Source organism: Biomphalaria glabrata, chromosome 1, assembly GCF_947242115.1.
Source record: "Biomphalaria glabrata chromosome 1, xgBioGlab47.1, whole genome shotgun sequence".
Taxonomy (NCBI): domain Eukaryota; kingdom Metazoa; phylum Mollusca; class Gastropoda; family Planorbidae; genus Biomphalaria; species Biomphalaria glabrata.
Genome location: NC_074711.1, coordinates 41,102,519 through 41,373,203, shown reverse-complemented (window position 1 = coordinate 41,373,203; position 270,685 = coordinate 41,102,519). Strand labels below are relative to the sequence as shown.

Below are 270,685 nucleotides of genomic sequence, written 5' to 3'. Positions count from 1 at the left end.
ATACTGGGTTTTTATAATTTCTGTACTTTAAGGAGTCCATGCAGCTCTATTAGAAACCTGACATTAGTTGGGGAAGGTAAAGGCGGTTGGCCACATAACACCCTCGTTAACCGTGGGCCACAGAAACAGATGGCCTGTCCATCTGCCCAATAGTTTTCAAGTTCTGAAATATGCCTTATTATTAAAACCTACTAGAACATATTATAAGGCTGTACGATTAATATTTCTTAAAAGCTTGTTTAAACTAAGTGATTTTATTAGCGGCCCCCGTAAGGGGAAAAGCCGCTATTTGGTTTGTGCAAAATGTCCGTCTGTCACACTTAAATCTCAAAAACTAGAAGAAAAATGAAAAATCTTATTTCACCATGCGATGTGGCTTGCAAAGTTTAGGTGCAACGGCTACTTTTTGTTTTATAAAAGCAAAGCGTTAGGTTTATAAAAGTAATTATGCAAGCGAATTTTTCATAAAATACACCAATTCTAAAACAATACATAAATGTAAAGGAGACTATGTTTACAATTGGTAAACAAAGAAAGATAAAATTTTGTGTTCTTTTAGTATCAATTAGTCAAATATATTTATAAAATGTACAAGAAATGTTCACAACAAATATAAATATTAGTTAACTGTGATTTTTCTAGTAAACTAGCTACTAAAAAAAAAAAGAAAGCATCTATGTTTGTTTCTAACCAGGGGCGGACTGGCTATATGGACATTTGGGCGAATGCCCTGTGGGCCGGTACTAAATGGGCCGGTAGGGCCACCGAAAGGTCCGCATGGATACCACTATGTATTAAATTGTTAAACGTTTTATAATATTCTCTTATAAAAGCGGTCTTTTGAGCATTGTGTTTAAACAGAAATGTCTCTACAGTGTAATACTAATTTAATCTAACACATTTTTCGAAATAATGTAATAGCCTACATCCGTAGAGACTTAGAGACAGTGCTACTAGTAGGCTTCATCTTTTTATGGCCTACACACTTAGCGATTAAAAAGCAACATATTTCTAATAAAAAAAAATATAGAGCTCACTGTATGTACGTGTACAGTTGTTGATACTCAAACTTAACATAATGATTTTTAGGAAAGGCATGCCTATAATTGGATGTCCATCTGAGTCCATCATATGATATGCAATTTATGAGCCTGATTGTATAAACATGCCCGGGCCGATTTTAACACCCAGTCCGCCCCTGTTTCTAACGACTAAGAATGCACTTTGTATGTATATATCTCGCACATTTAAAAAAAAATCAAACCCATAGATTGCGATTTTTGTTACTTATAATTTTTATTTATTTATTATTTCTATATATTTATAATACTATCATAAGACTACAGTGATTTAACTAATTTTTCTTTCAACAACGCTTCATTAAGGAAAAATCATTAGTGAAAATTGTACTCATGAGAATGTTAATTACCGAATCCATTATAAAGCGAAGTTTGATGAATATTGGATGAATAGAATTGGCCGGAAATTCACCCGATTGCAAAAATCAAAACATACCTATGAGTGTTATAAAACAAACGTATTAGTGACTGAGATGATATTATAACCTTGAAGAGCATAACTTCTTGATATTAGGCATGATATTGTTAAGCTGAATTCTAATATTTGGTGTGTCTATTGTGGCGTTAAGGCTGTTTCTAGGCTTTAACTTTGTTTCAATATAATATGAAAATCCTGCTTCGCAGAGTTAATTGTGAAAAACTGAAGTAAAAAAATGATAGCTTGCTTTGAAATCATTTAATTGCTGATTTTGTTTTCGTTGTTGTTTGTTTTGATCAAAGATTTTGAAAAAAAACAACTTTTTTTGTTTGTTTGTTTGAAAGTAAAGATAGAATCTTTACCAATTGAAAGCTCATAGTGATGTTATAACTTTTTTTCACGATATCGAAAAGAATTAATAAAATCAATTTTAATTTCATTTTCTGCATTTACTTAGAAATTAATTTACTTGTAGGTCTACTTGCTAATTACTCTAATAGTTTGTGGAACACCAATTCAGGCCCCATGGAACACCAGAGTTCTGCGGAACACAGCTTTGAGAAACACTGTTCTGGTGAATGCACCGTAGTCGTTATTGTTTATGCTATCGTACTGTCCGTTTGTCGGTCACGTTTGAATCTTAAAATAAAAATAAAATTTCAAGGGTTTTTTAAATGATCATAATTGAAATATGTTGAGCGTTAAAAAGAAAAAAAAATCTTATGATTAACCATACATACCTTTTCAACACGACCTTTGCATCATTTGCCCTATAAATCGCAATGTCTGAAAGGGTGCTTTACTTGTACTTTTTTACTTATTTTATATAACGCACAAAATATATAAGCCTAGCTTTCTCATGTCGTCTTTTCACTGGTACTGTGGGGATACTTTAGCAAAATATAAACTAGACTTAAACACGATATAAAGCGAAGCTTTTACTAAACTGACTAAGGTTTCTTTAACAATGGAAGAAACAGATCTAAATTGAAACTTGAAATCCCCGAACAGAAATGTAGGCTAACATTATCATAGACAATCTTTTTTTTTATTACTAGATAAATTGATTTACTTCTTAAATAAATTACCATTTTTTTTGTTCACGACATTATTAATTATTCAAGCGGAATAAATGCATGTTATTTGTAGAAAAAAAAACCCGCGCAAAGCCGGGTAAAATTAAAGCTAGTTAGTACTAAATATAAAATGGAGAGAAAACTTGTTCCTGTTTAATCGTGTTCATTTTCCTTTTATGCAGAAAAAAACTTTAAATTAATGATATATTTTACATAACAAAACACAAATCAATAAAAAAACAAGGTTACAAAAGACAGTTTGTGTGGAAGCACAATCTCAAAATCGGCCCCCGAAGTGGTCCACCCAAGCAGGCTTCGAACTAATTGTTTTGATAAGGATCAATCTCTTAAATCGAATCCTCAAAGTAAATAGTTGTAATGTGCAGTACATTTTGGAAAATGACGTTTACAAGATTACTATTTGTTTTAAATTAGGTCTAACTTATAATGCATACTAATTAGCTTTTTCTCTTTAAAAAAACTGCTTGCATAACTGATTTTAAAAATTAGATTTTTCGCTTTCAGAAAAAAAAAGTAGCCGTTGCATCAGAACTTTGAATGGTCTAAAATATTGTGATGACGGATTTTCAATATCTTTTCTAGTTTACGAGACCTAAACGGGTCGGACGGACAGACATTTCACACAAAACTAATAGCGTCTTTTCCCCTTTCGGGGGCCGCTAAAAACAACAACCACCAACAAATAGTCCATTAATTCCTGGCAATAAATTATTTTGTTTGATACCAAAAAGGGAAATTGACTCATCGGTGTTAAGAAATGTGGCTAAATATGTGACTAAATATAATTTACACTGTGTTTCTTCAGCGTGTTTAAATAAAGATATAGAGGCTCCTCCGAACTTGCATGTCAAGTAATTTGCAAGAAAACACTGCTCTACGAAGCAGTTAAAACAAACAGAATGAAGCAATGAGTGTTGTCTCAGCCTTTTAGTGAGTGTAAGTGGCCTAATTAAGCCATGATGTCTATCTGTAAGACTTTAATTGGTAGTCTTGGAGATTTAGTCACGGACAGTTGATTCAATGATTGTCAAGAAGATATATATATTCTAAGCAGGAAGCGATACTTATCAGATACTTATCAAACTTTGAAAAAATTGAAGACTAGGAAGCAGAACGTTTTAGCGCAGTGATTTTAGCGAGGTAAATGTTTGCGCATATATATATATATATATACTAGCCTGACATTACCCTCGGCCTGCGGGTCTTAGTTTGTGTTTACTAATCTAGTGGATTGGATTTAGATGCATGTTAAACTAAGCTAATGAAAACGAAAATAGGTTTACCCGAAGCCGATACATTCATATCTATTAAAAACGAAAGGAGCGATAGATGAATAGGATATAAAGTACAATTAAAACGGGTTTACCCGACTTGTTAAATGAATGGGATTATAAGTAAGTCAGGACGTTCTGAATTCGCAGATATATGGAACGAACTTATGTAAAAATGCTTTTGAAACACAAAATTAAAGGTTAATTTTATTACGTAATGAAATCAATAGACTATCTTTTGTATTTTCATGTGTCAAAATAAGAAACTATCTGCGCAAAGTGTAGTTCTTAAAATTAGATCTCTAAATCCTTTCGATCTTTTCTCGTGTAAATACGGCCTAGAATGCCCTAGATCAATGAAGTTATAATGCTTTCATAGAGTTGGTCAACTTTTTTTTAAAGGGTCTTATGTTTGTTTTAGGGCTACAATACATACACTACTGTCTAAGTTAGTACCCAAGGAACATTTATGCCAAGTTTTATCAAGATTGGTCAAGCGGTTTTGATTTCTATTAATAACATACATACATAAATACATACATACATACGCCTCACATTCTACTTTATAAAGTAGATATATACAGTGCTTTTATTGTGACGGCACGCACCGGTACGTCGTACCGGCACCTTTTTCAAAGTGTGGAAAAATTATTACTTTTCTTGTATTTTAACGGTTATTAAAAAGGTGCCGGTGCGTACCGTCACAGAAAAGCTTTCTCTCTCTCTCTCTATATATATATATATCATGGACTAAGCACTATTTCCGGCATTGAAAGTCAACAAAATGCATATTCTGAGGTATCTACAGTACATTATCCTGCTATTAAAAAGTTTTATTTCAAAAACCTAATCTGCTATTCTTACTTATTTAGATCCTCCCGCGCCGTTCGCCGCCTTGGGCGGCAAGTTGCTTCCACAAAAATCTGTCAGTGGTACTATCTGAAGCCTTTCCCACCTGCTCTGAGGACCAAGTTGTCCCTGTTTGCGTTACAAGGCCTCAATTGTCATCGGAATTCTCATTATGCATAATTCATTTTGTCGGAGAACATGTCCCGCAAACCTCATGTGACGCTCTGTCACAAACTTACTAAGGGGTCGACTTTTAGTTCGGCATAGGATTTCCTTGATTTAGACCCGATCTCTATAACTGACCACTAAAATCTGTCTTAACCATCTTTGTTGAGCCACATTTAGGCTTTTTCAATTTATCCTCAACATCATCTTTTGGGGGGTTTTTAAACTAAAAAATCTCTAAAGTTTTTGTTTTTAAAATTAGAATTTGAATGTAGAATAAAATTGAAGAGAGACGTTTTCAACCTCAAAACTCTCTGAAGGGGGATTTTTAACTCAAAACCATCTGGAGGGTTTTTAAACTTTAAAAAAAGCCCTCTGGAGGAGGGTGTTTAAACTCGACACCCCTGGATTGGCTTTGCTCATAGCATTTTGAGTGTGCAATTTGCTTTTTTTTTAAATTGAAGAGGTATTTTTTTAGCATCAAAGCCCACTAAAAAGGGGGTTTAAACTCAAAACCTCTTTAGCTACGCTCATATCATTTTGAGTGTGTTATTTGCTTTTTTTATATTGAAGATGAAGGCTATTTTTGGCTACAAACCCCGCTGAAAGGGATTTAAACTCAACCCCTTTGGCTACGCTTATAGAATTTTGAGTAATTTGCTTTTTTTATATTGAAGAAGTATTTTTTTGGCTTCAAACTCCGATGAAAAAGGGGGGCGGTTAAACTCAAAACCCCTGTGGCTACGCTCATAAAATTTTGAGAGTGTAATTTGGTTTTTGTTTATATTGAAGAAGTATTTCTTTTTTAGATTTGTGTGCGTGTGTGGGGGTGAACTTTAAACCCCTTTGGCTACGTTATTTATATTATTTTTTAGTTTTAAAACTTAGCGTCCAAACGTCTCGCGTCTAAACGGCCGTACCAAAACAATCACACCAAAACGATCGCATCAAAATGGCTGCGCCAAAACGTCACTTCTAAAAACAATAAAAAAAATTACTTAAAACAAGATTACAAAGAGAGTTTGTGTTACACAAACTCAGAGGCGGCCCCCGTCGAAGTCGGATCCCTGTCGGATCTGCATTTTCGCAAATAATATTCAAGAGGTGATTTAATTTTGATGGTCAAAAGTAATAATGTTTCAAAGATTCATTTGCAGTAAATTTAAATTTAAATTAAATAAAAAATAGTAGATTAGTTTTAGTATATTAAAACATTGCAATATTGATCAAAACGTTTGGAAATGAATATCTACACTTTTTTTTACACTTTAAGTTTAGAAATTGAAATTCTACATCTTAATCTAGTCTATTTTAGTCTAAACTAGATCTTCTATCTAGAGACTCTAAAATAATTTTAATTAGAATATAAATCCAGATCTAGATATACTGTAATAAAAATCTAGATCTAGTTTCTAAATCAAGATATCATTCCTTTTTTAAACGCGAGTCACATAACGAGGCTTAATAAACATTACTATACCGAGTTCTTTTAGCATTTCATTTGAAGAATTAATTCCATATAACGTCAGAGGGAAAAAAAAACACACTACGTCACACGGCCTAGCTAGACTAAAAATCGCCTTCATCAATACGAGCCATTTATCGAGTGTTCATAGACTTTGGTGCACCGAGTGCGTTCTTTAAGCATTTCATTTAAAGAATTCATTTCATATGACGTCAAAGGAAAAAAAAACACTACGTCACACGGCCTAGCTAGAATAAATATCGCCTTCATCTTTACGAGCCATCTATCGAGTGTTCATAGACATTGGTGCACCGAGTGCGTTCTTTTAGCATTTCATTTAAAGAATTCATTCCATATGACGTCAAAGAAAAACAAACACTACGTCACACGGCTTAGTTAGACTAAAATATGTTTTCATCAATACGAGCAAATTTTCGAGGGTTAATAGACATTGGTGCACCGAGAGCGTTCTTTTAACATAACATTTAAAGAGTCCATTCATATGACGTCAAAGAAAAAAAATTCCATTACCTCACAATAGGCTAGTACCGGTACCATAAAAAAATGTCTTTATTTACACGAGATATTTAACGAGGGTTCATAGACATTGGTGCACTGAGTTCTAATAGAATTTATTTTAAGAGGATCAAAGCCGCATTTTTTTTGCGTTTTGTCTGTCAGTCGGTCTGTCCGTCATCTTGATATAAAAAAAACAACAACTAAAAGTTATTACAAATTGATTAACCTTTATTTTACGTTTCAAAACATCGCAATAATTTTTAGGTATGAACACAATTGAAAAATTTATATAATAGATTGTTCCGGGTGTTTGTATAAATAGTAATTGAAAAAGAGAATTTTAGATAAATGTAATACCGTTAATTAAATTTTTTGGATGGTCTCGTATAAAAATTAGATGTACTACAGCCATGTGGAGAGACTTTCATTCCTTACTTTGGTTTTTGGATTCTGTTTTCCTTAAAAATCGGAACATAATATTAACGATAATTAGATTTTTAATGTTTTAGGTAGAAAGTTAAATGTACTGTAAGAGAGAAGTGAGTTAAAATATTTTTTATAAAAATCCTTAAAAACATTATTTCGTAAATGAGAAGATTATTTGTTTATTAATTAGAAGAAGGAGTTCAAACAATAATTTGGCGTTAGTAGATTTTTAAATAAATTCGGAAATTTCTGGCGACGATTTGTAAGAAACAAAATCCGGAACATTCTTTATCGATTACAAAACTTCTATGTTATGTTTCAGCAAGAAAATTAAATGTCTAAAAAGTAATTTTCAGTAATCAATTCTATTAAATTACTTTTTTTTAAAGCCCTGAACAACCTATTGTCGATATTTTTAAAATTTGTTTAAAGATGAAAATACGGAACTATTTGATATTTTTAATCTAATCTTGACGGATAGACCGACCAACAGACAAAACGCACAAAATAATCTTCTTTTATTCGAATGGGGGCACTAAACAAAAAAATAAATAAAATCTGATTTTTTAAAAAGTTTAAGGAATTGGTTTAGCACCTGATCATGTTGCGACGTTACGCTACTGCACGAAAATCGCTGCATAAAAAGTCCATTTAAAAAAAATGTGCGTGATATTTACATACAAAGTGCATTATTAGCCTTTATAAACAAACAGAAATGTTTTCTTTTAATTTTAGCAGCTAGTTGACCAGAAAAAACATCTTTAACTATTATTTATATTTGTTGTAAACATTTCCTGTACATTTTAAAAATATATTTGACTTAGTGATACTGAAAATACACAAAAATTGTCAATCTTTGTTAGCATATTGTAACATTGCCTCCCTTACATTTACGTAATTGTTTTAGAATTGGTGTATTTTTATGAAAAAATCGCTTGCATAATTAATTTTATAAATTAAACGGTTTGCTTTTAGAAAACCAAAAGTAGCCGTTGCACCTAAACTTTTCAAGCCGCATTTAATGATGAAATAATATTTTTCATTTTTCTTCTAGTTTTCGAGATCTGAGTGTGAAAGACGGACAGACGGACAGACAGACAGACGGACAGACGGACATTTTGCACAAACCTAATAGCGGCTTTTTCCACTTACGGGGGCCGCTAAAAAAGCCAGAGCTTATATTAAATTATTTTGGATCAGTCATATAAGCCATCTAAGCTAGAGAATCATTTGAGACGATAATAAAAATGGCAATGTCTTCGATTCCGAAGATAAGGGTGAGTGCAGTGTTTCACATGACTATGCAAACCCAGACATTGATGATAATTGGTCTCGTGCAAAACCCAGTTGCTACAAACATATTTTTTCAATCTCGTGTAAAGAAAAGCCTTTGTCAGCCGACGGTATATATAAGTTTTTTTTCGTCTTTCTATTCTAAATTTCAACAAAGGTTTTGAGGATATTAGGAATACGGTAATGCTTCAACTGATAATCAATCATTATAGGAAAAAAATTAATTACATTGAAGCCCAATTTTGAAATTGTATTATCAAAGCAGCCCACTAATAAATGTTTATTTTTGGTTTGGTAAATTCATGTAATAAATATTAAATTTTATTTCGCTGCTTTTTAAATTTAATATTTCTTATTAAATATAGGCCATATAGGCCTACACGACTTGGAAATCATTTAAAAAATAAATACACATTTGAAGTTGAATTTTGAAAATATATAATTAGCTAAACAGATGGTCTACAGAAAACTGGAAAACATGGCAAGAGGTCCACGAGACAATAAAGTTTGGGAACCCCTTATTTAGACTAACAATAATAAATCTGTGCGATTAGAGATATTTTTACCAATTGTTACCAATTGTTTTTGTCTAGCGCTATTTCATGTCTTTAGTTTTCTGAATTCGTTATGATCCTGTCTCTTGTCTGGACCAGTTGGGTTAGGGGTGGGGGAGAGGGTAAAGGGGGGGGGGGGGTACCTGTGTGAACGGTGACATTTGTATAAGTGGAGCGACCTGAGTTCGAACCTGAATGCTCAAGCCTCCACAAGTCAGCATACTAGCCACTATGCCACGGAAGGTTTTATTGTTACGCATTGTAAGTTTCAAACTTTAAAGTGGCGACCTATTTATCTTACAAAGGGGACTGATTCAACTTATATCATTACATAAGTCAAGTACTATTTCTTTCCCTTATTCGTTACCAAACAAAATAATTCATTACCGATTAACTAATTTTTTTATTTTTTTAAAAATTGATTCCTGTTTTGTCAGGTAAAAGAAATAATTGTGCAAAATCTCAGCTTGATCCGAGATTGGGTGTACAATGTATAAAACCTTTCTACCAGACTGACAGAGTGAGTTGACATAAGCTTTTTAAACAAGAAATAGGTAATAAAATATATTAAAAAGACAAAGTTTAGGATGACTGTAATTGTAGCAACTAGTTTGGACTATTTGTTACGTACAGTACAGACTGAGACATAATAAATCTGTGAGGTTATAAATATTTTTACCAATTGTTTTTCTTTAGCTTTTAACTTTCTCAATGCGCTTTGATCCTATCACTTGTCTGGACCAATTTTGTAAGGGGGAACACAAAATGGGTATCTAGATGAATGTTTACATGATTGTTTTTTTTTTTGCATAAAAAATGTTTATTCAGGGCTCTAGTCCTCATGGGGACTAATTCAACTAATACCACCACATCTGTCAAGAACGATTTTGTTCCCTTGTTCAAGATACCTAACAAAATAATTAATTGTCAGTAATTAATTAGCTAATAGGTAAAAATTTCAAATTGACTCTTGTGTTGTCAGGTAAAAGAAATAATTGTGCAAAACTTCAGCTTAATAAGAGATTGGGTGTCGAATAAATAAGGTGTACAAACATTTTACCAGACAGACAGAAAGACAGACAGACAGAGTGAGCTGATTTAAGCTTTGTAATAATTATTTTAAAAAGACAGAACAATATTTGCTAGCATAAAATATTTCACAAACTTTCTTTTTTGTCCTTATGATTTTGTTTAAAATTATGTTTGGAAAAATCATGTCGATATATTTACTTCCCCCTCTCCCAAGACACACAGACACTCACCACTTAATATTCAGATTTTTGAAAATAAATGTTGAGATACCATCAAACACTTGACAAGACTTGAAGACTCGAGTTTTGATCTTATGTATTTATAGTTACAAAACACCACTTAAAGCATTTCAAATGTCTCGATTTGTTTAAGCAGAGGTGGCCTTAGCTTGTGAGGGGCTCGGGGCAAGTGTTTTGCTCGGGGCCGCGGGCCAGTAAGATTATCTATACGGTATACCGTACCACATCATGCTAATGGGCTCGTTTGCCTCTCATTATTATTACTACAACACATAGTACCTTACGTAGGTACTGTCTTATTTACCGTTCGACTACATTACATACTTTAATGCAATTGTTATGCATGTAAGGTTTTTTCATTGTATGATTTGGTCCCCATCCCTATAATATTTTTCTTTCTTTTCTTGGTTCTAATTATTTTGTTGGAGCGTTCAGAGGACTAGACCTATATCTGAGAAGAACTACGCAGTGGTTTCCAGATCAGCCAGCTCTGCATAGAGTTTTTCTTTTACAGGGCTGGTTTGGAACCAATGTTTTGTTCGGGCCTCCTGATGAAAAGTAGTTTTGACGGACATGGTCGATATTCTCTGGTGACACTCAACAAGGGAAAATTTTCATCTTCTGGAACATACGTTGTCTCATTCTGTTGTGTCTGGTTCTGAGGCGAAACATTAGGTCTTGGTCGTGTCGGAATAGATTATATATTTTCGTAATTCTTGTGAGAGCTAGTTCATTTCTGTTTTATTCAATTCACTATTAGTTTCTTCTTTTTTCCAGATAGATTGTAATTTTCTATTGTGTATTCGTTCTCTAACACTTGGCAAGTGTGTCTGGCTTTTATTTCAAAATGTGCTGATATCCACTGGCGACAGTTTTTAATTTTTTTGCGTTTTTTTTTTTTTAGCTTTACAAGAGTAGTCCTGAGTAGTTACACATAGGAGGCATCAGAGGTTTTCAAGCTTTGGAGTATGCCAAATGTTTTTGTATTGCTCAAGAAGACAATGACTGTAAGGCGTACTTGGGTGGTTAACAAGCGTGGGGGATGCTAGTTCTAGTGCTTCCCTTTCTGCTCTGTGGCTGTCAGAGTGCTCGCTTGTTGGATTGGACTTTTCCTTTGGGCCATTCGATAAGTTTTCCATCTCCTCCGTTTGTGGTGGCTTTTCGAGACGAACCATCCGTGTCAACTCTGACCCATTGGTTGTTAAGGTCAAGACTTTGTAGAAAAGAGTTCATTAACTCCTTGAGCTCTTTTCGCATGTAGTCAGATTTTTTAACTATTTATTTTCAATACTGTCTGTTATAGACAGAAGGGAGCTTTGGTCCCAGGATGTGGAGTGATTCTATAGTTTAGTGCCTTCCAGAGTTATATTTTCTAGTTGGTACTTTTTTTTTATGTTCAGAGATTCCAAAATGAAATTAGTTCTTTTGAGACGATTTTTAGTGCCAGTTTTGTGGATTTTGGTTTTCAGTGGGGCCTCTCTAAGGTTTTCATTTCGGTGAATTTGGGAAAAGATTTTAACTTCTGTTCCTTCATCGAGAGAGACCAGAGCAGCGGTTTCCTCCAAAGAACTGATATTTTTTTTTCTTTTTGCTCCTGTCATATCCTTAGGCCTCAGCAATGCGCTGTTGTTTTTTTGTTTTTTTAAGAAGATTGCAGTTTAAAGTAAAGTTAAATTCAGAAAAGGCGGGTCAAGCGGAGACTATTGTGACATTCAATGCAGTAGAGAATGTAACTTTGCTGTGCACGGGAAATGGGTTCGCTCAGACGTAAAAGTATACTAGACTCGAAGAATCGCATTGGTGAGGACGCATTGAATTGTCTTCTTTAAAGGATGTTTTCATTCTATCTTGTTGCTAAGACCTTTTACACAAGTTTGTATTCAATCATATTAGATAACTATATAAAAGACAGAAACGCGTAATTATTATCATTAATCTCTATGTGTATTTACCCTCAAGAAGTGTTTAAATGTAAATAATGAATGAACTGTACCTAATGTATACCAATAGTCTTATAGATACAATCATAAAATGAAAGGAGGCATTAAGATATAGTTCGTTAATTAACGAAAATTTTGGAAATCCATTTTCACTACAAAATGTCGTAAAAATACGATTTTTCGAACCTTTAATATCTTTGGAAAAAAAAAAATGAAGAACATTACCTAATTAAGCAAAAACTATGCACGAGCCTTTGTGAATTATTAAAGAGGCTGAATGACCTACTTGAAACTGATAGTGTTCAAGACCTCTACGTGTATAGATAGTTCTGTGTTTTAAGTATATGTAGTGCATATATTGATAGGAAAGACAAGAAGAGCTAGGGATTTTAAAAAAATACAAATATATACGAACATCATATTCACTTTTTTTTTTATTTTTTAAATTTCGAAAGCAAAATTACTTCATAGTTTAAATTTCTTCCCCTCAAAAATCTACAGGACTTTATGAATTAAAACATATTTTTAAAAAATAGAAAAAAAATTAAACAAATGAATACAATTGAAATAAAAAAAAATAAAACTCTCTTTTGAAAATGATAATGTTTTCTTATACTTTCTTTAGAACTATGCTTTTAAAGGTTTTGAATTATTATGAAATTTATTGTGCAAATGATTTACGCAATAGGAATTTTATACTTCAACACTAGTTATACATAATACAATTGAACAATTTAATATACCACCTACCCTAAAAACATCAACAAATTTAAAAATCAAAACTACACCAGACACCTATGCACACAAATAAAACAACCATAAGTTCTATTGGTGGCAATAAACTAAAAATAAGAATGAGTAAAAATCGAAACCTTGAAGTGACAAAAATACAAGCTTTTGTTTACATTTATTTCCCTTCATTGATTAAAATGTGTTAATTAAAACTTTAAAATAAAATTAGCTTGTACTTTGGTTTTTAACGAATTGATTTAAAAATAAGATATTAAAATGCCCCGTACACCGAGGCGTCCTTGGTTGCAGTGTAGTGTTAGAAGAATGACTTCCGGTGAATTAGTTTACTATATAAAGAAACCATCACTAAAGAGAAACACTACGTTCAAAATATTTCTTAGTCATAATTTTGGTAACAGTGCTATAGACATAGCCAGATTTTATAACAACAATATTTGATTTACCAACTTAAAAAAAAAGAGCATTTACATAGAAAGTGATTGATTTGATTTTGATTTTAGGCACATCGGCACAATTTAGGCCATGTCGTGCCTACAGTCCCTTAAGGATTGCTCTCTCTCTAAACAACAAAGGCCAGATTCTATACAGTCATATCATTAAAATCAAGGTCTATTCACAGTTAAAATAGTAAAGGTAGTACAAATTTAATTATTTGGTAAAAATCTAATATAAATAGTACATGTTCACAAATTCATAAATCAGATCTTCGTAGACAGCCCCACTTCCCGGATAATGCCCAGTACCTTCCCAGGGTCGACATTATCAAATAGTGTTTTTAAATTAGTGGCTCTAAAATATTTCGCCCTGACATCCTGGTATCTGGGGCAATCAACGAGGATATGTTCCACGGTGAGGCGAGAGTCACAGTACTCACAAAGTGGGGGCTCCTCTCTCTTCAGCACAAAAGAGTGCGTGATGTAGGTGTGGCCAATCCTAAGTCTGGACATGGTCGTGCTACCACGCCTTGTCAGACCTTTAGATGTGGGCCGCCACCTGACATCCGCCACAATCTGCCTGAGTTTACTGTGAGTCTCAGCCTCCCATCGGTTCTGCCACTCTCGATAGGTGGCAGAGGCAATACTTTGTCTCAGGTCCGAGCAGGGAATTTGGGTTCCTGACACCGCATGATTTAGGGCTCTCTTTGCTTCTCTGTCTGCGGCTTCGTTTCCCTCAATGCCAACATGGGAGGGGACCCAGATGAAGGTGACATCCCTACGGTCGGCTGTTACTTGGTCCAACAGCTTCAGGCTCTTATGTACCAATGGGATGTCAGTCTTCATCCGCCCCAAAGCTTGCAATGCAGATTTGGAGTCGGAGCAGATTATAAATTTCCTCCTTTCTGATGCTTTAATGGTCATAAGTGCAAGCGATATTGCGAGCAATTCGGCCGTAAAGATGGAGCAGGCATCGGGGAGTCTACGGGAGATTGTTTTGTTCCGAAAGGAGCAGGCACACGCGACCTTTCCATCCATTTTGGATCCGTCTGTGTAGATGGTGCCACAATCTCCATAGCTCTCTTGCAGTTCCCTAAAGTGGACTTGTAGTATGCTTGGGTCTGTCTACATAGATAGTATTCTAACTCGTTTATATATATAATTAAAAAACCATTAAACTTTTTTGTTCAAAAAACAAATTATAGTAGTGTGTATGGTCGTATATGTAGATATAGTTTATAGCCATAGGTCCCTAAGTCTGGGTCAAAGTTTACATGTTTACTACGTGTACAATTAATTTTTATTGAAGTAGGAACAATGATTCTAGAATTCTATTAGGTGAAGACAAATTTGGAACAATCAATTTTTTATGGCTTTAAGAATAATTGGATGTTATTTAGGATTTAATTAGTTTAAAAAATTAATAACTTGCAGAGCTGAGTTTTATGCATATTTTCAATTAGTCATAAATACACTATTGCTTGTAATTTTTAATGGCTTCATTCTCCATTAATATATATATAATGCATACTGCATGCTATCTTAAAAAAAAACTACAAATAAATTTAAAAAAAAATAGGTTAGAATCTAGATGTAAATAAAAGTAGGTAAAGATGTCAGTGTGTAGGCTCAGGGACTCACTATTGTTATTTTTTTTTTAGACAGACTCACTCACAGACTTAACTTCTATCACCCATTATAGGCCTATAGGCTACCTAAGTAATAAATGGCATTCTCAAAACTGTATTGACTCTTTCATTAATCGCTTATTTAACTCATATTAATAGTATACAATGTAAAAAGAAATTGTCAAATATGATGAAAAGAGAAAAAATATATATTATCCAAGCTGCATTATCATTCAAACATCGTGAATGTCATAAAATAAGTTTATACCGGAAGTACCTCGTCTCACATTTTGGAGTTGAACGAAACTTATGCTTAGTTACCCTTAGTGTTGGCAGTCCTGTATATATATAGTCTATGCTTAAAACAAAGAGATTTGTCTCATTCTGTAACTATACATTGGTGCAACGAGGCCATTGTGCATGAATTCTTATAGCCTTTGCGCCAATTAAATAGTAATATGTATCTAGAATCCCGAATTGATCTAGCATTAAAATTAGATGCACCATAAATTATTGGGAGATTTTTTTTTACAATCCTTTGGTGTTAGGACGTTCTCCTTAAAAATCCTAAACATAATGATAATGAGATTTTTAATGATGTTTAAGCAAGAAAATAAAAGCTAGTATAAGCTAGAAGTGCGATTTTAAACACTTATTTACACTTGAAATGTTTTTCATAAAATATCCGAAACAACCGATTTTCAATAATTTTGCAACCTTTTTAGCACGAAACTTAATATATAACGGTACATATAGATATTAAAAGAGTAATTTCTAACAGTCATTTGCGTTAGTATCATTTTCCTTAAAAATTCGGAACAATCTTTCTTTGTTAATACAATTTTAGTAATGATCGGCAAGAACATTAAAGTAATGTAAGTCAAAATATTTTTCAAAACAAACTCCAGAAATTTTTTTTCCCAGATAAAAGACTTTATTGACGTTTCCGCAAGGAAATGTAAAATAAGCCAAACGAGTGATTTTCAACAAACATTTCTAGTAAATGACTTTCTTCTTTTAAAAATCCTGAAAAAACTTATTGTCTATTTTTGTAAAGTAAGTCATATGACATAAAATTTCTTTTAAGTTGAAAATCCAGAACAATTTGATATTGATGATTAAACTATAGTGACGGATTGTCCGAGAATATTAAGTGTAATATAAGTCACAAAAGCAATTTCAAACAATCATTTGACGTAATTTATTTTTTATAAAACAATCTGGAACTACTTTATAGATAATAAAATATAAGTCATTATAGAGATTTTTCATATAGCGCTTCCATATGTTATTTAATTAAAAATCTGGAACTACTTATTTTTTAGCATGAGTTTTTGTGACGTTTAAGAAATAAAATAAATAAGTAATACCAAACATTCCTTGGCATTAATTTGCTTTTCACAAAAACATACAGAGCAATCTAATATAGATACTAAAATTATTGCAATGTTTGAAGGGAAAATTAAAGGTTAAATCAGATTTACTATAGCCTTTTATTCTTTTTTTTTTGCGATCTAAATATGAAAGACAGACAGACTAAAAGTCAATATGCACAAAATTAAGACAACAACAACATTGTTCAAAAATAATGTTTTCTTTGATTTGGATGGCTGCCTGGTCATATGGTATGTGACCTGGACCTTTGTTCCATGGTCATAATGCTGCACTGCCATCCTTCACCTTTCTGCTGGAGGTTTGGACCAGAATGCAAATTATCCTCCAATCTGAAACTTGTTAAACAAAACAAAACAAAAACTTTCCTTTTAGAAAAAAAGAAGAGCAAATGTAGCAGAGTTATTGTCCTTAGAAAGTCAGTGTTTTCTTTTCACAAATATTTGTAAAGTGATTAATCTTCTGACTGTGAATGTAATTTGGCTTTCATTGACCTTCTCATGCTCTCTCTTTTTTGCCTCTGAACTTCCAAATGTTTGGTTCGTTTGAAGAAGCCAATCTGAAATAAGTGAGTACACAAAATCTTACCATTTTGATTTTTTTTTCAATTTGTGTAACTAATATTTTTTGTGAATAATTTTGGCTACAATTGTATAGGAAACATGTTTACCTTCCATAGAATGATGACAATAATTGTAATAAGAACTAGTCCAGCTATAACACTCCCAATAATGATCCAGATATTTATTTTACCCCCTGACTGGATAAAGTGGAATGTGGTAATGGTCTGCAATAAAATACATTTATTTGTTAGAAATGAATAAATAAACTGCGATTTGTTCATTGAGTATTTTAATACATAATATAGTGACATTGTAAATGATAATGATTACAACACCATGCACAGTATCTGGTGATTCAGGGATTAGGCAACTTATACAAACCTCTTGCTGTTTTATAACTCCCCAAGATTTAAACAGAGGATGTTTGGGTTCTTTGACTATCACATCACTAACAAATTGTAAAGTGTTGAACTCCTGGATTTTCCAGATAAAAAAAAAAGTATTAATATGTAACACTGTACTTACGCAAACTTTACATACACAGACACACAAATATATTTATTGACATATTGGTACATATCATAACATTTGAAAAATCCTGGTAGTGATAAATTACCAACCTCTTTAATATACAATTTGGACAAATCTAAAACCAAGGTGATATTTATCTCTGCATAGCTATTGGACCTCATGTTGGCATTCAGTTCACAAGTAAATAATTGACACAGATTGTGATTGTCTTGACATCTCTGTACAAAAGTAAGAAAAACAAAAAAAAAAACTTTAAAAAAGCTTATATTAAGTGTAATAGTATCAATTAGATTGGACCTGTCATGTGATTACATTTAGAATAGATCTAGACTAACAATAATAAATGTGTGCAATTAGAAATATTTTTACCAATTGTTTTTTGTTAAGTGCCATTTCATGCTTTTAGCTTTCTAAATGCACTATGATCCTACCACTTATTTGGGAAGGGGGTGTCTGGGTGAATGTTACTCTTCAAAGGGATTAATTCAACCTATACCACCACATCTGTCAAGTATGATTTTTTCCCTTGTTCGATACCAAAAAAATATTAATTACCAATAGTTATTTAACTAATTGGTTTTTCTTTTTTATTGATGCTTCTTTTGTCAGGTACAAAAATAATTGTGCAAAATGTATACTTGATCCAAGATTGAGTGTACACATATTTTACCAGACAGACAGTTGAAATAAAGTAAAGTTCCCCTTTCAGACCTTGTGATCTATAGTGTACATGATGTAAAGGTCTTCTGTTTCTGTAGCCCATAGTTATGGAGGGTGTCATGTGGCCAGCACAATGCCCAGCCTCCTTTACTTTTCCCCATTTAATGTCAGGTACCTATTAGAACTGGGTGGACTCAGAGGGGCCCAAAGATCCTGAAATAAGAATCCCAGTCTTGATATAAGCTTTGTAAAAATGGCCAACAAATTTATTTTTAGTGAAACATTACAATTTTATCTTACTATTGGATGATACTTTGTAACTCTCCCTACCAAAAAACACATTTTTCCTTGACACTTGTTGTCTACTGCTCTACGCTTTCTGTTGACAATGTCAATAATTTCTTCTGTGGTGGTGCTGGGTAATGTACTAACACTTGACAAGTCTGAGGGGGAAATAAACATATAAAAAACAAAAACTTGTTTAAGACAAAAAAAATTTCTCAAGTCATTTTAAAGTGTTACTTTCTTAGCAGAAGAAAGGAAGTTAAAATTTGCATTATACAGAACACTTAAAAAAAAAATGGATACCATAATTTTACCTTATCAGATAGCCCTAATGTTTTCTTCAAAATGCTAAACAGTTTTAAATTATCCACTCTAAATGATTGTGTGAGTTCTTAACTATTTCAATTAGACATTTCTTTTTTACTCATTTTAAAATTTGAATTCTATCGAAGACATAGGCAGCCACGCTGAGGGGATTATTTAAGGCACTAAAAAAAGCACTAAATCAACCTATGTCGTCATTTTAAGTAACTAATATATATATAAAATATATATAAAAGTTTATCCGACTAGAAACTTATTCAGACTAAATCTTAAAGCACCAAATACTGTTAATGGGACAAGCCAATTAAGCTTATTTTTTTCTGACTAAAACGATCTCGTCAATATTGTCCATATTTCTCAATTACCCACAAGTCAATAATCTATTAGATGCACTTTATATTAAGATTTAGATATAAAAATTCCCTTTCAGGGCTTGTGATCAATAGGGCAGATGATATAATATCCTCTGTATCTGTGGCCCATAATTAACAAGGGTGTCATGTGGTCAGCACAATGACCAAACACCCTTACTTTTCCCCAACTATTGTTAGGTATCTATTATAGATGGGTGGACTCTGAGGCACCCTAAACATCCAGAAAATAAAAATCCCATTCTTCACTGAGATTCAAACCCAATACTCCTGGTTTGGAAGCCAAGTGCTTTACCACTCAGCCACCGTGCCTCCAAGATGAAAGATTTAGATATATTTATACTAAATATTGCTGCTATCTACTGTTTGTCGATAAATTTTATATATTTATTTTATTTTTGCTTTCTTAATAGTTTAATTATATAGAAATATCAAATGCGAAAGCATATTTATGATGGGATATTAGATATATATTAAACAGAATAACAGCACTAGTGAAATATTAAAGAAAATATAGTAAAATAAAGATGAGATTGAATTTTGACTCTTGACATGACAACGTTGCATAATAACAGATTCTCACATATACTTTGTGATAGTTTGATTTTCTAGTCTTGTTCTAAAAACCTACATAAGTTGTTTTTTTAAATGTTTCTCTTATGTATTCAATTTATTTAGGAAATATGTATGTGCATTATACTATTGATATTATGATATTCTAAGAGACTTTACAGACTGTAGCATTTTAAAAATTGATTTTTAGAGGAAGTGTCTGGTATGTGTTTTGTACAAGTTAGACTATGATATTCTTAGAGACACACTAGTATTTTGAAAAAATTACACCAAGGTAAAATTTACATTAATAATTTTAATGAATGACTCAGTTAAAGAGAAATTAATTAAGTAGCCTATTTAGTGATCTCAGAAACCATGTAAAATAGATAGGGAGACTTATAAAGTCTAGCAATTACTTAGATATTAATTAATTATTTTTTAAATATTTATATGTTTTATTGTGTGTTTAGTTACAGAAATAAAAAAAACAACAGTATTGTTATCTCATGGGCAATTAAGAAAAAAGACTAATTTCCAAAATCATTTTTAACATTCTTAACAATCTCATATATTACTAACAATTTAGATTTTGAAAGTAACAGTGACGTTATATTTACCTTTATCCTGGCTATGAGTTGTGAGTTGTGTTGTGGTACTTGGTACTACTTGTCGGTCGACAATGTTTGGGTTTGTTTGACAGTGGATTTCACCTGATGGTGTGGACATCTGAAAGAAAAATCTCATTCATGGATTTATTAGTATTTATACAGTATAATGAGATACCGATTATGAGCTATTTAACAAGACATCAGACTAGACATTATATGAAGCTCTTAAGCAAAAGATTAAAAAACAACAACTAAAAAAGACCTAATTTTCATTTAAAAGCAAAAATAAAAAGAAGCCAAGTAAAAAATGTTAAGTTCATTTTGCTAGGAACTTGCAGCTGATTAAAATAATAAAAATAATACCTTTTAACATGTGGAGACTTTTAATTGAATTAATAATTAAACTAGATGCCTGAATATTAAGATCTATGATATTGCATTCAAACACTGCCCATGATTCATTTATACAAAATGTGTTTGAATTTACCTTGACATCAGCTTTAGTTACCAATCGAGTCTCCTCTGAAAGAAAAATTGGAACTTCCACAAGAATCTCAGTTTTTGGAAGAAAACTCGGACCATTGTTTCTGACAAGAATTTTATGAGTGATGTTAAATAAAGTCTGCTTTTGATCATCATCTTTGCTCGGTTTATTCTTGACATCATAAATTGTATGTTCTGATGGTGTTGATAAACTGGAAGTTAAAAAGTTAGTGAAATAAAAATCTATCATTATTCTAATTTTTAAAATTTTTTAAGCATCAGTATCCCAAAAATGTTTATCTAATGTTGATTTTAATAATTAATTATCCACTATGAACTGTCTAGTTATGTGTTAAGTGATTTAGACCGTCCTAACAACAATTCCATATTTGGACCCCAGCCCCCTCCATTCCTGCCATCCTGTAAGAAGTTTTGGGCTAGAAGGTGATAATAATAGTAGAAGGAAAACTGAAATGGAAATCAAAGAAAATATGGAAACCTAGGCTTGGAGATTAAGCGTTTATGGAAATTATCTAAAATAACAATATACCCCATTGTTATACCAACCAATAGGGTAATGACAACTGACCTCACAGATACCTTCAAGGCCCTTAACATTCCTAAGAAGACAGTTGCCTGTCAGAGGGCGGTGATGCTGCAGACATGCCACATCGCCAAAAAATTCCTCAGTCGACACTGACAAAGGGACTACAATGAATTTTGTTTCTCTTTAACGAAACTCGACCCTGGCAGAGCCAGAGAATGAATACTCATTTATTTCTAACATAATAACATTAATAATATCTTTATTATCCTTGAGGAAATTTGTGAAGGAAAATTAGAAACTTGTAAGTACATTCTAGCAATACAATAACTTTGACAAAAAAGTCACATTTCTCTGACTCCACCCAGGTTTAATGGTAAGGATAAGCCACCATGAAGCGGTTGCTGTGCTAATATGATTCCCAGTCTAGCTTTTGGTAAGAATTAACTTATGTGTATTACAACATCAACCAAGTTCTATCAGGGAAAATTTAAATATGATAGGCCTGCTACTACAGTAATTTATTTTTGGATTAAAAACATTCTAGACTACAAGATATAAAAATTGCACAAGATGCAAAAAATTATATATACATGATGTAACTATAAAGATTGTAAATATATGTAAAAAAAAATTATCATTTATTATTGCTTTGTAATATTTTACCTTTCCAGTGTAATATTGGCTACAATGTAAACCTTGGCATTCAAAGTTTTTGTATTATCCAACAAGGAAATTTCAGGGTTGTGTTCTGAAGATTTGGGCATGACATCAATCTTAATCTTCAGTTCATCCTTTTTCCAATCAGCTTGTTCAATATCAAACAACACATTAAATGTGATCTCACCACTAGAGTCTAATGGCTCAAAAAAACTGCAGATTATCTACACAATGACAAAAAAAGTAAATCAAAATCTTTTAGAGTAGAGCCTCTGTGAAATATATTATAAATAAGAGGTTTTAGCAAACTTTCTGATGAATTTACTTTAAAACTTAGAGGCAGACAAACAAAAAATATATCCAAAAAGTAAAAAAAAACAACAAAACAATTTTCATTCTTGTGTGTGAAAGAGATTTAAGTGGAAAATTTGTTAATAAAGAATAAGGTGCCAGGGTGATGGATTTGATCTACTATTAAATCATCTCTGTTTATGTACAGGTGTATTTGTGTATTTTTTTCCTCTACAAATACAGTATATAAACTTTATAAATAATTTATTTATTTTGATTTAGTGTATATAAAATGTCTCTTTTACTAACAAAAATTATGATTTATGGAGATATCTATTAGGCCAATAGCTCATCTAATACATGATTAAACTTGCAACCAAATTTAAACTTCCACATACCACAAGTTTATCTGTTATTAAAGAAATGTCTGTAGTATTAGTGCCAATTGCCTGAGTGTCACAATTAGGATCTGATCTAGCTTTGATGAAAGGTACATAGGAATCCAACTCAATGGTAGCCACAGTTCCATATGAAGGATCATTTTTATTCTTGATGTTAACTTTCAAAGTAATTTCCTTTTAATGAAATGATTTTAAAGGAATGTAAAAAAAAAAACAGCCTTTTTTCAATGAAAATGAAGCAGGAAAAAATATTTTGTACAACTTGTAAATTCAATGTATAAATTTAAATATGTTACCTTTGTCAGATTGACCACAGCATGTGTCCAGTGTGTATTTAAAGGGACATAGGCTAAATTAGCATTAACTGAAAGATCAACTTCACATTTAGCATCAGAACCACATTCATTAACAAATGTTACCTGAAATATAATTATCACGACACATTTTTAACATTTTAAATAAATTATAATTTAGGTAAAATTAAAGAACAATAAATTTCTCTGGAGAAAAAAAAATACATACTTCTAAAGTTCTATTACTAGCTTTGGTCTCATCCAAAACTGGATCATTAGCTGGATTCTGGGAAGGCTCTATTCTGAAGTCAGCAACAATAATAATTGGTGTGAATCTGTCTTTGTTTATTTGTGCCTACAAGTTGAGTGGAATAGATTTAAATTAAACTTGTTTTTATTAGATCTATTCATGTATGCCTGAATGAGGATATCTTTATTAATAAAGATGGGCATAAATGCCCTGATAATAAATATTATTCTAATTTTACCTAAAAGAAAATTTTAATTTCTTACAGATTGATACATACCATTTCCGCATACCGGTACATTTTTAAATGAAATTATTATTATTATTATTTTTTTTTTTGCAAGGAATTGAAAAAAGGATTTATCAAAGTAAAATGTAATGAAGAAACATATTAATTATTTTAACAGGCTGGTCGTAATTAATTGGAGGCCCAAGGTGAAATGAATTAGGTGCCCCCTAACGAAATTGACAAAAAGACTGAAAAATAAAATTACACAATGCATTAAAACCTTTTTCCTTCTATATCTAACTCAAAAAATATATTAAATTCATATAGCGGAATTCCAGAAGTATTCTGTATGGCATCTTGAATCATAGTATAGAGACTTAGAGCTAGGCTAATAGATGAGTCATAGAGTTCTGCTATGCAGTGCTATGTTTGACATTTGATCCAAATTTCGTATTTTTTTCTCAAAATTTTTGTTTTGAATCCTTTCAAGGCCCCAACCAATCAAAGGCCGTAGGCAGCTGCCTAGTTTGCCTATGCCTAAGGCTATTAATCATTTAATCATCCAAACATAGAACATTAATAGCTCAGCTTATTTAGTTATAAAGTGCATCAGTTCATTGGGAATTATTTAGTAATTTATATTCTTATTATTTTAGGTAATGACAATAAATTAAATGATGAGACAGGGAAAAAAATAATTTAATAACCTTTCACAATTTATAAAATTTGTAATGTGAAAACAAATCTTATTTAAACAGAGCAGTTCAACAAAAACACTTTATTTATTTATAGGACTACACAAAGACAGCTTCTTACATCTTGAAGCACAGCAAGAAACTCATTGCATGCTGGACTGTTTGGTGACCTGACAGCTATGTTACTTTTGTTGACTGAGTGAGCTGATTCATTTTTTTCATTTCTAAATAAAGCTCGTTTATTTTGTACTGCTTTGATTTTAGTGTCAATATCCAAGTGAATGTAGTAATCTGTGGTATAAATGACATTTTCAAAATGCAATCATGAGAAAAGATAAGATAATTTTATTGGTACAAACTAATGGAAATTCCGTTTGACTACAATAGTCCACCTCAGCATTACTACAACAACAATGAAAATATAGATGCAAACATAATTAGCATTCACATTCACAATACTAAACAAATGGTGTAACATTTAAACTTTATCGGGAGGCACAGTGGCTGAATGGTAGGCTAAAGCTCATGGCTTCAGAATCAAAGGGTTCCAGGTTCAAATCCTGGTGAAGACTGGGATTTTTAAATTCAAGATCTTTAGATTCCTCTGAGTCCACACAGCTCTAATGGGTACCTGACATTGGTTGGGGAAAAATAAAGGAGGGAAAGGAGATTGGTAGTTGTGTTTGTCACTTGATACCCTCATTAACTGTGGGCAACAGAAACAAATGACCTTTACAGGCTGCATGGTCTGATAGGGGACTGTTGCAATTTGATCATCAATGAAAGCCAAGCTGGTCTTTTTTTACTTTTTTTATTCACTTTTTTCTTGGTCAGCCTGGGAATGTATTATTTATGCAAAATAATAATAATAAGGCTTGTCTTCAAGTCCGAAGATTATAATGAGTACATTAGTGATTTAACAACTATTCATCTTTTTCATTATAACAAAATAATATACAAGTGTATTGAAATGATATTAAATGGTGCAGTCAAGGTTCTTTTATCTTATGATAATATTTTTTGTTGGCTAATAAGTTCTACAAAAGTGATACAAGCAATATATAAAAAGTTTTTTTTTTAACTCCTACTTTATGGAGCTGAACTTTGTCATGTTTCATTCTATTTATTTCTTGTAATGCATCATTATTTCATGATGTCTTACCAGTGAGTTTTTAAAAAATCAAGTTTTACTAACAGTCCAGCTCATAATTTTACAATTTTTATAATTTTACATATGAATATAGTTTCATAAGAAAATGTGTATCACATATAAATTTTTAAGGAGCTTACTTAATGCTTTGAATTCATCTCGCTTTATGCCATGCTTCAAACAAAACCTAATTTTCATACAGCTGCCTTGAACTTTTGAAGAGGAATTACAGGGGACTTTAGTATCTACAGGGTTGGGTGTGGCTGTAAGGGTTGCTTCAACTTCCACAATAGGCCTGTTTGGAATGAATGCATGCAACAGTGAAACTGCAGTATTTCAAACAATTGTGTAGTAAAATTATTTTTTTAAAATAACAAAGTTATCACTCAGTAATTTAAATAGTTGATTAGCTTTTTAAAAATATTCTAATAATAATTTGAATTATAATACAAATTACAGGGTAAAGCTTTCCCAAAAATGAGTGACATGTGGGCAGCACAGTGACCAAATGCTTTTCATTTCCCAATGTAGGTCAGGTACCCATTACAGCACTAGCGGATCCAGAACTTTGGAGTGGGGGGAGGGGCGATTTTTTTCCAAACCCTAACCCTAACGCCCAGTAAACCCTAACCCTATGCATAAACGTGCGTGCAGCATATATATATATATATATATATATATATATATATATATATATATATATATATATATATATGAAAAAAAAACGCAGCATTTCTCAACATTCGGCGAAAAACAAAACAACTGGGGCTGTGCTATAAGGTTCCATAGTGGGTTTCGGGGCAAAGCCCCAACGCCAAAAGCGTTTTCTTGCTTTTTTCACTGAAGAAACGCATTCTCCTGACATATACAGCTCATTATTCAAAAAAGAATTCGGGGCGAAGCCCCTACGCCAAAAGCGTTTTCTTTCATTCTTCAATGCAGAAACGCATTCTCCTGACATCTACAGCTAATTAGTTATCAATAAAGTTCGGGGCGAAGCCCCGACGCCTAAAGCGTCTTTTTTGCATTCTTCACTGCAGAAACGCATTCTCCTGACATATACAGCTCATTATTCATAAAAAGAATTAGGGGCTAAGCCCCGACGCCAAAAACGTTTTCTTGCTTTTTTCACTGAAGAAACGCATTCTCCTGACATATACAGCTCATTAATCAAAAAAGAATTTGGGGCGAAGCCCCGACGCCAAAAGCGTTTTCTTTCATTCTTCAATGCAGAAACGCATTCTCCTGACATCTACAGCTCATTAGTTATCAATAGAGTTCGGGGCGAAGCCCCGACGCCTAAAGCGTCTTTTTTGCATTCTTCACTGCAGCAACGCATTCTCCTGACATATACAGCTCATTATTCATAAAAAGAATTAGGGGCTAAGCCCCGACGCCAAAAGCGTTTTCTTGCATTCTTCAATGCAGAATACTATTCTCCTGACATCTACAGCTCATTATTTATTAATGGAGTTCGGGGCGAAGCCCCGTCGCCAAAAGCGTTTTTTTTTTACATTCTTCAATGCAGAAACGCATTCTCCTGACATAGAGAGCTCATTATTCATAAAAGAATTCGGGGCGAAGCCCCGACGCCAAAAGCGTTTTCTTGTATTCTTCAATGCAGAAACCCATTCTCCTGACATCTACAGCTCATTATTTATCAATGGAGTTCGGCAAAAGCGTTTTCTTCACTACAGAAACGCATTCTCCTGACAACTACAGCTCATTATTTATCAGTGGGGTTCCGACGCCAAAAACCTTTTCTTGCATTCTTCAAAGAAGAAACGCATTCTCCTGACATAAAGCTCATTTTTCATACTATTAAAAAAGGACCTTTCAAATAATGTTGTACTTGAAAAATATTCTAATATGAATTTATAGGCCCTTAATACATTGCAAATAAAACCGATTTGTTCCTTGAGAAGATTAGATACCCCACATATTTAGATTTGGATTTGAGGATCGCCGCCGAAAAAAGAATTATTCGATAAATAATTTTCAATAAAATTAAAGTATAAATTGTGAGTTATAGTCCCAAATTTATTTAACTAGAAAAATTTCAGATTGAGTAAAGGTTGGGAAAAGGCGACTATGTTCTGGATTATATGAGTTTAGAACTTCTCAATCATGACTCTTATACTAAAAATTTCATTTGAATTCTAACTTTCTTAAAATAATTATGATAAATTCATGTGAAATTACATAAACTATGTCTGGAAATGAGAGGGGCGGTAGAGTGAAAACGAGTAATCCTCGCTCCTTTAATAATTTCTGCTAAAGATTGCATTTGGCATTAAAGAATAGGGGTGGGGCGACTCAACTAATTTTGTTCACAAACTATGATTCTCCATAAAAATAGGACCGCCCCACCACACTCAGAGGGCTAGAGTGGGAGGGCAGTACATGCAATCACTCTCCCCCCAACTCCACCAAATCGGCCAAGATACCAGAAGGGGATTGACATAATATAAAATTTATATATTAATTGAATTAATTTTGTTCACAAACTATGATTTCTCCATAAAAGTAGGACCGCCCCCCCCACTCAAAGGGTTTAGGCTGTAGAGGTATTCGCTCCCCCCCCCTCCCCCAATCGGCAAACAGGGAACGACCTAATATAAAGATCGGTTAAAATATTAATAACAAGTTTTAATCATATATATATATTTAATTGTTTCTGTTAGCAAGCTGTGATTTCTACAAATAAATTGGACCGCCCCCCCCACTCGAAAGTGTATGGGTGGGGGGGCGGGATTGATACCATCGCCCCCTCCCGACCCCACCAAATCGGCCAGCATACTAGAGGGGGGGGCGAAATAATCTAAAAATAGGTTGAAATATAAATAATTAGTATATATTATTAACATAAGTAATGAATTCGTATACAAATTGTGTGAATTCTATACTAAAATTCGTCCGCCCCCCCCCCCCCTTCGGGGTCGGCCGAGTGGGGGGGGGGGGGCGATCGCCCCTACCGCCCCCCCCCCTGGATCCGCCAGTGCATTACAGTTGGGTGAACTCAAAAACATACTAAAACTCCTGAAGCTCAAAATATCAGTCTTTACTTGTTCAGCCACCACAGCCCAACAGATGATAATAAATCACAAATACTAAAAATTAAAAATTTTAAGCATAAACCAACACAGTTTTTTCACTGTTCGATTGTTTGAGTTTGTAAATATCATCCATCCTGTTCAAAAGTCTGGTGGCGTTTGAGACATCACTATAAATATGCTGACCACTTCATTTATTTCCTTTCTTTTTCTTGCAAACTTTCATTGCATACAGGATTTGTGAACTTCCAGATTTAGATTTAAACTTGATAAGCCTCTTTGTAAGGAAATAGTTTCCCTTTGCTCTTTCTTCAAAATGATTGAAAATATCCCTAGAACCATTTTCGGGGGCTCCAGCAAGCAGAGGCAGTAAGCTGTACCTTATATGTTGCCTATAGGTAAATCCCGCACTGTTTATTTCCACTTTGTTTGTGATTATAGTGAATTACCCTGAATCGCTATTCCTCTTTATAGGTTCTACATGGCTTTTGATGTAGTGTGGTTTAAATTTTTCCATGAATGGTATGCAGTATACAGAAGTGACTACAGAGAGAGGAGCAGAAAGAACAAGTGGCAGTCACATGTATTGTTAATGTTTGTGGATGAAATGGATAGTGTAATATTTATGCATCACACCCTAGACCTAATAATATTCCCAATCATTACCAATACTTAAACTAAGTAGTATATGACTACTACTGTGTATCCTACACATAGTGTAAAGACTATAACAATATGATCTATCAGAGAAACTTACCTGCATTTAAACACAGCCACCGTTTCACTAACAACTGATGTTGCTGCAAAAACTGGGTATGCTTTATTAAGAGGAACTTCTTTGTTTGAGAAAGCAAAACCAAAACCTTTTACTTGTCCAGGAATCTTTAAAACAAATAGTGTAATCAAAACAATAATAAAAACACAACAATATTTTTATGTATTAAATGTTGCAATGTGCATTCATAGACTGCTGTTATAAATAATACCTTATTACAGTTTGCATGCATTATACAGAGATTCTAAAGTTGGTTTCAAATGAGGTTAAAACGAAGGGGAACTTGCAAGATTACTTTTAAAGGGTTTCAACAGTCTGCAAACGAGGAAGATCTGGCTGACAAGCCTAACTTACAAGTCACATTTTTTTATGTTTGAATGGTACTATTTCTCTGGATTAATATTCATCATTCACTTTAACACTTTTGAGTGACAAAAAAAACAACAACACAACAGGATCATTACAAGACTTTCCTATATGACCAAATCTACTGTTTTCACTAGCATTTTTCTTTTTACTAAGATAAATAGAAGAAGATGAATGCATGTGTGCAGCCAGGTCTGGACTTATGTATGAGGAGGTTCTGGGCCGGATTTTTTTTAGAGGCTCCTACACGTTTTCAAAAGCTTTAATAAAAATATAATTATTAATAATAATACTTATATTTCAAAGCATGCCATAGCTTAGAAAAAAGAAATGAAGAACTTGTGCATCTATCTAGTTCTCCTTCTTTTTAAAGATATTTAATCTGCATACTTGAGTAGAACAACAAATATAAGCAAAAAGTTAAAAAAAAAACAACTATTCCTCCATTATGAAGCTGATGACACTATGTAATTACTTTGCTCTTAATACTCCCCCCCCTCGAAAATAATCCTGTTCACGCCCATGTATAAGTTTACTGGGAGTATCATACAATTCTAGTTTGGTGATCTTGATTCAGACTTAGCAATATTAAAATACAGCTAGTAGACAAGAATACTGAATCTAGTTAGAAATATGGTCTATAGAAGATTCTAATTTGGTGATTTGATTGTGTAGTATAAAAAATGTCAATAGTCTTGACCAATTTCTACATTAGATTATGTGCAAAAATATTGGTGAGCATTTATATGTTTATTTTACTCTTAAGTGAATATATGCAGGAATTTCCAATAACATATATTCAAGATATAAATCTCAGACCACATTTAATTTTAAGATAATCATATTCTGAAAAATGGTCGAACTCAAGTTTTCCCCATTTGGCCAATAAGGTAGTATTTCATTTCTTGAACTGTCAAATTTATATGAAAAAAATTAGAGCCATTTTCAAGATCCATATCACATATCAACCCTGAAAAAAGGGTTTGCAAACCAATAAGAGTAATTGTAAAAATGTATTTTTTTGAGTTCATGAAGGTAAGGCAGTATTTTTGATGCCCTGTTGTAAATCCAAAGTTGCATTTATATTTTATATTATGAGTATGCTAGAACTAGAAGCACAACACTTCTTAATTCCAACATTTTTGCCAACCATAACATTTAAAGTATTGTTGGTAAAAATGAGAAACAAAAAATTTGAAAACTTGCGAATGCTGTCTATGTCCTTCAAAGCTGCATACAATATATTAAGAGGCTCGAAAAAGACTCTAGCCCCAAAACCTTCCTATAGAACAAAAACTATACGGAGAACAGCCTGATCTGGAAACCTTACGCAGTTCATCTCAAATATAGATTACTGATCTGAACCTTCTGACATGAAAAATGAGAATGAAAAAGAAGAAGACACGACTTCAAAGTTGCTGACCCGTCAAAATTCTGAGTCTCTTGGACAGTAGCCCCTTCTGCTTTCTCCAAATCCAGCCCTGTATGCAACTCAGAATGCAGGACAACATCTGAAGCCAGAGTTCCCTGTCACGAGTCGAGACTGACCTATTTCGACCAGTTTCTAGAAGCCCAGGTTAAGTCAGAGTTGACCAGAGTAAACAAGTTAATTTTAGTCATCCAATCAAAGAAAGAGGTTAAGGGAAAAAATAGCATACGTCAGCTTCTAGAAGGTCACAGTTAATAAAATAATTAGGGGAGAAGTTTCTATGATTCTGGAAAGTACGATTGAGAAAAGTATAAATTAGAGGAAAGTTAGTTAGTCGGGGTCCTCGCATTGTAACGGTCTTTGCTTATTAACGGTCTTGTGTTAGTATAAGTTTAAAAATTTGCAGGTCCATTAGTTGAAGTTTCATTAGTTGAAGTTATACTAGTTGAAGTTGTTGTTGTATCTTCAATTTTTATGAAGAATTAAGTCAAGTTGTTATTGAATTGAGAAGTTAATTGTATATGTAACCTGAAGAAGTTTATTAAAGAAGTTTTTAGAGAATACAGATGTTTCTCCAGTGAATTATCAAATTATTAATATAATCTCCGGCGTGTGATGTTTCTGTTTAATCAACAATTAATATAAGAAGCATTACCAAGAAATAAACAGAAAACGTCACACTCCCCAGGACTTTAGTAAAGGGCATGTCAATGCAAAGTTTATTTCTTAGGGAGTGTCACATTTAAATGTTGGAGAAACAATGCTTTAAATTAGTATTAGTTTACTCTAAAATAGGCCTACATGTGTAAAAAAATAACAAATTGATAATATATAAGTATGTAATAGCTTGTAAAGGCCAGCATAAATCTAGAAAATACTGTAAAATTGGCTATCCATAGTTTCAAGAAAACACACAGTTGTTTGTATAGCCTTGCGAATAAGATTATCAGAGACAAATTTGATGTAGAATGCTACATTGCTACAACCAGTGGCGTAGCTAGCAATGTGCGGGTGGTGCGGGCAGCACGGGGCATCAAGTGGTGGGGGGCATCAAACTGAGGACAAACTTTCTCCGTAAAACTGCATAGTGTAATTACAAAACAAAAACATGTTTTGATAATTAGTTATGTCTTATATTCTTTCTTAAATTAAATGTAAGTTGCAGACCAGCTTGAATCAAATTTTACCAGATTTGTTTAAATCTCTGAAGGCAACTTTTACACTTTTTTTTAAAGCCTTACATGATGTTACTTCATTGTTCATGCACTGGTTATGGACACGTTTATAATGGTCTTTTTAAAAAATATATGACCAATTAGTAATGGCCCAATCTCTTGTGGAAAAGTGGGGTGAGAGGGTATTGGGAGAAAGTTTTCCAACCGCTCAGCAAACACAAATCTGATAGAATTTGAATCCGAACTCAAACCCCCTTTTAAGGTGGCAAAGCTGTAGCTCCCAGGAGGGTTTTTTTTTCCCCGGGCTCATCTAGGGTATGATGTACGGGCCCCGGTTTCCGCTCCTGAACAGTGCAAACCGAGAACAAAGAATACTACGGCTTACTGAACATTGAATACATGTCATTCAACTGAAAAACAAATAAATAATAACTCCATCTATCAAAGTTTAAAAAAAAAATGTCTTGTTCAAAATTAAACGACTGGGGGGGGCAATCGGGGGAGGGGGAGGATAAAGTTTCTACTATGTTAAGATAATTAAACTGTTACAGGCTGGTCAACATTATGTACAAAAATAGGTCATAAATCGTAAGTCCAAGAAATGGTCAGTTTCTATAGATAAGCTTAAAGACTAGGAATGACTGGAAAGCAGACAAAAATAAAAGATAAACTTATCGATAGTTTGCCGGCGAGAAAGCCCGTGAGATTCGCTTGTATTATCTTTTTGTGAAATCAATTCTTAGCGAAATAGAAATGCTTAAATTATGAATACAATTTATTTTGATTATAGAAACTTTTCGCTGTTTTAAAACATTTTTTATTTGGGGGGGGGGGGGCATCATGAGAAACTGCCGCACAGGGCATCAAATACCCTAGCTACGCCACTGGCATCAACTACCCTAGCTACGCCACTGGCATCAACTACTATGATGTAAGAAAAAGTTGAAACACGTAGGTCAAATACCTGTGAGGCTTGAATTCTTTGACTTGGTACATTAACAAATCCATTTAAAGATCCCAAGTAAATGTAAATACTTCCAGCTCCATCAGTTTCTCCAGGAGCTCCAATAGCTACATCTAAACATAAAATTATAAGTAAAAAAAAAATTAAACTAAATTAAAAATAAATAAAAAAAAATAAAATATTGAAACCAATCTCCCCCCCCCCCTAAAAAATACAACTACAAAAAAACAAAAACAAATGAAACAACATATTAGTTGTTTTTTTTTATTGACTAAAATATTGATTAGGGTGCTTCATAAATTTGTATATTGGTATAGGTCTTCCTGTAGCCTATCATTTATTGCATTGGCGCATGTTATTTTCATTAAGAATCAGTCGCTAACCATGGCCCACCTTCTCAGATAGGGTCCATAGTTTTGGAATCATCAATGAGGATATGTTGCCATGCTATAAGGTGCAACGTTGCATGGTATCCTATTAAACGGTGCCATGCTATACGAGGTCATGCTATAAGTGACTGCCCCTAATTCTGTTGACCTGTGGCTTTGGTGTCCATTTTATTGTGGTCTTTGGAGAGTATGATTACACTGCGTTGTGACATGTCAAGCAAATATTGCGCTTTCCTCATAATGGCCTCCCTGTAATCGCAACTCTTAGTGTGCTTAATTCATTTTGTCGGAGAATATGCCCCGCAAACCTCATGCGACGCTCTGTCACAACCTTACTAAGGGATCGACTCCCAGCTTGGCATAGGATTTCCTTGCTTGAGACACGATCTCTATAAATGACTCCTAAAATCCGTCTCAGCCATCTTTGTTGAGCTACATTTAGTCTTTTTCAATTTCGGCAGATGACTATTCACTGCACTTTATTAATGCAGCCCATCCAATGGTAGAAATGTGTAACCTCTCTTGGCTACGCTCTTGGAATTAGGTGACTTTAGTTTGCTTTAGATTTATATCGAAAAGGGAAGTTTTATCGTCAAAATCATCTGTAGGGGTTTTAAACTACAAAATCTCTGGATTTTTTTTTTTTTTTTGAAAATTCAAAACCCCCTTAGCTACGCTCATATAATTTGGTGACGTTTGCTTTAGAATAATATTGAGAGAGAGGTTTTCAACCTCAAAACTCTCTGTAGGGGGATTTTAAACTCAAATCCATCTGGAGGGGTTTGAAACTTTAAAAAAAAGCTTTCTGGAGGAGGTGGGTTTAAATTCAAAACCCCCTTGGCTTGGATACGCTCATAGAATTTTGAATGTGTAATTGCTTTTTTATATATTGAAGAGGTGGTTTTTAGCTGCAAACCCCGCTGCAGGGGGGTTTTAAACACAAAACCCCTCTTTAAACACAAAACCCCTCTTGGCTACACTCATAGAATCTGGTGACTGATGTATAGATAGTCTTATATTGAAGATTGGGTTTTATCGTGAATTTCGGAGGGGTTTAAAAAAATCAAAACTCACTTATCTATGCTGTTGGAATTTGGTAATTGTCGTTTACATTATTTTTGTTTTGTTTTATAGAAGAGGGGTTTTTAAACGAATAACTCCCTGGTAGGGGGTTTTAAACTCAAAACCTCCTTAGCTGCGCTAGGGCAAGTGATGGTTTAGTATTAAAATCTCCCCTAAAATAAACAGTCAAAGCAAAAATCAGTCACTAAATTCCGCCCCCCCCCGGGGGGGGGGCTAGGATTTCATTTCGGGAGGGGTGAACCCCCCCCCCCCCCTCCCAATCGGCTGGGCCCATGGTTGATAGGGATAAGGAATCAAATGTGCTAGCTCATTGATTGCATTAATTTTAATTTACCTGACATTCCATCAAGATTTATGTCCCCTATTTCTGTTATGGCAGATCCAAATCGTCCATAAGGTAATTGAGCACCGTCTAAGACAATATTATTTCTTTCATATTTCTGCAAGTTAAAAATATGTTTGTAAAAACAAGACATAAAAGAATAAATTTTTCTAAGTTATTTAGTGTTCTATCGTTGTTTACAAAATTTGTTAAATTGATAAAGATTTTATAAGCTATTCATATTTTCATCTAACATCACTTTGAAATAATCAGTTACCAAGGTACTAATTATTTTGTTTTATAAATAAAAGAATATTTTTAGGCACATTCCTCATCCCATATGCTAGGACAAATTTGTACAAATACTCCTTCTTCCCTAGTACTATTAGAGCATGGAATGGGTTGCCTGAGCCAGCCAGGAAAACCAGTGACTTGGCAGAATTTAGGTCATTGGTTAATATGCATGACTAGATGCATGACACGTAGGACGTAATCATCTTTTTTGAAGTAACGCCTGTATTATATAATACAAACTAAATTTGTGGAAAATTTAATAGGCTAATAAGATCAAGAAAAGATATTCACCCTTTCAGAGTGTATGTATTTAAGCTAGAGTGTATATGTGTCTGAACTGTTCCGAGGGGAAGAAAAAATATTACAACAAAGGTGTGTATTAGATTAGTTTAATCCACTAATAGCTGGTTATTGTAAAGTTAGTGAAGATCAAAATTGTCTTCTGATTATCTCCTCCCTATAGTGTGTTGACAATGAAAATGCCTTTCACAGTTATGTTCACAGTTTAATAACAAATTACTAGGCCTATATTACCTTTGTATTTGCATCATATTGATATAAGAAAACCATTCCTTGATCTGGAACATGATCTGGGTTAGACCACTCAGTGTAAAGTGGGGCACCCACCAGAAGCTCATCATAAGAATTTCTATTTATATTCACAACACCAAGACTGTAACCAAAACTTGACCAAATCTGGAAAAGGTACAAACAGATGAAGACATACCTAATACATTAATTTTTGTGAACGTGTTTAGGTTTCTAAAAAAATAGTAAAGTTCCCCTTTCAGACCTTGTGATCTCTAGGGCAGATGATGTAAAGGTCACCTGTTTCTGTGCCCCACAGTTAATGTGGTTGTCATGTGACCAGCACAACTACCAACCGCCTTTACTTTTCCCTAACTAATGACAGGTACCCATTAGAGCTGGATAGACTCAGAGGCGCCCGAAGATTCCGAAATTAAAAATCACAGCCTTCACCATGGCGCCGTGTTTTGGAAGCAGATGCCAAGAAGATGGGCAAGACGTCCCCAGTTGGAGAGACTCGCCCAGAACCGAGATGCCAGGAGAACGCTGGTGGGTGGCCTATGCCACAGAAGGGACCACAGGCAGAGATGATGAGACTTCACCAGGAGTCGAACCCTGGACCCCGGTTCGGAAGCCAAGCGCTTTACCGTTCAGCCACCACAGAGGTTTAGGTTTCTAAACATTTCCGGCCTAACCTGATCTATTTTATGGTTTGTATTCTATGCAAAGGCCTACTGTTCACTAAATAGTAATTAGCTTCTTTCTCTATACAATAGTTGTATACAAAGATGATGGCATCATCCTTAGATGAAAACTGTATTCTCCAAGAGCAACATTTAGTTTAAGAAAGATGTTATATAGGCTTTTAATTAGACCCACACAAGTTGCTTGAAGAAGTAGAGCATCAATGTTAGAAGTGCAATAGATCTAAAAGATGACTAAGTAGAGAAATAATTTTATTGAAAAGAAATACATGTTCTTTATTGTTATGTTAAAGCAGGTATCTAAATATTGCAGTAACTAAAGCATTGCTTTTAATAATAATAATAATAATAATAATCTTTATTGTCCGTATGGAAATTTGTCTTACAATTTGTGCATCACACCAAACAAAAAACATTATAACTATAAGAAACCAAAGTGTACATTCACACCAGACTCACTCATAGTTTACATGTGACAAAGTTTATACTAGATTGTTCTTATTTAATGATTTGATTGCCAGGGGAACAAAAGAGTGTTTGTGTCTGTTTGTCTTTGCTATCGGTGTCTTGTATTTCTTTTGTGATGTCCTTTCTACATAGACCATTTTACCCAATAGGATTAAATATCCATATTAACATATATGGGTAAAATAGATCATCTAGACTAAATAATAGACTATATAGATAGTGAGGTATTTGCCATGCTTATTTTTTTAAAATTAGAATCTGTATAATTTGTAAAATGTGAGTGTCAAGATTGCTCTGGACACATTACCGTTATAAGTTGAATAGAATTTAACATTGAACAAAATCATACATCTGTTCCATTGATTTCCTGGATTACTTTGATGTATTTTTCTTTTGATTCTTGGGGTTTGCGTTCCAATAGTCTAACCTAATCAAAAACAAAAATGTCAATGAATATTTCCATGACAGATATTCTGGGATATCAAGGTGTTACAACAGTAAAAATGAGAATAAACAAAAAATCCAATTCTAGTTACCTGCCCTACATGAAACATGTTGGGTGCCCCCGTGGCAGCACAAAAGGAACTCGTGTCTGCACAGAAGCGACCCAGTTTGACAGAATAGCCTGAGGAAACATCAATGTTATGTAAAACGATTGATCACAATCAAACATAAGCATCTAGAATGTTTTGCTAATATAAGTTAAAACGTTCAAAGAAGATTTAAGCATCTCTAAACTTTGCGCCGCAAATAATTGCCTTGCTGATAGCATACATTTCGGGAATATAGTCTTTAGTACATTGTCAATATGATAATATTACTGGCAATGTATTTGCCTATTGTTGGAGAGCATGTGTTGAAACTTTAAGCCACAGATGATTGGATAAAAGATAATGAACGGAAAGAAATGGTGACAGAAGACAGGGCCATGTGTGATTAAGGTACGTATACATGATTGCATGTTATATGTGTGAACTAGAATAAAAAACTGTATATGTACATAAAATCAAGTATAATTTGTTTAACGGGGAGTTTTCAAACAAGATTCTATATTAAATTCAGTTGATATAGTATATGTCTATGATTCAGTTATTCATTACCAAAAGCAAGTTCAACAACCTAAGTTAGACAACCTGCTTGGAGCCAAAACCCACTGCAGAACCTTATCAACATCCTTTTAGAAATTACACATGCTTTAAATATTTCTGTTTATATAGTTTTGTGTACTTGATCAGGTAATGTATACAAATTATAATATTTAACAACAAAATAAAGAAAGAAATACATCTACAATAGGCCTACTTACCTACATATCCATAACTGGTTGTATTTAAATTGTAAACCCTCTGGACAACTAGCTTAAACTCCTCAGCAGAAATAAGATTATACCCAATAACAGAACCTAATAAGAAAAATAATAAGTGACAAATTTGTACATGTGTTTAAATTTTGATCTAAATGTGATCTAAATCTATTTGCCATAAGTATAATAAAGTCAGGGCTGACTCTTGGCGAAGTGAATTTGGTGGCCACAAATGAATTAGAAAAATAAAAATACCAAAAATTATAATTATTCAATTATTCCCAGCATCTATATTTAGATCAACAAAATGAATAAATTTATTTAGTATTATGGCACCTTTAATCATAGTAGAGACGTAAAGCTAGGCTAGTAGATGAGTCATAATCTATGAGTTCTGTTATGTTTGAAATTTGATCCAAGTTTCAATCTCTTTCTCTAAGTTTATTTTAGTCCTGAGTGAGGACCAATAGAAGGCCCTAGACGGCTGCATAGTTTGCCTATGCCTAAGGAAATGCAAATGCAACCCCCTGGATTCTGAGTAGCCAAATTCTAGCATTTTTGTTTTACCAATCAAATCAATTTACTTCTAATAACCAACTAAACAAGTAGTGCTTCCACTGGATAATGTAGTAGTAGTCATTACTTTGATGCATGTAGATACTTGAGACTTGCAAATGTATATCAAAGGCATTCTCCAAATTTAGTTAGATCTATCTAATTCTTAAGAATCATATTGACTAGATATAGGATTGTTCAACTCAGATGGCTTTTTATTTAGTTTAAAACCACTCCAGATGGTTTTGAGTTTAAAATCCCCCTACAGAGCATTTTGAGGTTGAAAGCCCTCTCTTCAATATTATTCTAAAGCAAACTACACTCACCAAATTCCATGAGTGTAGCTAAATGGGGTTTTGAATTTGTTAAAAAAAACTCCAGAGATGTATAAGTTTAAAACCCCCCAACAGATGATTTTGACGATAAAACTTCCGTTTTCGATATAAAATATAAAGAAAACTACAGTCACCTAATTGCAAGAGCGTAGCAAGAGAGGTTACACATTTTATATCAGTGGCTGGACTCCATTAATAAAGTGCAGTGGATATTCATCTGCCGAAATTGAAAAAAGACTAAATGTGGCTCAACTAAGATGGCTAAGACTGATTTTAGGAGTCAGTTATAGAGATCGGGTCTCAATCAAGAAAATCCTTTGCCGAACTGGGAGACAACCCCTTGCTAAGGCTGTGACAGAGCGTCGCATGAGGTTTGCAGGACATGTATTCCGACAAAATGAATTACGCATAATAAGAGTTGCAATGAAATAGAGGCCATTATGAGGAAATCGCAAACTGGAACATTCTAGTACAACTTCACGCCACACTTTCATAGAGGTCCTCGGAGAAGGTGGGAAGAGGCTTCAGACATTGCCAGTGACAGATTTTTGTGGAAACAGCTTGCCGCCCAATGAGCCAAACGGCGCGGGAGGTAAGAATAGCACATTAGGTTTTGAAATAAAACTTTTTAATAGCTGAATAATGCACTGTAGATACCTCAGAATATGTATTTTTAAGGCTTTCAATACCGGAAATAGTGTTTGGCGGCGGCGCTTCGCTCAGTGCTGGGGGGAGCTTTCAACGCTCCCCCAGACCCCCATTGCTAGCAAAGAGGTGGAGTCTACACTTTTTCAACTTCAGGAAGAACCTAGTCTAGGGTACAATAAACGTCTTCCAAAAGAATGAAGAGTCAGAATGTAATAAAGATTAAAAGATTAATTATATATACACACACAAACACACACACACAAACATATATATATATGGATGGGGGTGGGAGAAAAATCCACTCCCACAACCCCACCTCCACCCTGAAAAAATCCTGTCTACGCCCATGGTAGTTAACATTAATCTTTAAAATTCCCAAATGAACATTGTTGCATTTTAGACAAGATACAAAAGGAATTGGATTTTGTAATTATTTTTTACAAAAAAATATCAAGACTTAAAATGTAAAACACGAAATGCTGGTTTACCTTCAAAGTTTAAAATTCCTGGAGCTCCAATAGCTATGAATCTCTGGCGAATATAGAATACGTGTAAGGTAATAACAATCAATATCATTTAAAATATAGAGATGAGTACAAATACTCCTTCTCCCCTATAGTTATTAGAGCATGGAATGGGTTGCCTGAGCCTACCAGGAAAACCAGTGACAACAGAATTTAAGTCATTGGTTATTATGCATGACTAGATGCATGACACGTAGGACGTAATCATCGTCTTTTTTTTAAAGTAACGTCTGTATTTTATAAGATAGATAAGATTTTGTCAAAGTGCCAGGTCCAGTGTCAGGTTATAAAGTCACAATAGAGTGAGTCAAGTATAGGATGGTGTGTGTTGCATGGGTGGGGGGGGGGGAGATGTCTATGTTAAAAGGTAGGTCTTGCAGTCCTGGTTTAGTGCCACCCTGGAGGGGAATCATATCTGAACCTAGAAGAGGGGGGATATGTCTAGTATTGTCTAGTATAAGTGTGACAACGGGGATCAGATTTAGTGCGTATTATAAAGGATGGATCAGGGACTTTGATTACAGGCATTTGCATATTGATTACAGATAATTACATCTTGATTACAAAAATTACCTCTTGATTACAGACAATTAGATCTTGATCATAGACAAGACTACGACTAAGACTGCTTTTTTGATCGTTATGGAAATTTGTTGTGATTTCAAGGACACGTTTTTCATATAAAAACAACACAACAGAAACATACACATAAATAGAACAAACACAACATAAAGAGTTCATTCAGGGACTACACACAGGCATCTTGGTCCTTCTCATGTTTCCTGATCAACGAGTGGCGTTGATATAGTCTGATCGAGTAAGGTACTAACGAGTTTTTGTACCGCTCTGTTCTTGTCTTGATTAACAGAAGTCGACACTTCGCAACGACTTGACGTAGTTATGATGGTGCGGGTGGCTGTTGTCTTCCAAGATTTTTCTGATTTTTCTTATTCATTTTTGTTCAAAAAGTTCCTTTAAATTTGGTAATGTTGTGCGTGTGACTTTTGATGCCCTTTTTATAATGTTTTCTAGGCGGCCCAAAAGTTTAGATGAAGCATTGCCTTGCCAACAAGTTTTTCCGTATGTAAGCAGATTTGGCATAGTCGAGACGTACAAATGATCTAGGATCTTCTTATTTAGTTTAAAGCTATTCAGTTACTCTAGGAAAAATAGTCGCTGGGCTGTTTTCTTTGTCAGAGTTCCAAGGTGGTCAACCCGCGGCGTAGCATATTCCGCACTTTAGCCGGGTTGGTCTTAGGCTACTGCAACCTATGCGACTTTCATAGGACCCGCTGTAAGTCTAGAGTAAATTATTAAATTTAATCATGTTAGAATTTATACAAGATTTCTCTGGCGTCCTGATTTACCAGGAGCTCCAGGAAATTTAAAATCGCAAAATATACGAAAAAGTCCTGTTATCTCCGGATATTATTATAATCTTTTGAAGACTCATAAAAATCTCCCAAAATATAGACAAAATTATCATTTTGGGGTGTCATTCAATGTAGAAAGCGCCAAACGCCCTAACGTACGATAATAAAAAAACAGCATTATGCAATACCCGTAATTCTGGAAACTGGTGAAAGAAGTTCTCGCGCCTCAAACTAATGAAGAATTACTTGAGGTCAACAATTCTCAAAGAGAGATTGAAACATTTGGTAAGTCTTGCTATTGAGAGTGATCTATGTAGGAAACAGAATTTTAATGATATACTGTATGACTTTGCTACACGCAAGGCTCCAAAAGTAACTCTGTACGTAGTAAAGAATGAATAAAATGGATTGACGAATTTATTTTCTAATACAAACTATTAAATTTCACTTATTATCCGCTTCCCTACCCAAACTTGGCACCGCAAAATCCGTTTCGCATAGGGTCCCACAATGGTTAAGTCCGACCCTGCTATTTAGGGACGGGTGAATATACATAGTAGATTACTTGTTCTCTTTCCATGACTTCTTGGTCACAATGGTTTAGTCCGGCGCTGCTATTTAGTGTTTGTGAAATGTTTGCTAGTAAAATGTTTTACATGTTTTTGGATGTTCCTTCAGAGTTGACGATAGTTTACTTCCTAGTCCAAACCTCCCGCAGAACGAAGGGGGATGGTAGCGGACAGGGTTCGAACCCGGGACTATCGATCAATCCAAACAACAGTCCAGCGCGTAAACCGCACGACCAGGCAGCCATCCGTAGTGACGGGTGAAAACTACCTGTTCTCCCTCCTCTTGTTTCTTCGTGGGGTAACTCTATACGCAGAAATAAAAGAGTGATCTTTCTTTTACTTCTTCTCGTTGAAACTCTTGAGCCATGAAAAGAATTATATATATAGATTGTTCTTGTTGAACAATTGTTGATTAGTTATTCACTGTTCAATTCAAATGACCAATTTATTCACTGTTTAGTGATCGTTGGTTATTGTTGAGGGGGGGGGGAACCCGTTCAAGTTAGCAGACCCCTAGATAACTCGTAAAACCCGCCTTGACAAATAGATAGATAGAAGATAGATAGATAGATAGATAGATAGATAGAATGATAGATAGATAGATAGATAGATAGATAGATAGATAGATAGATAGATAGATAGATAAATAGAAGATAGATAGATAGATAGACAGAATGGTAGATAGATAGATAGATAGATAGATAGATAGATAGATAGATAGATAGATAGATAGATAGATAGATAGATTATAGCTATATATAATAATGCTACCTTGTCTATATCCGCAGAAAAGCCTGTTGTTGCCATTCCATAATAGTAGTAATTTTTACCATTGATCATTGTTGCATAATCTCTTTTTACGTCCGAGAAGTAATATGGTCTAATCTCTGTGTACTGAAATAGATAGAACTTTTCTTAGATGTAATATGGTCAAATTTTTGTGTACTGAAATACATAGAAGTTTTCTTAAGCTTTGTAAATGATAAATACCGTATGCATTTGATGGTCTGTATTTATGATATAACAGAGATGATTGTTATTAATAGTTTCGGAGTATTACTTTTTTAGCGGCCCCTGAAAGGGGAAAAGACGCTATTTAGTTTGTGTGGCCTGTCTGTCCGTCCGTTCCGTTTAGATCTCGTAAACTAGAAAAGATAGTGAAAATCCGAGATCTTAGCATTTTATACCATTCAAAGTTCTGATGCAACGGCTACTTTTTTCTTTTCAGAAAGCAAAAAATCTAATTTTTTAAATCACTTATTCAAGCAGTTTTTTCATAAAAATACACCACTTTTACAACTATTTATTATTAATAGTAACAAATACGGGAGGCTCTTTATTAGGGGACACATTTCACTTTATTCTTCACTTTCATTTGTCTTTGATAGAATTTCATTCTGATAATATTGAAACCTGCCTTTTTACCTGCCTTAGTGGACCACTTCGGGGGCCAATTTCAGTTTGTGTTTCCACACAAACTGTCTTTGTAATCTTGTTTGTTTTTTTTAGGTATGAGGATAGATCGTTAATGATATACACATTCATCATTCATCTCATCGTCACTACAGCCCATGGAGGATTCAGGGGGGTCCAGGCCTGCGTCAGCACATATTTTCATTCTGATTTATCCTGGGCTTTACGTCTCCATGCCCGGATTCTTAATTGTTGTAGATCTGTTTCTACATCATCAAACCACCGCACTCGTGGTCTGCCTTTGGAACGCCTGCCTTTTGGTTTTTGCCGGTGAACATGCTTTGTTCCTCTGTTCCCCTTTTACTTCCGTCACTAGGGAGGAGTCTTCCTATTGCTGGTATATTTCTTGGTGCGAGTCCTCCATCCGGTTTCTTCCTATTGCTGGTATATTTCTTGGTTGGTGCGAGTCCTCCATCAATCTTCATGAAGGGCACCATAAACGTTTCGGAGGATTTTCCTTTCACTTATATAGACAATTTAAGATAATAGAGTTTTAATGACATAAAGAAGAAGAGAGAGTGTTTGTGGTACCGGCAAAATGTTAGATTATTACAAGTGCCTGGAGACTGAGCCTTTCTCGGTTCAATGATTTGTCAAAGGAAAGTTCATATTGACCTGAACTAATTCTAGAAACATTTTTGTAATGACGATGGAGACACCACTTCAATTACGAAAAATGGCTTATCTGTTCTGCTAGTTCTAAATGTTATTGTACAAGTAATTTGAATAGAAAGTGCCCCTATAGTGCCCCTATAGTGCCCCTAGAGTCTGGACAAAAACACCGAGTTTTTTTTCCCATTGCAGCTTTTGCGTAAAAACAATTGGCCAATTATTGGCTTGGAAGGAAGTCTTCAGTGTAACGTCTTAAATGATTACGTTCAGACATTTATATTGCAGTTAATGCTTGAATTGAAAGAACACTAAAATATCTTTTTGTAAGCGAAGTATTCATTAATGCTTTTTAGAAACTTCTTAGCTTTACAAAACAAATGATGCTAAATCTCTATGTTACAGGGTAAATCGGAGCATTAAAGTATGCAAATGTAGAATTTATTTTATAAGTTTGGCTTTATATTGTAATAATTTAGTAGGCCTATCAAAATAAAATATTACACTGCATTTTGGAATATTTCTGGGCTAAATCTAAGTCAATTATCTCAAAAATAGTTTTTTTTAAAGGGGTGCAAAATATCATTTTTAAAAATATGCCAAAACTTGTAAATATAAAAGTATACTAAATCAACTTCTTTGACTAATCCAACTCTTGAATTAAAAGCTTCATTAGTAAATAATGAGTAAATACAACGAAACTTAATACATTTTAATAATAAGGCTTGTCTTTGAGTCCAAAGATGAATGAGGAGTACAGTATGTCACGTGGCTAGAGGCAGTCACATCTTTGACTTAGACTACGTAGTGTGCAACTTCCAGTGCAGACATATCGCTGCTGGTCGATATAGATTCTAGTATAGCCATCTACGTCTGTCCTCGTGTGTATCCCGCGGCTTTTGTAAGTGATCTGCAGCTGTCCTCTTTGGACGCTGCCTGCAGCCAGGTGCTCTCCTCTATAATCAGTTAAAGCAACATGGCGCCTAAGCTGGTCTCTAAAGTCTTCCTTGGCACGTTTCTGCTCACCCAAAAGACAGCCTTTGGTATACGTTCGTCCTGCAAACTTGCTATACCCATCAATGTTTCCAGAAATAGGACAGTTGGTGTATAACGTTTAAAAAAGTATAGCTCGTTGGCCACACTGTGAAGACTCTGGTTTAACTGTTAATTTTTTTTAAGTATAAAAAGAAAATAATTTGGCTAGAGAACCATAGCATATTTATTATTTTGAACGTCTTCGGGTATTTCCGCATGTAGGTCCTATTTATAACCGTTTTCTAAGTCTAGCTCTAAAGATATACCATTAGAATATTCTAAAAGTCTTGTAGATTTATACTTTCTATTAATCAGGATTCTTTTGGGGGTAAGGGGGAAATGTGGCGGTATATCTAGCATTAATCATTTAGAACAAAATTATCGCTCTATACCTTGTATAATTGTATCGTACTTAAAAACTATTTTTATGTAATTCTTATTATTTAGAAACGACAAAAAAAAAACACTATTTGTTCTTATATTTTGGAAACACTCACGCTACTATTAGATCTTCGCAGGGTGCATCGTCCAATAGGATATGTTCTACTTGGTGATTGTGATTGTGTGTCTTTCCATGCTGGACTACACACCTGTCAGAATGAACAGAAACAAAAGGCATTGAGATTCATATAGAACTAAACCTACTTGAGACAAATGCCAACTAAACAAAAAACAACAAAGAGAAACTTACATATTATTTCAAACCATTTAATAATATTTATTGGATAAATACAAAAAAAAAACCTTAAAACTAAATAAGCTTGTATTTAAAATACATTTCTGCTGAAAGAAAAGCCCCATACATATTTTGAGTGAACATTATATATGTATATCATGGTCGTAGCCAGGATTTTTTTCGGGGGGGGGGGGTGGGGGGGATCCCCCCAGGCGGAAAAAAATTATATATATGTGCGTGTGTGTACATAATTAACCTTTATTACATTCTGACCCTTTCGGAATACGTTTATTGTGCCCTAGAATAGATTCTTCCTGGAATTAGTGGAAAACTTGTAGACTTCCCGCCCTTGCAAGGGGGTCTGGGGGAGCTCGCATCGAGCACTATTTCTGGTATTGAAAGCCAACAAAATGCATATTCTGAGGTATCTACAGTGCATTATCTTGCTATTAAAAAGTTTTATTTCAAAAACCTAATGTGCTATTCTTACTGACTTAGACCCTCTCGCGTCGTTCGGCGCATTTTCCGGCAAGCTGTTTCCGCTACTTTTATTTTGCGTAATTCATTTTGTCGGAGAACATGTCCCGCAAAACCTCATGCGACGCTCTGTCACAACCTAACTAAGGGTTCGACTCCCAGTTCGGCATATGATTTCTTTGATTTAGACCCGATCTCTATGACTGACTCCTAAAATCAGTATTAGCCATCTTTGTTGAGCCACATTTACTGTTTTTCAATTTCGGCAGAAGACTATTCACACTTTATTAATGGGGCCCAAGCCACTGGTAGAAATTTGTAACCTTTCTTGACTACGCTCCTGGAATTACATGCCTGTATTTCGCTTTAGATTTTATATCGAAAAGGAAAGTTTTTTCGTCAAAATCATCTGTTGAGGGGTTTTAAACTAAGAAATCTCTGGAGTTTTTTTTTTGTTTTTTTTTTTAAATTCAAAACCCCATTTAGCTACTATCATAGAATTTGGTGACTGTAGTTTGCTTTAAAATAATATTGAAGATAGAGGTTTTCAACTCTAAACGCTCTGTAGGGGAATTTTAAACTCAAAACCATCTGGAGGGGTTTTAAACTTTAAAGAAAAAGCCATCTGGAGGAGGGGGATTTAAACTCAAAACCCCCTTTGGCTACGCTCATAGCATTTTGAGTGCGTAATTTGCTTTTTTTTAAATATTGAAGAGGTAGTTTTCAGCTTCAAACCCCGCTGGCAGGGGGTTTTAAACTTAAAACCCCTTTGGCTACGCTCATAGATTTTATAGTGTGTAATTTGCTTTTTTTTTTTTTTTTGTATTGAGGAGGTACTTTTAGCCACTAGCGGATCCAGAACTTTGGAGTTGGGGGGGGGCGATTTTTTTCCAAACCCTAACCCAAACGCCCAGAAAACCCTAACCCTATGCATAAACGTGCGTACAGCGCGCGCGCGCGCACACACGCACACAAACATATATATATTTATATATATATATATATATATATATATATATATATATATATATATATATATATATATCATTTCTCAACCTTCGGCGAAAACAAAACAACTGGGGCAGCGCTATAAGGTTCTCTTCTGGGGTTCGGGGCGAAGCCCCGACAACAAAAGCGTTTTCTTGCTTTTTTCACTGTAGAAACGTATTCTCGTGACATCTGCAGCTCATTATTCATCAATGGAGTTCGGGGAGAAGCCCCGACGCCAAAAGCATTTTCTTGCCTTCTTTATTGCAGAAACGCATTCTCCTGACATCTGCAGCTCATTACTCACCAATGGAGTTCGGGGCGAAGCCCCGACGCCAAAAGCGTTTTCTTGCTTTTTTCACTGTAGAAACGTATTTTCCTGACATCTGCAGCTCATTATTCATCAATGGAGTTCGGGGCGAAGCCCCGACGCCAAAAGCATGTTCAAGCTTTCTTCATTGCAGAAACGCATTTTCCTGACATCTACAGCTCATTATTTATCAATGGAGTTCGGGGCGAAGCCCTGACGCCAAAAGCGTTTTCTTGCTTTTTTCACTGTAAAAACGTATTCTCCTGACATCTACAGCTCATTATTCATCAATGGAGTTCGGGGCGAAGCCCTGACGCCAAAAGCGTTTTCTTGCTTTTTTCACTGTAAAAACGTATTCTCCTGACATCTGCAGCTCATTATTCATCAATGGAGTTCGGGGCGAAGCCCCGACGCCAAAAGCATTTTCTTGCATTCTTCATTGCAGAAACGCATTCTCCTGACAAGTACAGCTCATTATTCACCAATGGAGTTTTCTTGCTTTTTTCACTGTAGAAACGTATTCTTCTGACATCTGCAGCTCATTATTTATCAATGGAGTTCGGGGCGAAGCCCCGACGCCAAAAGCATTTTCTTTCATTCTTTACTGCAGAAACTCATTCTCCTGACCTAAAGCTCATTATTCATACTATTAAAAAGGACCTTTCGATTAATGTTGTACTTGAAAAATATTCTAATATAAATTTATAGGCCCATAATACATTGCAAATAAAACTGATTTGTTCCTTGAAAAGATAGGATACCCCACATATTAAGATTTTTGATTTGAGGATCGCCGCCGAAAAAAAAAAAATTTGATAAATGGTATTTAAGAAAATTGAAGTATAAATTGTGAGTTATAGTCCTAAATTTATTTAACTAGAAAAATATCGGATTGAGTAAAGGTTGGGAAAAGGTGACTATGAAAACGTTATTTGAGTTTAGAACTCATCTCAATCATGACTTTTATACTGAAAAATTTCGTTTGAATTCTAACTTTTCCAATGCATAGTCTTTCTTAAAATAATTATGATAAATTCATGTGAAATTACATAAACTCTGGTCTGGAAATGGGAGGGGCGGTAGAGTGAAAACGATTAATCCTCGCTCCTTTAATAATTTCTGCTAAAGATTGCATTTGGCATTAAAGAATAGGGGTGGGAAGACTCGATATAAGAATTTAATTTATAGTATATATACATTATATTAGTGACAGATTTTTTTTTAATTTTGTAATTTCTTAACTATAATACAAAAAGAAAAAGTATTGATTTGTCCGATGGGGGAAATGCGATTGCATGTATCGCCCCTCCCACCTGGTACAACCCTTTTTCATTTACTAATGATACAATTTGAGATAAGAGTGTGGTACGACATAATATACAATGGGTCACATATCAATACGTAGTTTATTTTATATAGATATTCAACTAATTTTGTTCACAAACTATGATTCTCCACAAAAATAGGACCGCCCCCCCCCCAGCACTCAGAGGGCTAGAGTGGGGAGGGCAGTACATGCAATCGCCCCCCCCCCCTCACCCCACCGAATCGGCCAAGATACCAGAAAGGGAGCGACATAATATACAATTTATATATTAATTCAACTAATTTTGTTTACAAACTATGATTTCTCCATAAAAACGGACCGCCCCGCCCCCACTCAAAGGGTTTAGGTGGGAAAGGCAGTAGAGGTATTCGCCCCCCCCCCCCACCAATCGGCCAACAGGGAACCACATAATATAAAGATCGGTTAAAATATCAATAACAAGTTTTAAAAATATAGATATTTAATTGACTTTGTTAGCAAGCTGTGATTTCTACAAACAAATTGGACCGCTCCCCCCCCCCCAATCGAAAGTGTAGGGGGGCGGGATTGATACCATCGCCCCCTCCCGACCCCACCAAATCGGCCAACATACTAGAGGGGGGGGGGCGAAATAATCTAAAAATAGGTTGAAATATAAATAATTAGTATATATTTTTAACATAAGTAATAAATTCGTATACAAATTGTGTGAATCCTATACTAAAGTTCGTCCGCCGAGTGGGGGGGGGGGCGATCGCCCCTACCGCCCCCCCCCCTGGATCCGCCAGTGCTTTTAGCTTCAAACCCCAACTCATAGAATTTTGAGAGTGTAATTTGCTTTTTTTTTATACTGAAGTTATCGTTTATCGTAAATTTTGGAGGGGTTTTTAAAATCAAAATCTTCCTTAACTGTGCTGTTGGAATTTGGGGATTGTTGTTTGCATTTTTTTGTTTTGTTTTACAGAAGTGGGGGATTTAACTGCAAAAACCTCTGGTAGGGGGTTTAAAACTCAAAACCCCCTGGTAGAGGGATTTGCATCTCAAAACCCCCTGATAGGTGATTTTTAAATCTCAAAACCCCTGGTAGGGGGTTTTAAACTCAAAACCCACTGGTAGAGGGTTTTTAACTCAAAACCCCCTCGGCTGTGCTGTGGTAAGTGATGATTTAGTATTAAAATCTCACCTAAAATAAACAAAATGAAAGCAAAAATCAGTCACTTAATTCCATTCCCCCCCCCAGGGGGGGGATTTCATTTCGGGGGGGGGGGGGGTTGAACCCCAAAAACTCCCCCCTGGCTACGCCCATGATGTATATCTTGAAAGACGATCTTCCCCATTTGCAATATGACATATTTCATAACTAAAGAGGCCAACCCTTGATATACAACTGAGGTCATAGGTTGGACATCTGTAATCACCAGAGATGAACTCCGACCTTAAACTCTGTCAGTGAACGATTGCCGTGTCCCCGTTCCCAGCACGACAGTGTTCTTCCCTTACTTCTCTATTGGCCTTTCTAGCGTGCCACTTTAGTGACCTTATAATGTTACTTGACTCGAACTTACCAACACTAGTTTAGAATCCGCTGCCACGACTGTAGAGCCATAAGCTTCATCTTTTGTTGCAGTAGGCATATCTTTTAAACAGATTTTCAAAATGAGTTATTATATTTGTGTTGTTTCTTTAAGCTTACATAAATCAGAAAAGAAATAAAGCAAAAGAGATTATCGACTCACCACAACTCCCAACACAAAGGCACACATTCATTCAATCATACATGCATACATACATACATACATTCATGTATATATAGTTCGTCCGTAGTGGTTCGATGATGACCACTTTGTCATCCAGGGGGCTGAGAGATTTTGCACTGGGGTTTGATGCCTCATTGTGTGGCTGGTGAGACCTATGTGAGCCCGGAATGTTCGGCTGCACACTGGCCTTTCTTTTCTTCTCTGGCGTTTTTCTTCTGCCAGCGTTGTTCTTTTTTCTTCAGCCACCTGTGCGCCAGTTTTCACAGCTCGACGCCATGATGCTCTGTCATATGCCTGTCTCTTAAGTGGCTGGGTCTATGGTGAACGCATTCAGAGCAGCTTTGAGGGTGTCCCTGATGTGCTTTCTTGACCACCTTGCGAGCGCTTTCCTTCGCTTAGTCGTTTTGGGATGAGGCGGTCTTCCATTCTGCAGAGTTGTCCTGCCCATCGCAGCTGGGACTGCATCAGGATTGTGGATGCTTTGCAGACCTGCTCTTCGAAGGACTTCAGTATCTGGTATTTTGTCTTGCCATTTGAAATTCAGTATTTTTCTTAGACATGTCATGTGGAAGTGGTTCAGTTTCTTTACATGTTTTCTATACACTATTCACGTTTCTGAGACCTAGAGCAATGTAGGGAGGATGGCAGCTCGATAGATCCCTAGTTTTGTGTTTGTGGTGATACCTCGTCTGTTCCAGACGTTTTTAGACAGTTTGCCAAACGATGCACTGACCTTGGCCTTGGTCGATTTCATTATCGATCTTACCGTTTCTGGAGAGTGTGCTGCAAAGATACGTGAATCTGTCCACTACGTTTATATCCTGTCCATTTATAGTGATGCTTGGATCCGAACAAGCTTTCCCTGGAGCAGGTAAATTTAAAACTTAAGTCTTTTTTGTGTTGATGGTAAGGCAAAAGTCTGTACATGTTCTTGAGAAGTCACTGACGATAATCTGCAGATCATTTTCAGAGCAGGCATTTAGGGCCCAGTCGTCAGCAAAAAGCAAGTCCCTGATTACTGCTGATTTTATTTTTGACTTTGCTTTGAACCGCCTCGGGTTGAATGGGCCACCACCAAATCTGTATGTTATATTTATCCCGCTGTTTTCTCTAATTGTGAATGCATCTGTCAGCATAGCAGAGAACATACATACATACATACATACATACATACATACATACATACATACATACATACATACATACATACATACATTCACACATACATACACACATACATACATACATACATACATACATACATACATACATACATACATACATACATACATACATACATACACACATACATACATACATACATACTGGCTATATGGGCATTTGAGCAAATGCCCGGTGGGCCGATACCCTAATGTGCCGGTGGGGGTCACCAAAATGGCCGCATCAATGCCACTATGGCACAAATAGTATTGTTACAGTTTGTATAATCTCTTATAAAAATGCCCTCTGTTTGTCGTGTATAAAAAAAATTATCAGACTCTACAGTGTAATACTATTTTAATCTAACACATTTTCCGAAATAATGTAATAGTCTACTAGTAGACTTCATCCTTTTAGGGCCTACATACTCAGTGATTAGAAAGCAACTAAAGGCCTATATTTCTTTTAAAGATAGATGTCACCGTATGCATGCTTCAAGATACATTATCAAACTTAACATAATGATTCTGAGGACAGGTAGGCCTAGAATTAGATGCCCATCATATGATATAGAATTTGTATAGAAATGCCCGGGCCGATTTTGATACCCAGTCCGCCCCTGTATATATATATATATCAATCGTGGTTCGATGATGACCACTTTTGTCATCCAGGAGGCTGAGAGCTTTGCACTGGGGCTTTGTGCCTTCTCATGTGGCTGGTGAGACCTGTGTGAGCCCGAAATGTTCGGTTTTTAAACATCCAGCGAAAGAAGTGGTATTCCTGGGAGGGTGCCATCCATTTTGTTCCCTAAATATTCACGGCACCATTGGTATTTAGATTGAGTGTGTATCAAAACTAAGTCTCCGCTGTCGTAGTCTACTTCGCAAGTCTTCATTTGATCTGAGAACGTCATACATCTTCTCTCTTTAGTTTACTGCTAGCACTAGCGTCTTGAATTCAAAGTCTAATTAAACACAGTCATAACAACAGCGAGCACGCAATGTGGATTGGTTAATGGTAACTACCACTGCACTTATCATCATGTCTCATTATGTAGAGGCTATGCAAATCAACACAAGGAACACGCGTCTTCAGACTTTTACTTCTTCTCATCTTACAAGGAAGTGTTTGTATTTAAACCAAAAAAAAAAGTATTAACTTTTCTTATTAGATTATAAGCCATTTCAGTAAACAACAAAAAGATAATTATGGGCTTTGGACACGACCGCAAAAAAAGGAGGGCTTGGCCTCCTTTTGCCGAATGTCTTGTAACCCTAATCCTGGGTTGGAATCTCGATGAAGACTGGGATTTTTAATATCGGAATTTTTATTGCGCCACAGAGTCCACCCAACAATGGGTACCCAACTGTAGTTGGTGAAAGTAAAGGCGGTTGTTCATTGTGCTGGCCACATGACACCCTGCTCGTTAACTGTTGGACAAAGAAACAGATGACCTTAACATCATCTGCCGTATAGATATTTGTGTAGTATGCGCTTCAAACGTCACGATGATCCCAAGCTTAAATCTGTCAGCTGTCATAATTAGCGGGAGATTTGACGGAGAATAATCTTCTTTCTTGAATTTTCGAGACTTTCTTCATGTACATAATAATAATAATAATAATTAATAATACCGACAAAACGGTAGATTTCAATCGCCCGGATCTGCTGTTCATCCATAAAAAAGAAAAAACCGCTATCATTATCGATATCGCCGTACCACTGTCTCATAATTTAAGAAAAACTGAGATAGAAAAACAAAGAAAATATGGGAACCTAGGCTTGGAGATTAAGCGTCTATGGAAATTGTCCAAAATAACAATATACCCCATTGTTATATCAACCGAGGGGATAATAACAACTGACCTCACAGACACCTTCAAGGCCCTTAACATTCCTAGGAACATCTTCGTTGCCTGTCAGAGGGCGGTACTGCTGCAGACCTGCCACATCACCAGAAAATTCCTCAGTGGAAACTGTTAAAGGGACTACGATGAATTTTGTTTCTCTTTAGCGAAACTCGACCCTGGCAGCGCCAGAGAATGACTACTCGTTCATTTCTAACATAATAATAATAATAATAATGATGATGATTTAAATATCGGGTGTACAAGGTGGGTAAATAAAATAATAATATAATATGCAAAATCTGGTATTAATGAAATGAAGGTATTTCTCTCTTTTCATTAAAACTTAATGTTTCTTTAGAAATTTCTCTATTCATTTTTTTTTCCAATCTCTACGAATTTCTCTAACGAGTATCTGCAACTATAATGACTACTTTGTATGAGTATCTGCAACTATAATGACTACTTTGTATGAGTATCAGCAACTATAATGACTACTTTGTATGAGTATCTGCAACTATAATGACTACTTTGTATGAGTATCAGCAACTATAATGACTACTTTGTATGAGTATCTGCAACTATAATGACTACTTTGTATGAGTATCTGCAACTATAATGACTACTTTGTATGAGTATCTGCAACTATAATGACTACTTTGTATGAGTATCTGCAACTATAATGACTACTTTGTATGAGTATCTGCAACTATAATGACTACTTTGTATGAGTATCATCAACTATAATGACTACTTTGTATGAGTATCTGCAACTATAATGACTACTTTGTATGAGTATCTGCAACTATAATGACTACTTTGTATGAGTATCTGCAACTATAATGACTACTTTGTATGAGTATCTGCAACTATAATGACTACTTTGTATGAGTATCTGCAACTATAATGACTACTTTGTATGAGTATCTGCAACTATAATGACTACTTTGTATGAGTATCTGCAACTATAATGACTACTTTGTATGAGTATCAGCAACTATAATGACTACTTTGTATGAGTATCTGCAACTATAATGACTACTTTGTATGAGTATCTGCAACTATAATGACTACTTTGTATGAGTATCTGCAACTATAATGACTACTTTGTATGAGTATCTGCAACTATAATGACTACTTTGTATGAGTATCTGCAACTATAATGACTACTTTGTATGAGTATCAGCAACTATAATGACTACTTTGTATGAGTATCTGCAACTATAATGACTACTTTGTATGAGTATCTGCAACTATAATGACTACTTTGTATGAGTATCAGCAACTATAATGACTACTTTGTATGAGTATCTGCAACTATAATGACTACTTTGTATGAGTATCAGCAACTATAATGACTACTTTGTATGAGTATCTGCAACTATAATGACTACTTTGTATGAGTATCTGCAACTATAATGACTACTTTGTATGAGTATCTGCAACTATAATGACTACTTTGTATGAGTATCTGCAACTATAATGACTACTTTGTATGAGTATCTGCAACTATAATGACTACTTTGTATGAGTATCATCAACTATAATGACTACTTTGTATGAGTATCTGCAACTATAATGACTACTTTGTATGAGTATCTGCAACTATAATGACTACTTTTATGAGTATCTGCAACTATAATGACTACTTTGTATGAGTATCTGCAACTATAATGACTACTTTGTATGAGTATCTGCAACTATAATGACTACTTTGTATGAGTATCTGCAACTATAATGACTACTTTGTATGAGTATCTGCAACTATAATGACTACTTTGTATTGACCATCAACCAAAGAAACAAAAAGGTAAAATTTGTAAGTGCAAGTATTTTACTAATCCATGCAGCTAAAGGTTATTTCGTATTTAACATATTTCAAGTTTATATAGAAATATTTGTATGCAATCCAATTGTCTTAAAGCAACATTTTATTAAAACAGGAGGGCTCGCTCGCGTCTAACGTCTTTAATGCTAATTTCTATCAATCTACTGACATATTTTGCTCGACAAAAACAGGCCCGCTACAAGATGGCTTGCTGAACATCAGGTTGTTATTACGACGCTCGAGACCAGTACAGATATACAGGCTCTTCTGTCTTTCAACATTCTAAACATTACACCTCCCACCTTTTCTAAATTTAATGATATATATTTTGATTGCAAATAAGTTTCCACAAGTGATGCACATGCAAAAAGCTATCAGTCCATTCAACTGGTAATTTAAGGTGTCACAAAACGTGTTTTGTTTTAGTCAAAGCACGACTAGCAAATGTTTGAGAAACACTGTCGTAAATAAATAAATAAGACACCGATAGCAAAGACAAATAGACGCAAACACTCTGTTGTCTACTTCGTAATTGAATCATTAGATAGGAACAATCTGATATAAGATTTGTCACATGTAAATTATGAGTGAGTCTGGTGTGAATGTACACTTTGGTGTCTTATAGTTATAATATTTTTTTGTTTGGTGTAATGCACAAATTGTAAGACAAATTTCCATACGGACAATAAAGATTATTATTATTATTATTATTATATTATTAAAATAATAGTAATAAAAAAATCTAGTATAATAAAATCAAATCTTATCCAAGGGAAAGAAGCGCAAAAAGTCACTTCTATATATTGTTTGATAGTTCAGGAATAAGCTCCATTTTTCTATATAAAAGAAAATTAATTAATTACAAATAATTGTGGATTTTTTTTTTATTGATTCGTGTGTTGTCATCGACAATAAATAATTGAGTAAAGATTACACTGGGTCCGTGAATGAGATGTAGGAGGAAAAAAACGTGTACAAAAAAGGGAAATGACTCCACATACACAGATACATCTATCAATAAGTAGCATTTATTTCACTTTTCAATACTTATTAAAAGAATTAACTTACAATAAATAACAGATTGGTTAAATCTTGATTAATTTTATGTTTTGTTATGTACAACAAATAATTGTGTAAAGTTTCAACTTGATCCGAGAAAGGGTGTGGGAGAAATAACGTGTACAAAAATTGTACCAGACAGACGGACGGACTGAGTGTTATAATCTTTGTTATAGCAATAATACTACAAATAATAAATCTTTTTTATTCCATGGTACAATTCACAAGTATTACACCATTGTAACAAAACTCTCAGTCATTGCATCAGATCAATCTAAAGGTCTAACAGTAATCTAATATATCTTTAAAGGTACAATACTACTCTAGGAGTTTATGTGCAATGCAAAATGTCTATCCCATAATAATACAAGGATATTACAAAGCTACAATGCAATCTGTTATGCAACACAAATGTCGTACCATTTATTTGTGATGTTTGGATGTCTATTGGTTGAGTTACATAGTACTAATTCGTCACCAAATGCATGCCATTAATACAATCTTTAAAATCATACCTATTGAACTTTTATGAAAAGACTCCTCGCCTATCGTATTGCCTACTTGTAAGATGTTTTTAAAAGTGTAAACCTTTCCAGTTTTGTATGCAGCCTGGTCTCTGTCAGCCATTCGTTCTGGTGCTCCAATGATAGCACTGTGAAATACATACACATAAATGTCATCTAATATGTAATAAACTAATCTAATGTAATAATCTCTATCTATCTATCTATCTATCTATCTATCTATCTATCTATCTATCTATCTATCTATCTATCTATCTATCTATCCATCTATCTATCTATCTATCTATCTATCTATCTGTCTGTCTGTCTGTCTGTCTGTCTGTCTGTCTATCCATGGGCGTGATGCTTTGAAAACGGGTTGGGGCGTGCGAATTGCTACCTATGGCTTTAGTCGTAGTTGACTTTCTTATTACTTTCTAGTTATGCAGAGTATTAAAGAAAAGAACTGGTGCCCCCCCCCCCCCCCCACTTTTATGTCCTATGAGATATTAAGAGCACTGTAAATGTTTTTTTCATGAAATAAAAAAAACAAGGTTACAAAGACAGTTTGTGTGGACACACAAACTAAAAATCGGCCGCCGAAGTGGTCCACCTAGAGACAGATGGACAGATCTAGACATTGGTAGAGGATAAAACATATTAGGCTGTAAAAAAAAAATATACTTTAAAAAATCATCAAAAAATGCATATCTATTTTACAGGATGTGACTCACAAAAAAATGTAGAAATATTTATTAACTAAAAAAAAAACATATCAATGTTTCAGCTGGGTTTCGAACCCGGGACTGATGTGATAAACACTACACTACGGAAACACATATCGAAATGAACAATATATTTGAAATCTTTCCTTATACTTTCAGTCATTCTTAGTCTATATCTACTAAGTATAGATCTAGAGATAGATCTAAGACTCTAGGTCTATATCTTAGTCTAGATCTAAAATCTTGATATAGAATCTACTATATCTAGACTAAAACTCTTAAATAGATCTATGTACATCTGGTCTCTATTTATTGTAATTTAGATTCAGATTGTTGTCAGGTGTATAGCCTAATGAGGATGAGTGAAAACTGCGCGTTAAAAAGTATTTTTTTTTTAAAACTTACAATTGAAACGAAGTTCGTATTAAAATTATTTTTAAAAACAACATTCGAATCAGTATTCTATTCCATGAGTTAGTTAATAAATGGAAAAACTTTTTTAAAAATGATCCATCGATACTTTTTCAATCGTGACCTTAGATGCATTTTTTTTGTACCAGTGCGCGAATCTATGAATGAAGTTTGATTTGTTAATGAAGAAGCTTGTGAACTTTTTAATGAGACTTATTTCCCCTGAAGTTTTTCATTGAAAAGTGGTGTAATTTTTTGAAAAATCTGCTTGCATATATAATTTTAAAAATTAGATGGTTCACTTTCGAAAAAGAAAAAAAAGCAGCGTTGCATCAGAACTTTGAATGATCTAAAATATCATGATGACCGATTTTCATTTTCTCTTCTAGTTTCTGAGATCTAAACGGGACGGACGGACAAACGGACAGACAGGTCACACGAAACTAATAGCGTCTTTTCCCCTTTTGGGGGCCGCTAAAAAACTAAACAAGCGAACAAACTATTTACTGTACATGTTGTTAAGTAATAACTTTACTGAAGAATTGCTTCTTGTCGCAATGGGCAAGCTGACGATGAACGCTTATCGTTCACAACGTTGAGAGTCCTCTTCACTTTCCAGCTCTTGCATCGTTTTAGGAACCCCTGACAAAAAAATCCGGTTTTGGAGCCCGTAGACGAGGTGCAGTGCAAAGATCACTGCTCTCCGTGAATCTCTCTATCCACCTGACCCCAAATTGCTAATGCTCTCCATCCCTTTGGATCTAATCATTACGGAAGAGAGACGATTGTTGACGTGTGGGCAGCCCAGCACTCGCAAATGTACCACCCATGCTCTCCCCCAACAATAGAGAGGTCACTCCATCTCAAGTTGCAAAGGGAAAAGATCGTCTCTCGAAAAGTAAATGCCTCAGCCATGGTCGGCCATCAACTCCTGATTAGCTTATTCTAGTTTATTACAATAATAGCTTCTCCTTACACCTGTACTTAAGTGGAAGCATTGCTGATTAAGTTGCTACTTTCAAGAAGTTAATTGATTCCAAAGTGCAACATAGTGTCTAAATTTGGCTACTCGGAATTCATGGAGATAAGTGCTCGTATATGGCTTGCATCAATCCCTGACAAGTCTTGGCTAGTTTTTGTATGGGGTGTAATACACACATTGTAATAATAACGAAATAAAGGTGATAAAGATTCTTATTCTTATTATTGTTATTTGTCTAATACAATAGCTTGCCTTGCAACTGTACCACAGTGGAGGCACTACAGTTGCTAATTAGAAGAATTTAATGGATTTCAAGGTGTAAACAAATTGGCTAGAATTTGGTTTCTCAGAATCCAGTGGGAGGTGGGGGGCGTACATGCACGACCTTGCACCCCCCCCCCCCTGCGGGAGCCCATGTGTCTATCTATTTATCTTTATCTGTGGCATTTTACGTCTCGAGAGACGATCTTTTCCCTTTGCAACTTCTTGTGTGACTAAAGAGGCCAATCCTTGATACACAGCTGCGATCGCAGGTTGGGCATATATAATCACCAGGCGCCGTTGCATTTTCATCCTTCTTTCTTCTTCTGTTGCGTATGACATCTGCAATCTGTGACCCTTCCTTTATGCTCTCTCTCCATGTGGATCTATCCAGTGCCACCTCTTCCCAGCTGCCAGTGTCGATTTTGAAGAGCTTCATGTCGCTACATCCGTATTTATTTTTATAATGATTTATTAATGGTTATTAATGGATATGTATGAGGGTCAGATAAAACGATTATAGTCATACTTTTAAGTAAGGTAGCGACAAGAGCCCAGGCAGGTCAAGAGCTGCTCAGATAGACATCAGCACAACACACATCAAAATGACCTTCTCCCCACCCCCCCCCTTTAAAACCAGATCACATTTTTTTCATAAGTGCGCCACTTTCCCTTTTCATCTCCCTCTTGTCTAGCTGCTCCTATGGTCCAGTATTTACATCAGCACTCACAGTGTCTCAATGAATTCCCTGGCAGTGTATTAGAGAACTGTGTGCTGGAGACGAAGGAAGGATTGTTCAAGACAGAGACATTTCTGAACACGAGCACTAATAAAGTTTTTTTTTTACTTTTTTTAAATTACTAATAAACCAACAATATAGGAAATAAAGATAAGGAGTGATCAAATCAAATAAAAAGGCATTGTATAAGATTTCGAAGATTATTGATAAGGTCAGTATGTCTCACGAGTCCATTAGCGACTTACATATTTTGCCAGGTCTGATGCAAACTAATTTGTTATCCTCAAGAAAGACGCAAAGATAGAGGCACATTTCTTATTTCATATGCTGGGACAAATTGTTACAAGTGCTCCTTCTTTCCTAGTGCTATTTGGACTGTTATACCACGATTAGGAATTAGTTATTGGTTTCGTAATAGGGGAAGTTTCGACTAAGAGACAATGACTCGACCAGTAAAAACTAGAATAACGAACTACAGACAGATGTAAACAGCCTACTCTTGACGGCTTTAGAGATAAGGAGCTTGTATGAACTTAAAATTAGCCCCAGGAGCACAAAGTCCTAGTCGGTTTCTTGTATCTGTTGAGGTTCATGACGGCACTGAATCCACGTGGCACTTTCTACTAAATAAGAAGAAGGAAAAGCAGTTAATAACATCGTACAAGGACGACGAATGCAGGATCGAATAGTGTTGGGTACATTGGTTTCAGTTCCTCGTTTGTGTTTATTTCTATTAGCTGCTCCTGTATTAGAATGGATTCATCTGTGATTGGGATCTGATTTTATCTTCTCGCCAAAGGGCTCAATACCCAGTCGGGAATATGTTCTTATCTTATATAATACAGACGTTACTTCAAAAAAGAAGATGATTACTCCCTACGCGTCATGCATCTAGTAATGCATGTTAACCAATGACGTATATTCTGCCAAGTCATTGGTTTTCCTGGCTGACTCAGGCAACCCATTCCACGCTCTAATAGCACTAGTGAAGAAGGAGCAAGTGAAGAATGTCTTCAAATCTTTGGTTTTGGTCATCATAGAATTCGTAATAGACATTTTAGCAGCAGTGAGGCGAAAGTTAATTATTAAATTATCCGATCGGATAAACTATTTTTTAGCGAAGAAATAATTTTAATTGTAAACAATGTTCTTCTTTCTTTGGACCACTTAGGGTCGACTCGTGAGCCCCTGGGGGTTCCACGGACCACACTTTAAGTATGAAAGCATTAGGACATGGAATGAATTGCCTGAGTCAATGACTTAGTAGTGTTTAAATCTCGGATTATCATTATCAAGTTATTTATAAGATATGATAATTCGTTGACACTTATTAGGATATACCTATCAAAATGTCCGTACATTTAAGTGATGGGAATATACACGCACATGAAATATTCAACCAATTCGTAATGAAGAAAATATATGGTTTTCCAGGGAACAGGGTTTAAAAGAGTTTAATTGTACGTCCATTCTTTAGTACTTTCACTATGGTAGGTAGTGCAAACTGAAATGTAATCAGAATATAGGGAAAGATTTATTTAAAAAACAAAAAAGCTAGCTGAAATAGGAATAGTTTCTTATTTCGTTTAAAATTTTGCATTTATGCTTTTATGCTGAAGTACTTGAAATGCAAAGAATGAGACTTACTCTATGCCACCATCATCTGCTGTGTAGAGAGCAGCGCTAGATCCAAATGTATTTCCTCTCACGCTGGAACTCAGTATTTTAATATCATGCACATTGAGATTAAACGAGCAAATGTTCCCGAACATAGCAAACAGCACAACGCTTACTGGAGGAACAAAATTTAAATACGAGTGAATTAAAGACTTCATTATGCTAGTACTTTAATTTAGGAAAAGGTAGACTGTACAATACACATTAGCTCCAAGCTGTTAAGTCATTTTTGATTTGGTCGAATGTTGAAATATACGAGTAACTACACGGAAGAAACAAACCGGATTCTGCCCAACTCAAAAACACATCAAGTGTGACCCTTGTAAGCACACATGCTGCTCACTTTGCCACGCCTTGTTTGTTTTAGCTTGTGTGTGAGCTAAATCAGCACAAGAAGACATTGCTATAAATAGATTACTGGTAAGAAACATTTCTTAATAATTTAAGAGCGAATACATTCTTTTTGTTTGTTTAGGGATTGTTCAGCATTTATGTTCAAAATCTGAATGTATAATTAAACTACATTTATTTTCTAGCAACGAACAGACAATTCGTCAATAAATCGTTATTGAGAAGAGTTGTCAAAAATAAAAGCAAACACACGAGAAACATTTTAAAACAAGATTACATACAAAGAGATAACACAAACTCAGAGGCGGCCCCATCGAATTCATCAACGTATCAGAAAGATATTCAAGCCAGAGTCTTATTTTGAACGTTTAATACGAGTAATACGATTTTAAAAATCATTTGGCGTTATTTTTCACATAAAAGCAAACAGTGCAACACGTCGTCTTTGATAAGGCTCTTCTAATTCTTTTGGAATAAGTAGAGTAGCGTTAACTGATTACCTAAGTAGAGTAGCGTTAACTGATTACCTAAGTAGAGTAGCGTTAACTGATTACCTAAGATCAGCATGAAAACCTCCCATTGCAGTGTCGGTGGCACCTAGTGCGGTAGCTCAGGGTGTCAACCCTCCCCCATCAACTTTCTTCAAATATGTTCCAAATAAACGCTATTGCTAGCTAGTTCTTTTTCTTGAACCAATACAGTGAGCTGATTACATACTTTAATGGATTTGTACTCAAATGTAAAATCCAACTGTTTATGACATTTATTAAAATGTTAATGCAAATTTTACAATGATATTTAACTATAATTATAAACAGACTTATGGATGGCTGCCTGGTCGTGCGGTTTGCGCGCTGGACTGTCGTTCGGATTTATCGACGGTCGAGGGTTCAAACCCTGCCCGCTCCCATCCCCCGTCGTCCTGCGGGAGGTTTGGACTAGGAAGTAAACTATCCTCAACTCTGAAGGAACATCCGAAACATGTAAAATATTTTGCAAACAACAAACAAACATTAATTCATTGACCATCGTGACTGAAAAACTCACCAATTCACCCAACTTTAAATGGTGTGCACGTAGCCCTATAGACCACATAGTTTAGTGAATCATTTACATCGAACTATTTTTATTACATTGTTAACTAAGCAACATCAAGGGCGATAAATTGAGCTTTACTCGTTGCCAACTATATTTAAAAAAAAATGATCTATTATTTTAACACTATCTCAATACGTGGCAGTTGACTTTTTTTTATTACCGCTAGTTAGTTTTATGTTTTAAATTAAAAGAAATAAAGTGAAATTCTAATACTTCCTCCATATGGAGTTTATTTTTGTTTTTAAAACGAAAGAGCTTCGAAAAAATTGGATTCTGCAGGGCTAAAAGTGATTCAAAATTTTCATGTACCACCCAATAGATATAGTTTGTCAACACTTCCGTTATTGTGTACACAGGAGACACCATAGACATACATTAATAGATATCTATGTGTCTATGGAATACAACCAATAGCTAGCTAATAGTTTTTTTTCCGCCAACTATGAAAATGTCTAAATGTCTGCGTGTCGACGTTTTAAAGGAAACAGCTAATATACATTTGTAGACAAAATAATCATATCTACTGGGGACGGGTTTGAATCTTGGTGAAGAATGGGATTTTTAATTTCGAGATCTCTCGGCGCCTCTGAGTCCACCCAGCGCTAATGGGTACCTGACACTAGTTGGGGAAAAGTAACCGCGGTTGGTCGTTGTGCTAGCCACATGACACCCTCGTTAACCGTAGGCCACAGAACTAGATGACCTTTACATCATCTGCCCTATAGACCCCAAGGTTCAAAAGGGAAACTTACTGGGGACGACAGTAGGTCAAAAATAGCTAGCCGAAATACGTCGCGGCCTACAGCGTAACAAACGTGCCCCCAGTAAAACTTTTTTTTTGAAATAACAGCCTAGGCTCCCTCCTGCATGAAATGGCATAGAGGAAAAATAAAAATTTAAGCGAATGGCTTTAGAAAGATAAAAGCTGGAGATTTCTTACAAAGGCCACGGGATACACACTAAGTTCTATATGTAAATGTCATGCAGGACTCAGGTAAACGACCAGAAAGAGAACTTAAATCCTAATGGCAATTCTGGTTTGCGTAGCCCAGTGTGAAATACTTCACTCTTCTCTTCTTCCATTACTGACAGTCAGCAGTCTGTTATACTATTGTTGACATAACATAAAAACAAAACATTTGGAGTTATAGTGGTGACGTCATTCCACAAGAACGACAACTCTCCTTAGTGTCCAATCAATGTGTTCTTTTTTTTTTCTTAACATTTTAATGTTCATTTTTTCTTTCTGCTTGTTAGATTTTTCAGAATTTTTCAACCTGGTGAACAATTACCGAGTTCTCTGCAATTAAACCAACAAAGAAGCTAAATTTAAATCTTTGAAAGTAACTAAATGTAACAAGAAAAACATACAAATACTTTCAGAAAAAAAAAACAAAGCTGATACTAAGAGTACTTGTATCAATTAGTCAACATCAGTCATGTAATTAGATTTGTAATAAATATAAACTAACAATAAAAAATTAAGATAAAAAAAATAGAACATGGTAAAGTGATCTATTGTGTCTATAGTCTTAACCTATTTTTCATATTGTGTTTACTAAGACTTGTACGGCGATGTATAAAGAGGACTAATTCAACTTAAGCCACCACTTCAGTCAAGTACAAATTCTTTCCCTTGTTTGAGATACCAAACAAAATTACTAATTACCAATAATTAATTAACTAATTGGTTATTTCTTTAAAAAAATCGATTCTTGTGTTGTCAGGCAAAAGAAATAATTGTGCAACATTTCAGCTTGATCCAAGATTGGGTGTGGGAGAATAAACGTGTACAAACTTTTGACCAGGACAGACAAGAGTCAGTCATCATAAGTTTTGTAAAAAGACTGCGTGACGACACACACTTGCACTTAAACGTTTAGCACCCGGAAGCACTTGCCAAAGATTAGTTTGTTCTTTTTTTTTACAGAGGCGTAGCCTCATTTAAAGTCAAGTGGATTTCTCGAATAACATAAGATGTGCTCAAAACATAAAATAAGCGTACTCTTTCTATGGACACTATTTCACCTACACGATACACTTTCTTATCTATGTAGGTGAGGTAATAACTTTAAAACTTATTTATTCGCAGTTGTGTTGTATGTTAAACAAAAGATTTAATTACTCTTCTGGCTGGTTGAAAGAAACACCTATGCCCTATGTTTATTCTTCTTCTGGCTGGTTGAAAGAAACACCTATGTCCTATGTTTATTCTTCTTCTGGCTGATTGTAAGAAACACCTATGTTTATTACTCTTCTTGCTGGTTGCAAAGAACACCTATGTTTATTATTCGTATGACTCATTGCGAGAAATGTGTAGTTTTGTATTCTTCTGACTGCTATGTGCCCACGAATCCTTCAATCATCATACCCTAACATTGTGCATGGAGTCAGGGTGTGGCCAGCACAACAACAACCGCCTTTACTCTCCCCAACTAAAGCTAGGCTCCCATTAGACTTGGGTGGACTCAGCGGCGCCCTAGAGATCCCGAAATTCTAAAACCCAGTCCTCACCGAATTTCGAACCCAGGATCCCAGGTTAAGAAGTCAAGCGCTTAACCACTCAGCCACCGGGCCCCACTCCTCGTTAACCGTAAGCTACAGAAACAGTTGACCTTTACATTATCTGCCCTATAGACCACAAGGTCTGAAAGGAGAACTATGTATTGTTAAAGGATCTTTATTGTTTAAATCAGTGGTGGGCAACCTTTTTCTTACGAGGGCCACATTTAAGATATTTTAGGAATGGGGGCCGCAAGTATATATATATTACAAATAAAAAAAACCTAGTTAATTGAGAATAATACCTTTAATTTAAATTTAGTTAGAAATATTTTTATGTATTTGAATTTGTTTATGTATAAACTGTGAGCACACCTAATTTATGTAGGTGAGCGCGGGCCGCATGAAACACTCCGGCGAGCCGCATGTGGCCCGCGGACCATAATTTGCCCACCCCTGCACTAAATGGTGAACTGAGGGTATTGAAAATCGGGTTCCGAAATCAAGGAATCCAAATAAGTCTTGTGCATTTTAACCATTTCACTAGAAATAGTTTCATCTTTATCAAAAGAAAATGACAAAACCTGTTTTCACTTGTTAACCTGGAGAAATGGGATAGCTTTGTTGGAAAATATTTAACATGCACACACATTTCATGTGCAACAAACCATTGCAATAATTCAGATGTAAAACGAGAATTCTGTCTTCCACTCTTCATTAGAAATATTAGAAACAATGTCACAGTCAATGTCCTTCAAGGAACATAACGAGTTCTTTCTTGAGATTTCATTTTCTTCTGAACACCTTGCCGCCCGTGTTCAACCAGCGGATACTACTGTGGTACCAAACATAGGGAATTTGTTTGTTTCCAAATCTTCCCTTTACTGCCTGTGGTGAAGACCTCTAGCTCTGATAAGTTTAATCAATCAGATAATGGGGTCAATAAATGTTTAATTTTCAATGCAGTTTAGAGTCTTTAATTGGGTTAGTTTATGATTGGGATATTGTTCTTTAATTTAATTTATTGTTCTCAGTCAAAGCACGGACTCCATCAGGTGCTACACTTGCCGTTTGTTTCATGACAACACTTTCAACACAGTTCTTCATAGTATTGAATAACTACTGGCATGAGTTTGTGTCTTTGACCGAATGTTTTGAAATAAGAATAGTTTTCGTTTACTTTAAACTTTTTAGAATGACTTGTAGGGAAAATGTTTCTTTAGCGCATTTTCATCATAAGTGATAAGAGTCGTAAGTCTCAATAATTGATATAGATATTTATAATTATTTATTTCTAATGTATTTGCATTTTATAATATGTCAGCACACCTGATTTCTGTAGGTGTTCGCGGGCCGCATAAAACGCTCCGGTGGGCCGTATGTGGCCCGCGGGCCGTAATTTGCCCACCCCTGGTTTAATTTAATAGTTAACATTTGAATCGCCGACATTACGATATTGTTTGAGTGTTTAGTCATTGTTTCAAAGAAGAAATCTAGAATACATTTTAACATCAGAACGCATTGTCGGAGCAACAGAATCTCATCGTACCAACAAGACTTCAGCACAATTAGCACTATAATAGAAATTGTAGTTGTTGACTGCTATTAAAGACGTGCTTCCATTTATGTTCACAAGTGTAGAAACAAAACAATAGATTTCCATTGCGAATGCTTTCTTTGGTCATTTAATGAAATAATCACTACGAGGGATTCTCATGCATGGTGTGTCAGTAATATGCGTCCGGCAGGACGGTAGCCACTTGACCACAGATGAACAATGGCTCTTGAAATAAAAGACATTTCAATACGTCTTCGCCAATACAATTCTTGAGTCTTTCTTACGCCTGAATGTACCATCGTTCTGTTGACGTCCTTCGCGCAAACAAAAACAGGCTCTCGCTGTATGTCGCCATACATAACAACTATCAAGCAAATTATACACACACACAAACTTTACTGCTTTGAATGTGACGCACATTTCAGAATTGGCCCGTCTAAGCGAGATCAAACGTCATAGAACACTGGCCTGCAAAGTCGCAACATGTGGTCAGTTTAGACCAATAGGTCGTAGCTACGTCACAGGCTACGTCACAGGCCTGTACGATGTGCCAACGAGCTATTGGTCTCCACTACCCACATGTTGGTGACTATTCAATACAAAGTGAACAAGCTTACAAAGACAGTTTGTGTGGAGACACAAACTCAAAATCGGCCCCCGAAGTGGTCCACCCAGGCAGGTAAAAAGGCAGGTTTCAATATTTTCAGAAAGAACATCAGAATGAAATTCTATCAAAGACAAATTACAGAGAAGAATGGAGAAAGAAGTTTGACGGATCTTGTGTGGTGCCCCAGCGGTCCACAGACCAACGACTAGGTGAAAATGAATGTGAACTTCGATGTGGCCAGCACAATGAACGACCGCCAACTAATGTCAGGTACCCATTGGAGCTGGGCACGTGAACATCCCGAAATTAAAAATCACAGTCTTGACCAGTACTCGAACACCGGACCCTGTTTCTGGAGCAAAGCGCTTTACCACTCAGCCACCGCGCCTCCATTATAGAATGTATAAACATAATAATGTGCTTAAAAATAGGGCTTATATGAATATGCACCAAACATTGTTTATAATAAAGACACGGCGTGTTAATAGAAATAGAAACGAAACTTTACATTATAATTGCGCTTTACAAACAGAGCGGCAATGGCTGGCACATTTTTTCACTTTGTTTATCTTGACCTTTGAGTGCTTTATTTAACATGTTAGGATGTTATATTCTTGACTACGTCACGCTCGCGTACAGATGAACAACTCCTAACCCCCTTTTATCCATCACTTTGAGTTCATTGATAGACAGGAGACCACAAGTCAAATACGATGGACGTAGGCTAATGTAAGGATATTGACACTCTCTAAAGGTCACACTTTACGAGGGATCTGAGTTTCAGCCACACCTCTACAAGGGTAACCGGGTATATCTCCATGAGATTGATGAACAACTCCCACCCCCGTTTTTGGCTTGGTCCATCACATTGAGTTCATTGATAGACACGTCAAATACGATCTAGAGGTCACACATGACAAGGAAACTGAGTTTGTTTACTTGATAGTACATTCTAATTAGGAGGCTGGACTTCAATCCACAACGCTTACATGGATATATATCTTAATTAGGAAGCTGGAACACACACACAACTAAACGAGTGACCTTCTGCAACACAGAACGCAAACCGCGAGATTTCTTGTTTGTAAAATGTTTTTATAATGTTTACCATATTTCGGATGTTCATTCAGATTTGAAGATAATTTATTTCCTAGTCCAAACCTCCCACAGGACGTCGGGGGTGGGGGGGGAGGTTAAAGGGTTTGAACCCGCGAGCATCGATAAATCCGAAAGACATTCCAGCGCGCAAACCGCACGACCTGGCAGCCATTTCATAGCTCAGTAATCCAGTAACTAAATATTTTGTAGATAAAAGTAGGTACAAGTAAGGCTCAGATTTGTGTCTATTAGAGTAAAGTACACGACCAGTTTTCTTTAAAGAGAGAACTAAACACACCCCCCAACTCCTTATTTTATTTGTTTAGTCCGTGACTCTGAATTCATTGATAAGCATTGACCATTTTTAAGCCAGAATGGATAAACGCAACATGCTAAAACAGCATATATAGCTCCTCCTTCGTGGTGGAAGATTTGTACATTTCTCGTTTTCTATGGACTCGAAGATGGCTGTAAAGTCCAATCTTCGCTTTAAAAAGCCGGCCGCATACGTGGCATGGGTGGGTTAGGTCAGTTCTTCTCTCAACTTTTTGTTGGTTCGGCGCTCTTTCGCCCTGGCCACTCTTCTTGTTTCATATCTTGAGACTCCGAGACTCACAGCTTCACGCCATGTGGAGCGATCGAGAGCTAGTGCTTCCCAGCCGTGAATGTCGATATTGCATTCCTTGAAGGAGCTCTTGAGAATGTCTTTGTAGCGCTTATATTGGCCTCCCTGGGAGCGCTTTCCTGCACACAGCTCCCTGTACAGCAGCATACTGACACCGTAAATAAATATTACGGTTGACGTATGTTAATAGGAATCTTACTCATGCGCGAAGTGTCTTGATTTAATAACGATATTTTTAATCATTTGGAATGTTAAAATAACGGAAAACAGTCAAGTTTAAAAACATATAAAACAAATTGATTTCAATTAATTTAAAACATCGCATTTAGATTTCGCAACCAAAAAAAAAAAACAAACAAACAACAAAAACTATAAACTGGAGTGTTAAGAAACACTTGACCTTTGTAAATGGTATATGGGTATAATAGATCTACATGGTTGACTGATCATGCCAATGCTTTATTTTATTGCCTGACTACTCAACACTATTGCGTATGCCCAAGGGAAAAAAAAACGCGTGATGGTCAACACCATCAACTCTACACACTACACTAGGACTACACAAATGTAGGCCCACTACGTCTATCTGACCGGTTTGTTATTTATTAATTTTTTTTTTTTGGGTAGGAAGGCTTTGGATGATTTTTTTTCCTTCTAGAGTTGCTTTTCTAATGCTCTTAAATCTATACAACTGTAGATCCAAACATAGATCTCAATAATGAGCCTACAGACTACAATTTCATCTAGGCCTCAGCACCAACTAAGGTTGAAGCTAAAAATAGATATACTAGATGTTCCTGCTGTTCACAAAATGTCGTTTGCCGAAAATGAATTAATCTTAGCAAATCTTAGCTACTATATAGTTAACCTACAACGTTTCAGATTCCAAATGTTAACTAACAGCTACTATCAGTAACAGTATTACGCTCTTCAAGCCACAACCGTTTGATTGTCAAAAGAGCTGAGACGAAGGCTTTTCGAGCACTAGGCATGTAAGCCTGCTTGAACAACCGTTCTAAATCCAAGTCAATGCCTATGTAAAGCATTGCTATTTCCGATATATCTGACACTCCGGGCGCATAGACTAGAATGCATGGCCGAAGGCCATTTTCCTATGTTGTACCAAGCTAACTGTGCAGGACTCGCCATTAGTGTAACAGTCTCTTGAGGAACGGCGCATGGATTATCGACAGGGACGTGGAAGCTCTCTTTCAACTCCGCACCGTGCAATGGGAAAGCTGTCGCATTACCTTATACACTCCCACAGAAGTTTTGTTTTGCTATTCATTCAGCCTAATCACTTCCTCAAATGATCGTTTCCACCCGATCGCCATGTTGAGACTGAATAGCGTACCAGGGGAAGCCAGAACCAGAAGCGGTCCTTGGCCTTTTAATAACAAGCCTAATGACCAGTTGTTGGTCTGAAATTTGTGAACATATACATCCACCCACTACACAAGCCAGATTGCACTATACTGTTTAAAAATATTTACATTAGTAACTAGTCAATTATACGTTTACATATTTTACATTGACACTTTACAGTTGGTGACCTCATACATACACACACAGACACTCATGTGACACATGTTTGTGATAGGCCTATCTGTTTATAAATGCTGTTAGGCTTTAATTCATCAATCAGTAAAGCTTAAAACAATAAGGTAAATAAAAGAAAAGACAAAGGACTATAGGTACATATTATTTAGCAGTTTTGAAACATGTTCAGCAACACAAACTATGTTCAAGACATGTAGGTATCCAGTTCCGGCTCCGGCCGAATATCAAATTTTACTACCCGGCCATACCCGGCTCTGGCCAAATATAAAAAAGTGCTATCCGGTGCACCCCTATTTGATACCAACAAGGGAAAGTAATCCTCCAGTATTCACATATATCGCTAAATATGAATGATTTGTCCCCTTAGATAATTGCACACATTATTTTTTCCAAACCCATTCTCGGATCAATTTGAAACAATTATTTATTGTTCATGAATCAATTTAAAAATAAAACAATGAATCAATTAATTCTTCGTAATTATTTTCTTTGATATTGAAAAACAGATATAACTTCTAGATTATTGAGATATATAGTTGTAAGTGTAGATTTCTTCCCCTTAGGAAAGCTTTCCTTCTTGAAATTATATGTATTTATCATAGAAAATGCATACAACCGAAAACTACACTACTTGGAACTTCAAAGTGACACCAACACTTCGAGAAAGCCCTATCCTTCTTACGGCCCAATTATACAAGCTCAGACATACGACTGATGTTCAAAACTATTCCTCAAACACTTGTAGGACAGACAGAACACAAGAGCACGGTCCCTTTATAAGTGGCTACTAGACTAATAAGTGCTTTTGTGTGTGCTGCTCAGGAAGTCACACATCTGAACGTCACAAAACACACTCAGAGAGACAGACGCGCGGGCTATTTTCACTTGGACATTAGCGTGTATTCAATTTTAGATAGAGATGATATATAGGTGACTTAAGTCTTGACATACTATTTTAGAATTGTAACTTATCTAACAAATGTTGACATGTATTAGACCTAGATTTTAGACATTTTTATTATCATTAAAGCCTTAGCGGTAGATTTAGACACATTGTAATAAAATTATATTATTTAAAACTTATATGGATAAGATTTTTTTAAATTAGATCTATATGTTATCTAAAAACCAAAACGTATTTTGAACCACTTGTAAAACAAGATTATAAAGAGAGCTTGAGTTTTTACACAAACTCAGATGAGGCCCCCGATAGGCCCACCTATCTATTCTCTACTTTGTAAGGTAAAAAAAAAATCAGATTTGGAAATTTTCAGCAAAAATAATTGACAACCACAACCAACTAAAATCCTACTTCCTACGAGACGACAGTCTAGAGCGCATACCACACCACCAAGTAAACCATCCCATCTCTCTCTACTGTGCCTAAGGACCGAGTCCATTGCATTGGCGAGGATGGAAGTGTACAACCATGCCACTCACAATTCACACATCGTTCCTCAGGCCCTTTATTTTAAGATAGACACCCGCACAACCGATATAATACATAGAGCGAATATGGGGGAGTTTTTGCTGTGTTCGGCCTTCGGTCTCGCCTCAAGACCGAACTTCTTCCTTAGGATTAGAGCCACCCCTAAAAGAGATGTAATAAACATTGATCCCTACCAGACATAACAGTTGTTCTGATAGGCTGATGGAGGGAGTTTCCATGCACCTATAGATTCGTCTCAATTCTTAGGACAAGAATAATAACTTAGCCAAATACCCAAGACCACATTGTACTTATGATAGCAGAATGAGGAGAAATACTGCCTAGGTCTCTGCCTTCTCTCTGTTCAACAATACTTCGAGATAAATGCGTTACATCAAGAAAAAAAACAACAACAAACAAGCTGAGATGAAAATGTAGAATTTATTTTATTTTATAAAATCTCATTTACACTAATCACATCAGAGATCTTGAGAATACAGTGGACAGTACGAACTCTTGATGTCATTGGGACAATAAGTCTAGATAACTTATACGGCTGTCTAATTTTAGACAAGGACTTTCAATTTTAAATGATTGTCAATAAGTTCACATTTAAAGCCAATTTGTTTTTAATGTATCCAAAAATGATCACCAAGATTTGAACCAAATGAAGCTCATATGCTAACAATTTATCTGAACTTGCAGAAAAGTTTGGTTAGGAAAAACAAAACGATTCAAAAAGATTTAATGTCAGTTTTAATAAGTGTCCTTTTGTGTGACTCCATTCCATTTCCATTTTCCTTAACTAACTAACATAATAAATAGTGCATATTTTTTTATTTTTTTTTTGGGGGGGGAGGGGGGGGCTATTTTTTGTTTTTCCTGGGGCTTATACGAGACCAGTCGTTATCGAAGGCCTGAATATTGACCTGCGACGTCGCAATCTGTGGGCAGTCTAGACCAATAGCGCGTTGGCATGTCACACATCGTGACGTCGGACTTGTGACGTGACAATGAACTACTGGCCTAAATGACCCAGAGGTTGCGACGTCGTATGTGAGTGTTCAGGTCTTCTATAACAATTGGTCTTGCCTCATACCGTTTTGATTATTATGATGTATGCCTCTTGTGCCTTTCGTTACATTTTTAAATAAAATAACTATATCACCAAAACATCTACACAATTCAGGTAAACTTAAAATTGAATAATTTATAATAACATAATGAATAAAATACCTAATCACAAGACAATATGTTACAGCAGACACTATAATACAGAAGACCATATGTTACAGTACACAGTGAACTATTGCAAACAATGAAAGAAACATTTTGAAAACAGTGTTCTCACTTGTCATTGATAAATAACATCAGATAAAAGTAACAACTTCAACTTGCTCATCTGTTATTTAAACATATAGTTCACTAGCCTACAATAAAGTCAGTTCACATTGGACCATATTGTTCTTAGTACACTCTCACTGTAGTGCCTACACATCTTCCTATTAACCTGTTATATTAGTTTATCACTATCGCAGGCGGCGAAAAGAAAATCTTAATCGACTACCAGCGGGCAATGGTTATGCTTGCCTTGTGTGGGTTAAAATATGTAGGCCATATCTGGGGCTGCGTAGCCACGGGAAATACTGCATTCCTCATCAATCATCGGACTCGAAGCCTTATTATTATTAGATTTGTTGATAACGTACAGTTCATATTTGTCACATTGAGCTATACATTGAGCTATACTATAACTTTTATCTCATAGATACATTTGAGAAATACAATAACATATGGTGTACAGCAGTGATGCACAACCTAATTCGACCTGCGGGCCATTTTAATTTCCAAAACTTGTGTCGCGGGCCACATGAACGAAAAGGTACAAAAACGAATTGAAATTGACTTGAATTTGAAACAATTTTATTTGAAACCCATAGATGTAGTACTGACATTAATGAATTAAACAATTGAAGCATATCTCCTTTTTCCTGCTCCAAAAAATGGCTTGATTTTTGTCCTTATAATATGAGCAACGTTGTAGATAGCAAAGACTCATTTCTCTTTCAGTAAACATTCCCATCTATCCTCCAATCGGTATGCGTAGTTAAACTTTTATTCGCAGCTTAAATCAAGATTGTCGCCATATTCGTTTTATAATGCCTTTTAAAATGATTTTCTTTTTATAACAGTCTTTCTTTACAAATATGTTGGCTTATTATCATGTTCCATAAAAAGTAGAGATCCGTTCACCTTTTCTGGTAGATTCTACTTTCAGAGTCCAATGTAATGAGCGTACTAATATTAAAGGTCATGGTACAAATAAATTGAGCTTCACTGGTGTACAGTATTTGTAATTAACAAAATAAAAAAACTAAAATTAACATAACATAGATCATTTAGTGGATAGAGATAATATAACCTGTAAGGCTTGTAGCGTATTAGATTTGTAGGGCCCACTTTAGGTCCTACAACGACCAGGGTTCGCATGAAGTGTACTTTTATCATGTGACTGTAGAGCCCTATTCCCGTTCACGTACAACCCAGGTAAAGGTAGCGTTTTCTTTGCTGGTTGAGGAATCAGACATTTATCATGTGACTGTAGAGCCCTATTCTGAAGAGATATTCCCGTTCATGTACAACCCAGGTAAAAGTAGCGTTTTCTTTGCTGGTTGAGGAATCAGCCATTTATCGTTTAGCTCACGTTTCTTCCACAAGATAATACTTTGTATACAACATGATACTTAACCCACTAAAACTATTAAAGATGTGTTTGAACAACTTTCTAGTATTACACTTTAAGTCCCCCCCCCCCCACTAATTTGTTTTAACGTTTTGTAACGGCTCTGGTTTGGTAGAAGGGATGGAGAGAAGGCGAGGATGTCCTCAGTTGGCCCTAACCAAGAAATAAGTTCTAAACAGTAAAACGAAACAGCAAATGTTTTACTCTTGACTTCATGAGTGTACTGATTGACTTCATGAGTGTACTGATTGAATTCATGAGTGTACTGATTGACTTCATGAGTGTACTGATCGATCGAAACACTGATATAACAATCATACGCGTTCATTTGTATATAATAATCGTTCTATTAATAAACATCTTTTTTTTTTCATTTATATTTTACGTGAGTCAGGCAAGACAACTCTGTTGAGATCATCACTCAAATCTTACAGTTATGTCTCTTTGTCCTTTGCATCATCAGTACGATCATGTGAGAAATACAAATGACAAAATAGTATTCCTAATCACGACACAGTGTGTTGTTAATATCACTTCTTTACTTATTTATAGTATTTTTCTTCCTTATATATATATATCAAAGTAAAAATTGCAATAGGCTCTATTCCTATAGTTTTTTTTTTGTTTGAATGTTTCTGAAATCAACTTTTCTCGCTTTTATTATTTATTTATTCAAAGAATAATTTCTACCTCTCCCCCCCCCCCTTTTTCCCCCAACTTTATCAGTGTCACCGATATGAAAACTGATTTTAGTTATTACAAAAAAAAAAAAATTAAAAAAAAAAAAAGAATTAAAATAACATAAAAATAATTTTTTTAAACAACGCTTATATTTAAACGCACTATAGTTTTAAATTTATTTAAAATACATTTAAATAAAAAAGCGTTGGGTGTGTTTAGTTGGGTGTGTTTAGTTGGGTGTGTTTAGTTGAGTGTGTTTAGTTGGGTGTGTTTAGTTGGGGGTGTTTAGTCTCAGTTATACTTTAGTTAAAGTGTAATTTATATATTATTGTCAAAAATCTACTTTTCAAAGATATCTAAACAACGAGACAAGAAAACAGATCAATAAATACAGACAATAGCCTGATGATCAATAATCAATCAGGTTTTGATAAAAATAATGATATTATAGAATTTACACATTTTGGCGTGTTAAAAAAAAAACACCTTATCTTTAAGTAGCTATCACGTACTGTCAACAGATTGTCTTAATTGAAAACTATATGACAGTCAATAAATTAATACCACAGAAGGTAGCCTGACGAATAATGGACAGGGCTACCTTTGTTTAGCACATAGTTCAAGAAATCAGCCCGGACGAACTGAATGTATGGTTATATAGAACCACACAGTCGCTTAATGGCATGTCCTCAGACAGAAGTTGAAACCTCTTGGTAGTTGGAACTCGGTGATTTCGATTCAAACTGTGATTAAATCACCAAAAATGTACTGCTTCAGGATTGCAGTGTAGAACCATTGCGTACATAAATTCATCTTGTTTGACAGAGCGAAAAGTTTTGTTCAGAGTGCCCTTTTCTACACACTCTAACTCTTTGTACACATGATGTATCTGACACAACTGACACAGTGTGACACAGTTTATTTCTAGATTTCACAATACGTTTAACAGAAGCTCAATTTTCTTTCGAACACATTGTATATGTTTATTTGTCTGACACGCATGATTCCCGCATGCATAGTGTCATTGTGCTAGATGTGTCTTGTTCTACAGTATCTGGTAGACAGTGTCTGGTCACAGTGTCTTACACACAGAATTCTGTCTTGTGCACCATTGAGTGCTAGAGAAGGTTTATTACCTGACATAAAACATGTTGTCGAGAGACGTCCATTCCTAAAGTGACCCATTCAGAGATATCCAGTCCTAAAGTGACCCATTCAGAGATATCCTATTTTAAAGTGACCCATTCAGAGATATCCTATTTTAAAGTGACCCATTCAGAGATATCCAGTCCTAAAGTGATCCATTCAGAGATATCCAATCCTTAAGTAACCATTCAGACACATCCAATCTTAAAGTGACCCCATTCAGAGATATCCAATTCTAAAATGACCGATTCAGAGATATCCAATCCTAAAGTGACCCATTCAAAGACATACAGTCCTAAAATGACCCATTCAGAGACATACAGTCCTAAAGTGACCCATTTAGTCATCTAATCTTGTCTGAAGTAATTCTTTAGTGCTCGGCTTACAAGATATTTTCCGTCTTTCCAAAACATCAACTTTTGGTCTTCTGTCGAATCTTCCTGTAGGTCACATTTCATCACACACACCAATCACTTTCTAACACACATCCTTTGATAATTTTCATCTTGTCTGATAAGTATTTTCAGGAATTTGGTGACTATCATACATACCTCTGTCTTAAGTATCTTATGGTCAAACACAACTTCCTGTCTGATATATCAGATAATCATGTCGAAGATATTTTGTCATGTCTGAAGAATAACCCTCACGAGTTTACGCCCTTCTTTCCAGACGTAACCCTTCCTGCAAAACGACACATCAGAATGACTAAATCCGTTTTGTAGAAACACAGTCCCAGGTTGCAACCAGCTCAGTTTTTGAAAGAGTTTGTCTCTGCACGACAGCCACATTTTCATCGTCAACAGTTGCACGTCAAGACCAGACAAGGTCAGATCTCTGTCGGGGACGACTGCTTCCTGGCAGCCAGCGGTATGTACGGGTACTTCCTCTCATTCAGCTCCATGGTGTTGTAGACCTTTTTGCCAGGCCCGGGGCTAGGGCGCGGACTCTCGTACAGGGTTGTCCCGTTCTCACTCTCGTGGCTGTCAGGTCCGTGGTTGACAAAGTTGACGCTGGTGGCTGTGGTGTGGCCACGTGATGTCTCAGCGGGCATGCGCATTAACTTCAGACGTGTACACGTTCGTTTGACATGAGTGATAACCTGGAGTGAGAACAACATTGGAACATTCGTTAAATAGATGTCAGATTTGTATACGTTATGTAAGGGATAGATTAGAGACAATATTTTTATTAAAATTAAATTAATAAATAGTTCTTTTTTCTGAATTTTAATATAAAGTAAAGATTTTATTAAAAGCTCAAGGATAAGTATTTTAAGTTTCTTTTTCGTCTTATAAACTAATTATATCCTTAAGAAAACACTAAAAAATGATTTACACAAGTCATGGTTAATTGTGAATGTTAAAAATAAACGAAATACGATTCTGTTGAAAACTAAGGTCAAATAAAATGCTTCAAGCCTACTGATACAGCGCAGTGTGAACATGTATAGAGTGAGCTAAATAATGAAAGGTGAAACTCAAAGTGAACAGGGAATTTCTTATAGACATTTTGAAAATAAGGTACCAAAAATAAGTTATTTTGATAATTAACTATGATGTATAATCTGAATAAATTTTAAAAAATGCTAAAGTATTATATGTGTCCTTATGGTGATCTACAATGAGCACTGGTAATTAAAAGAGACAGACAGAGACAGACAGAGACAGACAGAGACAGACAGAGAGACAGACAGAGACAGACAGAGACAGACAGAGACAGACCACGTGTTTCTAATGTTTCACCAAGAAGCTTGTCATTACTTGACATATCCATGTCTTGACTAATTATTGTATTATAAATTGACAATATATACTCTGTCATTGATCCTCCTGAATTATTTGTACAACTCTAGGCTCAGATGACATATAAAGGAAAAAAGAATTTCTGCTAAAGCATAGCTCATACATGAGACGGGAAATGCTGGTTAATTTAAAGTATTATATTAAGTTATGCCTCTTCTAATTATAGTTCGGCACTTTATATATGCTTGCTGTTTTGATTAAGTTTATATATGCTTGCTGTTTTGATTAAGTTTATATATGCTTGCTGTTTTGATTAAGTTTATATATGCTTGCTGTTTTGATTAAGTTTATATATGCTTGCTGTTTTGATTAAGTTTATATATGCTTGCTGTTTTGATTAAGTTTCGATAATAATATGCCCTTTAAATATTATATCACTTTGGCATTGAAATGATGCTTATGAACTTTTTGGTTATTAGAGGTCAGCAAATTGAAACAAAACAAATGAAAAAATAAAGATCATGTTAAACAGTTCAGAAGTTTGTAGGAGTCTCAGAGACCACATCACAAATCAAAGTGTTTGCGTCGGGAACGAAATGTGATCGGGACTTAAGAGTTGTTGTTGACCATGTGAAAAAATACAATCTAGCTCTGACCTTTTCAAAAAGATCTATAATTTTGCAAAGCAGCACTACAATTGATCAAGCAATGGGCTTTACATTTGATAAGAAGCTATGGAGTGGTGATATACTCAGAGGAAACAAAGGGAAAAACCATTCTAATCACTTTCCTGTCAAATGAAAGATCCTAAAAAGGGGAAGTTTACTCTCGTATTGGTCTAAATACAAGTTTCGTTTCATGTCCTTAGAGCACTCAACAATAAACTATGAAAATTGTTAGATTATATAAAAATCAATAACGACATTTCTTCTTAGTTTTCATATAAATTTTTAGTTTTTGGATGATTCTTTTCAAGACAGAAAATAACATAGAAATAGAAGAGTAAGAATAGTAACAAGAAAGAGAATAAGAGAGAGAGAAAAAAGAGAGAGAGAGAGAGAGGAGAACGAAAGAAAGAAAGACAAACATATATTGTGTCTGATATTGTTAACATTGTAGTTTAGGTTTATTTTAGCTGACACTATTTTGGAAATGAACCTTTAGTCCAAGGAACTGTCAGTTACGACATCAATAATTAGCATACAGATACAAACAGTGTGCAGCGCCTTGATTAGATGATGGTAGCACTCTACAGTCACGTGACACATACTATAATAGATGATGGTAGCACTCTACAAGCACGTGACACATATACAGACACTGTGAAACATTGGGCACATTTCATGTATTAAATAATAGTCACATGACTGTAAACATATTGGATACCACAGAATTCACTGAAGCAAAAACATGAATTTCATTTTAGGCGGTTCGTATTCAAATAACTATATATATACCAACAAAATATTATTTGCTCTCCAAATGAAATAAATAAATAAAAAAAAAACATGGTCTGCGGTATGAGAACTTACATATATCCTACATTTCTGCATAATAAAAGTCATCAATAAGCAATGAAAAAAATAGATATAATTTTAAAAGTTAACAAATATAGCGACACAAATAAGATTGATTATGACAACCATTTTGACGTTTCGTGATTACTGACTGCAACACCAGCCCTCCCCTTGCAACGTCACTGACCTAAACTACTTTACTCCCCCCAAAAAAACATATTAAAATGCTAGGAAAAAAAGTTACTACTTGCATAATACCCTGACAACATCTAATTGTATTTTATGACTGTGTAGATATACGTTAAGAGTTTAAGTAATAGTCTGCACGTTTGTTTGAGTAGGTCATTTCAAAAAGTGTTTTTTAGTTTGATATCACAATATAAACAACATTCTGATCAGTTGTTGCTAAATTAAAGTCCTTTATAAAAGTAAAAGTCCCCTTCTATATAGGGCAGATGGTGTTAAAGTCATATGTTTCTTTAGCCACCGGTTAATGAGCAGAGTGTCATGTGGCTAGCACAAAGACCAACCGCCTTTACTTTCCACAACTAAAGTCAGGTACCCATTACAGCTGGGTGGACCAAGATTCGAACCCAGGACCTCAAGTTAGGAAGCCAAGCGTTTAACCACTCAGCCAGCGCTCCCCCCAAAGGTTCCCTATACTTCCTCATTAAAGGTTAGCATTCTACGTGGTGGAAACGAACTTTTTGATACACAATTTTATTTTTCACATGTATATATCAAGACACTAGGTAGTGAACTAAATGTATTCTTTAAAAAATCCTTTAGTCTGTGAAAAACGTATTTGCGCACCGTTTCATGAGCATTCAACTTCAAAAATATGAGAAGCCTTCAAGTGTCTAAGTAGTTCATGGCACAAGCTCATTGTGACAAGGTTCTTGAAAGATGAAATACACACATACACACACACACACATACATAAACACACACATAATTACACAAACAAACACACACACACACAAATAACCATACACACATAAGCACACACACACACAAACACACACACAAGTCTTAAGCTAACTTGGAAGTGTACTTGTTCGCGTTCTTTGTTTTGTTGTGACCTAACAGTGGGAAATGAAAAGGATGGAAGAAAGCTTTGGACGGTTGACTTAAAAACACAATTGCAATGAGTGCACCAGCTATCAAGACAATGATGTTCTGAGTGCACCAGCTATCAAGACAATGATGCTCTGAGTGCACCAGCTATCAAGACAATGATGCTCTGAGTGCACCAGCTATCAAGACATTGACGCTCTGAGTGCACCAGCTATCAGGACAATGATGCTTTGAGTGCACCAGCTATCAAGACAAAGATTGCTCTGAGTGCACCAGCTATCAAGACAATGAGGCGCTGTATGTACTAACCAATTATGCACCGACTGCACCAACTGCCACTACTTTGTGTATCACCACATACAACTGTAAACCTTAAAGACAAACACACACGCACACAACGATGTTTATTAAATTTATTCTTGTGACTTTTTTTCTACAAAGTACAATTTTTGTTGGTGACTGAAAAAAACAAAAAAACGTGACCAAACTTTTTGCCACTTAGATTGAACGTCATGCACTGAAGGGAAGACAAGCTGAGTTATAATTGATTCTCGTAATATGTCAGCTTTTGATTTTTTTTTAAATCTGACGGAAATTTAAATTTTCAAATGAGTTCATGAACATTTTTTTTTTTAAATTCTGAATGTGACATAAGCCATAGCATTTCTAAAAATATGTATAAGGTTTTTTTTTTTAAAAAAGGTTTACAAAAATAAGTTTAACAAAAGAAATAACACAAAAAAAAAAGTTTACTAACTATTATTAGAATATAAAATGACCGCAATTGGAATTTGCTAAAGGATTTTATTTTCAGTATTATCACTAGCCTAAAAATATATCAAACTTGTTTATACATGAATAAAAAAAATGAAAATTTGATGCATGCGGAATCTCGTAATGCCAAACAACAAAACTTAAGTTCTTAATATTCTTTCATTTACCCCTGTAAGTCAAACTGGACCACATGGTCAGTTTGTGAGCTAAATGTGTGCTGGGCACACAGCTACGACATACTTTGCAAGCTAAGCTCCGGGCAGTGGTACTTTCTTCGCCACCGCTGAGGGCCGCACTGAGAGCAACATAATTGCAGCACCTGAAATATCAGACAGTGGCAGCTTGAGAGCTTTCTATGGTGATCCATTTGGTCATTTGCTCTGATTTTTATAAACTTTAAAAATTATTCTAAAAATGAACTAATGTAACAGAAAATAAAAATAATTTTAAAATATTTCTCTATTCACTTCCATTATGATTGGCTAGAAATGTTTTTCTCAACCATCAGTTCTATACAAATTCAAATTTTATATAATATGAGATATTTGTTATGGCCAAATCTCAAAAGAAGTAAATATCAAAATGGCCGGCCAGATCAGAAAATGGCCTGTCAATGTAGGATCTTGATTTTTTTTGGGATTGGTTGCTAGTTCGTAAAAATCAAATGGATGAAGCACCCCTGCATCCCCCCACCCCAACACTCTCAAACCGGCATGAAGAAAATAAAATAATTTAAAAATTACAACTTAACTCTCAACCATCAATCTATCTCTATAATTACTCATAACAACAGAATTAGCTTTTGTGACATTTCCTATAAGTACGAGTTGTATATATTTCTACGTCGACTTATTGAATACTAAGGCAGACCTGAGCGTCTTATTTGGCTTCAGTGATTGGGAATATGCGACTTTCTGAAAGATATTTATTGCCTGATCACACGTCACAAAGTAGGTGGCTTACAGGAAGAAGTTGCCTGTGTAAACATTGTTTGTAGAAATCTTCATCCATCTTTATGTAAAAGTTTTCTAGGTCACCGCTATCTGTATCGACATCTGGTACTCGAAGGGTTCCGTCCGAACTATGACTCCCGATGACGTCACTCTGGAGAGAGCGTGGAAACAGTGTCCCCAGCTCCGAGAGCTAAGGGTGAGCAGTCCCTCGACTTGTATGGAAGCTATGAGGCATTACGCCGTACCGCCCAGTTTCTTGCCAGAGCACTACGGGAGGACTAATTATTCCTGCTTTGTTACCAATCGGACTTCATCTAAAGTACGCGAAGGATATTCAATCTAACGGACATGATTGATCAGCACCACGCGATTAGGTCAAAGAACTAAAGTCACTTCGCCAAAATACCGAAACCTTTGGCCTTTTTTTTTATATATTTTGGCTGTAACGAAAATAAGCTCAACTTTTGGGTCTGGCCAAAACAAATATTTTATTTAGCTAGTCAGTCTTAAAGACAGATTGAAAAAGAAATAATTCAAATACAACTAGGTCTAATGATTATTAAATGTGTCACATTCCGCTGAGTTGTAGTATATCTCATTCACATGCATTACAAATCAAAAAGTATGATTAATTTCATGAGCATTTTTGTTCAAGATTACAAATACAAGTTCTAATTTGTATTATAATGAACACTCTTAGTTGGTTTTCCATAAAATAGCGAAAAAAAAAAAAAAACATTCAGTTCAATGAAATTGTACATCTAAAAATGAAACATGTGATGGTTTGAAAGTAGATTAATGTAGAAAACTGTGTATCGAAAATGTATGATTTGAAAAACAATATATATCGCCAAAAAGAATATATATATATATATGTTAAATAAAGCTTACAAACAGACATTTCGGCTTGAATGTACTAAATGTTCAAGACATTGAAGAGTGAAGATCACTTAATGTTGTGTACTAGTCAATGCAAGCTCCAATGTACAAAGTATAATTGAGGCTGTGATATAGAGTAGCAGGCTAGTAGCAGCACTGACATAAATAAAGCAAAAGTGAACGTTAGCGCGTGCAATGTGCCCAGTACCAAGCGCGTGCAATGTGCCCAGTACCAAGCGCGTGCAGTTTGCCCAGTACCAAGCGCGTGCAGTGTGCCCAGTACCAAGCGCGTGCAATGTGCCCAGTACCAAGCGCGTGCAATGTGCCCAGTACCAAGCTCCTGCAGTGTGCCCAGCAACAAGCGCGTGCAATGTGCCCAGTACCAAGCTCCTGCAGTGTGCCCAGCAACAAGCGCGTGCAGTTTGCCCAGTACCAAGAGCTTGCAGTGTTCCAAGCGTGAATGAAAAAATGAACTAATGTGTTATTACAACATTTAAGAAGCACTTAATGAAACCAACTCACACACATAGTCTAGGAGAAATATAACATTTTCTTACATAGCCTATACTCAAACATCAAACATATTGTACACATACTAGTGTTACTGTAATTTACATATGATCTATGTACTGCAAACATACACTGCAAAAGATAGTATAGCGCATTTTCTTTCTTAGAAATAGTTATTAAACATAGTATACAAATATTTCGATGCACACTTTTTTGTCTATAGTCGGTAAACATGAGTGACATTTATTATATAATATGTATTAAATAATTTACTACTATATATATAATTCATTCAACGTAGAAATAAAACAAAAACTTTTCAGTATGTTTTCGTAGTATACATATTGAAGAATTTGTCCGACTGATCATAGGTCTAAGGACTGAAGTGACTTATTTGATTTAAAGTTCTCAAATTTGACCAGGTGTTAAACTCCATAAATGGTATTCACTACCAGACTTTGTATTTCGCCATTACTCCAAAGTGATTACCCCTCCCCCCCCCCTTTTATTTTTCCCGCTTTTGTTCCGCTATTCCATTCCAAGTGTCGTGTGATTCTTCCTAAGTGTCATCTTGTCTGCCAATACAAAGAATCACTTACACTCGTGTCAAGAAGATTGAAATATTACTTCCGGGTAATCAAACACCTTGTAAGATGGTGACAGGAGCCATTCTGACGGGATGGCATCTCTCCATGACATCTCTCCATGACATCTTAAGTTATACTGAAGATTCCTTCACCGAACTTTCTAATCCTGAAAAGTCACGACCAAGTGGTTTCTGTATTGATTGCGTCTAGTAGCACTGATGGTCTATTCAGGAGTCTTGGTGAGAGATATTTTCACTCACTGAAGTAGTCTCCCTTTAATGTGCAGCTATTAGAGATGGAATACGTGGTGGAGGCAGTGGAAAGTCTTCAAAATAAAGTATACAATATCCAGGACACTAAATTCAACTTCAATGTTACCAATTAAAAAATAACAAACAAATAAATAAATATACAAATGTAACAGCTTAGAAACTGCCCTTAAATCCCACAATTTAGCTCTTAAAAAGGCAAGGCTGATCGTCATTCAATGATAACAATGATACACCAAAAGAAAACAAATGAAAACAAAAAATAACTTTTTATAATTTTACACCATAGCTGAAAATCTCTGATAGAGGCGAACTGTTTTAGCTGATTCTTTTCGGTAAATTTTAAACAGAAACGAACGATAATCCATTAAGAATATTCGTGTTTTATCTGGCAAAATAATTTTTAGTTTTTGTTTTGAGAAAGAAGTTTGTTCAAGTTTATTTCAAGTTTATTTCAGTAAGAATATTAAAAAGCTTGAAACAGTCTAGTTGTACACGCAGATAGGAGCTACAACCCAACGACCAATCAACAATGGCTATCTTGTACTGCAATGCTTGTTGTGGCTATAAAGTATTTGAAACATTTTCATCCCCAAATTTTTCATGCTAAAGTAGAATCTGGCTGTGCGTTGGAGGATCTCAGCTTTTTCGAAGCTCATATCAATTCACTCTATGACAGTCTGGTACAAATTTTAAATACGTTTTTTCTCCCACACCCAATCTAGGCTCAAGTTGAAACTTTCCACAATTATTAATTGTACATAGCAGAACATGAATCAATTAAACAAAAAATAACCAATTTGTCAAGAAATTATTGGTAACTAATTATTTTGTTTGTTATAAAAAGGATTTTTCACTTTAGATAATTTTTGTTTTGTTTTAATAGAATTTCTACAAAGTAAGTATCAACTCACTCTGTCTGTTTGTTTGTCTGTCTGGTAAAAAGTCTGTATACGTTATTTCCCCCACACCCATTGTCGGATTAAGTTGGAACTTTGAAAAAATATTTATTGGCATAGACAAAACCTAAACCGATTTAAAAAATTAACTAATCAATTAATTACTTGTAATTAATTATTTTGTTTGATACCTACAAAGGAAAATAATCCTTCTGTATTCACAGATATGGCAAAATATGTACGGTTTCGTCCCCTTAGATAATTAAACACGTGATTTCTTCTACTTCAATTCTCGGACTAAGCTAAAACGTTGCACACTTAACAAAACATAAATCAATTTGAAATTAACAATAAATTAATTATTGGTAATTAATTATTTTGTTGGATATCGAATAGGGGAAATTACTTTTACATCATTGTGAGATATAGTTGTAAGGGCGGAGTTCTTTCCCTTAAATAAGCTTTGATTTTATTTTTAAAAAAGGATTTGTTTTCTATTCGCTTGTTAAGGCTTGTTTATATTTTGCTTGTTCCAGTTCCGCTCTTTTTTTCTTTGCGGGCAGAGATGATTGCTTCTTGGCTATCTATTGATAGTACGACTAAAGCTTTATTAGTATAACTACTCACACACACCAACACACTCAAACATACCCGTACACCTTTATGCTCTCACACTATATAAAACAAAACAAAATATTAACACGAGACTTATGCACACATTGTGCTTACAGAGTGAATGTGAACATACAAAATAAAACAAAAGTACTGTGATGTGATAACAGGTGTACAAGGACTATATTCAGTGAGCGCGGCTGTAATAAGATCAAGGCTATTACGAGCTACTGTGCGACACTGTGGTGACTACTAGCTGGTGTTTATAGCAAGTTCCACAAAGGGATGTGCGTGAGTGAGTGCGACTGTGCGGTGGTACTGCATTTCAAATACATTTTTTTTACCTGGTCATCAGACAGTGGAGGGAGAGAGAGAGAGGGAGAGACCCAAAGAGTGAAACGGCACAGACTTGAAATAAATATTTCTTACTTGAAGTAGTTGCTTCGCACTATTTATAAAGCTTACAGCAGCTCACTCTGTCTGTCTGTCTGCTATACATTTTGAATATGTTATTTACACCAATTCCTATTCTCGGATCAAGCTGAAACTTTGCATAATTATTATAACAAAAAAAAAAAAGGAATTAATTTAAAAAAAGACAAAAAAAAAACAACAACAACAAATTAATAATTGAATAATGGTAATTAAATAATTTAGCTTGATTTCGAAAAAGGCAAAAATGCTACAGTATTGAGATACATTGCTGTAAATGTGGAGTTCTTTCCCTTAGAAAAGTTTTTTTTTTTTTTCTAAATATAAAGAATGTTTACATTTTGCTTATATATTTTATTTGTTTCTTGAAGTGTACAATTACGTCCAGCTTCTAAAAGTTATCCTCAATTCGGTGAATTGTAAATAGTGTACATAAGAAGTTTCTACTTCTATCTTTATCATTCACCTGAATAGAATGAATTACAATATATTAATATATTACATTAAACATAGTATTTTTTTTAACTGGCCCACTTATTTCAAATACATTTGTATTTCTTTACAATGGCCTTTCAACCTATAGGGATGATGATGTAAAGGTTATCTGTTTCTATGACCAACTTTTAACGAGGGTGTCATGTGGCCTGCACAACGACCAACTGTCTATACTTTTTCCCAACTAATTTCTAGTACCCATTAGATCTGGGTGGACTCAGCGGCGTCCTGAAACTCCTAAAATTCAAAATCCTAGTGTTCACTGAGATTTGAACCCGAGACACTTCGGTTTGGAAGCCAGGCGCTGTTATTTGGCCACCACGCTCCCCAAACGTGCTGACTGTATTATGGTAATCAGTTGGTATTTCAAACATCATTTATAACATGGAATAAATATGTATATAGTATTTCAGAAAATGTATGTAGAAGTGCCAACATTACATCAACTGCAGCTATATATACCTGCATATACGCCACATTAACTTCATCATATTTGTCATCTCTGCCTGTGGTCCCTTCTGGGGCATAGGCCACCAACCAGCCTTCTCAAGGCATCTCGGTTCTGGGCAAGTGTCTTCAACTGTCCCCATGTCTTGCCCATCTGCTTGGCATCTGCTTCCAAATCGCGGCGCCATGTATTCCTGGGCCGCCCCCTCTTCCTCTTTCCTTGTTATGTTGGATGCAGGCTTGCGAAGGGTGTGACCTATCCATCTCCAGCGTCTCTAAAGGATACCTACTTCAATGGGCTGCTGCTTTGTTCTTTGCCACATTTCCTTATTCGAGATCTTGTCTGGCCAGCGAATCAGGCAGGTATTGATGAATACTTGGATTTTTTTTTCCATGTTGGTGATGGTGGTTCTCCAGGCTTCTGCTCCATAAAGTAGTATTGCCTTTTAACAATGGTGTTAAAGAGCCTGATCTTGGTGGTGGTGCTTATTTCCTTGGATAGCCAAGTGTTCTTCAGCTGATGGCAGGCTGCTCGAGGTTTACCAATTCGAGTTCTGACATCTGCATCTGTTTCTCCATGGTGGTCTAGGATACTGCCAAGATAGGTGAAGCTTTCCACCTCTTCCACATTAACATAGAAATAAATGTTTTTTACTCTATAGAATCTATTTGATATGCTTTAATTTCTTTTATATATATAAGGATGCGTACTATTTATTATCAACAAATAAATTACAAATAAAGACTGTTAGACTGACAATATGCAGTCAGGAAATGTCAAACACGGAATCAAAAAAAGTAATTGTAGTATTGATGGCAATAGCTGTGACATTACAACTATGTAATGATCTTCTTTTGCTTTTTAAAATACATTATTTTAAGTTTTATTATAGTAAAGAATTCATTGGCTAAATTACAGTGTTTAAAAAGATTTTGCACAAGATATTTTTACTTTATGCCAGCTTAGCAACGGTAAAAACAAAAAAATTAAGTCCATAACTAAAAGAATTTTCATTACTGTCACTTTGAAAATTATACAGAAATGCACTCTCTCATTCAGCTTTCCAGGCCCTAACATCTTTAATAGTCCAAAAGTGCAAGTCCAACACAAGCTTCGTGATGAGCGAGTCCCTTGAGAATGCGTCCTGTTCATTTCTTTGAAATTCTCAGAGTTATTCCCTTGTTGAAGTGAGTTGATGGGAACATTAGCGAACAGAAAGTTTAGCGAGACATAAGGTACAGACCGAGAGGAAGCACGCTATTGAGACATGGCCAGACGTGTGCATGTATGTGTCCTTGAACTTTGATGAAACTTGACATTGGACACTAAACTCTGTCTCTATTACGTTGTTATTAATGAGATGAATATATATTTTTAACAAATATGTCCAATGACTTCAAAGCATGGTCATTAGTTACAAAGTAAACTGTAGAGAACTAATTCAGCACAAGTTCTCCTTTCAGGCTTTGCGATCTATCGGGGCAGAAGATGTAAATGACATCTGTTTTTATGGCCGACGGTTGGCGTTATGAGGCCAGCACAATGACGTACCACATTTATTTCCCAAGCTTATCTCGGTACCCAGTACCGTTAAGAGAGCTCTTTACAAGATTGGAACTCACGAGCCTTTGTTTAGGAAGCCAAGCGCTTTACCACAAAAGCTACCATGACACGTTTGTCTGTGACTCCAGTGACTTAGAAGCAGTCTTTATTCATAGAGTCAGCAATAGAGAACAAATTGAAATGAAGCTGTATCAGTCAAGAGAGCGAAAAAGAAAGCTGCCGTTTCAGCTAGCCCTAGGACAGAAGCATATACATGCACGAACTGTGGCAAACTCTGCCGCTCCAGAATTGACCTGATCAGTCACTCCAGACGAAACCAAAGCAAATGAGTCATCTGGCGCATTCGTTGTCTTACGAGACAGAAGAAGCCATATATAAAAAGAAATAGAGAACAAATATAAATGAAAATGTTTTCTTCAATTCAGCCAAACTTAAATGAGACTTCTCACTGAGCATGGGGAACATATCTGATTTGTTTCGTATCTTGTTTGGTTTATTCAAACTCTTAAGCAAAGACTGACAACTTTTAGAAACGTTTTTGTTTGTAAAGAAATAATACATTTAAAGGAAGGTTACATTCACTTACATGTAGATTGTCTAACATAGTTGTACTAATTTTTTAATGTAAATAAAGGTTGTTTTTTTTTAACTTAGAAAGCTATCAACACTTGTAAATAAGATTAATCTTTAATTTTAGAAGGTCAGAAAGTCATGCTTTTAATGTAAACACTTGTATACAATGAATGTCTGTGAGTCTGCACTTGACTATATCTTAAAAATCTTTTTTTTTTAAAATCTTCAACTGTAGAAACAAGTCTCATGCCATGCAGGAAATCAGAGAAAAACATTTCTGGCCATTTTCAAAAAGCTTGGTTGGACTTGCCAGGTAGTCCTTGTCCTACCTTTGGATTTGGTTAGGAAACCGAAATGCCTTAATATTAAAATATTTTTTTTAGAATTTGTTTGATTTGCATCATTCCAGTTATATTCGGTTATTTGGCAATGCTAATATTATCCTTCGAGTAAATAATAACAATCTGTCTTTTATTTTATACATTGATGCAACAAAAATATAATGATATACCTTTTTGAACAGTAAGATTGAAGCAACCAAATTAATATTTAGATATTGAAGTGTAGTTTTATTGTTAGTTATGTTTGATTAATGACAGTAATTACATTACTGATATATTTATGGTTTCATTTACTTACAAATGCTTGACAGAATTCATAAAGTCACTCTATTGAAACACATCTTCTAGGCTTATTGTAACTTCGCTTTATATGAACCCACTGACAAGGTAAAACTATGAAGCGTCTAATACACTAGTTCAGTTGATACGACATGCTCACTTCTAAACTGGCTATGTTTCGACTTTACGAGTTCTCATGACACCTCAAGGGTAAGAGAAGGAGCACCTGACTAGGAAATTTAAAAACTTTCATGCGATTTTGTGTGTGTGTGTGTTGTCTAGCAAGAAAACGAACCAAAAGATGATTACATTGTATTTCGTACTTTCCTCTCTTACCTCCCCGTTGAAAAAGCAGAAGATCAGAGCCACAAAGAAACCCTGAAAATAAAAGACAGACAAGAAACACACAATTAGACATCTGTGGACTGCACAGTGAAGTGGTGTGAAATGGGGTTAGCAGTGGACCCGTCCCGTCTATTTGGATGGTCGTCGTTTTTATCTTAAAGCATGCTTTCGCCATGTTGACCATCAAAACGAGGCAGTGGTTTCATCTTTCACTGAGACTACAAAAGATTGAAAAGATCAAGGATTTCTATTCTTGTTTGCAGTGTTTGTATCAATTCGACCTCCGCAACACAACTATGTAAACTAACAAGAGGGAAAAAAAACAGGACTAATTATACTTTCACAGAATCAAGTCACATATTTCCTTCCTTTGCTAATTATACTTTCGCAGAATCAAGTCAAATATTTCCTTTCTTTGCTAATTATACTTTCACAGAAAACAAGTCAAATATTTCCTTTCTTTGCGCAGTGATACACGAAATCATGGAACTATATTTTTACTAAAGAATACTATAATATGTTTTGTACCAACCTCCCGCAAGAATATAAACAAAAGGTCAAGATTCGAACTTTTGACGTACTGACCTACTGATATACGGAGGAGAACACCCAACTACCGACCAATCCTATAAACTATAAACTACACCTAGGTCAAGAGTAAAGGCTACCCTCGCAGACTTTTCGATCTACTGGAGAATATAATATTAAGTTCATCTGTTACTATGGCCAACAGTTAACGAGGGTGTCATGTGGCCAGCACAACGAAAAACAGATTTTTATTCCACAAAATATGTCTGGTACCCATTAGAATCGGGAGGACTCAGTGGGGGTCCCAGTCTTCACCAGGATTGGAACTTGGAATCAGTCGGTTTGGAAATCAAGAGTTTTACCACTGAACCTCCACTCCTGCTTTCTAAATGTCAGGATGACATTAAACTCTTTAAAAGATTTGTAGATACATATGTATAGATAAAATGAAACATTATCGCCTCTTACATCTTCTGAAGCTATTTCTATTCCAGAGTGTATTGCTGAGAGAGAAAACACCGACAATTTACAATCAAGTGTTAAAATCTTGATTTAAAAGAAAAACACACGTTTCCATGAGTCATCATAGTTCTCGCTACAAGACAAATAATAAACATATCTGATGGGGAAAGGGAGAAAACTAAGGGATAGTATATCATAGATAATGCAATTAGATAAAATAAACATAAGTTAAACTCTTAAACACGAGATTTTAGTTTGACAACATTTGTTAACATAATATGTTTAGGCAATGTTTTTTTTTCTGTTCCCTGTATCCGGGTTATCTTCCCTTTGAACTCCAAAATTTTGTGTTGCTATGTTTACACGTAGCAACCAGCTAAGGTAGAAGATAAAGTTTGGGAGAAGAGAGTTCAATATAAGACCTTAGATTGGTTGGGGTTGGTAAGTTGAGCAGACTTTGGAATGTGTCTATATCGATGTGAAAGAAACTATCTATCTATCTATCTATCTATCTATCTATCTATCTATCTATCTATCTATCTATCTATCTATCTATCTATCTATCTGTCTGTCTATCTGTCTGTCTATGTGTGTGTTGGTCTTTCAGTCGATGTGTCTGTCTTTCTGATTCTGTCTGTCTGTCTTTCTCTGTCTGTCTGTTTCTTATCACTATGTGGGCTCACCTGAGAGTTTAGGACACAGACAGAAAACTTTTCATACTCAGGTCCACCTGAGCTTCCTGCCGGCAACCTGTAGATTGAGACGAATAACTGGACGCCAAACAAGGGAATTAGAACAAAGGTCGCTTTAAGAGCCCTCCTGTAAGAGATTCATGAAGAATATTTATTAAGAACATTGGTTAAAAAAAATATTAGGTACTACGATTTGTGAACTAAATGGAACATTTGAGTACATTTTTCGTATCATAACATACACATATATATATACATATATTAGTGCAGACCATTTCAAAATTAGGCCTCGGGTGTTCTGGCAGACGTTCCTTATACTAGCCAGATGTTTGAAACATTCTTTGGTCTTCCTGCTCTATGTACAGAGAAAGAAGGCGCTCACTTTCATCTAAATCTTTTTGTACTTTTTGTTTACATTTGAGTCTAAGGCAACGTCCATACAAGAGATTGTCTAGAGAGGAGAGATATGTCTCTACTTCAGTCTGTACGCTTCCGTGTGTCTGTGTACTTCCGTGTGTCTGTGTACTTCCGTGTGTCTGTGTACTTCCGTGTGTCTGTGTACTTCCGTGTGTCTGTGTACTTCCGTGTGTGTCTGTGTACTTCCGTGTGTCTGTGTACTTCCGTGTGTCTGTGTACTTCCGTGTGTCTGAGTACTTTCGCGTGTCCATACACTTCCTTGGGTCTGTGTACATCCGAGAGTCCATGTACTTCCCGTGTTTTCGTGTACTTTCGTGTGTCCATGTACTTTCGTGTGTCCGTGTACTTTCGTGTGTCCATGTACTTTCGTGTGTCCGTGTACTTTCGTGTGTCCGTGTACTTACGAGTGTCTGTGTACTTCCGTTTCCTGTGTACTTTCGTGTGTTTGTGTATCTTTTTTTCATTTGTTTCTGTTTTCCCATGTTTCTGTGTAATTACGTGTTCTTTCTCATTTGTTTTGTTTGTAAAAGATTCACAAGTTTTTTTTACAAAGTAACAGTTGATGTAATAAAGTTTAGGCTGCCAGAAATTGCATTAACAAAATTTTTGGTTCAAATTAACTAAAAACTATTTCAAGACTTTGTGGTTGACAATTGGCCGCGAAGATGGTTAAAAAACAACCCAAAGTTTTTGAATGTTTTATGCCGTAAATCTATAAGGGTGTTCCTTTTCATTGCTTGGACCTGGTCTACGAAGCAAACGATGCGAAACTTAAGAACATATTCTGATAACAAGGAATTCATTAAATTAAGAGTGAGAGAAAGAGAGAGACATAAAAGAGAGGGACAGAGAGAAAGAGCGAGAGAGAGAGAGAGAGAGAGAGAAAGAACGAGAGAGGCTAAAAGAAGAAGAGAGAGAGAGAGAGAGAGACAAAGAAATAGAGAGACCAGAACGAGAGAGAGAGAGAGAGAGAAGGAGAGAGACAAAAAAGGAGACAGAGAGAGAAAGAGATAAGTGATAGAAGGAAAAAAAAACTAGTGAAACGAAATGGTGAATTATGAATATTTGAGTACATAAATATTTAATTGCAGCAAGAAGCACATTTTAATAAGAGAAATGAATAAATTAAACTTGGCGAATTAAAAGTCCTGGCAAGGGGGCAAGGGCACGAACTGCGGAATTAACGAGTTTCTGAATCTGCACGGTCGTGTTGTCATAGAAGCATATTTTTGTTTACCCAAGCTCGCCCAACATGCCAGAAGTGATTTACCTGAAGTTGCTCGGCTCATTGGGATGAGACTGAAGCTGCGTCAAGAGGATGCGCAGAATGTTGCATAAGAAAAACAAGTTGACCTGCCGAGGAGACAATGTAGCTCATATCAGAATATATATTAAAACTAGACATAATGCACACTCCATAATTCTATAAAAGTAGATTTATTTGACACGAGTGCACGCTTAATCTAGTCACATGTTTTTGGAAGCTATTCAGTTCAACAAGTATTACATGCTTTAATACATTATTTTTTTGAATGCACTGATAACAAAGATAATGTAAATCAGTACTATTACCTCCTATATACCGAGTACTGTTACCTCCTATATACCAGTACTGTTACCTCCTATATACCGAGTACTGTTACCTCCTATATACCGAGTACTGTTACCTCCTATATACCGAGTACTGTTACCTCCTATATACCGAGTACTGTTACCTCCTATATACCAGTACTGTTACCTCCTATATACCGAGTACTGTTACCTCCTATATACCGAGTACTGTTACCTCCTATATACCAAGAAATGGCTATTGGTAATGGTGCATTTTTGTTTACTTAAAATATTCACCCTATACATAGTCTTACTTAGATAATTTTAATTAAGTACAAAACCAGTGGTCAGTTTCACGTCACCGGAGCAACTTCCGTTTAACAATATTTTTTCTGAAGCGTATGATCTTCAGCATTGGATGGTCATTTTGCATGGTCCGAATATTGATCTGTTATTATTTACTTTTGCTGTTCCATTGTTCAAGTTGAACATGACATTTGACAAGTTGAATGTGAAGGTCGCTCTTAAAACCCTAACTGATTTATCTTTCATTCTCATGTAATCTCTTCTGGGACATGATCATAATAGTGTTTTGAATGTCATTATGTTGGGTTACATTGCCCTATTAACTACACCAACTCTAAGTTCAACTCAGCCAATTGTGTTGTGACTGGAGTCTATAGCACGTAGTTTGTGACTGCAGTCTATAGCACGTAGTTTGTAACTGGAGTCTGTAGCACGTAGTTTGTGACTGGAGTCTATAGCACGTAGTTTGTGACTGAAGTCTATAGCACGTAGTTTGTGACTGGAGTCTATAGCACGTAGTTTGTGACTGAAGTCTATAGCACGTAGTTTGTGACTGAAGTCTATAGCACGTAGTTTGTGACTGGAGTCTATAGCACGTAGTTTGTGACTGGAGTCTATAGCATGTAGTTTGTGACTGGAGTCTATAGCACGTAGTTTGTGACTGGAGTCTATAGCACGTAGTTTGTGACTGAAGTCTATAGCACGTAGTTTGTGACTGGAGTCTATAGCACGTAGTTTGTGACTGGAGTCTATAGCACGTAGTTTGTGCTTATAATTCGTAACTTTTTGAAAACAAAACCCGTACGTCAGGTTTTTAATAACAAAATTCTCATTGTTCTGAGAAACTCATTTGTTTTGTACCATTCAACTCGTAGAGCTTAAAAATTCAGTTAACAAAATACTAACACTACCAGTAGACCACTAACAATATCAATAGACCACTAGCACTATCAGTAGACCACTAACACTATCAGTAGACCACTAACACTATCAGTAAACCGCTAACGCTATCAGTATACCACTAACACTATCAGTAAACCGCTAACACTATCAGTGGACCACTAACACTATCAATGGACCACTAACACGATCAATAGACCACTAACACTATCAGTATACCGCTAACACTATCAGTAAACCGTTAACACTATCAGTAGACCACTAACACTATCAGTAGACCACTAACACTATCAGTAGACCACTAACACTATCAGTATACCACTATCAGTAAACCGCTAACACTATCAGTAGACCACTAACACTATCAGTATACCACTATCAGTAAACCGCTAACACTATCAGTAGACCACTAACACTATCAGTATACCACTATCAGTAAACCGCTAACACTATCAGTAGACCACTAACACTATCAGTATACCGCTAACACTATCAGTAGACCAATAACACTATTAATAGACCACTAACACTATCAATAGACCACTAACACTATCAGTAGACCGCTAACACTATCAGTAGACCACTAACACTATCAGTAGACCACTAAAACTATCAGTAGACCACTAACACTATCAATAGACCACTAACACTATCAGTAGACCGCTAACACTATCAGTAGACCACTAACACTATCAGTAGACCACTAACACTATCAGTAGACCACTAACACTATCAGTAAACCGCTAAGACTATCAGTAAACCGCTAAGACTAAGTTTCGCTTGGGAATCAACAAAAACTTACAACTAAACAACACAAATTGGGAGCAAAAATGATCCACTGCAGTTCACCGGAGCTCTTGACCCAGCATCTGTGGAAGACATGAAATGAAAACTATTTGGTTGTCGGCCTCCAGTTTTTATAAACATTCTAACTACATCTTTCAGACGTGGAATAAGCCTAGTGGCCTGGTTTGTTCTTTCTTAAAGACTAGTTTTTAACAAATCAAATCACTCATTCCTATTTTTTTTCTTTTCATTTTTTTTGGCCTATTTTGGCCAGCTATTGGTGTATCTGTTTAAAACAACTACAGAAAGGAAAGAACTAAATTATCTAGCTCATAAATATAAATACTTGCCAGGGTTGTTTTTTTTGTTATGTTTTTTGTTTTGTTATATATCAAGGTAGCCTCAGTGACCTAAATCTAGTAAATTCTCTTGTTGTAGAGCAACTTTACATATCCTAAGATCACCGCTATTAATTAAGGAACGTCCCAGCAAAGTTTCATTACATTTTTGTCAAACGGTTTCAATTTCTATAAAGGACATGAAAGTACATACATAAATACTCCTTACATTCTACTTCATATATATATATATATATATATAAATATATATATATATATAAATATATATATATATATATATATATATATATATATATATATATATATATATAGAGAGAGAGAGAGAGAGAGAGAGAGAGAGAGAGAGAGGTATTAACAGATATAGATTGCTAAACAGACAGGCAGGCAGGCAGAAAGACAGGCAGACAGACAGACAGACAGATAGATAAATAGATAGATAGATAGATAGATAGATAGATAGATAGATAGATAGATAGATAGATAGATAGATAGATAGATAGATAGATAGATAGATAGATAGATAATGTAAGGTTTATTTGTCAGAGAGAGAGAGATCCAGAGAAGAAAATACAATGTGAGAAAAGTGAAATTGTGTGTATGTGAACAAGGGGATAAGTGCTTGAGAGAGAACGAGAGGGAGAGAGAGAGGGAGAGAAAGTGAGAGAGAGAGAGAGAGAGGGAGAGAAAGTGAGAGAGAGAGAGAGAGGGAGAGAGAGAAAGGAAGAGAGAGGGAGAGAGAGAGAGGGGGGAGAAAGAGAGAGAGACAGGAGAAAGGGCCAAAGACAAAAAAAGAAACTAGACTTCATACAAATTAAGATGTTGCACAACTATGCCCTAAAATTATATTCTACCTTATGATAAACACGTTGAAACTATAAAATGGGTTTTTATTTCAATCGTCACACTTTAAAAAGTATATTTCATTTCTATTAAAATATCTTCTTCTTTAAGAGAAAGTTAGGTGGCCAGCTAGGATTCTTCTGCTCCAACACGCAACAATCAAAACCAATGCATTACGAGAATGTCTATAACGAGCTCGGAACTTGATCGGAGTTTATGCCACGGGGGGAGGAGCTGCTTCTGTTGCAGCACGTCAAACAGATCGGGGCCACTGTTGTCGTGGGATATGTTTGTGTTTTGGGGAATGGATGAGCACACATTAGGAGTGGGCTGATAATACCAGGACATGAGAACGGAAGTCAAATTAAACAGTGGGTGAGCCACTGGGTGCTTAGTAAATACAGTTGGACTCCAATGACAGGAAGCGGGTAATGGCAGATGTAATCATTGAGATTAGTCTTTGTATTTGCATGGGATAGCGCTTGATAAAACAGAAATCAGCGATGCTCTGATAAGTCTGCTGGGTTTTCTGAGTTTTTTCTTTTTGGTCTGATATCCGATTAATGGGTTTTAGCTTATCGGGCGCAATTCTGATGAATAGGACATTGATTATAGTTCAATTTCCTTTTTTTTCGGTCTCAATTTTCATGGATTTATGAGCGATCAGCGAATGAATAAATCCAGAATTATCCAATGAATCTCTAGCATCAAGTAGCGACTTTTCATTCTGTTAAACTTCATTGTATGTTTTAACGAGTTGGCTTTTGTCCCCTTGTCATCATATACATGGTATAAATGCCTAGCATTTGATTGGTTTATTATTAGTTTCAAGTAATGTTCAATTTGGTAGTTGGTTAAATTTTGCATAAGAACATTTCTTTACTTATTGTACGTATTCATGTTGGTAGTCCTTCCAGTGAGTGACGTACAAGGGTTGCTTGTATCAGACAATTTATCTTGTTTAGACCAACCACATGTTTCACCACGTTCCTAAACAAAAACAAAGTCTCTTCGAATCTTTAATATTGGACGTAGTCACTTTACTATCAGTTCTCGTTATTCTATCGATATAATTGATTACTTTTTTAAAAATTCTAGTTTGGTTTTAAGTCCTTCTATAGTTAATACATAATCTATGTATATAGTCTAGCTATGTTCGGTAAAAACGCCATGCAAATACAAATTCTACTTTTAAAACTTATGTTCAGCCTGGCTGGTCCTGTGGCTGGTCCTATGGCTGGTCCTGTGGCTGGTCATGTGGCTGGTCCTGTGGCTGGTCCTGTGGCTGGTCCTGTGGCTGGTCATGTGGCTGGTCATGTGGCTGGTCCTGTGGCTGGTCCTGTGGCTGGTCCTGTGGCTGGTCATGTGGCTGGTCCTGTGGATGGTCCTGTGGATGGTCCTGTGGCTTGCGCTTGTCGTCACACAGGTCCTTTCATAGATCGAAGCCTGCCTACTGTCATCCCTTGTTGTGAAATTCCGCAAGTGACACATCATACATGACACACCACAAGTGACACATCATACATGACACACCACAAGTAACACACCATACATGGCACACCACAAGTGACACATTATACATGACACACCAGAAGTGACACATCATACATGACACACCACAAGTGACACATCATACATGACACACCACAAGTGACACATTATACATGACACACCAGAAGTGACACATCATACATGACACACCAGAAGTGACACATCATACATGACACACCAGAAGTGACACATCATACATGACACACCAGAAGTGATACACCATACATGACACACCACAAGGGACACATCATACATGACACACTACAAGGGACACACCACAAGTGACACACCATACATGACACACCACAAGGGACACACAATTCATGACACACCACAAGAAACACACCACAAGTGACAAATTATACTTGACACACCACAAATGACACATCATACATGACATACTACAAGTGATTCACCATAAGTAACATATTATACATGAAACACCACAAGTTACACACCAGAAGTGACAAATCATACATGACACACTACAAGTGACTAATCATATAAGACACACCATAAGGGGCACACCACAAAAAGCATCATATTCAGTAGAATTATTTAGAAATATCTAATTTATCAAATTTCTATCCAATCATTTTCATTTATCACAGAATAAAAAATATTTTTTTTTTACGATAACGGGAGTTTGTGTCACTCACACTAACTTGTAGGCGACCCTTGATGGTCAGTCATTACTTTTGCAAAAGATCTCAACTGGTACAATGGCGCGAATGAAACATAAACTCCTTTAAATCTTTTATAATTTCTTATGTGAATTGTGAATTTATTATAGACCAAACGTCTCTTCAGTTTCTTTTGTTACTTTAAACCATTGTTTCCAAAACTGTGTTCCGAGAGGCCTGAATAGGTGTTCCACAAACTACTGGACTAATTAACTAGTAGGCCCCTCGTGAAGTAATCTAAATATAAGCGAAGTGTTCCGCAAAATACTCAGAATGTGTGAAGTATTATGTGAAAGGAAAAGTTTGGGAAACAATGCTATAAACAAATTTATCAAAAGTTTCACTCTCAGAAGACGTAGCCGCAGTCCCTAGGTCTGTTTGGAGCACTAAACAGACGAAGGTGAAATCAGATTATCAAAAGCGCTAAAACTTTGTTTGAGCTCTGAACTTGAAAGACAGACGGAGAGACAAAAGAATAACAAATGAAACTTTGTCTTACATTTCATTGTCATAGATTAAACGAAGTATTCCATAAAGACCGCTGTAAGCTAACGGGAAACCTGAAATTAAAGAATGAATAAATAGTTAAAACATTTTTACAACCTAAATAGAGTTGAATGACTTTGCTTACACGATCCTTTTTTAGTAACATTTCATTTAATAGCAAAATAAACAAATGTACGATCCGAGGAAATCATTGACTATTAATATGTTTTAAATCTTCGACCTTGTAATGAACATGAAAGACTGATATATTTTTTGGCCACTAGCTGGTGCTCCTATATATATATGCGACTACCTCTGTGTGTGTATATGTCCTAGAACTGTTGGACTTTACCAGTAAATAAAGACAGTTAACTTCAAAACTCCGAAGATCATGCACTTCGTTTGAGATGAAAGCCCATGTGGCTTGTATGTCTAGGGCTGGAAAAGGGACAAGCTAAAGAAACCGAGAACTATGAACAATTCTGAACAAAGTTCTTACATTTGTTGTTGTGATACCAAAAAAAAAATCTCTACCACGGAATATTTATTGGAATAGAGTACAATGGACAACCTTAGTGATAGTCAAGTTTGGACAGTTTCTGAACAATGTTTACCTTATTTGTTGTGTAAACCGGGAACTAACGTTTTTGTCTGATGTGTTGTTGGCAATGTAATCTCCTCTACTGGAAAAAAAAGATCCTTCCGAAAGAATCCCAATAACTTCGTTCGTCTACAACACAGGACAATGGACAACCCAGTGGTCGTCAAGTTTGGACAGGTTATGAACAATTTTAACGTGAACTGTTGTGTAAACCGTAAACTTATGTTAGTGTCTTATGCGTTGTTGACAATGTTATCTCTTCAATACTGAATATTGTAATCATTGATAATGGAACTGCTAATTAGCCCTAATCTTGTCAGTGATTTCAATATTACACAGCTCGCAAAATAGCTTTGTATTCAATACGGGTGTTTCTGGGTTAGTATCTTGTACTGGTCTCTCGATAAAATGTGGTCTGCATTTTCTGGTCACATCCAACAAGGTCATATTCCAACAGTTAATGCTAAAAATGCTGTTGTTTTGGACTTATTACGTAATTTAATATGTCTGTTCAGTAAAGGGATGCTATTGAAACTCTGTAATACATGTTCTATCGACTTTAAAATAATATTCTGAAGGTTTTATTGGTCTCAAAGTATAAAGCCTCAATGGTGCCATTACAGAAACTTCTGATTCCTAGAGACGAGAATATCTAAAACCACTTACCCCAACCTATAGCGTAGAGGAATATTAAAGACTTTGGCGGTTTGAAGGCATTGCTGATAAGTCTGTGCAGGTAAAAGCCCTCACAGAACATCCAGACATACGTAGTGCAGCTGAAATAGATCTTCAAGTAGGCCAACACCTTGCAAGCGTCCTGGGAGAGCAGTCAGAGACATGTAGATAGATACTTATTTAAAACTGAGAATCCGTAAATATTTGTGCGTGGCATGGTCTGAGATTTGTTTTATTAAATCAATGACAACAGAGACAAAAAAGGAAACGCAAGTATATACTTCTGACCGCTGTTTGTTTTATCTGAGTTACTTTCCCTTGGCTCAGCCAAGGCCATGACACTTTTACGTCTGAGCCAAGAACGCAAAACTGTATGGGGCTAAAGAGCTAGGATACAGTTAGGTCATGATGTGTATGTGTAGCACAGAGCTAGGGTCTTCTTCATTAGAATATGATCAGGTCTATCTATCTATCTATCTATCTATCTATCTATCTATCTATCTATCTATCTATCTATCCAATCTATCCAATTAATCTATCTATCTATCCGATTGGCTAGTTTCTGTCTGTCTAGTTTTGCTGACAAACAAAGCTGGAAATAAAAGCTATCCTTAGATCTGAAAAAAAAAAGTTTATTCACATTTCTGACACAAGTGCTAGTAAAAAGAAAATCTAAATCCGGAACCTGGGTCTAAATATTGCCTGAACGTTTCCCCCCTAAAGTCCAAATTTAGAGTCTACTGTGTCTGGATGTGTTAGCGGCCATTTTGGTTTCCTAGATCGGCCTATTTATGCTTCTGTTGTTGATATACAAAGACGCCAGCCGCTCAGCAGTACAGGGGAGCTCACCCAACGTAAAAAGACGCTACAATCAAATAGAGCGACGACCTATTCCCCAGTAGCTGCCCTTGTTTATCTAATCCTTCAAGACCCTGCTGTAACTAGAAAACTAAACAATCCGACATCTTTTTTTTTTTGCCTTGTTCATTTTGGTTCACTTTTCTTTCTTTCTCTTTAAAATTTTTTTTTCACTTATTTTATGTATCCAGCTAATTACATTTATAATTTATGAGCTTAACTTTTTACTAAATCATGAACTAGGATGCCATTGGTTAAGAAAGATGTGTAGAAAGTTGCTTGAAGTATTCAAAGCTTTTCTACAAAGTATTCGTCCCATATGCTAGGACAAATTTGTACAGATACTCCTTCTTCCCTAGTGCTATTAGGGCATGGAATGGGTTGCCTGATCTAGCCAGGAAAACCAGTGACTTGGCAGAATTTAAGTCATTGGTTAATATGCATGACTAAATGCATGACGCGTAGGACGTAATCATCTTTTTTGAAGTAACGTCTGTATTATATAAGAATAGAAAAAAATTAGTTATCCATTGGAGATTCTCACGGTAAACGGCTATAATTTTAATATCTCATTGCGAAGAAGTTGATCTTTATATCAAATCTCCTTTATTGCCGCTACTTAGTTTCTCCTTTGTAAAATAAGTTGAAGTCCTATTCATTCATAGTTACATTTCGCTATATTGAAATTATTTAGTGCTAAAAACGGAGGATCTAGAATGTACAAGAATGACCAAAAATACTTTTTGAAGAACAAAGCTTATCTTCTTCTTCTTTGTTCTTATTTTTCATGTCGGAAGGTTCATATCAATATTCCTATATCTGAGAAGAACCGCGCAGTGATTTCTAGCACACTTCTTCTGTTTCGCACATAGGAAACACCAAAATCAGTTATGTATATGTATACCGCCATTGGTGGAACTACTTAGTTCTTGACTTTGACTATGGATTGTAGAAATCAATTTGTTACTCGTAAACCTGACGTAATCGACTTTAAATCTCCATTTCACTAGTGGAGTATTATTTATTGATTTTTTGAAATAAATAGCAGCTTACGAGTGTTTTTCTTTTCTTGCTAACAAACCTTTCAATCATTTATTGTTATTTTTTTACGAAAAAAAATTCATTGTAGTGTATCACAGTAGCCACTGGAAGTTTTTATTAATTAATTGTCATGTCTACTTTAGTAATAACTCTCGAGAGAAGTAAAGAATCGTAGGTATAATCAGGGTCATACAGATGTTTGCGAATTTTAAAACGCCACTAGGGTATATGATATTTTTAATAAATTTCTAAAGTCGCTTAATCTTCAAGCTAAAATCTTTATACATATAATTTCTTTTACTTTCAGATATAGTGGTACTGTAATGTCAATAAATATGGTGTATATTGTATATTGTATATTTATTGCTTATAAATCTTAAGAATTGGAATCTCAAATGCTAATGTTTAGTAGCACATTTCGAATGTATACTTTAGGGGACATATCCAAGGGTCTCCTAAAAAGCAAGGTAACCGATGCAATGCAGTTATGTCCAGAATAAGGCCCGACAACCTTCCCCCACCCGTGACTCAGTGCTAACCGGCCCCACCCCGTAACAAAGGAGTCGGAAATGATTATGGCCCCAGGGTCAAAAAGGTTGGGAACCGCTTATGACATATAACAAACAATCTTTTAGAAAAGAAGATAAAAATATCGGAACACAATTGAAACATAATTTCATTGGTTGGACACTGTCTCTCAAAAAAGTGATTCAGTGTTATTGGAACAAAAACAGTTGTACTAAGCAACGAAACTAATCCGATTTGATATGTGCCAGTCATGAGTCTGCCCAACTTACCACGTATTGTATCTGCCATGAAGAGTTGGAGTCTGTGGTCATCAGTCTATCGTGGGTCACCAATACGTCCCACAGGATATCCACAAGGTCCGACATGAAGAGGGCAGCAAAGAAGTTGATGTGAAGTCTTATTCTGTGCTGTCTCCTAAGTGACCTGTCCAGCAAAGTTGAAGAAGTTTTCTTACATGATAAAAACATTTTGCCATTGCTATATAATACAGCTTATCTCAAGATGAAATTATTTTAACCGCAGCTGGATACTATATCTTAACATTAGCTGGATACTATATCATAGGACTAGTTGGCTGGATACTGTATCTTAGCACTAACTGGATAATATATCTTAGAACTAGCTTGATAATATATAGCTCATCCTTCGTGATCGAAGATGAGAACATTTCTCATATGCTATGAACTCTAAGATACCTGTAGGGTCCAATCATCAGCTTTCAGGATGTGGCTTGCGCAATGAAAATTTATTAAAGTGAGGGAGATTTGCTGGACACTATATCTTAGCACTAGCTGGATACTATACCTAAAGGGTGTCTTTATAGCACTTGTATTGACCCTTCCAGCCGGGAGAGCCTTCCTGCACATAGCTCACCGTTCGGAAGTCGTTTGGGAAGGAGATTGTCTGGCATGCGGATGTCCCGCCCATGTGTAGAGAAACTACTGGAAATACGTTAGAGTGTGTTGGTCAAAGACGAAGACTTTACTTTGAATATTGGAAGACTGGATCCAGATAAATTACATTCAAATACAGAAACAGATGTATGTAAACATGTGGACGTCAAAGCAAGCTTACTGACAGCCCGTCACCCCTGTTGGAGTATGGGCCCGCATCAATAGATCTCCATAGTCTCCTGTCCTGGGCCCGCATCAATAGATCTCCATAGTCCCCTGTCCTGGGCCCGCATCAATAGATCTCCATAGTCCCCTGTCCTGGGCCCGCATCATTGGATCTCCATAGTCCCCTATCCTGGGCCCGCATCAATGGATCTCCATAGTCCCCTGTCCTGGGCCCGCATCAATGGATCTCTATAGTCCCCTGTCCTGGGCCCGCATCATTGGATCTCCATTGTCTCCCCTGTCCTGGGCCATTCTTTCCATCTTGTTCCAGGTGTTACCAAACTTAAAAGTTTCATTGAATACAAATTGAGAGATACGAATTTCAAATAACGAATCACAATATTAAGTAGGTTAGGGTTAGCAGAACATAAGCAAGTAGGTTAAGGTTAGCAGAACTTAAGCAAGTAGGTTAGGGTTAGCAGAACGTAAGCAAGTAGGTTAGGGTTAGCAGAACGTAAGCAAGTAGGTTAGGGTTAGCAGAACGTAAGCAAGTAGGTTAGGGTTAGCAGAACAGAAGCAAGTAGGTTAGGGTTAGCAGAACGTAAGCAAGTAGGTTAGGGTTAGCAGAACAGAAGCAAGTAGGTTAGGGTTAGCAGAACGTAAGCAAGTAGGTTAGGGTTAGCAGAACGTAAGCAAGTAGGTTAGGGTTAGCAGAACGTAAGCAAGTAGGTTAGGGTTAGCAGAACAGAAGCAAGTAGGTTAGGGTTAGCAGAACGTAAGCAAGTAGGTTAGGGTTAGCAGAACAGAAGCAAGTAGGTTAGGGTTAGCAGAACAGAAGCAAGTAGGTTAGGGTTAGCAGAACGTAAGCAAGTAGGTTAGGGTTAGCAGAACGTAAGCAAGTAGGTTAGGGTTAGCAGAACGTAAGCAAGTAGGTTAGGGTTAGCAGAACGTAAGCAAGTAGGTTAGGGTTAGCAGAACAGAAGCAAGTAGGTTAGGGTTAGCAGAACGTAAGCAAGTAGGTTAGGGTTAGCAGAACAGAAGCAAGTAGGTTAGGGTTAGCAGAACGTAAGCAAGTAGGTTAGGGTTAGCAGAACGTAAGCAAGTAGGTTAGGGTTAGCAGAACAGAAGCAAGTAGGTTAGGGTTAGCAGAACAGAAGCAAGTAGGTTAGGGTTAGCAGAACGTAAGCAAGTAGGTTAGGGTTAGCAGAACAGAAGCAAGTAGGTTAGGGTTAGCAGAACGTAAGCAAGTAGGTTAGGGTTAGCAGAACGTAAGCAAGTAGGTTAGGGTTAGCAGAACAGAAGCAAGTAGGTTAGGGTTAGCAGAACGTAAGCAAGTAGGTTAGGGTTAGCAGAACTTAAGCAAGTAGGTTAGGGTTAGCAGAACGTAAGCAAGTAGGTTAGGGTTAGCAGAACGTAAGCAAGTAGGTTAGGGTTAGCAGAACATAAGCAAGTAGGTTAGGGTTAGCAGACAATGACCTAAAGTGTGGAAATATCCTTTTTTTTTCTTTGTTTACTGAAATGACATATTAATCGAATCGAATTTAATCCTTCATAGTTTCTTGTTTAAACGCATTAATTAAGAAACAGTTGTAAGATGACCTTGACAAGGTTCTTCATGGACAAGTGTTCGTTCAATCAAGGCTGTCCAAAAGAAACATATTCCTGAGAGCTCCTACAGTTTGGTAATACTAATCTTCAAATAGCGTTTTCCCTGATGGAAGCCCAGCGTTCAGAAGTGAGAAATAAACTGTCCACCCAGAATCTTGTGTGGTCAAAGAGAGAATTAGACTTTCCAGTGAGACAATAATTTGTTGTCATCAAAGTGAGAAATAGAATGTCCAGTGAGACCATCAGGTTGTGTGGTTAAAGAGAGAATTAGACAGTCTAGTGAGACAATAATATTATGTGGTCAAAGTGAGTAACACTCTGTCCAGTGAGACAATTATTTGTTTGGACAAATTGAGAAATACACTTCCAGTGAGATTAGATTGTGGTGTGGTCAAATAGGGAAATATACTGTCCAGTAGTGTCCAGTATGACCAGAATATTGTGCACGGAGTTCATGAACTTTGTTAGCACAAATGATAAACTTCTGCAAAAAGATCCTTCAGCTGAGAGAGAGATAATGCCTAATGCTTATATAAAGTTTTACAGCCTACGATTTAGCGACATACCTCATCAAATGAAGGTGATAATCCTTTATGTGTAAACCTAAGCCCTGTCTTTCGAAGTAAACAACTTTCTTTTTTATCGTCTCCCTTTGGATGTTTAGATGTTTGATAAACTTTTTATTAGTTTGTATGTTAGGCTACACAATAACTACCTTCATCTGCTATCTGAACTTTCTATATAAATCAATGAAGTCACTCACCTATAAAGTAAAAAGATTCCTATAGCAGGTATTAGAAGAGCTATACTAGCGACATTGCAAGCTAATCCCAGGTACACCGTCACTAATAAACTCTGAAACAGAAATTAATAATTTATACTTGACACATAAGTCACAAAGATGGCATACCATTTCAAATATTCACTTTTCACAAAGTTTCTCACATTTCACTTTGACAAAATATAGTTTAACACAACTTTCATCCCACAAACACAAACATAGTGAAAAAAAAACAACCTTTACTCGTCACGTGAGTAGAAAAAAACAACGTTATTCATAATATTAAGTTTGGATCAGACACTTATTCAGTTACTACTTAATAGAAACATTAGATCATTACAGTGTGATTTCACAAATGTGGGTTTCTGTGTGTGGGTGTCTGTATGTGGGTTTCTGTGTGGATTATATGACTACTTTGTGGGTGTGTGTGTAAGTGTGTTTTTGAGGCGTGTTATTGTGGGTGTGTATACATATATGTGTGGCAGCGTCTGTGTATGTGTGTGTGTCTAAATTTGGGGTTGTCTGTATGGGCGTGTATTTGTGAGTGTTCATGTGAGTTTGTTAATGAGCGTGTGTCTGTATGGGCGTGTATTTGTGAGTGTTCATGTGAGTTTGTTAATGAGCGTGTGTCTGTGTGGGTTTATATATGTGAGCGTGCAGTGTCACAACAGAATTAGCGCATTGGAAGTGACTCGAGTTTACAACAGTCTCATAAAGTTTTCTTTTTTTTTTTTGCTAAACTTTTAAAACAATAGACCAGTGCTTCCCAAACCTTTTCCTTAATGGAACACTTCGCACTGTCTGATAATTAACTGACCACTTTGCTCATATTTTTAGAGAGATTAATTCACGTGGTGGCCTACTAGTTAATTATTCCAGTAGCTCGTGCAACACTTAGTCTTGCCTCAGTTTAGGAAACACTGCAATATACCTACCAGAGGTTCTCTATTTTAGGCGACACGTTGTTAATTATGCAATAACTTCGCTCATTAATTTTGTATTAAATAACACAAATTCTGACGCCTCATTTTGGGGGGAAAGGATCTTTGGGCATGTAACATGGGTTCAAAGAATAAAACTATTTGTAATGTATGTCATTTGTTTTTAAATTCCACTCCCAGATTTTTGTATTATATATTGTATTACAAATGTATTTCGTATTTATTTATTTTTTTGTTGGGAAACATTTTTTGTTTGGTTGTAACCACCTTTCACTTTCACTTTCCAAAGACTGGCGTCTCGTGCGCCAACGCTGGACATCTGCTTTCCATTTACTTAACGGCTCTTACGAACTCCAAATGTCATATAGGAATCGAGACCAATCGATATACAAGGCCTGATCACTGACCTGCAACTTCACAACTTGTGGGCATTTTAGACCAATAGCTCGTTGCAGGTCAATGTTGAGACCTTCTATATCGGGGAACCCACAATTAATCTTTAGACGTTAGCTTTTTTTTCTAAAAATAAGTTCTAAAACTCCAAGTGCCAAGACCTTGACATTCTGAAACAGTAGAACTCGAGAAGAAATAGCGAGGTCTTTATATAAACAATTCACCAATAAACAACCCGCTTTTTTTCCCCCACAGAATATAGAGAAACTATCAAACTATCAAACAGCTGGGCCTTAATATGGCAGCCGGCTGACTCTATGGATGGCCATGTGCTAGGGTAGTCACAGAAAAAAAAAAGAAACTAAAACATTGGTGCTAGATTTAGCTATAAGATGCTGAAATTAGCCTTAAGGAAGCATTTAGGCATAGAGAAAAAAACATTAGTAGGCCTACTGCTTTGAGTAGTTGAGTGTACTGTTGTATAATTGCCTAATAGTAGGTCTGATAATGTTTCGATATAGCTTATATTATTTTCAATGCTTAAATCTATACTGTAGACTTTGTGAGACTTGATGAATTAGCATTGAGAAATTGAAAAGACATGTCACAAAGCCCCCTTTGTGAATAAAGATCTGAAAAAGGTAACAAAAAATGAAAGACCTATTCGTGAGAAAGAAAACAAACGCGTATAAATGTGGAAGCCCCCTTATAAGGAAAAGAGACCTGCAGGACAGGTCAAAAGGTGAAAGCCTCCTTTCCGAGTCCTCAAGTTCAGGTCAAAATTAAAAGCCTCCTTTGTGACAAGAAAAGGATTGTAAAAGAACTGTTGTTAAGAGCACAAGTCCTATAACAAAAAAGTACAAGTGTATAACGATTTTTTAAGAATGAAACAGTAGGTCTATGAAAGAGCCTTTATTTCAACAGTAATAACCTGCTGGAAGAAATTAGTTTCAAAAGAATGAAACACTATGTCTACCTATGAAACACTATGTCTACCTATGAAACACTATGTCTACCTATGAAACACTATGTCTACCTATGAAACACTATGTCTACCTATGAAAGAGACTTTATTTCAACAATAAAAACCTGCTGGAAGAAATCTCTATCGTTTATGTCAGGCCTGGTGTTAAAATTTCTTTACTGAACCAATAGGCCCAAGTTTGAATTTTATTTGGCGCCATTTGGAATTTTCGAACTTGTTCTTAAGGCTTACAGAATACTTAACTCGTTATGGGAAGACTTCCATCAAAGTCACGTGTTCACATATAACAATGTTTACATTTTAAAGCCATGGAAACCGAGCAACCTTCAAAAGTTTCATACGATTAGAAATGGCATTAAAAGTGATTGCCTGTAACTCATTTATGCACATCGTAACCCAGATAAGCTCGCTGATTGGATGAAGCGAACTGACTTTTGTCAACAGAAGTAAACCCAGAGTGGTCACTGCAGGGAAAGGCAATCTTAATTTACGACTGATATGGAGTAGCGAATTGAAAGAAACCCCTAAAAAGTTTTCACGTTGCATTAAATAGGGCTAGTTACATTGATGCTGTGTCGCAGTGTACTCTGCCTGGAAAGAAATGGAATACTTTTTAAAGCATTGGCGTATGAATATTTTTTGTAGTTCCGGTTCAATAAGAAAGATTTTGTTTTATCGTATGAGGAATATATTGTTTAGTGATTAGTGGTCTTTCATTATATGTTACTACATACAATGATATAATATATATATATATATATATATATATATATATATATAGAGAGAGAGAGAGAGAGAGAGAAAGTGGGAGAGATGTAAATGTGTGTGTTTGTATATATATATATATATATATATATATATATATATATATATATATATATATATATATATATATATATATATATATATATATATGCCGCAAAGATCAGACATTCTGTTGAATACCTAGTCTCATTCTAAGGAATGCCTAGTCAAAAAAGGAAATTAAGAATCATTTCCTAATGTGTCTGAAAACGCCTCTTTGCCTATTTCCACTAACAATAAAGTTAATTACATAATGTCAATTAAACACTAATTGTGCAACCGTACATAGTAAATATGGCACAATATATGAGAGGTATACAATATAGCCTTCAGAAGTAATGTCGGGTTGCAGCGTGTTTTATTGATCATTTATATCCAGTGGTAATATTTGTGAATAGACATTTATATTTTGTATCATTATTATTTTTAATGTCCCTTATAAATATATAAATGGCATGTGGGTGTATTTTTCCTGAGCTGAACTATAAAGTTGGGTTATTTCAAGTCGCATTTTTATGAGCAGGTTTATGTCCCCTTTCCTGACCGTCCATTGTTTGCCGAGTTACCACGTGACTTGAACGAATGTTTACGGAGATTTCCAGATCGGTCTCAAGTATTTGCGGTCGTCATTAATCTTCAGTCGGTTCCAGACTAAACTGGTTTCCGTAGGAACTGTCCCCCATCCGAGGAGGTGTGCTAGCAGCCTTCCTGCTTATTTTTATACTTTCTGAAGTCGTCGTCTGGTCCAGCACTCAGGACAGACAACTGACCAATGAAGCCGGTCAAATAAAACCTAATGTGTTTAGCCTACAGCGAGAGAACCATTTTAACGGTTCATACTTAGTTACTTACTAAATATATTTGTAGCGAATGTATCTACTAGACTTTTAACATTCCAATGCTAGACCTTTAGATCTAGATTCGGAAGACGGTGCGCAAAATGTTCTTGAACATTCATTTATTAAACTCTTTAATGAACAGGGCCTTCATGCAGATATACCCCAAGTCTGTTCAAGATAAATATTTTCTAATCCTAAAGCCAAATGTAAGTTAATTTATTAACACAGTCGAAAGGGAAATTTCCCAGAGTGGCCGAGGAGCTAGTAATTATTTTCCCAACAATATACATGAAATGTTATTTGTCTAGGAAAACGTTAGAGCCGTTTTCGAGAACTATATCAACCCAGGTTTTGTCCATTCCAATAATGCGACTTAGAGTTGTAAGAATACTTGGAACAAAAATCCAGAGATACTTAGTACAGTCTTATTAAAGAGGAACTAAAGTTCTTATGAATTGTTACTATCTTGGTCTTATTAAAGAGGAACTAAAGTTCTTATGAATTGTTACTATCTTGGTCTTATTAAACAGGAAATAAATTTCTTATGAATTGTTACTACCTTGAATTCAGTCTACTTGAGGTCCTTCATGCTAGTCTCATCTTGCAATAATAAGGTCAAGGTCGATGACCACAAAAAAAAAATGTTTCCGGATCTGTCTGTCTGTTTGTATTTTTGTCTGTCTTTCCGTAGTCTGCCTATTTTAAGATGTCTACGTACATCTGCATGGTTGCTGTTTTAAAATAAAGTGATTTCATCTCTGTAGCTAAACATTGCATGCACTTATCTACAGTGGCGTAGCTAAACATTGCATGCACTTATCTACAGTGGCGTAGCTAGGAATTCGCCATTATTTTGGGGCCCAGGGGGCTTGACCTCTTTAGGGGCCCCTACATTTTGTTTAATATTTAATATTTAATGTAAAAAAACACTCATTTGGGCCCCCCCCCCCCCTAAAGTGGGGGCCCGGGGAGATTTTCAAATTCTCTCTCTCCTTTCCCCCACCCTAGCTACGCTTCTGCTTATCTATACAAAGAGAATCAAATTCCAACATTTTTGTAATTCCTTGACATCCAACGCTGTTCCAAATTCTATCTCTGGATATATAAAGTCAAGGTCATCTGTTGCAATTATCGTCTCACCACCTACCACAGCATCTGATGTAAGGCAGGACTCAGGGAGACAGGAGGTGGTAATCAGGACCTCAATGTTAAACTCGGATTGAAAGTAATTACGATGGTTTGGTGGTGGGGTGGTAATCAGGACTATAATGTTAAACTCAGATTGAAAGTAATTGCAAGGGTTGGGGGGGGGGGGGGCGATGGTAATCAGGAACCCAAAGTAAAACATGGATTGAAAGTAATAGAAGGTTGAGGGGTGGAGGTAATCAGGACCCCAATGTTAAACTCGGATTGAAATTAATTACGATGGTTTGGAGGTGGGGTCGTAATCAGGACCCCAATGTTAAACTCGGATTTAAAGTAAGTACTAGGGTGGGGGGGGGATGGAAATCAGGACCGCCCCCCCCAAGAAAAAAAAACGGATTGAAAGTAGTTAGAAGGGTTGGGAGGGGGGTAGTAATCAGGACTCCAACGTTAAACACGGATTGAAAGTAGTTAGGACTGTTGGGAGGGGGAGGTAATCAGGACGAGGAGAAGATGTTTGATTCGATTTTTTTTTTTTTAGTTTTGTGTTCTGCCCAACGTTAATCCTGGTCTGATCGTTGCGATGTTTCTCTGCGATTGGCTCATCCTATGATTATCCCATCTGCAAACTTGACGTAACCCACGTCCCACGCGCCGCTTTAAGTGAGCCTTTATCACGAGAAACACGAATACACCCCTCCCCTTTTCTCTATTCCCTCACGCATAATGGCTCGCGATGACCACAGATAGCCTTTAGCCACTACTTAAGTTAGCATATCGCTGAGACTTCACTAGAGCATCAATTACTGCATGTCTCTAAGGGCCTTAATCTCAGACCTGGGCCAAGATAAAACAGTGATCAGAGTGAATCTAGAGATGAACATTACAACAGGAAGTGAAGTCAAAGCTATAGATAGAAACAAGGGGACTTAAACGATGCGATTTAGTATTTTTATGCAGCATACACAAAGACATTACTAAATATAGACTGGAAAAAGGAAATAACTTCATGTAACTTGAAAACATGTATATAGTAGAGTCACTATTGCGGAACAGTTTGCAGCTACTTTTAGTTTTCAATTTTTTGCTCCTTAATGATTAGACCTATGGAAAAACTAAAAGTATCTAGGCATTGCCCATCCATCTTCCGATAAAAATAGACGCATTGTTTAGTTTTTCAACAGATATTTAAATTTTACATTCAATTCGACTGAGATATGGGTAGTCACAATTACGGAACAGGATTTTTAAAGAAGTCACAATTGCGGAACAGGGTAAAAATGTCGGAACAAAGCCTATATAAAGCATATATTTTATTAGTCTAATACTTGAACTCCTTATCCTTTACATTAATTTTATTTTATTAAAGCTTAAGACAACACATTGTCACTTTTAGATTCTCTACCTCTTCTTTAATTGTATTTGACGTCACACTACCCTGATTTTCCTTACAAGTTTTTTTCCCCACTATTCTTTTAGTCTTTTTTTTTGTTATATTAATATTATATATTTATATATGGTATTATGATTTGTCTTCTGTTTGCTGGACGTATGGTAATCATAAATTATATATTATATGTAATATTATTCTCTAAATGTTTTTAAATTTATGTATACTAATACAAACTCATATTTAAATTCCGATATCTAAATCAGTATGTAAATATTAAGCTAAATGATAGTAAATGCGCAGGTCAAATAAATAACATCTATAGTGTTCCACAATTGTGACTATCTTTAAAAAGGTAAAAACAGGATAAACACCTCCTAATTTTTTTTAAAATTGAATTCCTGGTAGATAGCTATGAAATGAAGTTTTTCCTCATCCATTTATAAACCGAAAAATTTGTGTATCATGCAGGTGATGTGTCATTATCATTTTTAAAAAGCCTTAAGCCATGGCCTATGCGGTTCTCCTGGTACGTGAAAAATAATGGACGATTCCACACCTGTCAACTTTAACCTGGAGTCAAAATTAATTTTCTGCTGTGAAAGGAAAACCCTTATATTGGTAATGTAGAGAAATGGACCATGCGCAGTACCGTTACAGTAGTTTAGCAGAAAATTTCAAAATAAAGTAGATTTAAATTAATTTCGACGAGCTGTTCCGCAAACATGCCTGCTCCGCAATAGTGACTCTACTATATCTATTGTTGTCGGATTTCCGAATTCTGAAAAGTTGCATGATCTTCAGTCCTCGAGATTAAACAAAACTATACTGCTCATAAATGCTGTATAATAAAGCACACAAAATTGCAAATCACAAATTTTCGTTTCATAAAACTCTTTTATCGGCCAGTCTATATTTATTTATGTCTATGAGCATACAATAAAGAGTTCAGATCCCTGTATGTCTTTTACAAAGATTATATCAACTCATTCTGCCTGGTATTTTTTTTTACACGTGAGTTCTACTAATTCCCATTCTCAGATCAAGTTGTTGTTCCTAACAAAACATTAATCAATACAAAAAAATATTAACCAATCAATTTATTAATTACTAGTTAATTAATTTAGCTTGCTATTGATCAAGAGAAAATGGATATATATATATATAGCTATACATCTACATAACTTTCCCCTTAGAAAGGCCTTTTTTTTTTAATGCACTTTTTTATTTTCCTCTTTTTTTAAAATAGAGATTAGTCTAGTATCGTTTAGTAAATAAATTAATATGATTATTCTTAGTATTTAATATAAGCTAACTAAGGCTTCATACAGACACGGTGATTTAATTAACTAGTGGTTTAGTTACTCTTTTTTTGTTTGTTTGTTGACAAGGGCTTCCATTCAAAATAATGGACTACACAAAAACCTAAGCAACTGTGTATCAAGGAAAGATATGTTTATATGAGAATGTCAGGTTTGTTTAATGGGGAAAAGAAATAGTAAAAAAAAGTTTCCTTTTCAGATCTTGCGATCTATGGAGCAGATGATGTTAAGGTCATCTGTTTCAATGGCCAACGGCTAACAAGCAGGGTGTTATGTGGCCAGCATAACGACCAACCGCCGTTACTTTCCTCAACTAAAGTCAGGTACCCATTAGGGTTGGGTGGACTCAGGGGCGCCCTAAAAATCCCACGGGGAAAAGAAATATATAAATAAAAGGTCTGTACAACCCCCCCTCTCAATTTCTTTTTCAGAACCTGCGATCTATGAGAGTACATGGTGTGAAGCTCGTCTTCTTCTGTGAGAAAACGGTTAAAGATGGTGTCATGTGGCCAGCACAACGGCCAGACCATTCAAGTCGGGTGGACGGAAGGGCGTCCTAAAGTCCCGAAGTTCGAAATACCAGTCTTCATTGAGATTTAAACTCGACACGCCTCGGTTCGGAAGCTAATCGACTTACCACGCAGCCACTACGCCAAGCCAGACGTGGAAAAAAAAAGACGTTGTTTAACTCTTATCCACCGTCACGTTTTGCTATTGTGTTTATGCTGTTCGTCTGTCAGTAACCTTAACGTCTCAAAAAGGGAAAGTGCTATAGGAAATACATTTCACTTTCGTCGTATCATACTTCCGATATGAATTGGAATTTTTGAATTAAGAATACGTATATAGATAGATAGATAGATAGATAGATAGATAGATAGATAGATAGATAGATAGATAGATAGATAGATAGATAGATAGATAGATAGATATAGATATAGATATTTTTTGTGTGTTTGTGTGTGTACTTAAAAATAAAAATCATAATCCTACTAAGATTTCAAAGACTTAAACTTTAATTTAAAAATTCAAAACAAAATGGAATTGTTTCTTTTTTTTTTTTCATCTTCTCTCTTTGAATCCATTGAAACGCCGCTAAGAGTTAAGTGAAAGATTGTTGAATATTTCATGCAATATTTTTGTTCTCGTTGGAGAGTTGCTAGACTTGAAAGAAAGTGAAACACTTTGTGCAGAGGGAAGACAGTTTACCACCACACTTCAGGGAACCTGCTGCTCTGAGTTCTTTAAGATTGAAGTAATTTTCTTGGTCACTGTAGTCTGCTTACAACATGCCTTTAGGAAGTACTCAATGGTTGGTCACTGTAGTCTGCTTACAACATGCCTTTAGAAAGTACTCAATGGTTGGTCACAATAGTCTGCTTACAACATGCCTTTAGGAAGTACTCAATGGTTGGTCACAATAGTCTGCTTACAACATGCCTTTAGGAAGTACTCAATGGTTGGTCACTGTAGTCTGCTTACAACATGCCTTTAGGAAGTACTCAATGGTTGGTCACAATAGTCTGCTTACAACATGCCTTTAGGAAGTACTCAATGGTTGGTCACTGTAGTCTGCTTACAACATGCCTTTAGAAAGTACTCAATGGTTGGTCACAATAGTCTGCTTACAACATGCCTTTAGGAAGTACTCAATGGTTGGTCACAATAGTCTGCTTACAACATGCCTTTAGGAAGTACTCAATGCTTGCAGTTCTCTTCTGGGAATATCCGTTGAGGAAATATAAATTTGCTTTATGGCAGGGGGTGGACTGGGTGTAAAACTTAGCCTTGGCATTATCATATGATCCGGACCACGATTGAATTGCCAATAGACCTATAGCTATTGTTACCTGCCCTCCTGATAATTATAGATTTCAAAACTGAACGTAAGCATGTCAACGCGAGTTTATATAGGTAAGTGAGTTAGTAAGTGTACTCTGGCATTTAGATAGACTTAGGTTTGAGGCTGTAGAAAATCTCAACAAGTTACTCGCGTACATTGCAGAGTAAGCAATAACTCAAACAGAAGTTCCCCCTTCAGACCATGCGGACCAAATGGCAGAAGATGTTAAGGCAGTTAAGGTTAACGAGCAGGGTGCCATGTGGCCAGCACAACGAACCACCGGCTTTACTTTAAGGTATCCTTTAGAGTAGGGTGGACTCAGGGGCGTCCTAGAAATCCAGAAATTGAAAAGCCAATATGATAATTATAAAACGCGCCCAATCAATAAGTTGTACTTCATGAAAATGTACTAACAACCAATTGCAGTGTTATTACAAGACAGATATCTTTGCTCTTAACTCCAGAGCTCACAATAGACAACTTCCGGTCCAGTTCTTGGTTTCCTACACTTATACTCATAACGCCCTAGGTCGTCTAAACTTCTGTTTCATGATTAAATGTATATTCAAGTCACTTGTTAAAAGGCTTTGGAAGTTAAAGACCCACAGGTTTATATTTATATTCAGGAGGAATTTTCTCCAATATCCATTGTCGGATCACGTAGAAACTTTTCACAATTGTACACTAAACAATAAAAAAAATTATCTAATTGGTCAATTCATTACTGGTAATTAATTATTTTGTTTGATACCAACACGGGAAATTAATTCTTCAGTATATACAAATGTGGCGGAGCGGTAAAGCGCTTGGCTTCCGCACCGGGATCCGGGGTTCGAGTCCTGGTGAAGACTGGGATTTTTAATTTCGGGATCTTCCGGCGCCTAAGAGTCCACCCAGTTCAAATGGTACCTGACATTAGTTGGGGAAAAGTAAAAGCGGTTGGTCGTTCTGCTGGCAACAAGACACCCTTGTTAACCGTAGGCCACAGAAACAAATGACCTTTACATCATCTGCCCTATAGACCACAAGGTCTGAAAGTGGAACTTTACTTTGTATATATGTATACAGATGTAGCTAAATATTTAGGTTTTCTTCCCTTAGATAAATGTACACACTGAGATCAAGTTGAAACTTTAAATAATAATTTTTTGCCCCAAACAAAACAGAAATTAATTAAAAAATTTACCTATTAGTCAATATATCATTGGTAAATGATTATTTTGTTTGATATTAAATAAAGGAACTAACTTCTACATTACAGAGAAGATATAGTTGTAAGTGCGGAGTTCTTGCTTTAGATAAGCTTTTTTTTTTTAAAAGAATTTTGTATATTTTCCTTGTTTTAACTTTATTCGTGCAACATTGCAAAATGCTTTTTACACTTTTCTGTTATGTCCATTAAATCCTATACTTTTTTTTTGTATAAAAACATTACAGGAGTGTTCGAATGTTATAAAGTATTATATCAGAGTTGATTTCCGGTCTTATCCTCTGGTTAGGTTCACTTTGGAACTTTCACTTTGGAACTATGTTTAGAAATAATCCAGTAAAAGACCAGATCACGCAATGTCTACACAGCACTTGCGAGTGCGGAAACAAGGGGAGTGCACTGACCTCTTTGTGCAGACATTTGGTGTAGTCTGTCCACTCAAAGTTCTGCTCCTTGGTATTGTTGCCACGGACGAACCACGTGCCGTCGTCCATACACTGTTTCTCGGCATACCCTGGGGACAGAAGAAGGCGTAAAAACATTGACTCAATCACAATTTTAATCCCATTTTTTTTTTCAACTTTTGAACTAAAGAAAAGTTGAACTCAAATATTTTATTTCATTCACGTTCAAGTCTGTCGTCATTTTCTACAATTGCTCAATCTGAAGGGAAAAGCAACCAGCTTGAATGAAATGATATGGTAATAGAATCGGCTAAATATTCTTTTTAATTGAAGACAAATAGAAACGTAACGATACACTCAGCTAATTCTTTGTTGATTTTTAAACCTATTTAAAATGCTTTAAAAAGTTGCAACGCTTATGTTAAAATGTGACCAACATTTTGGCTGCAAAACGTTTTAAAAAAAAAGAAGCAATGTTCAGATTTTAAGTTGAGCTGATTAAGTCCTATTCTACAGCACTGAATAGCAAGCTAAAAATAGGGACTAGTGGGAGACACTAGAGAATGCAGACCATGTCCTCTAAAGCTGCATACTCTGTCTAGAGGCCCGAACAAGACACTATAGAACAATAACTATACTGTAATACCAATTTTTTCAATATATGATTTAAAAATAATGTATTCTAAGCTTCATATGAGATTTTGGTGGCCAAGGATTAAATGTAACCAAGCTCATCAAGTATGTTTTATAGCCAACACTTAATGAGGAATATATGTCTCCAGCACAGCAAGGATTCGATCTCACTTTCCTTACTAGATTACTATACCCATGTAGAGGTAGAAGGTAGAATAGGAAAAAGACATCATAAATCACAAACTGTTAGAGTTAAGATTAACAATTTCTCTAGAACCTAAAAACAAGAAACATTTACCATATACTAATATAAATTTTCTATCCACAAAGAAAAAAGGAGAGTATCCATCTTAAACGTTCTGTCCACCTAAAAAGAAGACTTATCGGTACCCTTGGTTGAACGAGCCAACATTTGACCAAGTCTAATTGTTATCCTGACCATGGCCTTACACAGCGCTGTAAAATCCCAAACTCATTTATTTTGTCTTCTTTATTACATTGAAACCTGATTTAAAATGTAATAATTTTTTTTATAGCAATCGTATTTAAGGCAGGAAATTTGTCAACACTTACACGCTTAGATGCATCCTTCCGCGTCTAGAACATTCGCTTCCCACGGCCAATCAAAGAACGGTTGGATGGTTCAACGTGAACTAGCGCAATCAAATGTCCGGCTTTAGTGGCATGTGGGTTGTGTGCATGCACCAATCTATCTATCTATCTATCTATCTATCTATCTATCTATCTATCTATCTATCTATCTATCTATCTATCTATCTATCTATCTCTCTATCTATCTCTCTCTCTCTCTCTCTCTCTATATATATATATATATATATATATATATATATATATATATATATATATATATATATATATATATATTATATAGAAAACGAGAACAAATTCTTATCCGATAAATGATCAGATCACAGACCTATATTTTTCTAGCTGTAAGGGAAGTCGCACCGAATCTAAGAAAATCGATCTTTTCTGTCTTAAAAAATAGTGATCTTTAGTTTTCAAAGTTTAGAAATAATGCAGTTCCATTTTGCAGATTTTCGATGTCCAATTACTAGATCTAGCTCTAAACATTGAAGTATATTTTACATAGGTTAGGGTTTTAAAACTTTACTCCGTATAATTACTTTACAAAACAACGTTTCAGGTGGGGTTTTGTTTTCACGACATTTTTGTGTCCAGTCTAGGTATCATGTATGTCTGTGGTTACGCAAAAAAAAAAAAATAGTGTTACTAATAATTTAAATCGGAAGGAAATATAATTTCGTGCTTTATACAGGTAAATGTCGGCTTTAAGAAACCTATTAGGTAGAAATTGCAAATACATTTTTATTTAGGTAAATTGAACTGCTTATGATTTCAATCTTGAAAATGTCTTCGTAGTTCTAGGCTTTAGTTATGCAATAACAGGCTAAATTGTTGTATAATATTGTCCACGGCAAGTGGAAGAATTAGTGATTATCCGTCAGTGAGTAAATGGTCAACACGTGTATATGTTAGAATATTAATAGATCATTTACATTGTAGCAGAATGACTTATCTTCATTTGAAGTAAATCGTTTACAGAGGTACAATTCAATAAACTACATTCTATACATTTCCAAGCCATTCTTTACACAATCAAATACACTACTGGTCTACTGCTATTGGTTTTATCTTTTTGTTTTTCTGTCCAACAATTTTGTTACTTCTCTGGTCAATATGACAAATGAAGGAAAAAAAGTCTTTTCTGTTTGAGAGATTTTAATTGTGTATTTGAATGTTGGCATAGCTCTCCAGAGAACCAAACAGCTGAGACTGCTATGAAAGCTGAGCGCCAGGCGTGTACTCTCCTGCAATAGAAACCGCTATTCATGGCGGTCCACGGAGTAAAATAAAAGGAATGGCCGAGGGCAATCATTGATCAAGAACAGTAATCGTGTATGCACGGTTACCGCCCTTTTAATTTCTTGAACACCAAAATATCTTAAGACAGTGTTGATAAATATTCGTGTAGTGGTCAATGAGGCCAAATGATACATTTTAGTTGTCATATTTCTTAAATCGCAATAAACATAGGTTATTTAAAAAAATTGATTCATGTTTTGGTAGGTAAAATAATATATTATTTAAATTATATTATTATATTATTATATTATTTAAATTTTCAACTTAATCCGAGAATGGGTGTGGGAGAAATAACGATATATTTAACCATATCTGTGAATAATCAAGGATTAATTTCCCTGGTTTGTATCAAACAAAAAATTAATAAGCAACACTTAAGTGACCAATTAGTTAATTACATAATTTTTCTATTTATAGATTTATGCATTATTTATACCAATGAATAATTGTGCAAAATTTCAACTTGATTCGAGAATGGGTGTGGGAGAAATAACGTGTTTAAACTTTTACCAGACAGACAAACAGAGTGAATTTATATAACAATTTTAAATAAAAAATAATGGGAGAAAAAAAGAAAATAAATAAATAATATATTTATGAGATGAACATTTGAAACAGTATTTAGTGACGCATTTAAGACAACTCGAGTCTGAAGTGTGAATGACTCTGCTGGCCTTACCATGAAAAGGGGGGTCTACATTTCAAAGACATCAAATTTGTAACAAAATATACACACTATTATAAAAAAAAAAACTAGTTTGTTGAAGAATAATTAATCAATCTCTATTAAAGCTAAAGAACTCCCACTATCAGGCACCTACAACAAATTTTTCTTATCTGAAGAATGTACTAAAGATGCAGACATTTTATTTTAGCCATTATTTGTTTATTTATACATGTACGTTTTGTAATTAGAGTTACCCGAAACGTTTCTTCAATCAGAGACTTAAAAATCCCAATGAGTACCTTCCACTACCTAAGGATTTTAGTGACAGAATTTAGAGATTGTCAGAAATAAAAATCCAAAGTATTGTCACTATCCGAAATTAATAAGGTTAAGAAGACAGTTTGTGTGGAAACACAAACTCAAAGTCGGCCCCAGAGATGGTCCGCCCAGGGAGGTAAAAATGCAGGTTTCAATATTTTCAGAAAGAATATCATAATGAAATTATATCTAAGGCAAATGGCAGAGAAGAATGGAGAAAGAAGGTTGACAGGTGCCCCAACGGTCGAGCAAACCAAGGGATAGGTGAAAGTAAATGTGAAGTAAGATGTGAACCTGGCCAAACTGATGACTTATAATGATTATCTAATTGATCTAATTGTTTTGTAAAGGGTCAATCTATTATTGAGAGTCTCAAGAAAAAACATTTCCGTAAAAAAAATAATTCCTTTAGTTAAGTTTCCTACCTACGATCACATGTGCTACAATCTACGCGATTATATGAAAAGCAACTTATTAATTAATTGTCGTTTTAAATTATGTTCCATTTATATGCATGATTTTTTCTCTTTAAAAAAAAGTAACCATTTTTGTAAATCTAAAAGTCAGCATAACAGAACTTACTTAATTTATCAATAGCATTGTTAAAAAAAATACTTTGACAAAAAAACTAAAACCGTTTGCATAAATGTGTTAAAAATATGGTTAAAAGTCATCTCCTTTACTAAATAGCCTGCCGTGTATGTTATTTTAATTATGAATAGTTTTAAAAATGGTGTATTTTTGTGAAAAAACTGCTTGCATAGTTAATTTTAAATTTACATTTTTCGCCTTAGCCATTGCATCCGAACTTTGAATGGTCTAATCTAAAATAACATAATGTCGGATTTTCACTATCTTTTCTAGTTTACGAGATCTAAACGGGACGGACGGACAGACAGACCACACAAAAATAATAGCGTCTTTTCCCCATTCGGGGGCCGCTAATATAGAATTATTTTTTTTTACAATACCTTACTATTATAAAGATAAGTGTTTCACAAACTGTGTTCCGCGGATCCCTAGTGTTTCACAAGACCTGAATATGTGTTCCACGAATTAATGGAATAATTAACTAGTAGGCCACCACGTGAATTAATCTCTCTAAAAAATAAGCAAAGTGTTCCGCTAAATACTCAAAATGTGCGAAATGTTCCGTTAAGGAAAAAGTTTGGGAACCACTGATATAGATTACTGTTCTACAAGATGTAGATTTCAGTGTACTAAATTGTGATTCTTATAAAAAAAATTGTAACAGCATCAGAATAAAAAAAAATCCAGGTTGATGCTATATAGACAGACACAAGCACATAATTAAATATACATACAACAAGATAAAGATGAAAATTTAGATAAAGAGAGAGAGAGAGAGAAAGAGAGAGAGAAATACAGAGAGAGAGAGAGAAAGATAGAGACAGAAAGAGAGAGAGAGAGAGAAAGAGAGAGAGAGAGAGAGAGTTGACAAGAACTTCTCTTTGGTATAATTTTCTAAGGCGTGTTCTTAGAGCAATGGTTAAATACAATATGATACATAGAGAGAGTATTCGATTTTAAAAATCAATAATTAGATGACATGGGCGTGTATTCATCCTCTTTACTTTTTGCTTTCTAGATTTGTAGTTCTTGTTTTAATGTCGTTAATTCCCTTTGTTTACCAGTAGAGTAATAATATCTCCGTATTATCTTCACCTGGTACACCAAATAAGCTTGGTTGATAATTTATGGATCAGCCTCCATATATCAACATTAAAAAGACTCGCTGGACACCTGAACGTGAGAAAACCTTTGCTAGTGATGCCAGCTTTGAAGCTTTGTAACATGTGCAGGGGCGGACTGGATGTCAAAATCGGCCCAGGCATTTCTATATAATACAGCTCATAAATTGTATATCATTGGATGGGCCTCTAATTATAGGCCTAACTGTTCTGAAAATTATTATGTTATTTTTGTATAATGTATCGATAACTGTATGCATGCTCTATAATACCCTATATCTTTATAAGAAATATAGGCCTTATGTTTCGTTGTAATCGCTATGTTTGTAGGCCCTAAAAGGATGAAGCCTACTAATAGCGCTGTCTACAGATGTAGGCTATCACATTAGTTTTGAAAATGTGTTAGATTAAACTAGTATTACACAGTAGTCTGACAGTCACAGAGCAGAAAGGGAAGCACTAGCACTAGTTGCTACCATGCTAGCAAATCATCCAAGTTTCCCACACAGTTCTAACCGATGCGAAAACAACCCTCCAAAGCTTGCAAAACTCTGATTGCTCTTGTATTAAAAACCTAAGAACAGCACTTGCAAAGCTCAACAACAACAGCAAAAAAACTGTTATTCAATGGATACCAGCGCATATACAACTAGAAGGAAATGAGAAGGCTGACAAAATCGCCAAGAGTGGGAGAACTAACTCACAAATAAATTCTGCACTCTATCTAGAAGAATTGAAGAAATTAATTGTAAATAAAATAAATGAGAAATGGACGAGCTCTCATCCAAATCACAAGAAAGATGACGTTTACTATAAGCTATCCCGACAAGACCAACGTCTAATCTTTCGACTCAGGACCGGACACAACAGTACCGGAAGCTCAAAATTGGAACCAGTGAAATCTGCCCATGTGGAGTATCACCAGAGAATGCCGACCACGTCCTCCAAAACTGCTCTCTTTACCAAGAGGCCCGTATAAGACACGGACACCCCAACCACTGTGCAGTTCATCTCATATATTGGTCAAGTCATCTGAACGCTCCAAGATAACAATGAGAACGAAGAAGAAGAACACAGTAGTCTGTAAAAGATGTTTTTAACATGACGCTCATATAGCCCTCTATATATGAGAATATTATAAAACAATTTAATGCATGACAGTAGCATTCATGAGACCAATCAGGCCCATTTGAGTACCGGCCCACCGGGCATTTGTCCAATTGCCCATATAGCCAGTCCGCCCCTGAACATGTGTAGTTAGGAATGACCATAGTTCTAGCTTTTTTTCCGATTAAATTAAAATGGATCTAAGTTTTTAATCGACTACCTCACGACTAATTGGTGCAAAGATTTCAAAACTTAAAAGTTGACATACTTAGCTGAGAAACTTCAGTTCTGTTTACGAGTGTGTGGACAAGTGTGTGAACGTGTGTAGGGGGGGATGTATGTGTGTGTGTCTGTGCGTGATTGATTTTAAAACAGTTGCCCCAAATGTCATTTATTTTATTTTTAATGAAGAAATGTTACTTAGACTTAGACACGCTTAATAATGACAACAATTTCTATTATTTAGTGCTTATAGCGACAGCAGAGGTTATCAACAATACCCTTAGTAAACATTCCAGGCATGACTTGGTTAAATATACTGCTTCGAGAGATGGGCAACACAAACACTGACACTCAGACGTTATTGATTTTGATTAGTGCCTCACACTCGGGCACCTTGATGACAAGTCAATGATCTAATTAGCTTATTGACTGATGACTGTTGACAAAATCTACCAATCCTCTTATATACTTTCTTATCCCATAATGAGAGGTGGAGTGGAAACAAAATCAAACCTAGCATGATCAACATATTTCTATTTATTCTCAACAGTATGACATAGAGACATGCAATGGATACAGAAATACATAACCACATATAGTTTTTATAAAGTCTCATATGCTGGCTACTTAGGGGTGAAAGGTGAGAGACAAACAGTTGTTCAGAAACTTAGCACTGCTCTTGATGCAAGCCTGCACAATTTAGAAACCAAGCACTGCTCTTAATGCAAGCCTGCACAATTTAGAAACTTAGCACTGCTCTTGATGCAAGCCTACACAATTTAGAAACCAAGCACTGCTCTGGATGCAAGCCTACACAATTTAGAAACTTAGCACTGCTCTGGATGCAAGCCTACACAATTTAGAAACCAAGCATTGCTCTGGATGCACGCCTGCACAATTTAGAAACTAAGCACTGCTCTTGATGCAAGCCTACACAATTTAGAAACTTAGCACTGCTCTTGATGCAAGCCTACACAATTTAGAAACCAAGCACTGCTCTGGATGCAAGTCTACACAATTTAGAAACTTAGCACTGCTCTGGATACAATCCTACACAATTTAGAAACTTAGCACTGCTCTGGATACAATCCTACACAATTTAGAAACTTAGCACTGCTCTTGATGCAATCCTGCACAATTTAGAAACTTAGCACTGCTCTTGATGCAAGCCTGCACAATTTAGAAACTTAGCACTGCTCTTGATGCAAGCCTGCACAATTTAGAAACTAAGCACTGCTCTGGATGCAAGCCTACACAATTTAGAAACCAAGCACTGCTCTGGATACAAGCCTGCACAATTTAGAAACTAAGCACTGCTCTTGATGCAAGCCTACACAATTTAGAAACTAAGCACTGCTCTTGATGCAAGCCTACACAATTTAGAAACTAAGCACTGCTCTTGATGAAAGCCTGCACAATTTAGAAACCAAGCACTGCTCTGGATGCAAGTCTACACAATTTAGAAACTTAGCACTGCTCTGGATACAATCCTACACAATTTAGAAACTTAGCACTGCTCTGGATACAATCCTACACAATTTAGAAACTTAGCACTGCTCTTGATGCAATCCTGCACAATTTAGAAACTTAGCACTGCTCTTGATGCAAGCCTGCACAATTTAGAAACTTAGCACTGCTCTTGATGCAAGCCTGCACAATTTAGAAACTAAGCACAGCTCTGGATGCAAGCCTACACAATTTAGAAACCAAGCACTGCTCTGGATACAAGCCTGCACAATTTAGAAACTAAGCACTGCTCTTGATGCAAGCCTACACAATTTAGAAACTAAGCACTGCTCTTGATGCAAGCCTACACAATTTAGAAACTAAGCACTGCTCTTGATGCAAGCCTGCACAATTTAGAAACCAAGCAATGCTCTTGATGCAAGCCTACACAATTTAGAAACCAAGCACTGCTCTGGATACAAGCCTACACAATTTAGAAACCAAGCACTGCTCTTGATGCAAGCCTACACAATTTAGAAACTTAGCACTGCTCTTGATGCAAACTTACACAATTTAGAAACTAAGCACTACTCTGGATACAAGCCTACACAATTTAGAAACCAAGCACTGCTCTTGATGCAAGCCTACACAATTTAGAAACTTAGCACTGCTCTGGATTCAATCCTACACAATTTAGAAACCAAGCACTGCTCTTGATGCAAGCCTACACAATTTAGAAACTTAGCACTGATCTGGATGCAAGCCTGCACAATTTAGAAACTAAGCACTGCTCTGGATACAAGCCTACACAATCTAAAAACTTAGCACTGCTCTGGATACAAGCCTGCACAATTTAGAAACCAAGCAATGCTCTAGATGCAAGCCTACACAATTTAGAAACTTAGCACTGCTCTGGATGCAAGCCTGCACAATTTAGTAACTTAGCACTGCTCTGGATACAAGCCTACACAATTTAGTAACTTAGCACTGCTCTTGGTGCACACCTGTACATTTGCCAATAAAAACGAACCATACTATAAAGAAATACTCTACGATTTTTTAGTGTTGCAAAAATAGCAAATTGATTAATTAGATATTAAAAAAATAAAACAATAGCCCAGGGAGATAGACAACATTTCTAGGTGTCGTCTTTATCCAATCCCAATCACAAAACATTTGTTCTCGACACATCAAATTCAGAGTTTCCGTTCCTGATGACTTTGAGTCTTTCTTTGATTAAAATCTTTTTTTTTTTTTTATGTTTTCTATTTAAAACTTATATTATTTTCTTTTCTGACCTTTTATTTAAAAAAAAAAAAAAAACTACAATTAGACAGAGAACGTGCGCCATGTTCTGACCGGAACCTGATCCCAAAGTCCCGCTTTCCCTCCAGTTTCTCTACAGCACAGATTAATGAGATTTGTTTTTCTCTCTGTCATTGAGCGTTGACAGGTGAAATGAACAGAAGCCGTTTTACATTAGACTAGAGGTTCTCATTCTGAGTTTTAAGAGCCACTGCTTGGTAAGGGAAAAAGAAAAATGGGGGGGGGGGGAGTAGAATAAGTTAAGCTAAATAGTCAAATGTATTTAGACATATACACGGGGAACAAAAGGACAATGTTTGTGTGTCTATCAGCTAATAGTGAGGAAAACATTTTCTAGGTGCTTGCTATGATAGGATTGAGAAGCAACGCAGAAGGCGAGAGGCTAAGATCAGTAATCAGCTTGCCAAAAGTAAAGCCAGTTCAACTCATCTTGATCAAAAGTATGAAGCTGAATCTAGAACAAGAGACTCATAGAGAATACAAGAATCAAGCTCCAACAGAAAGCAGTTGAATGTTAAATATCTGAATTTGGTAAACTATAAGAAAACAAAACCACAATGGTTTGATATCAGTTTCTTGAAATCAAGAATTCTTGGAACTTACGAGATTCCCTTATTCTAAATCACTTTCTTATTAGTTCGCTATAAAAGAAAAATTGATAAATCTTAAGGTTAATATTTTTGACTCTGTGAGACTGAAGCATTGGAACGTTGTTATATAATATATCCCCTGTAACAATGTAAGAACACATACAGTATCATGTTGCCGGAGATACTACTTTAAAGTATACATTTAAAAATAAGGAAATATTTTCAAAATAAATATAAAACATGCATTCTTGCACTTGGAATCACTGTTGATGATATACACTTCAGAAATGTACAATACAATTTAATTAAAACACATTTACTTTCCATAGTCTCTGATCTCCCGAAACTGAATATGCCTGTCTTTATATACCTTTCATGATTTCTCTCCTGCCTCTTCTAGAACCATCAAAAACTTTCCTCGCTCGCCTGGAATGTCCCATCCACTCTTTCTATGCTATATTTAATGCTTACAGAAATTCCGACAACAACATACATCTACGAAAGTTTTCTGTGAAATAGAAAGCAGATTTTTTCCTAATATGACCTTGAAGTGCCCCGCTACGTAACCCCTAGAAAAACATCCGTTGATCAAGTATTAAGAAAGGTTTTGAGTTACCATAGGCTTTCATTGAATTGGCCCCTTCCAAGTCTACTATGAAATTATAATTTTAATGAACTGCTCAAAGCTTTACATATTTTTATTCAATAACTTAATGAGCGGTTTTATTTGCCAAAAAATGATTGTTTTTTCAGAGGTGTTTTACATTACAATTGTGACACACACTAAATGCCCGTAATTTAAAATGTTATAACTGGATTTCAATCGCACCGATATTGATTAGAAAAAATATTGGCGGTAAATGTCCACTAAACAAAACCGTATAAGGTAGGAATAACCAAAAAGAGGCATCCAGCCTATGATTGATGTACAATCCCCAAAATAAAACTGATGACGTAATATCAAATTGTTTGCCAGGATATCCTTGTTTGGGTGGAGAGAGAACAGTATTACTTTTTACGAATTAAAAAATAAAATCCTCAAGTACAAATAATGAAAAGATTGAACAGAAAATTATCAAGCAATTATACACACCACAAATCAAATTCAAATATAGTTTCATAAAAGTTGACTTGACATGAAGCTTAAAACTTATGGCACTTTTGGAAACGAACTACCTCCTTATCATTAATTTACTCTTCTGCATAGAAACTGGAAGACAGTAGAATTAAATAAAAAAAAACTTCCCTGTTTAAACTTCTCTAGCAATCTCGACACGTGAAACGAACAACAAACATACTTCAAGGTACATTTCATTTTTATTTAAGGTGGGACCATGATGTCTGTAAGACACAACCAGAAAATGGCTTCAGATATGCACATGTAACGTTTTGTATGTCACATACAAGAACTAGAAGATCAGCAGCTAATAGATCATTGTTAAAATCTGTCAATTTAAAGATAGAACATTCCAAAAGACAAATTGGACAAAATCTCTACAAAAAAAGTTTTAAAATCCTCAAAACAAAGACAAAACCACTGAGGCTTAAAGGTATAATTTGCAAATTCTAAAAATAAAACGAGGGAAGACAATTCGCCAATCTTCTAAGCATGATTTGATACTGCTCGTTGATGCACCTTGCGTACGGAGGTCAATCTGTCGGACTAGATTTCAAACTGATACAGCATTCAAGAAATAGATGTAGAATCAAAAGCAGTTCTCCCCGACACACAAATACTTGCCAGCAGACTCATTCCTTGTCGTCTGACACTGACTGGCAAGTCTCGACGGTGCATGTCAGCTAGAGACCGAGACATCTTGATCTGCTGTCTTACTGGGCACTTCGCTGGAGACAGTCAATTAAGGCACACTGTGAAAAATCATTTCAAGACTGGACTGAGAGAAAGAAAGTGAGAGAGAAGGAAGAAAGTGAGAGAGAAGGAAGAAAGAGAGAGAGAGAAGGAAGAAGGAGAGAGAGAGAGAGAAGGAAGAAAGAGAGAGAGAGAAGGAAGAAAGAGAGAGAGAGAGAGAAGGAAGAAAGAGAGATTTCTTTCATTCTTAGCTATTCGATTCTTTAAAAATGTTTTCAGACTTGTCCAACAGTTCCAAGGTAATGTTCGAATAGAAGAGAAGGTCATGATCAGAAAAATGATTTAATCTTTGTAGTCTGAACTTTGTAAGTAGCTTATTAACGTATTGATGTCAACACTATCTATCTATCTATCTATCTATCTATCTATCTATCTATCTATCTATCTATCTATCTATCTATCTATCTGACTTAATATTAAAGATCTATTCAAAATGTTTTGATCTAATAGGCCAACTCAAAGATTATATGAAATTGAGCATAAGAAATAACAAACACCCTTTATTATTATTTATTTATTTATTTAGAGAAAAAAAAAGATTACTATTAAAGTTATCCCAAATCAAGATCAGAATAACATAATTATTTAATTTTAACCACTTAAAGCCGAGAAACAAAGTGGCTAGATAGGAACAAATCAGCAAGGTGCCTCCACGCTTCGCCCCACCCACGAACTCAGGATGATGAGAAAGGACTTGATCCAACACTGGAACAACAACCATCGAGAAAAAAATAAAAACTTTTAAAAAAATATTTAAAAAAAAAAAAACAAGGTTACAAAGACAGTTTGTGTGGAAACACAAACTTAAAATCGGCCACCTAAGAGGTCCACCTAGGCAGGCTTCAATATTTTCAGAAAGAACATCCAAATGAAATTATATCAAAGACAAATGAGAGATAAGAATGGAAAAAGGTTGACAGATCTTGTGTAGTGCCCCAATGGTGCTGCCGATCAAGGGATAAGAGCAAGTGAATGCAAAATTAGATGTGAACCTGGCCTAATTGGTTCCCCTTTCTGACCTTGTGGTCTATAGGGCAGATGATGTAAAGTTCATCTGTTTTTGTGGCCTACGGTTAACGAGGGTATCATGTAGCCAACACAACGACCAACCGTCTTTACTTTTCCCCAACTAATGTCAGGTACCCATTAGAGCTGGGTAGGCTCAGAGGCGCCCAAGGATTCCGAAGTTTAAAATCCCAGTCTTCACCAGGATTCGAACCCGGGACCCTCGGTTCGGAAGCTTAGCGCTTTACCGAGCCTCTCCTGGTCTTTACATAATGTAATTGTTTTGAAAATGCGTAATCTTTTATTCCATTTCTCACGTTTCAGATACTTCCGCATAATTGTTTAAGATAATGCAATTTATAAGATTACTAATCGTTCTAAATTAGGTCTAACTTAAAATGCATACTAATTAGCTTTTTCTCTTTAAAAAACAGCTTGCATAACTGATTTTAAAAATTAGATTTTTCGCTTTCAGGAAAAAAAAAACTTTGAATGGTCTAAAATATTGTGATGTCGGATTTTCAATATCTTTTCTAGTTTACGAGATCTAAACGGGACGGACGGAAAGACGGACAGACATTTCGCACAAAACTAATAGCGTCTTTTCCCCTTTCGGGGGCCGCTAAAAAGACATTCCCTCCTTTAAACATCTTATAGAGCGATTGAACTTTCTCTTAATAACTACTGAACACTTCTTCAACTCTTCAAGGAATGCGGTAATACCCCAAGACGTAAAGGCCGTCCAAGATACATATTCTCTCGTTCTCTAGACACATTTAAATTGATTGCTTTAGTTATTTCGAACAATTATAACGGTCAAACCAGAGTTTTTCCAGTGTGACAATCGAGCGAGTATTTTTGTTCCCAACGATATACAGTACATGTCAAATTTTTAGGGAAATTGTTAGAGCCGTTTTTGAGATCCTTGTCTAGAGAAATTGGCCCACCCAGAAGGTGTTTGTTTCCACGACGGTACAAATACAATAGAGGCGCTCTGAAAGAGCCAGTTGAAGAGCTCTTCCGAAAATATAGTTCGAGGAATCATTCAGTCCTTTCGCTTAAAAGTTGAGACTAAAACTGTCGAACAAGCGATTACTCCGACCACCCACATTGCGATAACAGGTAACATCTGTTATGTCTAGGTCAGTTGCTCACACAGAAGACTTACACAGACCTAGATCTACGCTACAAAGTTTTTTTATACATGTATGGTGACGGCCTAATTGACTTTTTGATGTTTTATAAAAAAAAGTACTGAATAAAAAAAAACCTTCAGTAAACTCCCGTAGGTGGACTATCGGTTGCTCTAACTATATCATGCAGGTGATTATTAATAAGAAAATATTAATTATACAACTCTTTAAATGGATAAGCTACTTCTCAATATAAGATATCGCTTCACATTAATAACCTTCTATGTAACCAAATTAAAATAAATCTTTTTTGCTCATCTTTAGTTTCTAATTACCGAAAAATTATTATACTTGCTTCTCATCAACGGGGACCTAATAAATTAAACGCTAGAGTAATTCACTCACAACACTTTTTTTTTTAACGGCGGAATTCGATGAAATTTTCATCATTTAACCCTTCCTTTTGACTGAGAACCACTGACTACAAATGTATCCAGAAAGTAGCGCCAGTGTTTTTTTCTCTTGATATTTGCTTCAACATCGTCAATTAAATCACAACAAATAAAGTTCACATTTAAAAAGCTGAGGGACTCTTATTACAAGCATTGGTAAACGAATCTAATGTTACTTGGGAGATCAGTCTCTCGGTGATCAGCCTTCAGGCGACAAGGGGGGCTGCATCAACTGTGCGCACCATGACAGCTGAACCCCCACCCCCCCACCCCCAACAAAAAAAAGAGAAAAAAAGATTAAACACTTTTTAGGCAACGATCTCTATCAGCTTTAAGGTTTGAGTTGGATATGAACCACATGCCAATAGCACCACCCACGTCGATAACAAACTGTCTGATGTTAACTATAAACTTTTTTTCTATATTTCTAGGACATAAAACAATACGGAATCTGTCCTGTATTCGTAGGTAACAAATCTCCTGTCATTCAGTTGAAACTATAATTTGTTTCTTAAAGGTATTTCATTTGTGACAGAGTTGAAGTTCTTCCTTGTTCATGTTGACATCTATAGAGTTACCGTCATAGTAGTTGTGCTTGAGGTGGACAATGGAAGTCAAACAGAATTTCAAACAGAATTTCCAATTGTTTGGACCAATCAAAAAACAAAATCATGTTTTCGTTTTTCCAATTCACATGTTTAGTTCATGGCATCTTTAGTTTGTTTCAAGTAGAATTTCTGTTTCAAATTTTCAACTGAAAAAGGTGCATACTATTCGCTCTTCATAATTGATAATAATCTCATTATTATTTTTTTAATTAAATAAATTTTTCTAAACATTTTTATACAATTTTCTGACATATTTTCTAGACACATAAAAAATTTGGTAATTTAATAAAACTCACTCAGTGAGTTAGGGGTTAAACAAGATTATGACAACTCTGTACTAATCAGAATCTCAATTCGAGGTGAAAATATAAAAACTAGACTAGCTGCCCTTCCTACACCGGATATTTCCGGAAACACTTTGCGGGAAGTATATAGGTCAGTGTAACGTCGCGGGACATAAAGGGGTCAATGTTATACAGTACTTGGTACTTTCGGCATTTGTAGCTGCTAGAGGTCAAGGTCACCATTAGCCATGTTATGTGGAGATACAAGCTGTCCATGAAACATTGTTCAGAAAACTAGCTCGCACTCAATGAACTTCAGCCCTAGGGATTTCTATAAGACATTTCAACAAATCTTTGTTCTATTTGTACTTTGGACAATTTCTTGTTTGACATGTAATTTTGAAAGTTTCTTGGGTTATTTTGACGAGTATGTTTGGAAGTTTCCTGGTAAAATATACAAATAAAATGCATCCTGACATGCGAACATTTTGGATAATAAACGAAAAGTTAGGAGACACGTCACAAGAATCTATTTTTACAAAACTTAGATCAACTCACTCTGACTGTCTTGTACAAATTCAATCACGTGATTTTTCCCACTTCCTATTTATAGATCAAGATGAAACTTTGCACAATTATTCATTTTTCCTAATACCACATGGATAATGTTTTTTAAAAGACAATTATTGTATTAATTAGTCGTAATGAGTTATTTTTGTATAGGACAGTACTAGTTTAGGGGAGTAATCCGTGAGTAGAGAATTAGGTCGTCGTCTAAAAGTTTGAAACTAACAATAGATAAATATAAAACCTGGTATTTTCATAAGCACTTGTCTAGCTCAGTTGTTAGCGTGTCGGCCTTCCATCAAGGAGAATAGAGTCCTCGAAATAGAATAAAGTTTAACAACTTTACTTTTTAAATTCCTTGTCAAAATGCGGCACGGAAACCTTTTCCAAGATACCCCATCCTTCCTTCCTCGCCCCCAACTGGTCCACACAAGTGACATGCCTGATAGGACCATAGCGCACTGAGTATGCTAAAAGCATGAAATTTCACTACACAAAATCAATGGTAAAAATATTTCCAACCGCATAAATTTATCCTTGTTAGTCTAGAACTGTTAAAATTAATAATATGATTAAGTCAAATAATTGCTACGATTACAATAACTCTAAGCTTTGTTTGTTTTGTACAAAGCTTTTATCAACTCTGTCTGTCTGGTACAATGTTTGTACACTTTATTTCTCCCCCACCCATTCTCAGATCATGTTGAAACGTTGCACAATTCTTCACTGACACAGAAAAATTAATGATCAATAAAAAAAAGGAAGCAATTTGACAATAAATTACTTGGTCATTAAAGATTGTGTTTGATATCAACAAGAAATGCGAATACTTCAGTATTCAGATATATGGCTAAATGTCTTGGGTTTAGTCTCCTTAAACAACTATTTATTGTAATAAACAAACCATGAATAATTAAACAAAAATACTCAATTAGTCAATTAAGTATTGGTAATTAATTATTTGGTTAAAGATCAAAAAAGGGAAATAACTTGTACATAATGTATAGTTATAGTTTTAAGGACGGATGTCTTACCCCTTAGATCAGCTTTGTTTTTTAAAAGACTTTTGATATTTGACATGAACAAAAATGAATGTTATTCAACTTCAAATCAGGTCTATGCGACTAGGTGAGTCTTTGAAGCCATCAGTTGCCGCATCAAAATGTTAAGAATATCAGCAGACAGTAACACAAGTCTAGAGGCCGAGATCAAATGGGAGATCGGAAGAACATAGATCAGCTTAAAGATACATAGATAGAAGACATACAAACATGAAAAGATAGAAAATTGATACTAAGAAATAAATTATGCAGATGGAGAAAACTATCATATACATACATATATATATATATACATAAACATGGATGCACGAGTGAGTGTATGTCTCCAGGAAACTTAATATCATTTTAAATAATTACAATCCTTAGAGATCCGATAGAAGCACTGTGTTTTTTACGTGGACACCTTATGTTTTGTTAGTACCCATACTCTGGTTTACAAAGCTTATATCTACTCACTCTGTCTGGTACAATGTTTGTACACGTTGGTTCTCCCTTTTCCCATTCTCAGACCAAGTTAAAACTTTGCACAATTATTCGTTGTACCTAACAGAACAAGAATCGATAAAAAACAAATTTTGTTATATACTAAAATTGGGAAATATTATGTTGGAGCGTTCAGGTGACTAGACCACTATATGAGATGAACAGTGGTTTTCAAATCATTCCAAATAATGTGACTAAAACCTTTCCTGCCTAAATGTCCCACGCCAAAACAGCCACCCCAACAGAACGACTGCTCTTTAACGTCCTGCCTCGGTTTTAAATACTAAATACAAACATTACGGGCACACAATTTGCTCGTCAAAATGAATAACAGTCTGATTACTTTTGTTTATTAAAATATTTTTCAAAACAATTTTATACTAGAATCCATTCGGCCCTGGAAAAAAAAAAAGGGGGGGGGGAGGATGGACGAACAACATCAGCCCCATGTCAGTCACATCATATATCTATTGGGTAAGTTTGTAGAATGTAAAGTCTCCTATATCAGCACGAAACAAATAAATAGCTTATCAATGATCCACATTATTCCAAACATGATTCAAACTTTTTTATTTCCTTTCAAGCATTAAGCTAGTCAAGCAGAGTTGGCTCCCCCATAAGCTTAATTCTACGCTTACATGGCCATACTTTCATACTAGTTGAATCTACCAGAGACACAACAGCTTTACGTTGTTATGGTATTGCAAGGGTAAGCTGCCGCCTCAGTGTTATTAACAACTGGATTGCAGTGTAAGAGAAGCTTCGCAATAGATCAGAGCTATGAGTTCGATAGTGACCTCCCCCTTTTATTTGTCGGATATCAAACTAGACAAAGGAATAAATCAATTTCGGCTTTGTTTGAAGTTGCTGAATTGCATCGGTCAAATACAAAATGATTATGTTCTCTGTGTTGGGGATGAGGGACTCAATCTCCGCGGATAGGAAGTTCCCATTTTATCTACAAAATAATCTTGTGTTTATGTGTTTGAGTAAATATCATGTCAGAGGCCATGTCCTGAGACTTTATATTAGCTATATCATCAATAAAGTATTGAATACAATGGCCATGTCCTGAGACTTTATATTAGCTATATCATCAATAAAGTATTGAATACAATGGCCATGTCCTGAGACTTTATATTAGCTATATCATCAATAAAGTATTGAATACAATGGCCATGTCCTGAGACTTTATATTAGCTATATCATTAATAAAGTATTGCGCACAAAGGCCATGTCCTGAGACTTCATATTAACTTTATCTTTAAAAGACTATTGCCTTTAGAGGCCATGTCCTGCCTGCAGATTTTACACTAGATCTTAAATAAACTCTTGCGTATAGAGGACATGTCCTGCCTGTAAATATTGCACTATATCCTCAATAAGCTATAGAATGTAAAGGACATGTCCTGTGCGGACACTTCTCAAGCTCGGATTAATTATTTGTAATCAATAGAGCACATTGTGACGAAACGCGTCCCTTCTCAATACAGAACTGACCTGTGCGGAACATCCCCCCCCTCTTAACCACTAGTTAGCATTGTATAGCCCCTTTTACACTAAACTGACCAGGGTAGAACACAAACAATCTATTACACCAAGGTTAGATCCAACCCCCAAATTATAGGCCATAAACACACATCCCAAGTTACACCCAGACGCCGAAACAAACGTACGCAGCCGTTCAGTTCAGGAACATTAAAATTGAAAGTTACGCCCCGAACGCCGAAACAAAAGCACGCAACCGTAAAGTCCAGAGACATTAAAATTTGGTGTCCACGTACATCCCTTTGAGTCGACACTCCTAACGCCCAGGGCTATTCAAATCGTTTCCGTCCGCTGTACCGTCGAGCGATGGTCCAGCCTGATAATTATGGTATGGTTCCGCTTTCATCCTCCTTCGTCCCCCCCCCCCCCCCGGGTCGCGGGTTAAAGAAGTCAGGTGAATGAGCCCCAAATGAAAAGATTGGTCCAATTTAACAATTCTAAACTCAAAAGACTCGCTGGCCATTGGATCGTCACTACTCTTAACATACCGTTCGGGAACCTATAAAAGCCGGAGACGAAAGTTTCAGGTTAATGCCATTCTAGATCAGAATCACTGAGAAGTCAGAAGACTCTCAAGTCAACGATTCATTTGGGAACTTGTGTAAGGCAAAGCGGGTGAGTTGGAAAAACTTTATCATTATTATTTAGTGTGTCTTCGCCTGTAACATATATGTTTATGTATCATTGCCATGTTAATACTTGTTTGCTTCCAAATATGATATTTGTAAATCTCTATGAACATGTGTTCCTTAATAACTCGTCAATGTTGACTGTATTCCCAACGGTGGACATCCACCTTACAATTTAGTTAATCCTAATGTTTATTTATGCATTTGTTATTTATTCATATCCGTAATCATCTGGACCTACTCGCGTCTAGATCATTTTCTTACCTGTGCATATGTACCTGTATATGTGCACATATATATACATTATAATTATGCTTGTTTTGGTTATGCACATACTGTGCTGTTACCATGCATCCTTAGGCCTGAGAATCAGTCTCGCGTGTCTACCCCACTATTTTCAGCTTGTCAACCTGCATAGTTATGTGCCCTTTTGCACCCCCTCCCTTCTTCTTGTCACGGTCCTCTGGTCACGAGTGACCGCGGACTTGTTTACCTGTGGGTCAATGAGGTCACAGGGGCTACAACCATGTAATATGGTCCCCCTGTTTCCCTCCTCATTTATGCCCCTGCCTTGTACATTTATATTTGTATTTGTATTATTATTATTGTATTATTTGTACAGCAATTATTACTAGACCTAGTAAAATGTTGTTGACAAGTATCTTAGTTAGCCTGAGGGAGACGCTCCTACCAAGGATGCCCCCCTCGCCAACCAGCCTGTATGGTTTAATAATTCAGGCTTTTCTCATGTCTCATTTCATAGCCTCCTACACCAGGGCTGGCGTGTTTTGTTGCCTGAAGGCAGTCCTCAGCAGCTCTCCACACATTCCCGTTGAGGGTGAGTCACTCATCGCCCTCAACCAGAACTGAAGGCATTCCAGGCTGAAGTCCCAAGACCAGTCTGCAACTACCGCAGGAGTAAGCCCACCGCGTGGCATCCTCATATTCATCACACTAGTGCCTGCCTACCTGCAGGGCACCAGCAACTGGCTACAACACAACGGAGCTTCAACTTACCCCACCCCGAAGGAGAACCTTGCATAACAGATAAGTGAGAGACAGCCGAATAAGCAAACCATACACGAATCTTTATGAGCAATATCCCAGTGATGATATGATCTTAAACGTTATCACAAAATTCTAAATCTTCCTGTACATCCCCCCCCCCTCACTCACTGATTGTATTTCCTCTTAATTAATCTTTATTAAATATTTGTTCTTTTACGAAATCATTAAGCTTTGCGTTTTGCTTGTGCCTGCCTATGTGCCTATATAATACCAACAAAATATTTACCACGTTGTGGCTCTAAGACTTTACCCCTAGGAGTCGCAGGCCATCGTCCCCATCGGGAAGTGCATACGAACCGATCGGCGGACTTATTCCACCACAACGGGGGTAAACTGTGACGCCTAGTCCGGGATCACCAAACCCTAACTCATTCAGTATAGGCACAAGGCAATAAGCAGAACGTTCACAAATTTCCACCCACTAGACCCTATAAATATATATTGATAACATAGAACTACATATTGCTCAGTATGGTTTGATTATGTCAATGCTGTATAGTATATTATATTAATTATATAATTGTTGTATAACATTTAGATAATAACACAGGTGAAGACATAATTAAATAAATATTCAGTTAGCCTCTCACCCGCTTCAGCTTCTGAGCATATTTCCCCATCACCTCTATCCCACAAAAATGGCTGAAGGCACTAGATCAAAAGCCGAATCAGCTAAATCTATCAAAATTCGCGAGCTCAACGAGCTAGCAGACCAAATAGGTATCAGGCCTGATGATCGACCAACGTTCGTCCTGGCTAAGTTCGAGGAGTGGGAAAATAGGGAAAGGGAAAAAGAAAAAATAGATAGAGAGAGGGAAAAGGAAGCTCACGCATTCCGTATGAAAGAAAAGGAAATAGAGTTAGAAAAATTAAAAGCTAACGACGAATCGTGCACAACAATTGCTGCCGATCAAAACTCCCCTAACTGTCAACCCCCCTACTTCAACTTAGAACCTTTCGATGAAACCAAAGAAAGTATAGAGACTTTCTTAGAAAGGTTTCAAAACGTGGCTACCAACAACCAGCTACCAATTGGCAAATGGCCATTTAGAGTGTCACAAGCTCTTCGGGGTAAGGCCTACGAGGTGTATGCTAAGCTCCCCTCATCTAGTCAAAACGACTACTCAGCGCTCAAGAACGCACTGATAGTCCAGTTCGACTTGACCGCCAGCTCCTACCACAAGAAATTTAGGAACTCTCGCCTTGAAAGACGTGAGATGTATTCCAGTCTCTTTGCTAGACTAGAGAAATACTTGGATAAATGGTTATCCTTAAGTCCCTTCACTCAAAATTATGAAGGTCTAAAAGACCTTATTCTGGTAGAACAGCTCCGCGAATGTATGACCCCTGACCTTCGCATCTTCATAGATGAAAGCGGTGTCACTACACCACAAGAAATAGTCAGTTACTCTGATAGATTCCTAGCCGCCCACAGGGAACAGAAGCCTAAAACATCTGATCAAACCCCACCGGCAAGGAAAGCGGGCAATCTCCCCAACCCCCAAAACACTGCTAATCACAAAAATGGTAAGCTAACACGCCAGCCCCCTAACCAGCCTTACGCACCACAACTTCCATCTTCTCGCCAAGTGAAAAAATGGTGTGAATTCCATAAATCGTCAGGCCACGACACACGCGACTGCAGGAATGTAAACCGCACTTCCCCTCAACCATTGCTACTAATAACAAAAGCTGACCCTCAGGGCGGTATCGTCGGATCGAGCGATACGGACTCTGAAGAAGGATTGAGTGAGGACGGTCCACCCCCAACAGTAGAAACTGTGCTCGTAAACAACAGGCCTGCCACTTGCGCCAACGACACTGGGTGCAAGTTTGAAGCAATAATTAGGCGATCATTTGTGAACCCCAAAGATTTCACTGGTGAATTTGTCGAGATCCAGCTAGCAGATCGCAGGTCCCCGCCACAAACCTTACCCATTGCACGGATAAATGTTGAATCCAGATACGTGCACGGTATCGTCAACGCCGCTGTAATGGACGACCCCTGCTACGACCTCACACTAGGTTGTCGCTACGTCTTTTTGGGAACTCCAAAAAGACCCGCTCTTCCAACTGCAAGCATCCTGAATGCAACTCCCCCTGAAGTTCCACCATCAGAACCTGTCATCGCCGCCCCGGTGACTACCAGAGCCCAGACTCCTGATGAGTCACCGGAGGAGGTCCCCAACACGCTCCCCAAGGAGTATAGGGAAGCCCAGCGCAACGATCCATCACTCTTGAGGCTCTTCGCCATTGTTGATGAAGGCAGGCCGCAAACCGGTAAGTCTATATTTTTCTGCAAGGCAGGCCTCCTGTATAGGCGCCCTGGCAACAAAGATGGTGGTCGCAGCCAAGTAGTTGTCCCCATGCAATTCCGTACCCAGGTCTTGCAAACAGGCCACTCGTCGTCCCTGAGCGCTCACCAGGGCCAAGGCGCCACCATCAGCCGCATTAGTTATTACTACTTTTGGCCAGGAATGGCTAATGACATAAGAAGGTATGTTGCCTCCTGCCCACAATGCCAGAAAATGTCCCCCAGGTGCCATGTGCCTCCCGTGCCCCTGGGGAAAACGCCTCTGATCGAGACGCCCTTCAAGCGGGTCTCTGTAGACATAGTAGGCCCGTTGCCTCGCACCAAGAAGCGCAACGCCTACATCCTCTGCGTGGTATGCCAAGCCTTCCGCTGGCCAGAGGCAGCTGCTCTTCCTTGCATTGACACCAAACATGTTGCAGAAGCCTTGTTCACTATATTTACTAGAATAGGGTTCCCAGAAGCGATCCTCACAGACAACGGCTCTCAATTCACTGGGAGGTTAATGAAGGAGGTCTACGAAACCTTCAACACGAAGCATCTTAGGTCCTCTATATACCACCCCCAGGCAAATGGGCTGGTCGAGAGATTCAATCACTCTCTCCTTACCATGTTGAGGCGGCTCGTTGATGGCCGACCAGAAGAATGGGACACCTATCTCAACGCTGCCCTATTTGCCTACCGTGAAGTTCCTCAGGCGAGTCTGGGTTACTCACCCTATCAAGTGATATTCGGGTCGCAGCCCCGCGGTCCACTCGAGGTGCTTAAACAAAACTGGACTAAGGAGCAGGTAGACCCGGAAATCAAGACTGTGTCCAAATATGTCCAGGACTTGCAGGAACGCCTAGCGACAGTTAGGTCTATTGCAACTGACAACCTGAAGAGGGCCCGCAAGCGGCAGGAAAAGAACTACAACCGTAGGGCCAAAGAACGTTCGATTGAAGTTGGAAAGAGTGTCTTAGTGTTGCTGCCAAAACACACCAACAAGTTGCAGATTTGCTGGCAAGGCCCATTCGAGGTCGTCGAGAAAATATCGGCCACTAATTATAAGGTAAAAATTGGTCGTAAACAGAAGGTGTTTCATGTTAACCTCCTCAAGGAGTTCCTTGAAAGGCCTTCGAGCGATGCCCCTTCGGCTCTCATGTCAATTGCCATAGCCGAGGACACTGTTGAGCCTAGGAACTTGGTGGAATATCCTCTCCTGCAACGCGAAAGCTTCAAAGACGTCTCCATCAGCAACGAACTCACCTCGGCTCAGGCAGAGGGAGCGCGAGTGCTACTGGAGAAGTACGGCGATGTCCTGACAGACAAGCCGGGGCGCACCAACCTTGAAACTTTCTCCATGAAATTGCTGGATGACAAACCGGTAAGAGTCAAATCGTACCCCCTCCCGCACGCCAAGGCGGAGATTGTCGAGCAGGAGGTGGCGGAACTCTTGAAGGCAGGAATTATCACCCCCTCCACCTCCCCATACAACGCCCCAGTCGTTCTGGTGAGAAAACCTTGCGGGGCTCACCGGATGTGCATCGACTTTAGACGGCTAAACGCAGTCACAGAGTTTCAAGCGGAACCCCTTCCTGATCCGGCCACCATTTTTGCTAACATCAGTCATGCCAGGTTCTTCAGTAAATTTGACCTGAGCCGCGGATACTATCAAATCGAAGTGAGTCCCGAGTGTCGTCCGCTTCTCGCGTTCAGCACCCCTCAGGGCCACTACGAGTTCCAAACAGTTCCGTTCGGTATCTCTAATGCAAGCTCGGTGTTCACCAAGATGATGAGGCGGTTGCTCGCCCCAATCAAAGGGTCAGGCGTTCATAACTTCATAGACGATATCTTGGTCGCTAGCGAAACATGGAGCGAACACTTACAAACAGTCGAGTCTCTACTACAACGTCTTCGTGAGACAGGTCTCACTGCACGGCCGAGCAAGTGTCTAATAGGATTTACTAAACTCAAGTTTCTTGGGCACATGGTGCAGGAAAACCAGCTCCTCCCGGATGAGGACAAAATCAACCACCTCCTAAACGCCCCTCGGCCCGAGACTAAGACAGCTGTCAGGTCATTTCTCGGCATGTGTGGATATTATCAGAAGTTCCTGCCTAACTATAATGCTATCGCCGCACCGCTCTCCGATCTCACTAAGAAAGATCAACCAGACAAAGTCATCTGGGACGAGAACTGTGAAACAGCCTACCAGGAGTTGAAGAGACTACTGGCAGCCAAGCCCGTCCTGCGGCTCCCGGACCTGTCTAAGACATTCGTCTTGAGGACTGACGCCAGCAGCACCGGCATCGGAGCCGTTCTGATGCAAGAAGGTGACGAATCACCACCCACTCTTTTCCCAATAGCCTACGCCAGCCGGAAGCTATCCCAGGCCGAAGAACGATACGCCACTGTTGAACTTGAATGTCTGGCATTGGTATGGGCGATAGAAAAATTCCAACCTTACTTATATGGCCGAGAGTTCGTGCTCCAAACGGACCACAGACCCTTAGTCTATCTATCCTCCTCGAAGAACCTGAACTCACGACTAATGAGATGGTCATTGTTGTTACAACCCTACTCCTTCCGAGTCGAACACATCCCCGGGAGCAGCAACTTCGCCCCAGATTTCCTCAGCCGTCACTCACTCGATCTAAGTGATAGACTCATGGTAGACCAGAGGCTGAAAGTCAACGCACCCAGCTTCACCCCAATGAACGCTGAGCGGGCCCACGACAGAGAGCTCCCCTCCCCCGGGACCCTGGGCATCGATGCGAGCCCTGATGCATAAACAGGCTCATATCCCGCCGGTCACTTCAGTATTTCAAAATTAATAATGCCTCTACGAGGCATTATCTTTGGCGGAGGGGTGTGTGACGAAACGCGTCCCTTCTCAATACAGAACTGACCTGTGCGGAACATCCCCCCCCCCCTCTTAACCACTAGTTAGCATTGTATAGCCCCTTTTACACTAAACTGACCAGGGTAGAACACAAACAATCTATTACACCAAGGTTAGATCCAACCCCCAAATTATAGGCCATAAACACACATCCCAAGTTACACCCAGACGCCGAAACAAACGTACGCAGCCGTTCAGTTCAGGAACATTAAAATTGAAAGTTACGCCCCGAACGCCGAAACAAAAGCACGCAACCGTAAAGTCCAGAGACATTAAAATTTGGTGTCCACGTACATCCCTTTGAGTCGACACTCCTAACGCCCAGGGCTATTCAAATCGTTTCCGTCCGCTGTACCGTCGAGCGATGGTCCAGCCTGATAATTATGGTATGGTTCCGCTTTCATCCTCCTTCGTCCCCCCCCCCCGGGTCGCGGGTTAAAGAAGTCAGGTGAATGAGCCCCAAATGAAAAGATTGGTCCAATTTAACAATTCTAAACTCAAAAGACTCGCTGGCCATTGGATCGTCACTACTCTTAACATACCGTTCGGGAACCTATAAAAGCCGGAGACGAAAGTTTCAGGTTAATGCCATTCTAGATCAGAATCACTGAGAAGTCAGAAGACTCTCAAGTCAACGATTCATTTGGGAACTTGTGTAAGGCAAAGCGGGTGAGTTGGAAAAACTTTATCATTATTATTTAGTGTGTCTTCGCCTGTAACATATATGTTTATGTATCATTGCCATGTTAATACTTGTTTGCTTCCAAATATGATATTTGTAAATCTCTATGAACATGTGTTCCTTAATAACTCGTCAATGTTGACTGTATTCCCAACGGTGGACATCCACCTTACAATTTAGTTAATCCTAATGTTTATTTATGCATTTGTTATTTATTCATATCCGTAATCATCTGGACCTACTCGCGTCTAGATCATTTTCTTACCTGTGCATATGTACCTGTATATGTGCACATATATATACATTATAATTATGCTTGTTTTGGTTATGCACATACTGTGCTTTTACCATGCATCCTTAGGCCTGAGAATCAGTCTCGCGTGTCTACCCCACTATTTTCAGCTTGTCAACCTGCATAGTTATGTGCCCTTTTGCACCCCCTCCCTTCTTCTTGTCACGGTCCTCTGGTCACGAGTGACCGCGGACTTGTTTACCTGTGGGTCAATGAGGTCACAGGGGCTACAACCCTGTAATATGGTCCCCCTGTTTCCCTCCTCATTTATGCCCCTGCCTTGTACATTTATATTTGTATTTGTATTATTATTATTGTATTATTTGTACAGCAATTATTACTAGACCTAGTAAAATGTTGTTGACAAGTATCTTAGTTAGCCTGAGGGAGACGCTCCTACCAAGGATGCCCCCCTCGCCAACCAGCCTGTATGGTTTAATAATTCAGGCTTTTCTCATGTCTCATTTCATAGCCTCCTACACCAGGGCTGGCGTGTTTTGTTGCCTGAAGGCAGTCCTCAGCAGCTCTCCACACATTCCCGTTGAGGGTGAGTCACTCATCGCCCTCAACCAGAACTGAAGGCATTCCAGGCTGAAGTCCCAAGACCAGTCTGCAACTACCGCAGGAGTAAGCCCACCGCGTGGCATCCTCATATTCATCACACTAGTGCCTGCCTACCTGCAGGGCACCAGCAACTGGCTACAACACAACGGAGCTTCAACTTACCCCACCCCGAAGGAGAACCTTGCATAACAGATAAGTGAGAGACAGCCGAATAAGCAAACCATACACGAATCTTTATGAGCAATATCCCAGTGATGATATGATCTTAAACGTTATCACAAAATTCTAAATCTTCCTGTACATCCCCCCCCTCACTCACTGATTGTATTTCCTCTTAATTAATCTTTATTAAATATTTGTTCTTTTACGAAATCATTAAGCTTTGCGTTTTGCTTGTGCCTGCCTATGTGCCTATATAATACCAACAAAATATTTACCACGTTGTGGCTCTAAGACTTTACCCCTAGGAGTCGCAGGCCATCGTCCCCATCGGGAAGTGCATACGAACCGATCGGCGGACTTATTCCACCACACACATATTGTATGCTAATGATTCACATTAATTCAACTCTGCCCTTATCCAGGAGGGCATGTCCTATAAGGGCGATACTTTATTTTAACTCTGGCTTCCTCATGGATTAGTCTTATAGGAGACACAACCGGTTGACTTTTCTGTATAGAAACTACATTACATCTTGTATTAACACTGTTCTGTCAAAGGACATGTCCTGTACAAACACTGAACTGTGCCTTGTATTAACTCTGACTCTCAAAGGACATGTCCTGTACAAACACTGAACTGTGCCTTGTATTAACTCTGACTCTCAAAGGACATGTCCTGTACAAACACTGAACTATGCATTGTATTAACTCTGACTCTTAAAAGGACATGTCCTGTACAAACACTGAACTATGCATTGTATTAACTCTGACTCTCAAAGGACATGTCCTGCATAGCAACTGCATTACATCTTGTATTAAATGACATTTTTTTCTATTTCTATTGATTCGGAAATTCAAGAAATATGAAACACGACAGAGAAATGGAGAGTAGGAAGGGGCGATAACGCGGAGCAATATATCGAGAAAGAGGGAAAGAGAGAGAGAGAGAAGAAAAAAAGAACTATTGGTGGTCTGGATGATGAAATAAGGTACGAGTGCTAAGCGAGTTTTTCTGCAGATTGCCCTCATAAAAATGTTAGGTTTTTTTATGTTAAAAGGGAAGCAATTCATCAAAGAATAAATCATCATCTCCCTTTATTAATTGTATAAAAAAAACACAGCCCTGTATTTTAGCGTTCAAGTTCAAGCACGAAAGAGTTATCCAATCACTGCAATCTTAGACCTGATCGTAGATTGAGCCCCTTTACACACTAGGGATGAGCCATAGACACAGATATATATTATTATACCTAGACTTAAGGAAACGGAAACAAATTCCTATCAAATAATGATCTGATCACAGACCTATATATATAGACCGTTATGTGCGTAACTCTTTTTCAGGCTGTAAGGGAAGTCGCCCGAATCTAGGAAAATCTATCTTTTCTGTCTTAGAAAAGTAATTAGTTTTCAAAGTTTGGAAATAATGCATTACCATTTTGCGAATTTTTAATAGAATGGGCTATTAATCACAGAACTAGATATTCACGCAAATTTATGAAATAAAGCCATTTCATGTTAGTTTCCATTGAAATAATGTTGATTATCTAGATCTATCTAGATTGTATATCTAAAAATTGCAAAATAATAATTATGAGACGAGAGTGCTCTTTTGTATATTTAATTACTAGATCTAGATCTAAACATTAAATTATATGTTGCAAAGGTTAGGATTGAAAAAAAAAACTTGACTTCTAATAATTACTTTACAAAACAACGCCTTGTTTCAGCTTTTTTGAAAATTTTCACTTTTTTTTTTTGTATTGTTAAAAGATCTCCATGTCCATAGATTATATATGTCTGTGCGTTGGGCATTCTGTGGACGGTGTACAAAATTAAGTAACAACAAAAAATGTGAAATAGTTGTGAATTTCCATTTTTTTTAAAATAGAAATTGTATCCCTTAAAGCTTGTTTGTTTATTATATAGGCACATGTATGCGTAGAAATATAACTTCAGTCGTTCTCGTGAACAAGTCTAGATACCTAGTTTTTGTTTTGGTTTATTCAGACTACACTCTCATTTACACTAACACACAAGACTAACAGGTGAACAGACCATATTATGCTGTTCAGCAGTCATGGTTATTGAGAAGTTGTATATAGTTCATGATCAAATACACTGTTCATTGTACTATACCCGCTGGAGTTCATCAGTCGCAGATATAGGAGCATAAACAAGTGGTCCGAACAAGATCAGTTCCATGCTCATTACAAAGAGCGAAGACCCAAAATTGTTCTTAGTTCATGATTTTGTTGGTGCGTTTACCAGCTGACAGTTCAGCTTGAATTCCTATTGTTCTAATGTTTCTATGTCCAACACTATAAACTTAAAGCAGGGCTAATCAACAAAGTTCCTGGACATCACACAGTCATCCTCACGTTGCGGATAAGAGGTGAGTTGGGCGCCATTGCATGCATGCATTCATCTTAGAAAAAAAATTTTTTGATATATTTCAATATTTCAGACTTTCATAATCGTTGTCTATTAAGTTGCTCTCAGGATGAATAAATTTGGTTAACATTTAAACCTTTATTTGTAATCGAAAATCAAGTTAACTCTTCTGAAAACCGTGATTCTTAAATAGGCCTACAAGTATATTATCACCAGACTGACACTTTGCATTGTTAGGGTTCTGCGCAATTAAAGTCCCATTTTTATGATTTAAATGGACCCCCTTAAGTCTCGTGTCTATTCAGTTCCGGTCCTAGCAATTGCGGGGCCCTATGCGAAACTGATTGCGCGGGGCCTAGTCTGGGTGGGAATAAGGATAATAAGTGAAAATTAAGATTTTGTTTTAGAAAATAAATTCGGCTTTGAATTTTGTTTATGCGATCAAGTTAACTTTACTTTACAAATCTGAAACTATAACATATTTGTATGCCAGTGACTATAAAAGTAGCTAAGGTATTGGAACTTCCGGTTAATGAGAAAATTCCTCCGATTATTACATTTTATTAAACGAAAGCTGACAATGTCTTTTTTTTAATCGCGCGTAGGAATGGCTTTTTCCGTAATGAATGACACCCACAAATGACAATTTTGACTATTTTTCATGAGATTTTTATGAGTTTTCAGGAGATTTTAATAAGTGCAGGACATTTCCAGGAATTTTTCGTATATATTTTGCAATTAATAATTACAAATAGAATTAGCGCGGGGCCTATGAAAGCGCGTGGCCCACTGCGACCGCATAGGTTGCAGTAGCCTAAGACCGGCCCTGTGTCTATTTCTATAGCCGATGGTTAACTAGGGTGTCATGTGGCCCGAACACAACCAACAACCTTTTCGTCTCCAACAAATGTTAGGTGCCAACTAAAGGTGGTTAACTCAGGAGCATCCTCTAAATGAAGACATTCAAAATACCAGGATTCACCGGGATTCAAACTCGGAACTTTCAGGATCAAAAGCTTAACAACTCGACCACAACTCTCAATATAAAGTGTTTGTATATATATAACGCTTAGTAATAGACATAGGGAAAACCCAGACCTAAAAGTGCATTCAATGCTAGAGACCTTAAAGTTCAATAGAAAGCTGCCTGCTGGACCCTGTCATCAAAGTGCGTATACTTGATAGAGTAAAATGAGAAAAAAATCATTATATCCCATATCCACCTCTCTTTATTTCACTCTCTCTGGAAATGACGTCTGCTAGGAAGTTAAATTTGCCAGAACATCTGATACAGTGGATAATATCGAGGATTAGATTTATAAATAGATCGGTAATATAAATACTTTGTTATTTTCACCGGTTACCTTAATTAGCATTATATATATATATATATATATATATATATATATATATATATATATATATATATATATATATATATATATATAATGCATGATGATAGTTTATTAAACTCTTTTGGACACGATTTGAAGATTTGTGTTTCCACCCACGTGTTAACACGTTTGCGTAGTTTTAGTTCATTTCTGTCGACATTAGTTGGGGAAAAGTAAAGGTGGTTGGTGGTTGGTCGTTGTGCTGGCCACATGGCACACTCGTAAACCGTGGGCCACATAAACAGATTGCCTTTACATCATCATCCATTAAAAATCATAAGATCTGAAAGGCAAATTTTACTTTACAGGATAATTACTAGATAGTTAGTATGTGGTCTTGGAACTCTCTACATAAAAGTTAAAATAGTTGATTGTTGAACATATTTATTCACTTTGTTTGTTCACCCAGTTAATTCATCCTGATAGTTCATCCTGCTAGTTCATCCTATCGGTTCATCCTGTTAGTTCATCATATTTGTTCTTCTGGTTTATCTATAATTTTTTGTTTATGTAAAATGGATAATTCCCCGGACAAACAGACATTTTCCACAAATATTTTTTACTTATAAACATAAACATTAATTAGTGTTAGGACTAGAGATGCTCACTTGCGATCAGGTTTCTTAAATAATTAATGGAGTCGTACGTACATCCGGTAATAGCCATGTCAGTCAGAGAACAGAAATGGCATGTCAAAGTCAGCATTATGTAGCTGACGTCAACACGGGGAGTCCCAAACCAAAAATGTTTAATTATTCGATGCCGACTTATGCTAATTTATCAGAAAAGGTTAAAGTACAGAAAGTCTTGAGGTCTTGAGGGTATTAACCAACTTAACCCGTGATCATTGCTCTGCAATGTGGTCTGGTAGTTCCGGGTTCAAATCCTGCCCGATTTCATTCCCTGACGTCCTGGGGGTGGAGCTTGGGCTATGATGTACTTCAAATCACAAGGAATGTCCCAAAAAACATGTAAAACAAAAATACGAGGTTGCTAAATAAAGTGCTTCAAGACAAGTTTATAGCAGCACAAAAATTAGCGATTACTAAAGAGCAAGTCAGCATCATTTTCAAAAACGTCAATCCAATGAAAGCTGCTGGGCCTGATGGTATACAAGGGCGAATCTTAAAAAAATGTGCTGAACAACTAGCTGAACCTTTCCTAGAGATTTTTCCCTCTTCATTACTAAACCATGAGATACCATCTGTGTGGAAGTCTTCTATAATTGTACCTGTGCCAAAGGTTTCCAAACCAAAGGAAATGAATGACTTTAGACCTGTTTCACCTTCTTCCAATGTGTCTAAATGTTTAGAAAAACTGATAAAAATGTTCCTTCTTAATGATCTTTGTAGTAAGTTAGACCCTTTACAATTTGCTTACCAAAAGGTGTAGACGATGCCATCCTAAATATTTTAAATTGTGTCTACAAACATCTGGACTTACTAAACACTTATGTAAGATTGTTCTTTATTGATTTCTCATCAGCTTTTAACATTATACAACTTCATTTACTTATTGAAAAAATGAAAGCGTTGAAGATTAGTCCATATACAATACTATGGGCTAATGAATTTTTGACCCAAAGACCTTAGAGGGCTAGGGTAAACAATGTAATATCAAATGCACGCATAGTTAACACAGGGGCGCCCCAGAGGAGGCTGTGACATCGCCATTGTGGTTCATTTTGAATACCAATGATTTTCAATCCGATAGTCCTTTTTGCTCCTTCACTAAATTCGGCTCTTCTTGTCCTGCTCTCAAAGAGCTCAGACGTAAATGAGTTTTTCAGAGAGATAGAACACATTGAAAAATACTGCAAAGATAATTTTTTGTTATTAAATGTAAAAAAAAACCGACAGAAATGATAATACATTTTCGTAGGGACAAGAAGGAAAATGATATTGTATCTGTAGCAGAAGAGACTATTGAAAAAGTGCAAAATTTTAAATACCTTGGTAGGCCTACTATCCTAGACAATAAACTAGATTTTAAATACTGATTATATCAGCAAAAAAGGGCAGCAAAGATTACGATTACTGAAAAAACTGTCCTTGTTTAATTTTAGTGAAAAGGCCTTGGCTATGTTTTATCACGCTCACATCTGCAATATTTTAAGTTTTAATATGACTGCCTGGTATGGCAACCTGAGCATTAAAAATAAAAACAAACTCCATAAAATCCTAAATGCTGCTGGTAAAAGTCATTGGCAAAAAACAAATTTCATTTGGGCAGTTGTTTGAGACAAACATTGATAAAAAAGCTAAAAATATTCTAGAAATAAAAAATCACCCCTTCGGTCAGGATTTTGTGATTTTACCATCACAAAAGAGATACAAGACACCGATAGCAAAGACAAACAGACACAAATACTCTTTTGTTCCCCTGGCAATCAAATCATTAAATAGAAACAATCTGATATAAACTTTTTACATGTAAATTATGAGTGAGTCTGGTGTGAATGTACATTTTGTTTTTTTCTAGTTACAATGTTTTGTTTGGTGTAATGCACAAATTGTAAGACAAATTTCCTTACGGACAATAAAGATTATTATTATTATTATTATTAGAAGAAGAAGAAGAAATTCAATGTAAATTAAATGTTTAACGTAAAGGCCAACATTAGAACTATAACAAACAGACCATCTCATTTTTCTTTTTTAAATGCATTTTTTAACGGACAAGATTTTGTCTCGCGCAATGATTTTAAACGGGAAATGAGAAGTGTCTCATACTGGATCAGTTCGCTGTAATGCAGCAAAGTTAATTGGATTCCTTACGAAGACAAGAATAATTTTTTTTATAAAAGTACAATTTGTAAGAAAAAAATGCGTTCCCAATAGCTCTTGAATTCGCCTTCCTATCTCATTTCCGGTCTTGGTCTGACGAGAGTACGACGGTGCTATTAACACATCCTTTATTCAGCGCTTTTTTTTCTTTGTCAAGATGCAGGACGAGACAATGGATTTCAAAGCAAACGAAGAGATTTAACATCCCAGAAAACGGATCAATTTTAACATCTGGACGATACATTAAAAAAAAAATTAAATTAAAAAAAAAACAACCTTGTTTGACTTATTGATCATTAGTTAAGAATTGTAGTCGTTAATGAAAGTTAAGATCAGTTCATATCAAATGGAATGCCGAATTTAATTTGGTTGGGTTGTGGAGGGTTCCTTACATCGTATGACCATGTAGTTTTTTATTTCAGCTTTGGGAACACAGAGGCGTATCTTTTTAAATTTTAGAGAAAGGTAGATCTCGATACACGAAACAAATCTTTACTTGTTAGTACAGTTTTGAAGTACCTGAGAACAGAAGACATTTTTAAGACTGGAAACAGTAGAATTGCTCATTCATCGTGATAGCACCAGCTGATTGGATTGAAACTTGTTTTAGGGCCTAGAGAGTTTCCTTTATTTTTACTTTAATCTATCTTTTAGAAAACAAAGTCAAGCTGCTCAGCACGTTTATTAAAGAGTTTTGTGTTTCGTTTGTTTTGTCTGAAATAAAGGTTATGATGTTTTGTTTGGCTTTTAACTAACCCAGTTCAATTATGCTACACATTCAGTTATCTCATATTTAAAACTGAATGTAAGGTGTATGAATGTATGTCCCGCATAGAAATCAAAACCATTTAACCAATCTTGATCAAACTTGTCATAAATGTTCCTCAGATCAGGGAAGAGACCGTAGTGTACGTTTAATTTCCTTTCCACAACAAAAAGACCCTAAATATAAATAAATTTAAAAAAAACCTAAATATCCCTCAATTAAAAAACGAAACTTCGATAACAAATCGGGTAAACCCGTTTTAACAGTAATTTATATTTGATATGCATGTCGGCTAAACGAGTAAACCCATTTTGCCACTCTAATTTTATTTTCGAGGCATGATAAAAAAAATAATGTGAAAGGAACATTCGCCATGTTTGACATAGATCCAAATCCAATCCATTAGACTAATGATACTTAAACTAAGGCCAGCATGCCGCGGGTCGTATATACATACATACTTTTCTTCCTGATGCTCAAGCTGACCTATAACCTATGACATTTTTCCTCAATAATTTTATCAACGAAGTTCTCAAGATATATATATATCACTTGTTACGTCTGTTACGAGACTCTGAATCATACACCATATTGTGAACAAACAGACCCATCAATAGTAGCTTCGAAGAACTTTAATCTTGGTTCTACAATTAATATGTCCATAATAATCTAGTTTACATTACTCCATTTTCTAATCTAACCTTCCTCTTTCAACACGCATTCGCGCCATTCCACATTCAAACTATGTTGCACACATATATATATGTATCAGTATTTTAAGCATGTTGAACCGCTGTATTGCACAATGTCTAGACCAAAGTCATTTGTATCAAGTAGAAACATTTTCTAATGGGTGAAATAAAGTCAAAATTCTAGTTTTGTGCTGGCCACACTGTGTCTTTGTTAACTCTATGCCATAAAATAAATCTTTAAAGGGAAACATTACTTGTACTTGTTTATTGTTTTTATCATCTAAAAATAGCGTCTCCAATCGCTATTGCATTTGCTTTCCTGTCTCAATTATTGATTGATTACCTTGAAATTAAAGGTGGACATGGAATTTAAAAAAAATAATCTATAATTAAAATGAGTTAGCTAGATAACAAGGATTGCTTGCAAATACTTTCTAAGCTAAGATACTGCCTCAATTAAACGAATTCATTTATAATGTATAATGTCTTGTCACGAATTTCGTTTGAAGAGTTGACACTATTATTTAGGCAGCCGAGATGTGCAGCCCAGCGTGACAGTCTAAATACCCCAAATTACTTTTGTTTATAGGTGAAGCTGTGTTGGCATCTTCTGCAGTAATTTAATCACAGAACACACGTACCATCACCGAACGTTACCCCCAGAACACACGTACCATCACCGAACGTTACCCCCAGAACACACGTACCATCACCGAACGTTACCCCCAGAACACACGTACCATCACCGAACGTTACCCCCAGAACACACGTACCATCACCGAACGTTACCCCCAGAACACACGTACCATCACCGAACGTTAGCCCCAGAACACACGTACCATCACCGAACGTTACCCCCAGAACACACGTACCATCACCGAACGTTACCCCCAGAACACACGTACCATCACCGAACGTTACCCCCAGAACACACGTACCATCACCGAACTATACCCCCCCCCCAGAACACACGTACCATCACCGAACGTTACCCCCAGAACACACGTACCATCACCGAACGTTACCCCCAGAACACACGTACCATCACCGAACTATACCCCCCAGAACACACGTACCATCACCGAACGTTAGCCCCAGAACACACGTACCATCACCGAACTATACCCCCCAGAACACACGTACCATCACCGAACGTTACCCCCAGAACACACGTACCATCACCGAACTATACCCATAGACAAACGGCTTACTTGAAGAGATGGCGTACTGCAGGAAGCTGGGACAGCTAATGTACACTGTGGTGCCAGGCGTGGTGTCGTCCCAACAGCCGTAACCGTCCCAGGTTCGAGGGCACGTGCCGTTCTCTTGAGCCCCGAGGGTTAGCTGTCGCTCACAGCAGCTGACGGCGTCTTCACAGCACTTCTTCCAAAGAAAGCACATTTCTGAAAGGAAAACAAATATAATCATGTTATGTTATAGCAGTGTTTCCCAAACTGTGTTCCGCGGAACCCTAGTGTTACCCGAGACCTGAATAGGTGTTCCGCGAACTACTGGAATAATTAACTAGTAGGCCACCACGTGAATTAATCTCTCCTAAAAACTTAGCAAAGTGTTCCGTCTAATTATCTTAATGTGCTAAGTGTCCCGTCAAAGAAAAAGTTTGGGATACACAATGTTATAGAATTAACTACTGAGTAACTACTCCTCTGATGAAATCAATTTTTACATTTATCTTAAGTTCGTCCAAAATCTATACCAATGTGACTGTGCATGTTTAAGTTTAATGATGTCCCGCCTTTTTTTCAATCAAACTTAAAGAAACTGATTCGACTATAGCACGTCTATTAACTTACAGTACTTCTACTCAATGGCCGAGTCGATAGTTTTGAACGAGATCTCGATTTAGATCTAGTCTTGTGTCAAGAGAATGACTTTTAATGAATTTGAATGTCTGGCACTTTTATATAACTATTAGGTTAATAGAGACAAGTTAAATTTAGACAATGTAAAGACAAAATTAGTTAAAGAGTTATGCAATAGTATTTTTGGTATATACCAATCAATAGTTATGTAACATATCCTAGTAATTCCTAGCAGGTCTTTTTTTAAAATTGAATTAATGAGTTTTTTAATGATTGGTTATGTGACCTGTTTTTTTTTCTTTCTAAATGAAATAAAATAAATATTAAGATTGTAAAATTCATTCCTTAAATGTGTCTTAACAATAAAATATAAGCGCATTTGTTCTCTCTCTCTCTCTCTCTCTCCCTTTCTGTCTCTGTCTCTCTCTCTCTCTTGGTTTCTCTTTCTTTCTTACAGCCTCTATTTCTCTCTTTCTGTCTGTCTCTGTCTCTGTCTCTCTCTCTCTGTTTCTCTTTCTTTCTCTCAGCCTCTATTTGTCTCTCTCTTTCTGTCTGTCTCTGTCTCTGTCTCTATCTCTTGGTTTCTCTTTCTTTCTCTCAGCCTCTATTTGTCTCTCTCTTTCTGTCTCTGTCTCTGTCTCTCTCTCTCTCTTGGTTTCTCTTTCTTTCTCTCAGCCTCTATTTCTCTCTCTCTCTCTCTCTCTCTTAACCTCCTTTCTTTGACTCTTAACCTCTCTTTATTTTCTCTCCATCTCTCTCAGCTTCTCTATCTTTCTCTTTCAGCCTCACTTTCTCTCTCTACGCCTATTTTTACTTTCTCTCTCTCTCTCTCTCTCTCTCTCTCTCTTAAAACTACAAATGATGTTACTGATCGATGACCTTGTTTAACAGCGTTGGATTAAAATGAGAACATTGAATTTAAAAAAAGAACAAAACTTAAAACACACTCTCATGACTGGACCAGACAACATGGTCAGCTGTTGCAGAACTGATGCCTTTGAGTTCTTTTCCATTCATCCACTTTTCTTCCTGACCTATGACCTATGACCTATGACATTTTCCTCAAGAATTTGATCAATGAAGTTCTCAAGAATTGGTTCGAAAGGCACAAATACTTTTACAACTTTTTTGTCCCAAAGGAAGCTGAAACTATCAAATCTTCTAGCGATGAAAACAAAAATATTTGACTTGGAAGTTTTGGGACGTTTTAGAAAGTTTTGGGAGGTTTTGGGACGTTTCTTCAGAAATCACATTTTTTTACGTCCTCGCCTAAAGAAAAAAACAAAAAAAAAAAACAACTTTGTTCGACGTCAGGGGATGGCAGCGTTCAGGATTCGAATCCTTGACCATTAGTCGACAGACCTTAGCGTATTACACAATACAACAGGTACATTTATGCCAGTAAAATCAATCTTTAGAAAATAGAATATTGATGACATATGGACAAATATTGAGTTAGTTTGTTGTATCTGCGTTAACCTCAACGATCCTTAGTTCCTTGATCAATTATAAATTCGCCAACTTGATCTAAATTATCTAGTCTTCCAAATACTTTGACTTAGACTTAGGTCCTCCCGCGCCTTTCGGCGCATTGGGTGGCAAGCTGTCTCCATAAAGATCTGTCACTGGCAATGCCTGAAGCCTCCTCCCACCTGGTGTCCAATGTTCTGAGGTCTTCCATGAAGGTGTGTCGCCAAGTAATACGAGGACGTCCCTGTTTGCGCTTTCCTCGTTTTGGCTTCCATGTTATCGCATCTCATGGTGTGCGTAATTCATTTTGACGTAGAACATGTCCAGCAAACCTCATGTGCCGCTCAGTCACAACCTCACTAAGTGTTCGACTCCCAGTTCGTCATAGGATTTCCTTGTTTGAGACCCTATCTGTGTAACTGACACCCAAAATCCGACTCAGCCATCTCTTTTGAGCCACATTAAGTCCTTTCTCAATTTCGACAGATGACTCTCATGTCTCACATGCATATGTAGCAGTTGGAATGACGATTGTGTTGAGAAGGTGTATTTTTGTCTCAAGTCCAATGGCTTGGCTAGTCCAAATAGGCTGCAGCCTTTGGAAAATGCTCCCTGCCTTTCCTATTCGGCACGCTACATCGTGGTAAGCATCTCCATCATTTGTTATGATGCTGCCAAGGTACGTGAACTTGTCCAGCTCTTCAAGCTTTGACTCGCGAAGTCTGACGGGGACACCCTTTGCCTTATATCCCAATCGCATAATTTTAGTCTTATCCAAGTTTATGCGGAGGCCAATTTTGGGTGCCTCTCTGTCTAGGCTCTCCGTCATTTCTTGAATGCATTTATTTGTAGCCCCGAGTAGTGCAACATCATCAGCAAAGTCCAAGTCCGTCAATCGGAGTTGTTCACGCCATGGAATACCAAAGGCAGTCTGTTTCATTGCTCTCCTCATTGTGTAGTCGATGGCTAGTAGGACAAGGAAGGGAGATAAGATGCACACCTGTCTGACACCTGTCTCGATTGTAAAAAACTCTGTTGTTCCCTCTTCTGTTTTAATGCAGCAACTAGACTGACTGTAAACGTGTCGTAGGATCTGGACGAATTTTTCTGGGATGCCATATTCTCTAACTATTTTCCATAATGATTCTCGGTGGACACTATCAGATGCTTTTTTGAAGTCCACAAAACTGATCGATAGCCGTTGTTGGTACTCAAGAATTTGTTCTATGATATTTCGTAGAACGAAAATCTGCTCTGTACATGATCTGCTTCTTCGGAAACCTGCTTGTTCTTCTCTGAGCCTTTCATCTACAGACTGTTGAAGCCGTCTTAACAAGACAGTGCTGAAAACTTTGCCCGGGACAGAGAGGAGAGTAATGCCCCTCCAGTTGTTGCAGTCTGCCAAGTTGCCCTTTTTTTTGAAGCTTTACAATCACTCCCTTTTGCCAGTCCTCGGAGACTTTTGAAGTTCGCCAACAGAGATATAAGAGATCAGTCATTCTGTTAACGATGCACTGTCCCCCATATTTTAGCATTTCTGCTGATATCATGTCTAGCCCTGGTGCTTTGTTATTCTTTAGCACTGCAATGGCCATGGTAACCTCCTCAGCAGTTATTGGGTCTGTCTTGACCTTGAGATCATTGTCTGGAGAGGGGTCCTTGAATATGTAAGTTAGGTCTGGCGACAGTTGGTTAAGGGTCTCTTTAAAGTGCTCTACCCATCTTGCATTCTGTTCTTGTAGGACAGCTGCTTGTGCCTCTTGTCCCTTCTGCTCAATCCAGTCCCGTTTATCTCGCCGACAGCTTCTCTTTACTTTCAGATCTGCTTCCCTATAGGCTTCTTCCGCTAGGCTGCGATCCTGTGTTTTATTTTTCTGATCTCGTCTACGTTTGGCCTCTTTCCTCTCATCTATCAATTTCCATGTTCTGTCTTGTATCCACCGTTTCTTGTATGAACCTCGCCTCCTTCCGATAACTTCTTCCGCGCACCCAATAGTGGTATCTTTGAAGTTGGCCCACTCTTCTTCAAGGGTCAATATATCTGCAAGAGCCTCAAAGCGGTTCGTTAGTTTCAATTGGAACTGTGCTGCAATATTGCCGTCTTTAAGCTTCTCTACATTAAATGGGCCGGGTCGTGTGGCTCGTTTTGGTTGGCGTTTCAATCGGCGTCTTCCAAATAATGACGTGATAATAATTATTAAATTTTAATAATTCTGAATTTCTTTTTTTTTTTCTGTTGAAAGAGAAAGGTGCTAATGTGAAAAGAATCATGCTGCTTTTTTTTTTAAATTATATTTTTATGTCATGTATCATTTCACGAACAAAAGTTTCAATTTCATTTTATTTCAGACACCCGAAGGCAGGGAATGAATTTTTTTAAAAATAATTTATGTCCTAAAGAATAGAATGAGTTCAGTTATGTAGTTTCTGGAGCATGATTGAAACCCTGTCAGTGCTTTATATTTATTAAACCGATACACATTATTACTTGTTGTTTTAAAAACCAGCTCGAGAATCAGATATTTTAGTTGAGCACCTGGTAATAATAAGATGTAACTAAGATCAACTGGTGAGACCTTACCTAAACTGCAAAAATAGACACCAAGAAAACAGACAATGATTTCTTCTGTTACTTTTACCGAAATAACTAGGTCACAGCTGGGTCTCCACAGCCTTTTCAAACAACCGTCTTTAAAGTAAAGCAGTTTTAGATAGAAAAAAAGTAGAAATAATGTCCGAAGGATAAAACCTTTTTTAAATATGAAATCAGGGCCGCCGATACATATTGCACAATGCGTGCTTTTTTTTTGGGGTGGGGGGTGGCCAAAACGTTATTTCAAATAAAGTAGTTAAATAAATAAATTAATTAATATATATCCCATACTTCATACAACAATTAAATGCATTAAAGGATAAAATGTGAAATGTTAAACAAAGAATATAGAAATTTTTGACATTTTAGACAATAGAAGAAGAGAAATAGAATCTGAGCAACAAAGATTTGCAGAAATATGTTCCAGAGTGAGCAGTCAAAACTAACTGATCCTACGCAAAAGCAATCGGATACAAATTGAAACTTTTATGAAGAATTAACAGCAATCGATATTTATTTGAAATCTGAAATAAGTCCAGATGAAGTTCTTGAGTTTGTATGTAGAAATAACAAATCCTGAACTTGTACAAATTTAGTCATTGTACTTTGAATTTTTCTAACTATATCAATTTTGGGCTAGTGTCATTGGTTAGTTGAGAACGGTCATTTTCAAAATTAAACCATTGAAAGCTACTAAAAAGTTGGACAAAAGTTCCACTTTCAGACCTTGTGGTATAGGGCAGATGATATAATGGTCAGTTTCTGTGGCCCACTGTTAACGAGGGTAACATGTAGCCATCACAACAAATGTCATGTACCCATTAGAATTGGGTGACCTCAGAAGCAACAAAAGATCCTGAAATAAAAAATCCCAGTCATCACCAGGATTGGAACCCGAGTCTCCCTGTGCGAAAGCCAAGTGCTTTATCGCTCAGCCACCGCGATCCCTCCCCCCCCCCCCCCCAAAAAAAAAAAAAACAACGAAAGAAATAAAAAAGTTACTAAGAGACTCTGAAAAGTAAGTTCATGGTTCTCTTTAGAGATACAAAAATATGGGGACGGCATTTTTTGTTTTCGCATGCCGGTGGCCACAACCCTCGAGTCTGCCATGTATGAAGTATGTATTCCAAAGTCTAACAAATTGATATAGGAAGTTCAACGATTTTGACGGTATTGCCGAAAATTCCCAAATGCAATAAGACCTCATTACCAAAATAAAAGTTCACGTGATGTCTAAGGATAAAACAATGAAAAATATGGTCACGTGATAACCATGTTTGATACAAAGTTCTTATATTTAGAATATATAGTGCAGCAAGTGACTCAATGGTGTTTATTTACGCTTGGTGAATGAGGTCCAAACAGCAGAAGACAGCGAGAAGATGGAGATTTCCAAAGAAGAGATTCTTGAGACAGTGCAAAGGTTGTCTCCGAGGAGGAACACTGTTTCACAAACCTGTGCTTGTAGTTCTGCAGATTTTCTCAGCCCACGTTGAGTTCTCGGTGTCCGGAATGAGAATTGTCCACTGTGGGAACTTGGTCTGATTGTTCATGACCACCAGGAAAGGATGAGAGGGGTGGAAGGTGACATCACGTGACTGGGTTATGAACGAATAGCATCTCGCGCAGGCCTGAAGTTTGAATTCTTCTTTGACGTAACTTCCGGACTTGCTGCGGCACTTCTGATTGGTTGATTCAGTCGCAACAAACTGAAAAACAATTCGAAAAAAAAGTATAGATATAACACACACATTTTTAATAATCTTTTTTAATTTAAAACATTATAATAATATTTAGTTACTCAAATCTTTGTATACTTTTTTCCCAAGTAACTCATTGAGATTTAGTAATTAGAAACTTCGATGGATATCTTATTTCAACACAACCAAGATAAACCTCTATCGAGATATGGTCACTAAGTTTAGAGAAGTCATTGTTTATATTGTTACGAATCTCACTATCCAGGCTCTCTGCAAACTGCACCATACACCACCAACTTAAAGAACTTGACAAGTCAGGGCTCCAAATTAACGTAAAGGTTTAATGTCCATAAATAACAGCCAATACTGTACAATTGGCAGCACGTAGAACAGTACAAATAGCTCTGCGATAACAAATATCTCTCCGATAACACCGTTCCGCCGTATCGTCTTGCACTTGCCTCTCCGTCTCGTTCCAGGCTTGCACTGGGTTCAACAGTTCGGGACTGACTTCACACACTTGGGCTCGATGTGTCGGACTCGATCACAGACCAAGATCAAGACGCCGGTCGTCTCAACTGTACTTGACAGTACTCCGCACTGAACCGTCGTAATGCTCCGTACAGAATCACACCGCTGAACCACACTGAACTGTGCTGTAGTCGACCGTGTTCTGAACTCCTGTCGTGAACCCGCTTTCTGAACCGTCTTGACTGCGACACCTCCGCTCTTTATATAGGGTCCCTACTGGCCTTCTAGAACCGGACAGAACGCCGCTCGACGTTTCTAGGTGGTCAGATGACTACAACTCTCGTGACGCTAATGAGCTCTGTTCACGACGGCGATTCTTCCCGAACCCTCTTGTTGACACTCGTCTCGGCCGATCGTCGTAACTCGTCACGGTTGAACGCTCGTCTAGCGCTGGCCTGGGGCGATTTGCGTCGGCTGACTACACTCACACCACTACCCCCATCTGTGCCACCACCAGGTTTATAACAATATTAATTTGTTGCAAAGTGTAAGCGCTGACGTAGCAAAGGACTAATTCAGCTTATATCACATCATTCCCTTGTTCGGTACCAAACAAAATAATTAGTGACCAATATTTAATTCATTGGTTCATTTTTTGTTATTGATCCTTGTTTTTTTAGTTACTAGAAATAATTGTGCACAATTTCCAATTGATGCGATATTGTGTGTGGGAGAAATAGAGTGTATAAACATTTTACCAGACAGACAAAGTGAGTTAATAGAAGCTTTGTAAAAAGGAAACCTTTCGTACAGTAATTTTTTTTTGTTTTCATTGAAAAAAGTTAGTTTTTAGAGGTCTTTAGGGAAGCAGAGATCTATAACCTTTAGTATCTAATCGATATTAAAAAACACAAATGTATTTTTATAGGAAAAAAAAACAACTCGGGCAGAGAGTGACAAGGACCACGACAAATGTCAAGGCTGATGGACTGTTTCAGGAACTCTTCAGTATGGTTAATCCCTGATTTTGGCATCTGCGAAACTGTGGCAAGAAATCTGTGACTTTGATGGATGCCTCCACACCACACGAGATGGGGGAGCTACGACCGGACGGCAAACCATATCACTTACATTAAGGCCTTCAATCTTGGAGGACCCGAGTTATCGCTGAAAAAATATTGACAGAACATCGGAGCTTCTGTTGAACTCGTTTTGGATGTGTAGATGTTTATGCGATAGAGTCAAGAGAAAGTGTTGATTCTTGGAAGTCGTTTGTACTGTAAAGACTGAGTAACACAGAATGCACTTTAAGCAGAAAGTTTCTAAACATACCGGAAATGAATAAAATAATGTGTCTTTGATATAACATTGTATCTGTGTGTGTGTGTGTGTGTGTTTGTAAGTGTGTGTGTTTATTTTCGGCCTAGACGTTTATCTACTGGCTATGTCCGTTATGTTAATCCGAGATATCTCATGATTTTAAAACGGTTCAAGTCACTCGGAAAAACATTGGGGTTTGAAAGGGATCAAAACTGTCATGATTATTGTGTTTCTGGCATTTGTTAATCAGACCGTTACAAGTTAGGATTTTATTTGAGATGTGTTTAGTAGATTGCCAAGTGGAGATGTGAAAACCGGAAGTGTCATCTACCAATATCTATGATGACATTTTGTCATCCGTGGCCAAGATATCATCAATGCCTGACATGTCCAGGATGTAGACAGAAGATATATTTTGACGTGTTTTGCATGTATCAGGATAATACTATACATTGGTAGAATTGTGTTGGTTTGTATCAGGATAATACTATAAGCTGGTAGAATTGTGTTGGGTTAGTATCAAGATAATACTATTAACTGGTAGAATTGTGTTAGGTTTGTACTTTGTACCAGGATAATAAAACCTATCAGCTAACAGAATTCAGTTAGTTGTTTTGGTCAACATAATAACTATAAACTATAAAATTATAACTTTTGTATCAAGATCTTGACTGCGAGGTTAAAAAGGGTGGAGAACATACGCAAAGTAACATTGAGATCAACTCCTGCATCGAGTTTAACTCTTTACATATTGAGTTCTTGGCTGTGTTTAGTTTGTCTTGTTAGTTCTATTTCTCTATCGATCTTTCAACTTAAAAATGTTCTTATGTTTTTCTTTAGGTTCCATTATATCAACACCACATTTCTTCATATTGCTTTCTCTTATTACAATACCTCTTTTCAAGTCAGAACTTCATGGAACCAAGAACCTGGAACGCTGATCTCAAAAACGGCCCTAACGATTTTCCTAGAAATGCAAATGTTTATCTATACACACACACACATACACACACATATATATATGTATATATAGGCCTATCTGAGAAAAGAATTACTAGCTCGTTGGCCACTCGGCGAAAACTCTAGTTTGACCGTTATAAGTTTTCAAAGAATAAAAGAAATAAATTTAAATTTGGCTTTAAATTGAACTAAAAAATATATGGCGAAGTCAGCCGTAGTGTAGCGATATAACTGAGTTGTTGATTCAATTAAAACTGTTTAAAGTGTATTGATAGTTTATCCAAGATTTGCTTATCTTTTACGTAAAGCTAATGAATATATAGATTCTGGATCCACTAGATCTTAACGAGTTCTCAATCAGATATATGCATACACATTAACACTTTCTTATGACAAAGGTGTAGATTAATGTTTTAAAATTTATGGTGAAAATTTATGGTGAAAATCCCGAAATAATCCAATACCTCAGAATTTACTTCAGACATTACTTCAGACATTACTTCAGACTTTACTTAAGATTTGCATGTCAGACAGATCAACTCTCTGCACATTGAAGAAACGTGTCGTGCTAGAGATACAGGGAGCAAGATGTTCGGTATGAGAGACTAAGTTACAGACTGTATCTCTGAACAAGGTTTTTAACCTAACCCCTTAGGGTGCAGTCGCTACAAACAAGTTTATGTACATATCATTCGCTGGGCCACTCGAGTCGCCTTTACAAGTAAAAAGAATTAGCCTGAATGTAACCAAACAGAGATGACTTGTTAAATAATGTAGCGTTGGTCTGTCTCCAGAGACGTCCAGGGATAGCGGAGTAGTTTGGTGAACAGATTAGATTTACAACGTAATGATATAGATTCATTACTGATAACTAAAAAAAATGTGCTCTATCTGATGGTTATCAAATTCTAAACATAAGGAAAGACAACTCTCCCTTTCAGACCTTGTGATCTGTGGGGCAGATCATGTAAATGTCACATGTTTCTGGGGCACACCACGTGTTGTTAGAGCTGGGGTAACTCAGAGGCGCCCTAAAGATCCCAAAATTAAAAATCTCAGTCATCATCAGGATTCGAACCCGGGATCCCTGGTTCGGAAGCCAAGCACTTTATCACCTCGTAGTTGTAAATTTACTTGTCCTTAAAACCATGACGGTATATGAAGTTAAATAATACTATGATACCTGAACGTATGCATTGCGTGACTTTACCTTGTACCGTATTGTAGCTGAGAAAGTATACAAGCTGATGAGCTAAACCAATCGGCGGTCCGTTTGCACATTTCGGTACCAATCCACCGGAGATTTTCCCATATGAATCAGAGTTATCGCTTTTTTCAATGTATTTTTTTTTTAAAAAGGGGAACGACCTGAATTACAAGTTGTGGGCTAAAGCCTTCTCAGGCTTCTCAAGCCAACGCAGTAACCACTCTGCTAGCGAAGAGTCTATGAACATGGAAGATTGTATAATTATCTATTGTTTCTATTTCATGTTTGTGTTCACTAAGCCTCAATCGGCAGCCTAATATAAAGGGGACTAATTCAGTTTATACCACCACTTCAGTAAATTACTATTTCTTTCCCTTGTTTGATATCAAACAAAATAACTTATTACCAATAGTTAATTAGCTAATTGGTTAATTTTTGTTGTTGTCAGATAAAAGAAATAATTGCGCGAAAAGTCATCTTGATCCTAAATTGGGTGTTGGAGAAATATAGTGTACAAACCTTTAGCCAGACAGACAGATACACAGACGTACAGACAGACCAACAGACAGAGTGAGTTATTATAAGCTTTGTAAAAATAGCTTGAAACACAATGACAGCAGATAGATACAACAGCATATAACGCCGGTGAAGCAAAACATGTAAATACATCGAAAAAATTCATGCGAGACTCAATCAAAGTTTATCAAAGCAACAATAATAATTTCCTTACCCCCAAACATTTATCAATGGTTAAACTCTAAACATTGCGGAATAATACAGTGATATCACTTGCATAGTGAGGACAAGACACACATAAAAAATACACACATACAAACACAGAGATCTAAATACAAACTCACATTCACACACATACAAACACAGAGATCTAAATACAAACTCACATTCACACACATACAAACACATAGATCTAAATACAAACTCACATTCACACACATACAAACACAGAGATCTAATACAAACTCACATTCACACACATACAAACACAGAGATCTAAATACAAACTCATCCCCTCACCCACAATACAAACACAGAGATCTAAATACAAACTCATCCCCTCACCCACAATACAAACACAGAGATCTAAATACAAAACTCATCCCCTCACCCACAATACAAACACAGAGATCTAAATACAAAACTCATCCCCTCACCCACAATACAAACATAGTACAGACAAGTTATTTTTAGCGATGTCTCACCTGAAGGAGCGCCACGAAGAAGATAACGAGGAAGCGTCCAGTGGTTGTCATGGTGATCACAGCAGCATTAAGAGTGACCCACACTTCATTGTCCTAAAATAAAAAGAAAGACACTATTTGTCAGGAACATATTTGTACACAGAGGTATAGGCTAATGTACACAGAGGTATAGGCTAGTGTACACAGAGGTATAGGCTAGTGTGCACAGAGGTGTAGGCTAGTGTACACAGAGGTATAGGCTAGTATACACAGAGGTATAGGCTAGTGTACGCAGAGGTATAGGCTAGTGTACGCAGAGGTATAGGCTAGTGTACACAGAGGTATAGGCTAGTGTACACAGAGGTATAGGCTAGTGTACACAGACGTATAGGCTAGTGTACACAGACGTATAGGCTAGTGTACACAGAGGTATAGGCTAGTGTACACAGACGTATAGACTAGTGTACACAGAGGTATAGGCTAGTGTACACAGATGTATAGGCTTGTGTACACAGACGTATAGGCTAGTGTACACAGAGGTATAGGCTTGTGTACACATAGGTATAGGCTAGTGTACACAGAGGTACAGGCTAGTGTACACAGAGGTATAGGCTAGGAACTAAATCTAAATCAAACTATTTATTCCTGCAGAGTTATGGGCTGCTGTTAATTGATTTTGTATCCAGATTTTTAGTATAGTCAACCAACACAAATAAATAACCATTCACGAATCAACACAGATGTTTTAATCCCAACTGATGGAATGAATACTCACTCGGATGTACGAACATTTATGTGTCAACCTATGTGTTCAACCTTCATCGATGACCAACAGAAGAGAGAATGAGAGAGAGAAAAAAAAAGGGGGGGGGTGAATTGCAAGACCGAAAAACAAAGCATGTTTGTGTATCTGAATGAGAAAAAGAAAAAGGGAGAGAGAGAGAGAGAGAGAGAGAGAGAGAGAAAGACGTGCAAAAGATAAAAAACAAAGCTGTTTGTGTGGGATTCTGAAAAAGAGAGAGAGAGAGAGAGAAAGAGAGAGAGAAAGAGTTATTAAGAGAAAGTGAGAAAGATTGTCTTTGAATGTTTAATGGTTAATACTATTTCAAAATACTTGACAATGGCCACTGGGGAGTTAGGGTCTTGCTAATCAATCGTAATTGCCTTAAATCACGCTTACCCCAAGTTGTCGAAAGAAAAAAACCCTCAGAAGTATGCAAGTGAGTATATTTAATCGATGCCAACTTGTTGTTTTCAGAAAACCTCCCTCTTTGACCTCTCCCTCCATTCTCTTGAGTTCACGTGCATTTAATTAAACTCTCGACTTTGTTTGTCGGCTAATTGTTTTTTTTTTTTTATTTAATCATGTTTCAATGACGTCATCCGGAGCTGCCTAATCTGTAACATCCCGGGCCAGACGTGACTGCGCGTGTCGTCGTAGTTTAAGTCTAACACATCGCGGCCTGTCCACTGCACAGTCCGGCCTGTCCTGCCTCTCATAACGTCATTATTCCCAGCTCCACACTGTCTCAGCAGACGATAAACGGAACTGACGTACAAGGTAATCTCTGAAGCCATTCATCAAACGGTTAGTTGTCACCAGAGCCATTGGTGACCCAAGCCTATGACCCGCAACATCGTGGATGCAGAGAGGCTTTTCAAATAGTACGTAAGTGTATTGTGGGGTGGAAGTGTTAGGAGGGCAACCTTTGATCTAGCGAGGTCAATGCTATTCATTTTTGCCACCCGCAGACCCCATTGATGTGATTAGTCTTACTGTAACCTCACTGCCGAGAGGGGTATTATTTAGGGTGCTTTCACACTGAGCGACTAGCAGTAACTTTTTTTTTCGGGAAAACGAGTAACATTCATGTAATACCACACAAAAAAAAGTGTACATAAAACAGTATGTATTAGTTATTTGGTTATTTACGTGTTAATCTGATATAATTATAATATTATCCATGACGAAATTTGTCTTACAATTTGTGTTTTTTTTTTAAATATACTATGAGTGGAGGTTGAAGCATTAGTGCTTTGGATAATGAAGAATACACAAGACATGTAACATATAATACCAGCCCTAGAGTACACAAGACTTTTAACATATAATACCAGCCCTAGAGTAAACAAGACATGTAAGATATAATACCAGCCCTAGAGTACACAAGAAATGTAACATATAATACCAGCCCTAGAATACACAAGGCATGTAACATATAATACCAGCCCTAGAGTAAACAAGACATGTAAGATATAATACCAGCCCTAGAGTACACAAGAAATGTAACATATAATACCAGCCCTAGAATACACAAGGCATGTAACATATAATACCAGCCCTAGAATACACAAGGCATGTAACATATAATACCAGCCCTAGAGTACACAAGACATGTAACATATAATACCAGCCCTAGAGTACACAAGACATGTAACATATAAGACCAGCCCTAGAGTACACAAGACATGTAACATATGATACCAGCCCTAGAATACACAAGGCATGTAACATATAATACCAGCCCTAGAATACACAAGACATGTAACATATAATACCAGCCCTAGAGTACACAAGACATGTAACATATAATACCAGCCCTAGAGTACACAAGACATGTAACATATAAGACCAGCCCTAGAGTACACAAGACATGTAACATATGATACCAGCCCTAGAGTACACAAGACATGTAACATATAAGACCAGCCCTAGAGTACACAAGACATGTAACATATGATACCAGCCCTAGAGTACACAAGACATGTAACATATGATACCAGCCCTAGAGTAAACAAGACATGTAACATATAAGACCAGCCCTAGAGTACACAAGACATGTAACATATAATACCAGCCCTAGAGTACACAAGACATGTAACATATAAGACCAGCCCTAGAGTACACAAGGCATGTAACATATAAGACCAGCCCTAGAGAACACAAGGCATGTAACATATAAGACCAGCCCTAGAGTACACAAGACATGTAACATATAAGACCAGCCCTAGAGTGCACAAGGCATGTAACATATAAGACCAGCACTAGAGTACACAAGGCATGTAACATATAAGACCAGCCCTAGAGTACACAAGGCATGTAACATATAAGACCAGCCCTAGAGTACACAAGGCATGTAACATATAAGACCAGCCCTAGAGTACACAAGACATGTAACATATAAGACCAGCCCTAGAGTACACAAGACATGTAACATATAAGACCAGCCCTAGAGTACACAAGACATGTAACATATAAGACCAGCCCTAGAGACAAGAGAAGGGGGTGAGAAACAAATATAATGAAATGTGGGCGAGAGACTGCAAGGACGCGAATCACGGACAATTAAGGCAATTGAAATAAAACTGGGAATTTTTCTTTTACATAAAGAACCTTTTAGATCTGCCTGGGGAAAACTTTATCCAATATTCTGTTAATCTTCTTTTTTTTTTTTAGAAAATTATGAGTAAGCAAACCTTATTTAATTTTAAAAAATTAATATTTTTTAAACATCTTTATTCTGAAAATAGCTTCTGTCAAACATAGGGAAATATCAATTAGCTATTATAGCAGCACAAAGTATCAAAGAATTTTATGCTGTCATAATCACTAGATATTGTAGTCAATGTTGATTGTCAAACACATAACAGATAACAGGATAGATAGCAACGTCGCCGTAGTCAGAAGTTTTTCGGGAGAGGAACTCATTTGGGGTGATATACATACATATATTCTTGGCACTCACACACTGCGCGTGTCGTCGTAGTTTAAGTCTAACACATCGCGGCCTGTCCACTGCACAGTCCGGCCTGTCCTGCCTCTCATAACGTCATTATAAGTTCAATGCTACAACTGAACAAATACAAATCATTTTCGATGACAGAATCTAAAACCTAGGATGACTGTGATGTTCGATGTCTCTTATATTGCTTGTACACTTTTCACTATCCCATTTCTATTAGAGTTCTTCACAGACATCTCAGTTCAATTTAATGTTACACTTTTCAAATGTCAAGATTTGTGTCATGAGATTTCTCTCCCCTGTCTTACTGTCTTAAAACAAATTGAATATTTCAATAGACCGTCTCCCCCCAACACGCGAGCACACATACCCCAAGCAACTCAACATACATACACTGAATATCCAAACCTACCATCTACTTCTCTTAATGAGTAGACTTCACAATATAGGAAGCCCTTAAAGGTGAGTGCGTCAGTGGTCAGTGGCCTACTTTGAGTTTCTTTCTTGTAGGTACTTTAAGCTAGTGTTGACTACAGAGGTTTGTGATATATATAGTCACAGAAAACGAGCTAATCTGCTGTATCTATTGGGAACGTTGACGAAATCACCTATTTTCTTTCCATTATTTAATGTAGACTGTTTAAATACCAACTCTATTTCGGTCGATGCCCAGTAAGAATGGTGTAAAGTATGAGATGAATTATAAATTCTTAATACATTAGACTCATTGAACTGGTCAGAAAGACATGAATGACACTTCTTTCAAATGAAGCCCTTTCAAATTTCGTTTTATTTTTATATCATATATTAAACTTATTAGTGGACGAGTGGTTAAGCGCTTGGCATCCAAACATGGGGTCCGGGGTTCGAATCTCGGTGAAGACTTAGTTTTTGAACTTCGGAATAGTTAGGGTGCACCAACCAACTCTAATGGGTACCTAACTTAAGTTGGGGAAAGTAAAGGCGGTAGGTCGTTGTGCCACATATAACACCCTACTGGTCAACCGTTGGCTAAAGAAACAGATGACGTTAACATCATATGCCCTATAGACAGCATGGTCTGAAAGGGGAACTTGACTTCAAACATTTCAAAATTATATATAAATACAGCTTTGCAAAACTTGTAAGTAATGAACAGCATGTGTAAACTTTCCTAGCCACTTGAAATTCTGCTCTTATTCATTATCTTTGAACTGAAAGACATTACGTTATTGTAGGACATCTCTAAAGAGAGCGACGGATATTACGTTATTATAGAACATCTCCAAAGAGAGCGACGGACGTTACGTTATTATAGGACATCTCTAAAGAGATCGACGGACATTACGTTATTATAGAACATCTTTAAAGAGGGCGACGGACGTTACGTTATTATAGGACATCTCTAAAGGGAGCGACGGACATTACGTTATTATAGAACATCTCTAAAGAGATCGAGGGACATTACGTTATTATAGAACATCTTTAAAGAGGGCGACGGACATTACGTTATAATAGAACATCTTTAAAGAGGGCGACGGACATTACGTTATTATAGAACATTTCTAAAGAGAGCCACGGATATTAGGTCATTATAGAACATCTTTAAAGGGAGCGACGGACATTACGTTATAATAGAACATCTCTAAAGAGAGCGACGGACATTACGTTATTATAGAACATCTCTAAAGAGAGCGACGGACGTTACGTTATAATAGAACATCTTTAAAGAGGGCGACGGACATAACGTTATTATAGAACATCTTTAAAGAGGGCGACGGACATTACGTTATTATAGAACATTTCTAAAGAGAGCCACGGATATTAGGTCATTATAGAACATCTTTAAAGGGAGCGACGGACATTACGTTATTATAGAACATCTCTAAAGAGAGCGACACGAACATTACGTTATTATAGAACATCTTTAAAGAGAGCGGTGGCACATTTGCACTGGGCTACTAGAATTCAACTGTAACAACCAAGTGTCCAGAAACTGGTCTAGAAACTGGTTCCGTCAAGGCTTAGAATTTCCCCCTTGCCCTATTTATGAAAGTTCTCATGGTCTGACCATCGGACACCCAGTAACACGACTCAGACCAATCAAAACTCAGGTCAACAATCGGAACTTCCCAGAAACTAAAAGCCACAGGTCATCTGACTCTTTAAAAAAAAGGTCAGTTCATCTACATATTATTGATTTCCTTCGGGGTTAATGCCAGAAAACCGCTGAGAGATGTCTTAGGAGAATACGAAGGTCGTTGAAGTCAATCGAATACGATTGGTTTGGATTCTATTTGACGGGCGAATCTGAAGTGTTGGTGTTCTAAATTGGACCGAATGTAAACTTATAAATTGGACCGAATGCATGCACCTTCCTAGGCACCTCATTGGATTCTTACAGACAAGTGTTCGCTTTCAGATACAAGCAATTTTTGTTAGGGCTGATGCCCATGTTTTCATCTTTGTTTTGAATTTGAGATGAAATATAATTATTATAATTACCGAGTGTTAACTATAGAACTATAGAACTATGTGTATTTAAAAACGAAAAGGGACAATTATTTTGACATTATATTCAAAATCACTAAGAATCCTGACCAAAAGGAAAATGTTTATAAATATAAGATAAGTAACTTTCTCAGACATCCTGTTCGCCTAGTAACGGTTGGAGGACTTGTCACATGAAAGATAAAGCGTCATGTGAAGTTGCGTCACGTGAGATGAAGCTTATCACGTGATACAACTTTCAACCAACCAAATCAAAAGAACAATGAAATTAATGTTAAAGTATTATTGTAAATCTAGAGATAGGAGCTTCTCATAAAATACATTGTGTAGCATGGTGTTTTCATGTGTCGCACTGCGTATCTATGTGTCGCCTGGTGTCTCAGTGTGTGAAATAGTGTCTCAATGTGTCGCACGGTGTCTCAATGTGTCAAATGGTGCCTCAATGTGTGGCACGGTGTCTCAATGTGTCAAATGGTGCCTTAATGTGTCGCACGTTGTCTCAATGTGTCGAACGTTGTCTCAATGTGTCGAACGTTGTCTCAATGTGTTGCACGTTGTCTCAATGTGTCGAACGTTGTCTCAATGTGTCAAATGGTGCCTTAATGTATCGCACGTTGTCTCAATGTGTCGCACGTTGTCTCAATGTGTCGCACGTTGTCTCAATGTGTCGAACGTTGTCTCAATGTGTCGCACGTTGTCTCAATGTGTCGCACGTTGTCTCAATGTGTCGCACGTTGTCTCAATGTGTCGCACGTTGTCTCAATGTGTCGCACATTGTCTCAATGTGTCGCACGTTGTCTCAATGTGTCGCACGTTGTCTCAATGTGTCGAACGTTGTCTCAATGTGTCAAATGGTGCCTTAATGTATCGCACGTTGTCTCAATGTGTCGCACGTTTCTCAATGTGTCGCGCGGTGTCTCAATGTGTCAAATGGTGCCTCAATATGTCGCACGGTGTCTCAAAATGTCGAATGGTGTCCTATGTTTTAAATAATGTCTCTTATTGTTTTAAATAATGTCTCTTATTGTTTTAAATAATGTCTCTTATTGTTTTAAATAATGTCTCTTATTGTTTTAAATAATGTCTCTTATTGTTTTAAAGAATGTCTCTTATTGTTTTAAATAATGTCTCTAATTGTTTTAAATAATGTCTCTTATTGTTTTAAATAATGTCTCTTATTGTTTTAAATAATGTCTCTTATTGTTTTAAATAATGTCTCTTATTGTTTTAAAGAATTTCTCTTATTGTTTTAAAGAATGTCTCTTATTGTTTTAAAGAATGTCTCTTATTGTTTTAAAGAATGTCTCTCATTGTTTTAAATAATGTCTCTAATTGTTTTAAATAATGTCTCTTATTGTTTTAAATAATGTCTCTTATTGTTTTAAAGAATGTCTCTTATTGTTTTAAAGAATGTCTCTTATTGTTTTAAAGAATGTCTCTTATTGTTTTAAATAATGTCTCTAATTGTTTTAAATAATGTCTCTTATTGTTTTAAATAATGTCTCTTATTGTTTTAAAGAATGTCTCTTATTGTTTTAAAGAATGTCTCTTATTGTTTTAAAGAATGTCTCTTATTGTTTTAAATAATGTCTCTTATTGTTTTAAAGAATGTCTCTTATTGTTTTAAATAATGTCTCTTATTGTTTTAAAGAATTTCTCTTATTGTTTTAAAGAATGTCTCTTATTGTTTTAAAGAATGTCTCTTATTGTTTTAAAGAATGTCTCTTATTGTTTTAAATAATGTCTCTAATTGTTTTAAATAATGTCTCTTATTGTTTTAAATAATACAGTTCTACTGTAGAGTCTAAAGACCAATAGTCAGCCTTTCAATCACAAAGTCTCATATCCAGTCACTACAATCAGAGGCAGAGGAACGTCAAAACCTTTCTGAAGGTCAGAACATTTTGTTTTCCGACCAGGTCCATGATTAGAAGAGGGGTGGAGGGTATCCAGAGGTAGACTTCTTATACTCCTAAATACAAACATACTTCATAGTCAGCCAAAGTGAATATAATTCCAAGCATCATAACAATGTTTTGTGTGGTGTTAGTTCAACCACGTACCTGCCACACAATACAATGGTACTGCCACACAATACAATGGTACTGCCACACAATACAATGGTACTGCCACACAATACAATGGTACCCACACGATGTACGTTGAATGTAATATAAAGAAGGAACACGATTTTAAAAACAGCATTATGCATTTATCTCTCACCTAGATTATTTCAAGATTTTGCAGATACTATTTTACACCATTGGACTAATATATATAACACCACAATCCACATATGTAAAAGAAAATTATGGATTACAACAGTGTTTCCGAAACGTTTTCTTTAACGGTACATTTTGTACAACTGTATAATATAGCTGAACTCTTTTTGTAATTTTCTTTTCTGCCTTTACTTAACAATTACTTCACGTGTAGTTCTAGTAGTTCATTATCCCGGTATTTAGTGGAACACCAATTCCACAGAACACAGTTTGGGAAACAACGGTTTACGAGTACATTAATAATTATGAGAACCATTCTTAGGGTGTAATTAAAGTTATTCTAGTTCACTGTCAACCAGCTTTGTCATTGACTCAAGGATTTAGAGAAGAGAATATACATTGCGTTCAGTGTAAGACCTTGCAACGTCAAGATAAATAAGTATTCAATTAGATCCATTTTATATCAACAAAACCAAATGACGCTAATTAGAAAATGTTTTGTAAATGACTTGGTTATTTGGTTATTTAGAGAAGCTTTTAACCCAAGAGTTTGCCGAGCTATTCTGAGGATACAATTAGACACAATTCAGATGAGTCAGCGTTATTTAGAGATTAATGTCTACTTTTTGTTTTTGTTTTATTTTAACAGCTTCCGAAAAGTGAAAAGCAGATATAAGTTTTGAGCAGTCTGTCTGTAAGTCCTACCCGTCACTTAGGCAACGTTTCAATCTTATAATCACGAAGCGTTGAGGAAAGTCCCCAATTCAGATTTTTCTATAGCGTAATAAAAATAGGTCATTTCACAAAAGTCATATAGGCAAACTGAGGTTTTTTTCTACACCATTTTAAAAAGAAGACATAACAGTGTATATATTATTGAAAATGATTTAGATCAGGGCTTCTCAACCTGTGGGTCGCGACCCCCTTGGGGGTCAATTGATGATTTGCCAGGTGTCGCCTAAGACTATCAAAAACATGGATTGTTTTATCAATTTATCAATTGCAAAAAAAAAAAAAAAAAAAAAAGGGAAAAAAAAAAGGGGGGGGGTCGCGGCAGAGTTGGGGATTGCAAAAAGGGGTCGCCGAGCTTAAAAGGTTGAGAACCGCTGATTTAGATAATGTATGCTCAAAAAAAAAATTAAAGCACCGCTTTACGCTTTGCGATCTTTGGTGCAGATGATGTAAAAGTCATCTGTTTCTGTGGCCCACGGTTAACGAATGGGGCCAGCACAACGACCGCTTTTACTTTTCCACTACTAATCTCAGACCCGATAGAGCTGGTGTTGCTACGGTCGTTGAATTGTAACACTAACCTGCTGGTACAAAACTAAACCGGTATAGGGGTAATATATCTTAATTAATAAAATTTGGAGTAACTTCCAATAACTTCCTTGTGAAAAATACTAAATATAGCTTTATTAGAATATGGACAAAACCAAGATGAGATAACATGAAATCAATGTAGTAGACTTTAATAATAACATAAATTGATACTCTAAACAAAATCTATCTCACTACATAACACAACCTACAAATCTCACGTTCTGGAGTCGTCTCCCCTAACTAAGACCGCTGACGACAATGCTACGTATCTTGCATCATTGACAACCAGTCGCTAACCTCTTCACCATAGAAACATACAAACACTCTAGAACAGCTGTGTGGACTCAGAGGCGCCCTAAGATCCCTATATTAAAAATTCCAGTTTATACTTAAATACGTAAAATAATAATTTCTTGTTCTCACTGTCACATGCATTGCTGAACAGTTAACGAGCCCACAGGGTTTGTATAAGAAAACAACACAAACTCCTTTTCTTATCTTGTTTTGATTTAGTGATAGTGTTTTAAAGAACGCAGCTGTCTTCACGTGTAACGCAATTGGAACAGTCAAAAACTTGTGCATTCTTCTCAATTGAAATCAGATTCAGTATTGATTGAACCAGTCTTCGGGATTACGGAGAGAGGAAGAAAAAGTCTGCTATCGGCTATCAGGGACGGTAATCCAGACCAGACCAGAGACCCGGATGTACAAGTGTAACATCTTACCGTCTGTTCAACTTTCAGAAGTCACTAAAATACCGAGAATTCAAGAGGCATAACTCTCTCTAGCATTGGACTGGGTTTGGCTTAGATCGATGAACTCGAGTGAAAAATGAAACAAAAAAAAAAAAAAAGGCTTTTTTTCTTTTTCTTTTGTTTTAATTTCATATTTTAAATATTTGACATCGGTATTTGATTTTTTTTTCAACACTCTTGGATTCTTTGATCTCTTTAAAGCAGTGGATTGTCAACAGTCTGAGGGTCATCCTCCAGCATATTCCCCCCGAACATTTGTTTTCTTTGAATTATTTCATTTGAAATGTTAACTTAACCTAACATTGAATTAAACGATAAAATGTTTCATCTTTAGCTGTACACCAACATCAGCCATTTTTTTCCTTTCATTAAAAAGTCCATCAGAGATAATCTTATAATCTTATTTCACTGCTCAGACTTTTTTCTCACTTATTATAATCACTGCTGATTATAGTGTATTTATTGGTTGCATTATTTTAATTTGATATACTAAATAAACGTATGTAGGGGCGGACTGGGGGTCAAAATCGGCCCAGGCATTTCTATTCCATCCGGCCCTAAAATTGTATATTATACTATGGGCACTCCATTCCAAGGTCTACCTGTCCTACAAATCATTCTGTTCAGTTTGATAATGTATTGAAAGCTGTACACATGCATACAGTGAATATAAACACGTCGCTCAGAGGGCGCCTTTTGTCAGAGAATACTAGAAAACTTTGAACAATTTAATGCGTGCCGTAGTGACATCCATGCGGCCCTTATCTTATAAAATACAGCCGTGATTTAAAGAAAAAGAAGATGACTACTGTGGTCCTACCGGTCCATTTGGGTACCGGCCAACGGGCATTAGCTCGAATGCCCATTTAGCCAGTCCGCCCCTGCCCTTAAGGTTACGCTGACTCCTGCTCGTCTGATCAAACGTTGAAATGGAGCTGCGCTTTAAATTTTTGGTTCAAGTGTTACGTCACCAGTTTCTGGCCGACCTAAATCAAAGACATTACACAAACATCAAAAGTTAACTCTCAATCAATACATTGATACACATATATTGATCTTACAAAGTCAAACTGAAACGCCGCATGCCTAAACATGCTTTCAAAGTTGGGTTCACTGGTGGCTTTTTTGAAATGAGCTTTTTGTGTGTGTGTGTGAGCCATGCTCTAAACTGTCCATGAATAATTCATGAGCAGTTGACGGAGACATTTGTATGCCTCCCTATTTAGTACTTCTCTGTATCTTTATTTTCCTTTCTTGTTTTCTTATACCGATCTTATATCAAGTCACTCTGTCTCTCTGTCTGTCTGGTAAAAGTTTGTACACGTTATTTCTCCCACACCGATTCTCGAATCATGTTTAAACTTTGTACAATTTATTTGTTGGCATAATCAAGAAAAAAATTATTATAAAAAATTTACCAATTATTCAGTTATTTACTGGTAAATATTATGTATTGTATTTGATACATACAAGGGAAATTAATCCTCAGTACTCACATGTACAGCTAAATATGTAATGTTTCGTCCTCTTAGATAATTGAACATGTTATTTCTGCCACACCTATTCAAGTCTGTCTGTCCGTCTGGTAAAAAGGTTTGTACACGTTATTTCTCACAGATAAAGCTAAATATGTAAGGTTTCGTCCTTCTGAATAATTGAACACGTTATTTCTCCCAAAATCATTTTCAGATTACGTGGAAACTTAGTACTAAAAAATAAAAACCCAAAATAATATAAACATTGGAGGTACAACTGAAAAAAAATGTGCATATCACTTTCCTACCATGGAGTGTATAAACGCCAGTGGACTGACGTGTAAAAGGACTAAATTAAAATATAAAATACTGTTGCCATACAGGATCAATGTCCCACTACAGACGTATGTCTACTTAGAACTGACTCTTTAATCAAGTACTTCATTTCTTTACACATTCCTGCTAGAAAAAAAGGAAGTTGCTCTGAAATTACCAGAAGAGGCAGTTGAATAGAGGAGAAACAAATGCTGCAGGCACTGATTACCTTCAGTCGGCTTCAGTCATAGACAAGACTTGACTGGTTACAAAATTGATAGTGGCAATAGTGTTTTACCTACGATTGATTAGTATTGTATAACAGGCTTTGTCTGATTGTTATTTTGTTTCCTCATGAAGGTTGTATAAAATCGGAAAGTATTTGACAATACTTGAATAAAAACAAGAAGTTTGTATGAGCTGTTCTAGAGATGTTACCATTTTAGGTGACGAAATTCTCAAAATAAAATGCAATCTATGCAATGTCGTAAAACTTGGGGTAATAGACATAGATTAGGGTTATATGAGTTAATTAATTATGAGTTAAAATACCCAGATGTGAGCAGTATGTAAGTTAAAATACATACATGCATGCAATATGTTGAGTTCCAGTACACACATGCATGCAATATGTTGAGTTCCAGTACACACATGCATGCAATATGTTGAGTTCCAGTACACACATGCATGCAATATGTTAAGTTCTAGTACAAACATATATGCAATATGTTGAGTTCTAGTACACACATGCATGCAATATGTTAAGTTCTAGTACAAACATATATGCAATATGTTGAGTTCTAGTACACACATGCATGCAATATGTTGAGTTCCAGTACACACATGTATGCAATATGTTGAGTTCCAGTACACACATGCATGCAATATGTTGAGTTCCAGTACACACATGCATGCAATATGTTAAGTTCTAGTACAAACATATATGCAATATGTTGAGTTCTAGTACACACATGCATGCAATATGTTAAGTTCTAGTACAAACATATATGCAATATGTTGAGTTCTAGTACACACATGCATGCAATATGTTAAGTTAAGATAAACATGTGAGCATTATATTTTGGACAAAGTTGAACATGTTAAATCTTTCGTTTAATTTTCCTTAAACCTGTATAAGTAGGTGAATACTGAGGAGACGCCTCAGGGAAGGATGCAGTTCCCCTCTCCCAGCTGAAGGTTAATAATGCCTCCACACTTAAGCTCGTTCACTGGTTTGCACTCCCCTTTTGTACTTTCGAAATGCCCGTGCTTCCACTGCTGCTGTTCTATTTGTCCAAGCAGTATTGACTTTGTACATTGTTTTCCAAACATGCACTTTTAATACATAACAGTCTAAGTAAACGCGCTGACATTTAGAGAGAAACACCCAATTGACTATGTCACAAATACACCATTTGTGACAAGGGGACATTATAGCCAGAGTTGGGCTTAGTGATACATTTCGTGATTTATCTTCTCCTGAGTCTCCCCCCTGACCAAACCAACAGCCAATCGGGAAATTGTCTAATCTACTTCCACTAATTGGCCGTGTTGATAAAGATCCGAAATGGAACGCGCCAACGTGAAATGTAAGTCTCTTGAACTACATTCTTGGCTTGCTCGGACGTACCCTGGTTCCACATCTATTCTGCAATGTTTATCTGAAGGCAACCGCTTGGTGCCAATACCATCGTTCTTTTTGTTTTTTGGCGCGAGACGCATTTTGGCATTGTCAAGTCTTTGTTTGTTAAGTCACGACTCCAGAGCGTAAGGTTATGAAATAAGGTCAGCAAGCTCCTAAGCGTGTTGTCTGCTGGTCAATGTCGTGACATCATCAGGAGGGTGAACATAGGAGCAAGGGATGTCTGTTTCCTGCTCTATTCATAGTGGCCAGAACACGTTGACCCTGCTTAGATTTAAATGCTGGTGAAGTAATACTTAATTTTGGTGATCATCTTTTGTTTTCTGCATGTCCGGTTTTGTCTGAAAATATTGACATTGTGCATTCATTCCATTTCGTTATTGCAACATTTGAATATGTGAAGTTATTTGCAAAGTAATATATGACTGATGTTCTGTGTACGACCACATCCACAGGAGTCTAGAAATAATTTACAAGTAAACATCTATATAAACGTATCTTACTTTTAGTTCTGTCAAAAGTTCCTTTTTTTAAAATCATAGTCGGTTAAATAAGTATTGTAAGTTGTCAGTTGAATCAGTCAGTAAAGTCAGTCAGTAAAGTCAGTCAGTTAAGTCAGTAAAGTCAGTCAGTAAAGTCAGTCAGTTAAGTCAGTCAGTTAAGTCAGTCAGTTAAGTCAGTCAGTTAAGTCAGTCAGTTAAGTCAGTCAGTTAAGTCAGTTAGCACTAGGTCTAAGATAACCTGTAAGCTACAAACCAATATAGATTGTCTCGGAGAACTAAAAGTTATATTGAATCAAGCTTCCTGCTTTACTTTTTACAAATCGATTCATGCGTAACAATAATCTCTTCACGCTTTTGTATTCAGGGCCATTCCAGGGGCTAAAGAGATGAGGCTTGCGCCTAATGGTCTGCACTTCGGGATCGCATTACTTAGAGAACAACATCCAATCACAGAAAAGCCCCCCAGAAAGTTTGAGCGCACCATGTTCCCCCTCCCCACAGAGTTAGCTTTGGTTAGGAAAAATTGTCTAAATCTCTTAACATTCTAATGAATACGTTTTGATGGCATGGCGTCTTGGCGTCAATCTCTATGTTTGCAAAAAGCTGGTGTATCGAACGTTTCGGCTTCTTTGAAGAGGAGAGGGAGGGGGTGCCGATGTTTAATTTCAGAAACATTCTTGTCTATAAACGTAATGCAGTCGGAATGTATTTATAGTAGGGATAACAATTGATACGAGTTGTGTGCCATCTATTGATTTCCACAGCATTTATCTCTCAAATTAATACTTTTGGCAGCCCGTTGGCTCAGCCGATAGTGTGAAAAGCCTCAAGCGCCTTGCGGGCTGGGACGGGATCAATGTCTTCATGTTTCTTACACATATCTACATCACACAAGGGGGGGGGGAGGATGTGAGAGATAAAAAAAAGAGGAAAAGGGGGGGGGGGAGGTTGTTGGATGACGTGTGTCAACTCGATGTGATCAATTCGGCGTCAGGTCATATTTGTACGTGTGGTGCTAGTGGAGTGTCTGATGGCTCTAACAGACCTAGTTGTATCTTTCTAGTGCTTTCTTCAGCATGGATCAGCCTCCCTTGTAGGGTTCTCTATTGATCATCACAGCTAGAATTAACAACTGAGACCATCAACGATTCTAAAAATATATAATTCAAACTCAGACGCGTCTTGGGATTAGGAATATTTATAGATCTAAATTACTTAAGAAGTGCTAAAATGGAGACTTGTGTTTATGGACACAGATTTCGATATTTTGCTTGATGTTTATGATATTTAAGACGAAGGATTGGAAAATGTGAGAACCGTCTGCTGAGGAGAGAAGCACTGCTCGATAGAGAGTCCGGTTAGAGACATTTAATCACTTTGTCTTGGTGAGCCTGATATGGAGTCAACTCGTAGATCTGAGGACTTCAGGACGAACACATTTCTCTGTTTCAATATTACGACATGATATTATTTTAGCTGAACAAACCGACTCCAGCACTGTTCAAACAATGATTTGGTTCTATTCCTAGCGAATTGTAACTTTTTGTAACGGTTTGTAAAATTCTGTTTGTAACTGTTTGTAACGTTCAGTTTCTTACTGATCAATGCTTGTAACTGTGAACTTCTATAAACTACTAATTAAGTATTCATTTGTGGCTATTAATGTGGTGTTATAATTTTGAATTTGATAACATCTTGTAACGGTCCATGTTTGTAACAGCCTGTAAGTATCTGTTACAGCTTACGAAAGCTTGTTACATTTGAAAACTATTTTTTATTGTTTGTATTTTTTTTTATATAAATACGTTTGCAAGCAAGTTGTGAGTGTTAAGACTCTATGATTTGTATGAATTTTTTTTACTGAATAGAGATCATGACTTGTAAAAAATGGTTTAGAATGTCTTCGTGTGGATAGATAATAGACTAATACTTAGGGAGGTTTTCACCATAGATGCTTGCGCTCTATCATGAACATAAGATGGCAAGACCGCCCTACAAACAGCAATGTTCTTGCGAACAGTATAGAGGTACTTCTTATGGTCCGACAGTTACGCTGGGCAGGGCATGTATCCCGTATGGGGGAAGAACGTATGCCAAAACCATTCTTTTTTGGGTGAGCTGAAATGTGGTCGACGTAACAGGGGTGCCCCAGCTGAGGCGCCATCTTGCTTTAACTTGCTTAGGAGAGAGCACCTGGTTGCAGGCGGCTTGAGGTCACTCACGAAGACCGCGGGATACAAAAGACCAAAAGAAATTCTGTTCCCGATGACAGTCGTAGACGGCGAAAAGAAAATCTGAATGGACCACCGGCGGACAATGGCTATCCCTGCACAGGATGTGGCAAAATATGTAGGTCACAGCTGTGGCCACGTTGCCAAGGGAAACACTGCATTCCTTATTAATCTTTGTACTCTAAGACGCCTTATTATTATTATTATTACACGAATAGAATTTATTGTTCCGGAAACATTTCCACCAGGCAGACCAACTCACGTTCTTTTGTTCAGACTTTGACTCCCTAAATAGATACGTGAAAATATTTGTTTAGAAAATTACAACTGAAAGCCATCCATCTATGAAATAAAACCCATTCTCCACAATGTGTGTTTTCGTTCAAACAACTTTCATCGGTCAAGCGGCTTTCGAGTCACTTCTGCTGGAATAATTGACGAGATGAGAAGATTTTCCAGCCGATCATTAAGAAGTAAAAGTAGAATGTCAATATCTAATTGGCTTCTCCTTTGCTTAATATTTTACATTGTTAGATCAAAGTTTACATCTTTTTTTTTCTTTTGAGGTTATCTTTCCATATGTTCAAACAGTCTTGAGAATACATAGAATACATAGAGTCTTGAGAATACACAGAATACATAGAGCCTTGAGAATACACAGAATACATAGAGTCTTGAGAATACACAGAATACAGAGAGCCTTGAGAATACACAGAATACATAGAGCCTTGAGAATACACAGAATACATAGAGCCTTGAGAATACACAGAATACATAGAGTCTTGAGAATACACAGAATACATAGAGTCTTGAGAATACATAGAATACATAGAGCCTTGAGAATACACAGAATAAATAGAGTCTTGAGAATACACAGAATAAATAGAGTCTTGAGAATACATAGAGTACATAGTCTTGAGAATACACACAATACTCAGATTCTTGAGAATACACATAATACATTGAGTCTTGAGAATAAATAGAGTCTTGAGAATATACAGATTTGGATTTTGAAACAAGAAAATATTTTTTAAAAATACTTTTTAAAAACAAAACATATATTAAGCGTAGTTATATCAGTTAATTTGGATCAGTCATGTAATTACATTTGTAGACTAACAATAAAAAAGCATTTATAAGAATGAAAAGAACAAGCTTACAAAGACAGTTTGTGTGGAAACATAAACTCAAAGTCGACCCCCCGAAGTGGAAAAAAGCAGGAAAAAAGGCAGGTTTCAATATTATCAGAATGAAATTCTTTAAAAAACAAATGACAGAAAATAATGGAGAAAAAAAGGTTAACAGATCTCGTGTGATGCTCCAACGGTCCAGCAGACCAAAGTATTGGTGAAAGTGAATGTGAAGTTAGAAGCGAACTTGGCCTAACTGATGTCTTATAATGAATATCTAATTGATTTAATTGTTTTGTAAAGAGCCAATGTCTTATTCCTTAAGAATAAAACATTTCCGTAAAATTTCTTTTTTTCCTTTGGTTAGTTGTATAATTTCGGCTGTACCGTTGATGGCCTCGCGATAATATGAAAAACTACTTATTAATTGTTGTTTTAAATTGTGTCTCACTTATATGCATACTAAATAGATTTTTTTCTCTTTAAAAAAATAATAAACTTTTTTGTGTTAATATAGTACTTAATTTAACAGAACTTACGTAACTTAACAATACAAATTATTACAAATAAAAACAAATTTTGACGAAAATCTACGACCGTTTGCATACATGTGCTAAAAATATCGTAAATAGTTGTCCCCCCTAATAAAGTGCCTCAAGTGCTTAAGCCTTGTAAGGCCAACATGGTAACCACTCTGCTAGTGGAGAGCTTATGAAGATGGTATAGTTATCTATTGTTTCCATAGTCTCGTCCTATTTGTCAGTAAAACTCATACAACGACTTATAAAGGGGACTAATTTAAATTAAACCACCTCTGTAGTGCCAGAGGATGAATATTAAAAAACGCCACTTGAGAAACATTCTTCTTCAATGATTATATATATATATATATAAAAAAAGAAGAAAAAAATCTCTATCGGAAACTAAGTTTGAAACTGACTCAATTTATTTGCTGGTACGTCATATAAACACAGCATTAAAGACCATTTGAAAACACTCCAGAAACTATGAACTGTACAAACACGTGCAGACTTTGGAGCCATTCCATGTACTTCAGTTCCGCTACAGTCATCCAAGAATTCCCAAGTGTCGTCTGTTCATTTAGACTGAAATTGGCTTTGAACTGTTTTTGTGGTAGAATCGTTTCTTTAAAAATCTTTTTTTTTATTCTTCTCCCATCTCATGTATTTGATCTATTCCAATACCATTCAATTGATTTATTTTTAACAGAAATAGATTTCCTCTTCTTTTATTTTGTATTTAGTTTTGTCTTTTTGTGTCTTTGTCTACATAGACATGACGTCAACAAAACATGAAGAAAATAATGCAGCTATTGTTTGGCCTCTCTTCAACAAGGAAGAAATGAAAAATGCATTATGTCTTTGCCTTTTGACGGCTTATTAAACACAGTAATCGCAGGGGGTTTCCTGAACGCAACAATCGGTGCAATTTTCTGTCTAATTATACCAGAGCGTCAGATAAATGGGCGCCCACATACATTCGCTTATTTTAGGGACCTCGCCTACACTTAGCCAATAAAGGCATTTATTTTATCTATTAGTTGGAGGATCATTGAATGTTTTAAATTTTACAAGGAAACGTCAGCCACGTATATCAGTCACCCACACAACTTTCACACAACTTTCACACAACTTTCATACAACGCTCACGTTACAATGATTCCAATCACACTAGCACCTCACTCACATCACACTTCCCTAACAGTAGACTCACGCACACCACAGTCACTCAGACCTCTCTTACACAACATCCCATTGACATCACACATTTATCACACTGATATTACTTTCACACCAAACTGAATTTACACTCGACATCATATTAACGTTTTAATGACATTGACATTATACTGTCATCGTCCTGGCATCCTACCTACATCGTACTGGCATCATACTGACACCGTTCTGGCATAATACTGACATCGTACTGGCATCATACTGACATCGTTCTTGCATCTTACTGACACCGTACTGGCATCATATTGACATCGTGCTGGCATAATACTGACAACGTGCTGGCATCATACTGACATCGTACTGGCATCATACTGACATCATACTAACATCATACAGACACCACACTTAAACCGCCCACTTTCCCACCACACGTATCCCCCCCCCCACCACACACACACATACCACAGTTTTGAAACATTTTCTAATCAATGTCATCATTGACATTTGGTCTTTTGAAAATTACAAGAAACTCATTTATACCGCGGGAAAGTCTTACAGTTACTGCGAGGATGAGAATTAAAAAGAAAAGTACAACAAAAAAAATACGACTTTCACAAGAATACGATTAAACGTCGATACAAACTTGTCGATGTTTGAGGAATCTAAATAAAACCAGAATACGATTAAATGCCCGTACAAACTTGTCGATGTTTGAGGAATCTAAATAAAACCAGAATACGATTAAATGCCCGTACAAACTTGTCGATGCTTGAGGAATCTAAATAAAACCAGAATACGATTAAATGTCCGTACAAACTTGTCGATGCTTGAGGAATCTAAATAAAACCAGAATACGATTAAATGCCCGTACAAACTTGTCGATGCTTGAGGAATCTAAAGCCAGAATACGATTAAATGTCCGTACAAACTTGTCGATGCTTGAGGAATCTAAATAAAACCAGAATACGATTAAATGCCCGTACAAACTTGTCGATGCTTGAGGAATCTAAAGCCAGAATACGATTAAATGTCCGTACAAACTTGTCGATGCTTGAGGAATCTAAATAAAACCAGAATACGATTAAATGTCCGTACAAACTTGTCGATGCTTGAGGAATCTAAATAAAACCAGAATACGATTAAATGCCCGTACAAACTTGTCGATGCTTGAGGAATCTAAATAAAACCAGAATACGATTAAATGCCCGTACAAACTTGTCGATGCTTGAGGAATCTAAAGCCAGAATACGATTAAATGCCCGTACAAACTTGTCGATGCTTGAGGAATCTAAAGCCAGAATACGATTAAATGTCCGTACAAACTTGTCGATGCTTGAGGAATCTAAATAAAACCAGAATACGATTAAATGCCCGTACAAACTTGTCGATGCTTGAGGAATCTAAAGCCAGAATACGATTAAATGCCCGTACAAACTTGTCGATGCTTGAGGAATCTAAAGCCAGAATACGATTAAATGTCCGTACAAACTTGTCGATGCTTGAGGAATCTAAATAAAACCAGAATACGATTAAATGCCCGTACAAACTTGTCGATGCTTGAGGAATCTAAAGCCAGAATACGATTAAATGCCCGTACAAACTTGTCGATGCTTGAGGAATCTAAAGCCAGAATACGATTAAATGTCCGTACAAACTTGTCGATGCTTGAGGAATCTAAATAAAACCAGAATACGATTAAATGTCCGTACAAACTTGTCGATGCTTGAGGAATCTAAATGAAACCACACTACGAATGTAGTCCTAAGATACGTGTAGCGCCCTAACATTTGTTTTTCCAGACATCTGTGTATTAGAATGCGATTTCTTTTTCCGACATATTTGGTAACGGAGCGATGGGGTTCATGGGGTAAAGGTCAGCCTCTCTTTTCATAACTCATAGTCTGACATACCCCCCCCCCCCTTGCGGCTACCTCAAAGTCGTTTTATTTTTTATTTTTTCTGAAAGAGAAACATTGGGCTACCTCCCTGGCCACTAAGTTCGTCTGTCACTAGATACTGGCTGACTAATTTCCTTTTCCAACAGACCTCCACCGTCCAAGGGAGAGAGTATTTTGTTTTTATATATTTGTTAGTTTAATATTTTTCACTACCACGAGATTAGGACCATAGCACAAGCCACGAAACAAATCTGTAAGAAACGAAACGACTTGATGCGCATGACAAACTTAGAACAAAAAAGGTTCGATATAGATTTAGATCTGGTAGCTGAAGATAATTCCCTGCGAGTCCTATGTAAGATTTACTGTCCACAGACCAACTAGACAGCAAGTTATGGACCCACACATATGTGTGGTCACCGTTCAGCTGAACGGCTTTGATAGCTAGAGGAATTATGTCCTCCTTAATAGAATCAATACTAACTGAAATGGCGGATGTCTATAAGTAATACTGACATTTGATCTATACATAAATGAGAGGCTCTTGTGTTGCTGTTGAAAGAAGCGATGGGGAAGATGATGTTAAGGTCATCTGTTTCTTTAGCCAACGGTTAACAGGCAGGGTGTTATGTGGCCAGCACAATGACCAACCGCTTTTACTTTCCCCAACTAAAGTCAGGTACCCATTAGAGTTGGGTGGACTCAGGGGAGACCACCCAAAAAATTCCGAAAATTCAAAATCCCAGTCTTAACCGAGATTCGAACCCAGGACCCCAAGTTCGGAAGCCGTTAAGCACTCAACCACCGCGCCCCCAATGTAGCCGAGATTAAAGTTAAGAAGGCAAGGGAAGGAATAGAAGTATAAGACACAGAATAAATATATATATATTAGTTCCACCTGCAGATATCTTCAAGCTACGCCTTTGAAATTCTCCCTCAGTTTAAGGTTACACGGAAAGTGGGTCCATAACACGACGAATGTTATAAGAAGATGGGGAAATTGGGGGAGGGGGGGGGGTTACGGCTTTTCCACATCAGGGCCGGCTTACGGCCTCCAATTGGTGGGGACCTCGCACATGACTAAAAGAATTTTCTTTTTATAGGGAAAAAAATAATTGCGAAACATGGATCAAATTTCAAACCTAGCAGGGAACTGTCTGGCTGTATGTCTGTCTGTCTGTCTGTATGTCTGTATGTCTACTAGCAGAGAACTGTCTGACCTCAAACCTAGCAGAATTGTCTGACCTCAAACCTAGCAGAACTCTCTGACCTCCAACCTAGCAGAACTCTCTGACCTCAAACCTAGCAGAACTGTCTGACCTCAAACCTAGCAGAACTCTCTGACCTCAAACCTAGCAGAGAACTGTCTGACTGTATGTCTACTGGCCTAGACCTCAAACCTAGCAGAACTGTCTGACATCACACCAAGCAGAACTGTCTGACCTCAAACCTAGCAGAGAACTGTCTGACTGTATGTCTACTGGCCTAGACCTCAAACCTAGCAGAACTGTCTGACCTCAAACCTTGCAGAACTCTCTGACCTCAAAACTAGCAGAACTCTCTGACCTCAAACCTAGCAGAACTCTCTGACCTCAAACCTAGCAGAACTGTCTGGCCTCAAACCTAGCAGAACTCTCTGGCTCTATGTAGTATGTCTACTAGCCTAGACCTCAAACCTAGCAGAACTCTCTGGCTCTATGTAGTATGTCTACTAGCCTAGACCTCAAACCTAGCAGAACTCTCTGACCTCAAACCTAGCAGAGAACTGTCTGACTGTATGTCTACTGGCCTAGACCTCAAACCTAGCAGAACTGTCTGACATCAAACCAAACAGAACTGTCTGACCTCAAACCTAGCAGAGAACTGTCTGACTGTATGTCTACTGGCCTAGACCTCAAACCTAGCAGAACTGTCTGACATCAAACCAAACAGAACTGTCTGACCTCAAACCTAGCAGAGAACTGTCTGACTGTATGTCTACTGGCCTAGACCTCAAACCTAGCAGAACTGTCTGACCTCAAACCTTGCAGAACTCTCTGACCTCAAACCTAGCAGAACTCTCTGACCTCAAACCTAGCAGAACTGTCTGGCCTCAAACCTAGCAGAACTCTCTGGCTCTATGTAGTATGTCTACTAGCCTAGACCTCAAACCTAGCAGAACTCTCTGACCTCAAACCTAGCAGAGAACTGTCTGACTGTATGTCTACTGGCCTAGACCTCAAACCTAGCAGAACTGTCTGACATAAAACCAAGCAGAACTCTCTGACCTCAAACCTAGCAGAGAACTGTCAGACTGTATGTCTACTGGCCTAGACCTCAAACCTAGCAGAACTGTCTGACCTCAAACCTTGCAGAACTCTCTGACCTCAAAACTAGCAGAACTCTCTGACCTCAAACCTAGCAAAACTCTCTGACCTCAAACCTAGCTGAACTGTCTGGCCTCAAACCTAGCAGAACTCTCTGACCTCAAACCTAGCAGATTTGTCTGGCCTCAAACCTAGCAGAACTCTCTGGCTCTATGTAGTATGTCTACTAGCCTAGACCTCAAACCTTGCAGAACTCTCTGGCTCTATGTAGTATGTCTACTAGCCTAGACCTTAAACCTAGCAGAACTCTCTGGCTCTATGTAGTATGTCTACTAGCCTAGATCTCAAACCTTGCAGAACTCTCTGGCTCTATGTAGTATGTCTACTAGCCTAGACCTTAAACCTAGCAGAACTGTCTGGCTCTATGTAGTATGTCTACTAGCCTAGACCTCAAACCTAACAGAACTCTCTGGCTCTATGTAGGTATGTCTACTAGCCTAGACCTCAAACCTAGCAGAACTGTCTGGCCTCAAACCTAGCAGAACTCTTTGGCTCTATGTAGTATGTCTACTAGCCTAGACCTCAAACCTAGCAGAACTGTCTGGCTCTATGTAGTATGTCTACTAGCCTAGACCAAAAAACCTAGCAGAACTGTCTGGCCTCAAACCTAGCAGAACTCTCTGGCTCTATGTAGGTATGTCTACTAGCCTAGACCTCAAACCTAGCAGAACTCTCTGGCTCTATGTAGGTATGTCTACTAGCCTAGACCTCAAACTTAGCAGAACTCTCTGGCTCTATGTAGGTATGTCTACTAGCCTAGACCTCAAACCTAGCAGAACTCTCTGGCTCTATGTAGTATGTCTACTAGCCTAGACCTCAAACCTAGCAGAACTCTCTGGCTCTATGTAGGTATGTCTACTAGCCTAGACCTCAAACCTAGCAGAACTCTCTGGCTCTATGTAGGTATGTCTACTAGCCTAGACCTCAAACCTAGCAGAACTCTCTGGCTCTATGTAGTATGTCTACTAGCCTAGACCTCAAACCTAGCAGAACTCTCTGGCTCTATGTAGGTATGTCTACTAGCCTAGACCTCAAACCTAGCAGAACTCTCTGGCTCTATGTAGGTATGTCTACTAGCCTAGACCTCAAACCTAGCAGAACTGTCTGGCTCTATGTAGTATGTCTACTAGCCTAGACCTCAAACCTAGCAGAACTCTCTGGCTCTATGTAGGTATGTCTACTAGCCTAGACCTCAAACCTAGCAGAACTCTCTGGCTCTATGTAGGTATGTCTACTAGCCTAGACCTCAAACCTAGCAGAACTCTCTGACCTCAAACCTAGCAGAGAACTGTCTGACTGTATGTCTACTGGCCTAGACCTCAAACCTAGCAGAACTGTCTGACATCCAACCAAACAGAACTGTCTGACCTCAAACCTAGCAGAGAACTGTCTGACTGTATGTCTACTGGCCTAGACCTCAAACCTAGCAGAACTGTCTGACATCAAACCAAACAGAACTGTCTGACCTCAAACCTAGCAGAGAACTGTCTGACTGTATGTCTACTGGCCTAGACCTCAAACCTAGCAGAACTGTCTGACCTCAAACCTTGCAGAACTCTCTGACCTCAAACCTAGCAGAACTCTCTGACCTCAAACCTAGCAGAACTGTCTGGCCTCAAACCTAGCAGAACTCTCTGGCTCTATGTAGTATGTCTACTAGCCTAGACCTCAAACCTAGCAGAACTCTCTGACCTCAAACCTAGCAGAGAACTGTCTGACTGTATGTCTACTGGCCTAGACCTCAAACCTAGCAGAACTGTCTGACATAAAACCAAGCAGAACTCTCTGACCTCAAACCTAGCAGAGAACTGTCAGACTGTATGTCTACTGGCCTAGACCTCAAACCTAGCAGAACTGTCTGACCTCAAACCTTGCAGAACTCTCTGACCTCAAAACTAGCAGAACTCTCTGACCTCAAACCTAGCAAAACTCTCTGACCTCAAACCTAGCTGAACTGTCTGGCCTCAAACCTAGCAGAACTCTCTGACCTCAAACCTAGCAGATTTGTCTGGCCTCAAACCTAGCAGAACTCTCTGGCTCTATGTAGTATGTCTACTAGCCTAGATCTCAAACCTTGCAGAACTCTCTGGCTCTATGTAGTATGTCTACTAGCCTAGACCTTAAACCTAGCAGAACTGTCTGGCTCTATGTAGTATGTCTACTAGCCTAGACCTCAAACCTAACAGAACTCTCTGGCTCTATGTAGGTATGTCTACTAGCCTAGACCTCAAACCTAGCAGAACTGTCTGGCCTCAAACCTAGCAGAACTCTTTGGCTCTATGTAGTATGTCTACTAGCCTAGACCTCAAACCTAGCAGAACTGTCTGGCTCTATGTAGTATGTCTACTAGCCTAGACCAAAAAACCTAGCAGAACTGTCTGGCCTCAAACCTAGCAGAACTCTCTGGCTCTATGTAGGTATGTCTACTAGCCTAGACCTCAAACCTAGCAGAACTCTCTGGCTTTATGTAGGTATGTCTACTAGCCTAGACCTCAAACCTAGCAGAACTCTCTGGCTCTATGTAGGTATGTCTACTAGCCTAGACCTCAAACCTAGCAGAACTCTCTGGCTCTATGTAGTATGTCTACTAGCCTAGACCTCAAACCTAGCAGAACTCTCTGGCTCTATGTAGGTATGTCTACTAGCCTAGACCTCAAACCTAGCAGAACTCTCTGGCTCTATGTAGGTATGTCTACTAGCCTAGACCTCAAACCTAGCAGAACTCTCTGGCTCTATGTAGTATGTCTACTAGCCTAGACCTCAAACCTAGCAGAACTCTCTGGCTCTATGTAGGTATGTCTACTAGCCTAGACCTCAAACCTAGCAGAACTCTCTGGCTCTATGTAGGTATGTCTACTAGCCTAGACCTCAAACCTAGCAGAACTGTCTGGCTCTATGTAGTATGTCTACTAGCCTAGACCTCAAACCTAGCAGAACTCTCTGGCTCTATGTAGGTATGTCTACTAGCCTAGACCTCAAACCTAGCAGAACTCTCTGGCTCTATGTAGGTATGTCTACTAGCCTAGACCTCAAACCTAGCAGAACTCTCTGGCTCTATGTAGGTATGTCTACTAGCCTAGACCTCAAACCTAGCAGAACTCTCTGGCTCTATGTAGTATGTCTACTAGCCTAGACCTCAAACCTAGCAGAACTCTCTGGCTCTATGTAGGTATGTCTACTAGCCTAGACCTCAAACCTAGCAGAACTGTCTGGCTCTATGTAGTATGTCTACTAGCCTAGACCTCAAACCTAGCAGAACTCTCTGGCTCTATGTAGGTATGTCTACTAGCCTAGACCTCAAACCTAGCAGAACTCTCTGGCTCTATGTAGGTATGTCTACTAGCCTAGACCTCAAACCTAGCAGAACTGTCTGGCTCTATGTAGTATGTCTACTAGCCTAGACCTCAAACCTAGCAGAACTCTCTGGCTCTATGTAGGTATGTCTACTAGCCTAGACCTCAAACCTAGCAGAACTCTCTGGCTCTATGTAGGTATGTCTACTAGCCTAGACCTCAAACCTAGCAGAACTGTCTGGCCTCAAACCTAGCAGAACTCTCTGGCTCTATGTAGGTATGTTTACTAGCCTAGACCTCAAACCTAGCAGAACTCTCTGGCTCTATGTAGGTATGTCTACTAGCCTAGACCTTAAACCTAGCAGAACTGTCTGGCCTCAAACCTAGCAGAACTGTCTGGCTCTATGTAGTATGTCTACTAGCCTAGATCTCGGTCTCTATTAGGATTAGATCTGCTTGTTGGGCTACATATGTTAGAAGACCATTGTTGCTTCCTTTTAATGAAATATCAAACCCTGATTTCTAGTCTGGTGATCATGAATCGTCCATGAAGTACATCCGTGCTATTGATGCTAAATGAATTGAACTTATTTGTTGATATAGATACAGGATGGCTTTTTATACATATACATATCATATTTTTCGGTCTTAAATTTTTACTTTATTTCATTTGGGGCTGGGGCCACCCTATTTACTTCACCAAGGGCCCCCAGTTACCTAGGGCCGGGTGACGGAGAAATAACGTGTACAAACTTTTTAACAGGAAGACAGAGTTAATATAAGCTTTGTAATAAAGTGACAGCTACAATATATAAGGAAAGAAAAAGAAATGAAAGAGAGAGAGAGAGAACAAAGATGTATATATTTGTGAAATGTAAAGATGTTTGTTTCTTTTATTACAAAGCTTATACCAACTCTGTGTGGTAAGAAGTTTGTGCACGTGATTTCTCCCTCCCCCAATCTCGGATCAAGCTGACATTTTGAACACCTATTTCTTTTACCTGAAAACACAAGAATCAATTTTTTTAAAAATAATCAATTAGTAAATCATCTGTTGGTAATTAAGTGTTTTGTTTTGTATCTCGAACAAGGGAAATAAATTGTACTTGATTGAAGTTGAATTAGTCCTCTTTAAAGGCCGCCCATTTAAATTAACTTTATACAAACAATACATAATTATAAAATCTCTTTTTTCAGAGACTCCTCACTAGCAGAGTGGTCAGGAGGTCGACGTAAGGAGGTTTGAGCCATGAGTTCAAATTCAGGTCGTTCTTTTTTTAATGTATTTTATAAATGTTTTTTTAAGTTTATATCTATTACAAATTGAATGACATGGCGGATCCAAACTAGTAGATACAAGTATTCTTAATATAGACTTTTTTTTTTTGAAAGTATTTTTAAATTATTTTCTTGTTTCAAAAGTATTTCTTGTTTTACGTGTTTCAGCTTTAGGTTTGAAGTAGGTTTATTGAAGATTTCAAGAAGTTTTATTGAAGGTTTGAAGAAGGTTTATTGAAGGTTTGAAGAAGGTTTATTGAAGGTTCATTCCAGCCTAGACTAATCCTCCAGCTGAACGAGAGATAAAGATGTTTAGGTTGAATATGGACAAATAAGAAGAGAAGAGAGTAAACAAAAGGCTGAAAATAGAAATGTAAAACCAGCAAGTCTACAATCCTCAACAATCCAATCATTTGAAAATAAAAATAAACTGAAGTCTGTTAAACAAAAAATTAAATATCATTTAATAAGATGAATATGGCTCTATTTATAAAAGCAGACAACAAAAATATCGGAATTATAAAGACAGGAGAAAACGAGAAAAACACTATCTGGCTTGGAATGATAATCTTTAACGTCAGACTTAACTTGATAAAATGAGTTGAGAGTTTTGAATGACATTATTGTACCTTTAAATAACTGTAGTTTTATTTAAGTAAATATAGGATAATCAGAGAAAAGACAAATAAATAGATAGCTCAATAGATAGATAGGTTAGGTTGCCTTAGTGTGGTCCTTAGTCTCTGGTCCAACTCTTCGATGGTAGCTATAAACCGAAAAGACCATAATAACAAGAGGAAAAAAAAGTTTAAAAAAACAAAGCTGATATAAGGGAAAGAATCGCACGCTCACTTTCATATCCTCAATACTTTAATATTTAGTTCCACTTTTCTTTATAAAATAAAAATTGGCAACATTTTTTATTGAATTATGTGTTGTCATCGAAAGGAACAAAGATGGACTCATTTTCGGGCGATCTAAAACCTTTAATCAAAAGTCAAATCTTTGCAATGGAACGGTTCATTATCACCATCACTAAGACACATATAGAGACACACCAAAAGACACAATCTTGAAAGAAAAGAAAGCTGGAAGTATGAAGTGCACTTACTGAGACACATGTCCTAGGCAGGACTTACTGAGACACATGTCCTAGGCAGGACTTACTGAGACACATGTCCTAGGTAGGACTTACTGAGACATATGTCCTAGGCAGGACTTACTGAGACATATGTCCTAGGCAGGACTTACTGAGACATATGTCCTAGGCAAGGACTGTCCTTTTGGGCACAAAGAAAAACCTCGACAACATTTCTTGTTGGTTACCTTAAAGGTCTTACAACTTAACATACAACTAACTAGCTGTGGTGTCAAACTTCTCTGGGAGTGGACAGCTTGAGTTTGGAAACAAAACGTTGACTGTGTTTGTAAATGATTGGGTGACGAGCTGGTTCCTGAATGAGCTCGTGATTTCTGGAGGGAGGGAGCTATTGAGTGAATAAGGAAGTTATAGAATCATTGAGTGAGCGAGTGAATGAATGTGCAAGTGAATTAGTAAACGAGTGAAAGAGAGAGAGAGAGAGATTGTGTGTGTGAAGTGTGTGTCTATGTGAGCTTGTATGTATGTGAGTAAATGTGCAGGTGTGTAAGTCAATGTGTGTGTGAATGTGTGAAGTGTGAGTGTGTATGAGTGTGTTAGTGAAAGTGTTGGTTAGTTAGTGTGATATAAACCTGTTCACTTAAAAGAAATTGTTTGTAGTTAACAGATTGTAGGATTCCCTTCGTTTCATCTTCAGAGCGCATTCCTTGGCCTCAAATACAGTGATGTTGGGTTACCCATGAGTCATAGCACCCACCCACCCAGCCCCCTCTCCCTTCATTATCTGAACTGTTATAAGATACAAGCTCATCAGATTTTTTTAATAGACATTGGAAGATTGTATCGCCACTGACACTAGTAGCTGTATTTTGTTACATACTAAGCCAAAGAAATGTTACAACTGCTTATTACAGCAAAGCTGACTTAATAGTGCATTTACAATTCATTGGTGTTTAAAATTATTTTTTATTTTAAATCATATAACACTTTATCAACGGCACTAACATTATAATGAAATATAAATTAAATTTTCAAAAAAAAAAAATCACTTATATAGACTTCTAAAAATTAGTCCATAATAATGTCCAGAAGAATGTTAACTTTAACTTTAAATTTACACTATTGGGAATAGTAATTGTGATATATAATGATATGAAAGAATTGATTGAGGATTCTTGCTCAAATTGACTGGGCTAGAATCCTTTAACACACCTAATTGGTTGGATATATCATTGCCGTTTGATTGGATAGTCATCATTGTCTTCCTCGAGTCTCAAGACGACTATAACTCATCTCGTAAGACGACATCTGAGCCAGGTAGCAGTTATACCTTCTACATGCAATTGTTGGGCCCAAGTCAAGCAAACCGAAAGTAAAATCCGATATAGTTCGAGACAGCAGCGCGTGGGACTATCCGAGTGTAGCACAGTGCTGCAAGGTGCCTCGGGGTTCACGTCTCCTGATTTATTTGTGTCTCTGAAGGTTAACTTTGACGTTTGGATTCAACCGAAGATTACAATAAAAGTAGGTCGGTAGTTAACATTACACTATCGAGTTACTTGCACGTAGTCATAAAAGAAAGAAAACCCTTAACTCTTTGAATTCTCTCCTAATCAACGATACCGTCGTTGAGTTGACCTCAATAAATGTAAAAAAGGTTTAATTTTATAAACTTGATATTGTTTTATATAAAAAGAGCATGCATTTAACTTTAATTCCATACCAAATACAACATTTTTTGATAACAAACAACAAAGCTTTTGAAGATTAATCCTAACAGGGTAGTGAAATAGTAATGAGCAAAATAAATAATTCTTTTAAAACGTGGAAAAATAATAACGGAGAGAAAGAGTTAATGTTATTGTCCGAGCTTTGTCCGAGCTTTGTCCGAGCTTTGTATCACTCCGTGGTTTAACACAATGTTAGACAACCTTTAAAATCAATCCTTCGTATCTGCTCATTTATTGAGCTTTCAAAATAATAATAATAATAATAATAATAATACCACTGTCTCATAATTTGAGAAAAACTGAGATAGAAAAACAAAGAAAATATGGGAACCTAGGCTTGGAGATTAAGCGTCTATGGAAATTGTCCAAAATAACAATATACCCCATTGTTATATCAACCGAGGGGATAATAACAACTGACCTCACAGACACCTTCAAGGCCCTTAACATTCCTAGGAACATCTTCGTTGCCTGTCAGAGGGCGGTACTGCTGCAGACCTGCCACATCACCAGAAAATTCCTCAGTGGAAACTGTTAAAGGGACTACGATGAATTTTGTTTCTCTTTAGCGAAACTCGACCCTGGCAGTGCCAGAGAATGACTACTCGTTCATTTCTAACATAATAATAATAATAAATACAAGAATACAATGCCTCGGATTGAATATTTCAATTCTATATTTCAGGGAAATCACTAATTCAAGCATACAACTTATTTTCCTATTAAATTTTTTTATTCAAAGATTTTACAAATTTCCAATGAAAGTAAATGCTAGAAACTAATATTTCTCATCTGTGTTAGCAGATAAATCAGTGCAGATAAATGGTTATGCAACAACAAAATTTAAATATTCAAATTTACGATGTCATCATCACTTTGTACCACTCTTCAGTGATGCGAGTTTGAAATGAAACCATTTCATTAGAACTTATGCAAGAGTGCGCTGAAGCTTTTTGTAGGCGGATTAAACTGTTGTTCCTAATAGCAGACGATTATTTTACCCGTTATATCAGCAGACGATACGTGGAAACACTGCATTTCTAGATCAATCTTTCATGGCCTCATTTTCTTTGTGACATCAATTATATACTCTGACAAAGGAAGTCGTAATCCCCCACCCCCCCACTTGAAATAAAAAGAAAACCAAGAAATAATCCATAGTCTTGAACTTTACCCAGAAATCTTGTCTGAGACCTTCCGCAAACAAAATTTTCCAACACTAAAGAGATAGAAATTCTGGAAAACATTTAGATTTCGAGCTCTCCCATCAGATCTTTTATCTCCAAACATATGACAGAGTTTTGAAACATAGCTTGGGCATGAAAGAGTTTTAAAACATAGCTTGGGCATGACAGAGTTTTGAAACATAGCTTGGGCATGACAGAGTTTTGAAACATAGCTTGGGCATGACAGAGTTTTAAAACATAGCTTGGGCATGACAGAGTTTTGAAACATAGCTTGGGCATGACAGAGTTTTAAAACATAGCTTGGGTATGACAGAGTTTTGAAATATAGCTTGGGCATGACAGAGTTTTAAAACATAGCTTGGGCATGACAGAGTTTTGAAATATAGCTTGGGCATGACAGAGTTTTGAAATATAGCTTGGGCATGACAAAGTTTTGAAACATAGCTTTGGCATGACAGAGTTTTGAAACCTAATATGAGACCTGACAGTATTTTGAAAAAAAAAAAGGCTTAAAAACATATGTGTTCTGTAACATACTGATGATTAAGATTTAAAATAAAAAGAATCAAAGTGTCTTATAGAACTTATGAAACCAAATATTGAATCCTTGCTCTCATTCTCAATCTAAAATTAGATTAAGATTAATGAGGAATGCAGTATTTTCCGTGGCTAAAGCCCAAGCTGTGACCTTCATATTTTGCCACATAGCCATAGCCATTGTCCGCCGGTGGTCGATTTAGATTTTGTTTTCACCGTTTTCGTCTGTCCTCGGTAACGGATTTTTCAGTGACCTCTAGCTGTCTTGTTTTGAAAGGTGGTTAGGGTTAGGTACCCTACCGAAAGGCCCACCAGCTTGCTCTAGCAGGTATAAATGAGAGTAATGTTCTTGGGATGTACAACTATATTCCTACAGTGCAATGTTCTTCTTGACGTGCACAGCTATATCTCTACAGTGCAATGTTCTTCTGGAGGTGCACAGCTATATCTCTACAGTGCAATGTTCTTCTTAAGGTGCACAGCTATATCCCTACAATGCAATGTTCTTCTGGAGGTGCACAGCTATATCTCTACAGTGCAATGTTCTTCTTAAGGTGCACAGCTATATCCCTACAATGCAATGTTCTTCTGGAGGTGCACAGCGATATCCCTAATGCAATGTTCTTCTTGAGGCGCACAGCTATAGCCCTACAGTGCAATGTTCTTCTGGAGGTGCACAGCTATATCCCTACAGTGCAATGTTCTTCTTGAGGTGCTCAGCTATATCCCTAGTGCAATGTTATTTTTGAGGTGCTCAGCTATATCCCTAGTGCAATGTTATTTTTGAGGTGCTCAGCTATATCACTAGTGCAATGTTCTTCTTGAGGTGCTCAGCTATATCCCTACCTTTTTCAACTTTACGTGGCTGTGTGTTGGGTACCATTGAAAGATTAGACCAAGAATGTGTGCACTAAAAGCTTAGGTTAAAAAAATATTTCTTCAAATACAAAGATGACAGTCGAAAGAGAAGAACTAACTGATAAGAGACGCTTGCTACTAAATATAGATCAGGCTATCAGCCAGCTGTGGCAGTATTTTGGTTTCACAACAAGGGGACAAACCCTTTGATATTGTCTTTATTAGATTGTCATATTTCATTATTTTAGTAATTTTTTAGTTATTTTTTGTAATACCACTACAGCATGTTTCAATGCTGTGATAAAGAAATCTAATACAAATACTCAATTAAACACAACTGTTGCTTCGATCGACATCCCAGGCTAGTTGAATAGAAAACATTACAGTTGTTAAGCTTTTTAGGCACGAAAGTGTGTTGACGGACATTTTAGAAAGCATTCTCTTTCAACACTTTCTTTTATACACCGGAGACACCAATAGCTAACTATTTATAGATTTTGTCCGAGTGTGTATGAACATCTCAAATGAAGAAAGTGTACGCTTAAAGTAGGACATAGGACACGTCAAAACACAAAACTGCATTGATTATGTATTTGTGCACGTGAGTTTAAACACATGGTCAATGTTCATTCAAGGCTCACTGTACTGCTAGAAGCTGGCCTAAACCAATTTTAAAATGTCAGCAAACGATAAGAATAGATAACTATGACCTTGACTTTTTCTTGCCCCATCATATATAAAAATAAACAAAAGAAAAAAAAAACAAACAAACTCAAAAATGAGTGGTTTCAAACTGCTTTGGTTCCTACAGAAAGGTTGCAATGACAAACAGGATTCAATCCCAAAGCGAACATAGAATTAACAAAATGCCACGAGGATAGCAATATTTTTATGGCGACTCTCTCGCCGGCTCAAGGTAGTGGGGGCTGCAATCCGACTTGACTTGCTAGTGATATCTCTATGAATTACAATGAACTGTTTCTGTTCTTAGTGAAGTGTACATTTTTGTGTAAGGTTTTTTTTTACAATACCTCTAGTCGTCAGAACGTTGTGGAACCTGTAACCAGCCTGGATGTTGATCTCAAAAATGGCTCTTACCATTTTCCTACAAATTTAGCGGTCTATCGATATCGCTGAGAAAAGAATTACTAACTCGTTGGCCATATGGGGAAGACTCTAATTTGACCACTATCTTTTTTCAAAGTAAACATAAATAAATGTAAATTTGGCTTGAGATAAAGAATTACATAGATCTAGCGCCAACATTGGTTTTGAAAGGACTATCGCGTTCTTGAAAGGACTATCGCGTTCTTGAAAGGACTATCGCGTTCTTGAAAGGACTATCGCGTTCTTGAAAGGACTATCGCGTTCTTGAAAGGACTGTCGCGTTCTTGAAAGGGCTATTGTGTTCTTGAAAGGACTATCGCGTTCTTGAAAGGACTATAGCGTTCTTGAAAGGACTGTCGCGTTCTTGAAAGGGCTATTGTGTTCTTGAAAGGGCTATCGTGTTCTTGAAAGGACTATCGCGTTCTTGAAAGGACTATCGCGTTCTTGAAAGGACTATCGCGTTCTTGAAAGGACTATCGCGTTCTTGAAAGGACTGTCGCGTTCTTGAAAGGGCTATTGTGTTCTTGAAAGGGCTATCGTGTTCTTGAAAGGACTATCGCGTTCTTAAAAGGACTATCGCGTTCTTGAAAGGACTATCGCGTTCTTGAAAGGACTATCGCGTTCTTGAAAGGACTGTCGCGTTCTTGAAAGGACTATCGCGTTCTTGAAAGGACTGTCGCGTTCTTGAAAGGGCTATCGTGTTCTTGAAAGGGCTATTGTGTTCTTGAAAGGACTATCGCGTTCTTGAAAGGACTGTCGCGTTCTTGAAAGGGCTATTGTGTTCTTGAAAGGGCTATCGTGTTCTTGAAAGGACTATCGCGTTCTTGAAAGGACTATCGCGTTCTTAAAAGGACTATCGCGTTCTTGAAAGGACTATCGCGTTCGTGAATTTCCGAATGTAAGACTTTATTGATTCAAGAGTTTAATAAATGAATGTTCAGGACAATGTTAAAGTCTAGATTTAGAGGCTTATCATCGGAATTAGTCAATAATAATAAAACAACAACAACATCGCATAGTCAGCCGTAGTGTACCGATATTATGAGATAACCGAGTCAGTTTAAAGCTGTTTCAAGTTTATTGAAAGTTTATCTAAGCTTTACTTATATTTCTTTGTGTTGGGTAGAGCAACTACAGTATACATCTAGATCTAGAAGTGGATCTAGGTCTAGTCTAGATCTTCAGTGTTCTAAATAAGAAGTCTAGGTCTAGTCCTAGATGCAGATGTCCATATAAAAGAGCATACCAACAAATAATCACATCCATCTCATTGCCCACTGGCCGAATCAGAAACCTCGTACGTTAAAGAATCTGACGATGTCACGTGTTCGATACCCGGTTTGAACCAAATATTTTATTTTTTTTTCAAATTATTATTTTATGATATTTTAAATTAAAAAATGGAGCATTGTATTTTTTAAAAATATATTTTTAATGTTTTTCTTCTTTAATATTCGGCTTTCGTGGATGTTTCAAGCTGATAGCAGAAACAGTCACCAAAACAAGTGAAGGAATGGCTGGTGTACAATATATGGCTAAAATAGTCTTCCGACCCTGAAGTGTCTTGCTATCAGTGTAGTAAATTATGCACAGCCAGCCCGCTGTCACTTGGATCGTTACCCCTCTCCTCTCACCCCCCACCCTATCGATCACTACACTAGACTGGTAAAGTATCTGGTGATTAAACAAGCCGCTACAACAAACAAAAGACACGAGCACCCGACGAGTGCTTTATGACAGACTGTGGAAACATATCTGCACATATGACAGCGCGAAAGAAAAAACAATTCTTAAACCTGTCCAGTTTTACCTGTCGTCCATCTTTCTCCCCCTCCCCCGCGCTGCGTTTCCGATAACCTGATTATCTTTTTTTTCTTCCTTTGGCGGCGCCCATGAGAAAAAAAAAGATAATATAGATGACAATCGGTAAAACGTGGATATTTGGCAGCTAGTTAGCGTTAGTGTTAGGGTCTAGAAGAGTAAACCCGGTGTCAAGGTATTGAGTGAATCTTGAATGAGAATCAATGAACAGAGAACAAGGACATGTCAATCGATCTATTGCCTTACTGCACCTCTTAGACTATGTTGGATGATGTCACTCGATCTATTGCCTTACTGCACCTCTTAGACTATGTTGGATGATGACACTCAATCTATTGACTGCACCTCTTAGACTATGTTGGATGATGTCAATCGATCTATTGCCTTACTGCACCTCTTAGACTATGTTGGATGATGTCAATCGATCTATTGCCTGACTGCACCTCTTAGACTATGTTGGATGATGACACTCGATCTATTGACTTACTGCACCTCTTAGACTATGTTGGATGATGTCAATCGATCTATTGCCTTACTGCACCTCTTAGACTATGTTGGATGATGACACTCGATCTATTGACTGCACCTCTTAGACTATGTTGGATGATGTCAATCGATCTATTGCCTTACTGCACCTCTTAGACTATGTTGGATGATGTCAATCGATCTATTGCCTTACTGCACCTCTTAGACTATGTTGGATGATGTCAATCGATCTATTGCCTTACTGCACCTCTTAGACTATGTTGGATGATGTCAATCGATCTATTGCCTTACTGCACCTCTTAGACTATGTTGGATGATGACACTCGATCTATTGCCTTACTGCACCTCTTAGACTATGTTGGATGATGACACTCGATCTATTGCCTTACTGCACCTCTTAGACTATGTTGGATGATGTCAATCGATCTATTGCCTTACTGCACCTCTTAGACTATGTTGGATGATGTCAATCGATCTATTGCCTTACTGCACCTCTTAGACTATGTTGGATGATGTCAATCGATCTATTGCCTTACTGCACCTCTTAGACTATGTTGGATGATGTCAATCGATCTATTGCCTGACTGCACCTCTTAGACTATGTTGGATGATGACACTCGATCTATTGCCTTACTGCACCTCTTAGACTATGTTGGATGATGACACTCGATCTATTGCCTTACTGCACCTCTTAGACTATGTTGGATGATGACACTCGATCTATTGACTGCACCTCTTAGACTATGTTGGATGATGTCAATCGATCTATTGCCTTACTGCACCTCTTAGACTATGTTGGATGATGTCAATCGATCTATTGCCTTACTGCACCTCTTAGACTATGTTGGATGATGTCAATCGATCTATTGCCTGACTGCACCTCTTAGACTATGTTGGATGATGACACTCGATCTATTGCCTTACTGCACCTCTTAGACTATGTTGGATGATGACACTCGATCTATTGCCTTACTGCACCTCTTAGACTATGTTGGATGATGACACTCGATCTATTGACTGCACCTCTTAGACTATGTTGGATGATGTCAATCGATCTATTGCCTTACTGCACCTCTTAGACTATGTTGGATGATGTCAATCGATCTATTGCCTTACTGCACCTCTTAGACTATGTTGGATGATGTCAATCGATCTATTGCCTGACTGCACCTCTTAGACTATGTTGGATGATGACACTCGATCTATTGCCTTACTGCACCTCTTAGACTATGTTGGATGATGACACTCGATCTATTGACTTACTGCACCTCTTAGACTATGTTGGATGATGTCACTCGATCTATTGCCTTACTGCACCTCTTAGACTATGTTGGATGATGACACTCGATCTATTGACTGCACCTCTTAGACTATGTTGGATGATGTCAATCGATCTATTGCCTTACTGCACCTCTTAGACTATGTTGGATGATGTCAATCGATCTATTGCCTTACTGCACCTCTTAGACTATGTTGGATGATGTCAATCGATCTATTGCCTGACTGCACCTCTTAGACTATGTTGGATGATGACACTCGATCTATTGCCTTACTGCACCTCTTAGACTATGTTGGATGATGTCAATCGATCTATTGCCTTACTGCACCTCTTAGACTATGTTGGATGATGTCAATCGATCTATTGCCTTACTGCACCTCTTAGACTATGTTGGATGATGTCAATCGATCTATTGCCTGACTGCACCTCTTAGACTATGTTGGATGATGACACTCGATCTATTGCCTTACTGCACCTCTTAGACTATGTTGGATGATGTCACTCGATCTATTGCCTTACTGCACCTCTTAGACTATGTTGGATGATGACACTCGATCTATTGACTGCACCTCTTAGACTATGTTGGATGATGTCAATCGATCTATTGCCTTACTGCACCTCTTAGACTATGTTGGATGATGTCAATCGATCTATTGCCTGACTGCACCTCTTAGACTATGTTGGATGATGACACTCGATCTATTGACTTACTGCACCTCTTAGACTATGTTGGATGATGTCACTCGATCTATTGCCTTACTGCACCTCTTAGACTATGTTGGATGATGACACTCGATCTATTGACTGCACCTCTTAGACTATGTTGGATGATGTCAATCGATCTATTGCCTTACTGCACCTCTTAGACTATGTTGGATGATGTCAATCGATCTATTGCCTTACTGCACCTCTTAGACTATGTTGGATGATGTCAATCGATCTATTGCCTGACTGCACCTCTTAGACTATGTTGGATGATGACACTCGATCTATTGCCTTACTGCACCTCTTAGACTATGTTGGATGATGACACTCGATCTATTGCCTGACTGCACCTCTCTTAGACTATGTTGGATGATGACACTCGATCTATTGCCTGACTGCACCTCTCTTAGACTATGTTGGATGATGACACTCGATCTATTGACTTACTGCACCTCTTAGACTATGTTGGATGATGACACTCGATCTATTGCCTGACTGCACCTCTTAGACTATGTTGGATGATGTCACTCGATCTATTGCCTGCACCTCTTAGACTATGTTGGATGATGACACTCGATCTATTGACTTACTGCACCTCTTAGACTATGTTGGATGATGACACTCGATCTATTGCCTTACTGCACCTCTTAGACTATGTTGGATGATGTCACTCGATCTATTGCCTGCACCTCTTAGACTATGTTGGATGATGACACTCGATCTATTGACTTACTGCACCTCTTAGACTATGTTGGATGATGACACTCGATCTATTGACTTACTGCACCTCTTAGACTATGTTGGATGATGTCACTCGATCTATTGCCTGCACCTCTTAGACTATGTTGGATGATGACACTCGATCTATTGACTTACTGCACCTCTTAGACTATGTTGGATGATGACACTCGATCTATTGCCTTACTGCACCTCTTAGACTATGTTGGATGATGACACTCGATCTATTGACTGCACCTCTTAGACTATGTTGGATGATGACACTCGATCTATTGCCTCTTAGACTATGTTGGATGATGACACTCGATCTATTGCCTCTTAGACTATGTTGGATGATGACACTCGATATATTGCCTTACTGCACCTCTTAGACTATGTTGGATGATGACACTCGATCTATTGACTGCACCTCTTAGACTATGTTGGATGATGACACTCGATCTATTGACTGCACCTCTTAGACTATGTTGGATGATGACACTCGATCTATTGACTGCACCTCTTAGACTATGTTGGATGATGTCACTCGATCTATTGACTGCACCTCTTAGACTATGTTGGATGATGACACTCGATCTATTGCCTCTTAGACTATGTTGGATGATGACACTCGATCTATTGCCTCTTAGACTATGTTGGATGATGACACTCGATCTATTGCCTTACTGCACCTCTTAGACTATGTTGGATGATGACACTCGAGTTTACAATTTCATTGACCTGTTTAGTTAAAATTTCAAAAAGAAAAAAAATATACAAATCAGACGTTTTGGTCAAGAAGTAGCTGGAGCTTTTGTCACCCCAAGCAGTGCCACATACAACCTATCCTAAATTAAACTTCTATGAATAAACATGGCATGTTGAGCACAATAGTAAAAGCACTTAAGTAACTCGGTTACTGAGAGAAGAAGGGGAAGAAAATAGGGCGAAACAGAAAAGCCCCAAGGAGGACCTAAATCACGCACCCAAAACAGCACCAACCCCTAGCAGCGCCCAGGTCCCAGTATAACTCATTTTATAAGCATGGTGTTGTCAGTGTGTCACAACATTATACATTCCTACTCACACAAAGGTGGGCTTAGGGTCGTGGCCATTGTCTGACAAAACATTTCATGTTTCAAGAGAAAATAAAAAGCTTAATTTTTTTTAGTGTATCTTAAAACGTGTTTTTACATTATTTGAAAGGGATATATACAATGAAATGGACCTTAAAAGTTGCAATGTGAAAGTGATATATACAATGAAATGGACCTTAAAAGTTGCAATGTGAAAGGGATATATACAATGAAATGGACCTTAAAAGTTGCAATGTGAAAGGGATATATACAATGAAATGGACCCTAAAAGTTGCAATGTGAAAGTGATATATACAATGAAATGGACCTTAAAAGTTGCAATGTGAAAGTGATATATACAATGAAATGGACCTTAAAAGTTGCAATGTGAAAGGGATATATACAATGAAATGGACCTTAAAAGTTGCAATGTTAAAGGAATATATACAATGAAATGGACCTTAAAAGTTGCAATGTGAAAGGGATATATACAATGAAATGGACGTTAAAAGTTGCAATGTGAAAGGGATATATACAATGAAATGGACCTTAAAAGTTGCAATGTGAAAGTGATATATACAATGAAATGGACCTTAAAAGTTGCAATGTGAAAGGGATTTATACAATGAAATGGACCTTAAAAGTAGCAATGTGAAAGGGATATATACAATGAAATGGACCTTAAAAGTTGCAATGTGAAAGGGATATATACAATGAAATGGACCCTAAAAGTTGCAATGTGAAAGGGATATATACAATGAAATGGACCTTAAAAGTTGCAATGTGAAAGTGATATATACAATGGAAATGGACCTTAAAAGTTGCAATGTGAAAGGGATATATACAATGAAATGGACCTTAAAAGTTGCAATGTGAAAGGGATATATACAATGAAATGGACCTTAAAAGTTGCAATGTGAAAGGGATATATACAATGAAATGGACCTTAAAAGTTTCAATGTGAAAGGGATATATACAATGAAATGGACCTTAAAAGTTGCAATGTGAAAGGAATATATACAATGAAATAGACCTTAAAAGTTGCAATGTGAAAGGGATATATACAATGAAATGGACCTTAAAAGTTGCAATGTGGAAGTGATATATACAATGAAATGGACCTTAAAAGTTGCAATGTGAAAGTGATATATACAATGAAATGGACCTTAAAAGTTGCAATGTGAAAGTGATATATACAATGAAATGGACCTTAAAAGTTGCAATGTGAAAGGGATATATACAATGAAATGGACCTTAAAAGTTGCAATGTGAAAGGGATATATACAATGAAATGGACCTTAAAAGTTGCAATGTGAAAGGGATATATACAATGAAATGGACCCTAAAAGTTGCAATGTGAAAGTGATATATACAATGAAATGTACCTTAAAAGTTGCAATGTGAAAGGGATATATACAATGAAATGGACCTTAAAAGTTTCAATGTGAAAGGGATATATACAATGAAATGGACCTTAAAAGTTTCAATGTGAAAGGGATATATACAATGAAATGGACCTTAAAAGTTGCAATGTGAAAGGGATATATACAATGAAATGGACCTTAAAAGTTGCAATGTCAAAGGGATATATACAATGAAATGGACCTTAAAAGTTGCAATGTGGAAGTGATATATACAATGGAAATGGACCCTAAAAGTTGCAATGTGAAAGGGATATATACAATGAAATGGACCTTAAAAGTTGCAATGTGAAAGTGATATATACAATGAAATGGACCTTAAAAGTTTCAATGTGAAAGGGATATATACAATGAAATGGACCTTAAAAGTTGCAATGTGAAAGGGATATATACAATGAAATGGACCTTAAAAGTTGCAATGTCAAAGGGATATATACAATGAAATGGACCTTAAAAGTTGCAATGTGGAAGTGATATATACAATGGAAATGGACCCTAAAAGTTGCAATGTGAAAGTGATATATACAATGGAAATGGACCTTAAAAGTTGCAATGTGAAAGTGATATATACAATGGAAATGGACCTTAAAAGTTGCAATGTGAAAGTGATATATACAATGAAATGGACCTTAAAAGTTGCAATGTGAAAGGGATATATACAATGAAATGGAACTTAAAAGTTGCAATGTGAAAGGGATATATACAATGAAATGGACCTTAAAAGTTGCAATGTGAAAGGGATATATACAATGAAATGGACCTTAAAAGTTGCAATGTGAAAGGGATATATACAATGAAATGGACCTTAAAATTTGCAATGTGAAAGGGATATATACAATGAAATGGACCTTAAAAGTTGCAATGTGAAAGGGATATATACAATGAAATGGACCTTAAAAGTTGCAATGTGGAAGTGATATATACAATGGAAATGGACCCTAAAAAATGAAATGTGAAAGTGATATATACAATGGAAATGGACCTTAAAAGTTGCAATGTGAAAGTGATATATACAATGGAAATGGACCTTAAAAGTTTCAATGTGAAAGTGATATATACAATAAAATGGACCTTAAAAGTTGCAATGTGAAAGGGATGTATACAATGAAATGGACCTTAAAAGTTGCAATGTGAAAGGGATATATACAATGAAATGGACCTTAAAAGTTGCAATGTGAAAGGGATATATACAATGAAATGGACCTTAAAAGTTTCAATGTGAAAGGGATATATACAATGAAATGGACCTTAAAAGTTGCAATGTGAAAGGGATATATACAATGAAATGGACCTTAAAAGTTGCAATGTGAAAGGGATATATACAATGAAATGGACCTTAAAAGTTGCAATGTGAAAGGAATATATACAATGAAATGGACCTTAAAAGTTGCAATGTGAAAGGGATATATACAATGAAATGGACCTTAAAAGTTGCAATGTGAAAGTGATATATACAATGGAAATGGACCTTAAAAGTTGCAATGTGAAAGGGATATATACAATGAAATGGACCTTAAAAGTTGCAATGTGAAAGGGATATATACAATGAAATGGACCTTAAAAGTTGCAATGTGAAAGGTATATATACAATGAAATGGACCTTAAAAGTTGCAATGTGAAAGGGATATATACAATGAAATGGACCTTAAAAGTTGCAATGTGAAAGTGATATATACAATGGAAATGGACCTTAAAAGTTGCAATGTGAAAGGGATATATACAATGAAATGGACCTTAAAAGTTGCAATGTGAAAGGGATATATACAATGAAATGGACCTTAAAAGTTGCAATGTGAAAGGTATATATACAATGAAATGGACCTTAAAAGTTGCAATGTGAAAGTGATATATACAATGAAATGGACCTTAAAAGTTGCAATGTGAAAGGGATATATACAATGAAATGGACCTTAAAAGTTGCAATGTGAAAGGGATATATACAATGAAATGGACCTTAAAAGTTGCAATGTGAAAGGGATATATACAATGAAATGTACCTTAAAAGTTGCAATGTGAAAGGGATATATACAATGAAATGGACCTTAAAAGTTGCAATGTGAAAGGGATATATACAATGAAATGGACCTTAAAAGTTGCAATGTGAAAGGGGTATATACAATGAAATGGACGTTAAAAGTTGCAATGTGAAAGGGATATATACAATGAAATGGACCTTAAAAGTTGCAATGTGGAAGTGATATATACAATGGAAAAGGACCCTAAAAAATGAAATGTGAAAGTGATATATACAAAGGAAATGGACCTTAAAAGTTGCAATGTGAAAGTGATATATACAATGGAAATGGACCTTAAAAGTTGCAATGTGAAAGTGATATATACAATAAAATGGACCTTAAAAGTTGCAATGTGAAAGGGATATATACAATGAAATGGACCTTAAAAGTTGCAATGTGGAAGTGATATATACAATGGAAATGGACCTTAAAAGTTGCAATGTGAAAGTGATATATACAATGGAAATGGACCCTAAAAGTTGCAATGTGAAAGGGATATATACAATGGAAATGGACCCTAAAAGTTGCAATGTGAAAGGGATATATACAATGAAATGGACCTTAAAAGTTGCAATGTGAAAGTGATATATACAATGGAAATGGACCTTAAAAGTTGCAATGTGAAAGGGATATATACAATGAAATGGACCTTAAAAGTTGCAATGTGAAAGGGATATATACAATGAAATGGACCTTAAAAGTTGCAATGTGAAAGGGATATATACAATGAAATGGACCTTAAAAGTTGCAATGTGAAAGGGATATATACAATGAAATGGACCTTAAAAGTTGCAATGTGAAAGGGATACATACAATGAAATGGACCTTAAAAGTTGCAATGTGAAAGGGATACATACAATGAAATGGACCTTAAAAGTTGCAATGTGAAAGGGATATATACAATGAAATGGACCTTAAAAGTTGCAATGTGAAAGGGATATATACAATGAAATGGACCTTAAAAGTTGCAATGTGAAAGGGATATATACAATGAAATAAACCTTAAAAGTTGCAATGTGAAAGGGATATATACAATGAAATGGACGTTAAAAGTTGCAATGTGAAAGGGATATATACAATGAAATGGACGTTAAAAGTTGCAATGTGAAAGGGATATATACAATGAAATGGACCTTAAAAGTTGCAATGTGAAAGGGATATATACAATGAAATGGACCTTAAAAGTTGCAATGTGAAAGGGATATATACAATGAAATGGACCTTAAAAGTTGCAATGTGAAAGGGATATATACAATGAAATGGACCTTAAAAGTTGCAATGTGAAAGGGATATATACAATGAAATGGACCTTAAAAGTTGCAATGTGAAAGTGATATATACAATGAAATGGACCTTAAAAGTTGCAATGTGAAAGGGATATATACAATGGAAATGGACCTTAAAAGTTGCAATGTGAAGGGATATATACAATGAAATGGACCTTAAAAGTTGCAATGTGAAAGGGATATATACAATGAAATGGACCTTAAAAGTTGCAATGTGAAAGGGATATATACAATGAAATGGACCTTAAAAGTTGCAATGTGAAAGGGATATATACAATGGAAATGGACCTTAAAAGTTGCAATGTGAAAGGGATGTATACAATGGAAATGGACCTTAAAAGTTGCAATGTGAAAGGGATATATACAATGGAAATGGACCTTAAAAGTTGCAATGTGAAAGTGATATATACAATGGAAATGGACCTTAAAAGTTGCAATGTGAAAGGGATATATACAATGGAAATGGACCCTAAAAGTTGCAATGTGAAAAGGAAGGGGGTCTAAAACAATGTCTATTCGAGCAGTCCAGCATGTCATCCAGTACAGAGTATCAGGCTCGACTCCAGGTGTGTCATTTGAATGTTGAACTCTTGTAGCGCTGTAAAATGACCACCTGACATTTATTGAGGAAATTTAAGACAGACTGTCAATGTAGTGGTTATTGGACACTCTTTTGACTTCTAACCTCAGCAGCATCTCAAGGGTGAATATTTGCGAAACGTGAAGGAATGTTCATTTATTAATAATAATTATTTGCTTTTATATAGCGCTTTTCAAGGTGTCTGGGAGAAGGTTCTTCCATGCTGCCTTTAGAAGCTTAGTAAACACAACTCTGCTCGAATCGGGGGTCGACCTCGAACCCTTTCATAGGCAGCCAAGCCAAGTTCAAGCGTACCTCCTCTCGACCAGCGAGTCATAAATTTCGAGGTTCTCAAACCATTACTTAAGGTCTCTGAGTCCATATTTTCTTAGAAGTTTGTGTGTATGTATGTATGTATGTATGTATGTATGTATGTATGTATGTATGTATGTATGTATGTATGTATGTATGTGTGTATGTATGTATGTATGTATGTATGTGTTACGTGCGCATCTGAGTGTCAATGTGAAATGGTTTCGATTGCGTGTTGAAGGGAGGGGAGAACCAAAATGGAGGAATATGAACGAGAAAGTGTTTTCAGTGTTAATAAAGATGAAAGTATTTATAAACTGTGATTTGTCGTTTTCATGTCTAAAGAGTCTCATCAAATAGGAAGACGTAACAGTATGTATGTTTGTATATATGTATGTATGCATGTATGTATGTATGTATGTATGTATGTATGTATGTATGTATGTATGTATGTATGTTTGTATATATGTATGTTTGTATATATGTATGTATGTATGTATGTATGTATGTATGTTTGTATGTTTGTATGTATGTATGTATGTATGTATGCATGTATGTCCCGAATAAAAATAAAAACTGTATGACCAAATTGATCAAACTTGACATAAATGTTCCTTAGATCATGGTGGAGACCGTAGTGTATGTTTAATGTACCTCCCACATCCAAGAGGGGGGGGAAAACACAAAAACAAACAAAAAGTACCTAATGGTATCTCTATTAAAGGACGAAACTTTTTAACAAATCGGGTAAACCTGTTTTCACAGTATTTTATATTTGATATGAAACACAATATGATATGAATATGTCGCTAAACGGGCAAGCCCATTTTTAATCCAGTAGTCAAACCTAACCTAAGGCCCGCAAACCGCTGGTCATATCGGACTAGTAGGCCTAGTGTTTATAAATACAAAAGCTGATCAAGAAAATAAAATGTTGATACTGTCAAAGCTTTCTGTAAACATCAACTTCTGTTTTTTGTATAGCTAGGATTTGCAAATCATTTCCTCTTCTCTTACAATCAATATGTTACAAATATGTAACTCTTTGCTAGTAAATGTTCTGGATACCTATGATCACCTGTTATTGAATCGAAACAGACGATTATTTTATTGAACTTTTCGCGCCCAATTATTTCAAGCTATTTCTTCGTACATTCTGTGTCGCTATTAGCCGTTTTGATTTTTTTTTTCAGTTTTGAAGCTGAGTACTTCTGCTAGTAGATCGATGAAAACTCAATTTACTTTGACGCGTCAGAATTTATGACCGTAAGTTCCAGTACAGCGTGGCTCGAGCCAACGATACAGAGTCTAGGTCAGCTAAATGTATAATTATCTGTAGCTGCGTTGATAGAAAATGTCAGAAATTATTGTATTTTTCACCCAAATAAATAACTCCAAGAAAAGACTATTCCTAGAAGGGGGAGAGAAATAATTCCATCAAAACGATAATAGACATTAGGTATAATACCACTCTTACAGCGTCGCAGACTTCTCTCCCCCTTGAGATGATATTCTAGTCTTTCCGTTACGTCCCCTTAGTTCTGGTTTTGGCGGGAGATGTTACACACATTATTTATCGTTTGCTAGTCATCCCGCACGGAATGGTCTGAGAGAGACAATTGAACTTCCGGTTGCTTATTGGGAGTCTAAATGACTTTGTGGCTCTACATGATTGATTGTTTAAGGGCACTGCGTAGCTCTAGAACAACCTACTTTTGTAGAATGTGTGAACAAATAGTGTATCTTGATTAACCCATTCATGCCTCTTCATGATAAATAGAAAATTAATAAATATAGCGTAATTGAGGGATCGCATTAGGCAGTAAAGATTTAAAGCTGTACATATTATTTTATTCCTACATACTTTGAAGCTAATAAAGAATCTTTTCTATCATCCTCATCCAATTCGTTGGACTTGTTAGTATATACGGGCGTTCATTTATAACTGAAGATTATTTAAATCCTACCTGACAGCGGGAATGTATAGAGCTCGGGACCATTGCCATTGTGACGACGACAGTGCAAAGTTCCTACCACACGAACAGGCAGTTCTTCCCTTTAAAACCACTGAGGTAAAAAAAAAGCGGTTGCTCATTGTGCGTGTATACGTTTCCTTAAAATGTTGGGAGCAAATCGCGGAATTTAAATCTGGAACAAGCCTATAGAGTATTAGCCATGGCATGTCTAGATCAGGTCAATCTATAAATCCAATATTTTTAAGATTGTTAAGTGAAGAGCCTCTTCGCCAAATGTTTAGAAGAATGTTGTGTGTTGACTACCCAGCGGCGTAACAACCAAAGAGCAAAGGGGTTCATTTGAGACTGGGAACATTACTACTCCGAACGCTCTGAGAATATTACAACTCTGAACGCACTGGCAACATTACAGTTCAAACGCACTGGGAACATTGCAACTCCGAACGCACTTGGAACATTACAACTCTGAACGCTCTGAGGATATTAAAACTCTGAACACACAGGGATCATTACAATTCTCTTCGCAATTGGAACATTGCAACTTCAGACAAATGTCCACTGTCCAGCTTCAAAAAATGGGACATCTAAAATCCAAAGCATTATTTTAGTTTTAAGGGATAGTTTGCATGGGACCCGCACTTCCCTTTTCTTTAATGAGGTCCGTGCTTATAGTCCTTGGCATGGGCAACTGGACTCTTCTTGTTCTCAGCAAACACATGTAATCTTTCAGAGGTAATCGATCCTAGCGCAATGATTTTTTAAACAAATGTTTTATCGATGGCATGCGTGACTTTGTGCTCAATGAGAAACAATAAACAAAAAGTGCAAGCAGCCAAAAGATGAAGCAAGAAGAAAGGAGTTTATGATTTCAGACAAACTCATCGGCGAGCCCAATATGTCAATTGTTAGGAAAGCATTGCTTGTCGAAAAGCAGTTTAAAGGATAACAAGAATGAACGTGACTGACAGACAGACTGTAGGATACTACTAGCTTTTACCATTTTTTTATAGATTCTAAAAAGTGAAACATACACCCGAAAAATCGTTGAATATAAAATATACTTTTCAAAAAAACACGCAACTCTAAATTTGGACTCAATTTCTTTCATTGGCTTTGAAATTTTATGAACAATAACTCTACAGACGAAGCAAACAAAAATATTTTGTCTCAGATTTGTTTGTTTGGAACATCCAATGGCTGACTTAAGATGCGCAAAAGAACCAATGGTGGATGTTATCGATTGTGTCCCGGGCAGACGTATAAAATATAAATCAGGAAGAGGGTAATTACAAAAACTCCTATCGTCTGCTGACATAATTGCATATCAAAAATTCTGAAATACTAGACAATGGCTCAAAAAGTCAACCATTAGACTATTTTACGACAATCCAACAAACTTATTTCAATAAACATTAAAAAACAACAACTTGTATCTCAGAAATTTGCAAAAAACAAAAACAACACATTTATGTAGATTTATTGTTATTCAGAATAATGTCTAGTCATTATTGGAACAGTCTCTTGTGATTCTCTGACCATGTTCTTAAAGTTGAAAGCGACTAGAAGATCAAATAAGACTCGATGAAGATCATTGCTTCAAACTGAGGAGCTTGGTTGAGGAAGTCTTGTAGAGTGCATCTTTACTCTTTTAATTTCATGTGTTTTCTTATGGGAAATAAATACACCAGGACAAAATGTAGTTTAAACCTGGAATCATGGAATTGACTAATACATGCGCTTTGTTTTATTAGTCCGGAACGTACAAACTTAAATTTTCAATATAAACACTTATTAACTTTTATACACTCTTTTATACACTCTATAGGGCAGATGATGTAAAGGTCATCTGTTTCTGTGGCCCACGGTTATCGAGGGTGTCATGTGTTCAGCACAACGACCAACCGCCTTTACTTTTCCCCAACTAATGTTAGGTACCCATTAGAGCTTGATGGACTCAGTGGCGCCCAAAAAGATCCCGAATTCAGAACCCCAGTCTTCACCAAGATAGCCAAGCGCTGTACAGCTCAGCCACCGCTCCCCTTTAGTAGCTAGATCTATATAAACTGCAACCATGAGTAAGACCATAAATACTATTTAGAAACACGGTGTCGTTGTTACAAAATATATTAACAAAATCTAAACATAAATTATAAACTGTACTTAAACTATAAACTAGTATGAACTATATAAACTATAAACTATATATATATATAAAATCTAAATTATGCAAAAAAATTTTCTCTGTATACAAATTCTAAGCTAAAGACCATATCTGCGGTTATTTATACATATTACTTTGATGATTTCAAAAAGAGAATTTTTAATGAGATTTTTTTGTCTAAATACAATTTAACATTGATGTAAAGTCTGCTAAGTTGTTTAGACTAATTATGCCATCTCAAATGACTAATGGTTATGAGTTGTCTAGAAATAAAAACATAAAGAAACATTTAAAAGGGAAAATCATTTTTTTTTATAAATATTAACATTGTTCGAAAATGGACGCATGGTATATTTGTACTGAAACTTCCATGTTTGGACGGGTTTGTTTTTATCAACGAATAACTTTTATAGTTTATATATGGTTAGGGTTATCTAGGTATACAAAGTAAGTGTTATCTGTGTTTTCTCCCAGTACCTTCTGTGTCTCTAAGAAAACATTGTGAGTCTCACTTGTATCAAGTCTACATACACGACTAGGGAGACATCTGGAAGTGGACCTTCACTTTCACAAATTTACCTCCTGCCAACTACTTTCACTCACTAGAAACACCCGACATTTTCTCTCCTCCCATATGGGAGTCCCTGCTATAAAACAAAATCCGGTCCAAACTAGTAAAAAAGAGTAGAGAAACGTAGTGAATGACTCCCCACTCCCTCCCTGAAAACTCTCATCTGTAAAGATTCACATTCGGAGAGCACGGCTCCGGGTCTTCTCACATCTGCTGTCAGCTCCATCTTGTCGATTTCATGGCGTCCCTGGCAAGACATAATTATACCGCTTAACTAATAATAACAGGCACAAGAGAAACCATTACGGAGCAGGGACGGGCTGTGTCTCCGGGACTAAACGAGACCTGAAAAGAGTGCAATTAACCAAACGATACTGCTGATCGGATGCGAGTGGGACGCTCAAAGCGAGGATCTCCTATCTACTCGCCTTGAAGACGTCTCCGTTGGCGGGTAATGTGACTGGGCAGACGTGGGGTGACCGGATGTGGTTGCTATTCAGACACGCACTTGCGTCTAAAAATGGTACTCTCGCAAAGTGGCGGATATAGTTAGTGAGCTCGTTTCGCGCCGTACGCTCTATTGATCACGTGACCATTTTTCCCGAAGCTCTCTGTCTCACGCAACCATCTCTTTATCTTCTTAGTTGACGTCGATTAAATGATCAAACGTGATAAGATGATAAGATTAGTAAACAACTTTGATTTGCTTCAGGAAGTCTGTGTAAGCTAAAGGAACCTAATGTATTTCAATTGTTCAAACACGTCATCCAAGATAGAGACGTCTGAGAGATGTCTGAACAGGACAGGTGGCGCAGAAAATGTCCCACTAACACTACAACACGCAGAAAGTGAGTTTCAGTGTCGGCTATCGTCCCACCGGAAAGAGGGGCTATTTCTCTTTCATTATCCCCACCAAACTCATGTTTTTCTGGCCTTTTAGAGTTTTTTTTTATTGAGTGACGCAAAATATACTAGAGTCAGTTAGAGAGAAAGAGTTAGAGACAGAGAAAAAGAGAGGCAGAGAGTGGCAGAGTGAAAAAGATCCAGATAAAAAGATCCAAGAACTGGACCAAGACAACTAAGTCGTTAGCTAAGCCATCATTAAAGTCAGAGTGCGAGGAAGTTCGATAGTGTCTGATGGTAAAAGTGTCTAATACAGCTACTAAAGATTTGTCAATATCAAAGATGCGATCATAAGAAAATGTCAGCTGCATGTCCAACAGACCTAGTGATGGTATGTCATAACAGGTAGGCCAAAACTACAATCACACATATTTGTGTTCTGATGTGTAGGCAATAAGAATGCGAATCAAGCCTATATACATAATAGTCAGGTCTTAGCCTAATGGTTTGAGCGCTAGGCCTAAAGAGACTCTAATCGGACCCGAAGTCATATACAAACAAAGTGACTTAAAGGCGAATTAAACAGTAGAAAATAAACCTCATTTCTTTTCTACGAAAGTTTTGAAGATATAAGACAATGTTACTCTTGCAGATGTAAAAAAAAAGCATTTATCTATCTGACCACTAGATCGCAGTTCAAATTCTGGTTTATAAAATAAGCTTCGTGATTCATATTCATATATAAACTCGTTTAGGAAATCTTTGAGAACCTGACATAGGTTGGTTAAGGTATAAACACTACATGTGAACAACAGAAAATTCATCAATACTAATAGCATTATCGATGGTTCAATGGTCATGCGGTGTACGCAATGGACTGTCTTTCAGTCTTCTTGATGGTCCCGGGTTCATATCCTGCCTGCTGCCATCTCCCGTTGTCCTGCGGGAAGTTTAGACTAGGAACATGTAAAACTTTGAGGAACTCAAACAAAATATATGATACTATATTTATCTGAGGAGTGAGAGAGGGAGAGAAGTTGTTATCTATCTATATCAATATCCATATATCTATATTGCCCTTTTGTTTATCGCTTTGTTTTTTTAAAATCACAATGCTTAAAAGAAAAGATTTGCTTTATAACTGTATTTTCAAATAATAAAATAGTTAAGTGCCCTGATATATATTTTTTAAAGTCTATGGCTTAGAAAAGCACGAAATAAAGAAACATCAACAATTCATGACCAAATCTAATTTTCTCCCATGTCAATGAAATTTTGTTTTTTTCCGATGTAAAATTAACTTTGTATTACCTTTTTTCATTGGTCTGAAATGTATTTGGTAGTAAAAGCAATCAGTTCCTTTTCTGTCACGCTATGAAAACACTTCCGATTTTAGCTCGGATCAATGACTTCATAAGAAAGCAATATTCTGTTCTAGTCATGTTTTGCTAGGGTTGATGGGATGATTGAAGTATTCCCCCCCCCCACACCTCCCATAAACACCGTTTTCTGTTTGACACCTTACACTTGGTCACAGCTGGACCAGCGCACACAGCGTCCAATACAGCCCTGTCTCTTCATTTCTTGTCTCTATAACACTAATCTATGTTGATACACTGGGATGTTTGTTATTTGTTTATTCTAAGCATCTTGATTCGTAAAGTTATCTCCGAAATCAGAAGTTTTATCGACACTAAGTTGATGGGCCATTAAGAGTTCTTTCATGTGGAGAAGTTTACTAAAGAGTTGTTCATTATAGTAACACATTTACATTGAGGGATATTAGCTCAGTAACTTCATGGCAGGTTAGTGACACCATGCCAGTGTTGTGACACAAAGCAAATATCATGACACCATGCCAGTATTGTTACTCAAAGCAAATATGACACCATGCCAGTGTTGTGAGACAAAGCAAATATCATGACACCATGCCAGTGTTGTGAGACAAAGCAAATATCATGACACCATGCCAGTGTTGTGAGACAAAGCAAATATCATGACACCATGCCAGTGTAGTGAGACAAAGCAAATATCATGACACTATGCCAGTGTTGTGAGACAAAGCAATATCATGACACCATTCCAGTGTTGTGACAGCATGCCAGGGTAGTGACACCAGACAGTGTAGTGATACCATGACAGTGTTGTGGCACCGTGTCGGGTTTGTGACACCATGACACCTTGCAGGGTTTTCACGCAACATTTAAGAAGGGCTATGTCAAATGTCACACCAAACCTTCAGCTTGGTGACCCAATTGTTAACGTGTTACTTGTGTGTATCTCCCTATTCTGTTCCAAACAAATATCAAATAATGTCATCCTATGCTTTCAAGTAATATCTGTTTTGAAAACAATAAGCTGTAACTTTTAATGTAGCTGCAATTTAAAAAAAACAACAGCTTTGAAGCTTTTAAAAAGTAATTTGATAATTCGAAATGTCATTCAAATGAGAATGAGACAATGGGGCGGTTTTTGAAAACACAAGAAGTTAATTGCTCAAAAACCCTAACCCTAACCCTAACCCCAGAAGCAAAAAAAAAAAAAAAAAGGAACCAAACTAATATTAAAGACAATTTTTAAGGGAACAAATTCTTTAATAAGACTACCACAAAAATGTTAATACTTAATGAGCATGAGATTACCTCAGGACCGTAGGGTAACATAGTACATTTTGTCTTTATGGTGCGTCCACAGCAAGAAATACTTGGCGGCGCCCAAACTATTCAAAGTTTTCTTTAATTAGCAACAATTGTCTGTTCCAACAAATGTCACGGGTCCATTTGAGCAGGCTGGACATCCTTTAAACTCAAAACTTCAATCGTTAATCTTCACGGAGATCCGAACTAAAACTCTTGAACCGCTCTACCACTCGGTCAGCAAGTACCTAATCAAAGTCTAAACTAAATGGAAACTAACAGCTCTCTCTCTCCATCATGACTAAGTGAAACCTAGTTGAGTTGATGGAACTCTGGGAGTACATAGGCCCTGGATTCAGTACCAATAACGACTTTATTGAAAGGTAGAAAGTACTAATGAAAGAAACTCAATTAGTAGCAGTTCATTGGTGTAGGGAACTCACGTGCCTGGTCTGTTTGTGTCCTTTGATATAGAACTTGATTGCACACACTGGAATGTGATGGAAAGATAGCATGTGTTTGGTGGCGGGGGAGAACTGAACGGCGCATGCGTATGGCAAAAAAAAAAAACTAAGAAAATCTTATAAATTACAGACGTTGCTTCAAAAGAGAAGATAGTTACGTCCTACGCGTGTCTACGTGTTCGTCTAGTGGTGCATGCTCATTAAAAACGTAACACGCTGCTAAGTCCTGTAAATTGAAGAGAATAAGTTTATTCTTTTTTAACGATGAAACAACTTAGAAATGAGTTTAAACAGACTTTCACTTTCATACGGAAGAAGCCCAAGAACGAGCAATGAAAGTTGTATCTATAATCAGAAAGATCCGAATTAGAGCTTTGTTTGTAAAATGTTTGTCATGTTTCGGATGTTCCTTCAGAGTTGAAGATAATCTACTTCCTAGTCCTAACCTCCAGCTGAACGACGAGGGTGGCAGTGGGCAGGGTTTGAACCCAGGACCATTGAGACAACCGAACAACAGTCCAGCGCGCACACTGCTCTACCAGGCATCTGGATTCGATAGTACATGTTATATGTTTTAAGTAGGTTTTGATATGCATTTCTAGCCGCTTCGATAAATGAGATTAATGAAAATTAACTAAAGAAATTCAATTTACACTGAAATTAATTAATTACCATAAGTGAGGCCCAACTTTAATATCTCGCAGACTTAAAAGCGACTTTTTGGAATACCTTTATTCAACTCGTATCTACCTTGAAAAACCTTCTGGGTGGGTTGGAGAAACCCGGACTCAGATCTCGAAAACGGCTATAGCCAAGTTTTTCTAGAACAGTTCATGTATAGTGTTGGAAAATAAATGACTAACTCGTGTGCCGCACTGGGTAGATTCTAGTTTGACCGTTATAATTTTTCAAAGTATAAAAAAACATTCAAACTGGAAGCAATTTATATTTAATAAACAACTCAGTTAACTGCGTCATGTCTTTACTAATGTTTTTTTTCTAAAGACAAATGTTTATTCTTTTTTCCTTTTTTTTTTTAATATGAAAAACTATAACGGTCAAACTACGGTTTTCTTATCTCAGCGATATTCATCAACTGTTACGTTTCATCCACCCTCCGCCTTCCAGGTTCCATGAAGTTCTAACTTGAATAGAGGTACTTTGAAAAAAAAAAGGAGCCCACATTCTACATTGACAAATAGGTCCTTGACACGCAGAAGCAATCAACCATTTTACTTTGACACAATATTGTGAATAGCTATCCAGCTTGCACTGTAGATCAATACAAAACTGACGCTTTATTTCCCCACCCCTTTAACTCTAGATCCTGACTTCCTCACACATTGGTGTATGGCGTGTCAATGACCCTTTAGAGAACTGACCTTCAGCTTGTAGGCCTGGTGTTAATTTGTACTAGAGCGACCAAGGTTAATTAACACTGACCAGCAGACGATCAGGCATTGGAGATCAAAAGAAAGTCTGTGATTTTTTTTTTTGGGATGATGAATGTCACACACACACACGCTGACATACCTCACACACACGCTGACATACCACACACACACACACGCTGACATACCACACACACACACGCTGACATACCACACACACACGCTGACATGCCACACACACATGCTGACATGCCACACACACACACGCTGACATACCATACACACACACTGACATACCATACACACACATGCACGCACACACTGACATACCACACACAAACACGCTGACATACCACACACAAACACACGCTGACATACCACACACACACTGACATACCACACACACACTGACATACCACACACACTATGCACATATGCTACCTACACGCGTCTAAGTTTCATAAACACTAAATCGTCGTTAAGCACCTATGAAAACAAAATGTAGAAATGACTTCAACATTGAATACAACTTTGAACAAGACATATCAATATCCTTTTCTGTGGAACTCGAAAGAGAAAAGGCCGCTAATAGTTTTGTGTAGTTCGTCTGTACGTCCGTCTGTCACGTCTAGACCTAAAAAAAAAAAAAGAAAAACGTTAATCTTGCAAAGTTCTAGAACTGCAGCTACTTTTGTTTTCTGATAGCGAATGGTTGGATTTAGGAACATCCTTCAAGTATTATTGGAACAAAAAAGTTTTGAGCCCAAATACGTTGCTCCTTGAACAACTTGTCCCAAACTTTTCTCAATCTCAGATTTTAAACAATTTTATAAATAAATGTGGGCCAATAAAAAGACCTGTTACGTCTTATAAATTAAAAGTAAGTCCAGTTCCACGTTCATACCTGACGATCTATTGAACAGAGAATGTAAAAGTCATCTTTTTTAACGGGTCACTGGTCATATGGCCAGCACTTACCGCAACTTCGGTAAAGTTAGGTGACCATTAGAGTTGGGTGGTCTCGGGAGTTCCTAAAAACACTGACCAGTTTGTAAGAATCAGCCAGACACACGATCTATTCACTTGTTGGGACAGTCTATATATATAGAGACTAGCCTCGGCTACATGTCATTACAAATAACCAAACGATAGTGTTTGTGTGTGTTGAGTGGTCAGTCGAGAAAAGCACACTACCATAATTAGTCAAGCATGTACAATACAGTTTACTTTTTACTTTATGTATATATAACCCTAACCATAACAATATACTAGGTCGTCACTAAGCCTAACAACCACTGTAAGAATGAAACGATAGGATTGGTTAGATATCTTAGATCAAAATATGCTTTCAGTGTTTTTGAGGGAAATGACGTTTGCCTAACCTAAAAACAAAATATCTAAGAAGACCCCCCGCCCCCTTTTTTTTTAGATGTCAAGAATATACAGTCTAATTTATTAAATACTTTTTTTCCTAAAAATTAATTAATTATTGGTAAAATGTTTACTACTAAGACTTTTTACGCAGAATTTAAATATGTCAATAACAAATTTGAAAAACCATCGGAGTTTCCCTTGAATGCCAACATTCCATTTCGTTTAATGAAACATCCGCTTTTTTTTGTTCCTGATTAAAGTGAAACTGGCTTCAAGATTAGCTTAATAGTGAATTGAAGGAAACTCATTCCCATTGTTATATAGAGGGTTTAGAAAAGCAGTAAAGATGGCACAGAAATTGTGTTGGCAAAAAATTATTTAAAATTGAATTCCATAAAAAACAATATTGCTTCAAGCCAATGTGGCAGTTCGTGCTGGCATGTTTGTTTTTTGTTTTGTAGCCATTTTTTTTTTGTCTTTGACGATCATTAAATAAAAAAAAGAAAGAACTAGAAGCCCTGTGATAGTGGCCAGGTGATAATTACAATGTATCGGCCAATGTGAGAGGGAACTTGAGATTTTGGGGCCTGAAGGGATTTTGACATGGTTCCAGTCTGAATTAAAACTTATTGAAAAGCCATTGCAAAGCGAATTGAAGATCTAACCCCATTTTACAAACGTATACACATCACATAAACACAATCAGAAATAATTTAAATTAAAATATGCATAAAGCACATAGAGTTCATTACATGGCAATGACTGTCAGGATATTGTATGATTAGCATAATGATTAGTAGACTTGCTAAGACTAAATTTGATAGTTGTGGTTGAATTGTAGTAAACATATCTTGTTCTCGGTGTTCTCCCAAAGATAGAAACTGCAAGACACGAATCAGATGTCTTAACTTACTTTCCGAATAAGTCTTTTTAAAGCTAAATGCTGAAAACTACGGCCCTCCGGCCGAATCAGGCCAGTTCTATTGGGACCCTCGTAAGATTTGTCTACAGTATATAATGAGACCATGTGTCGGAAATTCACATTCTCTCTCCACCCAGCAGTGCGACAAATGTTTGGCATCAATGACTTAAAGCAACAAATGGCTATAGTTTAATGACTTAAGCTTGCGTTTACGCTTTATAAAAATGTATTGCTAAAAATGTCGTCGTGTGAATGAGTCGATTGTGAGACAACAGACTTTTATTGGATTAACAGAATGACATTTGGATGTCAGCTTGAAATGCCAAACCTTTTTGACAATGTCATGAATCACTCACAGACATCATTGGATTCTTCGAATTACGTCATTAGCTTTTAGTGTTAAGCGCGAGGTGCACTTTGACTTCAAAGGTTCTAAACTGGGTAGCTATGAGACACCTCTCCCTAGACTTTCTGTGCAACAGTGAAGTGTCCTCTCCGTAAAGCCATTAAATCTTGTCAATGTCGTCCTAATGAATGTACGATTGTACAACCAAGTTACATGTGTGGTGTGTGTGTGTGGGGGGGGGGGGAACCTGTTATCTCCCTTTTTTTAAATAGTTTGATTGATTGAAATCATCAACACCATGTGGAACGAATCGGCGAACTTTCTGGTCCGGACTACCAGACGTATGTAGAACCTTCATACAGCAAGTCATGTAGATGTTACTCAAAGCAGACACGATGTCAACCAGTTTACCTTTTCTTCGTTAGCTTAGCCAACCTCTACTTGGACTTAGCCAACCTCTACTACTTGGACTTAGCCAACCTCTACTTGGACTTAGCCAACCTCTACTACTTGGACTTAGCCAACCTCTACTACTTGGACTTAGCCAACCTCTACTACTTGGACTTAGCCAACCTCTACTACTTGGACTTAGCCAACCTCTACTACTTGGACTTAGCCAACCTCTACTACTTGGACTTAGCCAACCTCTACTTGGACTTAGCCAACCTCTACTACTTGGACTTAGCCAACCTCTACTACTTGGACTTAGCCAACCTCTACTACTTGGACTTAGCCAACCTCTACTACTTGGACTTAGCCAACCTCTACTACTTGGACTTAGCCAACCTCTACTACTTGGACTTAGCCAACCTCTACTACTTGGACTTAGCCAACCTCTACTACTTGGACTTAGCCAACCTCTACTACTTGGACTTAGCCAACCTCTACTTGGACTTAGCCAACCTCTACTACTTGGACTTAGCCAACCTCTACTACTTGGACTTAGCCAACCTCTACTACTTGGACTTAGCCAACCTCTACTACTTGGACTTAGCCAACCTCTACTACTTGGACTTAGCCAACCTCTACTTGGACTTAGCCAACCTCTACTACTTGGACTTAGCCAACCTCTACTACTTGGACTTAGCCAACCTCTACTACTTGGACTTAGCCAACCTCTACTACTTGGACTTAGCCAACCTCTACTACTTGGACTTAGCCAACCTCTACTACTTGGACTTAGCCAACCTCTACTACTTGGACTTAGCCAACCTCTACTACTTGGACTTAGCCAACCTCTACTTGGACTTAGCCAACCTCTACTACTTGGACTTAGCCAACCTCTACTACTTGGACTTAGCCAACTTCTACTACTTGGACTTAGCCAACTTCTACTACTTGGACTTAGCCAACTTCTACTACTTGGACTTAGCCAATCTCTACTACTTGGACTTAGCCAACTTCTACTACTTGGACTTAGCCAACTTCTACTACTTGGACTTAGCCAACTTCTACTACTTGGACTTAGCCAATCTCTACTACTTGGACTTAGCCAACCTCTACTACTTGGACTTAGCCAACTTCTACTACTTGGACTTAGCCAACCTCTACTAGTTGGACTTAGCCAACTTCTACTACTTGGACTTAGGCAACTTCTACTTGGACTTAGCCAACCTCTACTACTTGTACTTAGCCAACCTCTACTACTTGGACTTAGCCAACCTCTACTACTTGGACTTAGCCAACCTCTACTACTTGGACTTAGCCAACCTCTACTACTTGGACTTAGCCAACCTCTACTTGGACTTAGCCAACCTCTACTACTTGGACTTAGCCAACCTCTACTACTTGGACTTAGCCAACCTCTACTACTTGGACTTAGCCAACCTCTACTACTTGGACTTAGCCAACCTCTACTACTTGGACTTAGCCAACCTCTACTTGGACTTAGCCAACCTCTACTACTTGGACTTAGCCAACCTCTACTACTCGGACTTAGGCAACTTCTACTACTCGGACTTATCCACAGAGGCGCCAGAATCCCCATTTCCTTTGACACCTTCTTCCTAACTCCTAAAATTGTATGTATTGATCCAGAATTTTGAGAGCTGTCACGTAAAAAAACTATTACGAAAATCTATCATTTGAGCTATAATGGTTAAAATTGCTAAAAAAAAATTGCACCTAAGTACATCGATACTTAAACAATTCCATAAAATGAACCCTTACCCTTAAATCAATACTTTAACCCTGACATAAATAGTTCAATACCGACTAGTAATTTTCTCATTTTTTTTTGTACTAAAATTATCTTTAATGCCCTAAAAATTGTCCATGAGTCTTAGTTCTCTGAGACTTCAAGAAACATCTGCTTTTCCTCAACTTTTCCATTTTTGGGTCAAAGTTAATGTTTGTCCAGCTTCTGTTACGTCAGCCTCAATGCTGGACCTTTAATTGCGCACGAGACTAACTGTCAGTGTCATCTTACACAACAGAAGACTGTGATTTCTGGACAGATTTTTTAACGGCACTAACATAAAACAAGTTTATTCTCCCCAGACACTGTTACTGTCTGTGAAGTTTTGTTTATATGTCTACTTTTCGACTAGATATTTTGAGTTTGTAACCATGAATAAGATCAGTCTTTTTGAATTGTTTTATGTTTGTTTGTTTTTTTAGTGTTTTTTTTTTTGCTACTGATAATAATTGACATATTTAGTGGAGGGGGAGGGGATACATGCTCCGATTGGATTTCCATTTCTATACCTTGTTCTGTCCTTGTTCAATAACAGTATCTTGTCTTGTTCTTATTGTTGTATAAATTAGGCAATCAACTGAAATAACGAAACTTTTGTCATTGTACTATCGCAATTTGGTAAATCATGTCTGTAAATCAGAAAGAGTAACTGGCCCAAGACTTTTGTCTGAGGTACACATGCATTTTCTGCTATTGGTTTTTATTAAGAGTCATTTATCATTACAGTTTGCTCTGTCCCTATCATAAAATCCTGTATCCATTGATGTCATAGACCAGTTATACCGAAATATTTTAATTTCCTAAGCAAACTTGTTTGGAGAATGGGAAGTGGTAGCAATAACGTGTAAAATATTCCACCCAGACAAACAGACAGACACAAAGCTATATGAAATAATAGTGGTTAAACCAGAGTATTCCCTGTGTGCCCAATTAGGCAGTTTCTGTTACAAAGATATACATAAACCTGTCAAATTATTTCAAGGAAAATAGATAAAGTGTTTTGGAAATTTTGGGGCTCCACCCATGATCCCATGAAGAGATGGCATGCTAATGGGAGGAACACGTAAGAATGGACTGCATCTGTTGGTCACATCAAGTCACATCAAGTCACACAAGGAAAATACTGTTTCTGTCGGCTAACTCAATAGTTCAACAAGCAATAGAAAAACGAATAGTTAAAAAACAGAACAAATCTTATCTAAGTAAAAGAGACGCTAATTACTGCCATTTACTAAAAATTACAAGGTTTAGCTCCCCTTCTACACTATAAAACAAAATCAATTTATTAGGACTAAATAGTTAATTAATTGATTTTTTTTTTACTTGGATTGATTCGTGTATTATCATAGACTATGAATAATTTTGCAAATTTCAACTTCATCTGAGAATGAGAAGTGGGAGAAAAGCGTGTCTAAACGTAATAAGGGGATAAAACTCATTTATACATCCAGATCTCTTGTAGTAACATTTGTTTACCTTATTTCGATATCAAACAAAACAATTATTCACCAACCATTAATCTACTAATTAGTTAATTTTTTTATTGATTCCTGTCTTGTCAGGTTCAATGAATAATCGTGCAAAGTTTTAACTTGATCCGGGAATAGGAAACGGGAGAGAAAAACATGTTCAAACTTTTTACCAGACAGACAGACAGACGGACAGACAGAGTGAGTTGATAAAAGATTTATAAATAAGTTACTGTTTCTGCCAGTGAAGTCAAAATATTTTTTTAAAAGTTACTGTTGATGACTGAGAAGTCATAATAATAGTCATAATAAAAAATAATGTTATTGTTATTGAAGTCAAAGTAACAACTAGACTGTCAAAGAGTTCAAGTTAAACAAAAAAGTGACTGCTATTGTCAGTGAAATCAAGGTACAAAAAATAAAGGTAAAAAATGGTTCTTTAAAAAAAAAAAAAAGAACCAGGAACAAGAATTACCTAATTTTTACCTGTTTGAATTAGTCATTAGAAGGTGCAGACACCTGGGCGTGCCACGATAAGGCAGGGAAGTTTGTAAGATAGGGAATGCCTTGCAGTGTAGAATCTCAAACAGTTATTTCTACTTTAACAATGTCGGCCGTTGGGTTCATTAAACACCATCACAACCACAGAGTTACAGCCACTACTGAGATACTACAACAGAATTACCACTTTAGGGCTACAACGACACAATTACAACAGATGCACGTATAGTAACTACAGAGTCATTGCAGCCACAGAGCTACAGCAGCCACTTAGCTACACCAGACGCAATATCTGCAACCTTAGTGTTTCAGCAACTAGACAGTTATAAAAACCACATGACGATGCAACTACCACAGCATAAGAACATCAGCATTGTATTTGCACTTGTTACTTAACTATGGATTATAAATGATTGTTTTCCAGTGAATATAATCGTCATTTCATGAATTAATATGATTCATTTTAAGGTTTGGGAGAAGCAGATTTTGTGTCTGAAAAAACAACAACAGAATGAAAACTTTTTTGTTTTTCTATCATTGGATTTATAATTTCAACACGCTGAGGTTTTGAAAAGGTTCAGGGACGAACAAACTCTTGAGCGTCTCTTGGGAAGACCGTGAAATACCAAATGCTGAGGGGGGGTGGGGTACATAACAATTGAAGAGTGAAGGTAATATAAAACAACAACAACAAATAAGTAGGTCGTCCTAAAGTTGTGGATGTTAAAGATGGAGGGTCATTGAAATAAGCTATAAAAAAAAAAAGACATTGCCTAAGAGTATTCCAATCCTTTACCAAGTGGCTTTCTACTGACCGCTTGGACTGGAAAGAATAGTACACACAGTTTCATTTGACGGACAACCAGTAGTCCCATACCTATAAGTATTATATAGTGCAGTGAGGCTCAAGTGAGCCGAGGTCCATTGAAGGACCAATGTGACTACACATGATGATAAATTGTATGACATCCCCCCCCCCCCAAATAAATCTCTAAAAATACGTAAGTAAAAATAATATAACCCTTAGAATGTTCACATCTAGTAGCCCAAGTATAAAGTCCTAAAAACATGTTTCAATACAACAATCTGAACAGCACAGTTAATACAGTTTTCTTACTTCTAGAGACACAGCTATGTCAAGCTAATGCAATAGTTCAGTGTATGCACAGAAAGCTGAGCCCTAATTGTACTGTTTCAAGTACTTTAAATACTTAGTCCATGTAGACATAAACGATCTACAAAGAAACATTTTAAAAACAAATCTTCAAGAAAACAAAAACAGGAGAACGTAATCAGAAATAAAAACAATGGCAATGTCTTTAATTTCGAAGATTCAGGATAAATAGTTTGGGTTTTCAACCCACGACTTTCTTACCAATAGCGTCTCGTGTTAACATGCGACCTCTTAACGTGGCTAATGGGATGCTGACAGATCTAATCAGTTTTTCTATGTTTAAATATTAAAGTTAAAGTCATATGACACCCCACTCTCATTAAGAGTTGTTTTTTTTTAAATAATTTAATCTTATTTATAGTAGCCTGATATGAAACATACAGAGGGAACACAAATACATTCACTTACCTATAATTTCTCAGAATTAAGCCACATCAGATAACCTGATGATAGTCTGAAATAAACTTGAACACACAAGAACCAACGATATTTTAATCTATTTTCTTCTCTTGCTAATTTACAGTTTGTAGAGGAGATTTAAACCAAAACATATCCGCGACACACATTGGCAGTGTCAGAAAGACCATCTTGAAGGGCGTGAATGATCCTTCTGAACTTGTACAGTCAGCGAAGCAGGTCTAAGTCGTCGTAAACTTTAACAAAAGAAAGGGGGAGGAAATAGCGCCTTGTCGTGCCACTGAAACAAAAAAGTAGTAAAAGTCGACGTGAGCGCTACCTTGTAGAGCCGGTCCCCACTTCCAGGAGTAGAGGGTTCGTTGAGCCGAAGAGAGGAGGGTAGCGGTGGTGTCTGTAATGGCGGCGATGGCGGAGGAGACGTCCGCCCCTAGGTATCGCTACTAACAATGGCATGTTGGCTTCAATTCTTTCCTCTTATTTTCTTAGATATAAAAAGAAAAATATGCTGTCGGCCCTCGCGCTGTGCTCGGAGACTCTCTCTCTCTCTCTCTCGCTGGAGCAGAATTAGGTTCGGATGTGAATATGTTGCTGGCTCGAATCGCAAATCATATATCATACTGTTTCCGGTTGACAAGTGACAACAGAAAACGTTACGATAGTCGTAACGTCACAATGTAATCGCGCGAGTAATTGGTGATTACTTAATGTTTCGAATATAATATTAGTATCCCACATAAGATTGTCTCTTTACCCTTGAAAAGAGAATAGAGTAAAATAATAATAATAATAATAATAATAAGTTGGACAGATTGCAACAATGTAAGTACTAACTTGAAACTATTTCAATCTGGAAAAAGCACAAACTTTTGAATTGGCGTCTACATGAAGGGGAGCGAAGCTTGTGTTCTATCGGTCTGTAAATGGAGGTGGGTGGGCGGAGTAGGCATACACTAGTTTAAATTATCTGCTAAAGCATAAAAAGCTACACGAAAAAAAAATTGCTTTAATTCTTTACAGAAAGTTCTTCCCTTTATTGAAACTGCTGCTTTTAAAATACTTCTATTCAAGTCAAACTTTTGGAGTAGGCAAAAATTTTGGGTAGACAAAGGGGATGATGAGATTCTCGAAAACGGCTCTAAAGATTTTCCCAATAATTTGACAGTGGATGTATATCGTTGAGAAAAGAATGACTAGCTCGTTGGACAAACTGGGAATTCTAGTTTGACCCTTATAATTTTACTAGAAAATAATTTCAATTCGGCTTGAAAACTAGAAAATATTTCTCTTCAACGACTTCGGGTATTCCCGCATGTAGGCTCTATTCATCTAGGAGTTGAATAAACTCTCTAATAAAACTCTACATTTGATAGTTATTAAGAGCAACGTTATAGCTCTATTAGTTATATCAAGATAGATAAGATGTATTGTTTGTTCCACAAAAGTATTCTCTCTATTGCTCTAGTTTAAAAAGTTGGATAAGTTCACATACTTTGGCCAGTGGCGTAGCATCTATGGCGCGAAGGGGTTCAATGAACCAGGGCCCACGACCAACATGGGCCCATAAGGACACTTTAAAAAATCGAAAACAAAATGTGTAGAATGTAGTAATTCAAATCTATTCAATTCATATATATTTTTCTTAGCATTCCTAATGTTGTTCTATTATAATCTCTAACAAAGAGAGAACAGAAATAGAAAACAACAAATCAATGTAAATCTCATGAGTAAGATGAAACAAGCTTTCAGTTTTTGGTCTTCGCAAAAATTATCATTTCGATGGCACGAGTCACTGTGGCTTAGAACGCAGGAAAACTTTTAGCGATGGAACTCGGTCCTGGAACCAGCTTGCTGCGTCATCCCAGGTCTTAGTTATTTGTATCATAATCTTGGGGAGGGGGCTCTATATCATATTCTTGAGCCCGGGCCCACGATCCCCTTGCTACGCCACTGCCTTTGTCAGCATCCTAGCAAACGATGGGGTGTAAATGATGTAGCGTGCTGAAAGGGCTGCGGCCTATTTGGGCAAGCCAAGGTATCCACCTACTGACACCATCATCATCCCAATAGCAACGTCTGTACGTGAGACATGGAAGTCGTCAGCCTAAATGGACCTCATTCACCAAATCGTAAACAAACAACATTTAGTCACGTGATCTTATTGATAAAACAACGAAAAAAAAACTGTCACGTGACAATCATCATGAATTAAACATGAGATCGTAAATTCTATAGAAGAGATAGAGCGCCACGTGACTAAATGTTGTTTGTTTACGATTGGTGAATGAGGTCCATTGGGTGGAGACTAAAAGTGGCTCAACAAAAAATGGCTGAGAAGTATTTTAGGAGTCAGTTACAAAGTTTGGGTCTCAAACAAGGAAATCCTATGCCGAAATGGAACTCGACCACTTCATTAGGTTGTGGCAGAACGTCGGATGAGCTTTGCTGGACATATTCTCCGAAAGAATAAACTACCTATACCAAGAGTTGCTATGACATGGAGGCCAATACGAGGAAAGCGCAAACAGGGACGTCCTTGTAGAACGTAGAGACACACTTTCATGATGGACCTCAGAGCAGTGGACACCAGGTGGGAAGAGGCTTCAGACATTGCCAATGACAGATCTTCATGGAGACAGCTTGCCATCCATTACATCAAACGGCTAAGTAAGTCTTGTTTGGAATTTAGAGACAGTTGGTGTGTGGACCAATATCTCTTGCTCTCACACTAAGCGATTGCAGCTTTGATCACAGGAGCTTAAACTCTTAACTTTCTATTTGAGTAATTCAGCTGAACTATTTATAGGTTGGACTAGCTATTGTCTTATCGAAAAAAGATATCGAAATATTTATAGCAAACGAATATTTACAGTAGACTTAAAGTTAAACGTTAGTGAAATCATTAAATTTAGAGACACTACGGGACAGAAGAATAAAAAGTAAAGTAGCTATCTTACATAAAAAACAACAACTAACAGACACACAAAAAAAACTAACCTAATTAAACATAAAACGTATAACGTAACCTAATGAAATAGAAAGGCACAAATATAATGAAACATTTATTCCATCTGCTAGTTAGGACAAAGTCTTACAAGTGCTTCTTCTTTTCTTGTGGCATTAACATACACGACTAGATTGACACGGATACGCGAAGAATGTGAATTATCTTCTCTTTTGATGGAACGTCTGTAATTTATAAGATAAGATGATTCTCAGAGGATAATGTCTGCAAAAGATGCGGAAAAAATATACTGATAGCGGATAATTTTGCGTAGTCACGTGAACCACATTGCTCAACCTTAATCTTCGGAATCGAAGACATTGCAATTAATACAGAAAAAAATGAATTGTGCAGTAATTAGTGGTAATAGTCTTTTCTGATTTTATTAACATATAGTAATACATCTTGCAGAGAGCATAGACTACTGACAAACCGAAGTGTGACAATGTCAAAAGAAAGACAGAGTAGACGCTTAGACATTAATACTGGAAAGTGACGTGGTGGCACAGATATACTATAAACACACAAACCAAAATTTCCAATAACTTGAATTAAACCCTGAAAAAATAATTCCAGCCCTACACATATTTACGTTAAAAATACACAGGAACAAAGATTCACATATACTTTATCATTTTCAATAAAGCGCTATATTTGACACCCATACCATTAGATAGTTTGATTCGCTTAAGATCTTTTTCATGTAGTCTTAAGATCAAATGTACAAACAGAGAAGCACGTCTTAATGTGGAGAAGCTTGTATAAAGAAACCATAATCTGTTATGATATTTCGTAATCTACAAGTCAACAAGACGATTTAGAAGTAGGGCTAAACTTTTGGGTACATTAACTAAACTCTGAGTTTAAAGAGGTCATCAAGTAGAACATAGTCCGTGTATGTAGACTTCTCTTTTCTATTTTTAGCAGCTCCGCAAGGGAAAAAATCTATTAATACTGTAGTATCAGTCTGTCTGTTCTCAAAAGTAAACAAGCAAAATATTTTTTAAAATGCTTTTTGAAAGATAAAAGGCTCATCTAAGGGGAAGAACTCCGCACTTACAACTATATTACTCAAGAAAGTAGAAGCTATTTCCCTTTTGCGAGAATGAGTTAAGAGAAATGACGTGTATAATTTTTTAACATAATAGTATCTGTGGATACTGACGGGTGTACTACCCTTGCTGGCTGAAACAAAGTGGTCAATAACCAGTAATTAATTGACTAATTGATTTTTTTAAAAATTGATTCATGTTTTGTCTATGTCGATGAATAATTGTACGAAGTTTGAACTTCAGAATGAGGGTGTGGTAGAAAAAACGTATTCAAACTTTTTTTTCTCAAGACAGACAGAGAGACAGACAGACTTAATTAAAATAAGTTTGCCAAAAATGCTGTTGAAAATCCTATTTCACATTCGTCTAGAACATGCTCAAAATAGATGACCTAATCTTCGCAACAAAAACAACACAAAACGTTTCGTATTTACAACTAAATATGTTTAATTGTTTTTTTTTTTTTTACAAACATACACTATTTCAAAAACATGTTATATGAGTCTCGTTTATAAGTATCATAATTTACCGTGGATGTAGCGACCTATTCCAAAACGTATTTTTTTTCTTTTTTAACATGAATATTCCATTTCGAGTTGCTGTGAAGAAGGAGATATAGGGAGATATAGAGAGATATAGGGAGATATAGAGAGATATAGGGAGGTATAGGGAGATATAGGGAGATATAGAGAGATATAGAGAGATATAGGGAGATATAGAGAGATATAGGGAGATATAGGGAGATATAGGGAGATATAGGGAGATATAGGAATATATAGGGAGATATAGGGAGATATAGGGAGACATAGGAAGATATAGGGAGATATAGGGAGATATAGGGAGATATAGGGAGATATAGGGAGATATAGAGAGATATAGGGAGGTATAGGGAGATATAGGGAGATATAGAGAGATATAGAGAGATATAGGGAGATATAGAGAGATATAGGGAGATATAGGGAGATATAGGGAGATATAGGGAGATATAGGGAAATATAGGGAGATATAGGGAGATATAGGGAAATATAGGGAGATATAGGGATATATAGGGAGATATAGGGAGATATAGGGAGATATAGGAATATATAGGGAGATATAGGGAGATATAGAGAGATATAGGGAGGTATAGGGAGATATAGGGAGATATAGAGAGATATAGGGAGATATAGGGAGATATAGAGAGATATAGGGAGATATAGGGAGAAATAGGGAGATATAGGGAGATATAGGGAGATATAGAGAGATATAGGGAGATATAGGGAGATATAGGGAGATATAGGGAGATATAGAGAGATATAGGGAGATATAGGGAGATATAGGGAGATATAGGGAAATATAGGGAGATATAGGGAGATATAGAGAGATATAGGGAGATATAGAGAGATATAGGGAGATATAGTGAGATATAGGGAGATATAGGGAAATATAGGGAGATATAGGGAGATATAGAGAGATATAGGGAGATGTAGGGAGATATAGGGAGATATAGGGAGATATAGAGAGATATAGGGAGATATAGGGAGAATACGAGAGAGAAAAGAAATGGAGAACCTAAATAAAATATTTGTAGGAATGATTGAAGTATAAAAGAAGGTTAAAAAACTAGAGTAAGAGAACAACTGAGAGAAAGAAAGAAAGAGAGAGACAGAGAGAAGGGAGAGAGAAAAAGAGAGAGTGAAGAAAAGAAAGAAAAAGAAACAAAGAAAGAGAGAGAAAAAAAAGAGAGAGAAAAATAGATAAAGAGAGAAGGAGAGAGAAAAAGAGAGAAGGAAAGAGACAAAAAGAAAGAATAAGGGGAAAAAGAGCGAGAAAGAGAGAGGGAGAGAGAAAGAGAGAGGGAGAGAGAAAGAGAGAGGGAGAGAGAAAAAGAGAGAGAGAGAGTAAGAGAGAGAGTAAGAGAGAGAGAAGAAAGTGAAAGAGAGGTAAAGGAAAGAAAGAAAGACGTGACTATAGATTTTGTTTACTCTATAATCCTCACACGTATCATTCTCAATCCAATGTTCAGCTAAATATTCAAACTGCATGGAGAGAAGTCTAAAAAGGAATCAGGCAAAGTGATAGCTGGTCTCCAATGATGAAAGTTAGAACCTATCAGTGAGTCAGATCTACCATTTACACACGGGAGACAGCGAGACGTCAACGTATCTGCCTCGATACAAAAACCTTGAGACTAGATCCAATATCATGGAGAATCCACAGAAGAAAAACTTGTATAATTCAGTTTATCTGAATGTAATAATGACGGGGTGAGGTGGCTAAGCGGTAAAGCAATTGTTTTCCGAACCGAGAGATGGCGTGTTCGAATCTTGGTAAAAACAGGGGGAGTTTTAATTTCGAGTTATCAGGACACCACTTAGTGCACCCAACTTTGATTGGTACCTGACACAACTGGAGAAAATAAAGACGGTTAGTCGTTGTGCTGGTCACATAACACCCTTGTTCCTAAGGTCTAAAAGGATTAATTTACTTTTTTAAAAATGTATCAATCTGAAGTTATTGTTATGTACAACGTTAGAGTTTAGTATTTGACAAGGATTCTATAATATCACTTTGTATCTTTCTTGTATGTTGTTTAGATTCTATACCACCAAAACTTTTACTCGTCAAGTAGTCATCCAATTTTGAATAAAAATTCATGCTTGGTGACAACAGAAGAATCAGCAAAAAAATCAACCATTTAGTTGATCAATTAGTAGTAATTAATAAATTGTGTTTATATAGGTGAGATAAGCCTTATTTAGAGGAGAATCAAGCAATTAAAATTGAAAGATAGATAAAGTAAAACAAAATAATGAATCAAATGTTAGTATACAAATTATAACAAAGACTACATGTGTTTTAATCAATTATAAGAAAACTTTGAAATGGATTTGGTTCTCAACTTGTCGTAATTACCATTTTAAAGTATAATTTTCTAACATCATAGGTATTAATAAATGAATATTACAGTAGATACACGTCTCAAATTTCACGGAGTTACAGTAAAATTCTTACCCTACGCATGGATTATTTATCAATTAATCATCGCATGGATTATTTATCAATTAATCATTTTGTTTTTGTTTTTTGAAGTATTTTGATATAAGCGTTGTTGTTTAGAAAAAAAATTCTATTTATTTTAGTTCTCATTTTGGAATCGGATGTTTAGCTTTTTTAGCGCCCCCGAAGATGGAATAGACGCTATTAGTTTTGTGTGGTCTGTCCGTCCATCCGTCCGTCCCGTTTAGATCTCGTAAACTTGAAAATCCGATATCATGATATTATAGATAATAGACCTTTCAAAGTTCTGATGCAATGGCTACTTTTTTTCTTTTCTGAAAGTGAAAAATTTAATTTTTAAAATCAACTATGCAGGCAGTTGTTGTTTTTCATACAAATACACCATTTTTACAACTATTCACTATTAGTAATAACAAATACGGGAGGCTATTTAGTAAGGGTAATAACTATTTACCATATTTTTAACACATTTATGCAAATAGTTTTAGATTGTTTGTCAAATATTTTTTTACAAATGCATCGTTAAGTTTAGTGAGTTCTGTTATACTAACTAATACATTTACAAAAATTCTTTACTTTTTTTAAATTCATATTTTCATGTATGCTGCACAGTTATCAAACTTACACAGGGCAATTAACTATACAAAACATTTATTTCAATTAGATAATCATTATATGACATCAATTAGGCCAGGTTCACATGTAACTCCACCTTCACTTTTACCTATCCCTTAATCTGCATGAACTTTGGGGGACCACACAAGATCTGTCAACCTTGTTTCTCCATTCTTCTCTGTCATTTGCCTTTATTATAATTTCATTCTGATATTTGTTTTTCTGGAAATAATGAAACCTGCCTATTTACCTACCTAGGTGAACCCGTCGGGGGCCGATTTTGAGTTTGTGTTTCCACACACAGTCTTTGTAACCTTGTTATTTTCAATTTTGTAACACTCTTTATTCGAGAAAAATTTTCTTTTCAAACACATGACCTCACTTTTCAACTGATGCAAAGACTAACACAGACCATGTGATTTATTTATTCTTATCATAAGTCAGAGATGTTTAAATTAAATACCAGGAAAAATATGAACGCTTAAATAAACATAACTAGTCGCAATGCATTTACACAAATTAACCAAGTATTGTATTAGCATATAAGTATTATGCAAGTTTAGAAGCAATGTGTGAACTTTGTGTAAGTTTAGAAAATGGAGCTAAATAAGACACACCCTGTGAAAACCAAACTACCAACGTTGCAAAGAAGGCACTTGATTGAAATCCGCTTGGAAAATGAGCAAACCTAAACAAACCTGGAAGAGGTCAGTCATTAGTAAAGCTGAGGATACTGGAATGGCATGGGAGAAGATGAAGAAAGCTGCTTAGAAGTGATTTCGGTGGAGGGTTGTAGGGGTGTGATTGCTCTCCAACGGAAAAACAGGAATATGTAATAAAAAAAGTAGGTTTAGAAGCAGCGTGTAAATCTTAAAGTATTATGTGATTGGAACTGCTCTGCATACATTATAAGTAGTGTGTGTGTGTGTGTGTGTGAATGTTTGGTTCTGGAGAACAGAACAAAGAAAAAAGGAAGTCTTATGGAAGGCAGAGAGATGGAAGGAAGATAGATGGAAGGCAGAGAGATGGAAGGCAGAGAGATGGAAGGCAGAGATATGGAAGGCAGAGAGACGGAGGCAGAGAGATGGAAGGCAGAGAGACGAAGGCAGAGAGATGGAAGAATGAGAGATGGAAGGCAGAGAGATGGAAGACAGAGAGATGGAAGACAGAGAGATGGAAGGAAGAAAGATGGAAGGCAGAGAGATGGAAGACAGAGAGATGGAAGACAGAGAGATGGAAGGCAGAGAGATGGAAGACAGAGAGATAAAAGACAGAGAGATGGAAGGCAGAGAGATGAAAGGCAGAGAGATGGAAGGCAGAGAGATGGAAGGCAGAGAGATGGAAGGCAGAGAGATGGAAGGCAGAGATATGGAAGGCAGAGAGATGGAAGACAGAGAGATGGAAGGCAGAGAGATGAAAGGCAGAAAGATGGAAGACAAAGAGATGGAAGGCAGAGAGATGGAAGGCAGAGAGATGGAAGATAGAGAGATGGAAGACAGAGAGATGGAAGACAGAGAGATGGAAGGCAGACAGATGGAAGGCAGAGAGATGGAAGGCAGAGAGATGGAAGACAAAGAGATGGAAGGCAGAGAGATGGAAGGCAGAGAGATGGAAGACAGAGAGATGGATAACAGAGAGATGGAAGACAGAGAGATGGAAGGCAGAAAGATGGAAGACAGAGATGGAAGGCATAGAGATGAAAGGCAGAAAGATGGAAGGCAGAGAGATGGAAGACAGAGAGATGGAAGGCAGAAAGATGGAAGACAGAGAGATGGAAGACAGAGAGATGGAAGACAGAGAGATGGAAGGCAGAAAGATGGAAGACAGAGAGATGGAAGGCAGAGAGATGGAAGACAGAGAGATGGAAGACAGAGAGATGGAAGGCAGAGAGATGGAAGACAGAGAGATGGAAGACAGAGAGATGGAAGACAGAGAGATGGAAGGCAGACAGATGGAAGGCAGACAGATGGAAGGCAGAGAGATGGAAGACAGAGAGATGGAAGACAGAGAGATGGAAGACAGAGAGATGGAAGGCAGAAAGATGGAAGGCAGAGAGATGGAAGGCAGAGAGATGGAGGCAGAGAGATGGAAGGCAGAGAGATGGAAGGCAGAGATATGGAAGACAGAGAGACGGAGGCAGACAGATGGAAGGTAGAGAGATGGAAGGCAGAGAGATGGAAGACAGAGAGACGGAGGCAGAGAGATGGAAGGCAGAGAGATGGAAGGCAGAGAGATGGAAGGCAGAGAGATGGAAGGCAGAGAGATGGAAGACAGATAGATGGAAGGCAGAGAGATGGTAGGCAGAGAGATAGAAGGCAGAGAGATGGAAGGCAGAGAGATGGAAGGCAGAGAGATGGAAGGCAGAGAGATGGAAGGCAGAGAGACGGAGGCAGAGAGATGGAGTACTTCGTTTAATTATCCTGTTAAGGGAAATGTCAGCACTTGGTTGTTTTTGTTTTATATATTCTTTGCATACTGTTTGGATTGTTCTCTTTTAATTTGTGCTAAGGGAAAAGAAATAAGGACATGAGATTGAAATATTTGAATGGAACAAAAAAAAATAGCTCAAGGTTCTAAACCTTAATTTGAGAATCGAGCCATTGAGTTGATGGTGTGAATCCACTCAAATAAGGTTGACTTGACGTGAATGAGCCAATCATTCGCACACTAATGACTTTTATTTTGGTACAATGCATAAAAAAAATTTTAAGCTATCATTCATTTGTTACGCAAAACATATTTTTAAATCCCCCCCCCCCCAACTCCTTGACCACGTGCTTTACTCATCATTTCTAAGCTCACCAGCAACCTGAAACTTCAATTCTGCAATAGGTAATATTGTGGTCAATCCAATGTTGCTTATCTACATACATATCTATATCGCACGTGGTGGTAACTCTAGAACAGTAAGCCTCTGACACTGAAGAGTTCTACAATTTGATTAGTTGAAGGAATAGAAAATACGGAATACTAATGTACGATTCAATTCTATTTTCAGATATTATGTAATCAAACTACAGATAGTTGAAACTTTTGTCTACATATATTTTTTGTACTACGTGATCAGTTTTCGATCTATTTTAATTTGATCTTCTACACTTTGTGGTGAGAGGAGTATTCATCATCTTGAGCAGTGTTTCCCAAACTGTGTTCCGCGGAACCCTTGTGGGTTTTTTAAAGACTATTCTTCATTTATACAGCTGACAATTTTTTTGTAAGAAAGAAAGAAAGATGATTTCGCTCTGACTAATTAATGATGATAGATTTCCAATCTCAGTGAAGTGAATGTCAGCATGTGCTCACAGAAGAAACATTTCTAATTGACCCCTTGGTCCAGACTTTGAAGACGGTGCAGGCCAAATGTTCCTGAACGTCACTTTATTTAGTCAACACTTTAAGGATGTGACGTATGTCTGTTCAAGATTTTCATTTTAGAAGATACTATTTCAAAAAATTGTAACAGTCTAACTTTTGAGTTTTCTCAGTGTGGTCAATTAGCTATTAATTCTTTCCCTAAATACATATATTAACTGTCAAATTTCTAGAAAAATCGTTAGACCCATTTTCGAGAAGCGCGTCCACTCAGGTTTCCCCCAGGTTCTAGTCTCCATGGAGAAGTTGAAAACTAAAAAAGGGATTGTAAAAAAAAAAAATACAAAACTCCGTTAGTCTGATGTCGTCAACGTTGTGTGTTTGTTAACAGCTTCAGACCAGTTAGTGGAGCAATAAGGATTCATTTCGTTCTCGATGACTATGGGCCTAAAGACGTTAGTACAGATAGTTGTTTATTACTTCTTGTCAGAAGTCTTCACTACATTGAGTCTATATTGACACTATTATTTGTAGGATACATACAGACTGCAATGTTTTCTGTACATTTGCTGATACATACAGTAGGACTCTTTTACGTTACAACTGATCAGGAGCAAACGCAACGCGTTAAGGAAATAAATAATTACAAAAAAAAAAATGTTACATCTGTAATAGCCAGGGGCGTTCGCCGTAATCTAGTTATTTAGTTAAGTCTTGAAGACAAAAGAAATCTATTTTAAAGTAAAAGAAATATTTTAATGACACATTTTTAGTTGTCTTCATTTTCTTTAAATTGAACATTTTTTTTAAAGCTAAAAAATGAAAAAAAAAAAATGATGGATAGTTCACGGATAGTGTTAGAAAGGTCATCAGTAATGTGGGACAGTTCACATATAATGTCGAACAGGTCAAAGGTTATGTCTAATAGGTCATATGTAATGTCGAAGAGGTCACATGCAACGTCGAATAGGTCACAGGTAGTTTTGAAAAGGTCACATGTAATGTTGAATAGGCCACATGTAATGTCGGACAGCTCACCAGTTATCTTGGTCAGGCTATCATTAAATAATGTTTAAATGAAGCAGTTATATGGTCTACTTGATGTCATGGACTTTCTTGTGTTAGCCAACAACCAAACTTTTGATTGACGACTGATGTAATACATCAACGATATTTGAAAATCTTAACCAATGATTGCGCGGGTCCGAATGGCTCTCTAAAAAAGTCACTAATGTATCTCTTTGAGCTTCGGGGCATAGGAAACTGTCATTTGAGATGAATCCTCAATAAAATGTACGTGTCCATATTGATTAATGCAGGTATTAAGTAAAAATGACATAAATGATAAATTAAAAATTAAAGCATGAAATCTACTTTACATAAAGGTTTGATCTAAAATATAAGTACTATTCAAAGTAGAATTATATCACTCAATGATTTATTATAGGAACGACTACGTGATAACTAAATCATTAAAGCATATCTTACAGATAGATGATAGATATTTGCCATGTGTAGTTTAACAAGTAAACATAATGTGTAAGTTGAAATATGTATTAGTCAGGAAAGCCAATGAAATGTAGCAGCCTCGGTGATAATATTGCTGTCAGAATAAAGGAGAAATCTACTACTGCAGACAAATCATCCCTGGACTGTTTGTATCTAGAGTTTAGATCTTATATGTAACTGTGGCTACTACCTGTCAGATTTTTTATCCAATTATTGAGCTTAAACTAACACGTATGCACCCATATAAGGTTAACCCAGTGTGATACTCTTCATTGATAAATACTCCTCCAATATCTTCATACGTGTATATGTTTTAAAATAGGTCCAATCGCATTTACATAATAAATAACTATACTTTTACCAAATCTACGATAACTCATAAAGTGTATTTCATACATAAGATAACACAGCCATTACCATTTCTTTTAGCATTCCCATTTTTTTCTTTATCCATCATTCTTATTTTAAGACAACCTTTGACCTTAATTAACATATTATCTCTTGATAGGTTTTAACTATTTAATATCTATATGTTACAGAACTAATAAAGTAAAATTCTCCCTTCAGACCTTATGATCTATGGGGCGAAGGATGTAAAGGTCAACTGTTACTGTCGACCACGGTTAACGAAGGTGTCATGTTGCTAGCACAACGACCAACCAACTTAATTTCCCCAACTAATGTCAGGTACTCATTTGAGCTGGGTGGACTCAGAGGCACCCTAAAGATCAAGACATTATTATACCCAGTCTTCACCGGGATTCGAGCCCAGGACCCCGCTCCGAAAGCCAAGCGCTTTACCGCTCAGCCAGCGTGCCTCATTGTTACAGAACTAATAATAGAAAATGAAAAAGATTGGTGGTATAAAATGTAATTAGCTCAACATATAATTCTGATCAAATGTATGGTATTGAAACAATGTAACATTACACGGCATGTGTAGTTATCAAAACTCACGAAACAGCATGTAAATCCTGGTTGGGGGAATTGGCGCACATAATTTTCTGTGTATTTTTTTTCCCTTAAGTCTCTGCTGGTCGTGCCCGTCCGTGATATGATAACAGGTAATAAATTAAAAGGACCTGGGAGGTTAGAAACATGGCAGATAGCAGAAATACCTCAGAGAACTTTCGCTGGTACCACACAATTATACAGATAAACATCAGGGGGGAGAGGGGGAAGGGGAGGCTAGGGGAAGATTATAAACACAGTAAACTTGGGTGTTCAACAAGCGAGTTATGCCCCTTGTTGTAATATCAACAGTGTCCCCCCACCCCAACCCCCCTCACCCATTAAAGCTTACGTTATGATAGACAAAGTGGGGTGGGGAAGGGGGGATATAACTTAAACATTTGGATATCAAAAGTAAACATGGATAGTGGTAGAGACAATCGAGATTTTCTTTTTCAACCTGGACTTAACATTTTGAAACTTTATTTTTATATCCCCCCCCCCCCCCGTAAGCCATGATCCTTTCTTTCTGCGCCCCATCATCTTCCTATTTTTAGCCTTTTTCCAAACTACAGTACATACCTTTCTTTTTCTCTCATTCTCTCTGTTTCTCTCTCTCTGTTTCTCTCTCTCTCTGTTTGTCTCTCTTTGTTTCTCTTTCTGTTTCTCTCTCTCTCTGTTTCTCTCTCTTACTGTTTCTCTCTATTTCTGTTTCTCTCTGTTTCTCTCTTTCTGCTTCTCTCTCTCTCTCTCTCTCTCTCTCTCTCTCTCTCTCTCTCTCTCTGTTTCTGTTTCTCTGTTTCTGTTTCTCTCTCTTTCTGGTTCTCTCTTTCTGTTTCTCTCTCTTTCTGTTTCTCTCTCTCTTCCTGTTTCTCTCTATTTCTGTTTCTCTCTTTCTGTTTCTCTCTTTTTCTGGTTCTCTCTCTCTCTTTCTGTTTCTCTCTTTCTGTTTCTCTCTCTTTCTGGTTCTCTCTCTCTTTCTGTTTCTCTCTCTTTCTGTTTCTCTCTCTTTCTGTTTCTCTCTTTCTGTTTCTCTCTCTTTCTGGTTCTCTCTTTCCGTTTCTCTCTCTTTCTGTTTCTCTCTTTCTGTTTCTCTCTCTTTCTGTTTCTCTCTTTCTGTTTCTCTCTCTTTCTGTTTCTCTCTATTTCTGTTTCTCTCTCTCTGTTTCTCTCTTTCTGCTTCTTTCTCTCTCTGTTTCTCTCTCTTTCTGTTTCTCTCTATTTCTGTTTCTCTCTATTTCTGGTTCTTTCTATTTCTGGTTCTCTTTCTCTTTCTGTTTCTCTCTATTTCTGTTTCTCTCTATTTCTGTTTCTCTCTATTTCTTTTCTCTCTCTTTTTCTGTTTCTCTCTCTGTCTGTTTCTCTCTCTTTCTGTTTCTCTCTATTTCTGTTTCTCTCTCTTTCTGTTTCTCTCTATTTCTGTTTCTCTCTTTCTGTTTCTCTCTCTCTTTTCTGTTTCTCTCTCTTTCTGTTTCTCTCTAGTTCTGTTTCTCTCTTATTCTATTTCTCTCTATTTCTGTTTCTCTCTATTTCTGTTTCTCTCTCTTTCTGTTTCTCTCTCTCTTTCTGTTTCTCTCTCTTTCTGTTTCTCTCTCTTTCTGTTTCTGTCTTTCCGTTTCTCTCTCTTTCTGGTTCTCTCTCACTTTCTGTGTCTCTCTCTTTCTGGTTTTCTCTCTTATTCTGTTTCTCTCTATTTCTGTTTCTCTCTCTTTCTGGTTCTCTCTCTCTTTCTGTTTCTCTCTATTTCTGTTTCTCTCTTTTTCTGGTTCTCTCTCTATTTCTGTTTCTCTCTCTCTTTCTGTTTCTCTCTCTTTCTGTTTCTCTTTCTCTTTCTGTTTCTCTCTCTCTTTCTGTTTCTCTCTCTTTTTTCTCTCTCTTTCTGTTTCTCTCTTTCTGTTTCTCTCTCTTTCTGTTTCTCTCTATTTTTGTTTCTCTCTATTTCTTTCTCTCTCTCTCTCTCTCTCTCTCTCTCTGTTTCTCTCTCTTTCTGTTTCTTTCAGTGTTTCTCTCTCTCTCTGTTTTTTCTTTTTCTGTTTCTCTCTCTCTGTTTTTCTCTCTCTCTCTCTCTGTTTTCTCTTTCTGTCTCTCTGTTTCTCTCTCTCTCTCTCTCTCTTTCTCTCTGTTTCGTTATTCCTAATAACTTTCACTTTCTATCATTTTTCAATTTTTTCTTGCTCTATATTTTTTCTCTATGACTTTGTTTGTCTGTCTGCCTCTCTCTCTCTCTCGATCACTCAATTTCTCTCTCTCTTTCTCTCTCTTTTCTTTTTCTGATCTTATAAATTAAAGATGTTCCTCCCAAGAAGATAACTACGTCTTACGCTGCTGATTGTTACGTGTATCCATGTGTCAGTTTAAATATGCAACTAAGTCATTGGTCTTCCTGGCTGATTCAGGCAACCCGTTACACTCTCTAATGGAATTAAGGAATAATGAGCCATTATAAGAATATATCTCAGCATATGAAATAAGAAATGAACCTTTATTTTTGTGTCTTTCTGAGTATTATTGTTGTGTTTATTTTAAATATACTTTGTGGGTTATTTGTAAGTAATGGTTCTGTGTTTTTATGTATAGTTTGTACGTTTTATCTTGCGTCTTCTGTCCTGAAATGATTATAAGTTAATTAAGTGATGTCGCTTATAAACTATATACACTACTAGTCGACTACGCCGCTATTTTACAGGGCCGGCCTTAGGCCACTGCAACCTATGCGACCGCAGTGAGCCGCGCACTTTTATAGGACCCGCACTTTCATAGGACCCGCGCTAATTCCAGGTGTATAAATTATTAAATTAAACCATTTTATAACTTAAAACAGATTTTCCGCGATAGACTGTATGACTTCGCTACACGCAAGGCTCCTAAAGTAAGTCTATACGTAGTAAAGAATGAATAAAATGCAAAGACGAATTTATTTTCTAATACAAACTCTTAAATTTCACTTATTATCCGCTTCTCTTTCCAAACTTGGCCCCGCGAAATACGTTTCGCATATGGCCCCACAATGGTTAAGTCCAGCCCTGCTATTTAGTGACGGGTGAATATACATAGTAGATTACTTGTTCTCTTTCCACGACTTCTTGGTCACAATTGTTAAGTCGGCGCTGCTATTTAGTGTTTGTAAAATGTTTGTTTGTAAAATGTTTTATATGTTTCGGATGTTCCTTCAGAGGTGAAGGACAAAGGGGGATGGGAGCGGGCAGGGCTTTGATAAATCCAAACGACAGTCCAGTGTGCAAACCGCACGACCAGGCAGCCATCCGTAGTGACCGGTGAATACTTGTTCTCCCCCCCCCTCCTGTTTTTTCGTGGGGTGACTATCCGCAGAAATAAGAGAGTGATCTTTCCTTTACTTCTTCTTCTCGTCCAAACTCTTGAGCGACGAAGAGAATTATATAGATAGATTTTACAATTTTTTTCAGCCTCACATAAAATATATTTTGATATGAGAAATATTTTATTCATTCAAAGAAAAGTTGTACTACAATGCAATCATTTCTCTTTAACTTTCCCGACAACTGAAGGTTGGGTGTGGGAAACGAAACAGCAAATAATGTAAAATCAAAGGCTAAGTGTATCAAGAGGCAAATTTACGAATTAAAGAAATTTGCAAATAATAAAATACTCACATATTTAGATTTCTTTATATTTTCTTGTTTAAACTATTAATGTGTTGATTATATTCATTGTATTGTAGTTCCGGATATGTTTATGACCCTTCTGTGTCTATCGAGTGTGTAGGACTGTAGGCATATGTGTTGGGTACACATTATCTTTCATAACTTCATGTGTTAGGATCATATTTTTTCCTGACTGTGTACAGAGCTAGACCCTGCACCACGTCCCTAGGTAGAAATAGACCAATGGAAACACCACAGACACTCTGCTAAACTTCTGTTTCATGCTTATAGAAAGCTCCGTTCGTTCAAGGGTCAATCACTTTGGTGGACCAGTGGGGGGAGGAGGGTATTACGTTGAAGTCCTACGTGTTACTTTTCAAAAGCTTTTTTTTTTTAAATGTTGCTTGAGTCTGCATTCAACTCGAGGTCTCTTCCATGATGGCACAGAGCTAATCAAGTACTTAGGTAAATAAAAATTGAAAGTTTTACGGTTAAAATTTTTTATCAAACGACCAAATTCTCTGTAAAAGGCTTAAACCCCCCCCCCCCTTTAGATTAAAGCATGTTCCATGTAGAAAAAAAAAATTAATTAAGACTAATTCATTAACTAGCGGGTCATTTTTTTTTAATTGATTCATGTATTGTCATCGACAATAAATAATTGTGAAAAGTTTCAACTTCATCTCAGAAAGGGAAGTGGGAGAAATAAGTGATTTAAGAAGTGGGAGAAATAAGTGATTTAAGAAGTGGGAGAAATAAGTGATTTAAGAAGTGGGAGAAATAAGTGATTTAAGAAGTGGGAGAAATAAGTGATTCAAGAAGTGGGAGAAATAAGTGATTCAAGAAGTGGGAGAAATAAGTGATTCAAGAAGTGGGAGAAATAAGTGATTCAAGAAGTGGGAGAAATAAGTGATTCAAGAAGTGGGAGAAATAAGTGATTCAAGAAGTGGGAGAAATAAGTGATTTAAGAAGTGGGAGAAATAAGGGATTTAAGAAGTGGGAGAAATAAGTGATTCAAGAAATGGGAGAAATAAGTGATTCAAGAAGTGGGAGAAATAAGTGATTCAAGAAGTGGGAGAAATAAGTGATTCAAGAAGTGGGAGAAATAAGTGATTCAAGAAGTGGGAGAAATAAGTGATTCAAGAAGTGGGAGAAATAAGTGATTTAAGAAGTGGGAGAAATAAGTGATTTAAGAAGTGGGAGAAATAAGGGATTTAAGAAGTGGGAGAAATAAGGGATTTAAGAAGTGGGAGAAATAAGTGATTTAAGAAGTGGGAGAAATAAGGGATTCAAGAAGTGGGAGAAGTAAGTGATTCAAGAAGTGGGAGAAATAAGTGATTCAAGAAGTGGGAGAAATAAGTGATTCAAGAAGTGGGAGAAATAAGTGATTCAAGAAGTGGGAGAAATAAGTGATTTAAGAAGTGGGAGAAATAAGGGATTTAAGAAGTGGGAGAAATAAGGGATTTAAGAAGTGGGAGAAATAAGTGATTTAAGAAGTGGGAGAAATAAGTGATTTAAGAAGTGGGAGAAATAAGTGATTTAAGAAGTGGGAGAAATAAGTGATTTAAGAAGTGGGAGAAATAAGTGATTCAAGAAGTGGGAGAAATAAGTGATTCAAGAAGTGGGAGAAATAAGTGATTCAAGAAGTGGGAGAAATAAGTGATTCAAGAAGTGGGAGAAATAAGTGATTCAAGAAGTGGGAGAAATAAGTGATTCAAGAAGTGGGAGAAATAAGTGATTTAAGAAGTGGGAGAAATAAGGGATTTAAGAAGTGGGAGAAATAAGTGATTCAAGAAATGGGAGAAATAAGTGATTCAAGAAGTGGGAGAAATAAGTGATTCAAGAAGTGGGAGAAATAAGTGATTCAAGAAGTGGGAGAAATAAGTGATTCAAGAAGTGGGAGAAATAAGTGATTCAAGAAGTGGGAGAAATAAGTGATTTAAGAAGTGGGAGAAATAAGTGATTTAAGAAGTGGGAGAAATAAGGGATTTAAGAAGTGGGAGAAATAAGGGATTTAAGAAGTGGGAGAAATAAGTGATTTAAGAAGTGGGAGAAATAAGGGATTCAAGAAGTGGGAGAAGTAAGTGATTCAAGAAGTGGGAGAAATAAGTGATTCAAGAAGTGGGAGAAATAAGTGATTCAAGAAGTGGGAGAAATAAGTGATTCAAGAAGTGGGAGAAATAAGTGATTTAAGAAGTGGGAGAAATAAGGGATTTAAGAAGTGGGAGAAATAAGGGATTTAAGAAGTGGGAGAAATAAGTGATTTAAGAAGTGGGAGAAATAAGTGATTTAAGAAGTGGGAGAAATAAGTGATTTAAGAAGTGGGAGAAATAAGTGATTTAAGAAGTGGGAGAAATAAGTGATTTAAGAAGTGGGAGAAATAAGTGATTCAAGAAGTGGGAGAAGTAAGTGATTTAAGAAGTGGGAGAAATAAGTGATTCAAGAAGTGGGAGAAATAAGTGATTCAAGAAGTGGGAGAAGTAAGTGATTCAAGAAGTGGGAGAAATAAGTGATTTAAGAAGTGGGAGAAATAAGTGATTCAAGAAGTGGGAGAAGTAAGTGATTTAAGAAGTGGGAGAAATAAGTGATTCAAGAAGTGGGAGAAGTAAGTGATTTAAGAAGTGGGAGAAATAAGGGATTCAAGAAGTGGGAGAAGTAAGTGATTTAAGAAGTGGGAGAAATAAGTGATTCAAGAAGTGGGAGAAGTAAGTGATTTAAGAAGTGGGAGAAATAAGTGATTCAAGAAGTGGGAGAAATAAGTGATTTAAGAAGTGGGAGAAGTAAGTGATTCAAGAAGTGGGAGAAGTAAGTGATTTAAGAAGTGGGAGAAGTAAGTGATTCAAGAAGTGGGAGAAATAAGTGATTCAAGAAGTGGGAGAAGTAAGTGATTCAAGAAGTGGGAGAAGTAAGTGATTTAAGAAGTGGGAGAAATAAGTGATTCAAGAAGTGGGAGAAGTAAGTGATTCAAGAAGTGGGAGAAATAAGTGATTCAAGAAGTGGGAGAAGTAAGTGATTCAAGAAGTGGGAGAAGTAAGTGATTCTAGAAGTGGGAGAAGTAAGTGATTTAAGAAGTGGGAGAAATAAGTGATTTAAGAAGTGGGAGAAATAAGTGATTCAAGAAGTGGGAGAAGTAAGTGATTTAAGAAGTGGGAGAAATAAGTGATTCAAGAAGTGGGAAAAATAAGTGATTTAAGAAGTGGGAGAAGTATGTGATTCAAGAAGTGGGAGAAGTAAGTGATTTAAGAAGTGGGAGAAGTAAGTGATTCAAGAAGTGGGAGAAATAAGTGATTCAAGAAGTGGGAGAAGTAAGTGATTTAAGAAGTGGGAGAAATAAGTGATTCAAGAAGTGGGAGATGTAAGTGATTCAAGAAGTGGGAGAAATAAGTGATTCAAGAAGTGGGAGAAGTAAGTGATTCAAGAAGTGGGAGAAGTAAGTGATTCAAGAAATGGGAGAAATAAGTGATTCAAGAAGTGGGAGAAGTAAGTGATTTAAGAAGTGGGAGAAATAAGTGATTTAAGAAGTGGGAGAAATAAGTGATTTAAGAAGTGGGAGAAATAAGTGATTTAAGAAGTGGGAGAAGTAAGTGATTTAAGAAGTGGGAGAAATAAGTGATTCAAGAAGTGGGAGAAGTAAGTGATTTAAGAAGTGGGAGAAATAAGTGATTTAAGAAGTGGGAGAAATAAGTGATTCAAGAAGTGGGAGAAGTAAGTGATTTAAGAAGTGGGAGAAATAAGGGATTCAAGAAGTGGGAGAAGTAAGTGATTTAAGAAGTGGGAGAAATAAGTGATTCAAGAAGTGGGAGAAGTAAGTGATTTAAGAAGTGGGAGAAATAAGTGATTCAAGAAGTGGGAGAAGTAAGTGATTTAAGAAGTGGGAGAAATAAGGGATTCAAGAAGTGGGAGAAGTAAGTGATTTAAGAAGTGGGAGAAATAAGTGATTTAAGAAGTGGGAGAAATAAGTGATTCAAGAAGTGGGAGAAGTAAGTGATTTAAGAAGTGGGAGAAATAAGGGATTCAAGAAGTGGGAGAAGTAAGTGATTTAAGAAGTGGGAGAAATAAGTGATTCAAGAAGTGGGAGAAGTAAGTGATTTAAGAAGTGGGAGAAATAAGTGATTCAAGAAGTGGGAGAAGTAAGTGATTTAAGAAGTGGGAGAAATAAGGGATTCAAGAAGTGGGAGAAGTAAGTGATTTAAGAAGTGGGAGAAATAAGGGATTCAAGAAGTGGGAGAAGTAAGTGATTTAAGAAGTGGGAGAAATAAGTGATTTAAGAAGTGGGAGAAGTAAGTGATTCAAGATTCCGCCCAGACAGTAGAATGAGTTGATATATCAGAGTAGACGTAACAAAAGCTTCTGGACCAGACAAAATTAGTGGCAAGCTGATCAAGCTATGTGCGGAGCAAATCTCTACTATCTTCTGTCATATCTTTAACCAGTCATTGCAAACGTGCGTAATTCCACACATCTGGAAAACTTCAGAAATCATACCAGTGCCTAAGAAACCAAAAATAGATTGCTTAAATGATTTCCGCCCAGTAGCACTAACACCTATTGTTATGAAATGTTTTGAAAAATATATGCTTAAACAACTTGTAGCAAAAGTCAACAACAGCCTAGACCCTCACCAATTTGCATACAAAGCAACTAGAGGAACTGAGGATGCCATTCTATTGCTTTTGGACCAGCTTTATAAGCATCTCGATATACCCAAAACATATGCATGAGTCCTCTTCGTAGATTTCTCCTCGGCTTTCAATACCATACAGCCACATCTAATGATAAACAAACTGAGTAACTTAAATGTAAGCCCTTACTTACAAGCATGGGTTCTAAACTTTTTAACCCAACGGCCCCAGTATGTTAAAGTCAACAACACCAAATCGTCAACTCGAGTACTATGTACGGGTGCTCCACAAGGTTGTGTACTTTCTCCTGTACTATACACTCTTTACACTAATGACATAAGAAGCATTTATGACTCAGTTAAACTCATTAAATTCGCTGATGATACTGCCATAGTCGGTCTTATTTCAGGAGAAGAAACTCAGTATCGAAGCTCGATAGAAGAGTTTACAAACTGGTGCACCGACAACTTTCTAGAACTGAATGTAACAAAAACTAAAGAACTTATAATAGATTTTAGAAAGAAAAAACAAACTATACGTGAACTGCAAATAAACACTACATCTATAGAACAAGTAAACGCATATAAATATCTAGGCGTTATCATTAACAACAAGCTTTCATGGGAAGACCAAGTTGGAACTCTGACAAAGAAAACAGCCCTGCGACTCTTTTTTTCTATACAAACTCAATAGTTTTAAATTAAACAAGAAGATCCTTGAGACATTTTACGGCGCGACTGTACAAAATATGCTAACATACGGAATAAGTTGTTGGCAAGGCAACGCCTCATCTAAACTGTTGCAACGTCTAAAAATTACACTCACAACATTACCACATTTAAAAGAACTTTTTGAACAAACGTGTGTAAGAAAAATCGAAAAAATCTTGGAAGACAACGGCCACCCGCTCCATCAGAACTACGCCAGGTCGTCGCGAAGTGGGCGACTGCTGTCAATCAAAACAAGAACGGAGCGGTACAAAAACTCGTTCGTACCTCACTCGGTCAGACTCTATCACAGCCACTCATTGATCAGGGAACATGAAATGCACCAAGATACCTGTGTGTAGTCGCTGAATGAACTCTTTGTGTTGTCTATTGTATTTATGTGTATTTTTCTGTTGTGTTGTCTTTATATGAGAAACGAGTCCTTGTAATCACAACAAATTTCCGTAAGGATCAATAAAGCAGTCTTAGTCTTAGTCTTAGTCTTAGGTTTGTAACAAGCCGCTTTAGGAATGTCTCTAGCTAGTACAGCCTGGTTTACGTAACCTGTTATTTAAACATATCTCTGTTTTATGTTTGTAATGTTATCACAGCGCCTTGAAACTACATCATATTTGGTTAACAGCGTTCTATAAATAGAGTTATTATTATTATTATTATTATTATTATTATTATTTCATGTTACATAGGTCATATTTAATCTCAACACACTCTTATAACAACAAACTAGTTGAAGTAGTCATTAGATACTTTGGAGGAAATTCTGTTAGCGATCCTTGGAATAGTATTATGGGATGTGTGGCTCAAAGCGAGGCCAATCGTCATAGAAGGCATGAACACTGACCTACAACGTCACGACCTGTGGGCAGTGGAGACCAATAGTACAGGCCTGTACGACATGGCACAAAGAGCTGTTGGTCTCGACTGCCCACAGGTAGATCAGTGTAGAGGCCTACTATAAGGAATGGTCGTCCCGAGAGGCACTAACCGCTTGGCCACTTATCTGCCCAAAGTTTATATGGAAACTTCAAACCCCCTCCCCTTTATTTTCATAATATTTAAAGGATTATGACTTCCTCGTGTTGATATTAATAAATATTGTATTGCAACTATTACATTTAAAGCATTTGATTTTAATATTAAGCATGCATATTGTATGCTCAGACATATAAACCATTTATAAAACAAGAGAAAGAGAGCTCTCATTTCGCATGATCTTGTAAATATACTGGCCGACGTGCGGCGTAGTATAGGCCGCTATTTAGTGACGGATGAACACTTCTTGAAAGACACAGTTGTCCAAATTGGGGTGGGTTTGGGCAAACGACTGTGTACCCATGCCTGGAGAGCGAGGTAGGCACGGGTGCAGGCGGGAGGGGGCGGAAAGAGGGTGAGAGTCGGCTTGCTTGTGTGGTGTCCCGCATGGTTGGGCGACGTAGAGAATTATATATATATATATATATATATATATATATATATATATATATATATATATATATATATATATTGAACTCTATTTCATCGCTTTCGAACTAGGTGCGAAGATTGTTTATGAAATAGTATTGAATAGGGTATCTGGAAGAAAGAGATTGAGAAACACTGAAAGTAGCGCATATGTTGAGAAGTTTCTATCTTAAAGATTTACTACACTCCAGCATGCCTTTGTGTAGTATATAAAATCTATTTATAGGCTTGTATAGATTCAAATCTATGTTAGATCTTCCTTACGACTTCCGTGTACTGTAGTGTTCAAGGCGAGCAGATAGTTTAGCACATGTCCTTCAACAGTATTGTCCATACTATATTTCTTAGTGTGTGTGTGTGTTTGTCAGGGATTATATTCTTGTACCCAACTAGGTATATCTATAAAGTGAATTCATGTCCTGACATATTTATACCTAGGGCGATGTCACTCTGTTCATCTCCTGTTACCACTTTGTAAACTCTGTCTCAGATGTAGGCGATCAGTTTTATATATCAAGTCCAGCAGATTTGAAATCCTACTCTAGTTGGGACTGATACACCCAGGTTAGAACGTACCATCGAGATAATGTGAAAGAGAAAGAGGAGAGGATTTAAAAAATCAAGATGTTAATTTGTAAATCGTATTTGTGAGTTCTGTATCGATTAGGTCTACGCGGAATGAGTTTATACACTACATTTGTTTTGTTTTTTTTAAATCAGAAAACAAAATGTAAATTTTAAAAGGAAAAATGAAATAATTTTATCAAAAACAATTTCAATTACATTAAAAATATATCTTTTAAAAAAAGATCAAATATAAAGGAAATAACACCACACTTACAACTATATCTCTCAATAATTTTGAAGTTATTGCTAATAATTTATTGACTAATTTGTTAAATTTTTAATTGGTTCATGAATTGTAATGTACAATAAATAATTGTTCAAAGTTTCAACTTAATCCGAGAAATGGTGTGGGAAAATTAAATTGTTCAATCATTACTTTAGCGTTCCCGCTTTTAGAGCGCCATGTTAGAAAACCTGCTGGTAGCTCTAACTCTCCGGCAAGGGAGTCATATTTATGCGCCATGTTAGAAAACCTGCTGGTAGCTCTAACTCTCCGGAAATGGAGTTATATTTATGCGCCATGTTAGAAAACCTGCTGGTAGCTCTAACTCTCCGGCAAGGGAGTCATATTTATGCGCCATGTTAGAAAACCTGCTGGTAGCTCTAACTCTCCGGAAATGGAGTCATATTTATGCGCCATGTTAGAAAACCTGCTGGTAGCTCTAACTCTCCGGCAAGGGAGTCATATTTATGCGCCATGTTGGAAACCTGCTCGTGGCTCTAACTCTCCGGCTGGGGAGTCATGTTTATTGGTCAGGTCTTCCGATTGTAAAGTTTTATTGCCCTCATCAAAACCAACTTCTTCAAGGCGGTGGCTGTCTATTGAAATCTCTACAGACAAGTAGGTGTATAAATAAACACAATGTATATTCTGTTGGACTTTCACAAGTTTGGTCGATTACCACTACGCCTACACTGAACCTCGATTTTTTGCAAACATGATGTTACCCTCCCCCTAGAAGTACTGTAGAATATGGGGAGAGAACAATGTCTTTACAACAATCTAATGCTTTGGATAGATGTGTGGGGGGAGGGGGCATGCTGTACGGGGACAGGGAATGGAGGGGGTGAACAGCAACAAACAAACAAAAAATATTACACAGATAAGTGATACATACAAAAGACACCTTAAAAGAGAGCAAGTGAGAGAGAGAGAGTTGAGAGAAAGTGGGATATATCAATCGAGAGAGTGGCAAGAAGAAAAAGAGAGAGAGAGAGAGAGCTAGTGGAGGAAGAGGAAGAGAGTTAGTAGAGAAAGTGGGAGAGAGCTTATGAAGAAAGAGGACGGGGGCTAGTGGAGAAAGTGGGAGAGAGCTTATGAAGAAAGAGGACGGGGGCTAGTGGAGAAAGTGGGAGAGAGCTTATGATGAAAGTGGGAGAGAGCTTATGAAGAAAGAGGACGGGGGCTAGTGGAGAAAGTGGGAGAGAGCTTATGAAGAAAGTGGGAGAGAGCTTATGAAGAAAGAGAACGGGGGCTAGTGGAGAAAGTGGGAGAGAGCTTATGAAGAAAGTGGGAGAGAGCTTATGAAGAAAGAGGACGGGGGCTAGTGGAGAAAGTGGGAGAGAGCTTATGAAGAAAGTGGGAGAGATCTTGTGAAGAAAGTGGGAGATACCTGGTGGAGGAAGTGGGAGAGATCTTGTGAAGAAAGTGGGAGAGATCTTGTGAAGAAAGTGGGAGACAGCTGGTGAAGAAAGTGGGAGACAGCTGGTGAAGAAAGTGGGAGAGAGCTTATGAAGAAAGTGGGAGAGATCTTGTGAAGAAAGTGGGAGACAGCTGGTGAAGAAAGTGGGAGATACCTGGTGGAGGAAGTGGGAGACAGCTGGTGAAGAAAGTGGGAGAGAGCTGGTGAAGAAAGTGGGAGACAGCTGGTGAAGAAAGTGGGAGAGAGCTTATGAAGAAAGTGGGAGAGATCTTGTGAAGAAAGTGGGAGAGAGCTGGTGAAGAAAGTGGGAGACAGCTGGTGAAGAAAGTGGGAGAGAGCTGGTGAAGAAAGTGGGAGACAGCTGGTGAAGAAAGTGGGAGACAGCTGGTGAAGAAAGTGGGAGAGAGCTTATGAAGAAAGTGGGAGAGATCTTGTGAAGAAAGTGGGAGAGAGCTGGTGAAGAAAGTGGGAGATACCTGGTGGAGGAAGTGGGAGACAGCTGGTGAAGAAAGTGGGAGAGAGCTGGTGAAGAAAGTGGGAGAGAGCTGGTGAAGAAAGTGGGAGAGAGCTGGTGAAGAAAGTGGGAGAGAGCTGGTGAAGAAAGTGGGAGACAGCTGGTGAAGAAAGTGGGAGAGAGCTGGTGAAGAAAGTGGGAGACAGCTGGTGAAGAAAGTGGGAGAGAGCTGGTGAAGAAAGTGGGAGAGAGCTGGTGAAGAAAGTGGGAGACAGCTGGTGAAGAAAGTGGGAGACAGCTGGTGAAGAAAGTGGGAGACAGCTGGTGAAGAAAGTGGGAGAGAGCTGGTGAAGAAAGTGGGAGACAGCTGGTGAAGAAAGTGGGAGAGATCTTGTGAAGAAAGTGGGAGATACCTGGTGGAGGAAGTGGGAGACAGCTGGTGAAGAAAGTGGGAGAGAGCTGGTGAAGAAAGTGGGAGACAGCTGGTGAAGAAAGTGGGAGAGAGCTGGTGAAGAAAGTGGGAGACAGCTGGTGAAGAAAGTGGGAGAGAGCTGGTGAAGAAAGTGGGAGACAGCTGGTGAAGAAAGTGGGAGAGAGCTGGTGAAGAAAGTGGGAGACAGCTGGTGAAGAAAGTGGGAGAGAGCTGGTGAAGAAAGTGGGAGAGAGCTGGTGAAGAAAGTGGGAGACAGCTGGTGAAGAAAGTGGGAGAGAGCTGGTGAAGAAAGTGGGAGAGAGCTGGTGAAGAAAGTGGGAGACAGCTGGTGAAGAAAGTGGGAGACAGCTGGTGAAGAAAGTGGGAGAGAGCTGGTGAAGAAAGTGGGAGACAGCTGGTGAAGAAAGTGGGAGACAGCTGGTGAAGAAAGTGGGAGACAGCTGGTGAAGAGAGTGGGAGACAGCTGGTGAAGAAAGTGGGAGAGAGCTTGTGAAGAAAGTGGGAGAGAGCTGGTGAAGAAAGTGGGAGAGATCTGGTGAAGAAAGTGGGAGAGAGCTGGTGAAGAAAGTGGGAGAGAGCTGGTGAAGAAAGTGGGAGAGAGCTGGTGAAGAAAGTGGGAGACAGCTGGTGAAGAAAGTGGGAGACAGCTGGTGAAGAAAGTGGGAGACAGCTGGTGAAGAAAGTGGGAGACAGCTGGTGAAGAAAGTGGGAGACAGCTGGTGAAGAAAGTGGGAGAGAGCTGGTGAAGAAAGTGGGAGACAGCTGGTGAAGAAAGTGGGAGAGAGCTGGTGAAGAAAGTGGGAGAGAGCTGGTGAAGAAAGTGGGAGACAGCTGGTGAAGAAAGTGGGAGACAGCTGGTGAAGAAAGTGGGAGAGAGCTGGTGAAGAAAGTGGGAGACAGCTGGTGAAGAAAGTGGGAGACAGCTGGTGAAGAAAGTGGGAGAGAGCTGGTGAAGAAAGTGGGAGACAGCTGGTGAAGAAAGTGGGAGACAGCTGGTGAAGAAAGTGGGAGACAGCTGGTGAAGAGAGTGGGAGACAGCTGGTGAAGAAAGTGGGAGAGAGCTTGTGAAGAAAGTGGGAGAGAGCTGGTGAAGAAAGTGGGAGAGAGCTGGTGAAGAAAGTGGGAGAGAGCTGGTGAAGAAAGTGGGAGAGAGCTGGTGAAGAAAGTGGGAGAGAGCTGGTGAAGAAAGTGGGAGAGAGCTGGTGAAGAAAGTGGGAGACAGCTGGTGAAGAAAGTGGGAGAGAGCTTATGAAGAAAGTGGGAGAGATCTTGTGAAGAAAGTGGGAGACAGCTGGTGAAGAAAGTGGGAGACAGCTGGTGAAGAGAGTGGGAGACAGCTGGTGAAGAAAGTGGGAGAGAGCTTGTGAAGAAAGTGGGAGAGAGCTGGTGAAGAAAGTGGGAGAGAGCTGGTGAAGAAAGTGGGAGAGAGCTGGTGAAGAAAGTGGGAGACAGCTGGTGAAGAAAGTGGGAGACAGCTGGTGAAGAAAGTGGGAGACAGCTGGTGAAGAAAGTGGGAGACAGCTGGTGAAGAAAGTGGGAGACATCTGGTGAAGAAAGTGGGAGACAGCTGGTGAAGAAATTGGGAGACAGCTGGTGAAGAAAGTGGGAGACAGCTGGTGAAGAAAGTGGGAGACAGCTGGTGAAGAAAGTGGGAGACAGCTGATGAAGAAAGTGGGAGACAGCTGGTGAAGAAAGTGGGAGAGAGCTGGTGAGGAAAGTGGGAGAGAGCTGGTGAAGAAATATACAACCCAGGTAGCTATTCAGCTGTAAATATACTTTTCCAGGGGAAAAGCTGACAAATTCTTGGTTAGGGTCTAAAGTTTGCAAGGTGCTCTGAGAATGAGATAAGACCAAGAAAAACATGGAGGTGATCAGCAGCACAAGAAGACAGGATGGACATGCAACCAACTGAGATGAATAGTCCAGACCATAGTCTGATGGTAAAGTACTGTTGCGCCCTAAGCTTCTTTTTAATTTTTTTAAACAAATGTAAAACAAATAGCGCGGTGGCTGAGCGGTAAAGTGCTTAGCTTCCAAACCGTGGGTCCGAATCTTGGTGTAGAATGGGATTTGTAATTACGGGATCTTTGGGCACCTTTGAGTCCACCCAGCTCTAATGTGTACCTGACATTGGTTAGGGAAAAGTAATGGCGGTATGTCGTTGCACTGGTCAGCCACAGAAACAGATGACCTTTACATCATCTGCCTTATAAACCACAAGGTCTGAAAGGGGAACTTATTTACAAACAAATAAAAACAAAATTACCTTATTTTTCATTGACCTAAATGTAAGGGTATTATATAAGTAGCTTTCAACTGATGCTAACATGGTCTTTTTGATACCATGTAAACAAATACATTACTTTTTCCTGTGTATCTTTTAGCTTAATGTAAAGTCTTAGTGTCCATTTCGGCTGTGCTTCCATATTGACTCTATACTATGGTTCAGACCACGTAATGTTTCTCAAACACGAGAAGTTTGAGAACAAAACACCACCATTTTATGTCGACAGCATCTACCCAGGAAAAACATGTTGATGCAATCTCAAGAAAAATTCATGCCTGTGATACATTCTGCTGGTAAACAGGAGATAGGATGTACTCGTAGAGACAGGGCCGGAGTAAGGTTTGTTGATGCCCTGAGGACTAAAGATATTAAAGTTTAGGTTTCCTTATTACCATAAAAACTAAAGTGCTCGTTGTTTAGCCTTTAAGACAATAAGCTGCAAAAAGCCCATATTGGGGCTTACGATGAGTGGCCGTGGGAGAGGGGGGTCAAACACGCACTTGTAGAATTATTTTTTTGCTAATAAAAAGAAACGCTGTACACGACTCATTGCATTATGCGTTGTAAAGAGTTCATTATATAAAAGCTTATTAATGTCCTAGGAGTGCAGGCAACATAATTCCTGCTTTCCCTGCTACACAGGGGGTTCAAACATATAATAAACGGCGCAGTTGCTTAGTTAGGAATTCGCTATCATTTGGGGGCCCGGGGAGCTTGACCTGTTTGGTGGCCATTGCATTTTGCGTAATATTTAATATTTAATGTAAAAAAAAATCGAACACTCATTTGGGGGCCCCCTCAAATGGGGGAACGGGGGGATTTTCAAATTCTCCCCCCTCCTCTCCCACCCTAGCTACGCCACTGATAAACGGTGTGTGTAAGGTTACCTGACATATAATCCTTTCATGGGTCTTGTAGTCTGTCAGGCAGGCTTTGGCCTAATTGTACGTGTCCAGCTTTTACTATGCTGATTTCTACAATTGTGAAGTCCTTATAATATCTGATGCTTTAAGCCCAAACTCACTAATTACAGGCTGCCTGGTCGTGGGGTACGCGTTTCGAACTGTACCGAGTTTTGAACCTGGCCGCTTCCATCCCACGCAGGAGGTCTAGCCTGTCCATTTCCATCCCATGCAGGAGGTCTAGCCTGTCCGCTTCCATCCCATGCAGGAGGTCTATTCTGTCGGCTTCCATCCCATGCAAGAGATCTATACTGTCGGCTTCCATCCCATGCAGGGGGTCTAGCCTGTCCGCTTTCATCACATGCAAGAGATCTATTCTGTCGGCTTCCATCCCATGCAAGAGATCTATTCTGTCGGCTTCCATCCCATGCAGGAGGTCTATTCTGTCGGCTTCCATCCCATGCTAGAGATCTATTCTGTCGGCTTCCATCCCATGCAGGAGGTCTAGCCTGTCCGCTTCCATCCCATGCAAGAGATCTATTCTGTCGGCTTCCATCCCATGCAGGAGGTCTATTCTGTCGGCTTCCATCCCATGCAAGAGATCTATTCTGTCGGCTTCCATCCCATGCAGGAGGTCTATTCTGTCGGCTTCCATCCCATGCAAGATCATACAGTTGTCCATAATAACAGTTTTCAAACAGATCTGAAGCAATCGTTACTAAAGGTTTGATCCCTATAGAATAAACAAAGTAGCCTACAGTAGCAGGTTAGTGATACCAAGTTTTCAACGGCTTCCATCCCATGCAAGAGATCTATTCTGTCGGCTTCCATCCCATGCAGGAGGTCTATTCTGTCGGCTTCCATCCCATGCAAGAGATCTATTCTGTTGGCTTCCATCCCATGCAAGAGATCTATTCTGTCGGCTTCCATCCCATGCAAGATATCTATTCTGTCGGCTTCCATCCCATGCAAGAGATCTATTCTGTCGGCTTCCATCCCATGCAAGAGATCTATTCTGTCGGCTTCCATCCCATGCAAGAGATCTATTCTGTTGGCTTCCATCCCATGCAAGAGATCTATTCTGTCGGTTTCCATCCCATGCAAGAGATCTATTCTGTCGGCTTCCATCCCATGCAAGAGATCTATTCTGTCGGCTTCTATCCCATGCAAGAGATCTATTCTGTCGGCTTCCATCCCATGCAGGAGGTCTATTCTGTCGGCTTCCATCCCATGCAAGAGATCTATTCTGTTGGCTTCCATCCCATGCAAGAGATCTATTCTGTCGGCTTCCATCCCATGCAAGATATCTATTCTGTCGGCTTCCATCCCATGCAAGATATCTATTCTGTCGGCTTCCATCCCATGCAAGAGATCTATTCTGTTGGCTTCCATCCCATGCAAGAGATCTATTCTGTCGGCTTCCATCCCATGCAAGATATCTATTCTGTCGGCTTATGATCCTAAGCAAGCGGTTTAATCTTCATTTCTGAAACTCACTCGAAACATATAAAAACAAACAGAGAGAGGACACATTTTGTATAATCTTCTTCATTAACATGTATTACTACATTCTAATTCTTATAGTACTAGTATTGTATACTATCAAAAACATCAACAACATATGTCACTCAGAGTTCCTTAAGTCATTCGATTACGTTACATTCATGGCATAACTGGTTTAATCAGGAGAACTGTCTGGTAGTTTTGGTATGCGCTTGAGATTGTTGAGCCGCTGCGCTGTCATCACCTTCTGAAGGAATGTCTGGAATCTTTAAACCTGACATTGTTGATCCCTAGTAGAGAAAAGAGTGAGAGAGCTAGTGGTGATTGACTACTCTCTATTGACTCTCGACTGACTCTCTTTCGATTCTGATAGATGTATTTCGCTCATAAAATGTTAAATTAAAAAAATGGTGCACAGACAAAATTAGTCAATTTATGTGAGAATTTATGATTTTGCTATTTTAGCTTGATTTACTGAGATGGTTCGTCATGTGCAGTGTAGGTCTAGTCCTAACTTTTATATCTTACTTTGTCTTGTTTTTTTTTTCTTCCTTTGTTAGGCTTTGTCCTTCTTTGTGTCTTCCTATGGGCCTGCAGGAGCCTGGTAACTCTATAGGTGCTTATATTCCAATTTTAATCTGTTAAGAAATTTTTAAAAACAAAACAAGCACTGTTTCGAAACTTCAAAGTAAGCTTATAGAGATAGTTTGTGTGGAAATACAAACTCTGAGTAGGGCCCTGTACTGGCAAATCAGACAGGTAAAAAGACAAGTTAAATTTTTTCAGCATGAATATCACAATTTATGAACTGTAAACAATTACAACCCTACAAAGACTACAACCCTACAAAGACTACAACCATACAAAGACTACAACCCTATCTCCGCCTATTCAAAAAGAATAGGAGTGCACCTATTGAAAGTGTTGCCACTACTAAACTAAATTGTGAATTATCTGATGTTATTGAATTATGATCAAATGTATAGTTTTGGTTAAGGACCAATTTCTTATTCAACACCCAAAGGAAGACATGTTTCCATTGAATGTAGTTTGAATAGTCTGTACTGCACTCCACGTTTAAGATATAAAAGACTGCATATTAAATGTTGTTTTCAATTATCTTAGACTTAAACACATACGAAATGAAGTATTTCAAGGCATTTCAAAGAATAGTAAAAACCATTTTGGCAATGTGAATAGCTTTTATAACATAAAGCACTTAAAACTAATTCTTATAACATTATTTTAGGAAAAAATCGTTTGCATAAATGTTTTGAAAATATAAAAGGTAGAATGTGAATTGCATCGTAGTATCCAATGTTGTTTTTATTTTTACTATTAATAATGAATAGCTGTACAAATGGTGTACTTTTATTTAAAATATTCTTGCATATTTAATGTCAAAAATTAAACATGTCACAGTCAGACAAACATTAGCCGTTGCAATTGAACTGTGTAAAACCTAAAAAATCATTATATCGGATTTTCTATATCTTTTGTAGTTTTTGTGATTTAAACGGGACGGTGGACAGACAGACATACGGACGGACAGAGAGACAGAACAAAAAAAATAATAGCGGCTATTCCCTATACGCGAGCCATTAAAAAATCGAAATTTTTGTTTTCTTATTTGAAGAACAAATTTATTTCATCACTAAAATATTTATGTGTTGTATAAATATGTATTTATGTTGGAAGCTAGGAATTAGAAGAAAGTATTTAATATTCTTTTCTAGTCTGTCCAACGAGAGGCCATGATTTATAGCCTATTTTAAATTCCAGATACAGCCATGTGTGTACGGAATAAATGCGTATGGTATTCAGTGGCACTACGGGGACACATCTTATTGTTAGTCAGACAAGACTTCCTCGAGTACATACGTGTAGACAGTCTGACACATACGATGCTACCGGAGACACACAAGACAATGTACGTGACAGAAGACATCGATGTTCTTTATTGCTGGGACCAGCAGCCACGGCGAGAAGGCTAATTACATTGTCAGTTTTATCTTAAAGTCAGATTCCGTGTTCCGTGAGCCTCTGAAGTGGATCCTGTTTTATCTCCGTTTAACTTTGTGTGTGTGTGTTTTTTGCAGCTCGGGGTGTCGTGACGGGGGGGGGGGGGGATGGTCCGAACGTAAATTATGTTTTTATGTTCACGCGCTGTGCTTGTTTCTGCTCTTGCTGCTTAGAACTTGTGGATGTTGTCGTCTGACGTGACGCTCATCTCGGTGGGGCTCAGAAGTATGTGAAATTCATGTCTGTTTTTATTTGTACTTGATCTTCAGGTCAATCAAACTTAGAGTGTATGGCTGAGGTTGTTTTAGAACATAAATGCATTGAGTCATTTTCTTATATTGTGGTTGTTGTTTGTGTAGAGTCATTTCTCTTTGGAAGTTATTGATTTTAATTCTTTTTCCTTATAAGTTATAAATGTTGTCATTACGAAATTATAGATTTTTTTTGCCTTTTAAAGGTTATAAATGTGGTCATTTAACTTAGAAATTTGCATTGTGTTTTTTCCCTGTGAAAGATATATGTGGACATTTCGTTTTGAAACATACATGGTGGCTGTTTCCCTTTTGAAAGCTATTTATGTCGTTATTTCATTTTGAAAGTTATATGCGTGGTCAAATAAGTTATATATATGATAGACCCATCATATCTAAAGTTCTCTACAGTCTTAAGTAATCTGTAGACTTCTTAACCAATACAGTCTTAAGTAATCTGTAGACTTCTGAACCAATACAGTCTTAAGTAATCTGTAGACTTCTTAACCAATACAGTCTTAAGTAATCTGTAGACTTCTTAACCAATACAGTCTTAAGTAATCTGTAGACTTCTTAACCAATACAGTCTTAAGTAATCTGTAGACTTCTGAACCAATACAGTCTTAAGTAATCTGTAAACTTCTGAACCAATACAGTCGTAGTGATAGAATGCAAGTACAGACAGAGCTCTGCAGTCGTGTCAATAAACAGATCTATAGACGTCTAGAGTCTTAATGATAGACTTGATGTAGAGCCAGATCGTCATACCCGATAAAACCCAACAGCTACAGGAAATCACTTGGAGATACTTTATATCATTCACCATCAAAACTACCACGTGGAAATACAAAAAAAAATATCCATATTTCATTTCCCGAGGATTTAATTAAAGCTATAAATTATACATTCACTAGTGTTTTTCTTGCTTACTTTTTTCAATTATTATCTTCTTACCGTGCATCGTATTGGAATCTGGAGTCGCACTTATATTCCCATACATTCCCGCACATACATTCCCGCACATACATTCCCGCACATACATTCCCGCACATACATTCCCGCACATACATTCCCGCACATACATTCCCGCACATACATTCCCGCACATACATTCCCAAACGTATGCAAGTGAGTGTTTTTTTTTATCTGCATGCCTGTTCATTAAAAGTACCATAGATATACAGAATACTGAATCAGCGTTGACCTGCTATTCACTCTTCAAAGTTACCTACTACTTACCATATAGCTTTATTTTAAGAACAACATAAAACTAGTTTTACAAAGAACCAAGGTGACTACAGTCATAGTAATTGTCTGGTTTAAACACTGACGTTTGTTCGGTGTTATAATGTTTGGGGTCCCCCAGATCAAGAAAACATAAAGAAAATAGAACAAATACAAAATAGAGCAGTGGCAATTATAAAAAACGAATATTTAATTTCATTAGAGTAACACCATTAGAAAAATCATTTAACCTAGAGACACTTCAGGACAGAAGAATAAAAAGTAATGTAGCAATAACACATACAGCACTGAATCGTCATTTACAAATAGAAAAACAAAACCTAATGAAATACTCAGAAAGACACAAAGAGACACATTTTTTATTCTATACGCTTAGACAAATTCATACAAGTGCTGCTTCTTCCCTAGTGCCATTAGAGAATCGAATGGGTTGCCTGAATCAGTCAGAAAAAAACAACTACTTGGCAGAGTTTAAGTAATTGATTAGCATACACGACACATGAAATGCGTTGGATATAATTATCTTCTTTTTTTTTTCTTTTTTGAAGTAACGTCTGTAACATAGAAGATAAGATATAAAATAGTAATAGAAAAATGTCCAAACAGATGAACGGAACACCCCTGTCAAAGAATATTAGTTCAATAGTATATGTGTAGAGCTCTGTTTGAAGTGTACTTTCAATCGAGTTTGTGAAGGCTATTGTCGATGTCATTTTGTTCTATTCATTGTAAGCCATCACTGCTGTTATTGTCAGGTGTCAGTGACGTCTTCAGAGCTTAAAGGCAAGGTCAGAGTTGATTAGTGAGAAAGTTCCTCTAAAGCAGACGTAAATAGGTCACTGATGTAATCTGTTAGCCGAGGCATGTTTTTCAGCGACGGTCAATTCTTACTCATGTAAAAAAAAAAAAAAGATAAAATACCAAAAAAAAAAAAAGGTTTGAAAATGTTAGTAAAAGGATCTTTATCCTCTGATTGTTGATTGGATTCCCAACACGCGATTCAACAGTTTGTTTTTTTAAGGGAAAAGTACTCAAATTAAATTTAACAACGAACGAAAAAAAAAATCGATAAGTGACCCTGTTTTTGAATCCAATAAAATGAATATATTTGTTACTGAAGTTTGTAACTGAAATTTAAAGTTTATTACTGAAGTTTGTTACTGAAGTTTGTTACTGAAGTTTGTTGCTGAAATTTAAAGTTTATTACTGAAGTTTGTTACTGAAGTTTGTTACTGAAGTTTGTTGCTGAAATTTAAAGTTTATTACTGAAGTTTGTTACTGAAGTTTGTTACTGAAGTTTGTTGCTGAAATTTAAAGTTTATTACTGAAGTTTGTTACTGAAGTTTGTTACTGAAGTTTGTTGCTGAAATTTAAAGTTTGTTACTGAAGTTTGTTACTGAAGTTTGTTACTGAAGTTTGTTGCTGAAATTCGTTTGTTTGTTTGTATGTTAGAGAAGAACACAACAAGGCCCCAACGATCCCTACTTTCTACATCTTCTAGCGCGATTATTTGGCTCTAACCAATGAATGTTGGATTCAAAACTGAAACATTTGTTTTACCACGCCCCTTCCCGCGAGCGAAATCCTGGTTAAGAGAATGAATAAATCTACGACACTTTTACGTCTGAACTTAGATGAACTTAGATGAACTTAGATGAACTTAGATGACGATGCGACGATACTTTGAACTATTTTAACGTCAGTGTGGCCATCGAGCTAGTCATTCTTTTCCCAATGATATACATCAGTTGTCGAATTTCTAGGAAATCGTTTCAGGCGTTCTCGTGAACAGCATCTACCCCCGCAACCTCCTTTGTCCACCCATATATTCTTAATGTGTGACTTTAATAGAGTATTGCAATGAGGTTAAATCTACATGTACTCTCTTTCTGCTAAAATATGGCGTGCTTTTAGATAGTATCAATATTATTGATAACTGGATTTTTATTAAAGCTTTTGATAAAGTGTTGGGGGCCTGCAGAAAGAAATCCAGGCCCGGGGCCTATAGATCTTGACCTAGAAGACTGTGCACAAAATGTCGCTTTATTTCCTTAACTCTGAATTTTAGAGGGAATACCCGCCGATGTATATGTCTGGACGTCCAGATCAAATTTAATTATTAGTTATTATAATTTTAGACATTATTACGGGCAAACAAGAGTGTTTCCCTTTGTGGCCAATAACCTAGTTATTTTTTTGTAAAAAAATATACATTAACTGTCAAATTTCTCGGAAAATCGTTAGAGCTGTTTTCAAGATGCGTGTCCACCCACCCTTAACTCATGTAGAATTTGCAAGCTGAAAAGAGT

General features: G+C 37.0%; 4 protein-coding genes across 6 annotated transcripts; 1 reads left to right on the top strand and 3 right to left on the bottom strand.

Annotated features, from left to right (window-relative positions):
- Nucleotides 1-16,636: 16,636 nt before the first annotated feature.
- LOC106069971 (integrin alpha-8-like) lies at nucleotides 16,637-62,455 on the bottom strand. The gene is made up of 26 exons (XM_056036939.1): nucleotides 62,099-62,455; nucleotides 57,345-57,481; nucleotides 50,740-50,810; nucleotides 45,916-46,008; nucleotides 43,073-43,195; nucleotides 40,324-40,366; nucleotides 38,301-38,396; nucleotides 37,531-37,619; nucleotides 37,344-37,421; nucleotides 35,829-35,990; nucleotides 35,013-35,118; nucleotides 33,207-33,319; nucleotides 29,255-29,379; nucleotides 25,585-25,739; nucleotides 24,416-24,585; nucleotides 23,353-23,478; nucleotides 23,127-23,249; nucleotides 22,828-23,004; nucleotides 22,145-22,362; nucleotides 20,939-21,146; nucleotides 20,461-20,569; nucleotides 18,639-18,751; nucleotides 17,738-17,866; nucleotides 17,499-17,591; nucleotides 17,225-17,341; nucleotides 16,637-17,113 (listed from the first exon to the last, which is right to left on the bottom strand). Exons 1-26 carry the CDS (start codon nucleotides 62,284-62,286, stop codon nucleotides 17,009-17,011), a joined length of 3,267 nt encoding a protein of 1,088 aa, XP_055892914.1. The 5' UTR covers nucleotides 62,287-62,455; the 3' UTR covers nucleotides 16,637-17,008.
- Nucleotides 62,456-73,383: 10,928 nt separating this feature from the next.
- LOC106062095 (calcitonin gene-related peptide type 1 receptor-like) lies at nucleotides 73,384-250,341 on the bottom strand. Of its 3 annotated transcripts, XM_056036962.1 has the most exons (15): nucleotides 250,208-250,338; nucleotides 233,127-233,415; nucleotides 168,138-168,230; nucleotides 162,716-162,968; nucleotides 156,585-156,776; nucleotides 119,810-119,919; nucleotides 108,518-108,609; nucleotides 105,358-105,511; nucleotides 102,653-102,803; nucleotides 101,399-101,459; nucleotides 97,483-97,549; nucleotides 95,194-95,276; nucleotides 93,498-93,633; nucleotides 91,816-91,857; nucleotides 73,384-78,628 (listed from the first exon to the last, which is right to left on the bottom strand). In XM_056036962.1, the coding sequence occupies exons 3-15, from the start codon at nucleotides 168,186-168,188 to the stop codon at nucleotides 78,356-78,358; spliced, it is 1,665 nt and encodes a 554-aa protein (XP_055892937.1). In that variant the 5' UTR covers nucleotides 168,189-168,230; nucleotides 233,127-233,415; nucleotides 250,208-250,338; the 3' UTR covers nucleotides 73,384-78,355. The 3 variants fall into 3 exon arrangements, with proteins under 3 accessions (XP_055892937.1, XP_055892925.1, XP_055892932.1); XM_056036950.1 differs by lacking the exon at nucleotides 233,127-233,415 and having other exon boundaries at nucleotides 91,789-91,857; nucleotides 250,208-250,341; XM_056036957.1 differs by lacking the exons at nucleotides 233,127-233,415; nucleotides 250,208-250,338 and adding an exon at nucleotides 246,582-246,695 and having other exon boundaries at nucleotides 91,789-91,857.
- On the top strand, nucleotides 227,479-228,931 carry LOC129924564 (toll-like receptor 4). Its single transcript, XM_056020078.1, has 2 exons — nucleotides 227,479-227,528; nucleotides 227,803-228,931. The coding sequence occupies exons 1-2, from the start codon at nucleotides 227,479-227,481 to the stop codon at nucleotides 228,929-228,931; spliced, it is 1,179 nt and encodes a 392-aa protein (XP_055876053.1).
- A 13,477-nt stretch (nucleotides 250,342-263,818) lies between the features above and the next one.
- LOC129924554 (uncharacterized) lies at nucleotides 263,819-264,780 on the bottom strand. Its single transcript, XM_056019975.1, has 2 exons — nucleotides 264,145-264,780; nucleotides 263,819-264,058 (listed from the first exon to the last, which is right to left on the bottom strand). Exons 1-2 carry the CDS (start codon nucleotides 264,778-264,780, stop codon nucleotides 263,819-263,821), a joined length of 876 nt encoding a protein of 291 aa, XP_055875950.1.
- Nucleotides 264,781-270,685: the final 5,905 nt, after the last annotated feature.

Excerpts from the sequence above, each read along its gene's own strand:
- LOC106069971 (XM_056036939.1), bottom strand. The coding sequence starts at position 62,286 with ATGAAGTCTTTAATTCACTCGTATTTAAATTTTGTTCCTCCAGTAAGC. Across the intron at positions 35,991-37,343 it reads AGGAAATCAATGGAACAGAT|ATTTGGTCAAGTTTTGGTTA; the intron begins GTATGATTTTGT and ends TACCTTTTCCAG. Across the intron at positions 23,250-23,352 it reads CTAGTAATAGAACTTTAGAA|GTAACATTTGTTAATGAATG; the intron begins GTATGTATTTTT and ends ATTATATTTCAG.
- LOC106062095 (XM_056036950.1), bottom strand. The coding sequence starts at position 168,188 with ATGACAACCACTGGACGCTTCCTCGTTATCTTCTTCGTGGCGCTCCTT. Across the intron at positions 93,634-95,193 it reads AATGAGCCGAGCAACTTCAG|GAGGGCTCTTAAAGCGACCT; the intron begins GTAAATCACTTC and ends AATCTCTTACAG. Across the intron at positions 91,858-93,497 it reads TCTGTGTCCTAAACTCTCAG|GGTTTCTTTGTGGCTCTGAT; the intron begins GTGAGCCCACAT and ends TTTTATTTTCAG.
- LOC129924564 (XM_056020078.1), top strand. The coding sequence starts at position 227,479 with ATGAGACACCTCTCCCTAGACTTTCTGTGCAACAGTGAAGTGTCCTCT. Across the intron at positions 227,529-227,802 it reads AACAGTGAAGTGTCCTCTCC|CTTAGCCAACCTCTACTTGG; the intron begins GTAAAGCCATTA and ends TTTCTTCGTTAG.
- LOC129924554 (XM_056019975.1), bottom strand. The coding sequence starts at position 264,780 with ATGGAAGCCGACAGAATAGATCTCTTGCATGGGATGGAAGCCAACAGA. Across the intron at positions 264,059-264,144 it reads TCTTGCATGGGATGGAAGCC|ATCTGTTTGAAAACTGTTAT; the intron begins GTTGAAAACTTG and ends CGATTGCTTCAG.